The 275,655-nt window shown below is 39.4% G+C and overlaps 1 protein-coding gene and 2 long non-coding RNA genes across 9 annotated transcripts; all 3 read left to right on the forward strand.

Moving 5' to 3' along the window:
• The first annotated feature begins 18,925 nt into the window (after positions 1-18,925).
• Positions 18,926-21,032, forward strand: LOC123651338. Its single transcript, XR_006739978.1, has 2 exons — positions 18,926-19,980; positions 20,454-21,032. It is a non-coding gene; the product is annotated as an uncharacterized LOC123651338 (long non-coding RNA).
• Positions 21,033-37,904: 16,872 nt separating this feature from the next.
• On the forward strand, positions 37,905-218,044 carry RNGTT (RNA guanylyltransferase and 5'-phosphatase). 7 transcript variants are annotated; one of them, XM_036413354.2, is made up of 16 exons: positions 37,906-38,201; positions 45,630-45,739; positions 49,659-49,762; positions 49,851-49,939; positions 62,223-62,298; positions 64,106-64,346; positions 64,734-64,843; positions 68,780-68,881; positions 89,433-89,568; positions 100,596-100,667; positions 103,551-103,715; positions 118,662-118,730; positions 143,963-144,063; positions 176,662-176,728; positions 213,893-214,016; positions 215,423-218,044. In XM_036413354.2, the coding sequence occupies exons 1-16, from the start codon at positions 38,138-38,140 to the stop codon at positions 215,581-215,583; spliced, it is 1,791 nt and encodes a 596-aa protein (XP_036269247.1). In that variant the 5' UTR covers positions 37,906-38,137; the 3' UTR covers positions 215,584-218,044. The 7 variants fall into 7 exon arrangements, with proteins under 7 accessions (XP_036269248.1, XP_036269252.1, XP_036269250.1 ...); XM_036413355.2 differs by lacking the exon at positions 213,893-214,016 and having other exon boundaries at positions 37,905-38,201; XM_036413359.2 differs by lacking the exon at positions 103,551-103,715 and having other exon boundaries at positions 37,905-38,201.
• Positions 157,450-157,636, forward strand: LOC123651325. The gene is made up of 2 exons (XR_006739949.1): positions 157,450-157,482; positions 157,552-157,636. It is a non-coding gene; the product is annotated as an uncharacterized LOC123651325 (long non-coding RNA).
• Positions 218,045-275,655: the final 57,611 nt, after the last annotated feature.

Consider the following 275,655-nt stretch of genomic DNA (forward strand, 5'->3'; position numbering starts at 1 on the left):
CTGGTCACCTTACTCTATCTAACCAGACACCTCAGAGCCTGTCCCGCCCCTCTCCCTAGCCTAGACCATTGTTTCCCAAAGTGTGGTATGCGTACCCCCAGGGGTATGGGAAGAGTTTGGCGGGGGTACGCATTGCACCAGGGTTTGGTGGGGGTGTGCACTGCACCGTGCTTAGCTGCTCCTAATTCTACGTTCTCATGAGTACGAGGGGTACTCAGCGTTACGAAAATTATATAAGGGGTACACATATGTCAAAAGTTTGGGAAACACTGCCTAGACACTGCGGGCGGCTGCTGCTCCCCGGGCACCAGGAATGCTGTCTGCCTGCGGGGAGCAAGTTACACCGGTGCCCTGAGCACAAAGGAGCTAGAATAAAGAAGAGAATGGCAGGTGCTGGTGAGGGTGTGGAGAAATTAGACCTCTTATGCGCTGCTGGTGGGGTTAAAAAAATGGTGCCGCTGCTTTGGAAAAAAACAGTTTATGAGTTTCTCAAATTGTTAAACATAGAGTTATTGATGACCCAACAGTACCACACTGAAGTACACAACCAAGAGAATCAAAAGCATATCTGTCCACGCAAACTGATACATAAATGTTCAGAGTAGCATTATTTATGATAGCCAAATGTCCATCAATTCATGGATGGATACACAAGATTTGGCATATCCATACAATGAAATGGTGTTTCAGCCAGGCCTGGGCTGTCCTTGAGGCTGCCTGGGGCCCTGTAAGATCAGGAGCCCATTCCAGCCCCCTTTCATTCCCCCATCCCCCGAGACCCCGGCCTGCCTTGTGAAGGCGGAGGAAGGACCCCAGACAGGCCGGGTGCAGGGCTTCCCTTCCCTGACAATAAAGTTACCTCTGTTCTTGGGGGGCAAAAAAGTATAGATTTTATGGAGTGTGAATTCACTTCAGGAAAGCTGTTATATTTAAAAAAAAAAATATTATACTTTTCCTTTGAGCTAATAGGTAGAGTGAGTTCTTGCAGAGACATCGAATGCTTCTCTTTCTAGGTGGGAAATTTCTCTGTCTGGTTCCCCATTAATTAGCTCATCTGCTATTTTAATGTCTATCAAGGTTTTCATTGAAATACCACATCTTACTTTGTGGGCATTGCTGCCCTGACTTAGGTAAAAAATATGTGGAACCCTTTATATGGTAAACAGATAAAAGCAGAGCGTGTCTGGTTGGAAATGATGTTGGGCACCTAGTATGCTAAACATAGACTTTTTTATGTAGCCCAATTTTGTTACATAATAGATAGTCAGGAATATACCTTTTAGCTTGACCTTTTCCTGAATAACAGGGGCCATTATTAGATAAAAAACTAATAACTTTCTCTACCCTGAAACCATTAGGGGGGCTTAAAAGAAAAAATAAGCCAGTCAAACCTTGTAGCAATATGATAAATAGATATATCTTTTAAAACTATAAAAACATGTCTTTTAGATGAATTTGAGGAACATTCCCATAACATAGGTTGACATAGGGTGCTGTGTAGAATGTCTAAAAATAACCACAAGTATTCATTTTCCTGCTTTCAAAAAGCTTGTATACGTTCTTGGGAAGATAAGCATTACATGAACAGTTTCATTAAATGGTATAATATATGAAAAGCAGACGTTTTTGGCACACATTAAACAAGACCACCAGAATTCATTCACTAAAAACCACTGAAGTGCTTTCTACAATAGGTACCACATGCTATTTGAAACTTGGAGATTGCTGTGCCAAACAAGATAGTGTCCCAGGCCACCCAAATAGCAACGCAGAGCAATAATGCAGAAGGCATCGCAGTCACTAACTGCAGTAGAAATGGTAAGTTACTCCTTAGTATCTAAGAAACGGCACTGGAAAGTTCTAAGTACAAAGTTAGGACTTGTTATCCGTTTATTAAAAGGTTCCAGGGTGTGGCTCTTGCCTTTAATTACAGCAGCACACAGTCTACTCACAGATGACCATGCAACCACTCATGTCTACGTATCCATACACTTTTCCAGGTAAAGCTGGGCTGCTTGTGATGGAAGATGAGTGTCATCTGGGGCCAGGCCAGGGCTACTGACAGCCGACTGCCTGTACCTTCCCTTATAAAGCAGGTTGTACGCAAGGTACACAGTGAAAGTGTTAGTAGTGGTGCTGGCTCCTGGTGAAGGGTTTATAAACAGGTATTTGCCTGAAACCTTTCTACCATGGTAGCAAGGCCATTCCAACATGCTGAGAATGTACAAGTTTTTGGTGTTTTTTTGTTTTTTGTTTTTTGTTTTAAATATATATTTTATTGATTTTTTACAGAGAGGGAAGGAAAAAAGTAGAGAGTTAGAAACATCGATCAGCTGCCTCCCGCACTCCCTACTGGGGATGTGCCTGCAACCAAGGTACATTTCCTTGACCAGAATCAAACCTGGGACCCTTGAGTCCGCAAGCCGATGCTCTATACACCGAGGCAAACCGGTTAGGGCAGAATGTACAAGTCTTAGAGCTGCACCTGGTGGGTTCTGCTATCTTTCCATCGGTTTCTCAATGTTGACAGAGCTGTGACCCTGCCAATTAGGCCTGAGGAGGTGCAGAGGTAGAGACATAATTATGTGCACCAGCTCCTCCCCCTCTGAGAGCCTGCTCCTTGGACTTGTACCCAGTGGGTTGAGCTTCCTGGTTTGTTTCCGTTTTGCAGCCCTGGCAGTAAGACATGTTTGTTCATAAATGTGCCTGAACTTTGTAACCTCTTCTCCTTCCTGAAAACACAGGACGTGATTTCTTTCCCTCAGCCCCTTTCTAGGAGGGCTAGTCCACTCCCTTCTACCCCAGACCAGCACCTTACCCAGCCTTCCTGCTCAGGGCTCCCAGCTGTTTGATCTGTTATTGGTAAAACATTATTGATAGGACTTGCACAATCCCGAGCAAAGAGGCTGGAGGTAGAAGGAGTGAGAAACAGGAATCTGTTCTATTGATATTATCAGGGCCTGGGGTCTCTGGAGGGCGGGGGGTTCTGTAAGAACAGTTGCTGTGGGACAGGAGTTTTCAGAATGTGGTCAGAGAACTTTTTTCCTTATGATCAGAGTACATTTGAGTCCCCAAGATCCTCCCTTTTTCAAATACATGTTTTCCACCAAAACATATCTCAACAGATTGAGTGCAGAAGCTGATATGAGAATCCAGCTGCCTTCTGGTAAGCCAGACACAAGACAAGAGATTTGCAAAAGAGCAAATGCCACTCCTCTTGTTAACTTTTGTTTTTAGGAAATATGGCTACATTTTAAATAAAAATATTATTCATGCTAACATGTAATGCATTTTTGGTTGCTATTTTAAGTAAATTAATATTTTTAAGTTTGATTTGAATTTTAATGCAATAAATATTGACATACTCATAGAAAGAGAACTCGTTGGAGTCCTCAACAATTTTTAAAGTTGATTCTGACATTTAAAAAATTTGAGAACTGCTGCTCTAGGTCTGCTTTCGGCCCCCCATTTGTTTTCTTTCTGGCTCTTCCCAAGATACCACACCATGATCCATTGCTTCAATTACCACCTCCAAGCTGGTGATTGCTGAGGGCAGTACCTGAGTTTCTGTGGGCTGCTCTGCAAGGACCTGGAGGTAAGGGAATCAAGACTGCCCTGAGAGTTGGACTGGATGAATCCCTACACTGCGGATGCGGTCAGCCTTTCACTCATTCCACAAATATTTACTGAGCACCTGCCTGTGCCATGTCCTCTTGTGGACACTGGCCTTTACTGGAAAAAGCAAAACGGAAATTTCCCTAACATCCTCCTGGGGGTATTGTTGGGAGAGTATGGTAAAGTACAATATAATGAGAAATAAAGCCACATGTAGAAGTATTATAAGAAATTACCTGTAAGAGCTTGACTTCATTTGGGATACCCCCAAATTCCAGGATCCCTTTTCCACAAGGTTTCCGAGGGTGTTACTCAGACAATGGACAATGAAAAAGGAGAGCAAAGTGATGTTACAAAGATTTTGTGTGTGTGTGTGTGTGTGTGTGTGTGTGTGTGTGTGTGATTGTCTGTGTGCATGTATATCCTAGAAATGATATTGTCCATTGGCCACTCTGCGAGTAGGCCTCTGGGAAGTACTGTTTACAAATTTCATCTTGGTAAGGAGTCAAATATGATGCAAGAAAAGTTCCTGCCGACCACAGGAGTGGGGGAGGGACAGGCCCAGGGGAGCACACTGTGGGACTGGCAGCTCCAGGACAAGATCGTACTAGCAGACTTGCCGCACCGGTTTGTGACAATCCAGACAAGAGCATGGGCTCTGAGCCTCCATGAGGTCACCGAAGCACCACCTTCCAGATAACATCTCTTAGGACAAAACAGGAAGAGAAACAGCTCTAATAGGGAGCTATTACCTGGAATGAGACTGTCTTCAGTTAGGAGAGTGAGATACTTTAATTGGTCATTTTGAGTTTCATCTCCGACATTTTCCTTGCACATCTGTGACGTTGTGTGATAAAATTTCAATCTGGCTACATTAACATTTTATTGTTGGTGAGCTTGTGTGGGAAGCCTTTTGAGGCAGGGAACTCTGGAAATAATGACTCAATTAGACCCTTCCTTCTAGACATAAATGTTACTAGCAGTTGGCCAAATGGAGAGGGGGGGCTAGAGAAAAGAGATGCCAGAAGGCAAAGAAAACAGGCTGGACAAATTTATTCCATTAATTTTTATTCTTTAACAGTTTTATGAGAAAGATATCACTATGTTATAAAGCTACAATAATCAAAACAGTATGGCATTGGCATAACAGGTATGTAGCTCAATGGAAGAGAATAGAGTCCAGAAATAAATCCTTACTTATATGGTCAAGTAATGTATGTCAAAAAAGGTAAGGGCATATAATGGGGTAAAGACAGTGTCTCCAATGAGTGGTGTTGGAAAACTGGACAGATACAAGCCAAAAAATGAAATCAGACCACTTCCTTACACCATATAAAAAAATAAACTAAAGATGAATTAAAGAATTAAATGTAAGACCTGAAACCATAAAACTTCTAGGAGAAAACATAGGCAATAAGCTCTTTGCAACATTCATTAGCAATAACTTTTTGGTTATGTTGCCTTAGGCAAGGAAAATGAAAGGAAAAATAAGCAAATGGGGCTACGTCAAACTGAAAAGTTTGTGAACAATGAGAGAAACCATTAACAAAATGAAAAGACAACCCACTGAATGTGAGAAAATACTCACAAATAACACATTTGATAAAGGAATAATATAAAAAATATGTGAGGAACTCATACAACTTAACACCAAAAAAACAAACAAGCAAACAAAAAACCTCCCCAAAAACCCACACCAAAAATCAAACAATCCAATCAAAAAAATGTGCAGAAGACCTGAATAGACATTTCTCCAAAGAGAGACGTACAGATGGTCAACAGAAACATGAAAAGACGCTCAACATCACATTTTCTTTAAAAAGATGAAACCCAATGTAAAAAAACAGATAGAACTAACCAAGGATATAACGCATTTAACTTTCCATACGTGATTCTGAGCATTTCACTTTTACTGTTATTGGTATAATCAGTGCTCAAAATCTTTCTAAAAGGATTTATGTCTGACTGCAATCTAGATCTTATATATGTATTTTAAAGAAAGTCAACACTCACTTTGTAACATTTTTAGATAAGATGACCTTATGGGAGTTTTTTTTTTTTTTAAAGATCAAGATAGGGTTTCTGTCAAAGACATGTTAACCGATCTAGCTAGGTATACACACTACTCTGGTATCAATCTGTACAACTTGTATAGCTGTCTCTGTGGTTCTGTAGGTTCTACTCTGGCACCTTGTAACACTGTTTTCTAGTGAAAGTCTTTGAACATTATCTCTTTCCTCAACCTCAGGGCCTTCTCCCCTGCCTTTTCTGAGAGGAAGTGGCCCATCAGCCCAACGCAGGCTTATCTTTCAAAACCATCTGTGGTTCAGAGGCTGTGCTTTATTTTGAAGGAACAGCTTTCTTTTCTTTTTAAAAAAATATTTTTATTGATTTCAGAGATGAAGGGAGAGGGAGAGAGAGATAGAAACATCAATGATGAGAGAGAATCATTGTTCGGTTGCCTCCTGCATGCTCCCTACTGGTGATCAAGCCTGCAACCCAGGCATGTGCCCTTGACTGGAATCAAACCTGGGACCCTTCAGTCCACAGGCCAAACCAGCTAGGGCAAGAACAGCTTTCTTTTACACAGATGGGGGAAGTAAGCTACCTGAAACTGGACAGGGGATTTCCACCAAGAACTAAGATTTAAAAAAAAATACTGTATTAGAACTTTTGCGTACAAATGAATGTGCTTTTGTTCCAGAAAGTACACGTTTGAGCACAAATGCTAAACCTTCTCTTCCTCTCTTCCTTGTCCAAAACTCTACTTTGATTTGGTGACACTTTCTCTCTAGAGTCACGCTCTCAGAGAGGGTGGTTTTAGAGGTGGGAAACCAGACATGCCGGGCAGACTGATGGCAGCCTTGCACAGTTGCGCAGAGTGGTGGAAGTGCACTGGCCTGGAGACCAAGTGATCCTGTTTCTGGTTCCAGCCTCACCGGACTGGACCTTCATGGCTTCCGATGAGCATGTCATGTGTTCACCTAGGGCTCTCACGTCCCTGTGTGAAAAACGTGGACTAGCAGTGCTGTTAAGTTCTTTCTATCCCGAGGACACAGAAGCATAGATATGGGGAAAGTATAATGATGGTGGATTCCTCTGAAGCTGCGTCAGGGGAGAAAAGAGGAGATACCGAGGATAACTCACTGTGCTTTGGAGGCATTACTGTAAGAGTCACATCAGGGTTACCTGAACACAAGCACTGCGATACCACAATAGTCAGTCTGACAACCCAGACTGCTACTAAGTGACTGAGCACATGCAGCATGGAGAAACTGAACAAAGGGATGACTCACATTCTGACTGGGATGGCAAGAGATTTTACCATGCTGCTCGGAATGGCATGCCATTTATGATTTATATGTTGTTTATTTGTGGAATTTTCCATTTAATATTTTTGGACCGAGGTTGCCCCTGGGTAAATGAAACCAAAGAATGTGACACTGTGGGTAAGGGGGACTTCTGAAATCAACCTCTCAGCAATTGATCACTCCCTTTTCCTTAAACACCTCCCCCTATTCCTGCTTTGGTCTTTATCTCCCCAACTTGTCCTACTTCTCTAGCATCTCTCTTGGTCTTTTTTTTTTCTTTTTCTTTTTTCTTTTCCCCCCTAATCCTCTTCATTTTCTTAGCATCCCAGTGTTCAATCCTTGGATTTCTCTATCTATATCCCACTTCTTAGGTGATCTTAATTTAAATATCACCTTCCCCTGCATGTTCCCCATTTTACTAAATGACACTCTTCCGATGGCTCAGGCCAAAACCTTGGACAGTCTTTTAATCTTGTTCTCCACAATTTCATATTTAATTCATCAGCAAATCTGAGCTATAGGTGTTCTCCAGTCTGACCATTTATCCCATCTTCATTGCTACTACCAACGTTTAATTCTCATCTAATACTTTAGTAGACTCCTAATTGGGCTCCCTCTGCCAGGTCCACCCCTCCACATTCTATTCTACACATAGATCCTTAAAACTATTGATCAGGTCCTATTACTGCCCTGCTCACAACCCTCTCATGGCTTCCCATATTCTCAGAGAAAAATGCCTAGTGCTCACCATGGCCTCTGACACCCTCTCTCACCATTTGTATCTCTCTCACTCTCTCTTAGCCCCACACATTAGCTTTGCTTTTTCCTTGATCACTGGGTCGAATGGGAGTTCTATTTTTAGTTTTTTGAGGAAACTCCATACTGTTTTCCACCGTGGCCGCACCAGTCTGCATTACTGCCAGCAATGCACGAGGGTTCCTTTTTCTCTGCATCTCCGCCAGCACTTATCATATGTTGATTTGTTGATGATAGCCATTCTGACAGGTGTGAGATGGTACCGCATTGTTGTTTTGATCTGCATCTCCTGGATGATTAATGACTTTGAGCATGTTTTCATATGTCTCTTGGCCTTCCTTAGGTCCTCTTTCGAAAAGTATTTAAGTCCGTTGCCCATCTTTTGATTGGGTTGTTTATCTTCATTTTGTTAAGTTGTATGATTTCCCTGTAAATTTTTTTTTGTGTGTGATGGTAAATCCTATTGGTGATTAAACCCTTATTGGTGATAACATTGTCAAATATGTTCTCCCTTGCAGTGGGCTTTCTTGTTGTTTTGTTGATGGTTTATTTTGCTGTGCAGAAGCTTTTTATTTTTATGTATTCGCATTTGTTTATTTTCTCTTTAGTTTCCTTTGTCATAGGAGCTGTATCGGTGAAAATATTGCTTCACATATATCTGAGATTTTGCTGCCTGTGGATTTCTCTAGTATTTTTATGGTTTCCCATCTTATGTTTCAGTCCTTTATCCATTTTGAGTCTATTTTTATATATGGTATAAGTTGGTGGTCTAGTTTCATTTTTTTTGCATGTATCTGTCCAATTTTCCCAACACCATTTATTGAAGAGACTGTCTTGACTCCATTGTATGTTCTTACCTCCTTTGTCAAATATTAATTGAGCATAGTGATTTAGGTCTATTTCTGGGTTCTCTATTCTATTCCATTGGTCTATATGTCTGTTCTTGTGTCAGTACCAGGCTGTTTTGAGAACAGTGGCTTTATAATACAGCTTGATATTTGGTATTGAGATCCATCCTACTTTGTTCTTCTTTCTCAGGATTGCTGTGGCTATTTGGGGTCATTTTTCATTCCAGATGAATTTTTGGAAAGTTTGTTCTAGGTCTGTGAAATGTGCTGTTGATATTTTAATGGGGAGTGCATTGAACCTATAGATTGCTTTAGGTACTATGGACATTTTAATGATGTTGATTCTACCAACCCATGAACACGGTATGTTCTTCCATCTGTGTGTCTTCTTTTATCTCTTTTTTCAGTGTCCTGTAGTTCTCAAGTCTTTTACCTTCTTAGTTAAGTTTATTCCTAGGTATCTTAATTTTTTTGGTGTGATGGTAAATAGGATTTTATTTTTTTAAATCTCTCCTTCTATAAGTTCACAGTGTTGATTTTTAAATGTATCAAATTAAGCAGCCAACCAAGCCACCGTTCTGATAAAAGAAAAATCCATTAGAAAAAAATTAGGTCACTCATTATGAGTTAACATAAACCAGAAGTGAACTGCAGCAGTGCCCAGGACAACAACAGGGGTTTGTATAAGGCTTAGAAATCCCTTTCTTGCAACACTCCCTGGCCAGTACGTGCTCTTGTTTTCCCTGGTAAAGCCCAGCCCATATTTTCTGCTTACTTTTCTCTCTCAGAACAACTCAGCAAAATAAACTTTTGGTTTGTTTGTGGGACATTATTTCACACAGATGCCAAACAGGCCCCAAACAAACAAACAGTAACTTCAAAGACTAAAAACTGGGGCGGTACTGGGGGGCGGGGGGGAGGAGGCTTTTATCTTTGGCCTTTTCAACCATCTCACACAAACCAACTGCTTACACCGTTTCCCCGAAAATAAGACAGTGTCTCATATATAAATTTTTGCTCCCAAAGATGCGCTAGATCTTATTTTCAGGGGATGTCTTATTTTTCCATGCGCTAGGTCTTATTTTCGGAGGATGTCTTATTTTCAGGGAAACACGGTAGTACAACCAAGGGCACACATACAAAAAGTTACTGGAATGCTTGGAATAACATTGTTGTTGTTTTTGCTTTTTTTTTTTTTTTTTTTTTTTTTTTACAAGGTTGGCTTCCCCCCCCCCCCCTTTCAGATTATAATGAACATGGTTACACCAAGGTAAAGTAGGACAAAAGAGGCTCCAAAGGCTAGTTTAATAATCCAAGATCATTAAAAATGGCTGATCCCCTAACAATTTGTAAAAAAAATTATATATATATAAAATGTAAGTAAAAACACAAACCAAACTTTTCTTTTGAGATTGCTTTTAAGAATTAAAAAAGCAAGATGTTGGAAGTGTTGGTCTTTTCCTCCTCTTCTAAATTCATACTGTGGTTTTGGTTGGGTGGGGAGAGAGCGTGTCATCCGTGGGTGACACTGCCTTTGATGGGGTTGGGGGCGGGGGAGACTCCCTACATGAAAATGACCAGATTCTAAAAAGGGAAGAGGAGAGTGAATAGGTCACAGTGGCCTTTTGTGTGTTTTTTGAAATTTAACTTTTTTGGTTTGTGCTGTCTAGTCATCCTCCTCAGTCTGCTGCTTCTCGGTGTCAACATCACCATCCTCATCATCTCCAGCTTCCCTTTGCCCTTAGCTGCCTCAGCCTCCTCATCTTCATCTCCATCCTCTCCCTCCCACCTTCCTCCTCTTCTGCATCTACCTTATAGCCAGCTTCCTTCCCTGCTACCTGCGTCTCTTCAAACTTTCTTTGCTGGGTGCGCTTTACCGCCAGAGTCTAACGATTTTTACTACTAAAGTGGGAAGATAGCTAGATGTAAATTTTGCTGACAGGGAAAAGGGCAAGTAAGAATGTGAATGTAAATCAGCCTGCTAGTTAGGTCAGTGTTCCCACCCATTAATCTACTGTGACTGGAGCAGCAATGTGAATGCTAGGCTGGCCTGGTTTCTACAAATTATGGAAAGCTCTTAGGACACAAGTGCACTGACGTGGGGCCCCACTGCCTCATGATCTCCTCACACTTGTTATTTTGTAATAATTATTACTCATGACAGCGAGCAGTCACTGAATATTCCGGGTTTAGTAACAACTGTGTTACTAAACTTATCATGTTTATTGCCAAACAGAAATGCTTAAAAACACCCAGCAGCGATAGGCAATCTGAAAATCTCACGTCAAAACGTCTCTTTTCTGCAATCATTAACAACGTGTGCCCAGTCCATCCTCCCTGCTTTTCCTCACGTGATTCTCCCCACCTCAGGCTGCAGGGGTGGGCTGGCCAAACCAGACCACATGCACCTCCCAGTCTTGGCTCCCGCTGCGCCTGGGGGTGAATGGGCAGGGAGCTCCAGCTCTGAGGCAATCTCTCCTGAGTTCACGTCCTTAACCGACAGTGTGACTCAGGGAAGTTCCTTTACCTTCTCCAGAAAATGCAGCAATGCTTCTTGGGGTGGTGGATTGGCGTTACCGTCTCAATAAATATTAACATTGTTCTTGGCTCTTCTAGGAGAGTAAAAATCCCAAAGTGGGAAGATAGCTAGGAGATGTAAATTTGAGTGAAATGTGAGTGAAATGGATTTCATAATGTAGCACTTATAAGCTCCCTTGTATTTTTGTTCATGGTTTCCTGTGGTGTTTGTCTCAGATCCTCAGTCAGCTTACACCCTCCATGGGGAGGAGAGAGAGGAAAGGCTTTCGTCTTTTTGAACGTCCCCTGGCTCGTGGAGCAACACCACTCAGGTTTTGAATGTAATGGTTGGCAGTCAGTTGGGTTTGTTGACATCACTGTTTTCCGTTCTATTCGGCTGTGGGAACAGGTTCAGGCCAGGTGACTAGGATGGAGGGACATTGTGATTGGGCTGTTGGATTTGTGTAACTGTGACTGACCACTGCGTGGGAGTTGACTCCTGGCACCATGAGTTCAGTTTCTCAGAAGGTGGAAAGCCCTTAATTACTTTATCAATCAAAACAAATGGCTTTCCATGCTGTGTAATTACTCATCTCAATTACTGACACCCAGCTGCCAGGCCAGAAGCTTGAGAAATCCTTAACTCTTCTTTTTTGCCTCCCTCGTGCCTATATTGATATTGCCAGCAAGACCAGCAGATACCTTCCTTTTCCATGATGGGTTCTCCTTCCACTCCAGGCTTTCGTTCAGGTTGCCATCATCTCTTATCTGGATCTTCATAATAACTTCATAGTATTTGTTTGCTGCTGCCTGTTATATTTCTGGTCAAACAACCATCTGATTAGGTTATTCTCCTTTTTAAAATCTTTTAATGAGTCACCATTATTGACAGGAAAAAAAAAAAATCCCCTCCCCTATGAAGTCCACACCATCAAATCCCTATCTCCCTTCCCATCATTTCCCCCTCACACCCTCATGCCAGTTATAACTTGCAGGCTCTGTGCTCTTTCAAGCTTCCATGCTTTTAAATATATTGCTTGTTTGTTTTTTGTTCTGGACTGCCCTTCTTCATTTCCCTTTTTATCAGGACTTTGGAACGAAGGCTCTAGGTCAGATGTCTTCATTTGAATCCTGAGTATTCTGCTTATTAACCAGGATGTTGGGCAAATTATTTAACCTCTCAAGCTTCCCTTTTCTCATCTATAAAATGGAGATAATAACTACCACCTCCAAGGGTTAGTGTACAGATTGAGTAAGGAAATGTTACACTTAGTAGTACCTGGCACAGAGTGAAGGCCCAACAAATGTTAGCTGTTGCTGCCACTTGAAATTCAAGTGTCATTTGAAGTCATTGCTCTCTTGACTTCTGTGATAGGCCCAGAGATGGCTTCCCAAAGGTGTCCACTCTAAATCCTGGGACCTACAAATATGTTACTTACATAGTAAATGAACTTTGCAGATGTGGTTTAATGAAGGTTCTTAAGATGGGAGAATTTTCTGCATTTTTCAGGCAGGTCCAAAGTAATCACAAGAGTCCTGATAAGAGGAAGGCAGGGCAGTCAGAGAGAGAGGAGGCGGAAGTAATGAGATGATGGAAGTAAGATTGGAGTGCTGCAGCCATGAGCCAAAGAATGCTGGCAGCCCCTGGACGCTGGAAGGGGGAAGCATTGTGTTCTTCTCAGCGACCTCCAAAAAGAACCTTGTCAACAGCTTGATTTCCACCCTTAAGAGTCATTTCTGACTTCTGACCTTCAGAATTGTGAGAAAATACATTTGTGTTGAGTTAAAACACTAAGTATGTGGTAACCTCTCTCTCTCTCTCTCTCCCTCTCTCTCTCCCTCTCTCTCTCTCTCTCTCTCTCTCTCTCTCTCTCTCTCTCTCTCTCTCTCTCTCTCTCTCTCTCTCTCTCTCTCATGCCCACACCTTTCCCTACCCTCTGCTTTCCTCAGCGTTCGCTCTCCCTGAAGCATACCGGGGCTTTTCCCACTCTACTTCCCCCAGGCGCATGTACCCTCACTTCCTTTCTCCTAAGTTCCAAGGACCCTTCTGCCTCTGAAACTTGTTTCGTGAGCCTGCACAGCCCAGCTGGCTCTCTTCTTCCATGGCTCATTTCTTTTCTCTCTGTGTCTTTCTAAATACAGTTCTGCTTGTATTTGAGTCTTGGATCTGAATTCTTTCTTAACCAGAACTCAACTACCGAGGTTGCTGAACTGAGGTTTAATTGCCAGTAACATTCTGGTGCTATTTTGCCGCCAACAGAACCAGCCTATGATCTGCGCTATGGGCATCTGTCCTCTGAGGGCCACACCTTCTCTTTATTCCCCTCTGCATATACCCTCTCCAATGGATTTAAAATGGGTGAAGAACAATCAGCTTCTTCAAACAACTGAAGAAAACTCAGAAAAAGTATGAAAGGAGAGACTGTCAGGAAGCCAGAGAATTCCAAAGAGGTCAAAGGAAGTGACCCTTTTTGGGTAAGAGCAAAAATAACAACCAGAAGGTCAGAGGAAATAATGATGGAGGGCTTGCAATGGGAATTTTTTTTTTTTTTTATAGCAGTAATAAGACACAAATAAACTTCCTAGAAAGATGGCTGTGTCCCATAACACTTCCATGTAGGCATGTCATTTTTAATTCACAGGTCTCCTTCATTAGACTGCGTGCTCCTTAGAAGACGCTGCTGCTTATTAATATTTGAAACCACTGCATATCCCTATCTCTACCTTCCTAGCACAAAGCCCAGCATATTCTTAAACTCCAATCAATATTTGATGAAGGATGGTCTCAAATGTGATCTTTGTTTTGATTGGATTCAGCTCATGGCAAACTGGAGGGACCAGTCATAGATTCTCAAATAACATTTTGTCCCTGGCAAGCACGGGTATGGGAGATGTGTCAGGAGAAGAGGTTGAAAACAATTCTGCAGGTTGTTGTAGAAAAAGGGAAGTGACTATGATTGAAGGTGTGCCTGGCCCTGGAATATTTTGTATGATGAATATTTCATTGGGTTCTGGTCTCTGCTTCTCAAAGATAATGTGAGAGCTAGAAAAGATCCAGAGAAGGACATTAAAAATGATCAAAGGCAGAAAGAATTATGTGGGGTAATAAAAGATGATTCAGTTTGCAAAAAAAAAAAAAAAAAAGTTAGTCTTAAACTTATAAAGAATAATCATGGATTATTTACTCAGCTCCTGAAAAAGTACCATTGTTTGAAGTCTGACAGTCCTTCCAACAAAAATAAAAGGAAATGCCTCCATATAGCATGCATTACAATATAGAATCCATGACTCCAAGAGGCTGTGCCTACTGAAAATGTGAATATTGCGGGCAGAGTTGCATGAAGGGTCAAGCCAGCCAGGCAGTTGCCTGAGGTGTCTCTGAGAGAAACAAATCATTGCTGAATACATTAGCATACGGTATCTGCAAACTCAGGTTTTCCACATACAGCTTCTTTCAATTTTACATCCGTAAAATTTGCCTTGACCTGTTAAAGTTAACAGTGTGCTTGAGTGGAATTTAAAGACAAGAAAAACAAAAATCTCCTCCCACTTTTACTCACCTTTGGGATGCTTTGGGATTGCACATATAAGCCGCTTCATCAACTAAACTCCTGGATTGAATAAAAGGGATGGCCTTAGTTAACCAGAAAAAAAAATATATTTCTTACCTACATTTTAACCTCCGTAATATACACTGAATGGCCAGATTATTATGATCTCTGAATGCATAATAATTTGGCCACTCAGTATATATCTATATCTATATTTATATCTATATCTATATCTATATCTATCTATATCTATATCTATATCTATATCTATATCTATATCTATATTAGAGGCCTGGTGCATGAATTCATAAATGGGTGGGGTCCAGCCAGCCTAAAAAGGGGGAGGGAGTATGGGTGGTTGGCCGGCCTGCCTGTGGTCAAACTCCTGGGTGAGGGGACAATTTGCATATTAGCCTTTTATTATATAGAATATACTCTGAGTGGCCAGATAATTATGCATTCAGAGATCATAATAATCTGGCCACTCAGTGTATATTATATAAAGTTCTCTGGTTAGAAAAAAATCATAAAAGGAAGCTATAGAGAGAATCACAGAAAAGTGGGAATTATTGGGCTGATTTTTGTCCAAGACAGGTAATTTTACATTGACTAGTGGAAATGAAAGACCAAATTAATCTTAAGTAAATAATTTTTATTGATAAACTACCACTTAATACATTTTCCATTTAGGAATGTTGAACAAGTATTTAAAGAATATTGTTTTGAGGGGCTTCCATTCTGGGGAGCTGAAGTTCTCAATTATATCCTAACTGTAGGCTTAGGAAAGGCTTGCAAAAATTCATACCAAATTATAAATGGTAATTTAGAAGAAGTTTCTAGATAATAGCAATCCTTGGTCAAGCCAGCCTACCAGATTGTGAACAAATGAGCGGGAGTGTGTGTGAAAGTTCTTTTGAAATTTATCATTGCTGTGCTATGTATTTACTATTGGCCTCTTCTTCCTCCTACCTGCTGTGCTGATTATGATATTGCCAGACTGTCTCATTCACAGAGAAGCTATGGCCTGGTTGATTAAAGTGACCCTCCCTGCTTGGTTGTCGGGAAATGGTCCCTTGTGCCTGCATGCACCCAGTTCCCATCATGATTGTGAGGGCACCTCTTCTGTGCCTGGTATTCTACAGCCCCGGCTGCAGGGACTAGAGCCTGGGTTGAACTCTGGATGACAGGCTGTCAAAACTGGTTCTGCCAACCTTTCACCTGATTCTCATTCTCAGCAGGCCCCTTCCCCTGAAATTTGACCCCATCTGTAATCATCTTTCTTATGCCCCAGGCACTCCTGAGTTATTACCTTGAGAAACCACAAACAAAGCAGAAAAACAGAATTTCGAGAACATCCCTTGAGGGGTCCCAGATTGGAGAGGGTGCAAGCTGGGCTAAGGGACCTCCTCCCACCGCGCCCATGCATGAATTTTGTGCACCGGGCCTCTAGTATATCAATAAAGCCATTTAAAAAAGATAAAATATGACATTTAAAAAATATTTTTGAAAACTTGTGATTACACAAAAAATAATTCATTCTCATCATAAAGAAATCAAACAACACAGATAACATTAAATTCTCCTTGATAAACAGCACCAATTCTTTTACACTTTCCAAAGATGAACAACATCTCATTTTTCTAGGCCTTCTTCTTAAAGAAATACATATAGTTTTGTTTTTTATGTGTTTAGGTTTTTGTTTGTATTTTTAAAAAAATATATTTTATTGATTTTTTACAGAGAGGAAAGGAGAGAAATAGAAAGCTAGGAACATCGATGGGAGAGAGACATCGATCAGCTGCCTCCTGCACACCACACCCCCTACTGAGGATGTGCCCACAATCAAGGTACATGCCCTTGACCAGAATCGAACCCAGGACCTTTCAGTCCACAGACCGACGCTCTATCCACTGAGCCAAACCAGTTTTGGCTGTTTGTATTTTTTATTTTTATTTTGCCATACTGTATTTTATTCTATATCTTTATTCTTTTCAATCTTTAGAGCTTTCCATGACAGTTAATATAGGTAGACCTCATTCTTTTTAATTGCTGTAGAATAGGCTAATCTTCATTTATTTAGCATTTTCTTACTGGTGGATATTTAGGTTGGAGTTTTTCATTTTGCAATAAATGCAGGATGAAGGTCCTCGCAGATGTCTCTTTGTGTATGTGTCTCATCATTTCTCCTGGGTAGACACTGGGAAGTAGGATAGCTAGATCCTAAGATATGCACATTTTAATTTTAAAAGTATTGTCAGATTGCTGCTGAAATGGCTTTAACATTTCATACTCCTTCTGGCTGAGACTATTCATTTCCTTATGCCTTGACATATATATGTGTATATTTAGTGTAACGTTTCAATTAACAAGTGTTTATATTTTGCTAAACTATAATAGTTGGTGGAAAGTAGATTCCTAGTTCCATAATTACTAATGAAATTGAGCATCTATGTATAGGATTGCCTTTTCATATTCTTTCCCCCTTTTCTTCTTCTTCTTCTTCTTTTTTTTTTTTTTTTTAAATCAATCTTTATTGTTCATATTGTTACAAAGGTTCCTCATTTCTTCCCCCCTCCACCAGGTTCCCACCCCACCCTCCGCCCCCTCCCCATCTCCCATTGTCTTCATTTATAGGTGCACAGTTTATGTTCAGTCTCTTCCTCCCTCCCTTTCCCTGATAGTAAATCCCTTTTCAGATAGTAAATCTGTTACTTAGCATTTTCTCATTTCAATAATACCACCACATGCCCAATGATACATTTCACACAAAAGACATTTCCAAATAGGTCAACCAGCCTCATCCAGGCCCCACCCAAGCCACTCACAGATCAACACCCCAGCCCTATACTAACTCAACACATCCAGATCTAAGCCTTTATCACTTGATTCAGCAGACCCTCAAGTTCCCACAAAAGTTTCCAGCCATGTCTGAGAGGCAGCCGTGGGGCAGGGGCAGGCGAGAAGCGAGCTGTTCCGGGCCTGGCTGCTTTGGGCCTGGCCTCTGTTGCTCTGGTTCGTTCCACAACCAGCTGCTCTGGGTCTGGTCACCGCCACTCCCGACCTAGTTGCTCTGGACCTGGCAGCTGCTGCTCCGGGCCTGGCCGCACCTGACCTGGCTGCTCTGGGCCCAGCTGCTCCGGGCCTGGCCGCTCTTTCCCCCTTTTCTTCTATTGGAGTGTTTGCTTTTTATTTTTTATATTTAGTTGTTTTTATATGTATTTTGTGTAATAAATACCTATATAACTATCTATATTGCACATCTATTTACATATATAAATATTTCCTACCTAATCATTACTTTATGATTTTTGCTTTTTGTATTTTCTTTAAAGCCTTCCTCTCCTGCCAATTTTGTAAACATATGATCTTGGTATTCTATTTTCCAAATGACTTGACAATTGTTTCAGTGTTATTTACTGAATACTTTATCTTTTCTCTACTATTTTGAAACAGCATTTTCTTTTTGCAAATTCCCATATTAATGGTAAGACTTAATCTTAGATAAAGAAGTGAATCTGAAACTAGTTGAAGGAGGAAGTCCGTGACAACAGAATGGGGCTGGCACCCTGAACGGTTTGGCCACGGGAGTTTCCAGCAAGGACAGCACGGGGACTTTCCAGAGGTAGCACTGTACTTTTCAGCATTAAGCAAATAAACTGGCAGCAAAATGCTCCACATCTTAATAATACTAATTGCTTTGCCGGGACCGGTTTGGCTCAGTGGATAGAGCGTCGGCCTGTGGACTGAAAGGTCCTGGGTTCGATTCCGGGCAAGGGCATGTACCTGGGCTGCGGGCACATCCCCAGTGGGGGGTGTGCAAGAGGCAGCTGATCGATGATTCTCTCTCATCGATGTTTCTAGCTCTCTATCCCTCTCTCTTCCTCTCTGTGAAAAATCAATAAAATATATTTTTAAAAAATAAATAAATAATAGTAATTGCTTTAACAATTAATTATGTCATTTTAGCTTCCACCCCCTCCCCCTCCCCCCAAAAAAATTAAGGTCAGGGTATTTATCTTCCAGGTCCTTTCCTGTGACACCCCTTAGATGACTGGTGTTCCTGAACTAAAGGTCACTGTTCCTCCTGAATTCTGGTAACCTCTCTCTTCCCTTGTAACCTTGGACCTCTGCTGCCATCAGTCCTGGGTTCTTGTAGGATTCCTACATCTTTGTAAACAGTCCAGTGGTGTGCTGGTAAGTAGCTAGATGGGTGGGGGTGAGGGGGGTGAGGTGGGGTGCGGATGGGGCGGGGGGGGGGGGGGGGGGGGGGGGGGGTGGGAAGGAAGTGGGAGGAGAAAGGAAAAAGCCTTAATTTGTAGCCCCTTGCTGTGGTATAACTATTCCCATCATGGCCTATTTGAAGTTACCAGTTGAAGTCACTAAACACAGAATTGGGAGGAAATCCAGCTTTTGTAAGTTGTTGTGAGGCAGCTCCAGGACACCACTGAAACAGCCCGCTGGTAAAGATATATTTTTTAAATTATCCTAATTTCAATGTGCTAACTGATTCCCATGGATTCCAGGCTGATACTGATACCATCGTGGAACACTGTTCACTCAGAGAAAGGAGCTTTCTTTTCTATAGGACTTGAATCTGTGAGGCCATAAGCCTAGAACTTCAGAAGCTATTTGAAAATACTGCTAAGAGACGGAGGGGGACACATGCTTGGTGGTATCATTGGAAGCCCCTGATACAGCCATGCTTGAAAGGAACTGTGCCTTGGCCTTTTCAGGAATATGAACTAATACATTCTCTCTTTTTGTGTTGTTTATATCGCATAAGCCGGTTTCGTTGGGATTCTACCACCCGCACACAGAAGATTCCTTAGGGATGTAATGGCATGGCATGACCTGGCCCTTTCCGGATGGTAACCACCGTCTTCTTGATTTCGGATCCCAGCCACACTGGTCTTCTTTCCATCACTCAGAAGCTCCTGGTGCCCCTCTGCCAGAATCGCTTTGCATGTAGTATTGCCCTGCCCGAAGCATTCTTCCACCCTCTGCTTAGTTTACTCCCACTCATTTTCCAGATCCTGTCTAACGTCACCCTGGTAGTTTGTTACAACGTGGCCCCGGATGAGTTACGCCTTCCAATATTTGTGTAGTCCCGTCCCCTTGGCTCGGGGCTTGCCCTGTGATGCCGTAACCAATTGGATTCAGCACATAATGATGCTGTGCCAGTTTCAAGCCTAAGACTTAAGAGAGGTGGCAGCTTCTGATTATGTGCTCTTGAGCCCACGTGTGGGTGGTCTGATTCCCCTGCTGGAGAGACCAGATGGAGAGAGTCTAGCAGCATCTCATCCCATGTGCCAGCTGAATACAGCCACCTGAGTGGTGGTCAAGACCAGCAAAGAAACGGAGCTGAACCCAAATGACAAAATTGTGAAGAAATAAATAGATCTTGGTCTTTTTTAAAAAATTATATTTTTATTGATTTCAGAGAGGAAGGAAGAGGGAGAGAGAGATAGAAACATCCACAATGAGAGAGAATCATCGATTGGCTGCCTCCTGCAAGGCCCCCAGTGGGGATTAAGGCCACAACTTGGGCATGTGCCCTTGACCAGAACCGAACCTGGAACCTTTCAGTTTGCAGGCCAATGCTCTATCCACTGAGCCAAACCACCTAGGGTGGTTTTTCTTTTTTAAGGTGTGGTTGTTATAAGCCATTACATTTTGGAGTGGGTTGCTGTGCAGCAATATATAACTGAATGAATCACCTCAAGAAAACTCCTCTAACATTCCTAGACCAAGTCAATCCCCCATTAGACATTATCATAGTACTATACACATTCCCTTACAACACGTATCACCATCCGTAAGGATGCATCTAACTCAAGAAAGACGTTATTTTTCAGGGTCTCCTTCCTGTGATAAATTCAAGAGCCCCAGGAATATTTACCCGACTCAAACTCACCCGTCCTGGTGATGGAGGTTATGAAATTAGGTCTGCCTGCCCCAGGACCTGGTACTCTGCTTCCATCCTGTTAAACGTGTGGCCGATCCTCTGAATGCAGGTTCTGTAGGAGCTTTTGCCCAGAAATTTAGGACATTGAAGGCCCTCCATTTCCCCCACTTCCCAATCTGTGATTCTACTTTCAAGCATTAGGCAACATTAATAGGAAAACTAGATTGGAAAAGATTCATGGTTTGCAGGTTTACAGTATTGAGATTTACGCAGCAGGTTCTTTCAAAGTATGCTTAAGGGAATCAATCTGTGACTGACTTTGGCAATCTTACAAAGTACAGAGACTTCCAGTTCTAAAGGATTTTGTGGTGAGTCATTAAGTTGGAACAGAAAATCCATACCAGTAATAAATCTTTGTAGAAGTACTCTATGTTCTTTTAAAAATTGATTGTTTCTAGGTGGCTACTTCAACCACCATTATGAAAAGAATAGATTTCTGTTATAATATAAAATGATGCTTTCTGAGAAATTGTTCCTGGTTTTATGTTTTGTGAAAAGTTGACACAGAAGATTTATTATGAAGGGTATTTTCAGAGGACCAGAAAGTTTAATACATTCATTTTGAGTTATTTTCATTGCTTAATATTACAGATCATAAATATTTTAAAATAATTTTTAAATTATTTAAAAAGTATATTTATATTAATTTCAGAGAGGAAAGAAGAGAGAGAGATAGAAACATTAATGATGAGAGAGAATCATTGATTGGCTGCCTCCTGCACACCCCCTAGTGGGGATCAAGCCCACAACCTGGGCATGTGCCCTGACTGGGAATCAAACCCATGACCTCCTGGTTCATAGGTCAACACCAACCACTGAGCCATGCCAGCTGGGCTAGACCATAAACATTTGCCAGATTGGGAATTTTTGGTTGCTGTACTTGTGGGGAGATGGCCTGTGGAGACTTAAATATAAGGCACCTTAGAATTCATTGTCCTGGCATCCCAAAGCTTCACCCATGGTGCATGAAGATAAACAGGGATTCCTATAGCCTATCCTCTCACTCAAGTGCCCTTCACCCCTTCCTACATATCTAAGCAAAAAGTTATACAATTTTCCTCACCAAGTTGTCATCTTCTCTCCCTTTCCATTAACACTGCTTTAGCTCATGCCTTTGGACTTTCATGGTAGCCTCACAAACAGTTTTCCTGCCTTTAGTCTCAGTTTTACTCCATCCACCTAGAAATCCATTTTCCACCATAGTGCTGGAAGGATTGGTCCCTCAGTAACTCCTTATCTCAAAAACTTCCTGCGACTCACCATTCTCCACAGCAGAGGTAACCCCTGGTCCACACACATTTAGCAGACAAATGGACAAAGGGCCAGAAACCCTCTGAAATTGTGGAGACAAATGATGTGAACATGGTCCATTTGGTGGAAGAGGGCCTATAGCTTTCATCAGATTCTCAAAAATATCTATGGCTCAACAAGAGGGAAGAACCTGTGGCCTACAGGAGGAAAACAAATTCCTTGGAAAAATTGTCTAAAGGGTAATGAAGGTGGTGAAAAGATTCTATAAATAGAGCAAGCAAAAGGTACAAGTTCTTCTGCTAAGCAGGGCAAAACAGGACTTGGCAGCATCATCCCTACAGGAAAGACAAGTTTTCCTTCCCTCCATTAGTTCTCATAATGGCACCCTAAGCTGATGCTACCTACCATGGTCCTTTGGTCCTTTGAGGAGGACCAACCCGGCCCTTCTCAGAATGGCCTCTCCCAATTGTCCTAAGAGGTTTGTAGCTGTTCTGTCTCCCTGACAGCTTGTTGGCAGAACTGTACCTGCCCTGGAGATACTTAACTACTTGCCTTTTTTCAGGCATTTGCTATTAGAGGTGGTGTGAATCAGTCTCAGCATATGTGTAAGCGTGGGCCCAGGTGGAATCCAAGAACAATCCCAGATGATGGCTGAATCTGACTTTCCCAAACAAGGTAAGGGTTCAAGATTATTTGAAGCTCTGTTCCTCATATGACATATAAGGCACTTCATGATCTGCCTGCTACCTCACTTTCAGCTCCATGTCTGCCATGTGTCCTATACTCCAACCTACTAAAATATTCATATGTCCCTGAACTGGCCATGAATTTCCATAACTGCCTTTGATATGAAATAACATCAATGTAATAATAATAATAATAATAATAATAATAATAAAAAAATAATTTAAAACTCCAATCAAACTCTTTGAGATAGGTAATATTACCCCTAGTTTCAAATGAGGAAACGGAGGCTTTTACTGCTTTTTGTTCCCTGGTGCTCCAGTTCATCACTATTCAGTTGTAACGGCACTGCTTCTAGACCTCTGACTGAAGGTGGAGCTCAGTAGTTGCTCAGATGGTCCTGCATGTGAGAGCTGGCAGGCTGTGGACAGATGGTAGAGATTGGGGCTCAGCAGCACGGGGACTTTGTCCGTAGCCTGCTGACTGAGCTGCTGCACAAGCTGCTGCACAAGCTGCCTGACTACTATTCTGGATGTGAGAGTGTGTGTGTGTGTGTGTGTGTGTGTGTGTGTGTGTCTCCCACCCATACTGGTAGTCTGGCCTGCTTCTCGAGGGCAGAAGTTGTGGTTCCATGGTAATATCCAATCACAACTCTCCTCTCTCTCATGAAGGCACCAAAGGGGCCTATTTTTCTTCTTATGTAACATAACAAGCAAGAAAGCATGACTTCTAGACCAAAATAGGCTTTAGACCAGGGATTTTTAGAGGTTACATGCAGTCCTTATTTCTAAGAAAGGGAGTGCCTTATTTAGGGACAATTTACGGGCCTGTTAATGACATCTGCTTTCTTTGAGAAGAAAATTCCATGGTTCTGTGCTGGCATCAGAGCAATTCAGGCCCTGGGCGGTGCTCCCCACAGTTCCGTCATGATAGAAACCTGACCTACTTTGGGAGATGAGGGATTGCCTCATTGGGGAAATAATATTCTGTTGAAACCTAAATGGTGAACATGATTTTTCCAAAAAAGAAAGAGAGGCTTAGGGAAGGCAGCATTCCAGGCAAGAAAATAGTTTATGGGGAGGCCTCCGGTAAGCAGGACCCGGGGAACTGAAAGTCTCATATGCCTGGTGTGCAAACAGTAAGGAGAAGAGGTGGCTTAGTGAGATGGGAAATGGAGGCAAGGGTGAGAACTGCACAGCCTTGCAGACAGGGTTGTCAGTTTAGGATTCAGGCTGGGTCTGAAATTAAGAAAGTCATCACCAGAACAAAATGTATGTACATGATTCTTTACTGCTCTTAAGGTTTCATTCAGTAATTGATTGACATTACAAAATAGATTAAATATTCATGTTGAATTAGAAGATTGTCTTGTTATTCAATATTTTATTATGAAAGCTTTTCAAAGAAAATATGGAATCACTTATATTCTACAATTAATTTTTTTGCTATATGTGCTTTGTCACATATTTATCCATCTAGCCATTCCTCTAGCCATTTACTTGTTTTTGTTTTTGTTTTATGTGTAGCAAAATAAGTTGCAGATATCAGTAAACTTCATTCCTGGACACTGCAGTATGCATGTCATTAACTAGAGCTTACAGTTTGTTTATTGTTTTGTGGTAAAAGTCACATATAGTGAAATCTTAAGTGTTTCATTTGATGTGTTTTGATTAAAATGTATATAAAAATTTGAAGTTTTAAAAAAGTTACAACTTGTATAAAAATTTATTATCATAGCCCGGACACTGTGCTCAGTGGTTGAGTGTTGACCTATGAACCAGGAGGTCACGGTTCAATTCCTGGTTAGGGCACATGCCTGGGTTTTGAGTTCAGTCCCCAGTAAGGGGTGTGCAGGAGGCAGCTGATCAATGATTCTCTTCCATCATTGATGTTTCTAGCTCTCTCTTCCTCTCTGAAATTAATAAAAACATAAAAAAATTATCACATGCTGTTGTAAGGCCCTTACATTATACATGAAGTGATATAATATAATTTTAAAGTAGATTATGATAAATTAAGGATGCTTATTGGAATCTTAAGTAACCACTTTTAAAATGTTATCTGAAAAGCCAATAGAGGAGAAAGACTGAAATACAAAAAAATACTTAACCCAAAATAAGATCTAAAAGAATGAACAAAGAAAAGAGAGGTATATAAACAAATTATGAGGCAGTAGACTTAAATTCACCTGCAACATAGATATACCAGACATAAATGGATTGAACATTTGATTAAAGATAATGGTTGTTGTCAGTTGGATAAAAAGTAAGGCCTTTAAAAGTGATTCATTTAAATATAAAGATACAGTTTGAATATTAAAACATGTAAAAAGTCTATACCAGGCAAACATCAAACATCAGAAAACCAGTATTTGTATATATCTGACAAAGTAGATTTAAAGAAAGACTATCTCCAGAACACTAGTTTAATGATAAAAAGGTCAGTTAATAAAAAAGACATAATCCTGAGGTTGTGTGTACCTAATAACAGAGCTTCAAGGTATATGAAAACAATAATTGACAGGAAAGAAATGAAGCCTTAGCTGGTTTTGCTCAGTGGATTGAGTTTCAGTTTTTGAACTGAAGGGTTCCAGGTTCGATTCCGGTCAAGGGCACATGCCCAGGTTGCAGGCTCAATTCCCCAGTGGTGGGCATGTGGGAGGCAGCCAATCAATGATTCTCTCTCACCATTGATGTTTCTATCTCTCTCTCCCTCTCCCTTCCTCTCTGAAATCAATTAAAATATATTTTTAAAAAAGAGAAAGAAATGGATTTATAATCATACTTAGAGATTTTATTGCTCCCTTTTCAGTATGTAATAGAATAAGTAGACAAAATACCAATAAGAATACAGAGATCTGAATAACACTCTCACCCACTGGACCTGAAGTATTTGGATGATCCAGTAATTGCGGAGTACTCATTCTTTCCAAGTGCATACTGACATTCACTAAGATATACTTTATGATTCTGGGCCATGAATAAAATTTAAAAATAATACCATGTAAAGAAAATAAAAACAAAATTACTTAGAGATAAATTCAATAAAAACGTGCAAAATCTCTGTAATGAAAAATACAAAATCTAACATGAGAAATTAAATATCCAAATAAATGGAGTGGCAAATCATTCTTGGGTTGGAAACTTCCATGGCATTATGGTGCCAACCTTCCATAAATTGATCTATACTGTTAAAGTTATCTAGTCAAAATGCTAGCAGGATTATTTAAAAATAAATTTATAAGCTGATTGTAAGGTTTATATGACATTTCAAAAGATATAGGATAGCTAAAATGATCTTTAAAAAGGACAAGGTTGACTTAACTACCTGGTTTCAAGAATTACCAAAAAGCTATAGTCATCAAAATAGTGTGAAACTGGTGTAACTAGATCAATGGGATAGAATAGAATCAAGAACTAGACTCACACATATACAGTTAATTGGTTTTCAACAAAGGTGCCAGGGAAATTCAATGGGGAAAAGGAGAGTCAGGTCAACAAATGAGATAGGAATAACTAGATATCGATGTGAAAAAATATCATTGTATATTACATTTGTAGTACATATTTACAACAAATTAAAATTTGGAGTCTATGTTGTCCATATCCTGGGAAATAAATTATGCATTTTACCACTATACCAGCTGCCTCAAACCACAGGAGTATCATTACTAAGTAAATTGAAGGGCTGCAATAACAGGGAGGACACGAGGGCATCATTTAGAAAATCGTTTGAATTCATTAAATAATGCTTTACTTCCTGGATGATGTAATAAAAATGACCTTCTATTTTTAGAATGCACTTAGATCCTCTCTCTGCATTCCTAGTAGGAGAGATTTCTAATTTCATTTATGATCACTGATAGATATCTGTGAGGCTTCTAGCTGGGGATGGAGGGGCAGGTGCTCCAGCCTGAAAAAGTGAAATCTCTTAAGCCAATAGCTGAACAGCTTGAAAGAGTCTATAGATCGATTATCAACTTCTTTCCGAGGCTTCTTTTATATATGGGACAATCAAGTTCACTGTGTGTCCTTCATGTGTGTGGGAGCTGGTGTTATTACTGTGACTAGTGCATCTTAGTGAAAAACAGAAGCTTCTGCCCTAACACACTGAAAGGTAAATGTAATTATGTTTTAAAAAGTTTTTCCTACCACATATTGGGTTTTGAGGGGGGATTCTTGAGGACAAAACATCAAGCTGCTATATAATCCTACCCCCATATCCAGGAGGCTTTGTAAGTTTGATATTCTCCAAGGAGTTCCTGTCTCAGAAAGGGCCTCTTGATTCTAATGAGTCAAGTTGCAGCTGGAGTACAGTTTCATAGCATTCCGGTAATCTAGGGAATTCTCCCAAAGACGTGACAAAAATGCTCCCACCAGGGAAGAAATCTTCTCTCTTCCAAACGGTGCTAGAGATGCGCCCTTAACTCTACCTTTTATTTAATTTTTTCTATCCACCACTATAGTGGTGTTTTAATTTAAAAAAAATTATAGCCTATCTCTGCAGGCAATGGCACTTCCATTACTATAATGTTACTTGAAATGTTCAAGTTACAGGAAGGTAGATTAGATCACATTTCTGTTTAAATAACACGCATGAGGATACACTTTGAACACTGTCTTTGCAGGTCACTTCCTAAGCCCTCCCACTCATATTACAGATCATCTCTTAGGAAGAATTATTGTTGCAAGTTGGTCATTTCAACCATTTTGTCTTTCTTCTCAGTTTGCTATTGATGGAGCATGCATCAAGGCCAAGCTAAGAGCTTTACTTACATTATCTAATGTAATCCTTATGACACTCTCTCAAATAGATGCTTTTATTTCCCCATTTGACAATGACCTTACGTTAGGACAGAGAGTTAGGTGGTCATAGAGTTGGACCTCAAACGCAGATCTGGATCCACAAGAACAAGATCTGACAACTACTCCACATCCCCTTACCGAGCTCAGAGGATGCATGGTCCTGATTTTACCTCAGATCCTAAGCACCTTTCTGCAACTCCCTGTGTGTTTGCTATCAATTGCTTGCCTAGTCTAGGCAGACCTGTATTAGGTAGCACGAGCAAGATCAAGGAAAATGCAAGAAATTGCCGTGCCTCCGACAAACAAAGCTGGATAAGATGTAGTGAAGCAGTTGTCGTGAACTTAGGAAGCATCTGTGGAACTTTAACAAATGTTCTGCTTTGATTGGTTTGTGGTGAGGCCTGAGCATCAGGACTTTTACAACTTTCTGGGTTTCTAATGTGCAGCCAGGGCTGGGAACAACCTAGCTTGAATGGGGGGAAAAAACAAACACTCATGTAAAATAACATCAAGGCCTGGCTGGTGGCTCAGTGGTTGGAACATCAGCCCAGGCACAGAAGGATGGCAGGTTTGAGTCCAGGGCTACGGCATTCATGGGAGTTGCAGGTTTGAGCCCAGGTCCTGGTTGGGGCATGTTGGGGAGGCAATAATAAATGCATCTCTCTCACATTGATGTTTCTCTCTCCCTCTCTTTCCCTCTCCCTTCCACTCTCTCTAAAAATCAATGGGGGGAAAAATCTTCAGGTGATGATTAACAAAAACATGAAAATAAAATAACATTAAAAAACCACTATAATGTGCACAATAACATATTCTGAAATATATTTACTTCTTACTTCCTTCCACAAAGGATATGCCATGGCTAAATAATTATCCTGGAGAGAATGGGTTCCACTGAGGCGCACAGACTTGTCACATAGGCCATAGATGGGCTGGCACAAGTGCAGTATAGAACTAATTCAGTAAAGCTTTATTTATCTGGTTTGGGTTTGCAAGGCAACATTAAGAAGATATTGGAAGAAATAGCTCTCAGAAGACAGCGATTGGTCCAGGTACTGTTGCTAGGTGGTTGATTGGTCCGAGGACTGTTGCCAGGCAATTGATTGGTCTGGAAGCTGTTTCTAGGCTGCCTGCCCAGTACATTGCCTTGTCTCCAAGGGTTACTCAATCTACCAAGTGAGAACAGGCCTCAGAAGCTTGTGCAGAATGATAATTTTCCCCTTTACAGAGCTTACTGAGGAGAATACCAGATGACTCAGGCACAGCGCACATTTTTTTTGATCCAACTTCTTTAAGGGTTACAAACTGTTCATAAGGCAGAAGCTTACTAACTGACTTTTTCATAAGTCTAGGAGTGCTGGAGCCATTCCATGAAAAATTTCCAGCTGTTAAAAGGGCAGCAGTAAACTATTCAGTGCAGTTCAATTGTTGGACTATTTTCTATCTTTTTTTTCCTTTCTCAAGAGTAGCTGAACTTTCTCTCAGGAGGAAAAAAAGAGTAAAAAAATAATAGTGTAATAATAGTAAAAGCAAGCCAAGAAAAAAGGCAATGTCACTATAATTCTATATCTTTAATACCTAACTATTATAATTTTTGCATATTTTAATTCAAATCTAAGGTTGGTATTATTTGGATGAGGATATATATAAAATTTAAGGGTTGACTGTCTAACCATATCCTTAAAATGGTTCTATCAATTCCTTTATTTTATAGTGGCTTACCAAATTTCTTTGAAAGTATGATGATGAAACAATTTATAAGCAAATTCCATATTTTTAGCTTCAGATTCAATGAATATTTTTGGAGTGGCACACACATGCTGGACACTCGTGCTACATAATTATCTCATTTAAAAATAACAATAATAAGCATATGGAGAGGCTGCCTGGTGAAAGGCAGGCTCTGTTCTAAGAACTGGAGATATGATTAGAAAAAAAATCCAGACAAAATCCATCTCTAGTGGGAAAGATAGGCAGTAACAACCTGGGCTGACACAGATGCTCTGTGCCCTTGTGCTTGACACACATTAACTCATTTCATTCTTTTAACAATTCTATGAAGTAGGTGCTACCATCATTTCTCTTTCATAGGAGAGGAAACCAGTGCACAGAGAGACTGAGTAACTTGCTGAAGGTCACACAGTTAGTGAGTATTAGGGTTGGAACTTATGGCTCCACAGGCTGCATGCTTAACTGCTGTGCTATTATTTCTTTGTAATTGCTTATTTCTACTTATTCTGTTGATGCAAGGCATACAAATTTTCCTTTTTATTTCTCAAATATTTTCCATTTTTACTTCAAATATATATTACTCTATAAGGATATTGGATAATTACTTTTGCCAATACTTTTCAACTACAGGAAACTCACTGTGTGACCTATACTTTACCCAAGGAAAAGAAGATGAAATGTTTTGCTTGGCGTATTTGCAAAAAATGTTCCTTCAAAATAAGTGGCAGGTAGGTAATATCTATAATCTCAAAATAGGAAATGATCTAATGAAGTAGTTTCTAATTTTGTCTGCACATTGGAATCATGTGGAGTATTATATAAAAAATTAATTAGCTTATCCATTGATTTTTAGAGGGAGAAACATTGATTTGTTGTTCCACTTTTTTATGAATTTATTGGTTTCTTCTTCTTCTTCTTCTTCTTCTTCTTCTTCTTCTTCTTCTTCTTCTTCTTCTTCTTTTAAAAACTGATTTTAGAGATAGAGGAAGGGAGAGGGGGAGAGAGAGGAAGGGAGAGGGGAAAAGATAGAAACTTCCACAGAGAGAAACATTGTCAATTGGCTGCCTCCCACTGGGGATTAAGCTCACAACTCAAGCATGTGCCCTGACGGTGAATCCAGCGACCTCTTGGTACATGGATTGATGCCCAACCAATGGGCCAGGGCATTAGCTGCTTTTTTATGTGCCCTGACCATAAGTCGAACCCACAAGCTGGGCAGATCAGGACGATGTTTTAATCAACTGAGCTGTCCAGCCAGGGCTAGTGGGGGGATTTAAATATACTGACACCAGGGTCCACCAGCAGGGCTTCTGACTCAATTGGTCTGGAGTGGGTTAAAGCATGAGTACTTAGCTAATAAGATAATCTGCAAATTGACAGACTGTTTAAAAGCTAGGCACTTAGAATTATAATCATTACTAAAAGCACAGCTTTGAATCACAGTGAGCTGGATGAAATCCCATGTCTACCACAATGCAGGCCTCCCCTGAGTTTGCCAGTCTTTTCGTCTTCAGATGTCATGTCTTAGCTTAAAGTCAGCCATAGTGGGAGTATTTATATCAAAGAAACTGGCAAAATCTACAAATTAGGGCATTCTGGCACATGCCCAGGAAGTTAAACTTTTACCACACACCATGGCTTCTAGGCCTCTGCACATGTGGTCCCCATTCCACCCCCACTTGGCTCAGCTTAAATGTCACTTTCTCCTGGAAGCTCCTCCTGACTCTTAAATATTGGGACAGATACCCTTCGGTGATTCTATGGTAATTTGGGAAGCCCCCCCGTTGCTGTACTTATTATACTGATTTATTTTGTATCCTTTACTGGTCAAGTAAAGTCCTTGAGGTCAGGGATCTTGTCTTGCTCATTGTCATTGCTCTCTACCTAAGATAGGGTATGGTACATAGTAAGGTGTTAAATCATATTTTAAAATCAATACACGAGTAGTTGATATAATAAACCCTCGCTACTAAATAATAAGCTTTTTAAGGTTACAGAACATAGTTTTTAACCTCTGTATCCCCTGAATTTCCTTACACAGAGTGAACATTCAGAAGAAGTGTGAATAGAATGAATGAACTAGGCTTCTGATACTTTATCTGAGCCTAAAACTAAAGGCCAGTTTAAAATACTCATTCTAGAAGTGAGTTAATGACCTTTGAAGTTGTGGTTCTATGGAATCCAAACCTGGAGTTTTGAAATGTCACCAGAAACTTAAGGTTTTCCTAGTCACCAACTTGCCTCAGTTTACTACTCTTAGTTCCTCATTTCTCCTAACAAAATGGTCTCAAGCTTATCCCACTTCCTTCTTCCCTCTTTGTCTACATGGACACACTCTTGGCTCACAGGTTCATATGCACAATGAACCACAAGGCAGAGCGGTGTGGTGAGGTGAAAAGTGCGAGAGATTTAGAGTCAGGAGACACTGGTTGTGTTCCAGTCTGTCACAGCCTTTCTGGAGTCTGCATCTCTTCATCTGCAGGGCAGAAAATGGTCATCTCCCATATCTAACTTACTAAGCTGTGCCCTGGCCAGATAGCTCAGTAGGTTAGAGTCATTATTATTGTCCCGATACACCAAGGTTATGGGTTTAGTCCCTGGTCAGGGCACATACAAAAATCAACCAATGACTTCATAAATAAGAGGGACAACAAAAACCTTTCTCTCTCTCCTCCTTTCTCTAATACACACACACACACACACACACACACACACACACAGACACACACACACACACACACACACACACAAAAGGCTAAGTGACTGACCATCCATCCATCTGTCCGACCAACCGACTGGTACGTATGCAGCGCACTGGCAATTTAAAAATAAATGTTGACTTGTGCATGTGCGATACATATAAAGCTCTCATTAGGGCCAATCGTGTTTCCTTCTGTCATTGTCAATTGTGAATTGGGTTGTTTTTGTTGACATACTGATTATACTTAATGGAGATTTTCACACCTATTTGAGTGATGATTCCACTGATTCAACAGATGCTGAAGAAAAAAATTTTCTCATCGAATTTCATAATAGTATTACTCCTTCGGGAATGCAATGTCATATATTAAAATTGAAAGTAGGTGCAATCATTGTGCTACTGAGAAATCTTTTTTTTTTAAATATATATTTTATTGATTTTGTACAGAGAGGAAGGGAGAGAGATAGAGAGTTAGAAACATCAATGGGAGAGAGTCATCGATCAGCTGCCTCTTGCACACCCCCTACTGGGAATATGCCCGCAACCAAGGTACATGCCCTTGACCGGAATCCAACCCGGGACCTTTCAGTCCCCAAGCTGATGCTCTATCCATTGAGCCAAACCGATTTCGGCTACTGAGAAATCTTAATAGTAAATGGGGTCTTTGTAATGCTACTAGATTTATTATCAAAAGATTGCAACCTAACATAATCGAAACTGAAGTATGAACAGGATCTGTGGAAGGAGAGGTTGTTCTGATTCCAAGAATTGATTTGTCCCTGTCTGACACTGGCCTCCCATTTACATTAATTTGAAGACAGTTTCCCGTGATGCCAGCATTTGCAATGACTATTAATAAATCACAAGGACAAACTCTAGACAAAGTAGGAATATTCCTACCTGAATCTGTTTTTGGACATGGTCAGTTATATGCTGCTTTCTCTCAAGTTCTAAGAGCATGTGACATTAAGGTTAAAGTTGTAAATACTTCATCACAAGGAAAATTAGTCAAGCACTCTGAAAGTGTTTTTACTCTTAATGTGGTATACAGGGAGATAGTAGAATAAGTTTAATCCACTTATCAATCATTGTTTTTAATCAATGTTTTTATATCACATTTTTAATATTATTTTTATATAATGTCTTTGTTGTTGTTATATCATGTTGTTATTGTTTATTTATTAATCAATTTATATATTATTTTTATATACATTTTATGAATTTTCTTTTATCTCTGATACTTCTATTGTAGAGAAAGGGTAAATAGCAATATTAAAATATTTCTCCTAGGTGTTTTTTTCCAATCAGCAGCAGAGACATCACTCCAGAACTTGTTAGAAATGCAGAATCTCAGGCCCACCCAGACCTATTAAGTCATAATCTGCATTTTAATAAGTATCCAGGGATTGAGTTTAAGGTGTACGGTTTTAGGGAACATTTAGTTATTTGTCAAATGGTAAAAAACAATCAGGTCCTTTAGGGTGATTCCCCCCCTCTCCCCCCCATCAATGTTTAACACACCTGTGCGGCAGAGCTTTGATTGGAATAAAGGTTTCCTGCCTCTGCTGGCAGGTTCCAGCATCAAATACAAAAAGGCAGACAATGCTCCTCATAACTTAAACAGAAACAGTAATTTTTTGCCCTAGCAGGTTTGGCTCAGTGGTAGAGCGTTGGCCTGCAGACCAAAGGGTCCTGGGTTCGATTCCAGTCAGGGAACGTACCTTTGCTGCAGGCTCCTCCCTGGCCCAGGCCCTGATAGGGGCTCGTGCAGGAGGCAACCAGTTGAAGTTTCTCTATCTTTCCTTCTCTCTTCCGCTCTCTAAAAGATCAATGAAAAATATCCTTGGATGAGGATTAACAACAACAGAAGGAACAAGTAACTTTTTATGGCCTACAGAAGCAGATAGTTATTCATATCTCTGAAAACCTTCATGCCTTGACAGTAATGCTTTGAAAGCAAATACTGGTTTTTCCTTTTAATCATTCATATTTTCCAATTAAGAAACATAAACTGCACAGCAGAGGCACTTTGCTAGTAACTGTTATTTAATAATATGTAAGTTAGGCTGATGTCTGTTATTGTGAATGTGATGAGCCAGGGCCAAACTGAACCTTTGGAATGGGTACACTAGTACATATGTGTAATTGAAGAACGTGATTCACTGACCTACTTTCTTGGTTACCAAACCAGTCGGAGGTTGGATTACCTGGGCTTTAGCGCCATCTAGTGGTCACAAATGGTTCAGGTTTCAGTTGCAGAAATAATATGGGGAATTCTAATTTTATTTTTTAACCCAAATGCATCCAACTTCTCACTTTCCAGGAGAATCAATCCAACACATACACTTTTTATGCTGTTTTTATAGTTAAAATTATAGGCTGAGGGCTTTTGGAAATTATAGGCTGTGTGGGGCGACCAGGCTGGCAGGGGTGGGGGTTGGGTGAGGGGGAGGCAGTTGAGGATGACCAGGCCAGCAAAGGGGGTGCGGGGGAAAAGGGGGGGGGGGGCGCGGCAGTTAGGGGCAATAGAAAAGTTGGAGATGTCCCTATTTCGAAAAGACTGAAGTGATCTTTGATGCTTCCTTTATTTGATATATTCATTTTGTCATCTCTCCAACCCCCCAGTAATTTCTCAAAACATTAAGCCTGAGCAATAGGGTTTCCAGACTCACAAAAGAGCCCCTTTCCTCACAGTGTGTCTGGGGAGCAGTAGAGGGTTGCTGAGCCAGAGAGCCTTGCCAAAGATCAGTGTAAGCTAAGTAAACAGGCGGCCAGCCTTTCTCTTCACCCCTTTCTTAGGGATGTGCTGTCTGAGACCCTGGAACCAATATTTAATTATAGGCATAGAAATGGTGGCAGGAAGTCTCAACAATGCCAGAGCTGGCATCTCCTCAGGAAGGGCAGCAGAATATTCTTTCTAGCCCCTAATATGCTTCTTTGGCATGAGAATTATTTGGGTGATTATTTTTGAGAACTAGCAGACAGAAGTTGCTCTGAAAACACAGTAGAAGTTGCTATTCTTTAAGGGAAATGTTCATATATAAAGGAAATCTCTGTTTGTGAGGGTATTACCCTCTCTGTGCTATGAAGAAATTACAGCTAAGAACTCAGAAGGGTAGAAAGAAAATTGTTTTTCTTCCCCTACATTACCTATTTAGCAAAAATGGAATTCAGAATCAAGATTAAGTTGGTTTACAGAAAATAGAGATGAAATATCCTTTCTTGCAGCTTTGTGGCCAATGGGAGGGACCAGAGTTTGCTACCCCAAATATACCTTTTGGGAAATTGATTATTTTTGAGAAACAAAAGAATCACTGAGGGAATACCGGGAGCTTCTGAGATTAGGTTTGAAAAAGCGCCACTGAAGAATTTAAACTCTTCAAGCTGGTTCAGCATTGTTGAAGAAAGGGAGGGACATGGAAGGTGATTTTTAAGGCCTCTGTCTTGGTCTTTGACTTTCTGAATAACATAATGACTCTCTGAAAAAGGGAGAAAAACAGCAGCCAACTTCCTGGGGGTCAGAAAAGCTTGTGTTTCTGCAAGCCTAGGTATGCCTCCAGAGGTAATGGTGGATGTTGTGGCTTAAGCTGTCCAAAAAGATATGTTGAACTTCTAACCTTGAGTACTTGTGAATGCGATCTTACTTAAAAAACAGGGGCTTTGCAGATAGAATCAAGTTAAAATAAGTTAGACCAAATTAGGGTGGCCCTAATCTGATATGACTAATGTCTTATGAAGATGGAAATTTGCATACAGCCCTAGATAGAGAGGAGAATGCCATGTGAAGGCACAGATACAACATGTGAAGATGGAGACAAAGGTTGGAACCAAGGAGTGACTGGAGCTAGCAGAGGCTGGCAGAGGCAAAGAAGCATCGTTTCTTAGGAGCTTTGGAAGGAACATGATTCTGCCAACACTTTGCAAACTTTTTGGCTCCAGGACTGAGAGAATAAACGTATGTTGTTTTAAGCCACCTGTTTTGCGGCCCTTTGTTACAGCAGCTCTAGGAAACGAATGCCATGGGGAAGATGAAGGTCTTCGTTCTGAGGGCATTTTCTGGGGGTGGACTCCCATCTCAGGAGCAGGGGCAGTAGACCTCTGGCCACGGAGGACTATGGAGGTGCTGGCAGACACTTGAATTAATGCTTGCCATCTGAAGAGATACCTGATGGTTTTCTGCCCTTGAAGACTTCAGCGCTCTTACAGTAAACAGTGGTTTAGTGTTTGTGATTGAACATCGGAGTTCTCTAGAACAGACGTTTGGGCACTAAAACCTCGTGTGTACCAGATGAATTCAAAAGAGCTTGGGAAAAGTTGCCTGGTTTTTACGAGGGCTAGAGACTTAGGTACAGAGAACGCCGGCTCCATGAGCGTTAGGACCGGAGAGCGCGGGTTAGAGCAGGGGGCAGATCAGGTTTTGTGGGGCCTTGAATCAATTTTCTAAAGCTGTTGTAAAGTGTACCCACATTGGAGTGGCTCAAAGTGCTTTATATTTTCGGAGGCTAGACACCTGAAATCTAGGTGTAGGCAGGGCCATGCTCTTTTTGCCAGCAGAGAATTGGGCATTAGGCAGACGGCTGCCCAGTAAGGAGAGTCTTATTTTGTCCTGTCAAGGGAGGAGTGACACTTCCCACTAAAAGGTACCACGAACAGCCTGCAGGACAGACCAGGAGGGGGACCTGACTTAGGCTCTTTTAGGGCCTTTGGGCCCTCTCAATGGAGAAATACTGAGGTCTAGGCACACGGGGTGCTGAGCTGCCCTGCAAGTTCCCATCGACGCTTTAAAATACACCCTCTAGGCTCGGCCGGTGTGGCTTGGTGGGTTGGAGCATCGTTCAGCATTCTGGAAGGCCTCGGGTTCGATTCCTAGTAGGTCACCTAGGTTTTGGGTTCGATCCCAGGTCTGGGCGCCTACAGCAGACAACCAGTCTCTTTCCCTTCCTCTCTCTAAAATCAAGACATGTCCTTGGGTGAGGATAAAAAACAAAACAACCCCAAACATATATATATATTCCCTCAAACTCACACTCTTGCAGTTCTAATTGAACATTTGTGTTTAAAGCCAAGCTGCTACATTACAGGTAATTTGCCATCATCCAGCTTTATATTTAACTAGAGGCCGGTTGCAGAAAGATTCCTGCAAGAATAGGGCTTCCTCAGGCCTATTCCTGCAAGAATAGGGCTTCTTGCAGCTGTCTCTGCTGCCTCGCCTGCTTCGCCATCCTGCTTGCTTCTCCACAGGTTCACTTCTTTCGGCAGCGCTTGGCTTCCTTCTATGCTATCTTCAGTCTTCTCTTTGCACCTGGACATGCAAATTAGCCGCTGAATTGGTTGGGTTAATTTGCATGTTTGCTCCTGGGCGTGACTTGTGGGTGTGACAGAGGTAGGGTCAATATGCATGTTTATCTTTTATTATATAGGATACTTTAACATAGCCTGTTACCTAAAGAGTCTTATTACAAAAAGCTCCCAATCATCTCTGCCGAACTGTTTGGCGAGGCCAGGTGGAACACCCCCACATAGTGGCGCTCCATTGGGCCATGCCGGCCTCGGCCGAAGGCACACGTTAGCTAGCACCTTTGACTGAGACCCGGACCCGCTGAGGTTCCGATTGTGCCCTGACACTCCGCTCTGTACAAACAAAAGTCCTAACGAATGTTTCTGGGTCCATTTCAGATACCACATGGATCCGCAGAAGGACCTCCCCGAAGAGAAACTCCTCATTTCTGGTCCCTGATCCCTCGCCTTTAGAATTCCTCTAAAGCTTCTTCTCTGGACCCACATCAGCTCCCCAAATTCCGATCAAAGCCAGACCCAGGGCAAGCTGGGCCGACAAAGGGCGATCGGGCTCTAGAGCCGCCATAGCGGCGAGATGCCCTTCCATTAGCAAGAGATGCTCTTAGCAAAGCTGCGGACCAGCCTACGCACGGAGACTGGCTTCCCCTCTTTCCATTTCTTTTGGTTTCGGTCTGCTACGTGGATGGGAAACAAACCCGGAGTTCATTCGGCCAGCCCCGGACGAGGGGGAGACTGCGCGTGCGCAAAGCTGTTTACACACATGCGCGCGCGTCGGGCTCGGGGCGGGGCGGGGCGGGGCGAGGGAAAACCCGCCAAGCTTCCCCTTCTTGCCCTCTGACCTCGGAAAGGAGGGGGCGGGGCTTAGGGGCGGAAGGAGCAGTGCATTGTGGGCTCGCCTGGAGCAGGGGAGCCGGGATATAATGAAAGTGATGCGCAGCCCCTAACGTTACCCGGGCTGGGAGCGGCTGGAACCCGGACCTCGGCTGGGGTTCGGCGGCCGCGCACCTCCGTGCGGAGCGGCCCGCGAGGCGGCGGCGGCGGCGGCGGAGGCGGGAGGCGCGGCGAGCGTTGGCGGAGCGGGGCGGCTCTGCGCGGCTGCGAGTCATGGCTCACAACAAGATCCCGCCGCGGTGGCTCCACTGTCCCCGGCGCGGCCAGCCGGTGGCAGGTAACCCGCCTCGGGGCTTCGAGTCCCCGCGCCGGCGGCTGCTCGGGTGGGCCCTCCGAGGGGCGCAGCTCTGGGTGTTGGAGCGCCTGCCTGTCAGTGGCCTTTCGGGGTCGGATGAAGCTCCGTGGAGGAAGGAGTGTTGGGGAACTTGGACCGCCGGAGGGGGTGGGTCGGAGGGTGAGGCCACCGGTGACTGGGATCGGGCTAAGGATCGCGGGCGGGAGGGTAGACAGGAGGTTTGTGTGGCTGGGACCGGGGACCCCAGAGCACAGTGGACGGCACCTTGAAAGTTGGAGAGAAGTTTGCGAACCTTTCAGGGTCCTCAGGAGGGAAAAGGACAGTGCCGGTCTTGGGATGGAGAAGGGCAGGGGCAGTTTTCTGCGGTGACAGGAGACTGGAGCTTTAAAAAATTCTAAATCACTTTATTGTGTGTGTGTGTGTGTGTGTGTGTGTGTTTCATTTTTATTGAGTTGGACACACATCAAACTTTAAAGTGGACAGTTTGAAAAGTTTTTATTATATGCACACACACATCTATGAAACAACCCAAGAAGCCATCACCACGATCAAGATAGTCCACATTAGAGCTTGCGGACTGAAGGGTCCTGGGTTCAATTGCGGTGGAGGGATCCCCACAATTGGGCGTGCAGGAGGCAAGCCGATCAATATTCTCATCATTGATGTTTCTCTTTCTCCCTCTCCCTTCCTCTCTGAAATCAAGAAAAAAATATTGAAAAATAAAAGGTAGTCAACATAACTCATCATCTCTCAAAGTCTTTTTCCTGCCCTTTTTTGTTATTGTTGTTAGTCCTCACCCGAGGATATATTTTCATTGATTTTTTTAGAGAGTGTAGGGGAGGGGAGGATACAGAGAGAGACTATTGATGACTGGAATAGAACCCCCGGGACCCATCAACACTCTATCCACTGAGCCAAGCAGGCAAGGGGTCCTACCCCCCCCCCCCCCCTTAAAAAATATTTTATTGATTTTTCACAGAGAGGGATAGAGAGCTAGAAACATAGATCAGCTGCCTCCTGCACACTTCCCACTGGGGTTGTGCCCGCAAGCAAGGTACATGCCCTTGACCAGAATCGAACCTGGGACCTTTAAGTCTGCAGGCTGATGCTCTATCCACTGAGCCAAACCAGTTAGGGCCCTCCTGCCCTTTTTTAATCTCTCCCTCTTCAAGCAACCACTGATCTGCTTTCTGCTATTATAGAGTAATTTGCATTTTCTATATATTTTTAAAATACGTGGAATCATTTGGTATGTACTTTTTATTGGTGGAGTATCTGGCCTCTTTCACTCGGGATTATTATTTTGATATTTTTTCACGTACTTGTATGTAGCTATAGTTCATCCCCATTTATGCTGAGTAGTAGTCCATTGTTATGGATACACCACAATTTGTTTATTTCATTCACTTGTTTCTGGTCATTTGGATTGTTTCCAGTTTTTGGCTATTACAGATTCACTTGCTAAGGAACATTCATTTACAATGCTTTGTATGAACATATTCTTTCATTTCGTTTGTGTAAATTTAGAATAGAAATGGGTCATTTGGTGAGTGTACATTTAAAAAAATATATTTTATTGATTTTTTACAGAGAGGAAGAGAGAGGGATAGAGAGTTAGAAACATCGATGAGAGAGAATCATCGATCAGCTGTGTTTTGCACACCCCCTACTGGGGATGTGCCTGCAACCAAGGTACATGCCCTTGACCAGAATTGAACCCTTGACCTTTCAGTCCGCAGGCTGACGCTCTGTCCATTGAGCCAAACCGGTTTCGGCTGGTGGGTATACATTTAACCATTTAAAAAAACTGCCAAACTCTTCCCCAAAATCTGAACATTTTACATTTCTACCATCAATATGTATATGATTGTTCTACTTGCTCCACATCCTCTCCAACATTGGTGTGATCAGGCTTTTAAATTTTACCCACTTTATTGTCTTATTGTGGTTTGATGTTGAGCATCTTTTCATGTGCTGTTTCATGCATCTTCTTTTGTGAAGTGTCCAAATCTTTTGCTGATTTTAAAATTGTGTTATCTTATTGATGAGTTGTTAGAGTTCTTGTATTTTGTAAATACAAGTCCTTTATTGGATGTGTGTTTTTTCTAGAAGGGTGTTTTGTAACAAAATATAAAGGATTTCTTAGTGGCATCTGAGTACATATTTATACTATGTTTGTTTAGTTATATAAAATTGTTGGAAGAGGAGATTCTGTAAGTTATTTTTAAGTTAGATTTTATTTTTTAATATATTTTTCTTGATTTCAGAGAAGAAGGGAGAGGGAGAGATAGAAACATTGATGATGAGAGAGAATCATTGATCAATTGCCTCCTACACTCCCCACACTGGGGTTTGAGCCTGCAACCTGGGCATATGCCCTGCTGGGGAATCAAACCATGACCTCCTGGTTCATAGATCAGTACTCAACCACTGAGCCATACCGGCTAGGCTAATTTAATTTTCTGATTCTTCTAATTTGTTAGCTTTTTTCACATTCCATATAAAATCTTTAGTCAATAAAGCCATAAAAACTATGGATATAAAAGTTTATTCATAACTTTAACTGAAAGATACTTGAACTAAATCTTAGGGTAAGGAAATGTTTTTCTTCAATAAAAATGAAATAATTTTGTTTATGTTCTAATCACTCTTATATGCATTGTTGGTTGTAATAAAAACAAGTGTACTTGATAATCATTGTATTTTCTTCAAATGAATTAATCACAACTCTACATTTTTTTTCTAGGTCTTACTTTCTAGCCATTGTGACTTTTTCCTTTACATTGAATCCTTTTTAGAGAGAGGAAGGGAGAGGGAGAAAGAGATAGAAACATCGATGAGAAACATCAATATCCATTGGGGTGTTTCTTACACGACCCCTGCTGGGGGTCAGCTGCAATGCAGGCATGTGCCCTGACCTGGAATGAACCGGTGACCTCTTGATGGACGGGTCGATGCTCAACCACTGAGCCACACTGGCCTGGCTAATCTTTTTTTTTTTTCATTGGTTTTTCTCTGTGAAGTTATGGAGAAACTTCTGAACTTGGAGGTTTGGTGTTTTTCTAGTCTGGAGATTATTTCCTGGATCCTTTCATTAGAGTTATCTGCTACACTTAAAGAAAAACAAAATCATAAAGATGTTCTTGTCAAAGTGAATCTTTTTGGATTAAAAAAATAGCTTAAAATCAGAATTTTAATATAGTCTGCAGGATGGCAGTGACAAATATCAGAACATTGACTTACTGTTAGATTAAAAATGGGACAAATGTAGCGCTGCTGGGGGTTGATAGTAGCAGGTGAGGTGCTGAGCTCCAGGCACCTTTATACCTCTCCCAGAGATAGAATTGTGTGCTTTTTTTTTTTTTTTTTTTTTTTTTTTTTTTTTTTTTTTTTTAAATCCATCTGTTGGAAATGAAGGGTCAAGAATAAAAAGTTTTTCCTTTATAGCATTGGAATATTTTGGCTAGATTTTTAATTATTGTGGTTTAGCGAGTCTCTAAGCTCACCTATCTGATTGATTGTAGTCCCTGGACAGAACCCCAGGCCTCTAGACAACCAAACTAGATCTTTACTTACTAATAAATAGTGCTTCAGCTTGTAATGCTTATTAGAAAATAAAGTGAATGCAGCATAGAATTCTTTTAAAAAAAAATATTTTATTGAGTGTTTTTTTTAAATTTTTTTTTTTATAGAGAGAAAGAGAGAGGGATTGAAAGCTAGAAACATCAATCAGCTGCCTCTTGCACAGCCCCTAGTAGGGATGTGCCCGCAACCAAAGTACATGCTTTTGACCGGAATCGAACCTGGGACCTTCCAGTCCGCAGGCCAACGCTCTATTCACTGAGCCAAACCAGTTTCGGCAAGCATAGAATTCTTGATGTTTCTCTGAAGTTCCCTTTAAGTTTTGTCTGTGTTCTAGAAGTGTTCATGTTGCATGGTGTATTTTGGAAATGAAGGGTTAGCAGTGTTTTATAGTAGCAGAGCAAAGAACACTAGCTTTATTAGTGCAAGATTTAGTGAAAAAGAAGGAATCATTTCCATTTCCTGCTTCCTTTTTTCTTCCTAAGTGTTCCAACTATAAAAGTAACTTATGCTTGCTTTTTTCTAACTATAAAAGTAACTCATGCTTAATTTCTTTGATATTTTACATATGTAGGAAAATGTGTTGTACCTGCTTAAATTTTCTCATTGTAAACATTAGGATGCATTTTATTAGTACCAGAAGTTCATAATTTTCCTGGATTAGAAAGAAGATGGTGCTAATTATATATAATCTGTTCCACTGTGAAGTCTCCTTCTCTAATAAAACTTCCAGTGAGAGAGCTCCTGTAGATAGGACCAAACTTTATTTCTGAAGAATTCTGTTTTCTCCTTCTGAATGATAGAATTCAATTGAACACTTTAAAGAAAATGTTTCTTATTTCTTAAAGGCCATTGAACATAAAATTATAATACGTAAAGAACTTATTAGGCACTAACTGGGAATATAAATATGAGACAGTCTTGTGATAGTGATGGTAACTTTGAAGTTATTTTACATAGCAAATATTTTTAAAATTTATTTATTTATTTATTTATTTACTTATTTATTTTTTACAGAGAGGAAGGGAGAGGGATAGAGAGTTAGAAACATTGATGAGAGAGAAACACCAATCAGCTGCCTCCTACACACCTCCTACTGGGGATGTACTCGCAACCAAGGTACATGGCCTTGACTGGGATCGAACCTGGGACCTCTCAGTTCACAGGCCGCCACTCTATCCACTGAGCCAAACCAGTTAGGGCCGTAGCAAATATTTGAGTGGCTACTTTGTGCTACTTCTTGGGGTTAGGGAGATGATTATGATATAGTCCTTCACCTTAAAGAGCTCATAGTCTCATGGGAGTAGCAAAACATTATTTTAAAATACCTTTCGGTTACAATAAATGTAGTAATAACTATTATAGAATATTATGGAATACCAGAGGTAATGAACCTAATTCTTTGTTTGAGGTTGGGTAAGAGGAGATGGAGAGGAAAAAGGGGATCAGGGAAGGCTTCCCAGAGGAGCTGATATCTTGAATAAATAGAAGTTTGCTAGATAGATAGTTGGAGGAGAGAATCTAATGGCATGAATCTTCTAACTTACCATATTATTAACTTATTTATTGTTTATATTTCCCAGTAGAATGTAAACTATTAGGGAGTTTTATCTGTGTCCTGTGTCCCCCCCCCTCCCCTCCCCGAATATATTCCATGTACCTAGAACAATGCCTGGTACATAATGGGCACTCTGTTAAATAAACTCAGTGAAATATAATAATCTAGGTGAGATAATGGTAGAGATGGTGAGAAGATCAGATTCTGATATATTTTGAAGATGTGATAGGACTTGCTAAAATTAGATATGGGATGTGCTGGAAAGAGAAGGGTCAAGATCAGGGATAGCTCTAAAGGGTTTGGCCTGAGCTACTAAAAAATGGGTTACCATTTGCTTTGACAGGGAAGACCATGAGAGGACCAGCTTTTGGTGTTTGAATATTGAGATATCATATTTGGATATCAAGACTAAGATGTCTGGCCCTGCTGGTTTTCCTCAGTGATTAGAGTCAGCCTGTGGACTGAAGGGTCTCAGGTTTGATTCCATTTGAGGGCACCTTGATCCTTGGCCCTGATTGTGGTGTGTTTGGGAGGCAGCCAATCATTGCCTCTCTCACATCGATGTTTCTCTTTCTCTCTCTCCCCCTTCTCTCATCCACTCTCTCTGGAAAAACAAAAAGAAAAAGACAGATGTCTGTAAGGCACCAAGTAGAGACTAAGTCAGGTAGGCAGTCTGATAATCACTAGAGTTAATGGAGAGGCTTGGCTGGAGATACACATTTGTGAGGCATTAGCACCTGGGTGGCTTTAAAAGCTATGGCACTAGCTAAGTACCAGGGGAGTGAGTGTAGATAGAAAGAAGTCCAAGGACAGAGCCCTGGACAAAACATAGAGGGGCCAGGGAGATGAGGAGGAGCCAATGAAAGAGACTGAGGAGAGGCCAGAGAGTTAAGAAAACCAGGAGGATGTAGTGTCTTGGAAGCCAATGAATGAGTGATTCATGAGCTCCCTCTTAAATTAAAAAGTGGCCAGTCATTTGAGTTGTTGTCTTTTTAAAAAAGATGTTTAAAAAAAATTTTTTTTTAATTGATTTTAGAGAGAGGAAGGTAGAGGGAGAGAGAGAGAAACATCAACGATGAGAGAGAATCATCAATCTGCTGCCTCCTGCACACCCACTAATGGGGATTGAGCCTATAACCTGGGCAGGTGCCCTGATGGGAAATCAAACTGTGATCTCCTGATTCATGGGTCCACGCTCAACCACTGAGCCACTCCAGCTGGGCTTGTTTGAGAACTGATAATTAACCATTGGATTTAGCAGTGTGGAGGTTATTGATGATTTTTTTAAATCGTTGCCTGAGAATATGTTTTTACTTATTCATTTTTTTTTTGAGAGAGAGAGAGAAACATTGATGTGAGAGAGAAATATTGGTCCATTGCTTCCTGTACATGCGATTGGGATTGAACCCACAACCTAAGTATGTGCCCTGGCCCAGAATCAAACACACAGCCTTTTGGGGTATGGGGTGACACTTTAACCAACTGAGTCACCTGGCCAAGGCTTTGTTGACCTTGAGAAGTTTTATAGAAAATAAAATTTTTTTAAGTTGTCTTTTTATGAAATTTAAGTTAAAGCCTTTGGACAAATGTTAAGATTTCACTCTGATACTATTTTAGGTAGATATTTATTTTTAATTATTTTATTGTGTTTTAACATATAAAATGTTTAAAATGGGTCATTTAAAAATTGCTTATATAAAGTGACTTCTCCTATGCTTATATTGTGATTCAGAAATAAAGACCAAAAAGGTTAGTCAGTTTGCTGAAATTATAATCACTGATAGTTGTTTGGAGAGTGATTTTGGTTAGCATGCTTCTCAGGATGATCCTTATCCTTAGATGTAGGATAAGGTCCATAAGGTAGAGTTTCAAGTTTATATTAAGGATGTATAATTAGGAATTTTAAAGAACTGATTTAATTTAACCCTTTATTACATTTCTAGAACCATATCTTTAAAGGTTTTAAGGCAATAATTTTTTAATGTAGGGGTTTAGAACTTAAGAGTCATCATATAAGTTTCATAACCTGGTAATTTCTCTTTTTCTATTATATTCCTTTGTCAGTTTCTAGGATTTATGTTGTCCTTAAAAGTTCCAAGGCAGTATCTGTTAAAAGTATAGTTTACATTGAGAATGCCTCATGAACAGTTCATTTAAAACATTTTAAGAAAATGACTTTGAGAATTGCTAATAAGAGTGTTTTAACCTGGATCTGTTTTTTTTTTTTTTTTTTTTTAATGAAAATTGTTATTCATCTTCATGCTGTTTAGGAAGATTCTTACCTCTGAAGACAATGTTAGGACCAAGGTATGATAGTCAAGTTGCTGAAGAAAATCGGTTCTATCCCAGTATGCTCTCAAATTATCTAAAGAGTTTGAAGGTAAGAAACAAAACATTTTTTTATACTGATTTAATATACTTTGTCTTTCTCTTGTTCTTCAGGTGGCTTTTAAAAAAACCTTTATTTGAAACTGCAAAAATTGTACAGAGTTCTATGAACCCTTCTCCCATTTATTCCCATTGGTGACATCCTATGTAATAATTGTAGTACTATATCAAAAGCAGGAAGTCAGCATTGATACAGAACTATTATCTGTACAAGGATGGGAGTGGGAAGGGGGTCTGGAACAGTTCTGCTCCACCACCATGAATCAATACGTTGGATCAAACTGCAAAGAACAATACACATATACTCACAAATGAATGCATATAAAAACTGGTAAAAACTAAGTAAGATCTGCAACCTGCTCAGTGGTTCTGTACCAATGTCAATTTCCTGCTTTTGATATTATACTACAATTATATAAGATGTCAAACTCCAAAAGTCACATATTGTTTTCCCTATTTTGATCATTTTGAGTATTTTATATAAATGGAATAAGACAGTATGTGATCTTTTGGGGTTGACTTTTTCACTAAATGTAATTCTCTTGTGTTCCATCCAAGTGGTTTCATGTATCAATAAAAAGTTTATTCCTTTTTATTGCTAAATCTATTCAGTTGTATGGATGTATCAGAATTTATTAAACCATTCTCCGGTTGAATAGTTAAATAATCTTTTAACCAATTTGAGTTGTCTCCAGTTGTAGGGTATTGTGAATAAAGCTGCTATGAACATTAATGTACAGTTGTTTGTGTGAACATAGTTTCATTTTTAGGGGATAAATACCCAAGATTATTATTGTTGAGTGCATGGTGGATTTAAAAGAATGTGCTAAACTATTTTCCTAAATGAAATTGTAATTGTCTATGTTATTCTGACATAATACTGATTGTGTCAACTGCAATTGAAAAATAAAAAATTACTTTAAAAAACAGACTTTTATTCTCTCACAGTTTTGGATGCTAGAAGTTCCAAATTTAAGTGTTGGCAAGGTTGATTCTTTGTGGAGGCTTGGAGGAAGATTCTTTTCCATGCTTTTCTCCTAGCTTCTAGTGATTGCCAGCAGTCGTTGGCATTTCTTGGCTTGCAGCTCCTTCAGTTGTCTTTGCTTCATTGTTGACATTCTTCCTGTATGTGTCTATGTCCACATTTTTCTCTTAAAGGGACACCTTGGTTCAGTATGACTTCATCTTGATTATATTTGCAAAGCCCTATCTTATATAATCCTATATAATAAAAGGGTAATACCCAAATGGACCCTAAAGGTGGAATGACCAGAATGATCAGTTACTTTGATGCGCACTGACCACCAGGGGGTAGATGCTCAATGCAGGAGCTGGCCCCTGGTGGTCAGTGTGTTTTCACAGGGGGAGCTCCACTCAGCCGTAAGCCGGGCTGGCGGCTGCGAGTGTAGCAGTGGAGGGGCTCTCTTGCCTCTGCAGTGCTAAGGATGTCCGACTGTGGCTAAGCTGCCAGTTGGACATCTCCTGAGGGCTCCTGGACTACCAGAGGGATGTCTGACTGCCAGCTTAGGCTTGATTCCCCAGGGAGCAGGCCTAAATTGGCAGGTGGACATCCCCCGAGGGGTCCTGGATTGTGAGAGGGCTCAGGCTGGGTTGAGGAGACCCCCCCGACCCCAGTACACGAATTTTTGTGTACTGGGCCTCTAGGTTCCAAATGAAGTCATATACAAAGGTGGTTAAGATTTGAACATATCTTTTTAGAGGACATAATTCAACTCATTAATCTTTATAACTCTCTTGTTTTATATCCTTGATAGTCTGTTATTGTATGCTAAATATTAGTGTCGATTGTGTGCAAGGCTCTTATCATGGGATACAAGAGTCATAATTTTTTTATTTTTATCTATCTAACTATCTATCATTTATTTATCTCTATTTGTCTAGATATTTATTTTTAAATTTATTTGGTTAATCCTTCCCCAAGGATATGTAACCCAGGTACCTTCCCTGGACTGGGAATTGAAATTGTGACCCTTTGGTGCGTGGGCTGACACTCTACCACTGAGCCATACCAGCCAGGGCAAGAAGCACCATCAAGATTTTGAAAACTTTTTACTAATTTTCTTGATGTAGTTTTGAGTCTTTATTTGTTTATATGTTTTATTTTAGCTTGTAAACTTTAAATATTTATTATTAATAATTGTACTGAAAGTCATGGTTAACATGTATAAAGCATTAACTATTTCCTAGGCAGTGAACTAAGAGCTTGGGCTTAGAAGCCAGCTTGGGTTTGAATTCTGGTTTGCCAATTACAGCTTTGTGGGCAAGTTAATAACATATTCATGTTTTAGTTTCCTCATTTGTAAATAAAATTAGTAAATAAAATAAGGCATGCAGCCTAATGCTTGGTACAGGACTTTATTTAAACCTTATAACTCTGAGATAATACTATTAGCTTTACTCCTGGATTGGGATTACTTATTATGACAAATTCATATGCATATGTAATGTATGTATGTGTATATGTTATATACTCAGGTACATTCACATACAGACACATTATCCACATAGACATCCACACACATTCCTACATGTGGCTTGACAATTAAGTCACACAATACACTTCCTCAGTTTTCTTGGCTAAAGTATTCCTATATATTTAGAAAGTTTATTATTTTTTGCTCAGCCCACTTTATATTCACTTCTCATTTTGAACCTGGAGACAGACATCATGGATTTTAATTCTAACTCACTGAGAAGCTGTAATATGATGTCTAAATCTTTGCATTTGGCAGTATACTAATATACATCCTATGAAGGAAGTAAGATCACTGCAGAAGCTATGTGGGAAGAGGAGAAAAGTAGGCCTAGTGGTGGCAAATTGCAGAAAATACCATAAAAAATACATTTGATTTAAGAAAGAACTCACCTGATTGATAGATCTGTCTACACATAAGCTAAGGAATCTGGAAAAATCAGTAGAGCACATGACAACTAGTTATATTTTAGAAGCACACAATTGTGTCTATTTCATCATGTATGAAATTGAAATGTTTTTGTTATTTCCCCCCTTAACAATAGAATTGGAATCATTATGTAGCTCAGTTTCCGTAAGGCAAATCCAGCAGTAGGTATTGAATAAGTGAAATAATAACAAGAGAGAGAAAAATAACAATTTGGAAAATACAGGTTATTTTTTCTTCAGAGAATTGTAGGCTTCAGAATGAGTTGGAAGATGTATAATTCACTTTTTTTCTTGGCTCAGTTCAGGTCTGCATTTCTTAGTGGGGCTATCTTGCCAGGCTGAGTGCAACCACACCAGTTAGTGCTCAACAGAGGAAGTAATGATTTCTGTTTTAATGCAGAAAGAAAAACTGCCCGAGAGATTAAGTTGTCAAAGAGATTAAAAAATACGTCCATGTGCTCGTTTTTTTCCTGATTATAAGGATTTACAAGGGACTTTCAGCCGTACACAGCTATTACCTTATATACTCATTGTAGAATTTAACTGCCTCATGTGATGGTTTCTTGGAATGCTGGGCTGATGGTGCCTGGGGCTTGTTTGGGTTGGGGTGTATTTCAGATAGAGGCTATCCCTTGCACTAGCCTCTTGTCTAGTAAATCATAGGTGGAGCAGCAGATGCTGAAAACTATATCAGTGCTTGATTTTTTAGGTAAACTTTTTGTGATATTGAAGTGGAGTGTGTTTTGCTTATGTTCATGTTCCATCATTAGTTTGGGGTTTAATTTATTTCATTTATTGCCTACTAAATTCTAGGCCCTGAATAAGACTTGGATAAGTGATGCGTATGTTGCTAATAGTTCATTGGCAGAGTGAGCATAAAACCTTGCCAATGTGTGGATAGATGAACTGGCATATTGTCATTTAGTCAACTTGTTTTGGAAAAAATTCAGTTACTAGTAAACCTGTCCCCCTTTTCCCCCTTAATAAGGTTAAAATGGGCTTGCTGGTGGATTTGACAAATACTTCGAGGTTCTATGACAGAAATGACATAGAAAAAGAAGGAATCAAATATATAAAACTTCAGTGTAAAGGGTAAGTCATGTATTAGGTTTCTTTAATATTGAAACCTTTGGCTGAAATGTGTAATTTCTTTTAAAAACAAGAGTTTTCATTTTGCTAGACATGGTGAGTGCCCTACAACTGAGAATACCGAGACATTCATTCGTCTGTGTGAGCGGTTTAATGAAAGAAACCCACCTGAACTTATAGGTATGTTTGACTTGACTTTACCACTGTTGCATAGTTTACTTCTAGTTGGGTTTTAATTCTCGTTTTTGCAAGTGAGTTGATGTGAAGGTATGTTTTCCTTTTAAAGCAATCACCAATTATAGTAGAAGACTAAATTTTGCAGGCTATAAAATAATTGAATTTTTGTAGTTTTAATAATTTTCAAGATAAAGCTCTAATCAACCCTCTTCTGTACTATTGGGAAACTCTAAATACTATGTATTTATTTTTTTTATAATTGTGCATTTCATACCATATGTATTTTACTGAAATTTTTTTCCATTCAATATCTGAGAGTGAACCATGCTGATATATATGTGTAACTGTTCATTTTTTCTGTTGTGTAGTATCCCATCATCTGGATATACTATAGCATATTCATTCTCCTGTTGATGGGCCTTTCTTTCAGCAAGTATTTATTGACTGCTACTCTTTGCTAGGTACAGGCTCTTGGAACATATCAGTGGAGAAAACAGAAAAAAAGCCCCTGCTCTTCTGAAACATATTCTAGGAGTGGGGATGGTGGGTTGGGGGAAGGCAGGCAAAAAACAATAAATATAATAAATAAGTAAATGGCATTTGGGTTATTTTCACTTTTTTTCAATTATAAAACCCTATTATAAATAATGCTGCTAGGAGTGGTCTTATAGAATTTTTAAGGTTTGATTTTGAGCCTTGATTTATTGTTCTTTCTGGTATTTATATTGACATACAGTTTGAATTGAAGATCCAATTTAAATGTTTTTTATGTAACCAATCATTTGCTTCAACACAGCTTATTGAATATTTTTCTCCTGAAAACTAAAGGCCATAAATTAACTTCTTATTTGTACTATTGGAAAAAATTTTAAATTCGTTTGCCTTTTATTTTTTTGTAATTTTAAAAATTTTAAGTGACTAGTATTTTCTGCTTTTAGAGAATTAACAGAAAAACTATTAGTAATAATAAGGAAGTTGAGCGGACATATAAGGTGTCCCCTAAAATTTATACACAAATTGAATGATTATAAAGTCACTGTTTATTAACATGCAGTTCATTTTCAAAATTTAAAAGAATCTACAGAAATAGATTATTTTTTTATTAATGTCTGTTTCCCCACTGGTGACTATTCTAATCTAGGCACTGCTGATAATGTGAAGCAATAGAATTGCAAACATTAAGAATTATTTTGTTCAGTATTTGTGTGCCTTCAATTTGTCAACGGTTGTCGGTTTTGAACCCTTAGAACTTAGATCAGATCCTAAACAATCTAAGTTGAAAGTTCACGCTCTAAACCACTTCTCTTGTCTGTAACAGAAGTATAAAACAAGGAATAAAGTTATTGAGAAATGTAGGATGTCTTTATGAACAAAATACACTTGAACATTAAAAGATTTGACGAAATGGCTGAAACCGGTTTGGCTCAGTGGATAGAGCGTTGGCCTGCAGACAGAAAGGTCCCAGGTTCAGTTCCGGTCAAGGGCATGTACTTGGTTGTGGGCACATCCCCAGTAGGGGATGTGCAAGAGGCAGCTGATCGATGATTCTCTCTCATCGATGTTTCTAACTCTCTATCCCTCTCTCTTCCTCTCTGTAAAAAATCAATTAAAAAAAATTTGATGAAATGAAGAAATTTAAATATTTTAGTATAATTCCAAGCAAAGACCAAATGAGACTTTGGAAGAATTACTATGAAGTTTGTATTTGTAAAATCCATTGCCTCCATTAAGTCAAATATTTATTGAGCATAGAAAAAGTTTGACAAATCAAACAGGCAAGATTATGAGTAAAAAGATTTTGGAAAACAAAAATAATGAGGGGATATTCCTTACCAGATAGTAAAGCATATGGTAAAGCAATAGAAACAACAGTTATTTCCTGGTGGTAGAGGAGATCTCTTTCAAGGAGATCTCAACAAATGGTATTGAGTCAGTCAACTATGTAATAAAATTTATTTTAGATGGATTAAATATCTTTTAAAAGATGTATAAGAATATGGGAGAAAATAATATAGGAGAAAATAACAGTATTTACTTTATTCTGGCGTGAGGAAGGATATTCCCAGTATATTACTGAAGGCAGAATCCATGAAAAAGCCTCCCTCCCTCCCTCCCTCCCTCCCTCCCTCCCTCGCTTCCTGTCTTCCTTCCGAGTTTGAGTCATATGCTGGGGAGCAGGATTTCAAATGCTCCCACTATTTCTTTTTAGAGTGTTCCTGGACTACCTGCATCAGAATTGCCTGGGGGGGGGGGGGTAAGAAAATGAATTGCCTGAATGTTCTTATTAGAAATGTATGTTTTAGAGCCCCATCCTGGACTTATATAATAAAAAATTATGGGAATGAAGCCTAGGTTTATAGTAAGGGTCTTAGATGATTTTTATGCACACTTAAATTTGAGAGCTGTTGTCAAAAGTTAAAATGTGGTGTTTGTGATAATAGTAACAGCCGCTACTAATGAATGCTTATTATTTGCTTGGCAGACATGTTGGGAAACAATGAATGAATGAAGGAATGTATGAACCTTTATAGCAACTCTTGAGTATCTCCATTTTATAGATAAGGAAACTGATTCTTAGAGAAGTTAAGTAGTTTGCCCTTGCCATACATCTGAGTGTTCTGACTTCAAAGTCCAAATTTTTAAGTAGTTGTTATACTGATTTCCAGATTGATCACATAAAAATGAAAAAAAAAAATCTGTATTATAAAACACAAAGAAACAGCAAAAAGATACTTGACAATTTGGGAAAAACATTTGAAGCATAGTATGGGGATTCTATTCAGAGTATGCCAAATGCTTGAGGCTAATTGGAGTATAGAGGCCGTGTTCAGAGTACACCAGATATTCAAGGCCACTCTGAGCGTGGGAATCTTAATCAGGGTGTCCAAGGCCTATATACTAGTGCAAGAGCAAAGGCACAGTAATCTGTATATTCACTGCACAAGTGTGCCCTTCTGTAACCCAAAAGACTGACCTCACTACCTGGCAAGAAGCCTCTCGTGTAGGTAGTATAAAGTATGTTACTGACCCTCCAGCAGTGTGTGGCTGCTTGGTGAGGCTAGCTCCTATGTTAGGTGCTCCTTGTTAGCAATGGCTACATGGCCACTAGCTTCTACAATAAAGATTCTCTCATACACCCACAACATCTTATGGCTTCTCTGTCGAATACCCAGCGTTCAAGAAGGTCTAGTTCCTGCCGGGACCGGTTTGGCTCAATGGATAGACTTAGGGGTGTCGAACTCAATCAGAGAAGGGGCCAAAATCTAAAATCCAGCCTAAATCGAGGGCCGAATGGTTTACTGAACAGTCATAAACTGTCATTGTGATGGAAACGCAGCGGAGTGCAGTGATGACAGCGTGGTGCGGGCCACATTGCAAGGCCTGGCGGGACGGATTTGGCCCGCGGGCCTTGTGTTTGACACATGTGGGATAGAGCATCGGCTTGGGGACTGAAGGGTCCCGGGTTCGATTCCGGCATGTACCTTGGTTGCGGGCATATCCCCAGTAGGGGGTGTGCAAGAGGCAGCTGATCGATGACTCTCTCTCATCGATGTTTCTGACTCTCTATCTCTCTCCCTTCCTCTCTGTACAAAATCAATAAAATATATTAAAAAAAAAAAAAAAAAGAAGGACCAGTTCCTGGCAGAGGGGCTCAGACCCAACATATATAACACAGATTTAAAAAAATGAATATTTTTTACATATAAAGAAATTGTATAACCCAATAGGCAAGAGAGGTATTCCTCAATAGAAAACAAAGTATGATTTTTAATAGGTGAAATACAAGTAGTCAAGAAATGTGAAATTTTTTTGTTCTCATTTGTTAATAAAAAATAAAAATTAAAATATATGTTGTTACTGTTCCCCATCAATTTGGCAAAGTTCTAAAAGATTATAAAGAATTGGATAAAATGGGTGCACTCATATATTGTTAATTAGAGTGTTTATTAGCACACCCTCTCTGGTGGGACAATTGGATGATGTTTCTCAAGATCATTAAAAGTGTTTATGTACTCTGATTCATCAAGGCCACATCTAAGACTCTATTTTAAGGAAGTAGTCAGATATGAATACAAAGATTTATGAGAAAGGAATTTCATCACAGCTTTGTTTATAATAAAATTGGAAGCAGCTTATATATCTCTTAAAAGCAGGTAATTTATGTTGTACAGTATGCATCTGCTATTCAACAGAAGAACAATAATATGACAACATATGACATAGCATTATGATATATATGTTTACATAATTAACAAGAACACATACATGCACATATATTTAGGTATATGACTAGAAGGTACACATCCTAAAATAACACTGAGACCTTTATTTGAATGATTAGAAACAACTATTTTCTCATTTGAGAGCTACCATTATAGCAGTATATGCTCAATGTACTTGAAGAATTCAAAGGAGGGCAGTTAAGAAGTCTTAGGAATCAGATTTCATGATTTCAGAATTAACACATTTAGAAAAAGAAGTGAATCCTTACTATAAATTGCTTAGTTGTAATCTTCAGAAAACTGATAGGAAACATTTCTCTATTGAATTTTACAGGTTATAAAAATTATAGAATTCTGCTACAATATTTATATATTATATATGTGTTCATGTCATGGATGGTGGTTCTGTTCATATGGATCGAAGTGAAGCCTTTGCTTTGGGCCTGCCAAGTTTTGGAGCACAGGTTATGCTAGCAATTATTTATGATAGTAATGCTCTGAAGACAAAATAGGAGGTGGTTGCTGGTAACACCTTTTCAAATAAAAGGTAGCAAAGAATCAACTTGAGTGTTCCTACGATCTGAAAATATTGGCCTACTTTTATACTATTTTAATTGTGTTTTAGTATCAGAGATGGAATTTTCATTAGCCTTGCACACATTCTTACTGCAGCATAGTTGTGAACAACAGTGAACATCTGTGATATAACAAAAATTAAACTCATTTATTTTCAGTTTTTTATTTCAAGAAAGAACAAATTTAAATATAATAATGTTACATGCAATAAACCTTACTATTTCAAGAAAAATCATCTTAAATATAATGTTACATACAATAAACATTAATATCTCAAGAAAAAATGATTTTAAATATGATGTTACATGCTTTAAACACCGATTATTTGAGAAAAATGACCTTACTTATAATGTTACATGCAACAAACATTAATATTTCAAAAATAAAAGGATTTTAAGTACAATAATATTACCAAAACTGTACTAACATAGTATGATATCACATATTAAATATGATATCACAGTAGGAAATATTAAAAATCTGCAAATAACAGGACTACTTTTAGTATATTCTAGTATATTTTCCCCTCCTTGGGCTCTATTTTTGTTCATTAGTTTATGTTGTTCATTATATGCCACAAATGAGAGAGATCATGTGATATTTATCTTTCTCCGATTGGCTTATTTTGCTTAGCATGATGCTCTCTACATCCATCCATGCTGTTGCGAATGGCAAGAGTTCCTTTTTTACGGCAGCATAGTATTACATTGTGTAGATGTACCACAGTTTTCTAATCCACTCATCTGCTGATGGTCTCTTAGGCTGTTTCTAAATCTTAGCTATTGTAAATTGTGCTGCTATGAGCATAGGGGTGCATATACTTTCTGATTGGTGTTTCTGATTTCTTGGGATATAATCCTAGAAGTGGGATTATTGGGACAAATGGGAGTTTCATTTTTAATTTTTTTGAGAAAACTCCATACTTTTGTGAATGCGCCATGTGCACTTGAGAAGAATGCATATTCTGTGTTGGGTGAAATGTTTTAAGATGTCTATTAAATCCATCTGATCCTGTCCTTTAGCTTTTGTTTCCTTACTAAGTTTTTGTCTGGAAGATATGTCCAGGAAAATCTGAGGGGTGTTAAAGACCCCTACTATGACTGTATTATAGTCAATCTCTCTGATCAAGTCCTCTAGAAGTTTTTATATATATATACATATATTTAGGTGCACCTAATGTTTACCAGGGTTATATCCTCTTATTGGATCAGTCCCTTTAGTATTATGTAGTGACCTTTGTTGTCTCTTGTGATGACGTTCATTTTAAAGTCTATTTTGTTGGATATGAGTATTGCTCCTCCAGCTTTTTTTTTCTTTTCCATTTGCATGGAAACATTTTTTTCCATCCCTGTGTGTGTTTTGTTTTGAGGTGGGTCTCTCGTAGACAGCATATAGTTGGGTCATGTTTTTGTATCCATTCAGTTACCCTTCACCTTTTGATTGGAGCATTTAACCAATTTACATTTAGGGTTATTATTGAGAAGTACTTATTTATAGCCATTTTACTTCTGTATGGATAGGTTTCTCTCTCTGTTTCTTCTTCTCAGCAATTCCTTACAGCAATCTCTTTAGCATTTCTTGTAATGTTGGCTTGATGGTGATGAACTCCTTTAGTCTTTTTTTTTTTTTTTTTTTTTTTGTCTGGGAAGCTCTTTATTTGACTGTCTATTTTGAATGATAGCCTTGTTGGATATAGTAACCTTGATCTCAGATCCTTGGTTTTCATTACCTGGAGTACTTCATGCCATTCCCTTCTGGCCTGTAGAGTTTCTTTTTATTTATTTATTTATTTATTTATTTTTTCTTTCTTTATTTTTTTAATTTTAATTTTATTTTATTTTCCCCCCTCCCTCCCTCCCACCCATCCCCTCCCTCCCCAGAGCTTTATGTCCATTGGTTGTACTTATATGCATGTATACAAGTCCTTCAGTTGATCTATTATCTCCCCCAGATCCTCCTCCCCTCCCCGCTGAAATTTGACAATCTGCTTGTTGCTTTACTGTCTCTGTATCTATCTTTTGGTTCATCAGTTTATAATGATCTTTATTATCCACAAACGAGTGAGGTCATGTGGTGTTTCTCTGTCATTGATTGGCTTATTTCACTCAGCATGATGTTCTCCAATTCCATCCAGGTTGCTGCAAATGATGAGAATTCCTTCTTTTTTATGGCAGCATAGTATTCCATTGTGTAGATGTACCATAGTTTTTGGATCCAATCATCTGCTGACGGGCACCTAGGCTGTTTCCAAATTCTGGCTATTGTAGATTGTGCTGCTATGAACATAGGGGTGCATATATCCTTTCTGATTGGTGTTTCTAGTTTCTTGGGATATATTCCTAGGAGTGGGATTACTGGATCAAATGGGAGTTCCATTTTCAGTTTTTTGAGGAAATTCCACACTGTTCTCCACAGTGGTTGCACCAGTCTGCATTCCCACCAGCAGTGCACGAGGGTTCCTTTTTCTCCGCAACCTCGCCAACACTTGTCGTTTGTTGATTTGTTGATGTTGGCCATTCTGACAGGTGTGAGATGGTACCGCATTGTTGTTTTGATTTGCACCTCTCGGACAATTAGTGACTTTGAGCATGTTTTCATGTGCCTTTTGGCCTTCCTTCTGTCTTCTTTTTTTTTTTTTTTTAATATATTTTATTGATTTTGTACAGAGAGGAAGGGAGAGAGATAGAGAGTTAGAAACATCGATGAGAGAGAGTCATCGATCAGCTGCCTCTTGCACACCCCCTTCTGGGGATATGCCTGCAACCAAGGTACATGCCCTTGACCGGAATCGAACCCGGGACCCTTCAGTCCCCAAGCCGACGCTCTATCCATTGAGCCAAACCAGTCTCGGCTCCTTCTGTCTTCTTTTGAAAATATTCTATTTAGGTCCATTGCCCATTTTTTAATTGGATCATTCATCTTCCTTTTATTTATTTGTATAAGCTGTCTGTAAATGTTGGAGATTAAACCTTTATCAGTGGTATTATTTGCAAATATGTTCTCCCACACCGTGGGCTTTCTTGTTTTGTTGATGGTTTCTTTTGCTGTAAAAAAGCTTTTTATTTTGATGAAGTCCCATTTGTTTATTTTCTCTTTAGCTTCCATTGCCCTAGGGGCAGTATCGGTGAAGAAGTTCTTTTGGCATACGTCTGAGATTTTGCTGCCTATGGATGCTTCTAGTATTTTTATGGTTTCCCATCTGATGTTTAAGTCCTGTCTCCATTTTGAATTTATTTTTGTGAATGGTGTAAGGTTTTTTGATCCTAAAAAAATAATTTACAGTATTTTACTGTTGAGATAGAGAGGAAATGGTGTATGTTGAGATCAGGCTTTATTTAAAGATATATTGCCACTAGCCCTTTATAAGTTACCTCTTTCTAATTTATAGTTATATATCCACTACGTATATTCTTTTTCTCCTTTTGTTGGGGAGATTGTTTCTTCTCTTGATTTGATTAAAAAAAACATGCACACAGTTTTCCCTTATTATGTAGATTAGTGTTAATAATTTTGGAAATGCTCTATACATTTATTTCATTATTCTTAGCTTACCTAGAAAATGAAGACAAATTGAATAAGAAGTTAATTTGAAATAGTTAACAGTGAGCTAATCTTTATATTTTAAACTGTGCTTTTTACTTGCCACTAGATGGACCTACTCTCATAATGAACTGAGGAAAAAAGAATTCTTTTTTAAAATCCTCAATCGAGGATGTTTTCATTGACTTGTAGAGATAGATAGGAAGAGATAGAGAAACATCAGTGTGAGAGAGAAACATCTGCCAATTGCCTCTCCAACATGCCTGACTAGGAAATTGAACCTGCAACCTTTTGTTGCATGGGACAATGCTCCAAGCAACTGAGCAACCCAGCCAGGGATAAAATCTTTTTAACATTGAAGACATATCAGACTAAGCTTGTAGCATACTCAAATAATGGAATTATTTTACATTAAATGCATAATCTTCCTTTTTTAGGGGTAGAGATTTGTCAGTAACACTTAAACTTTATATGTATTTTCACAATAAAGAATATTAAAAGAGCAATTGTACTTTCTTAAATTATATAGTCACATGACTTAATCATTTAATTGGCAATTATTCTTATATTTCCTGTTCATAAAAAAAATATTTAGTCTTGCTTGAGTAAAAGTTAGGTGCAAAAACAGTCGTGGTTTAGATGAGAACATACCTCAAGTTAGAATGTTTGCTGCTTAAACTGGTCTGAAATATAAAGCAGAAGGGAAATTTACATGTTGGGTTAAGATATATATTGAATAAAAGTCTTTTTACAGCTAATGTTATTGTAACTTTTTTGAATTCCCCTCTCTTATAAAGCAGTGGAGGATGATGGAATTTATAGAATTTCATTATAGCCATTTACTTCTAAGGGGGTGCTTTTTCTATTCAGGGCTGATCTCTTTATTTTTTTCCTTCAGAAACTTCATTTTAGTTATGACCTTGTTCTCTATATTGTCAACCTCTGTAACATAACTAGGTCCTTTCAGCTTGTAAACATATTAAAGCCTCTCATATTAAACTAGAGGCCAGGTGCATGAAAATATAGGTGCATGAAAATATAGAGAGCTAGAAATGTCGATGAGAGAGAAACATCGACCAGCTGCCTCTTGCACACCCCCTACCGGTGATGTGCCCGCAACCAACGTACATGCCCTTGATCGGAATCGAACCTGGGACCTTTGAGTCCACAGACCGATGCTCTACCACTTAGCCAAAATGGCTTCGGCCTGCCTCTGCACTCTTAAGTCATGACTTTGAGTTCTAAGCATTATGTGACATTTAAACCACCAAGCTCTGCCGAGACCGGTTTGGCTCAATGGATAGAGCATTGGCTTGGGACTGAAGGGTTCCGGGTTCGATTCCGGTCAAGGGCATGTACCTTGGTTGCGGGCATATCCCCAGTAGGGGGTGTGCAAGAGGCAGCTGATCCATGACTCTCTCTCATCGATGTTTCTGACTCTCTATCTCTCTCCCTTCCTCTCTGTACAAAATCAATAAAATATATTAAAAAAAAAATAAACCACCAAGCTCTAATGTCTTGAATCTTCCTTTTTTCTTTGTTTTCTGACACCATAACAGTTAATTTTTGGTCTTTGTTTATGGTTCCTCCCCACCCCACACTTATTCTTGAAAGGTTGGTTTTCCTCATATTTAATCCTTAATTTTCTTCTCTTATACATCTTCTTAGCAATCTTCCATAGTTGACTATATATTGCTTATTTTTGAATGTACAGCTCTAACCAGACCTCTCTGTGAAGCTCTTTACCATTATTTACAAATATTCCTTAGTCCCATATGAACCTTAACCACATCATGCCCAACTGTATGTACTTACTCATTGCCTTGGCTGTAGGATGATGTAACTCCTGTACTTCCTAACCTAGTAAATGGTACCACTGCCCAATTAGTCACCGAAGTCAGGAAACAAAGACTCCTTTAAAATCTTTTCTCTCAATATTGACAGTCATTTATCTCTCAGAATGCAGATTCTACCTTAAATGTGTCTTCAGTCTGCCTTTCCTCCTTATCCATATCACTATGACCTTTGTAACTCAGACCTTGTCTCACACATTAACTACTGAGATGGCTTCCTTATTGGTTTTCTTACTTCATTGTTGCTTTCTCTATATCTTCTGTTGAGCTACCATTGGAGTGGATTATCTGAAACTTGATAATTTTATTGCCATGCTAAAAATTCTTTAATATTGCCCCATTGCCCTTATTATTTCTTTAGTATGATGCAAAAATTTCTTCAGGATTTTGATCCTCTTGCTGTCTCCAACTGCATTTGGGATTACTTTCTTATCCTATTCCATGCTCTAGCCATTCTCATTCATTTAAAGTTTGCTGTATGTGCTAATTTGATTAATAAATTTACATTTGTACAAATTTCTCCTATTGTCTTCAGTTTCTTTGTATCCTTGTTTATTGAGCATTGTGTATTGACTAACTTTTAAAAAAATTTCTCATTCAAGGATATGTTTTCATTGATTTTTAGAAAGAGGAAGAGAGAAAGGACAATAGATATGAGAGAAACAGACCGATTGCCTCCTGTATGGGTCCTGACCAGGAATTAAACCAGGAATCTTTTGGTGTACAGGATGACATTCCAACCAACTGAGCTACCCCACCAGGGCCATTGACTAAGTCACAGGATGCTTTGTATACATGGAGAGTAGTTTGTAAAAGGTAACATTAAAAAGAAAGAGATAGCCAAAACCGGTTTGGCTCAGTGGATAGAGCGTTGGCCTGTGGACTCAAGGATCCTGGGTTCGATTCCGGTCAAGGGCATGTACCTTGGTTGCGGGCACATCCCCGGTAGGGGGCACATCCCCAGTAGGGTTGTTCAAGAGGTGGCTGATCGATATTTCTCTCTCACAGATGTTTCTGACTTTCTATTCCTCTCCCTTCCTCTCTGTAAAAAAAAAATCAATAAAATATAAAAAAAAAGAAAAGAAAAAAAAGAAAGACATAGCTTGGTTGTTGTGACTCGGTGATTGAGCATCGATCTATGAACCAGAAAGTCACAATTTGACTCCTGGTCAGGGCACATGCCCTGGTTGCAGGTTTGATACCCAGTAGGGGGTGTGCAGGAGGCAACCAATCAATGATTATTTCTTACCATTGATGTTTCTATCTCTCTTTCCCTCTCCCTTCCTCTCTAAAATCAATAAAAATATATTTTAAAAAATGGAAGACATAATCTTAAATGTCTGGATAGCCTACCATTAAACAGAAATTACAGGAATGAGGTTTGCAGGAGAGTGAATTAACCCTGGCAGTAAAGTTGTAATGTTGGTAACACCCATCAATGTTATTACACTTTCAAAGTAGTTAAAATGATTTAAAAATTAATTATTTTTAGAATTTATGAAGCTCATTTTCAGAACATAGAGGTAAGATCACTGATCTCAAATATGTCCTGAAAAAAGGCTTAAGGAAAAGAAAACATGTTTTTTCTCATGTTTTCTTCTAAAAGTTTTCTTGAAAGATTATAAAGTAATATAAAGATATAGTCAGATGGTTTCTAGAGAACTTCAAAGTAGTTTTATTTTTAGTGTATATCTATAGTTATTTTCTGTATTCAGTCGTGTGTGTGTGTGTGTGTGTGTGTGTGTGTGTGTCTGTCCCCTTAGAGTTGTGTGCTTGATGAAAATACCTCCTTATTTAAAATGCTTACAATTTTTGGTGTTAAGAGAAGTTTTTAGATCTTAGAGATAATTTGCAATTAATCAATAACTTATAATAAATCTATATATAACACTTAAACTTCTAGCTAGTGTTATAAATTAGATTCTAAGCAACTTCAACAGACAAGTTAGTAATAATTATAAGAGAGGGCTGAGTTTTTAAAAATGTAGTTATTTTACAAAAATTGAAATGTTTTGATTGCAGATTGAAATATTAAAGTAAAATGTGGTCTCTGAAGTGATTTTAATTTTAAAACAATGCTACTTTATTTTCTAGGTGTTCATTGTACCCATGGCTTCAATCGTACCGGTTTTCTCATATGTGCCTTTTTGGTGGAGAAAATGGATTGGAGGTATATGTTTCTTGTAATATATATGGGAGGAGACATATTTAGTAATGGATAAAAAAATTTCATTGATTTTAAAAAAAATACGTTATTTATTGATATTTTTAGAGAGAAAGGAAAGGAGAGGGAGAGAGAATTAGAAACATTGAAAAGAAACATCAGTCGGCTGCCTCCTGCATGCTCCCTACTAGGGGTTGAGCCTGCAACCTGGGCATGTGCCCTGACCAGGAATGGAACCAGCAACCTCTTAGTGCCTGGGACATTGCTTAGCCAACTGAGCCACACTGACTGGGCTCATTTTTTTTTTTTTTTTTTTTTTTTAGCACTTTATATTGTCAAATTTTTGGTGAAGTCATGATTAATGTAATTTGAATTTGTTTTCATTTTAGTTCAGTTAATCTTTAGAATACCATTCATTGGTGTTTTTCTACTAAATAGCACTTTAGTTGAGTGCTCATGGACCCCGTATTCTATGTATTTTCTTATTTGTGTTCATATTCATTTTTGGAAGTTCCTGCTGTTTTTTTTTTTTTTAAATAAAATTTAATAGTACCTTTTTATAGCTATTAAGTACTAGGATACACTTATAAGATTATGTAGAGAAGTTATTTTTGGGACAGTGTTACTTTATTAAACCAGCCAACATGTTTTTATTGAGCACCCGTTATTAGTGAAATACCTTTTAAAATTGTGAGAAATTAGAACTTTTAGTTACTCAAAAATTCCTGAGAGATGGGATATTAACAACTGAATTTCCTCATTTACTGATTAAGGGTTATTATTTTGTTTATAAAGCCTTCCACACAGTAGGTCCTTCACTGAATATAATCAGCAGACGTACACGTCAGATTGTCTGTTTTATTTCCCTGTCATGCATCTTTAGTGTTCTCTTCTGCATGCACTTGTAGGGCAGCCTTTCTGGTCTTTCAGATGTTCTACACTAGCGATCATCTCATAACACACAAACTAATGACTAAAATTCTGCAGCACATCAAAAAATACATTTTTTCCCTTCTGAGAAAAAGACAGGAATAATTTTGAATCATTCACGTTGAATGGCTATTGTGTTGGCTGTTGTCACTTTTTAAAATTTAATAATCCAAGTGAAAAGATATCATTGTCCTGACTAAATAGGTATTTGCATGTTTTAAAAATTTTTACGGCACATGGGTTTAAAATTACTACTCTACACCAGAATCTTGTCAGATTCAGCCTAGGCTTAACCTTTCTCTGATGACCTATGCTCGGATTACCTGGGTTTGCTGAAAGTTCCTGAAAAACCAGCATACTTTTTACTTTTATTGATACTGCTATTCAAATTTCTTTGACATTTTTCCTTAAGACTTCAGTCAGAGACCTCAACCTTTAAAGCTTTGTTTAAATTCTTCACAGACTTGATGCAGGCCTTTTCTATACACTCAATGCAATTTACTTCTAGAGTTAGGAATTATCTATGTACCTTATGTTCAGACTGTTTCAGAATGAATTGTCCCTTAATAGATTGAGTGCCTTAAGAGAGGGACTGATTTGTCCATTATAAATCGGTGGTGCCTTAAATATAATAAACTAGAGGCACGAAATTTATGCAAGAATAGGCCTTCCTTCCCCCGGCTGCCATCATCAGCTTCCATCTGGCACCTGGGACCCAGGCATCCCTCGCAGCCCTGGCTTTGTCCGGAAGGTCTTCTGGAGGATATCCGGAAGGATGTCTGATCTAATTAGCATGGTATGGTTTTATTGTTATAGGTAGGTTTTGAAAAATCTGTATAAGTGGAGAATAGTGAGGAAATTGCATGGTATTTGTTTTCCATAGTATTGAAGCAGCAGTTGCCACTTTTGCTCAAGCGAGACCACCAGGAATTTATAAGGGTGATTATTTGAAAGAACTTTTTCGTCGCTATGGGGATATAGAGGAAGCACCAGCCCCACCTGTATTGCCAGATTGGTGTTTTGAGGATGAAGAAGAGGAAGATGAGGAAGATGATGTAAAGAAGGAACCAGAACCTGGGTCAAGTGCCTCCTTTGGCAAGAGGAGAAAAGAACGGTTAAAACTGGTAATGAATAAAAATATTATGGTCTTTACCTTTTTCTTTGTCAGATTTATGAGAATCTTCATGAGATTTATGAAAATGGAATGTTGACTGTGCTTCTTTTACTATATCTGAGAGTTTATTTTATTCTAGTTATTTATAAAGATTCTTGGTAGCCATGACTCTGCCTTTCGTATAAGGAAAGTTTGTTACATAAATTCATCCTGTTTTTGTTTCTTAGGTAAACCAAAGATCACATTAGACTGAGAATTTACTATTTCTTTGCAAAGTATTATGAAATTCCAACTAAATATCTAGTCAGAATTTACTAATGCTTTATAAAATTATTTTTCAGTCTAACCTTCGTAAATATATTTGAACTCTAATAAAACATTTTCCTTTTATTTTTAGGGTGCTATTTTCTTGGAAGGTATAACGGTTAAAGGTGTAACTCAAGTAACAACTCAACCGAAGTTAGGAGAAGTACAGCAGAAGTGTCGTCAATTCTGTGGCTGGGAAGGGTAATACATATTTTACTGTTTTAAATAAAATTTATTACTTTACAACACCATTGAAGCAAACATTAACTTAGTTGATTTGCTTCTTGAAATTTGTATGTTTACATAGACTGCTTACAAAAATTTAAATTTTTCTCAAGACAAGCAGTGTAATAGACAGTTCAGTCAAAAATTAGTTGACTCACATGTTTTCCTAAAGGATTAGAAAGTTACTATTGTCACTCTCTAGTATAAAATGTTTTTGTCTTTTTTTAGTATAAAATGTTTTGTATGTTTGAATCTACTATTGCAGATTAATGTTTGGGTTGCCCTTATTGTATTAAGGGAGAAGAGATAAAAATTGACTCTGCCCATATTTTAATTTTCCTGGGAGAATCAGCTTTAAATATGTTCTGCCCCCTACCATGACTTGAAATTACTTTATTTTATTTTATTTTTTAATTTAATAAATCTTTATTGTTCAGATTATTACAATTGTTTCTCTTTTTTCTCCCCATAGCTCCCCTCCACCTGGTTTCCACCCCACACTCTGCCTTTACCTCCCCCCACCCATTGTTCTCATCCATAGGTGTACGCTTTTTCCCCAGTCATTTCCTGAATGCCCCACACCCTTTTCCCCCTGAGAATTGTCAGTCCACTCCCTTTCTATGCCCTTGATTCTTATTATATTCACCAGTTTATTCTGTTCATAAGGTTTTTTATTCACTTGATTTTTAGATTCACTTATTGATAGATAATGTATTTGTTGTTCATAAATTTTATCTTTACCATTTTCTTCTTCTTCTTAAAGAATACCTTTCAGCATTTCATATAATACTGGTTTGGTGGTGATGAATTCCTTTAGCTATTTCTTATTTATGAAGCTCTTTATCTCACCTTCAATTCTGAATGATAGCTTTGCTGGGTAGAGTAATCTTAGTTGTAGGTCTATGAAGCTCTTTATCTCACCTTCAATTCTGAATGATAGCTTTGCTGGGTAGAGTAATCTTAGTTGTAGGTTCTTGCTATTCATCACTTTGAATATTTCTTGTCACTCCCTTTTGGCCTGCATAGTTTCTGTTGAGAAATCAGCTGACAATCATATGGGTGCTCTTTTGTAGGTAATTAACTGTTTTTCTCTTGCTGACTTTAATATTCTCTCTTTGTCTTTTGCTCTTGGCATTTTAATTATGATGTGTCTTAATGTGGTTCTCTTTGGATTCCTTTTGTTTGGGGTTCTGTGCGCTTCCTGGACTTGTAGGTCTATTTCTTTCACCAAGTGGGGGGAAGTTTTCAGTCATTATTTCTTCAAATAGGTTTTCAGTATCTTACTCTCCTTCTGGCACCCCCATAATTTGGATGTTGGTATGCTTGAGGTTGGCCCAGAGGCTCCTTACACTATCTTCATATTTTTGGATTCTTTTTTTTTCTTTTTGCTTTCAAGATGAATGTTTTTTGCTTCTTTGTATTTCAAATCTTTGACTTGATTCTTGTGTTCCTCTAGTCTGCTGTTATGTCTCTGTATAATATTTTTTATTTCAGTCAGTCTATGCTTAATTTCTAGTTGGTCCTTTTTCATATTTTTGAGGGTCTCGCTAAATTTAATGGCCTTTTCTAGGAAATTCTTGAAAAACCTTATAACCGTGGTTTTGAACTCTATATCCAGCCGTTTGTTTTCCTTCATTTCTTTCATTTGTGATCTGTTTCTTTGCCTCGCATTTCGGCTGCTTCCCTGAGTTGGTGGAGTAGCTTTGTGTGGTAGGTGTCCTATAGGGCACAGTGGCTCAGTCTTCCCAGTTATCTGAGGTGGACATCCTTGGTGCACCTCTTTGTGGACTGTGTGTACAGCCTTGTTGTAGTTAAGTCTTGGTTATTGTTGGTATCACTGGGAGGAATTGACCTCCAGGTCAATTGGCTGTGAGGATCAGCTGTGTCCATGCTGGGAGAACTTCTGTGCTGGAGATACCCTTATGGGACAAAACTTGTAAAATTGCAAAGCCTCTATGCTCAGCTTGGATGGGGCGGAGTTTCAGGGCTAAGCCAACAGCCTTGGCTTCCCGTCAGCCCTGTCTTATGAGGCCCTGGGTCTCAGTGTCCCTCTGTAATCGCTGTAAGCATCTCTGAGACAAAGCTGCCCTCGAGTTTTGCCTGCTGCCAGACAGTACAGTTTTTCCCCCTGAATGAGTCTGGGTTCCTAGAAATTTGCCTGGAACTGGAGTTTAGCGTAGTTGGGAGCTTTTGTCTCCCTCCCACTTTAGAAAGCCTGGTGCGGCCGGTTTGGTTTGGCTCAGTGGATAGAGCGTCAGCCTGCAGACTGAAAGGTCTCAGGTTCGATTCCGGTCAAGGGCATGTACCTTGGTTGCGGGCACATCCCCAATAGAGGGTGTGCAAGAGACAGCTGATCAATGATTCTCTCTCATTGATGTTTCTAACTCTCTATCCCTCTTTCTTCCTCTCTGTAAAAAACCAATAAAATATATTAAAAAAAAAAAAAATAGAAAGCCAGGTGCGCACTTAGCCACCCATGCACTAAGCAGTCAGTCCTCTCTGCGCGCGTGCCTCCGGACCTCTGCCTTCCACAGCTCCTGAGTCTCAGTGCACTTTCTCTTTTCCTGACAACCCAGATGCCCCAGAATTAATCTGGTTCCCCAGAGTCTTGCCCGGGACTGGAGTTTAGTGCATTTGGGAGTTTTGTCTCCCTCCCACTTTAGAAAGCCAGCCAAGCACTTAGCCGCCTGTGCACTCAGCTGTCTGTCCTCTCCGCACGCATGCAAGTGTGCACGTGCGTCTCTGCACCTCAGCCCTCTGAGTCTCAATGTGCTTTCCTCTTTTTAAAAAATATTTTTATTGATTTTTTTTTTACAGAGAGGAAGAGAGAGGACTAGAGAGTTAGAAATATCGATGAGAGAGAATCATCGATCAGCTGCCTCCTGCACACCCCACATCGGGGATGTGCCCGCAACCAAGGCACATGCCCTTTGACCAGAATCCAACCCGGGATCCTTCAGTCTGCAGGCCGATGCTCTATCCAATGAGCCAAACCAGGTTCGGCTTCTCTTTCCTTCTAGTGGTAGTATTTCCACTCAGCCAGCTTTCCTGTGGTTCTGGATGGTGTCTGTTTTGTCTTTTAGTTATAGTTTTAAAATTGTTTTTTGAGGCAACGGTTTAGGTATTTACATATGCCATCGTCTTGGTTTCTCTTGAAATTATTTATCAGGTGTTTCATGGGAAAGGATTCAGGAGAGAGGTCACTACTCTTAACTCTTGCTCTCTGATCTTGGTCTGTGAACATTTCTGTTGATCGTTGATGTCTGAGGCCAAAAATTATAATACAGCTGGAAAATGCTTAATCAGGATTATCAACCTAAAAATTCCTGATATAAGTAACTTTTTGTCTGGTACATATAGATTAATCACCTAAAAATAATTTTAAATAAAAGATGAAAATGATGATAAAGTAATATTGATTTTAGTGTTGTGTTAAACCCTTGCCAGAGTCCTTTAATCTTGATCTACATTTCTGCAGTTTTGTCACTTCTGGGCATCTCTTGGGGGAGAAACTTGCCAACCCTGCAGAGTTATGCCAAGCTGGCAATGTCATGATGGAACAATATGGGGTCTAGAATAATGTAGAATATCTAAAGCAAGATTAAAACTTCTTAGTGATTTAAAAGACTTGTAAACATACCTGTTTTACTATTTAGATCATGTATATTAATATTTAAAAATTAGCCCAATAGGTATAGTTGTAGTAATTAGAATCTTGATAACTTACGTTCTAAAATGTCAAGAAATTGATAGCCTTTTGTTAGCATTCTTGTGAAATCTAATATTTTTCCCATTGACATTAATCTCCTGATAGGGAGAACATTGTGTAAACGTGTGCTCCGTGAGGTTGGTTTCAGACACGTAGTGCCTTCTATGGATACCAGTGAGAATAATAAAATATTCTTCTTTAAGGTCTGGGTTTCCTGGGGCACAGCCTGTTTCCATGGACAAGCAAAATATTAGACTTTTGGAGCAGAATCCGTATAAAGTGAGCTGGAAAGCAGATGGTACTCGGTAAGTTCTACTTCTAAAAACAGTCATACAGATAGCCCTAAAGCTTGAAAAAAATTGCTTTGTTGTTAGAGGAGGTTTCCATGCTGGGGAATGTGAATTTCTGAATCGAACAACAAAATAAGGCATGTTTCAAATTTTGCAGTTTTTCTTTTGCTAGTATTCTTAGCTATGTAATATTCTCATTCTGCTAAATTTTTGCTTTTAGAGTTCTGTTAAACATAAATCTCTACCAAATTTAAGTTTGAAAGTGTTTTTTTCCCTTGATAATATTGTGCTATTTGGTATATCTTGTGTACACTACCTTGTTTTTAATGGTTCCTGGGATCCCCAAAATTAAAAGATGTGCTCTAGCTGATTTGGCCCAGTGGATAGAGCATCAGCCAAAGGATTGAAGGGGTCTGGGCTCATTTCTGGTCACGTACTTCAGTTGAGGGCTTGAACCCTGGTCCGGTTTGGGGCATGTGCCAGGGGACAGCCAATCAATGCTTCTCTCAAATTGATGTGCCTGCCTCTCTCTCTCTCTCTCTCTCTCTCTCTCTCTCTCTCTCTCTCTCTCTCTCTCTCTCTCTCTCCCTCTCTCCCTCTCTCCCTCTCTCCCTCTCTCCCTCTCTCCCTCTCTCCCTCTCTCCCTCTCTCCCTCTCTCCCTCTTCCTTTCTCTCCCTCTCTCCCTCTCTCCTTCTCTCCCTCTCCCTCTCCCTTCCCCTCTAAAAGTCAGTGGAATAATGTCCTCGGTTGAGGATTAACAAAAACAAAACAAAACAAAACAAAATTAGCAGAAGTGCTGTCAGTTTATAATCTAAATATTACCCGATCTTCCTGATTTATTCTATATTTTGTTTCTTTGAATAGGTTTTTCATTTTCTTTTAATCCTTGCTAATTCTTTTTGTAGTTTATACACTCCTCAGGTTGTATTCTTACAACAAAGCTTAGTTTCAAATTTCATGTTCCTATATTTTATATAGGAATTTCATATACTAATATTTTAATATTTTAAAATATTATACTAATATTATTTTAAAATATTAGTATAAGTTTTGTGCTTCCTCAATAATATTTAACTTTTTCTTACTGTTTTTATAACCCATATTTTTATAGCTTTGATATCTATATGTGTCTAATAAGTCTTTATTTAGCAGTTGGTTATTGATAGTTGAAAAATTATTTTTCAGATATCAATATAGGAGTTTTATTAACTTTTTCATAACAGGGAAAAATGTTTTATAATAATTAGGAATGCACATATATTTTAATTTTTCTCCCAGCTTTATTGAGGTATAATGGACATATCTTGGGTAATTTAAAGTATACAATATGTTGATTTGATATACTTATATATTGCAAAATGATTACTGTCACAGCATTAGCTGACCCCTCCGCCACTTAACATGATCACCATTTCTTTTTTGTGGTGAGAAAATTTAAGATTTACTGTTTTAGCAACTGTATAATACAGTATTAGAAACTATAACCACCATGCTGTATATGAGATCACCAGAACTTATTTGTCTCACGACTGGAATTTTACCAACATCTCTCCATTTCCATCCCCCTTTCAGCCTATGGTAGCCATCATATTAGTATCTGTTTCTATGATTTTGGCTTTTTTAAATTTCATATGTAAGTGATATACCATATTTATCTATCTTATTAAAATTTATTGTTAATGTCTGTCTAATTTATAAATTAACTTGTATAATAGGTATATATATATAGAGGGGGAAAACATAGTACATATAGGGTTTAGTAGTATTTGTGGTTTCAGACATCCACAGGGGTTCTTGGAACCTAATCCCCCCTGGATAAAGGGGGGGTGCTGTATATCATATCTTCTTTGTTCATTGGTTGATGGACATTTGGGTTGTTTTCATGTCTTTGTTATTGTGAATCATGCTGCAATAAAAAGGGGAATGTAGATATATCTTTAAGATTCTGCTTTTATATTTTAATTTTTAGATGTTTGAAGATGATATAGATTACATTTAATTTTTATGAGCAGTTTTTGAATGTCAAAGTGGCAGTTATACTTTTTGTATTATTCTTTCTTCATCTACATTTAATTTGTGGTGACCTTAAAGGATTCATATGGCCCTGGCCAATTTGGTCATTGACCCAGGGTTGATGTCTCTCTGTCACATCGATATTTTTCTCTTTCTCTGTCTTTCTCAATACCTCCCACTCTCTCTAAAAATAATGGAAAAATATCCTCAGGTGAGGACTAAAAAAAAAGATACATACGGAGATATGGAGAAGGGCAGATACAACTTGATTATAATAATAATTAATATAATGATATTTCAACATGATATGCTTTTTAGTAATTATATTTTATTTTTATCAGTTGGGAATATGTCATTGTACTTTCTTTGATTTCATTTGTCTTTGTTGGAAAGTCTTTCTCTTCAACTTCATAATATTTAGCTATCATTGTGGTATTGAGACTTTATTCTTTTGAATATAGTTTTTGTTTCAATATTAATGCTTGGTGTAGTGAGTTCAAATATGTCTTACATATATTTTTTACATATTTACATATTAGATGTTCATTTGTTCACAGTATTAACTTATTCATTTATATTTTTTATTGATCTTTTTTAGAGAAGAGGAAGGGAGAGGGAGAGATATAGAAACATCAATGAGAGAGAAACATTGATTGGCTGTCTCCTGTATGCCTCCTACTTGAGGATTGAGTCTGCAACCCAGACATGTGCCCTGACCAGGAAGTGAACCAGTGACCTCTTGGGTGCATGGGTTGATGCTCAACCACTGAGACACACTGGCTGGGCTGTTTACAGTATTTTGAAGTTACTTTACAAGTGAACTAGCTTCAAAAAAACTAATGATAAAAATTCTAAAACTAATGATAAAAAATTCAAACAGTATAGAGAAATAAAATTAAAAATTTAAGTTTGCCTTATGTTCTTCTAGGAGTATTCATTCTACATGGATGAATCTATAAGCATGGATAGATACAATAAAAGATTCAGATATATAGAATATGAATGACTTGCCTCTTTATGCCCTCTTTCCTGGGCATATGTATTTTTGAAGAATAAATAAAAATTAACTTCATTGCTTATTTTCAGAATGTTGAAATAATATTATATTTTAACTTTTAGGGTTATAATTTCAGAATCTATTAAATTGGTAGTAAGGATCGACCTAAGTTGAGTTTTGTTGAGATGTATATTTTAATTAGATACTTAGTAACAGTGTCTTTTTTTTTTTTAACATATATTTTTATTGATTTCAGAGAGGAAGGAAGAGGTAAAGAGATATAGAAACATCAATGATGAGAGAGAATCATTGATTGGCTGCCTCCTGCACACCCCACACTGGGGATCAAGCCTGCAATACAAGCATGTACTCTTGACCGGAATTGAACCTGGGACCCTTCAGTCTTCAGGCCAATGCTCTATCCACTGAGCCAATCCAGCTAGGGCTAATATTTCTTAACAGATGGGTTTATTACCTACTTCTTTAAGTGGAGAAAGAGTGGGGTAAAATCTACGTTATAGTCAGATTTTATAACACATCTGTTTAAGTAAGCAAGACATATTTGTATTATGCTTCTTGGAGAGAATTGTAGACAGATTTATTCCTCCTGAATTTTGGTCTGGGAATCTCTTTTGTTCATTCATCTAGAAATTATATTGAAAACTTGTTACCTCCAGCTCTATGTCAGATAATGAATGGATTAGGAATGCTGAAGACAGAATCTCCAGCTTTATGTTTTTTGTCTAATCCAGGGTTCAGCATATGTCTTCTCTAAGGGACAGATAGTAAATATTTTAGATTTTGTGGGCCAGGTGGTCTCTGTCTCAACTATTCAGTGCTGCCATTGTAATACACAAACAGCTATATCCTGCTGCTCTTATATAAACAAAAGAGCAAAACTGTGTTCTAATAAAACTTTATTTACAAAAACAGGTAGCAGGTCAGATTTGACCCTTGGGTCATAGTTTGTCAACTTACAAAATATGACAGCTTGTCAACTTATAAAGTTAATCAAAAACATTCTCCTTAAAGACTATCTTTACATCTCAAATGATTTTTCTTTATAAGAAAATGTAAAAGTGAGCTTAAGGTAGGAAAACATAAGCTTAATATAAGACATTTAAAAAAATACTTCAGTAAATTAAAATGTTGAAATGTCTTTTCCTCATTGATTGTAAGTTATTTTTATTTTTAAAATTTATTATTTTTTAAAATATTACTTTATTGTTTAAAGTACTACAAATAGTAGTATATGTGTCCTTTTTTCCCCCATTGACCTTCCCCCGGCCTCCCCTATGATTGTAAGTTATTGCTAATTCCTGGTGCTTTGACAAGTTTTTTTTTATAATTTAAGTAATTTACTAAATACATAAATTTAAGAGGTAAATTAAGCCTTTCCCCTCCTCTCATTAAATCATGCCCCATGCCTTCGTTATAACAGGGTGCTTGATTTATATAATGTTCAGGTAGTTAATAGCTTACTTGGATCCTTTGATATGTATCTCATTAATAATGTTTGCAGCAGATGCTTATTCTAATGACTGGAGCTGAATGTTCAGACAGGAATAGGGTGGATAAGGTAATGAGACGCTAGACTAGAAAAGTCTTACATATTGAGTGGAATATTAAAGAGGTTTCAGATGTCTCTGGAATAATTTTCAGTGGAGTACAAAATCCAAACTGTGTTTTTTATGCACTTAGGAACAGAATGAGTAAATCAAATTATGATCAATTAAGTACTGCATATACTACTTTAATTTAGACTTGTTCACTTAGTTGTTTTTCAGTTCCACATGAGGGAAAAGATCAAAGCAAATATAAATTTCTATTTAGCTCTATTTTTCAAAGCAAATAGCTTCTTATGATATATAACATAAAAACTTTGACTGAATATTGATATTAAATATACTTACTTCCTATCTTATTTTACTGGTAAATATTAATTATAGCTATAGCATCATATCTAATATTTAAAAACTCACTACTGCATAAAATTATACCTGAAAATATTTGGTGGTTTTTTTTTTGTTTTTTTTTTTTAAATTAGCAATATCTGTGCCTTGGATAAACCTCATTGGCTGTGTATGATACTGTCACTGCTCAAAGCTGAAAAAAAAATTTAACTTTTATACTGTTCTAGGGTGACTTAGAGTTTTTATGGAGACATTTGAGGAGCCAGAATCCAGAAAATAAAATAATTGCTTCAATTATACAAGTAGTAGCAGAGTAAGCAGCACAAAAGAAGTAGCTTACTAAATGGCTGAAGTTAGGGGCTTATATATCTACTAACTAGGGGTAAAGGTGGGGAGAAAAAGCTTCTATGAGAAGAACAAAGATTTTCTTTTTCAGATTGTAACATAATCTTTAAAAAATTATTTTTCAGGAAAAACAATCTTAACAGTGTGACATGCAATAAATGTTAATATCTCAAAAACAATTTTAAATATAACGTTACATATGTTAAAATATTATATATGTAAGATAATTTTTTTCTTGAATAATTTGGTGTTTAATACATGTAGAACAATGATTTTTATTAGGAAAGACAAATGGGTTTTGGGGTAACATAGGGGAGATAAGAATGTTTATGATACTGTTTGTTTATACTGATGCTAATGGTCTTTTTTTTTTTCTTCTTCTTCATGGCCGTAATCCAGAGAGGAGATTTAAGATAATTTCACTCTTAATCTCCTTCCTGGGAGTGAAACTGCCCCCAAAAGGAGATTTATGACAGCCTCATTTCCTAAATTTCTGCTCTTAGATAAGAGAAGCTCTGAGAGGGCTGTTTTCTGCATATGTTGAATCTCAAAGGTCTCCAGCTTAAAATCCCTAACTCTTGGGGTTTTAAGTGGGTCCCCATAGCTACCTGAGTGTCCCCAGCACATGGTAGCCAGCTTCCCCCAGAGCATATGATTAGAAAAAGTAGATATTCTGAGTGATTTTCAAACGGTGTGTTGCACGAATTTTTAAAATATGCAATATTGACTACTCAGGGGCTCTGACCGCTTTACCTTTAGATTAAGCATGTCAGACTGCCAGCCCATAGGTCGCATGCGGTCCACAATGAATATTTTTGTGGCCCAGTCAATATAACGGTATGTAAGAAACATTTTAATAAATATTTTGTAACTTAATTATTACAATATCCTCTTATACATAATTATTAATAACGAACTACAATGTTTGCTAATGACTGATTACTATGAATGCAATACAATCGTGTTGCATTCATTTTCCTTATGTACCTTATGCACAGGTGCACCATTTCTCTCTACTAATACTAGCCGCGAATATTTTAGCAGCCAATTGCCACATCATTAGTTTTGGACTGACTTGTTTGGTGTGTGCAATAGGAAATATTTTGCTTTCAGAGAACAAGAAAATATAGGTTTACTTGCGTATGCTTATTTGTGCAGTTATTCAGTGTCTGGTAAGTTAATGTTCAAGAAAAAATATTAATTTTGTTAAAATGTCATACTATTTTATGTTAACAATTACTAATTTATTTCAGTCCTTTGTATTCAGCATGTCTCTATCGAAATAAACCTGTGTTTTTATGAAAGTTGATGCTTTTGTTTTTTGTGACCCACATAAACTTGAACCTTATTTATTTGGCCCTTGTTAACCTTTGAGTTTTGACATGCTTACTTTAGATTGTTAAATAAAAAAATGTCAACATCTGCCAAGAGCGTCAGCTTGGGGACTGAAGGGTCCCGGGTTTGATTCTGGTCAAGGGCATGTACCTTGGTTGCGGGCACATCCCCAATAGGGGGTGTGCAAGAGGCAGCTGATCGATGACTCTTTCTCATCGATGTTTCTAACTCTCTATTTCTCTCCCTTCCTCTCTGTACAAAATCAATAAAAATATATTAAAAAAAAATAAAAAAATGTCAACATCTAACGCAGCAGTAGCCGTCTGGTGTGAATGAATAAAAATTATACCCTTTTGTTTTTGTTAGATTGGCAAAAAACATATTTTAGGTGTGCTGCAGAATTTTAGTAATTAGTTTATGTGTGTCATGAGATGAAAACGGTTGAAAATCACTGCACTAAGATATCCAAGCTTGAAGTACTAGTTTTTTTATAATCTAATTTAGTCTCATCTCAGAAAGTTACCTACAATCACTTCTGCCATAATATATATATATATATTTGTTGGAAGTAAGAGAAATCTAGCCCACATGCAAGGAGAGGGAAATTAATTAAGCTGCACCTCTTTGAAGGGAAGAATGTTGAAGAGTTTGGAGACTTGTGGACACATTTTTAAAACCCACAGGTGGCTTTCTATATATATAAAATACCCCAACAACATGGTTATGATTTTGATATTATTGGGAGGAAAAGGATACTGGATCATTATATTCCTTTGTATAATGCACCATACTTTGACAAAATCTTGTATGGCTGGAAATTTAGATTGTTTTGAAAATTTTGCTTTTATGATAGTATATCCTAGATAACATTTCATATGAGTATTATTTATCTGATAATTCATTATAATTTATTGCTTGTATTCTGTATGCTCTAGAATATATTTGTGGGAATACATATTTTTTAAAGTGAAAATATCCAGTGTATTAAATATTTTAAGATTTTCTGCAATGATATTTTAAGGACCATGTTCTGAACTGTATATTTTACTGACTTATTAAACAGATTAATCATTGAAATATTTTTCCAGTCACTTTTGGTTTAGTCTTGGCATTTTATAACTTCACTAGGTGGCAGCAGAGGACCAGCTTCAGTTCAAGATGCTTTCCTGAAGCAGGATTCTAGTTGTTCCTAGTGTATTGTATGTACATCTAATACATCCCAAAATATTAGTTTGGGATTATTAAGAATTTAATAAGGATTAGGGGGATCCGTATACAACAGTATTGAAAACATAGCAATTGTGATGTAAATGTGTTATTTTGGGAATTGCACATGAAGTATTTTATTTGTAGATGACCATGCAATATCATTTTGGAACTATTTTTGTAAAAATGATTTTTGCTATGTTAGAGTCCCTAAAAAGAGTCTTATTTGCTTCTGGAAACTTGTGTTCTCAGAGTATGAAAGAATAATGTGAAGGTCTCTTTTACCTATATAGGTTTTTCCTTCCTGTGGTTTATGCTGGGAGCAAAGGAGTCTAATGGAAAAACTCAGTTTTAGATAATGAAATTTGGGTTCATAGGGTAGAAAAGTCATTTAATATTATACATGGTACTGCATATGAAGAATAGTTATTATTTTTAATTCTCACCTGAGGATATGTTTCCATTAATTTAGAGAAACATTGATTAGTTGCCTCCTGTATGCACCCCAGCCAGGGATAGTACCTGTTAACTAGTAATGTTCCCTAACCGGGAATCAAACCCACAACCTTTTGGTGCACAGGATGACACTCCTAGCTGAGCCACCAGCCAGGGTGAACAGTGATTTTGATGTATATGCCCCAATTATATTTTGGAAAAGAAAATTATAAAACCATATGCTTTCTTTTTAAGAAGTTACATATCATATAGTATTTTTATTTTCTTGGAAGTATATTCAGTTTTTGCATGTTAATGGTAATTTGCTTCCCAAATTAGTACCTATAAACTAGGTAAAGAAATAAAAAATGAGTTAGTTTTGACAGTTCTTTTTTAAATTGTGAATTTGATTTCTTGAAGATCTTATAGACAGCCCATGTTAGTACAGTACATCTCTAGCTTTCAGCCCAGCTCTATGGTTGCTGCTGATATTTTTGTTGGCAAGTGAGCTTTCTTAATTTAAAAAAAATTATTTATTTATTGATCTTGGAGGAAGGGATGGATGGAGGGAGGGAGAGAGAGGGAGAGGGAGAGGAGGGGGAGGGAGGGAGGGAGGGAGGGAGGGAGGGAGGGAGGGAGAGAGAGAGAGAGAGAGAGAGAGAGAGAGAGAGAGAGAGAGAGAGGGAGAGAGAGAGGAAGAGAACACATTGATTTGTTCCACTTATTTTATACATTCATTGGTTGCTTGTTTGTGTCCTGACTGGGTATCAAACCCGCAACCTTGGCATATCAGGATGATACTCTCACCAACTGAGCTACCCGGCCAAGGCCAGGTGAGCTTTCTTGGACAAATTTTAGTAACATCTTACAATTTAGAAAATTAAATTTTAAATTACTTTTCTTTTGAAAAAAGACCTAAATTTTATTTCCTCATGAATTATTAAGAATGGTTTTAAGCTTTTAATGTGTTATACTAGAGGACTGGTGCACAGCATCAGTGGGGTCCCTCGGCCTGGCCTGCACCCTCTTGTAATCCAGTACTCCTCTGGGGATGTCAGAGAGCTGGTTTCAGCCTGATCCCTGAAGGCCAGCCTGAGGGACCACACCGGTGCATGAATCCGTGCATCGGGCCTCTAGTATGCCTATAAGATCTTTGGTTAATCTCTTCCCGTCCTTCCCCATTCCCTCTTCCCCTCTGAGATTTATCAGTCTGTTCCATGTTTCCATGCCTGTGTATTGAGCGTCTGCCCCCTGGTGGTCATTGTGTGTCATAGTTACCAGCCGGTCAGATAGTCACTTAGGCTTTTATATATATAGATTAGAGGCCTGGTGCATGAAATTTGTGCACAGGGGGTTTGTGTCCCTCAGCCCAGCCTGCACCCTCTCCAATCTGGGACTCCTCGAGGGATGTCCTACTGCCTGTTTAGACCCTAAGTGGGCATTCGGACATACCTCTCACAATCCAGGACTGCTGGGTCCCAAATGCTCGTCTGGTTCCTGCCTTCCTGATTGCCTCTAACTGCTTCTGCCTGCCAGCCTGATCACCCCCTAACCACTCCCCTGCCAGCCTGATTGATGTCTTAACTGCCCACTTGCCAACCTGTTTGTCCCCAACTTCTCTCCTCTGCTGGCTTGGTCACTCCTAATTGCCCTTCCCTGAAGGCTTGATCACTCCCAACTGCCCTCCCTTGCAGGCCTAGTCCCTCCCAACTGCCCTCCCCTGCTGGCCATCTTGTGGTGGCCATCTCGTGTCCACATGGGGCAGGATCTTTGACCACATGGGGGCAGCCATCTTGTGTGTTGGAGTGATGGTCCAATAGCTTTTGAAGTTGTGTATTTATATGTATCATTGTTGTTAGTAAATCTTAAGAAGCTGTTTCGGTACATTAAAATATTTTAGGCTCAGGTTTGTTTTTATCTTTCTAGTGTTTAGGAAACAGTTTCCTAGACAGATTGAGAGATCCACCTGATTCAAATTCTATTGTTTGAGTTCTCTGTTTTGAGTTATTGCCCACTCAAATAGTGCAGCTTCTGATTTTACAAAATTTTCTTGGCTTACACTGATTCATGGAAAAATAAATTAACTACTTACTGTAGTTGTCTGTCTTTTACTGTGTAAATATGCTTATATGGTTGAGTTTGTGGACTATGGGTAATCTTTACTGGGAATTACCTCTGGTTTATTATTCTACAATTCAGAATGTCCGTGTTCACACATGTATTTCTCTTATCTATTCAGAAGGGTTGTTCTCTTTTCTGCCTACCAGGTTTTAAACTAATCCTTTCTGTCTTATCCAGGGTTTATTTTATCAGTAAGTTCAACTCTTTTGAATTGCATGAAGTAGTAGTTGTAGTATTACTAACAATCATATTTCGCCTTAATTAAGTAATTACTATGTGCCTTGGACATAATCTCCCTATATAATAAAAGGCTAATATGCAAATCGACTGAACGGTGGAATGACCAGTCACTATGACTCACACTAACCACTAGGGGGCAGATACTCAATGCAGAAGCTGCCTGCTGTTGGTCAGTGTACTCTCACAGGGGGAGGTCTGCTCAGCTAGAAGCTAGGCTCATGGCTGGCAAGTGCAGTGGCAGCATTAAGGAGCAGTGAGCCAAGTGGTAAGGAGTAGTGAGAAGGCAGGCAGTAAGGAGCGAGGGGGTCCTGGACTATAAGAGGCATGTCCGACTGCTGGCGTAGGCCTGCTCCCGCCTTCAGTTGGATATCTCTCAAGAGGTCTAATACTGCCAGAGGGCACATGCTGGGCTGAGGGGCTCCCCCAACCCCCCAAATGCACAAATTTTGTGCACCGGGCCTCTAGTATATAATAAAAGCCCGATATGCTAAGTATCCAACTGTTTGACCAGTCACTATGACACACACTAACCATTAAGGGGCAGATGCTTTGATTGGTAGGTTAGCTTGTTGCTAGGGTCCAACCGATTGGGCTGGGCGACATGGGCTGGACACTCCCTGGAGCCCTCTTGCAGCCCCTCCCTGGCACTGATTGTGTATTGGTGTGGTCCCTCGGCCTGATTTGATCCCTTTCATAATCTGGGACCCCTCAGGGGATGTTGGAAAGCTGGTTTTGGCCTGATCCCCACAGGCCAGGCCGAGGGGCCACACTGGTACACGAATCTGTGCACTGGACCTCTAGTATCATATATAATAAAAATGTAATATGCAAATTAACTCTCATACCCTCACAAGGTGGCTGCCTATGGCCAGGCCTGCAGGGTGGTTAATGAGGGACAACCAAAAGACTGAACAGCAGGTTGCGTGGGGCAACCAGGCCAGCGGGGGGCCGTGAGAGACTACCAGGTCAGCAGAGGCGGGCAGTTGGGGGCGATTAGGCTGGCAGGGGGCAGTGAGGGAAGGCTAGGCTGGTAGAGGGGTGTTGGGGGGTGACCAGGCTGGCGGGGGGGGGGGGGGGGGGGGGGGGGGTGCAGTTAGGAGTGACCAGGATGGCAGCAAGGGGGCAGTTAGGGGTGATCAGGCCAGCACGCAGAGGCAGTGAGGGGTGATCAGGCTGGCAGGATGGGGCAGTTAGGGGCAACCAGGCAGGTAGGCAGCTGAGCAATTAAAAGCCAGCAGTTCAGGATTGTAAGAGGGATGTCCCGGATTGGAGAGGGTGCAGGCTGGGCTGAGGGGGATAAGCCCCCCCTCCCCATGCATGAATTTCATGCACCAGGCCTGTACCCTTCGATATGTTAACTCATTCTCTCCCTCCTTCCCCCGCCAGTTTCTTTCCTTGTGTTAAAACATACATAACCTAAAATTTACACTCAACTATTTTTAAGTACTATATGGTTCAGTGATATTAAATACATTCATAATGTTTGCAGGCATTCATCTCCAGAACTTTTCATCTTGCAAAACTAACACTCTATAGCCATTCAACAATAATTCTCTATTTTATTCTTCCTCCAGCCTTTGGCAACCACCATTTTACTTTCTGTTTCTCTGATTTTATACTACTCTAGCTACTTCATATAAGAGAAATCACACAGTATTTGCCTTTTTGTGAGTGACTTATTTCATATGTATACAAGGTTTATTTATGTTGTAGAATATGTCAGAACTTTCTTCCCTTTTGAAGGAAGAGTAATAAGCTATTGGTATATATATCACATTTTATTTTTTCATTTATCTCTCAATGGACACTAGGATTGCTTCCACACTTTAGTTATTGTGAGTAATGTTGCTATGAACATGGGTGTACTGATTTATTTATTCTTTTAAATATAATTTTTTTGTTGTTGATAGTATTACAGATATCTTTCATTCCCCCCCTTATCTTCTTCCTCCCAGCCCCTAGCCACCACTCTCCCCATGTCTTCACTACTCTATTGTCTGTGTCTATGGACTATGCATATCTGTACTAATAAAAGGGTAATATACTAATTAGACCGGGAGGCCTTCTGGACGTCCTTCTGGACAAAGCCATGGTGGCAGGGCCAAGGCAGAGTCAGTCAGAGGTGATCAGGTCAGGATGGGAAGCCAGTTGTGGGTGATCAGGCGGGCAGGGGGGCAGTTGGGGGTGGTCAGGCCAGTGAGGGGGGCAGTTGGGAGTGATCAGGCCAGCTAGGAGGAGCAATTGGAGATAAAGCCAGCAGGAGGGCAATTGGGGGCAAGCAGGCTGGAGGGGGGGCAGTTGGGGGCAGTAGGCTGTCAAGGGGGCAGTTGGGGGTGAGAAGGCTGGTAGGGGGGGCATTGGGGGTGATCAGGCTGGCAAGGGGGGGAAGTTGGGGGCAAGAAGGCCAGTGGGGGGGCAGTTGGGGGTGAGCAGAATGGCAGGCAGAGTGGTTAGGGGTGATCAGGCAGGCAGGCAGGTGAGCAGTTAGGAGCCAGTGGTCCTGGATTGCGAGAAGGATCCCACAGGGATTGGGTCTAAATGGGCAGTCAGACATCCCCCGAGGGGTCCCAGATTGGAGAGAGTGCAGACGGGGGTGAGGGACACCCCCACCCCCATGCACGAATTTCATGCACCAGGACACTAGTAAGTATATAAGTCCTTTGGTTTGTCTTTTCTTGTCCCCCCCAAACCCTTATTGAGGTATGTCACCCCGTTTTATTTATTTCTTCCAACTCCCTTTGGAGGTGGAGACTTCTGATGAGAAAGTGATTTTAGAGAAGTCAAGTGATTTGTGCAAAAATCAACAGCTAGAAAGAGCCTATCAGGAATGTATGTTTTTAATCACAATAGTATACTCAAAGTATCTTTCTCTGTTGGTGCCTTCTCTTTTATCTATAGACATCTTCACTCCTATTTACTATAATATATAATTAATGGTATGTAATACAAACACCTTTAATACTAATGTTGGCAAGTGAATTTATAGTATACTAGAGGCACGAATTTGAGCATGAGTGTGGGGGCTGATAGGGGGCTGGGCTGGCCTGGTGTAGGGTGGGGGTGGGGCTGATTGGGAGCAGATTAGGCTGGTTGGCTGCCACAGTATGTGTCATAGCCAACCGCTTGTTCTAACCCCATTCCAATCGCTGGGCTTTTATATATATAGATTATTTTTAATGTATGTTGCATTTTAACCATAAGTAAGTTCAATTACAAAGTAAATTTGAAATTCAAACTGGATTTTCAGGCTCCTGCTTGCTCCAACCAGAGGCATAATAGATTTAGAATTTTTGGAAAACTTGGGATGATAGATTGATTTTAATAAGACATGTTATTTGGAGTATGAGAGATTTTTATGGAAGGGAATTTTGAGTAAGAGTTTGAAGATAACACATTTTTAGGACAAGATGGTATATAGGCTTAGCACAAGCATGTACAAATTTTTGAGCAATGGAGGATGGGAAATTGAAAAGGGATAAGGAAGTTGTAATTCTGAAGTTAAAGTATATGCTCAGGAGTTGGACAGTTAGGATCATCTCATAATATTTAAGATTTTTCAGCTCTATTCTGCCTGCTTGTTTTTTAAGGGTCTAGATAAAAGCATGATTGAGTCTGGAATTATAGTCTTTGAAACTGGAATTTTCTTCCTAAAGCCCATAATGATAGCATTGTTATCATTGACAATTTTGTAGTAAACAAAGTAAGCAAATTAAATTGTTTTCTTTTTTTATTTTGGGTGATTTAGAATAAATCTGTTTTTTATTATACACTGACTAGAAGCCTGGTGCACGAAATTTGTAAACGGGGCGCGTGTATGTCCTTCAGCCCCGCCTGCACCCTCTCCTTGTACCCCTCGGATATCCCTCTCACAATTTGGGACTGCTGGCTCCTAACCACTCACCTGCCTGGCTGCCTGAATCCCCCTAACCACTCTGCCTGCCTGGCTGCCTGAATGTCCCTAACCACTCTGCCTGCCAGCCTGATAGCCCCCTAACCGCTCCCCTGCTGACCTGATTGACATCTAACCATTCCCCTGCCAGCATGATTGATACCTAACTGCTCCTCTGCTGGCCCAATCACTCCCAACTGCTCTCCCATGCAGGCCCGGTCTCCTTCAGCTGCCCTCCCCTGCTGGCCATCTTGTGATGATGTGGGAGCAGCCATCTTGTGACATGAGGGCATGAGGGTCAATTTGCATATTACCTCTTTATTATGTAGGATTATCTCTGTTATATATCAATAATTCTGTAGAATGGGAGGGGAAAAAAGTAGAAACTGACACTTGCCCTATGCCTTATCAAACTTTATAGTGTTGACTTTTAAGCTTTGTATAAATCTTACTGATTGAAGGGGGTTTCTTGAAATAGAAACACCTGTACTTTGAAATTATAAATTCTGTTAATAGAAATAAGCACATGATATTTTAATGAGAAGCCTTGGAGAATTTGTAATTTTTTAAAATGGTAGATATCCTTAGATCTTTAAGATTTACTTGTGGATGAGTTACCTAAATTGAAATAAACATTAGAGTCTTTGATAATTTTTCCATAGACATAGTTTACCAAGTACCAACCTTAAATAAAACTTAGATGAATAGAACATAGTAGAAATTTGCTGTATAAACAACATATAAAATAAAGATGACTTTGCTTAGGTAGAAGACATTTAAATGTTGTCGAATTGTCCAAATGTTCAATGGCATGCTTCTTTGCTGCCATTTAATGTACAATTAACATTCTAAGATTAAAGGTTGGTTAGACAACTTTGATAATTAAATTGTTGGGAAAGTGAATGAGCTTGGCAATTTAAAATGAAATAATACAAGATGTTTGCTTAATTACTGTTGTGTGTATGTAAGTGATCACATAAGAGCATGAAGCCTGTGGGCTTAAAGTGAATTTAAGACCATAAAATTTTCAATCACATCTGCTTCATGACTTTAAATTGATGTGATATGAGGTTAGAAAAGAGCTAATCCTTTTGAAGAAAATTGCTGTGCTTATAGAATTAGTAAATCAAAATGAAAATACCTGTTGGAATCTTTTGTAATACTGAGTAAAATTTTTGATAAAGTTTTTGATGAAGAGAGTATGTTAAAACTGTGTGGTCATTTCAGTGATTTTTAACATCAACATTACATTTATTTTAAAAAGTTAGAGGGTATGTGTGTGTGTTCTCTTTAATTTGTTAATATGAAAATAGGAATGATCTTAATATGAATTCTTTAAATTTTGGAGAAATGAAATAAGGTAAAGCATTACTTCAAATATTTTTTTTTCAAGGATTGAACTGTAATTTGTGTTATATAAACGGACAATAGCTATTTGATAGTAAAGCTCACATGTAAGATTACATTATTTGATTATCAAATACTGACCTTTTTATAGAGGTGATGCAAACAATGATATTTAAAGTTATCTGAAGTATTTTTCTGAGGTTCCTTAAGTTATGTATGTTAGACACAACTTTAGTTTGTATTTCCATAGATTTCTAGTCCAAATGGTGGCTAGGCTCCCAACCTAGATTATAAAGCTTGTTTAATTCCTAAGGGAGCTAAATTACTGTGTATGTCTCCTGTGAAAAACGATAAAATGTGCTATTCTAACACTGGTAAGTAAACAATAATTGCAACAAAGGTAAGAAGTAAATACAAATCCTTTTTGACTAGTTAAAAAACCGTATTAGGGAAAACAGATTTGATTTTATAAAATAAGAAAGAGATAGATTGAGAGTATTATGGAAATTGTGAAGAGGATTCTGACACTGATGCTTTATTTTGTCAAGATGCATGAAAAACCATGAATTTTAATATTGCTTGATACAGATGTGTCACTCACTAGCCTTGGTCAGAGTTTTCTTAGGTTCATTAAGAAACTAAGTGAGTGAGTTAAGAAGGAAGAAAAATTTTTTTTTTCCACATAAAAAATTGTAAAGATAAGCCCTGGCCAGATAGCTCAGTTGGTTAGAGTGTTGTCCTGATATGCCAAGGTTGTGGGTTTGATTCTTGGTTAGGGCACATACAAAAGTCAACCAGCCGAAACCGGTTTGGGTCAGTGGATAGAGTGTCAGCCTGAGGACTGAAAGGTCACAGGTTCAATTTCAGGCAAGGGCATGTACCTTGGTTGCGGGCACATCCCCAGTAGGGGTGTGCAGGAGGCAGCTGGTTGATGTTTCTCTCTCATGGATACTATTTCTAACTCTCTATCCCTCTCCCTTCCTCTCTGTAAAAAAATCAATAAAATATATTAAAAAAAAAAGAATCAACCAGTGAGTGAATAAATAAGTGGAACAACAAATTGATGTTTCTCTTTCTCTAAAATCAATAAAATTAAAAAAGTTTGAATTAAAAAATTGTAAAAATATACATAATGCATTTTTTAAAGCTTAAAGAAATGGGAAAAAAATGGGTTAAAGAGGACATTGATAAACTTTCCAGAAATCACCAAAGGTAAAGTTTGCTGAGCAGTGGGCTAGTGAGAGTAAAAGCCACAGAGTGCATAACCCCCATGGGGAAGGAAGTTTGGCAAGTCAGCTGTTCTTACATTGTTTTTAGGATAAGATATGGTTTGACAGGTGTTGGTGGGGAGGGGGCAGAGTCTGACCAAAACGGACCACATCAGGAAGATTTATAATTGTATCTGGGGAAGTGGCTCCAAACTGAATTTTCTTTATAAGACATTTCAGTACCTGAGTTTATTTTGTGATCTCTACAAACTTAAGAATTAGGTTTCAGGGATTTCTGTGCCATTTTTATTGGGAGTAGAAAAGAGAGGAAATGTAGCTGGTATAAAAGTATTAGAGATTTGGCAGTGACTTCTTATGAGAGAGAAGATACAAAGGGAAAATAACTCTGGACTTAACATAATACACTTATCTATCTCTGTTGGAGAATAGAAATAGATGGCATGTCTCTTATTATGAAGGTATGGTTATATACTAAGTCAACATCTGACAGTATATGGGATAGTTGCCTCTTTTTAAAGAATTTGGCTGTGATTAGAGACTTAAAGTGAACCTTATTTAAAAAAAAATAGATCCTTATTTTTCACGGGTATCATATAACAAAAGAACACATGTTTTGGAAATACTGGAATTCAAATTATATGTCATATCCCAGAAATATGTTCCATAGCCTAAAAATTTACATGTGCAGAGGAATCCTTAAATATCAGCTGCTAGATAATTTCTCTAGTATTTCTGTAGATGCAAGCAGTGTTTCCCATGAGTAATCCTTTATAGAGAATTTTATCTACTGAAGGTCTTTCTCCCGTGGCCTTTTAATCTGCTTTCATGTAAGTATATAAATACAGTACTTTCTTTTTTTGGTTAATCTTCACCCAAGGATATTTTTTACATTTTTTGTTTGTTTTGTTTTGCTAGTTTTTTTAGAGAGAGAGAGTGGAAAGGAGGAGTGGGGAGAGAGAGAAACCTCGATATGAGGGAGACACATCCATTGGTTGCTTCCTCTATACACTTTGAATGGGGATCTGGCCTGCAATCAGGATATATACCCTTGACCAGAATAGAATCTGGGACCTTCAGTCCACAGGCCAATGCTCTAACCACTTAGCAAAACCTGCTACAGTATTTTCTCTTAATAATTAAAGGAAAATATCAAGACTTAATTGATATTCCACTTGAAGTTAAAAAAAAAAAAAGTCTGATATTTTCACATATATGTCAACTAAATGTGTCAAAATCTGAATAGAAAATAAATACCTAAGTATGACAGGTAAAGTAAATATACCAGTACCCTGGGATTTAGTGTGCATTCTATTTGAATATTAAATTTAATTCTGAGCTTCTGGTCACCCAGTAAAAAGGGAAATATAATTTCTGTCATCATTATATGATCAGAAGAGACAAACCACTTCCTTTTTCTGAATTCTAAAGTTCTCAGTATAAATCAGCTTTCCTCAAATTGTGAATATAGAACAATTACTCTGCTAAATATTAATATATCAGGATTAAGTTTAGGAAAAACTGGGCCGAATAAGATAAACAGATTTATTTTATGTTTTTTTATAACCTTAAATATTCCTTATCTTCACTTTCTTAAAGAAATAAAGTATTTCCCTAATTTATTTTGCCATGATGCGCTTTTTTAAATAAATACTAAGCTTTGCAAGATGCTGGTCTAGGTCCTTAAACAATATGATGGATTGTGTCTTCAATACCATTATTGCAGAAGATATCACAATTGCTTTTTATTTGATCATTCTTTATGTTGATTTAAATTCTTTTGAAACACAATCCAAGGCAAAGATAACTTAAGAACCTAGCTTCTCCCTATCCATGGAGAATTGCTGTTTTTGAAAAGCATGTGCAGGAGGGTTTTGGGAACTAAGTATACCTATTGTCTGCTAGACCTGCAATTGGTCTAGGAGTTTGTCAGATGCAGACTTAGTGATAGTCCAGACTGAGGCTGATTCTATTTTATTTTTCCTATTTTCTCCGTTGACTAGGAAAAATAAAATATTAATAGAATCAGCCTCATTTGCCCTAGGAAAATGTTCAATTCCCAGTTAGGGCACATGCCCAGGTTGCAGGCTCGATCCCTGTGCAGGCCGTTTCCCTAGGAAAAATAAAATAGAATCCACAATCTAGATTACGAGGGCTATAGCTGTTACAATATGGAGCAATGGCCTGAGTTCTCTACCTCCTCCCCAGGGACCTGCTGGACTAATTATTTTGAAAACATTAGTAACAGCTTCTAATTCAGTCCCAAAATGTACCAGTAGCCCCTTTGGTCTCCCTTGTTGCTCTTCAACCTGTTGCTGTACACTTCTTTTACCATAATCAGCTGTCTCATTTCTCTTTACCTAGCCAAAATATGTCTATTTGCTCTGTAGAACACTTGTTTATGGGATACAAATTACCTTATATTATATTAGGGTCATGTACTATGTTAGCTTCCATCTCTTCATTTAATGTTTCTTCTATTCCTTGGCATTAACTTGATTCAGCTCTGTCTTTCAGTTGTTGCTTTTTTTTTTTTCCCCCCTGTACATACCATGTGGGTAGGAGATTGGACAGACCTATTAGCACTCTTTTCCATTCTCAGTAATTCCTCCAGATTATTCTTGTTTACTTTCATTTAATAACAAACAAAAATAACTTAAAATGATTCTGTTTCCTTGAAGCTTGTGCCTTTAAATTTACTAGTTTCTTACTGTAATTTTCTCTCATTCTCATGCACTTTTGTTTAAACTTATTTTAATTTGATAGTAATATATAAGAATTGTACCTGAAATGGTGAAATCTGGTTATATTGAAATTTTGATTCAAGGAGAGGGGCTGTTTTGCTAACTAGTGTGGTAGAAAGAGCATTGGATACTTTGAGAGGTCTGGCCATTTGCAAATCACTTCCTTTTTTTGTACTACAAAGGGGAAAGAATAATCCATAAAATGCAGTTAGTTGCATATATGTGTCTTTGTGAGTTCGATAAACTTTGATGTTTAAGATCTAATAAAAATTAGAGAACTATTCTCTTCTAAGATGGTTCATAAGGTCACATTATCTCTAGTAAAAGCTTTGATTTCTCACCCAGCCAGAGCTTTGCTCCATGAACCAGGAGGTCACAGTTCGATTCCCAGTTAGGGCACATGCCCAGGTTGCAGGCTCGATCCTTATGCAGAAGGCAGCCAATCAATGATTCTCTCTCCTCATTGATGTTTCTGTCTCTTCTTCTTTCTTCCTCTCTCTGAAATCAATAAAAACATAAAAAGTAAATTATAAAAAAAGCTTTGATTTCTCTATACCATGTATTTTTTATAGGAAACCATTTTTTGAAAAAAAGAAGGGAATATTTGTTATTTGTGGTACTTTAATCTGAATGATAGCGGAAAGGGAGGAATCTATTAAACATTATTCCATGCAGCTATTATAAACCTAAGGAAAAACAATCTATTATTTCTTGAATTATGTTGTTAATGTTACCTTTTATGTTTTATTTACAGGTATATGATGTTGATTGATGGCACAAATGAAGTTTTTATGATTGATAGAGATAATTCAGTGTTTCATGTTTCAAATCTGGAATTCCCATTTCGTAAAGATCTCCGTATACATTTATCAAATACTCTGTTGGATGGGGTAAGTCATAATTTATGATTTAAAAATATTAAATATTGTCATTTTTCTTTCTTGTAAGTAAAAGTGTGTTTTTATTAATTAAATAGTAACTTTCTAATAAAATCTAGTTTTTAAAAAGTTTTTTTTAAAATTGAGGTATAACTGGCATATACAGAATTGAATCTAGTTTTTATTAGGATAGTAAATTCCATTTATCTCTTATTTACTTTACTGTCTAGATCATTGTCTTGGGTGTGAGAGTTAAGTGAACAAAGTTAACTTTTAATTTTTTTGTTCTTCATGATTGAAAAACATTTTTGTTGAAAAAGACTACTTTTATTATTTTACTTGTCAGTTGAATGTTAATTATGAGATACCACTTAATAAATTTTCCCTTGGTTCTTTAGCTACATGGACTAATAGTCTTGTTTTAAGAAACTCTGCTTTTTAAAGCAACTGCTATACTTTTACATTTTAATTTGGAAAGGTGATAAGAATTTTTCCATTTCAGAAAAATCTAGTGATCATAAAATTACTTGGTTAAAAATGTTTTAACTTTATTTCATGAAAATAGCTTTCTTTTCCCCATTCTAAAAATATTGACTCACTGTAAATAAAAATTAAAATAATATTAAAAATTAACCAAAAAGCTGGTAGAAATGATCTGAACTCATACCATTGCAGTAACTTCTATTACCATTTCGATGAATATTATTCTAGACTTTTCTTATGCTAGAGGTTCAATCTTATGTCTGCTCCTGAGGGATGTAATACATTCATACTACTGATATCAATTCACAGCATGGATTCTTAAACAGAATGTGTGTCAATTTTTCAGGGAGCTCCTTCCCATTTCAGTAAATTCTGAGTAATTGTGATATCTCTGCCACAGAGGTTGAAATGACTGCTCTGATCAAATATATACACACATTGATAGTTATGTAATTTTTCATGAAAAGAACCAAATGTTACATGAATTTTGAAAACCCCCCCACTTAGCAATTTGTTTTGGACACCTTTTCCTAAATATCTGAACGATATACTATTTATTGTATATGTATATGTTAGGGTTTCCAGAACCCTATTTTGGTTATGAAAATTGTAGAGAATGCTTGTAAAAATAGGACCCATTCTAATAGCCCATCATAGACCTAATGAATTTGATTTTCCCAGTGGCCAAGTTTTCTGTACTTTTAAAAAGTGCCCAAGTGATTCTAATCAGGCAAGTTTGAGAGACAGTTCTGTGATTTTTAAAAACTAGCTCTCTTTTGGTGGACACTTCGATGTTTTTCTATTATAGGGCACACTTGAATACATATTCTTATACTTTTTCCTTTTCACAGTTGTATAATGTTATAATTAAGATTCTTAGAGGTGAGATTGTAATAAATAATTAGAATCTTTTGATTGCAAATAACTGAAGTCCAACTTAAACTAACTAGAGAAAAAAAAAGAAATAGATTAGCACAAATAATTAAATTTCAGATTGGTTTGCTTCAGCCTTGATCTACAGGCTCCAACAATATTGTCTAGGCGTTTTCTTTTTCTTTGTTTTACTTGTTTGTTTGGTCTCATTCTGCATGAAGACTCTTTCCACTTGGGGGGCAGATTGCTCAAAGATAGCTTTCCCCCCAACATCCATATACCAATCCAAGGGGAGACTCCCAAGGGCCTTGCCTGAGTTATATACCCATGGAAGAATGGCAGTGGAGGCCAGGAACCTCACTAGTAGCAGTATCACTTGAAGTTCAGGAGAAGTTGCGATCTTAAGGAGAATGGATGGCTACAGGTTATACTATGTTCACTATGCAAGGGCATGCCCATTTTAAATATTGATGTGTATAATGAAGAAAGTTTGAGCACATGTACAGTTCTAACAACCATATGCAAAGGATCTGTACATTATCTTAAACACTGAGTTTTGAAACTTTAATGTTTGGTGAAGGAAAGAATGATCTTTCCATTTTAAGGGATAGTATAACATAGTGGTTATGAGACCTAACTCTGACAATGCTTTATTGGCTTCATCAGTTATTATATGAGGGACTTTATATAATTTTCTCAGTTTCCTTAGCTATAGTGAAGTGAGGCTAATAACAGTTCTTAGTTCTTCATGCTATTGTGAAGATTCTAAGTTGGATAATTTATAAAATGCTGATCATAGTGTCTGGCACATTGTAAACTGAATGGTTTACCTCTCTTAATATGCATTTATGTGAATTGTTATGGGGTTAACATTTTTTCACTTTTTTATTAATTATTGCAATTCTTCTGTGAGTTGCCCATTCAAATCCTTATATATTTTCCTGTTGGGTGTTCATATTTTTTTCATATTGATTTATGAGAGCTTTTTGTCTATAGGGGATATTCATGAAACATTTTGAAAAAATGTGTTTTTACTTTTCCTGGTATTTTTTGTGGCATAAATTTAAATTTATGTAGGAAAAATGATAAACCCCTTGATTTTTAATATTTGTGTCATTTTAAGAAAGATGCTTTTTATTTACTTACTTAATTTTTGTTAATCTTCACCAGAGGATACTTTTTTCCATTGCTTTTCAGAGAGTGTGGAAGTGAGGGAGTGAATGAGGAGTGGGGGGGAGGGAGAGAAAAAGAGGGGTGAGAGGAACACATTGATTGGTTACCTCCTGCACGGACCTCCAACCAGGGATCAAACATGTAACCCAGGTATGTGCCCTTGATTAGGAATCGAACCCATGACCCTTTGGTGTGCAGGCCGACACTGATCACTGAGCAACACTGGCCAAGGTTGAAAGATACTTTTACGTCAGAATTTTATAATATCTGTATTTTCTAGTAATTTTATGGTTTTAATTTGTATAGTTTTAAAAATAATATTTGATCTATCTGAAATACATTTTGATAAAAGGAACAAAAGGACTTTAATTTTATTTATTTCCAGATGTCTAAACTGTTGCCTCAGTATCATTCAGCTAATCAATTTTTCCTTTATAATGGTATGATGGATTCCTTTATTTATCATTGTTCCTTCCTTCCTTCCTTCCTTCCTTCCTTCCTTCCTTCCTTCCTTCCTTCCTTCCTTCCTTCCTTCCTTCCTTCCTTCCTTCCTTCTTTCTTTCTTTCTTTCTTTCTTTCTTTCTTTCTTTCTTTCTTTCTTTCTTTTTTTTCCTGATCATTTTCCCATTTCATTAAATTTTGGTCTTCTAGTGGTAGTTTTATATTGATTTAGATACTGTGACTTTAATATACAATTTAGTGTCTGACAACCCAAGTACCCCCAATCTTCTGGCTATTCTGAAGTTTGCCACTTAGATTTTTAAAAAAAAATTTCTTTATTTATTAAGATATTATATAAAAGTCCTTATGCTCCCTTTGCCTCTTATCCCCTTGGTTTTTGTGTCCATTGGTTATGCTTATTTGCATGCATACAAGTCCTTTGATTGGTCTCCTCCCCTCTCCCCTTCCTTTCTTTTGAAGTTTGATAGTCTGATTGATGCTTCTTTGTTTCTGGATCTGTTTTTGTTCATCAGTTTATGTTGTTCACTATATTCCACAAATGAGTGAGATCATGTGGTATTTATCTTTCTCTGAATGACTTATTTCACTTAGCATAATGCTCTCCAGTTCTATACATGCTATTGCAAATGATAGGAGTTCCTCCTTTTTATAGCAGCATAGTATTCCATTGTGTAGATGTACCACAGTTTTTTAATCCACTCATCTGCTGATGGACACTTAGGCTGTTTCTAATTCTTAGCTATTGTAAATTGTTTACCTTCTATAATTGAAACTTTGTAGCCTTGAGTGGAGGCCAGCAAGGGTGCGGAAAGCTTGGGTTCTTCCATTGCCTGGGAAACCTAAGCCTCCCTCCTGCTCTCTGTGGCCGCAGCCATCTTGGTTGGGGTTAATTTGCATACTCACTGTGATTGGCTGGTGGGTGTGGTTGGTGGCGTGGCTTGTGGGTGTAGCAGAGCTATGGTCAATTTGCATATTACTCTTTTATTAGGATGTGCTCCTCTATTTCTGGTTTAAATGAACAGGTATTGGGACAATAGAGGGAGGCTTGGAAATGTTCACTTAAACTCTCAATGATGGAATTACCCCAATGAAAATCACGTATATAAATACATATAGTTATTAGTTAACAGAGGGCATACCACTTTCAAAGTGATCTGAATACTTGTTGCTCCAATCCCTTGTTCTATTTTTTATTTTTAAATATATCTTATTGATTTTTTACAGAGAGGAAGGAAGAGGGATAGAGAGTTAGAAACATCGATCAGCTGCCTCCTGCACACCTCCTATTGGGGATGTGCCTGCAACCAAAGTACATGCCCTTGACTGGAATTGATCCTGGGACCTTTCAGTCTGCATACTGACACTCTATCCACTGAGCCAAACCCGTTAGGGTCAATCCCTTGTTTTTTGTTTATTTGCCAACTAAATATTCAAGTGTCCAATATTCTATCTGTGATTAGAGAATAGCATGGTTGAGTTAGTCTGAGGTATAGTTTTGAGTGATGAGAAGGTTCAGGGTATGACCTAGAGCACATGTGTCAAACACAAGGCCCGCGGGCCAAATCCGTCCCGCCAGGCCTTGCAATGTGGCCCGCACCGCGCTGTCATCACTGCACTCCGCTACGTTTCCATCACAATGACAGTTTATGACTGTTCAGTAAACAATCCGCGATTTAGGCTGGATTTTAGATTTTGGCCCCTTCTCTGATTGAGTTCGACACCCCTAACCTGGAAAGTGAGAGGTGGAGATTGTGTGAACCAGAGCAATGGAAGCAAGATCAAGGAAGTAATACAATAGATGGTTCATAATGAGATAGGAGAATAGGATGACTGTGAACTAGGTACTAAAAGATTAGAAATTCAGTAAGAAGGTAGTATAATTGGATGGAGACTGAGCAAAGAGTAACTATAGAGTCACAAAACAAAGAGTTATCTATACTGTGTGTATCCAAAGGAGCTTCTAGTACAACTTCATTTCTGTGACAGGGTGTGCAGTAAAATATCATTTTTTAAATAAAAGTGACATATACAAATGTTTATAATTAACTTTTGTAACGTGTGTGTGTGTGTGTGTGTGTGTGTGTGTATGCACACACACCCTTTTGTTGTCCACAGAGCCACTGTATAAGGTTGAAAGTATTATTCATGGCACATCCTCAGGGTGTGCTGTTGTGGTTGATGTGACTGCCACTCCTGGGGCAGTGCTGCACATATACTGCATGGCTAATGTGGCAGCCCTGCTAGTAAGTTTAGAGGAACACCAAGAACATTCTAGTTTTTGTTTATTTAAAATAGTTTCTTTTAGCGTTGTAACTAATAATATAAAAGGGGGAAAGACTCTTAAGTTATAGCATTTGTAAACATTTAGTATAATTTATAATTGAACTAATATTTTTTGAGTGCCTATCATGTTCAAGTTGCTGTGCCAAAGTGAAGACATTGCTTAGAGGGCTGAGGAGAAGGTCTCACTCTTGAGACGGTTTATTTTGTTGGGTAGGGGTGGAAAATAATTGGTAATGGATAAAACGATAACCTGAAGATTGGTATTTAAAACAAGTTCTATGGTGTTTAGAAGAGAAACACAATAAATCTAGTTAGTTAGGAATTATAAGTTATTTTATAGAGGAATCAGCATTAAATATGGAAAGATTTTTATAGAGAGATTTATGTTCGAGGTGGGCTTAGGACATTTCAGGTAGGAAATAATGCTTAAAAATTAAGTGTTTAACCATCTGCAGATTTAACTTAGCAATACTATTTATTTCCATCCCAAACTTGGATAACTGAGAGCAGCATAATAGACTCTTGTGAGGTTTTAAAACAGCAGTATGATTCATGATGTCCGTTTGCTTGGACCAGATTAGTGGTTGCCATACTTGTTTTTCCAGTTAATTAAAACAGTCCTCTGTAGTTTCCTGTTTCTTCCACATTTTCATTTGCAAATTTTTTTGGTAAAATTTCAAATCCAAGAATAACTCAAAACTATCTATTTGTCTGACTGTCAGATGTGAGCAGGAAGGCTTTCGTTTTGCTCTCTGAATGATGTTCTTTGACCTACAAAATATGGAAAATAGGAGTTGAGAAATACAGCATTAATTCACTTGACATAAATCAGTGAAATTCAGTCAATTTTACATTGAGTTTAGGAGGAGGATATGATAATTAAAGATTAAAGTTAATTGCAAGAGTCCTGGAAAAATGGCATGTCTTTTCAACTGTTAATTTTTTATAAACCAATGTGCATGCTTCATTTTTAGTAAGTCAGTACATTATCAAGTAGAAAAGTTCAACTATCAAGAATAGATTACATTTTAACATTTTGATGTACTTCTTTTTGTTGTGTCTATATTAATAAAACATGTATTATCAACATGTATGTACTGACATTTTAAAAAATACATTTTTATGGATTTCAGAGAGGAAGGGAGAGGGAGAGAGAGATAGAAAAATCAATGATGAGAGAGAATCATTCATTGTCTGCCTCGTACTGGGGATCAAGCCCCCAATCCAGGCATGTGACCTTGGCCGGCATCAGACCTGGTATTCTTCAATCTGCAAGTGTTACTCTGTCCACTGATGAAACCAGTTTGGGCTGTACTGACATTTAATAAATGCTGTGTATCTGGAATCCCATCATTTTTATTTACTCTGAAGAACTGATATTAGGATAAAAAATTTAGTTTTACTTTTTAAAATTAAAGTATAATTAAATTCAGTACAGTCAAAACATTGTGCCTGGCTGGCATGGCTCAGTAATTGAGCAAAGGTCTATGTACTAGGAGGTCAGTGTTTGATTTTGGGTTATGTGGGCTCAGTCCCCAGAGTGGGTATGTGGGAGGCAACCTATCGATGACTCTCATCATTGATGTTTCCATCTTCCTCTTCTTTCCTCTCTGAAATCAATAAAAATATATTTAAAAAAAATATATTGTGGCCGAAACCAGTTTTGCTCAGTGGATAGAGCATCGGCCTGCAGACTAAAAGGTCCCAGGTTTGATTTTCCGGTCAAGGGCATGTACCTTGGTGGCAGGTACATCCCCAGTAGGGGTGTGCAGGAGGCAGCTGATTGATGTTTCTCTCTCATTGATGTTTCTAACTCTATATCCCTCTTCCTTCCTTTCTGTAAAAATCAATAAAATATATATTAAGAAAAAGATATTGTGACTATATTACTAACTAGAGGCCTGGTGCATGAAATGCGTGCACGGGAGGGGGGTGGCATTCCTCAGCTCAGCCTGCATCCTTTCCAATCTGGGACCCCTACCTGGATTGGGCCTAAATGGACAATTGGACATCCCTCTTACAATCCAGGATTGCTGGCTCCCAACTGCTCACCTGCCTGCCTTTCTGTTTGCCCCTAACTGCTTCTGCCTGCCAGTCTGATTGATGTCTAACTGCTCCCCTGCCAGCCTGTTTGCCCCCAGCTTCCCTCCTCTGCTGACCTAGTCACCCTTAAATGCCCTCCCCTGCAGGGTTGATCGTCCCCAACTGCCCTTTCTTGCAGACCTGGTCCCTCTCAACTGCCTCCCTTGCAGGCCTGGTGCTTCCCAACTACCCTCCCTTGCATGCCTGGTCTCTCCCAACTGCCCTCTCCTGCTGGCCATCTTGTGGCAGCCATCTTGTGTCCACATGGGCGCAGGATCTTTGACACATGGGAGAAGCTATCTTGTGTGTTGGAGTGATTATCAATCTGCATATTACTCTTTTATTAGATAGGATAGAGGTCTGGTGCACAAATGGAGGCCATCTGGTTCTCCCTGAAGGGTGTCCTGGAACAGGATGGGGGTTTCTTTGGGGTGTGGGGTGGCCTGGGTAAGGGGCCTGTGGTGGTTTGCAGTACGGCCATGCCCCTGGGTGACTCAAGTGGAGGCCCTGGTGTCTGGGATTTATTTATCTTCTATTATTGAAACTTTGTAGCCTTGAGGCCAAGGCAGGCCAGGGCAGCCAGAAAGCTTGGCTTCCGCCATTGCCGGGGACAACTCAAGCCTCCTGCTTGCTCTGTGTCCGCAGCCATTTTTGTTTGGATTTATTTATTTTCTATAATTGAAATTTTGTAGCCTTGAGTGGAGGCCTGGCCCTGCCAGGGTGTGCACAAAGCTTGGCTTCCTCCATTGCTGGGGAAACCCAAGCCTCCTGCCTGCTCTGTGACTGTAGCCATCTTGGTTGGGTTAATTTGCATTCTTGCTCCTGATTGGCTGCTGGGTGTGGCAGAGTGATGGTTAATTTGCATATTAGTCTTTTATTAGATAGGATTTCAGAATATTTTCATCACCTAGATGGGCTCCTCCTGGCATTCCTCTGCCTGCATCAAATTCCACAAATTCTCCTTAAGAATAAGTTAGAATAGTTGTAGGGTTCTTTTCAGGAACTTTTTTGTCATGTAAATTTAAAACTCTATACCATACCAGTGAATTACCTCATGGCAACCACCATTTTACTTTCTATTTGTATGAATTTAACTATTTAACTACTTTAGATACCTCATTAACTTAAATCATACAGTATTTGTCTTTTTGTGATTGGCTTAGTTTATTTAGCTTAATGTCCTCAAAGTTTATCCATGTTATAGCTGGTGATAATTTCCTTCCTTTTCAAGGCTCAGTAGTATCTATCCCACTGTATATATATTCCACATTTATTTATCAGGCATTTGGGGTGGTTCTGCCTCTTAGCTACTGGAATAGTGGTGCTATAAACATGGGTGTGTAAATATCTCTTTAAGACTCTGCTTTTAGTACTTTTGGATATATATCCAGAAGTGGCATCACTGGATCATATGATAGTTATAGTGTCAATTAAAAAAAAAAAAAATATATATATATATATATATATATATTTTATTGATTTTGTACAGAGATGAAGGGAGAGAGATAGTTAGAAACATCGATGAGAGAGTCATCGATCAGCTGCCTCTTGCACACCCGCTACTGGGGATGTGCCCACAACCAAGGTACATGCCCTTGACCGGAATCGAACCTGGGACCCTTCAGTCCCCAAGCCGACGCTCTATCCATTGAGCCAAACCAGTCTCGGCTAGTGTCAATTTTTTGAGGGAACTCCATAGTGGCTTCAACATTTTACAATTCCACCAACAGTGTACAAAGTTTCCGATTAAGTTTTAAGCTTATGTATTTTATGTCTACTTACTTTTTGGTAAATTAAGGCAGTGGCAGCTGTGGTGAAGGGACTCCTTGGAGAGAATCATTCTTGATATTGGGTCTTTGTTAGAATCTCTAAGTTCTATTCTCTTTTAAAAACTTTGGTAAATATTTTCTTCAGCTAGTCAGGAACCATATTTTATTCCAATAATGCTCAGATTATTTCTTCAATTCAGCATGAAGTCTGGAAGCAGAAATAGTCTGCTATTTTTATTACTCTACACATTGAAGAGGTAGAAAAAGAAAGACAAGAATAACCAGTGTGTTTGTATCTCTCTATATTTGAGTGTAATAGTGATAATTACTAAGACTCATTTTACAAGTAGAGCTTGGAGCTGAACCCTGCTGTGCCTTTTTGTTTTACCAGAATCTTGATAGCTTGGCTGTCTATTTTAAAGCTTATTCATTTGTTTATTCCTTTTTATTTGTTTTGTTTGCTGATAAAACTTTTTTTTTTTTTTTTGCCTTTTTTAATGTTTAAAGAAAAGTATGTTTTTGCTTATTTTGTCAGGTAATTTGGGAGGGAAATTCTGTGATGTCTGCTGTCTGAACTTGGAAGGCCACTTAATTTCCATCAACCCAGTTTTGTAAAGAATAATTAATTGAAACCTATTATTGATACCACTTCATTGGCTCATAAAATTCTTAGATAAATGTATTTAAATTAAAATACTTCAGTGAACAGTTTAAAAGAATGAAAGTGGTATAATTCATATCAAGCATCTCAAGTAATAAAGTACTATATAAAGATAAAAAAAAAGTTGGGTTCAAGACAATAATCATAAGTGTCTGTACTTAACAAAACACATATTTGAAAAAGAAATTAATTGTAATAGTTTAATAGTTTTTTAAAACAAAATATATTTGTCCTAAATCAGTATGTTCTTTGTAATATTAGATGGTTATATGTGATAGTATATTGTCATGAAATTATTTTAAAAAACCCATTTAGTTTCCTAGAAAGGATATGAGGAAAGTAAAGTAATTTTAGGCCCTAGCTGGTTTGGCTTAGTGGATAGAGCATTGGCTTGCGATCTGGAGGGTCCCAGGTTTGATTCTAGTCAAAGGCACATGCCTGGGTTGCAGGCTTGATCCCCAGTATGGGGCATGCAGGAGGCAGCAGATCAGTGATTCTCTCTCATCATTGATGTTTCTATCTCAATCTCCCTCTCTGAAATCAATAAAGATATTTAAAAAAATTAATTTTAGGTCAAACCTATTATTAAAAGTTGAAATTTTATAAACTACTACATTTATAATCATTATAAATTACTACCTATAATCATTCTTTAGTATCCTTTATCTCTTTTCTGTTAGAGTGCAGAATTTACATTCTTTTCATTTAATGGCTGTCTTATGTGGTACTATGTTCTTTTTCTCTGTTCCCTTTGATGATAGTGGAGACATTTGGAACCAAGAAAGACCACATGTGTAGTATGGGGATTGTATCTCTTATAAGGGTAACATTTATATCTACAGATTTTATGATTAAATTAATTGGTATATAGCAAAATATAAATCGATAATGATTTAACAAACTATTTTTAAATGTCCCTGATATTTGGCATTTAAAATTTGTACTTTTTTATTCTAATAGTTGCTTAGTAAATTCAAACATAAAACAAAACATAGCATAGTAATTCAAATATAAAAATATAATGAGCAGACATTGTAATATCACTTCATTTTATACAGAATAAATTCATGATGGGGCTTTTTGGGATGCTGACAATATTTATTTAATCTGAGTATTATAAATGTGCCCATTTGAAATTTTATCAGGTTGTATTTTGATGGTTTATGTACTTTCTGTGTGTCTGTTATGTTTCAGTCAAATTAAAGAAATTGTTGTTGAAGAATGAAGAAACTTTTCTTTTTTTCTCTTTTAAGGAAATGATTATTGATAAAGTAAATGGACAAGCTGTACCTAGATATTTGATTTACGACATAATTAAATTCAATGTAAGTACCTTTTATAATTTCTAAATGATTGTCACTGAGATAATAGATGTTTTTAACAAATAAAAAGTATTATTGCCTAAGAGTAAGAAAGAAAAATTGTGACCTTCAAGTTACTCATTTGTTTTTTTTTGTCAACACTTGTACATTTTTTCTTCCCTTACTGCCTAATACTTTGCACATTTGTCTTTAGATTAGTTATTTCAAGTGACTAAAGAAAAACAGTTTAGCTGTGTAAAACAAGATAGTATATTGTAAAATGTTAATGAGTAAATCTAAAAACAAAATATAAAATCTCCTTTTGTGAATAGATATAAAAAAAGTGAAATTATATTTAGTACTACAGTTTTAGACTTGCCAAGAATCAATTGCCTGTTAATATTTAATTCAGTGTTGAAATTATTTAGACAGAACAAGATGAATTCTATAAATGGAAGAAATTCTTTCAATAGTGTACATCTATGAAAAGGTATAATTATTGTTCTAGAAATATATTATTCAGATTGCATAATTATTTAGTATTCCAAGCAGACTGAAAGCAGTTAAAAAAATTCTGGAATTAAAAGTGTTAAGTTTTAAGATTTTGAGGATTTATAATAAAAGTTCAAAAAACCCCCCCTTTTTTTGGGGGGGGGTATATATTTTAAATGGCAGTATTAAGATTCAAGATTATATTATATATTAATCCAGATGACTTATTTTCCCCAGGAAATTTTCAATGTCTATATATCTCATTTGTTGTTGAATTATGTATATTTCAAACTATTTCAAACCTAGGAAACTCAAGGTCAGAAACCATCAAGTTTTAATCTTGTTCTGTTTGTGGCTACTGTATTCCTCAAAAGTAATGCTTTCCAAAATTGACTTACTCTTACCACAGATCTTGGAATGGTGTTCATTGGCCCCTAACGAGACAAAGGGTGGGTGTGGCTTTGTTTCTTTGTGAATGGGGGAGTGCTATCTCCTTTGCCTCTTGATATTTAGCTCTGCTTTAAAGTGTGTCCTGTACAGTCTCATCTCTTAGCCTGGGAACTTTGTCTTAGACAATAGCCTTCTAATTCTTAAAAGAAAAAGAAAGTTTTCGGCATATGTAAAAGTATACAGAGTAATATAAGGAATACTATGTACCTACCACTAGATTTGTTGAAGCTTAACTGCCTTTTCTACTCCACTCTCCTTTTAATAAGAAATAAATCATTAAATGTATAGTATCAGAAGTTTCTTGTGTACCCCTCTGTCATCTTATCCTTGACCCTCTTACCCAGCAGCAATAGCTCCTACCCTGAATTTGGTGTTTATTATTCCCATGAGTGTTTGTGATACCTTTACTATCAATGTTTGTCTATAAAATACATGTGGTGTTCTTTTGTAGGATTTCTAGTGTTTCATAAATGTCATAGTACTGTACTGTAGTACACAACATTTCCTCCACATTATTTTGTATAGATTTATCTGTGTTAATGCATGTAGGTTTGGTTCATTCTCTTTAATTACTCTTAATTATTATCATATATTGTATAACTGTATGGAATTTATCTTTTTTCCTCTTGATTAACATATGGATTTCCATATTTTGCTGTTAAATTATTGTATTGAATAGTTCTATATATTTTTTTCCTTATGCACATGTGTCAAAGTTTCTCTAGGACAGTTCTCATTCTTGCGATGTGGTCAGCCAGGAAGTGTTTAAAAAGTCCAGTCCCTCATTTCCTACAACATGGAGATTCTAATTAATTTATCAACTTAATTAAGCTTTATTAGCTGTCTTGCTAAATTCCTTTCAGAAGTAGTTGTACCAATTTATCACAGTTTATTACATACCTATTTTTTTTTTTTTTTTGCCAAATGGCTATGTGTGAAATGATATCTTGTTTTTAATTTGATTTTTTCTAATTACTATTGAAGTAAAGCATATATATTTTTTAAAACTCTTATTTTTTTATTTTTATTGATTTTGTACAGAGAGGAAGGGAGAGAGATAGAGAGTTAGAAACATCAATGAGAGAGAGTCATCGATCAGCTGCCTCTTGCACACCCCCTACTGGGGATATGCCCGCAACCAAGGTACATGCCCTTGACCGGAATCGAACCCGGGACCTTTCAGTCCCCAAGCCGACACTCTATCCATTGAGCCAAACCGGTCCCGGCTGAAGTAAAGCATATTTTATGTTTGCTTTTACTTGGTTGGATGTTTGTGATTTAATTATAAATTCAAATGGTCTGTTCTTTTAATTTTTCTAATTGGTTGCCAATCATGCTCTTCACAATGTATAGGAATTAGTTATCTTTTCTGTATTTTAATTCTTTTTTGGATATAAATGTGGCAAACAATATTTTTTTCATATTAGTATCCATTGAGCCACAGAAGTTTAAAAAAAAATTTTTTTTCAAATATATTTTTTATTGTTGATAGTATTACAAATAGCTCCAATTCTCCCTCCCCCCATTCACCTTTATCCCAATCCTTACCTCTCCCCTGGTCTTCACTACCTTATCCATGGGCTATGCATATAAGTATATAAATAATAAAAACAATTAGTGAGTATATTAATACTTTAATTCAGATGTGAAAATTTTGGATCAGTTGTGGTGATCCAAATCTATTAAACTAGTAGATTTATAATGTTTTCCCATATTATTTTATACATTTATAATTTTGAAATAACTGTGAGTGTGTGTGTGTGTATGTGTATGTTTAGATATGCTTCCATCATTAGTCAAATTAATTTTCAGGGCTGGCATGTGTGGTTGTGCAGGCTCTATATTGGAGAACTCCAAAGGATGTAATTTACATAAACTACTATGTACAAAGTGAAAGCCTTGATAATTATGCTGATAAATTAGTTTTTAGAGTTGAAATTTAAATAACTGTCTCATTTAATTCAGGCACAACCAGTTGGAGATTGTGATTTTAATGTTCGTCTTCAGTGTATAGAACGAGAAATAATAAATCCTCGACATGAAAAAATGAAGACTGGGCTCATTGACAAAGCACAGGAACCATTTAGTGTCAGAAATAAGCCATTTTTTGACATTTATACATCAAGAAAGGTAACATTTTTAAAATAACACTTATAATGTATCCTAATTTAACTCTGGAGAGGAATATGAATGATATTTTTGGCCTAATTGTCTTGATTTCCCCTGAAATTTCTTGAATATTGTACTCTTTTGGTTAAACATGTACAGTTAACAGGTCTCCTCATTAGTAAGATTCTCAGTGACAGAAACTTAAACTTGTTTTCTTGTTTCTCATAATAGTTTTTGATGCATAGCTATTATGGCTCATATTATGTTTTTTGAAAAGCTGTAAGCTATGTAGAATTATATAAGAGTGAAAATAACTTGTCAGGCCTTTTGAAGTCAGCAATTTTTAGTACATAGTCTTATTTAAAGTAATCATTTACACACACACACACACACACACACACACACTAGTGGCCCAGTGCACAAAATTTGTGCCCATTAAAAGGGGATTAATTAGAAGAAATATTTTAATATTTATATTCTCTATAATAGAAGTGTCAGAGATGAAAGAAAATTAGTAAAATGTATATGAAAATCTCCCTCCTGTCAGAGTCTTGGGTGCGCCTACCTATGCGGGACCCAGAGTCAAGTCCCTGCCCACCTGTGTGTGCCTCAAAATCATGCAAGACTGAGACCTCATTGGGCGAGACACAGACCCAGCTGGCCACACCCCATCAAGCCCCGCCGGGTGGGGGTGCGGCCTCAGGTCCCCCCTGGCCAGGTGCCACACAGCCTCAGGTCCCTGCTGATTGGTCCTTACGGCTTCATGGTGTGATGACCATTTGCATATAGCCTTTTATTATATATATATATACACACACACACACACACACACACACACACACACAAACACAAACACACACTGCATATATACATGGAAAGTTTTCTTTATTTTTGTTGTTTGGACACTTAAAATGCATCATATTAAATATTTTGGGACAGTTTTTGTTTGTTTGTTTGTTTTTCACTTAACAGAGTGGCTTAAACATATTTCCGTGTCAGTACATAGGGATTTGCAACATTATTTTTTAGCTGCTGCATAATATTTGACAGTAAAGATGCACCATGAAGTTATTTTGGGGAAGAGAAATGGTTATGATAAAATAATATAGGAAATATAGCAACTTATGCAATTATGTTTTAATTTCCTTTCTAATATAATTTTGTAAGTTAGATGATAGAATTTTTTGTTGTATTTTACCTGCTTCTACTCATGTCTGCTCAATTTGGTATTTTCTTCTTGGATATAATGTTAGCAGTTATTCCAGCACTATTGAGCTTTTTTCTTCTCAATATATAAATATATTGCAGAAGAAACAAATGTAGAGTTATTATTTTTTCACTATTAGTTGCATAATGCCTTCTTGCATGGGGCTGTTGGTAGACTGCTGTCATCTTCTCACAGTACACTACTTGCCTTTTATGCCTCTTTTGGCAGCAGTCATATGATAAGGGTGCTTACAAGAGCCTGTACACTTTTGTGCTCTGCTCAATTGGTAGAATAAGGGTAATGTTGGCACTTAACATGGGCCACACCTTTGGTGGAAGTCTGCTTATTGGAGTTATATACTCTTGTGGAAATATTTTCTAAATTATAAATAGAGTGTAAATTTGGGCAAAAGCCAAATTGTTTCAGTTTGCATTTGCTTTTTAAAAAGTTAATTTTATAGCTTATGCCGTCTTAATTCAAGTTCAGCATTTAACAAAAATGTGTCTTAGTATAGTTTCATTAGTCAAAGTCAGTACTTAGAAATATTTGGCAGTCGATAATTATAAAAATTGTTCTTTAGGGATCTGAAGCAGTTGTATTGAACATCTTTCAATGTATTTTTTCATTAGAGAGCTGTGATACTCTTTCTTTTTTTTCTTTATTCTCAGCTTATATAACCCACTTTTAAAACTATATGATTTTAAAAAAAGAAGTCCTAATATTTAGAATTTTTATTATTAGTCTCATTTTTTTTCCGTTTCAGTTCTTACTGTTATTTCTTTGTTCTCAATTTCTCTTGAAATTGTTTTTGGTTGTAGAATACAGAAGGAAAGCACCTTTTACAGCAGAGTTGGTCTAAAGGGGAAAACTAGTAACACCAGATATGGAATAGTAGCTATAGTTGTCAGATTATTGCTCTAGGGAGTCTTCTTTTTGTTATGAATTTAAAAAATAAATTTATCTTTATTGTTGAAAGTATTACAGATGTCTCCTCTACCCCCCATTGACCCTCTTCACCCTGTTACTGCCCCTTCCCCAGGCCTCCATTGCAAAATATTATTATCTTTGCTAATGGGAATGGTAAATATTGATATTATGAATGATAAAGCCTTTGTCTGGGAAGTATGTATTTATTATGAGGGAAGCCAATTTTTATGTGGTTTTAAGCAGTTTATAACTGGAAAAATGCATACTTTTTCATAGACATTTCATTTATGTATACCTTTAAAATTTTGAAGATAATTTTGATTTTAGGACTTTATTAATATAGCTCTATTAGCCTTTTTCTTTTATGTAATCAGATCCATCAAAAACAGTACAGAGATAATGAGTTGTTCAGTGTTTAACTGAACATAGATAGTTATAATAAAGCATACAAAATAGTAACAAGAAGCAATTTCTCAAATCACAATTTTATTTGAATTTCTAGTTTGAAGGCCAATGAAAAAAATAATTATTTTATTTATTTATTTATTTATTTTACAGCTGAGTAGTATTCCATTGTATAAATGTATCATAGTTTTTTTATCCACTCATGTTCTGATGGGCAATTGGGCTGTTTCCAGATCTTGGCTATTGTAAATAATGCTGCAATGAAAATAGGGGTACATATATTCTTTCAACACTTATATGTGGAATCTAATGAACAAGTTAAACTGACAGACAAAATAGAAACAGAGGCATGGATACATGGAGTAGACTGACAGCTACTATTGGGGAGAGGGTTAGTGGACTGGATGAAAGAAGATGAAGGGATTAAGCAAAAAAAATCCACATATATTTGACACACGGCACAGACAACAATGTGGGAAAGGGAGTGGGGGGTTGATCCTTGGAGGTGGGCAAAGGGGGGAAATGGGGAAATTGGGGTGGAAAGAAACTTTGCTTTGGGCAATGGGCCAGCGATACAGTGTGCATATGTTTTTTGAGGCCTGTATGGTTTTATGAACCAATGTCATCCCATTAAATTTGACAAAATGACAACAACAAAATACAAATGGAAAATATGCTATAAGTTATATTAAAAAAGAAGAGAAATATGCATATATTAGTTCTATCCATTTCTTTTTTTCACAAGGATTCATTTCTTTCCAAAATTTTATAGATTGTCTTAAAAATAAATAAATAAATAAATAAATATATATATATATATATATATATACATATATATATATATATATATATAAAATTGATTTTTTGCAGAGAGGAAGGGAGAAAGAGAGCTAGAAACGTCGATGAGAGAGAAACATCGACCAACTGCCTCCTGCACACCCCCTACTGGGGATGTGCCCGCAACCAATGTACATGCCCCCGACCGGAATTGAACCCGGGACCCTTCAGTCTGCAGATCGACGCTCTACCACTGAGCCAAACCCGTTTTGGCTAGATTGCCTTTTTTTTGTGGCATGTTCTTAGAATTAATTCCTGATCTTAGCGTAGGGACTCTGAGGGCACACACACGCCCACATATACTTTAGGCATATGCATATACCCTGTGAGAAGAGGAGTGTGACTCACTAGGCTGAAGTAGGATGGGGCCTTTCTGGGAGAGAATGTAGAGGTAGATGTATTAAAAAGAAATAGTAAGAATTTTAAGTTGCACATAAGAGGTTAATGACAGTACAGCTGATGAAAGCACATATTCTTTAAAGGTATATATAAAAGTCTAGTGAACCATATAATTATTTGCTGCATTAAATTGTTGATAAATGCTTACCTTTACTAGAAATATAGTCACTATACCAGAGATATATTTTGCTATTTTATACAGCAAAATGAAGTATGTTAGTAGTTTAGATATAAATCTTAAGTTCTATTTTTATATGATTTTGAACTCTTTAATTGATACAGAGAATAAGGGAAATGGTATATGCTTTTTATATTGTAGAAAACAAAGTTTATTTCTTAAAGTCTCATTCCTTATCTGTAAACTAAGCATGTTTAGTTTACAGATAAATGCCACTTGGTATCTCAGTATTGGGTTGTCCTCATCCAGATGTTCACTGTCTATTAAAGATCTCATCTGTGGTAGCTAACAAGGTCACTTTTTAAAAATATATATATTTTATTGATTTTTTACAGAGAGGAAGGGAGAGGGATAGAGAGCTAGAAACACTGATGAGAAGGAAACATCGACGAGTTGCCTCCTGCACACCCCCTACTGGGGATGTGCCCGCAACCAATGTACATGCCCTTGACCGGAATTGAACCTGGGACCTTTCAGTCCGCAAGCCGATGCTCTATCCACTGAGCCAAACCGGTTTTGGCTAACTGGGTCACTTTACCCATTAACCGACAGGGCGACTATGGCATCATTCTACAGTTTGCTCCGTCTTGAACAGCCTCCTGACAATAATGCCCAACAGGGAAGTCATATGCTTTCCTGGAGGATAGATTAAATTGTGTCAAAAATAGAAACACAGTGACAAAAACTTACATTGCAATGAATTCTGGCCAAATGCATAGTCAGTCCCCTACGACATGGCCCTTAAGACACTAGGTGCAGGCATGGGAGTCCCAGGGCCACCTTCACGTCATACCTGCTTGTTACAAATTCTGCCATCCTCAGGGACTCACTTAGGTTTGGCAATTTACCAAACAGACTCACAGAACTCAGGAAAGCACTATACTTAAGATTATAGTTTTATTGTAACTGGAGGCCAAAAGAGGAGTCACATAATGCAAATCTATGAGGGGCCCAAATGATGAGCTTCTCGTCCTGTCCCTGAAGAGTCATGGATGGTGTTACCTACTCCTGGTTAGTATGTATGACAATGTTGTCAACCAGGGAAGCTCACTTGAGTGTTTGAGAGCCAAAGTTTATATTGTGGTTCAGTCACATCCCACCTGCATGGCTGACCTTTAGTTTCCAGCCCCTCCCAGAGGTTTGGCTAATACATTTAGTCTCCAGTTCCTCTGGATGTCAGAACTGATATGGCATAATCGAAAGCCCCCATCATAAATCATATTGTTAAATTCTTTGGCAAGCAAAGGTACTTTCATCAGGCAGGACATTCCAGGGGCTAGAGGTCACCTCCCATTAGTGGAGGGCATAGGCCAGTACACACTCAAACAAAAAATTTTTTTTTTTTTCTAATCTTCACCTGAGGATTTTTCCCCCATTGATATTTAGAGAGAATGGAAGGGTGTGAGGAGATGAGAGAGGAACATTGATGTGAGAGAGGCACATTGATTGGTTGCCTCCCTCACACGTCCAGAGCCAGGGATCAAACCTACAGCCCACGTGTGTGTCTTTGACCAGTAATCAAACAGGTGACGGTGCTCTAACCACTGAGAAAAATCTGGCCAGGGCCAAGGATGTATTCAGTAAAGTAGATTGTTTTGCAATTTACCATATTGTTCTTTGTTTGAAAATCTTAAAATTATATTTTACAAATAAATGTGATTTTCATTTATGCTCACATTAAAATATTTAACCTCTTTCTTGTCTTCGTTATCTCTGTAATTTTTGTCTTTTTTCTTGTGAAATTCAGACCAGCCACTCTTGTAGTTTAGTTTTCTTTTTGATTGCATCACTTATGTGTTTATGGCTAAGTATTCATTCTATTGAATATTCTTGCATTCCTCCCCAAAATGCTTAGTATTCTTCCAAACTAGTAGGTCATGTTTTTCTACCCATAAAGTAAATACTCACCTATACTTCTTACCAGCTGCACTTTGGATAAACATTTTAGAAAAGATTTATGAGAGGTTTCTCAGAGAGGAAAAAAAAAAAAAAAAAAAAAGAACTTAAAAAAAACATGCTAAAGAAATTTGGACTACATGTAGGCAGTGAGGAGCATTCAAGGGTTTTTAGATGTGATTGTTACAAAACAAATTGTTTTAGAGTCAGTTCTAGTAGTAATGAGAAAGTTTGGAGAAAGGAGAATAACCTACAATCAAGAAGACCAATTAGGAACCTTTTACTATTGTCCTCACTGATGATATGAAGGCAATGTGGGGTAGTTTGGGGAAAGTTATTAACTATGAGTGATGATTTTAATATTTAAAAGATATCTTATCCCTTTAATAATCTGTATGTTAATTGAACTAACAGCTTTTAAACTTCTTATAATTTTTAATGTTTTTATTTTACACAAGTTTTTGGTATATAATATATTCCATGCGTATTCTACCTAACAGATACACATTAGCCTATTTTTATTAATCCTGTCATTGTGCTATTCCCTTTATATTTATTGAAGCACATATTTATTGAAGTGAGAGATTACTCTGTGTTAGATTACTGTAATAGATGCTGAGAATACAGTGATAATAAGATGTGATTCTTGATCTTAAATAGTCCACAGCTCAATTTGGTAGTCAGACAATTAAATAGGAAAATCCTGTGATGGAGGGAAGCATAGGGTGCTATGGGAATATGCCAAAGCAACATATTTATAACTGAATCCCTGGTTTAGAAGAACAGTTAAGAACATGGCCTCTGGAGCCAGAATGATTCTGGTTTCACTTCCTTTCTGTGTGACCTATGTTAAGTTCTAAACTTTACCTTCAAAATGGGGATGATATTGGCTCATACTTCTTAAGGTTGTTATGAGGCTAAAATTAATTAAAGTATGTAAAGTGCTTGACACATATGTGTTACTTTTTCCTCCTGTTTTGTCTCTTTTTTAAAATGGATACATAAATGGTACTCAGTAAATATTTGAATAAAACCGCGAATAATAGTGAAATTATAATTACTTTTTTATTCTCTCAGAAGCCTTTAAAAAATCTTTATTAAAAACACTTAGTGTAAAATAACTATTTTGTGTTTAGTTAGGTCCATATTAACCAAAAGTCATAAACTAGTAGGTCCTAGAAAGTTTAAGCTTATATAATATTTTAAAACAATTGAAATTGCTTATAGATGATGATGCCCTCTCTAGCTTGTCATAGTTCTCACTCATCCTTATTATCTTATATCCAGTCCTTTTCAAGCCTGGCTGGCACCTGTAAGCATTTAGTTTGTGACATCTTAAACTCTGACACTGGTTCTTCCAGGATAGAGACTGGTTGATCTCTTTTAAATCTCAAATACTTGGTAGAGTGGCTATCAGTTATTGGCACTAAATGAATGTTCTTTGAATGAACGAATGAATGATATCTCAGTTATGAGATTCAAAATAAGACTAACAACCACCAAAAGTAATAAATAAACCATGTGTTCTAAATAAATTTTGGTTTTAGATTTTTTAACTTGTCAAGAGGGTTTCACCAGAATTATTATGCTTAATTTTAATTTCAGAGATATGGGTTAATGAAAGAGCCAATGACAATATTCCAGAGGCTGTTTATATTTTGACTAGCTAATTTTAATGTTATAGTTATTTAAGTATTATTGGTAAATACAGTAATAGAAATCAAATTATTGTTTTTAAAAGAAGATAATGATACTGACTTTTTATTGAGGAGAAAGGATGAGTTTTGTAGAATGATTTTGTACTGATTAGAGGAATATTGAGGGCACAGAAGCACTGGATAATCTTAGTCTAACCCAGAAGTTAGACTTTGGGAATGAAAAAAGAATAAAGAATAATCTAGGTGAATTGAAATTTCCATTTTGGAGGGATTGGCAAAACTAAACCTTGAATTTTAGGGGAGTCATGAAAGCACACAAAAAATCAACAGATGTAAATTACTATATTGAGTGTTCTCAAGCAGTCAGTTGAAGCTATGTGTAAATATTTGCTCAGAAAACATCTGAGTTGAGTAGACTAGTTCATAACAGAAAGGTAGAGATATTCTTTCCTCATTTAAGAAAAATACTTTTCTGTACTGTAATGAATTGATGTTGCTCATACCCATCCCCAATTATATTGCAGATTCATTTTCTTCTTTATTTAAGCTATCATTTTTGGTTATTTCTAAAAGGTTCCTTTCCATGCTTTGTAACTTTATAGTTTCTGTTTTGTTTCTAATTTCAAGCCCCTTTGCATTATCTTTCTCTGTTTATGCACTTATAATAATTTGGTTTCCAATTACTTTCTGATTTATAGACATATAAAGTGTCAATTCTAGTCATACCACCTGATATAACCTAATGGAAAGTTACATGCCTTCTGTAGGCTATATGATGGTATTCAAGTGATGTTATTGTATTCATAGATAAGCAAATTTTATAAGTAAAGCTTTATAAAATACTATCATGCTTTATTTTTATTATTATTATTTTTAATATATTTTATTGATTTTTAACAGAGAGAAAGGTAGAGAGATAGAGAACTAGAAACGTCGACTAGAGAGAGAAACATCAACCAGCTGCCTCCTGCACACCCCCTACCGGGGATGTGCCCGCAACCAAGGTTCATGCCCTTGACCGGAATCGAACCTGGGACCTTTCAGTCCGCAGACCGACGCTCTACCACTGAGCCAAACTGGCTTCGGCTCATGCTTTATTAGTAACTAGAGTCCTGATGCATGACATTTGTGCAAGAGTAGGCCTTCCTTACCCCAGCTGCTGGTGCTGGCTTCCCTCTGGCCGCCGGCAGGCACTCGGGATCTGGGCTTCCCTCACAGCCCTGACTTCCTCTGAAAGGACATCTGTTCTAATTAGCATATTACACTTTTATTATTGACTAGTGGCCCAGTGCACAAAATTCATGCATTGGGAGGGGGTTCCTCAGGCTGGCCTGCATCCTCTTCAATTTGAGACCCCTGCAGGATGGGGCCTAAACCGGCAGTTGGGAATCCCTCTCACAATCTGGGACCACTGGCTCCTAACTGCTTGCCTCCTGCCTCATCGCCCCTAACTGCCTCTGCTTGCTGGCCTGTAACTGGTCCCCTGCCAGCCTGGTTGTCCCCTAACTGGTTCCCTGCTGGCCTGGTTGCCCCCTGCTTCCCTGCCAGCCTGCCTGATTGCCCCTAACCACTCCACCTGCCTGCCTGATCGCCCCTAACTACCTCTGCTTGCCTGCCTGATCACCCCCTAAATGCCCTCCCCTGCCAGCCTGTTTGTCTCCTTACTGCCCCCCTGCCAGCCTGGTTGCCCCCTAATTGCCCCCCTGACGGCCTGCCTGATCACCCCTAACCACTCTACATACCTGCCTGATTGCCCCTCACTGCCTCTGCTTGCTGGCCTGATCGCCCCCTAAATGCCCTCCCCTGCTGGCCTGGTCAGCCCCTAAATGTCCAGAAGGAATTCGGATGTCTGGAAGATGTCTGGTTGACCCAGTCTAATTAGCATATTACCCTTTTATTAGTATAGATGATTTGATATATTGTGTTTACTATCTTAAATTATATTTAACTATCTTCTAATTTTATTTAGGGAAAAATAATCAAGAAAATTATAATTCTAAATAATACCTTAGGATTTTTAGAACAATTTACCCACATTCCACTTTAAAAGCTTCTCCTAAGTTTTATAGTTAAATATTTTTAAAGTGAGGTATTTGTTGTTGTTTTTTAAAGTGTTTAAAAAACATTTTGTTTAATTTAAATAGAACTGTGTTACTGAAGAAAAGTTAAGAGGGAGAAATGGCTAATTACACCTTTGCATTTAATGTCTTTACTGTTAAGTTAAAATTAAGGTATTATATAGGCATATGTAGGCTTATATTATCATTGGGTCCTCAGTATCCAACAGCTATCTGGGTTTCTAGCATAAGTACGCAGTCAGAAAGTATCTACCCTAATAATACTGAATGTGATTTTATTTTTATTGCGATGTTACCAGAACAAATTATCTAAGAAAACCTTAGTACATCTTACATAAGAATACCAGTGCAATTCATAAATTATTTTTACTTAAAATATAGTAGAGGCAAAACACAGAGTAGCTTAAAAGTATTGGACAGTCTATTTTGGAATATAATATTAGAGACAAAAAAATATCAAAGTGAGTTTTAACATTATTTGGTATTTAAATTATTGAAATAAAACCTGACCTTTCAAGCCATGGTATTTAAACGAAATCTTTAACTAACTCTTTTTGGCTCCTTGGTAACTACTTCTTCCTTTGAGATTGCACCTGATTTAAAACTCTTTTTCTCAAGGGCTGCCCATCATCCTTGTTTAATACAACTTCCCTATGTTTGGTTTGACCTACTTATAACCCTGGCTTCTCCATTTCTGAGAAATTTTTTATTCAATGACTTTATTCTGATTTAGTCACTTTGACATTGACAACTTATCCCTGGCTCTATTCCTACTTTAAAGTTTTAAGTTAGACATACTGCTTTCTTTTTTTTTAAAGACTCAACATTTATTTGTTTTTAATGATTTCAGGGAGGGAGGGAGGGAGGGGAGGGAGAGAGGGAGGGAAATACTTAAAATTTTTTCGTTTGATTTTTTTTTCTTTTATTTGTGGGTTATTTAGAAATTTGTTATCAAGTTTCCAAACATTGGAGAGCTTTCCAGATATCTTTCTTTCTCTTACTGATATATAATTTAATTCATTGTGGTCAGAAGACATTCTTTGTATTACTTTGACCTACCTATAAATGTGTTGTATGCACTTGGGGGAAAAAGTGTTTCTCCTATTGTTGGATGGAATGTGTTATTATTTTCAATTAGGTTTGATATTTTCAGTGTTCATATTTTCACTGGTTTTCTGTCTGTGTTCTGTAAGTTTTTTTCAAGACATCTTTATGCCTGCTTTTTGATTTTCAGTGTTGTATCTTTTTCCTTTTTTTTTTTTTTTTTAATTTCAGTTGGAAAAAGTGCTACACATTTTTTTCTTCAAGTTCATTGATTTCTTTTCCTTTTGTTATATTCAATCTGCTGATAATCCATTGCTTATAATTTACTTTCTTTTTTTTTTTTTTAATCCTCTGTCAGCTGATATTTTTTTTTTTTTTGGCATTTTGATGGTTGGAGTTTATTTTCACCTCTTGAAAGAAATTTATAAGAAATCAGTGCTTTGAATCCATATTGAATTTTTAGTTAGGCAGAGTTCCTCCTCAGAAGGCTTAGGTCATTTAAACCTTTGAGTAAATTGGAGATCTTAAAATCACCTTATAATGATCAGCTATGAATTTCAGATCAATCCTGAAATTTTTGCCCATTTGGCTAAACTCTTTTTTTTTTTTTTTTAAATAAATCTTTATTGTTCAGATTATTACAAATGTGATCCTCTTCCCCCCTCAATTGCTCCCCTTCACTAGGTTCCCACCCCACCCTCTGTCCTTTCCCCATCCCCCATTGTCCTCATCCATAGGTGCACAGTTTTTGTTCAGTCTCTTCCCGCACCCCCACTCCCCTTTTCCCTGAGAATCGTCAGTCCACTCCCCTTCCATACCTCTGATTCTATTATATTCACCAGTTAATATTGTTCATCAGATTTTTAAATTCCCTTGGTTTTTAGATTCACTTGTTGATAGCTACGTATTTGTTGATCATAATTTTTATCTTTATCTTCTTCCTCTTCCTAAATAACCTCCTTCAGCAATTCATATAATTCTGGTTTGATGGTGATGAACTCTTTTAGCTTTTTTTTTTTTTTGTGAAGCTCTTTATCTGTCCTTTGATTCTGAGTGATAGCTTTGCTGGGTAGATTATTTTTGGCTGTAGGTTCTTGTTATTCATCACCTTGAATATTTCTTGCCATTCCCGTCTGGCCTGCATGGTTTCTGTTGAGAAATCAGCTGACAATCTTATGGGTGCTCCTTTATAGGTCACTACCTGCTTTTCTCTTGCTGCTTTTAATATTCTCTCTTTGTCTTTTGCTCTTGGAATTTTAATTATGATATGTCTTGGTGTGGTCCTCCTTGGATTCCTTTTGTTTGGGGTTCTGCGGGCTTCCTGGACTTGTAAGTCTATTTCTTTCCCCAGGTGGGGGAAGTTTTCTGTCACTATTTCTTCTAGTACTCTTTTGGTATCTTGGTCTCTCTCTTCTGGAATCCCCATAATTCTGATGTTGGTTCGCTTGAAATTGTCCCAGAGGTTTCTTACACTATCTTCAACTTTCTGGATTCTTTTATCTTCTCCCTTCTGCAGAGGAGTGTCCTCTGGCTCTTTGTGTTCTAAATCTTTGTCTTGATTCTTGCGATCTTCCAGTCTGTTTTTAGGACTTTGTATAATATTTTTTATTTCAGACAATGTTTTCTTCATTTCTTATTGATCCCTTATTATTTCTAGTTGCTCCCTTTTCATATCCTCATAGGTCTCATTTATTTTATCGGCCTTTTTTAGGATATTGTTGAATAACCTTATAAATGTAGTTTTGAACTCAATGTCCAGTCTTTTCTTTTCCTCCATCTCCTTCCTTTGTGTCCTTCTTCTTGTCTGCATTTTAGTTGTTTCCCTGATTTGATGGAATAGCTTTGTGTGCTAGGTGTTCTGGTAGAGCCCAGTAGCACAGCCTTCCCAGTTACCTGCAGTGGACAGTCTTGGTGTAGCCCTTTGTGGGCTGTGTGTGCAGTCTTGTTGTTAAGCCTTGCTTATTGTTGGTATCACTGGGAAGCGTTGATCTCCAAGCCAATTGACTCAGCTAGGAGGGTTTCTGTACTCTGCTTGAATAGGGCGGGGTCTCGGGGTGGCGCAGACAATCTTTGGTTCCCTGTCAGTCTCGCCTTAGAAAAGTCCTGTTCGTGGAGAGTTTTGGAAGATTAGTTGCAGGCGCGCGCACACCTCTTTGGTAAAGGCGCAGACAAGCTTTGGATTCCTGCAAGTCCCTCCTTAGAGAAAGCCAGCCTCTGGGAGAGCTTCTGTGCTCAGCCACAGGTAGGGCGGAGTCTCGGGTTGGTGCAGACAAACTTTGTTTTCCCTTCGGCTCCTCCCCAAGTCCCGCAGTAATGGCCTCTGGCTTCACACACCTCCAAGAGATCTCTGCCCACTGCCTGACAGTCTGGCCTCTCCCTGTCTGGGGCCGTTTATCAGAGCAATAGGGTGATTCTGTTTTCCTCTCGGACAAGAAAGCGAGCCGCGTTAGCTGTTCGCCCTCTCCGCGCCAGGAGTAAGCCAGTAGCGAACTCAGCCCGGCCTGCCCTCTCTGTGTGCAGGGAGTAAGCCAGCAGCAATCTCGGTCTGGCCCTTCCTCTCCGCACCGGGATTAAGCCAGCGCCTTTTCGCGCACACAGTTCTCCGTACCTTCACAGTTCCTGAGGTTCAGCGTTTTCAGTTTTTCAGTTCTAAATTCAAATTTGTTGTGGTAGGCTGCATTCGGGTGTCTACCCTATGCCGCCATCTTGGTTTCTCCCCATTTGGCTAAACTCTTGACGATATGGTTCTAAGGGATCCAGTTGGCAGGCTCTCAACTTTCATAGTGTTCTACTGAGAGGAAAGAACAAAACAAAACAGGAAATATCAAGAGTTGTATACATATTTTTTAAGTTGAGGCAAAATATACATAGCATATAATGGACCATTGTAACCAATTTTAAACATACATTTCAGTGGCAATAAATGTATTTATATTGTCCTGTAACCATTATTGTCATCCACCTCCAGGTTGCTTTTCACCTTTCTAAACTGAAACTCTGTACCCATTAAACACTAACTCCTCATTCACCCTCACCCTAGCCTCTCTAATTTCTGTCCTAATGAATTTGATCAAGGAGCATTACAGTTTTAAGGGAATGTAGATATTCAAACTCTAATTGATCTTTATGCAGTTAGGAACTAGGATCACTCTAATTTTGCTCACTGCCCCCAGTTTAGAGAAATTACAGATTTTGAAGGAATTTAAAATAGAGAACGTAGAGGCCACAGTTGGGGAGGAGAAACACTCATCTTGTTGCATGTGAAATACACTTGAAATTTCGGTTGTTGCTTTTGGAATGTGAATCTTCCTATAAGTGAATGTAATGGTTTTAAGAGGATGTGATTATGTTAAAAGATTGTGATTGGATAACCCACAACATAATCCTAAAATTTAGAGACACATATATGAATTTCAGAACTGTCCTATTCTGGCTCTGTGAAAGTATATTTTGTTCTCTTTAACAAATTTTAAGCATACATTTAAATGTAGAAATCAGTATTAGGACTTCTGGCCATGATTCACATGTTTAGTTCTTCAAAATAATAAAAATCCTTGAAAAGAAACAATTTAAAACTACTTGCTCAGAACTAATTAGAGAACATTGGATCTTATAACTCTGCTCTTTAGCAGATAAGGCTTTGAAAAACTACCATTTGTGTTTTGTACTATGTATCCCTTGTACTGCAGTTTTTTGCTTGAAAAAATATAGAAAAGACCAAAAAAGAAAAGAAACAGTAAGACAAAACTATAAGACTAAAATTTTTTCTGCTTGAGGGTTTTGGAAAAACACCTCAAGCAGAAAGTGATGTATTTTCAGATTGTGTTTCCTATGTCTGAGTTAGCTGTGGTTACAGATTTTCAGGGGATTCTCACACCCACTCCATCCCCAAGCAAGTTTCTCTGCTGTCTCCTTTGTTCTATATGTTTATTTTTTATTCCCTTTATTTATTATTTCCCACAGTTTGTCCTTTATTTTGTCAGTGAGACCAATACTTTAAATCCACATTGAATTTTCCATATTAAAATTCCTTTCATCTTGACTCAGCAGTGCATTTAAAAATGTTTTAAATTATTTTATCCATCATTTTGGTTGTTGTAGTTAGGACTGTTATCCAAAGTATCTAGCCTGCCATAGAATGGAAATCTTCACATTAAAAAACACACCTTATAATGTATTAACCTCTATTCCTCTGGACCACCCCTCTCTCCCATTTTGCAGTTTAGTTCTTAAAACTTAAGAAAAGTTTTTATAAAGTTTACAGAAATTTGAAATACCTTTAAAGTGATTATTGTATTGATTATTGTATTTCTGAAAATACTTATATTTATTTTATAGCTACTTGAAGGAAATTTTGCAAAAGAAGTTAGCCATGAAATGGATGGACTTATTTTTCAGCCTACTGGAGTAAGTTTATTTGTGTGTGTGTGTGTATGTGTGTGTGTGTGTACGTGTGTGTATGTGTGGTGTGGGTAGTGGTGGTGGTGTGGTATATATGTATGTACACGTACGTACATGGATGTATCTATAAAGTACATTTTTCTCAGACACATTTACTTAGTATTAATTATTCCTGCAATCACTGTTTTTTTTTTTTTTTTTTAAATAAACTGTTACAAAAGATCTCATTTATACTGGATATATAAAATAGTGAAATGAACAGTTTTTTGCTTTTTCACACAGTATAAGAAATAAACATAGTTTATTATTTTTCAAGAATGCCTGTAATATAATTATCTTACAAAGTGAATATTAATTTGTTTCTTTACTATAAATCTACCAATAATATTATATAAATGTTTATTTCTTACTGTAAGCCTGTATACCTTTAAGTGTTAGTATTTCTAAAACTTAATCTTGCTATAGAGGAATAAAATTCAAAGTTATCTCTACTTGAAGAAAAATATAATTCTTTGAATATTTATTCCACATCACATTTCTAAAACTCATTAAAGGACTTAATAACTTAGTAGTCAAATCAAACATTTGGAGTAAGTTTTGTTTTACACCGTGGCAGAGTTTCTCTCTCAACTATTGATGTTTTTGATAAGATAATTCTTTGCTGTGGGGAGCTGTCCTGTGCATGATAGGATATTTATCAGCATGTCCTTGGTTTGTTCTTACTAGATGCCGTTGTTACCTCTCCTTTCCATCCCTCTAGGTTGTGACAACCAAAAACAATCCATTCACTGTAGTTTCCCCTGGAGAACAACAATGCCTTCACTTGAGAACCTGTGCTCTATAGGCAGTGCTTCTCAGATGTGCCTGGTGGTCAGGAGCATTTGCACTCCGCAGAAAGTTGTTAGCAATGTCACTCACCCCACATGTACTGATTAGAAACTCTGGGAATGCAATCCAGCACTTTGTGCTTTAACAAGCTCTCCAAGTGACTAAGGCATGTTCAGGTGTGAGAACCACTACTTTACAGGAAATGTTTGTATTTCATGTGCTAGCCCTCAGCATATGTTACATTTAACATTTTTAAATTTTATTTATTGTCGACAGTATTACAGATGTTCCCTATTCTTTCCCCGTTTGGCTCCCTCTACCCAGTCCTTATCCCACCCCAAGTCTTCACTGCACTATTGTCTGTGTCCATGGGCTATAAATTTATGCACATGGTTTTTGGTTAATTGTTAGCCCTTCCCCCAACCCCGCCCCGAAATCTGTCAGTCTGTTCCATGAATCCATTCCTCTGGACCCATTTTGTTTGTCTGTTTATTTTGTTCATTAGAATCCACATATAAGTGAGGTCATGTGATATTTGCAAGCACTAACAGCTGTCCTTGCCACAACAGATAGAGGGGGGAAATCTGTGGTCTAATGAGGAAGAGATGGAGGAGAGGTAGACACTGGGGACAGAAATTGAAATAAATACTATCTTAGGAAATATGGAAGTTAGATCTTTTAAGTCTAAATATAACAGTAACTACAATAATTTTCGTTCTGTTTAACTCATGGTTCAGACCCATGCATAATTGAGATTTGGTGGTATATAGAAGTGGCCTGACAGGTGAGTCTCTGTGATGTCTCGTATAGTCAGTTGATTTATTAGTCTATTCCCATTCTATCACCCACACTTATTATTATAATGATTTTGTAAGTGATATCTGATAACGCAAGACTCTCTGCTCTTTGCCAGGATTTTCTTAAATATTCATGGATATTTGGTTTAACATATAAGGTTTAGAATCAGTTTGTCATATTATCCAAAAATTCTGTTGGGCATTTATTTGGAATTGATTTGAATTTGGTGAAAATAGATGTTTTTACAGTGTTAAATTATCTTATGAATATGGGGTAGCTCTTTTCAGGTCTTTTTCTCCTCCATAATTGAGTTTAAATTTTTAATTGTTGTTAATCCAATTTCTAAATATTTAATATTTTTCATTTTTATAGTAAACAGTGACTGTAAAAAAATTTGCTACTTCTAGTGTGCTGTCATACTGTTGATTATTTTATTGGTTCACAACCTTGATGAACACTGTTAGTTCTAATAATTGTCTAATTTTATATAATGGCCAGGACCTCTATTACTGGTTTAAACAATGACTCTCATTGGATGGAGGGAAACAAAACATTTATCATTTATTTTCAATCTCAAAGGGAATGTGGCTAAATTTTCTCTGTTAAGTATGTTTTTGGTAGATTTCTGTTAGATATCTTTTATCATGTTAAGAAATTTTTGTTTTGCCAAAACCGGTTTGGCTCAGTGGATAGAGCGTCAGTCGGGACTGAAGGGTCCCAGGTTTGATTCTGGTCAAGGGCATGTACATTGGTTGCGGGCACATCCTGTGGGGGGTGTGCAGGAGGCAGCTGGTCTATATTTCTCTCTCATCGATGTTTCTAGCTCTCCATCCCTTTCCCTTACTCTCTGTAAAAAATCAGTAAAATATATATTTTTTTTAAAAAGAAATTTTTGTTTTTACAAAGGTTTATTTTTCATTTTTCAATCAGAAGTAGATTTTGGGAGTTAGCAAATGCCTTTTCTGTTACCTGTTATCTATGCTTTTCTGTTGAGAGTATCATGCCATTTTTTTCTTTTTTATGACATTCATGTAGTAAGTTACATAATTTCCTCATGTTGATCCATTCTTGCTTTCTGGGATAAATGCTACTTGATCATGATATATATAATTTTTAACATACCTTTGGATTTAATAGTTTTTTGAGAATTTTTGCTACCTTATTTCTTACAGTTCTTTTCTCTTTCTTTTAATATATTCGAAATAAAGGAGGTAATATTATAGAAAAATTATATATTCTCCAAGTAACATTCATATAATAATACATGGCCATGATATTAAAAGTCAATTAAAATATCATGGCTTATACTCCCGAGGGCTCCTGGACTGAGGTATGTCCCCACCCGAGTCCACGAATTTTGTACTAGATAACGTAGTTACCACCTTACTGAGTACCGTACCTAATTATGTTTTTATCTTATAAAAATTATGGGCTTCTTTAAGGTTATTAGTCTTTTCCTTTCTTTTTTATCTTATTTACCCAGTGTCTAATATAGTGTTTGGCTCAATAGGGCTTAGAAAATGTTCAGTAAGGAAATGAAAATGTATTTTTTTTCAAATATATTTTATTGATTTTTTACAGAGAGGAAGGGAGAGAGCTAGAGAGCTAGAAACGTCAATGAGAGAGAAACATCGACCAGCTGCCTCTTGCACACCCCCTACTGGGGATGTGCTCGCAACCAAGGTACATGCCCTTGACCAGAATCGAACCTGGGACCTTTCAGTCCGCAGACCGACGCTCTACCACTGAGCCAAACCGGTTTTGGCTGAAAATGTATTCTTATGTGTTTTTTTTCCCCTAGCCTTTCAGATTTGACTGGTTTTATATTTTATATTTTACCAATGTAAGCAAATATCTTTTAAATTCATAGCTATTTTATTCTTCTTGTTGCATATACAGATTCATATTCTAATTTATGCTATATTTAAATAAACTTTTTAAGTGACTTTAAATTCCCACTTGTTTCCTTGCCAAGTGTCCAAAATGCAAGCACCCATTTTTCATGAAACAATAACATGAGCTTTGCTACTTATATGTTCTTCTCAGAGACATCCCAGTGGGTTAGAAGTGGTCTCTGATTGAAATAAGCCACTAAGTATTTCTTTGGTTCTTCATTTCTTCATCTATAAAATGTACAGACTGTAACAGTTTAGCTCTGAAATTCTGTGCTTATATGATAATTAATATATTTGAATATAAAGCAATACTTAAGAATTCCTTCTTCCTGCCAGTCCCTGTGAAAATGTATTAGGTAAAGAATTTTTAAATAAAAGAGAGAAAAAAATGTCTTAATCTTTATTTCCTCGAAAACAATATATCTCTTAAATGGAAATTTAGATAGTTGCAATAGATAAAATAGACTTTTTTATGATGTTTAAGTCTATTAGTATCACTATTACATAACCGTATTTCTATTAAAAATTTTCTCCTGCCATTATTTTAATAGGATTTTTACTTTTACACTACTTTACCTCCAAATTATTAAGATGATAAAATATATGGAATGGCATTTGTACATCTTGGTACATTGTCAGTTTCTTATTAATTTAGCACAATAAATTCTTATATTAGTGTGTGTGTGTGTGTGTGTGTGTGTGTGTATATATATATATATATATATATATATACACTAATTAGCATATATATATTTATATATTAAAGTTTCATATATATATATGAAACTATTAAAAATGTTTCACTACTGTCTCTTTGGTTATAAAAGTTTAAATAATGCATAACACTGTACTGTACTGGTCATTAGTCTTTGGTTAATCCTTTCTGTTTTCCATGAAATTTTAATGATTTCAGTCTTTATTTTTTGACTAGGGACCCGTTGCAGGTAGATTCCTGCAAGCGGCTGCCACTGCCCGCCTGCCCCACCCTTGCTTTCCCTCTGGCAGCCACCTTGCTTTCCACTTTTCCTCCCTCTCCCTTCTATGCTGTCTTCAGCCTTCTCTCCACCTTCCCTCAACATATGCAAATTAACCTCCATATTTGTTGGGTTAATTTGCATACTCACTTTGATTGGCTGTGGGTGTAGCAAAGGTATGACAATTAGCATTTTTATATTTTATTAGTGTAGATATGTTTTGTTATTGAAATTTCTCATGATCATGATAATTTTCTATCCAGTTTTTTATTTCTTCAAAGTGTACTTTTCAGTGCTCTTTAATTTTTACCACTGATAAGGGGAGTTGGGACAAAAGTAGGTTTGTAGTTGTTCGTATGGAAAATCCTATATAACAAAGAGATAATATGCAAATTGACCTTCACACCCTCATATCAAAAGATGGCTGCCCCCATGTGGTCACAATATGACTGCCCTCACATTGTTACAAGATGCCCAGTAGGGTAGGGCAGTTGGGGGCAACCAGGCCTGCAGAGGAGGGTAGCTGTGGGGGGACCAGGCCTACAGGGGAGGGCAGTTGGGAGTGATTGGGCTGGCAGGGGAGCAGTTAGCTGTCAGTCATGCCGGCAGGGGAGTGGTAGGCATCAATCAGGCCAGTAGGGGAGTGGTTAGGTGTCAATCAGTCAGGCAGGAGAGCAGTTATGGGGCTTTCATCCTGGCAGGCTGAAGCGGTTAGGGGCAATCAGGCAGGTGAGATGTTAGGAGCCAGCAGTCCTGGATTGTGAGAGGGATGTTTGACTGCCTGTTTAGACACAATCCATGGGATCAGGCCTAAAGGGACAGTCAGATATCCCGTGAGGGGTCCCAAATTGGAGAGGGTGCATGTTGAGCTGAGGGACACCCTTCACACTGGGCCTCTAGTAGTACAATAATCCTATCTAATAAAAGAGAAACCGCAAATTGACCAGACCTCTGCTATACTCACATGCCATGCCCACTAGCCAATCAGGAGTGGGTATGCAAATTAACTCAACCATTATGGCAGTTAATTTGCATATCCAGTTGCAGAGTGAAGACTGAAGACAGCGTAGAAGGAATCCAAGCTCTGCAGCATGAAGCGAAGCTGCGGGAGAAGCAAGCAAGCAGGGTAGTGAAGAAGGGAGGGAAGCAGGCAGGGCAGCGGAGACTGCCGCAGGAAGCCCTATTGCAGGAATCTTTCTGCAAGGGGTCTCTAGTTAATAAATAATAATATAAGAATAAACTGATTTGGTACAACTATAAACCTACTTTTTCCCACCCCTATATATATTTTAAGAGTGTTTTCAGTGTACCCTTTAGTGGGAATTTACTGTCAGTTGATAGAATGGAGTCTGGCTGTAAGAAGGTTGTGGTACTTAGTTACGTGCCTGCCCATTGTATTTCATGCAGTGGTCCTTTTGCATTCCTACTGCATTTGTGTTAAATCTTCTAAAGGGTACTCTGATATAAATATATTTATGCTGGTGTCCAAAATAGGTTCCAATTTAGCATGTAGGGAATTGTCTCACTCATATGCCAAAATTTCATTATATTCAACTGTCTAGCCTTTTGTTATTTTTCATTATTTTGCTTTTGCAATTTCAGTCTGATTTTTCTTTTTTTACTTACTGTGTCCTCAGTTTAGGTTAGCATCACAGAGTAGTCTGGTATATTTCATTTTCAAACTTTTGATTTGCCAAAGCCAGAGGTGAGACTATACTTAGCCTCTTACACAGAGATTTATGACTTTAATACCACTTTTAAAAATGAAAATAAAAGTTTGTATTAAATAGTTGATCTTGAATGAAAATAGAAAACACCGTATTTATGATATTCTGCTAACAAAAGCAGAGTTTAAGATATTTTGCTAATAATTCATGATTCTTATGATATCTCTTTGAGGCTTTCAAAGAAGGAATACTTAAGGTTTTCTTCTCAACTTAATTCTTTGGGATTGACACCATTGTTCTTATACATTGTCAAGTTTCTTTTCTTTAACAAGTGCAATGGCCTTTTTATGATTGCTATTGCATTCATTTTCTCAGTTCATAAGGAGAAAGAATGTTAATTTCTAATTTTTCCCTTTTCAACAAAATGAGTGTGGGCTTAGTTTAACACTATTCAAAGGGCAATATTTTCTACTAGAATTTAGTATCATTGATTCATTCCTATCATATCTAATTTTAGGATTACTTATTACTTAGGATAAGCAATGCTATTTTCTATTTATGGTGTAAATAATATACCACTTGGTATGAAGTGTCCCAAATATCTCTGGGGGGCATTTTTTAGCCTATCACGGTTCTCTAGCTTGATATGGCATTTCCAATTAATAGCCGTAGACCCTAATGCCCAATGCAACTTCTGATTCTGTCCTTGTAAGATTTGTAAATTATCTCCCTTCCTTAGGCTTTTATTTAAAGCAAGTTACCAATGAGAAGTTTAGGATTCTTAATCAGGCCAGAAACCTTTTAATGTAAGATTTGCCAACGTTTCTAAATTTTTTTTCTGGGGAAATCTAAAACCTTTGATAAACTCAGCTTTAATAAGTGCAGAGAGGGTAAGTAATAGACAGTTAACGACAAAATAATATAGTAGATTAGATGTAACCTGCATTTTTTATCATGCTAAAATATGTATTATTTTCCACTCTTTATTTTCAAATTTGGGGATATCCAAATGTTAGAATCTACTTCTTTTCTTTGGAATTCTTTAGCCTGTTCAGACACCAAGCCTTTATTCTCTAGCTTGGTGGCATTTGCCTGCTATTTGCATTCTCAGAATAGAGAAGATAAAGGGGCCGGGCCCACTCTTTAATATGTACTATATATACTTTATTATTTTTCTTTTTTATTCTTTATTGATTACATATTCGTCTCCCCCCCTCCCCCCATTGTCCCTCCTTCCCAGTTCATACACCCCCACCCCCCTGCAGTGTCCGTGTAGATTGGTTATGCTTATATGTAAGTCCTTTGGTTGTTCTCTCCCTTTCCCCCACCCCCCTCCCCTGCCTTTCCTCTAAGGTTTGACCGTCTGATCTATGCTTCTCTGTCTCTAGATCTGTTTTTGGTCACCAGTTTATGTTGTTCATTATATGTCACAAATGAGTGAGAACATGTAATATTTATCTTTCTCTGACTGGCTTATTTCGCTTAGCATAATGTTTAATTCTCCAGGTCTCAGTTTTCCTCTTCTGTTGCCTGAATTTTTTGGACTGGAGCTTCTGTCCTTTATTTTTCCCACAGAATAAACATATCTCCTGGGTTTTGCCTGGGATGGAGGAGGGGACCTAGAGATGTAAACGCACCTTTTACACATTTTCAAACTGTCTCCTCGTGTTCAGCAGCGTGCATCACCTTTTGCCCCTTTGCAACCATTGCAACCAAAGGAACAGATTACCTAATCCTTTCTGGGAACTGCAGCGTGCAGCATGAACTGCTTTGCACTGGTATCCTTCTCTTACTATTCAGTTTTGTTTTTCTTTTTTTTTTTGTTTTGTTCTTGCACTATTAACTTCTTCCTATCTTTCAAAAATATATTGACATGTTGTTTTTTGCTATTGTCTTCTCATTTTCCTTTTCTCTTGATACCTCTTCTGTGACTCCCATTTTAGTGAGGTGTCACATCAAAATAGATATAAATGCACGTGTTTAATCCACCACATTTATCAGAAACTCAAATTTTCAGAACTTCTCACAATGTGGTAGTTTATCTTTTGGCCTCTTGAGCCAATAATTCAGATACAAGAAGAAAGGTAGTGGTCTGAGCCATTCTGTGTAATGTGAGAAGGAAGCCCTGGTCAAGGGTAGGCACAGCTTGACTTTTAAGCTGCAATCTATTTTCTGATACCATAGAAATATTCGAAGGCAAATGAATGGCGAAAGATACATTTACTTGTGGAAAAACTCTTTGGCCTACATTTGTTTGGTGGTAGTTACCTAAAACTTGGCAAGAAGTTAATTCTACTCCATTACATTAATTATAGGGAGTGAACTGAAGTTGAATAAACTGTAAAAGATACTGCATTGCTAAAAAAAAATATATTTTGAATCCTGGAAATATACTGAAAAATAGTGATAAAAATACTGTATTAAAGTGATGATTCTATTATGGACAACCCCCAAACATCAGCTTAGCACCTGTTTTTTTTTTAACCCTTTTATCTGATGTCCTATTTTTTCAGAGACATAACCTTGTAACATATCCAGAAATGCACATAATTCATTACTTTTATAAGAAAAAGCTAAGTTGATGGATGGTATATTTAGAAAAATAAGGCTTAGGATATTTCTTTGTGTTTATAAAGAAATGCACCAGTATCTGATATTTACTAAAATACAAAACAATCATTAATTATCATGAAAGCCTCAACTTAAAGTAGATTAAATTGCATTTATAGAATTAGAGAAAATCAGAGCTGAGAAGGATACTTCCAAGATTATCTAGCTCAATGGTTTTAAAATACTAATTTCCAAAGTTCTAGGTTTCTGTGTATTGCCTCAAGGGACCATCTGGAGGGATAAATTACTAGATAAGCATTCTTTGTATACTACTGAAGCCCTGATTTATCACCTTTGGATATTGTATTTCTAGATAAGATTGTGTTTTTAAAAGGACTTCATCTAAGTATATACCATTTGAATCAACTGCTATTTTGAAAAGTCACCAGTGATCTTTCTTCATTTCCAAAGTCAAGATAATTTTTCTCCTAGTTTTGTACTCATCCATTTAGTGGTAATTTAATACTGCTGTTCACTTTTTAAAAAAAAAATATATATTTTATTAATTTTTTTACAGAAAGGAAGAGAGAGGGATAGAGAGTTAAAAACATCGATGAGAGAGAATCATCGGATCAGCTGCCTCTTGCACACCCCCTACTGGGGATGTGCCAGCAATCAAGGTACATGCCCTTGACCGGAATCGAACCCGGGACCTTTCAGTCCGCAGTCTATCTATCCATTGAACCAAACTAGTTTTGGCACTGCTGTTCACTTTCCTGACTCCTCTTTTCTATGGCTTCTGTGACACCACATGTTCCTGATTTCTTCTAGTCTTACCTCTTGTCTTTTCTGTCATTCAAGCTCTTGGTCTTCTAGCCATTGAAGTTTGGAATTTCTCAAGACCCAGTGTCTTGGACCTTCATTCTTTCTCATTCTCTGTTCTCTAGAAATCTCATCCACAGTCATGGCTTTAGTTATCTCCTAACTAAAAATCAGTGACTCATACGGATTTTTTTTAAAGCTGATTAAAAAAAAATCCTTACCTACTGATATGTTGATTGTTTTGAGAGAGAGAGAGAGAGAGAAGGAGAGAGAGAGAAGGAGAGAGAGAGAGAGAGAGAGAGAGAGAGAGAGAGAGAGAGAGAGAGAGAGAGAGAGAGAGAGAGAGAGAGAGAGAGAAATACAGATACGGATATATCAGATACATTGATAGGCTGCACAAAACCCTCTCCTCCCCTCCCCGAACAGACCCCCACTGGGTATTGAACCGGAAACCTGGGTATGCCCCTGATTGAGAAAGAACCCAAAGCCTTTTTGGTGCAAGGGATGATTCTTCAACCAACTAATCCCCCTGCTGGGGCTTAAGCTGGTCTTTAAAAGTTGATTTGTTTATCTAATTGCCTACTCTGATAATTGCCTTTTGAATTTCTCAAAACACCAGAAACTTAATACATTTTAAAGTCGTACTTCATCTCTACTTCTCAAACAAACCATACAAACCAATCCTTTCCAGCACTTTCTACCTTACTTAAGTGAGAAATCGAGATGTTATCTTTGACATTTTCCCCTCTTGCATCCCTCTGATTCTTTTCCAAGTCTTGCTTTGCTTCTTGAGCATATCTCTTAAATTATTTCCTTTTCTTTCCATTACTACTGCCACAACTCTAATCTGACTTGTCATTCATTACCTCTTGCCTGGACCAGTGCAGTGGCATCCTAACTGGTCCTCCAACATCTGGAGTGATTTTCCTTAATCTTTAGTGATTGCCCTTGCTTTCAGGGTTAAGACCAAAATTAGATTTGAAGCTGGTTTACTCTCTTCTTTATCCCAGCTTGGTTTCTCCATATGTTTTGCCATTGATGCAAAAATAAGTGATATTTTTACTTGTAAACAATGGTCTTAAAAATTTGAAGTGTAAGCTATATATGACATAATATTTAAATATTTTGAGAAAAATGGGTATTTTCTTTAAAGAAAAAATTTGCTGTTTATTTTAATATACTAGTAAACCTATATTCTTTATAAGGTTTAAGGTGCAAACTTTGATAAATTTTAAAAAGAAGCATTTTCAAATTGAATTTCCATCTGGTTATTAGTTTATATAGAAGGCAGTTAGGTTATATTAGATCCTTATATATATTGTTTTCAATTTTATGATTTCATTGACATTTTGAATTGCTAATCTTTTATGGTTTGTCACCTAAAAATGAATATTTTAAAGTGACCATTTGGCATTTTAATATGCTATCGGTAGTAGATCTTTTCACTTAATAACAGATTTTTTAATTTAATTTACAAAGTTGATAATACATATTTATTAGCTTTCTATAAGAAGGTTTTAATGATTTATGTAGCATAGTAAATTTTTATTTGTGGAAATGACTGATTAATTTTAACCTTTTAAAAAGTCATATTTGATTTTACTTATATCATCTGGAGACACGTTACTAGATAAGAGCTTTTGTGCCATTAATAATCTATCACTATGAAATAAAAGCATATTTGTAAAACAGGTAATAGAAATCTTGCAAGTGTATTCTTTATTTTTAAAAGACTTGTTTTCTCTATCAGCAATACTGTGATTAGTAAAATATATAACTTTCTATATTGAGTCTATTTACTCGTAAGCAATAGTGTTACAATTGGCTTTCTTTTATGTTTTCACTACTATCTTGATTTTCTATAAGGTGGGTTAGCTTGATTTTATGTCTCTTACATGAATCAGTTTGTATGTAAATTGAGTCAGCTTTGATTTTAACACTGCTTTCTTGTGAAATATTAATGTTTTTATTAAATCTTTACTACTTTCAGGTATATTGAATGTTATGGATAGATTGTAAAATGAAAATTGGAATTAGTCTAATGTCTTGTCTTGAAGTATATGATGAATTAGAGTGGTTTTCCTCTGTAGCGGGGATGATGTTACCATGGTGAGTGCTGCTGTTGCCATGACATTAGCTTGCATATTTTGATAGGTCTTCAGTTGAAGAAGGGCTCTGTTTCCTGGCAGAATGGAAAAGTGTCATTCTGTCTTTTACCAAAATGTGTTATTTTTTTATTGAAATATACAATAATCTCCAAAGAATTGTAATGGCTAAGTGCCAAGAAAGAAATTACACCTTGCTTATTATTATTTTTTTTTCCTGTTCAGCTTTGGAACACAGCAAAATACCCTTAGCTTGCTTTGTGTAAGGAAGAAAAAGAAAATCATTTTTCTAGTCTTGTTAATAAATAAAATGTTTGCTTTCCCACTGAATTTTGTTGACAAAATAAATAGCTAAAGATGAATAATTTGTAATCAGTCTCTGCTGGATATAAATATATACTGTTACCATATAACTAAGACATTGGTAATGATGATATATTGGTAGCAGAGAAAGGGTAAATAAATGTGATTAAGGACTCCACAAAAAAAGAAAGATCAGTGAATTCTAAGAGAGTAAATATAAAAAGTACAAAGTTCTCATATCAATGATACATATTAAATAAAATGAATAGGGATAGTTTTTTCTAGTGATGATTTACATTTAATATAGAAACATTAATGGTAGATATTTAAAAAAATTTTGTTTTATAGTAGTATATTTTTTTAAAAAGAAAAACCATATAATCACCTCAATAGATTTTTTTTTTAATCTTTTAAAAATATTTTTATTGATTTCAGAGAGGAAGGAAGAGGGAAAGAGAGATAGAAACATCAATGATGAGAGCGAATCATTGATCTTCTGCTGCCTGCATGTCCCCCACTAGGGATCAAGCCCACGACTCAGACATGTGCCCTTGACCAGAATCAGACCTGGGACCCTTCAGTCCTCAGGCCGGTGCTCTGACCCCTGAGCCAAACCAGCTAGAGCTATAGTGGTATATTTTTAATTTCTCACTAGATAACACAGAAATTTTAACAAGTAGTAGTAAAAAAAAAAGTCTTCCTCTTGCATTTCTCTTTTCCCTCATTTATCTATTGCTGTTTAAATTTTATCTCTTACGCACTTATAAACAAATACAAATATTTTAATATATTCTTATACTCGTCTCAGTTTTCAAGAAAAAGTAGCATATTTTGCACTCTGGTTTTTAGAATGTGTCCCAGTCGTATTTTTGAAATATATTTTATTGATTTTGTACAGAGAGGAAGGGAGAGGGATAGAAAGTTAGAAACATCGATGGGAGAGAGTCATCGATCAGCTGCCTCTTGCACACCCCCTACTGGGAATGTGTCTGCAACCAAGGTACATGCCCTTGACTGGAATCGAACCTGGGACCCTTCAGTCCCCAAGCCTCTATCCATTGAGCCAAACCAGTTTCGGCCCAGTCGTATTTTTAAATGTATATTTTATTAGTGATATCATTTTTGCATCCAGGAACATATTGGAATCAGCAAAAAAATAAGGTGTTGTTATTGACATTTCCCAACCCTTATGCTTACGACAATTCAGAATTTTGGAAGGAAATATTTCAAAGCATATATTTTTATCAATTTATTAAAATAAAGGGATTCTCCTTTTGTTGTCAAAGTTTCCTGACACCACTAGTGACTCTTTCTATTGATAGACCAATTCATTTGTAATAGCTTCAAACTGAAGTCCTATATAATAAAGAGCTAATAGGCTAATTAGACTAGGTGACGGAACCACCTTCTAGAACGACCAGTGGGTGGGGCCACCGGCCCAGGCATCTGGGGCTGCTAGGGCTGAGTCCCTTGCATGAATTTTGTGTATTGGGCCTCTAGTGTTGTGTAAGTGAGAACATATTTACACAAACTTTTTTCCTGCTTCAAAATATTTTCGTTTTTGTATTAGTCCCATTTATTCTTGGAATAATAAATTAAATATTGGTGTTATTTTCTTGGGGAAGCTGGTCTGATTAGGTGAGTGTGATTTTCCCATGTTACAAATAGCTAAAGATGAGTAATTTGTAATACTCTTCATACCAGTAGTAGGAGCATAGACAGTTATTTTAGTGACTAGAGGCCTGATACACGAAATTCTTGCACAGGGCGGGTGTGTGTCCCTCAGCCCAGCATGCACCCTCTCCAATCTGGGACCCACTAGGATCAGGCCTAAATGGAAAGTCGAGCATCCCTCTCACAATCCATGACTGCTGGCTCCCAACTGTTTGCTTGCCTGCCTGTCTGATTGCCCCTAACTGCTTCTGCCTGCTAGCCTAATCACCCCCTAACCACTCCCATGCCAGCCTGATTGATGCCTAACCACGTTCCTCTGCTGGCCTGATTGCCCCTAACTGCCCTCCTTGCCAGCCTGGTCGCCCCTAACTGCCCTTCCCTGCAGGCCTGGTTGCCCCTAACTGCCTTCCCCTCCTGGCCTGGTCACCCCTAACTGCCCTCCTAACTGCCCTCCCCTCCTGGCCTTGTCAACCCTAACTGCCCACCCCTGCCTGCCTGGTCACCCTCAATTGCTTCCCCTGCTGGCCATCTTGAGGTGGCCATCTTGTGTCCACATGGGGGCTGTCATATTGTGTGTTGGAGTGATGGTAAATTTGCATATTACATCTTTATTAGATAGGATACTATGCAGTACAAATTCGCAAAAAGGAAATTAATGTAGTTGATTAGTATAAAGTAATTAGCCTTCAGATGTTACTTGTATTGAGAGTTGATCACCTGCTTTTTAGACTTGTGTCTACCTGAGAAGAGGAGAAACTGTGTGTGGGCTAGCTCGGAAAGTTAGTGAATTTTATATTATTGTAGATGGCAGTAGACTTGGATACTGAGTGAGTTAATCCTGTGTTGTGAAATATATTAACTCACCTTTCGTCTGATAAATGTCATTTGTATGTCATATACATTGCTGAGTTTTAGAAATCATAACAATGAATAAAGACAGAGTTTCTGCCCTCAGATAGGCCTAGCATTCTGTGAAGCAACTTGACATAGCAGCAAATTACATTACGGTGTGTAAGGTAAAAGTGTGCAGGCTGATGGACTAGGGGAAGTATTAGAGTGGACACAGAAAGTAGGGTCAGGGTGCATTGGGAGATGAGGTGTGTGATAAAGACCAGACTGGATACCTGGTTCAGGAAGGCTCTCCCTGGTGTATCGGTAGTAGAGACAGGCTAAATGGTTTAGCTACTGGAGAAGTTTATTAGGTTTTCTGAGCTCTTTCTTATCAGGAAGCTAGCCAGGTCACTTACCAGTTGCTTTCTCCTCCTACTTACAACTCCACACACAACTAGACTAAGAGTAATTAGAAAATGATTGACTTAAAATTGGTTTCCTTTTGAACAGTTTTATATTCTCAACTCATGAGATCATCTAACCTAACCTTTTTAATCTTTAATTATTTACTTTGGAAAAATGAGACATTTTATTTTGTTAATGGTAGAAAGATTTCTGTGTTACAGTGATTTGGGAACATTTTGGACAAGTCATAACCTTTCTGGTTATAAATTTGCTTATTACCTATAAAAACAGGGAATTTACTGTATGCTTTCAGGGTCCTTTATTTTTCTAGTATTTTTACCCAGGTCTAGTAACTAGTCTTGGTACTAATGATGTATTTTCATTTAACTTACCTATATTTCCTTATTTGAGGAATTTTAAAATCACTTGTATTGTAGTTAAATTTTAAAATCACTTGTAGTTCTGTGAAACTGCCTAGATATGAAGTCTTTGTGTAACTATAGTTTTAGAAAATTGTTTCATTAGAAATGTAAGCCACAGGTTTTTTTTTTTTATTGAAACAACAGCCAGAACAAATTAATTAGACTTGTGAATGAGATAATAAAAATAGTAATCAATGTATTTTTGAGTAAGTTTTCCAACCTGAATATGCCAAGAAGTTTCATCAGTTCTCTAGTAATTTTATTCTCAAATCACAACCTGTTTCCATAATTAGCCCTAAAATGTTTTTAGGTAAATGAGAAATGTCAGCAAGCTTTTGAAAGTGGAATTCTCCATTGCGCGCCCCCTCCCGAGCCCTCTTCTTCTTTCCCTGATATCTTCTTATTATCTCTAGTAAGGAAGTGACTTTTCAGAATGGAATTGTAAGTGATTGCCTTTATGTGGTTTTTTTTTTTTTTTTTTTTTTTTTTTTTTTTAAGAACGGCTTTTTTCTCTCTATGTCATTAAAAGCATAGAGTAGTGAGCCAACTTAGTTTAAGAAAACTTGATCATACCTCCTCAGCTCAAATACATTACTGGAATTTTCTTGTAAGCTAATTGTTCTTCAGAATTCAACTCATGTATTTCTATTATTCAAGAAAACTTTCTTTACCCATGTCCCACTGATTTTGATGTTTCTCTGTTGTACTTATCAACTCTTGTGTTCATTTTTGCTCTATGATGTTTATTGAGGAATAGATTAAAAAGCCTCATGTGGTTCAGCTCACATCTTCTCCAGTTGGTATAGTACCAAGCACATAGTAGGTATTACTATTGAATGAATGACTTTCCCTTTATATAGGATATTTATATGTCTTGTTTTATATAATAGCTATTTGCTTCTCAGTGAAAAATAGACAAAAGATCCACTCAAGTCACTAAATCTAGAGTTGTTTTACTCTTCTATTTAGTACCCTTAATAGTTAGAATTTATTCTGTTTTCTTTAAAATAAAATTCTAGAACAACAATAAAATTAATATTGTGGTAAGGCCAGGAATCTTTCTTAGCTTCAGGGTGTGATCCTGTGAAGAAAGCATTATGGTTTTAGTGTAGGCCTGGAATATGTATTATGGTAACATATCTGGTCACTTACTAGTGAAAGTTGTAGAGTAGGGCTGCAAAGCATTTTAGGTATTTCTGGTCTAGACATCCTGTTTTAGGCAAGAGAAATCATATTTTTACATTTTTACAAGCAAGATAGATGAAGCCCACATTTTGAATTGCTTAAAATTATGGAGTAGGTAGTTAGAGACAAAGAGGAACTAAATATCTTGCTGTTATTGCTATTATTACTGTTATCTTCCTTTATATCAGAGTTTTTCAACTTTGGTAGAATTGACATTTTGAGCTGGATAATTCTTTGTTGTAGCCAGCTGCCTGTACATTACAGGATGTTTAGAAACACCCGGGCATCTCCCCACTAGATGGCAGTAGCATTCCCTCCCTTCCCCTGTGTGACAACTAAAAAATGCCAAATATTCCCTGAAGGGCAAAATTGCCTTTTATTTGAAAATCATTGCTTTTTCCCCACAGAATAATATCACTTATGCCTCCATTTTGTTTTCTCTTTATTTTTGTTTTAGAGACTTCTCTTTGGCACATGGCCATTCTCTACCTCTAAAGCCAGCCTCTGCTCTTGGTAAACGTTTTCCTAAACATTTTTTTGTTGCCTGACATTTGCATTCATTACATTTTTTATGATAATGGATATCTCAGGATATAGTAGTAATTTTCTTTAGACACAATCTATCCCCAATTTTTTATTTGTGAGCTCATCTGGTAGATTCAGATTTATTTCTATAGAACTAAGTATTGTATTATCTATCAGTTAAATATAGCTTTGATAATTATTTTCATTTAGATATATGCTAGTGCATTTAATGAAATTGAAATGCATTGCTCCCTAATTATACACTGGAACATGTAGCTTGAAAGAATGTTTTTGTATCCTTGTTTATATTTGAGCAAGATTCTGCATCATTTGATAACTCACAAGTACTTATTTTTAAAAGGCTTAAATCCCTGTGTTATGTAAATGTAATACATTTGTCCTTATTATTTTGGAGATTATAAAAAAGGATTCTTTTTAATAATTGATATACATAATGTTTCATGAATATTGTTAATTTAAATAATTTCATAATCTAAAATAATTCATTTAAAAATAAAGTTAATCTACTTGAGACTAATATTTTGTAGTAAGTGTTAAGCTTTTGCATTTTATTATTTTCATTATCAAGTGTTTATGGAACATTTTACTAGATATTTTATAGGCATATAATTAGATAGGATTTTTGTTGAAGTAGAATTTACATTCTAATAGGTGTTTAAATATTTTTAAATCATGGAATCTATGTCATTGTTGAATTTATATTCAGTAATTGAGAACTCTAGTATTTTAAAAAATATACTTTTCTAACATTTTTATACATTTTATTAACTTTCATAAATGTGTTTTGAAATTCCCAATCAAGTCCAGAATTTCAAATTAACATAAGCGCTGTGAGATGAGGAGTTGCTTAAGTTTCTGAATTATTGCCTATAAAAACAGAAGAGTTGGTTGCTATATGCTGTATTTTCTTTTTATTTACATGCTTTATTTTCATTAGGAATCTTGATTTCCAGAGAAAAGAATGTAAATATATTTAATATTTATTGTACAAATAATATATTAAAATTCTTTTAGGGTTTGTTAGTTACCTATTATGAAGTACTTTCAAACTATACAACCATTAATCTTTCTTTAATTTTGTAACTTAGATTAATAGTGGTTTCTAATGCATAGTCAGAAGTAAATAGGGAACAGAAGTAGATGATGGTTGTGTGTAAGTATGACATTCCCTTGGCAGAGGTATGACAGTTACACTCTTTTCTCCCCTTACTCTTCCCCCCCCCTCACTACCATCATGAACCACTCGAATTAAATCACTTATGCCTCCACAGGGATTGGGCCCAAGGGGTCCCAGATTGGAGTCAGCGCAGGCTGGCCTGAGGAACAACCCTTCTCTACCCGCCGTCCCCTCCCCCTCCTCCCCCAATGTACAAATTTTGTGCACTGGGCCTCTAGTTTAGAATAATTGTGCTGTCCTGTTTCTTGGGACCACTGAATCAACCAGAACGCATTATCTATAGACACTGAGGCAATTTAGGGTAATTGTGCTGTTCTGATTTTCAGTAAGATCACAATCAATCGGATATTCACACCACCAACAATGGAGTATTCCATCGATTGGGATAGTATACATAAGTACAGAAAATCAAAGTAACCTTTCTATTGTTTTAGAAAGCAAATAAGTACAGAAGCCAAAACATTAGGGTTAAAGTTAAACTGCAGTTTCTACCTGAGATGATTGCTAACATATTCTTCATATATGTTACCTAAATAAATCTTTTAGGATAAAAACTTTCATTAAAATATTATATATTTGATTTTATATTAATTCATGTTCAAACATAAGACTTAGGGGGAAATAGCATATATTATGTTCTTAAATTCCCTATCAACTTCAGTGATTTGTCTTTCATAAGCAAAACTAAAGTTATATTAAATTTGTCATATGAACTATTTGAAATAAGTGATCCTGTGACTAGAGTTTATGTATTTTTTTCTCAAACTTATGGAAATCTATTAGAATGCAGTTGACTTGTATATTTAAAAAAATGTATTAATAATGAGACCATTTAGCAGTTTTTTCCTTCCTTACTATCCTTTTCATAATATGGTCCCACTCCCCATAATGTCCTTGCTGAATCAACTTACTTGCTTCTCCTTCAGTAGGTCCTATATTTTCCTATTCCTATGTTTTGCACACATTTACTTCATGCTGCAAGTCTGCATGAGTGAATATTCTTTAAGGCTTATAGGCTTTACTCTTTTATAGTCAGTAATTAAGCCACACAAATAAAGTATTTTCTTTTTACTATGTTGCTAGAATATATTTTAAACATTTTTTCCTTTAGTCTCTTTAATTTTATAGACACTGTTATACAACCATATCCACTATATCCAAAATTTTACATCACACCAAACAGAAATTCTTTAACCATTAAGCAATAACTCTTCTGCTTTTCTACCCCCCAGCTTCTTATATTTCTAATCTACTTTCTATCACTATGAATTTGCCTATTCTGCATATACTATCTAATACAAGAGTAATATGCAAATTAACCACCACTCAACCACATCCGCAAGCCATGCCTACCAGCCACACCCACCAACCAGCCAATCAGAGTGTGTATGCAAATTAATCCCAGTCAAGATGGTTGCAGCCACATAGAGCAGGAGGGAGGCTTGGGTTTCCCTGGCAATGGAGGAAGCCAAGCTTTCCACACACCTGGGCGGGCCCAGGCCTCCACTGAAGGGTACAAAGTTTCAATTATAGAAAACACATAAATTCCAACAGAAATGGCAGCAGCCATTGAGCTGGAAGAGCAGGAGGCTAGGGTTTCTCCCGGGCAATGGAGGAAGCCAAGCTTCTGCAGCCCTGGCTGACTCAGGCCTCCCCAGTCTACAAAGTTTCAACTATAGAAGATACATAAATTCCAACAGAAATGGTGGCCGCCAGGGAGTGAAAGGGAGACTTGGCTCCGCTCCAGACTACAAAGTTTCCTCTCTATAAACCACCACAGGCCCCTCGCCCAGGCTGCCCCACACCCCAAGGGAACCCCCACCCTGATCTGGGACACCCTTGGGCAAACAAGCTGGCCCCCACCCATGCACCAGGCCTCTACCCTACCTAATAAAAGAGTAATATGCAGATTGACCATCACTCCAACACACAAGATGGCTTCCCCCCAAAGATCCTGCTCCCATGTGGACACAAGATGGCCAGCAGGAGAGGGCAGTTGGGAGGGACCATGCCTGCAAGGGAGGGCAGTTGTGGCCAATCAGGCAAGCAGGGGAGGGCAGTTGGAAGGCACCAGGCCTGCAAGGGAGGGCAGTTGAGAGGGACCAGGCCTTCAAGGGAGGGCAATTGGGAGCCATCAACCTGCAGGGGAGGGCAGTTAGGGGTGACCAGGCTGACAGAGGAGAGAAGTTGGGGGCAAACAGGCTGGCAGGGGAGAAGTTAGACGTCAATCAGGCTGGCAGGGGAGTGGTTAGGGGGTAATCAGGCAGAAGCAGTTAGGGGCAATCAGGAAGGCAGGCAGGCCAGCAGTTGGGAGCCAGCAGTTCTGGATTGTGAGAGGGATGTCATCTCTCAAAGGGTCCCAGATTGGAGAGGGTGCAGGCTGGGCTGAGGGACACCCCCACCATGCACGAATTTCACGCACCGGGCCTCCAGTTTCATAAGTGGACTCATACAATTTTTGTCCTTTTGTCTCTGGCTTATTTCACTTAGCACAATGTTTTTAGGATCTGTTCATTTTTGGAACTTGTATCAGAACTTTATTCCTTTTTATGGTTGAATATTATTCTATTGTATGTATGTACCACAATTTGTTTATCCATTTATATGTTGGTAGAAATGTAGGTTGTTTTCACCTTTTGACTTAAATAATGCTGCAGTGAATATAAGCATGTAAATATTGTTTTTAGGAGTGGGGTAGTGCTGAGTCTTAGGGTAATTTTATGTTTAACTTTTTGAGGAATCATCAAACTTTTACCCAGAGTGGCTGCATCATTATATATCCCTTACAGCAAAGTATGTGGCTTCTAATTTTGCCACATCCTCTCCAATACTTGTTATTTTCCCCTCCCCTCCCCTCCCCTCCCCTTCCCTCCTTTATTACTCTCATCGTTATAACCTCCCCTCCTTATAACCTCCCTATAGCTCATTGTGTAACTCTGTTTGGATGATTGTAGCCTTGTACTAAATTTTGAAATTGGAAACTGTGAGTCCTCCAACTTAATTCTGTTTTCAAGATTGTTTTGACACTTGAGGGTCTCTTGCAACTCTGTGTGAAATTGAGGATCAGCTTTTCTATTTGTGCAAAAAAGGCTGTGAGAATTTTGTTAGGAATTGTGTTGAATCTGTAGATGACTTTGGGTAATATTGACATCTTAGAAACTTCAAGTGTCTCTAAATTGCTGTTCTGAGATCAATTCCATTGTGGGCAGGGGTTTTCTCTGCATCAACAAGCAATTCTTTGGCACCATCTACCCAGAGATGGCATCGAATTCCACAGGTTGAGGTGTCAGTCCTGTAAGACTGCCCACACTTCCCACTTCAGACATCAGTCTCATGCTCAGGCTCTAGATTAGAGGTTCTAATGACCCACCTTAGACTTTAGTTGCCAGTCATAAGTCCAGGTTGTTTCCTGTACTTCTTAGCAACTGGCCATAAATCAGAGGTTCCCATGACTCTGCATAATGTTCGTTTAGTTTGTTAGAGTGGATCACAGAACTCAGAGAAACACTTAACTTACTAAATAGGGGTTTAATGTAAAAGGAACAGCCAGAGGAGGAGAAGCATGGGGCAAGGTGTGGGGCAGGGGCACGGAGCTTCTGTGTTCTCTCCAGCCGTGCTACTCTCCTCTGGTCCCCACACATCCACCAGCGCGGATTGTTTTTGACAGGATTGATTAAATCATAACCTGTAGGCCATGGATCCAGCCTCCAGCCCTGCTTCCCTCCCCTGAATTCAGGGGGGTGGGACTGAAAGTTCAAAACTTTTAATCACTAGGTTGGCTCCTTTGTCCATCAGCCCCTATTCTTAGGTGTTTAAAAAATCCTCATTAACATAAGAACTTTATTACGCTCATCATTTAGGGAATTCCAAGGGTTTTAGGAGCTCTGTGTCAGAAAGAGGGAGGAGGACCAAATAATTATTTCCTATTATTAATCCCAGTATCGCACTTCCTCTGTATGAACATGGGATATCATTCCATTTTTAGGTCTTTATTCCTTTCAGTAATGTTTTGTAGTTTTCAGTATACAAATCACTTCCTTGGTTAAATTAATTCCTAAGTATATTGTGCTTTTCAATGCTATTGTAAATGCAATTGCTTTCTTAATTTCTTTCTTGATTGTTGATTGCTATTTTATAAAAACACAACTATTTTATGTTGATGATACCACAAAAAATGAAAATTATTAGAAATAAATTTAACAAGAGTCGTGCAAGATGTGTATATTGAAAACTACCAAACATTGCTGAAAGTTAGGAAGGCCTTAATAATAGATTTGCAGCATTCATGAATTGGAAGAATCAATATTACGATGTTATTTTTCCCCTAATTGACCTATTGATTCAGTGCAATCCTAATTAAAATCCTAGTAGACTTATTTTTCATAGAAATTGACTAGCTGGTTTAACATTTATGTGGAAATATAAATGCTACATTAGATAAAACATTTTGGAAAAAGAAGAACAAAGTTTGAGGAATAAAGGACCTGGTTTCAAAACGTATAAAGCTACAGTAGTTGAGCTAGTCTGTTGTTAGCAGGAAGAAGGGCCTGTTTATCAGTGCAGCGCACTGGGGAGAATAGAAATAGCTCTGTATCTATAAATAATTGGTTTTGACAGTGGTGCCAAGGCAGCTCAGTGAGGAAAGGATAATCTTTTCAACAACTGGTGCTGGATCGATTGGCTAGCCATCTGTCTGTCATACAGTGAACTTAGTCCTTATTTTTCACCATAGAAAGAAGTTAACCTCAAATGGATTACATACTTTAACATAAGAACTAAAACTATAAAATTTCTCTAAGAAAATATTGAAGATTACAGTAAAGTTTCCTTAAAAGAGGCCCAGAAAGCACAAATAAAAATTGATGACTTTGATAAGATGCTCAACATCACTAATTATTAGGGAACTGCAAATAAGAAAAAGTGAGCTATCACCTCATACTTGTCAGAATGGTCATTATCAAAAAGTCAAAAGATAAATGTTGGTGAGGATGTGGAAGCAAAGGGAACCATGTGCATTGTTGGTGGGAATGTAAATTGATACAGCTATTATAAAAAACAGTATGAAGTTTTCTCAAACAATTAAAAAATAGAACTACCATAATACCCAGCAATACCACTCCTCAGTATATATCCAAAAGAAATAAAACCAGAATCTTGGAGAGGTATCTACATTCCCATGTTTACTGTAGCATTATTCACAGGGCCAAAATATGGAAACAATCTAAGTGTCTGTTGACAGATGAATAGTAAAGATAAATCTGGTGTGTGCACACACATAAACACTCTCTCTCTCTCTCTCTCTCTCTCTCTCTCTCTCTCTCTCTCTCTCTCTCTCTCACACACACACACACACACACACACACACACACACACACACACACAGGAATATTATTCAGCCTTAAAAAAGAAATCCTGCCACTTAAAATAATATGGATGAACCTTGAATACATTATACTAAGTGAAACATATTTGTGGAATCTTAAAAAAAGAAAGAAAAGTTGAACTAAGAGAATAGAATGGTGTTGCCAGAGGCTGGGGGATAAGGGGAAAAATTTTCAGTTATAAGATGAGTAAGTTTTGGAGATCTAATATATAGCATGGTGACTACAATTAATAGTGATTATATATATATATATATATATATATATATATATATATATATATATATATATATGGTGAGAAAGTAGATTTTCAATATCCTTACGACCAAAAGGGGAAAAAAGGCACAATGTGAGAAGATGGATATGTTAGTTAACTTGATTGTGGTGATTATTTCACAATGTATACATAAGTCAAAACATGTTGTTCACCTTAAATTCTTATTTCTCAGTCATACCTCAATAAGGCTGGAAGAAAAATGATTTTGATTTAATTAAAATAAAAAATTACTCTTCAAAAGAAATTGTTATGAAAATGAAAAGGCAAGATAAAAACTGGTAGAAAATATTTGCAGTATATATACCCAACCAAAACTACTTATCCAGAATATATAAACAACTTTTGCAAGTGAATAATGAGATTACCCAGGTAAAACAAAGATAAAAATTTGAACAGACTCTACACCAAAGAACATACACAGATAGCAGATAAGCAAATTAAAGATCTCCAACATCTTTGGTTATTAGAAAAATACAAATGAAAATTATGAGACATCCTTTAGAATGAAAAATTAAAAAGACTTATAATACCTAGGCCTAAGGTGGATGAGGAGCAACTCGACCTCTCATATATTACTCATGGGGATAGAAAATGTTACAGCCACTTTGGAAAACAATTTCTTATAAAGTTAAACATACATTTATCATGTTGCCCAGCCATTCTACTTCAAACTATTTTCTCAAGTGTTATGAAGACATGTCTATAAAAATGTTCAGAGCAGCTGAAAACTGGGAGCAACCCAGATATCCATCAACTTGTAAATGCACGAACAGTTTGTGGTATTTACATAAAATGTGATCCATCAGTAATAAAAAGGGACAAACTATCATTATGTGCACCAGCATGGATAAGTTATAAAATCTTGGTTAAAATTTCTTAGGAATTCTAGAAAAGGCATAACTATAGTGACAGAAAAGCCATTATTGCTAGAATCAGTGTGGGGAATTGACTGCAAATGTCAGGAGGAAACATTTTGGGTGATTGAAATGCTATGTAGCATATTTTGGTGATTGTTTACCTAATTGTATCCATTTTGCTGATTTCATTGGTTAATTTTATTTATTATAAATGAGTCTACAGTGAAGTTAAACATAAAAAAACCCCCAAATTTAAAAATATGAAACTTACTGTAAGCCATAGAAAAATTAGAAAGAATAACAAATTTCTTCTATTTCTGGACTTTCACAAATAAGGGCCTGCATACTTTGGCAGGAAAATTGGAAGGCCGTCAATAAGAAGGTAGATATCTAGCTTTACTAACCAGTTGAAGATAACAAAAAATATATTTGGAAAAGAATAGTAATTTTGTTTATTAAAAAGAAAGTTGTACTATATTTAATAAGTCAAATGTTAATTTCTTATCTTTTTATTAACTATTATTATTTTAATTCACTTTAGAAATATAAACCTGGTCGATGTGATGATATTTTAAAATGGAAACCTCCCAGTCTGAATTCTGTGGATTTTCGCCTAAAGATAACAAGAATGGGAGGAGAAGGGTAAATATGCACCTTTGTTCCCCCACCATTTTTACGTGAACCAATACTATTTGTTTCAGGCTTTGTTGTTTACTTAATATTTTATTCATACTTTACAAAAAATTAAAATAATATATTTTACAATATCCTTTATACATATGTATACATCTATCTCATTTTCACAGATTACTTTTTTAACCTATTACAGTTCACATTTTGTAGCTTCCTTTTAACTCTACTGAGTTTAGTCTTAAAACATAGTTATTTCTAAAATAAAAAATTAACTTTGTAAAAGTGAAAATAGATTTTGACAGTAATCCTGCCAAGTGAATTATAAATAAGATATGATCATTATTATAATTAAATATTTTGAAATAGTCTTTTTTACTTTGAAGAAACTACCTTATGTTTGCATTTGCATAGCAAATATTTATCCATGCTTTATTAGGATAAAGTTTTAATTGTTGAATTTTATTAAGATTTTTCATAATGTTAATTTTAACTCATTTATTGGTTAATCTTTTTAAAGTGAATTTATTGTTTTATTTCACCTTGTTCCTAAAATTTTATTGTGTATTATGTAAGTAAATACATAATAGCAACATAAGAAGTGTTTAATTAAGGAAATCATAAAGAGAAAGTAAGTAAGATGACACTGGCAGAGAGATTAAAAGTTTACCCATGCATGCTCTGAAATTCTTTTTACTTGTCAAAGGTAAACCATAGGTTTGCTTTCTGTAGCTAATGGAATGAAGGATATGTGATCAGTTATATGAATCCAAACTCCAGAAGATTGTCTGGAGTTTGGATTCATATTCAGAGACTGTATTTTTAAATAAAGAATACTCTCTCACTCTCTGCCCCAGGCCAGCAGAGGACGGAAATTGGGGGCGACTGGGCTTGTAGGGGAGGGCAGTTAGGGGCAAACGGGCTGGCAGGGGAATAGTTTGGTATTAATCAGGCTGGCAGAGGAGTGGTTAGGGGATGATCAGGCTGACAGGCAGAGATGGTTATGGGCAATTAGGAAGGCAGGCAGGCGAGCAGTTGGGAGCCAGCAGTCCTGTATTGTGAGAGGGATGTCTGTCTTCCCATTTAGGATCTGGCCTAAATGGTCAGTTGGACATCCCTCGAGGGGTCCCAGATTGGAGAGGGTGCAGGCTGGGCTGAGGGACATCCACCCACCCCCTGTGCACGAATTTAATGTACCAGGCCTCTAGTAATATTAATATTTTTCCTACAATTGTCCATTGCTATTAAGTATAGTAAAATGTAATTCAGTTTACTAGTTTGGCATCTAGCTTTGCTTTTATTCTTAGAATGTTTTTTAAATATATTTTGTTCTTTGGAAATGAGACTTTAAGTAAAATCTTATTTCCAAAGGCCATTGGACTCATTACTTCAGTAATGGGTCCCTTAATTTGTGTAGATTTTTATTTCTCATCTTCTGTCTTAACATATGTTTTACTAAGACATTTAACAGCTTTATACATCCTCCTAATCACTTCCAGTAAGCATGAGTCTAAAGTAATCAGCATTGTGGGTCAGTCTTTTGTTCTGTGTAATGTCAAAGTGACCACTATCTCTGAAAATATAAAAAAGATAGATAATAAGAAGTGGAAAGGATATGAAGAAATTGGAGCCTTCAACCACTCTGGCAGTTCCTCAGATTGTTACAGATAGGCTTACCATATGACCAAGCAATTCTACTCTCAGGTAAATACCCAAGAGAAATGAAAACATATATCCACAGAAAAGTGTATACATGATTCTTCTTAGCAACATTTTCCATAATAGCCACAGTTGGAAACAACCCAAATATCCACCAACTGACAAATGAATAAACATGTAAACAAAAAAACCAACAAAAAAACCATGTAAACAAAATAGCTCTTTTATTCACCAGATGAATGTATTGGATCCTATTACGCAAAGGGGTTCTGGAATTTTATAATTTGGATTTTAGTTCTAGATCTGCCACCCTTGACTTAGGTTACTTAATCTCTGTGTTGCTTCTTTCTACAACTGTTTAATATGGATAATTGAAGTGCATACCTCTTGTAGGAATTTAATGAGAATATATAAAACATTTAGAGCACTGCATGTTGCATAACAACTACATATTAATTATTAAGAAAAAATGACCACTGTCTTTGTGGATTATACTGGGGCAGAGAGTGGGAGAGTTGATGTTCAGAGTGTAAATTGGTGCAGGTATACAGCTATGAGGTATACTATGAATCATACCAGTCAAAGGCAGCTATCTTCTGACAATATTTCAGGTTTGTATAGAAACCACATCGTGTAGTTGTGTGTAAGATTTCAGGCTGTGTTGACTTGCTTCATTAAAGATGAAGCACATCTGAAACAGCAGCTATAAATTGATCTCACAACCTGATTAAATTTGTGATAATTCATAATCATTCTTCATGATCTCCCACTTTCTATATGGGCTAAACAGATAAATTGAATGGATATGTGTTCAGTATGCTCACCCTGGTATCTATTTAAGTCTGTGATGGTGGCACTAATCTTTGCACCTTTCTTGGGGTGGGGATGTATTATTACTTTTGCTTACATCCTTGGCAGGGAGAACAAGCTAGGAGCTTTCACTTGGCCTTTCCTAGCAAAATGATGCCTACTCCATAGTGCAGATATTCTCCCAGTTGCCAAGTATTTCTCCTCCAGTTATACAGTCAGGAACCAGAAAATAACCACAGATTATAGCCATGAACATACTATCCCACTTAGTTTTAACCTTGAGCCAGAAACGCATTTATCTGATAGATCATGCTGGCATTTTGAGTCCTTGGTAATTAGTGTCTGTTTAAAATTAGTATCTGGTAATCTCTGGTCAGTCTGAGTAGTCCCTTTTTCCAGGGCACCGTCACTAGCAAATGCTGATAGTCCTTTGAAGAATAGTTGGAGGGAGATTATAGCACATTTTTGGCATAAAAGGGCAAATAGTAATTATTAGGGTTTGCTGGCCATATAGTCTTTGTCTGAACTACTGTACTCCACCAATGTAGTGCAAAAATGTATATAGATAATATGTGAATGAATGAGCATGGCTGTGTACCAATAAAACTTTACGTATAGAAGTGTCAGATCAGATATGGTCTGTGGGCTAGAGTTTGCTAACAGCAAATTTATACAATAACTAGAGGCCCAGTACACGAAATTTATGCACGGAAAGGGTATGTGCCCCTCAGCCCAGCCTGCACCCTCTCTAATCTGGGATCCCTCTCACAGTACAGGACTGCTGGCTCCCAACTGCTCGCCTTCCTTCCTTCCTGATTGCTCCTAACCATTTCTGCCTGCCAGCCTGATCACCCATTAACCACTCCCCTGCCAGCCTGATTGCCCCTAACTGCCCTCCCCTGCAGGCCTGGTCACCCCTAACTGCCCTCCCCTGCTGGCCTGGTCACCCCTAACTGCCCTCCCCTGCTTGCCTGGTCCCCCCTCAACTGCCCTCCCTGCAGACCTGATCACCCCTAACTGCCCTCCCCTGCAGGCTTGATCACCCCCAACTGCCCTCCCCTGCTTGCCTGGTCCCCCCCAACTGCCCTCCCTGCAGACCTGATCACCCCTAACTGCCCTCCCCTGCAGGCTTGATCACCCCCAACTGCCCTCCCTTGCAGGCATGGTCCCTCCCAGCTGCCCTCCCCTACTGGCCATCTTGTGGTGCCTATCTTGTGTCCACATGGGGGAAGCTATCTTTGACCACATAGGGGCAGCCATCTTATGTGTTGGAGTGACAGTCAATCTGCATATCGCTCTTTTATTAGATAGGATAGAGGCCTGGTGCACAGGTGGGGGCCAGCTGGTTTGCTCTGAAGGGTGTCCTTGATCACGTGGGGGTTCCCTTGGGGCATGGGATGGCCTGGACGAGGGGCCTGTGGTGGTTTGCAGGTCGGCCTTGCCCCCCATCGACCAAAGATGAGGCCCTGATTTCTAGGATTTTTTAATCTTCTATAATGGAAACTTTGTAGCCTTGAGTGGAGGCCAGGGCAGGCCAGGAACTTGGCTTCCTCCATCACCGGAGAAACCCAAGACTCCTGCTTGCTCCGTGGCTGCAGGCATTTTTGTTGGGATTTATTTATCTTTTATAATTGAAACTTTACAGCTTTGAGCAGAGGCCTAGGCTGCCCAGGGTGTGCAGGAAGCTTGTCTTCCTCCATTGCCAGGTAAACCCAAGCCTCCTGTACGCTCCGTAGCCAAAGCCATCTTGGTTGGGTTAATTTGCACACTTGCTCCCGATTGGCTGGTGGATGTGGCTTGTGGGTATAGCAGAGGTATGGTCAATTTGCATATTACTCTTTTATTAGATAGGATCCTTGTTTATACTTGTGATAGTGTTTCAAGGTCCTTTTTCAAGGGGACTTGGCCTCTTTTCCTTCTGTTAAGAGGCTTAGGTCTTAACAAGATTAGGTCTATGCACTTGAAGTTGAGAAATGCTAGTTTAATAGTAAGCATGATGAAATAAGTAGAATCTATTACATAATTTTACTTTACCTTCTATTGAAAATATATGAAAAGTCCTCTTACTTTGCTGACTAGAGTATTTTTTTTCTTTTGCTCAGATTTATTTAAAAAATATAATGGTGAGTTCTATTTCTCATGTTTATTTGAACTGGTATTATTTTTAAGAAAGAAATTGTGGTAAAATATCTAGAGTGTTGAAAAAAAATGTTCTTGCATAAGAAAAGATTGAGTCAGCAAGAATATAGCTAATAACTTCAGGAGGGAAAAGCCTTTTTCTTTTTTTCTCCCTCTGCCTCTATTCTGGAATGAAATGTTTGACTTTTATTTACATTTTATTAAACTGTATTTTAAATAAGTGAAACTAGAGATAAAACACCAATGAAACCGGTATTAGTATGTAGTATACCTAATGACTAAGCTGTTTGGCTGTAGCTGGAGCTATAAATAGCAGTGGCTATTTTCATTTTTTAGCAACCGGCCCAGAGTAACTGCTTTGGTTATCTTATTTGAAGATATTCTCACCATTCGAACATATTTTAAGATAAATGCTTCCCCAGACCATTTACCAAAAATAAATACCATAGTCAAAGCATCTGAGCGAGTAGTAGGAGAAGAGGGGCAAGTGGTTTTAAAACATATGCTTATGACCTCACTGGAGTGAAATTACTTTCTTGCACTAATTTAATAAAGACAAATTGGTATCATCTTTGTTTCATCATTTGGTTCTTTGGAGTTTAACTAACTTTATATTTATTCATTTTAAATTATTTTTTATAGTGAAAACATCTTGCTTGTGTCCTTTGTTCTAATGTATGTTTCTTCCTTAGAAACTTGCAATTTAATGGTTTGAGAAACTTGTTACTTGGTAGATATCTCTGGGGAATATTGTGTGGATTAAATATTACCCTGTTTCCCCAAAAATAAGACAGTGTCTTATATTAATTTTTTTCTCCCAAAGCTGCGCTAGGTCTTATTTTCAGGTGATGTCTTATCTTTCCATGCGCTAGGTCTTATTTTCGGGGAAACACTGGTAGTAAAATTCCTACTTTGAATCATATTGAAGGTGGTGGGGAGAGAACTAATTCAAATAACTTAACACAGTATTTGACTATAGACTCTTGAGGGGTAGGTGAAGATAACTGCAATTAAGTTTTTTTTATTTATTTTTTAAAATACTGATTTCCGAGAGGAAGGGAGAGGCAGAGAGACAGAGATCAATGATGAGAAAGAATTATTGATCAGCTGCCTCCTGCATGTTCCCATACTGGGGATTAAACCCACAATTTGGGAATGCGCCCTGATTGGGAATCAGACCATGACCTCCTGATTCATAGGCCAATACTCAACCTCTGAGCCATACTGGCCAGGTCAGACAAGTCTTTTTTAGTGATTGTTTTTTTTTGTTTTTTTTTTTTACCGTGCTTTGGGTTTAGAATTTTTCTTATAACCATGCATGATTTATTTCAAGAATATTTTTTTTGGGCGGGGGGGGGTGTTAAACGTTTTCAGTTATTCTGGCCTTAACTAATTTATTAACAGCATTTATATATTACAAGATTTATTTTTTTTCTTTTCCTTCATTTTCACTTTCTTGTTCAGATTCATTTGTTCTTTGGATAGTAATTTCCTTAAGTATTTTTCTCAGATGGAGCCACATAGGTTATTACTTTGAATTCTTGCATATCTGCAAATATCTTTTTCTTGACAGATTAATATGTCTTACCTGAGTATAGAATTCTTGAGGTGCATTGGTTTTCTTTTTCTTTTTTTTTTATTGCCTTTTGGCTCTTGTGATAAAGATGAGAAATCTAGCATCAATTTGGTGTTTTTTGTAGTTTTTTAAAATTTCTTTTTGGGTTTCCTTGCTCTTATTTTTCTTTATTGGCTTGTTACAGGCCCAGTGCACAAAATTCCTGCACTGATGGGTCCCTAATGGCTGGTGGCTGGCTACTTCCTCCCTTCCCCAGCCGACCCTGCCCCTGGTTGAACTCCCAAATGAACTCCCTGTCAAGAGGACAATTTGCATACTACACTTTTATTATATCGGATCGGGGATCAAGTCTGGTTGTTGGAGTGCTGTTAATGCTGGCAGTCCACACAAGATGGACTTTATCCCCGTGCATGGGTTAGGTAGAAGCTTCCAGGTTCTTGCAATAAACAACTGGGGAAAGCTTCCCTGTGTTGCTTACTTTGTACATTCTCCCATCTCAGACCTCAGACATTTCAGCCTTAGCTCCTAGCAGGCCAGGAAGGTTAGGCTCCTCACCTGGTCTAATGTTCACATTATCTTTAGGATTTTCACAGATTTTTGTGGGGTGCACTCGAACCAGGGTTTAATAATTTTTAGTCTTCATCTTGGGGCTCTTTCTAGGGTATGGAGGAGAAAGCTACAAATCACTTCTCTTGCCAGGGAGCCCTTAAATTCCATACCTCACTTTTACCTAGAAGACAGTTACTGGCTTCAAAAGCTGCTAATTTGGAGTTCCATATGAGGAGTTAGACATATTTAAACCATCACCTTCCTAAGACACTTAATCTTTTTAATATTCAAGTAGTCTTTTTCTTATGTTTTTTTTTTTAACTTTCATTATTTATTTATTTTTGTTTTTTAATTTCTTGTTTTATAAATTTTGATCACAAAAATATTCCTGAACAGTTTCTTCCTTCCCCTTCCCTCAGAAGTCAGCTGGACTGCTATAACAGAATACCGCAGGCTGGGTGGCTTAACAAACATGTGTTTCCCACAGCCTGGGGCTGAAAGTCTGAGGTCAGTGTGGCAGCCTGGCTGGGTTTCAGAAAGGGCCTCTTCTGGGTTGCTCACTTCTCATTGTATTCTTCCATGGCAGAGAAAGAGAGTGCTAGCTTTCTGATCCATTAAGGGCACTAAGCTTATTCATGAGGGTAAAACCTCCCAAAGGTTTACCTCAGAATGTCATCACATTGGGAATTAAATCTCAACATAAGAACTCTGAGAATCCAAACATTCACTCCGTAATAGTAGTAGAGATTTTCCTTGTGGTCTAATACTAAGTGTGCTATTTTAACTTATCTTGTCATCATCCTTAAGTTTGTCAAAGGCCTTTTAAACCCATATTCTCCTACAGGCCTGACCCTAGAGTGTGACTGTGTCTTTTGAGCCTACCATGTATAACAAGAAATTCAGTATGCTCTTCAGTCATTCGCCTATTTCTCTTGCTCTTTGTCAGTATAATTTTTTACTTTGGATGTAAGTAATGTGCATTGTATTTTTATTTTTCTATACATATATTTCAAACATTTTGTTGGAATTTGTTTGAATTATTTAATCAGATTTTTAACAGTTATTTAAACCCGTCCCTATTTTAACTGGCTCTGGTGCTCATTGATTCCTTGACTTTATTTTCCCCCCCCCAGAAATTTTCTTTCAGTTCAAGTATATTTTCACATAATGTTTTTAACAAGTATGCTTATGTAGTAGTTTTTCATGACCAGAAATCTTTTTGTTATGGATTAATTTGCAAAAAAAAGTATTGCCTTAATGTTAGGGGAAAATAAAAGGTGACATTACAATAGCTGCCATGGATTTATGTATTTATTAACACTGTAAAATTTATTAATGCTGTTATTTCTATTTATTTTTCGAAGAAACTTATTTTCAGACAGTATAAGAAACATGTTTGCTTTTAGAATTTTCAAAATGTCTTTAGATTATCAGAAACATATATATTGTCCTTAAAAAGTAGAGATTTCCTAAGTTTGTATTATATTCATAAAGGGGAGTTATTTTGTGTGATATTACATTAGTCTATTGCAGAAACAATTGTTTAAATTAAGTTATTACTAAGCCTTAGTAAAATGAAACACTTATGTTGTAGTCCAGTGGCCTATATCTGTTATAATTATGGATGGAATTTTTAAAATTAGCAATTTGTTACAATTTGTTATATTAGGATTGGCCTGAGGTACTTATGAAGTTACCACTTATTTATTGCTAAACACTGCATTCAAATTTTTGTTTGTATCTTAAGGGTAAAAAGAAGCAAGATTTGAGTAACTGTGCATTTCTCAGTTAAAATCAATTACGGACTAAATTAACTAGCTTTGATTATTAAAATAATTGCAAAATAATTACTAATAAAATTATATTCTTTTAACTTTCACAGTCTGTTTTGAACCAAGCCATTTAATTTGGTTTAAAGAGTTAATTATGGCAGCAGGATATTTAATATCCTCTAGCATATGACAGCTTCAAAATATAAATATGGTAATTTATTGTAAAAAGAAAGCTAGGGCACATCATTGTTAAGGCAGTCCTTTTATCTCTAGAAAATGGAACTCATATTATGCTTTGAATCTCATGGGAGAAAATATGGGGGGAGGGTATGGAAGCAGCTTATCTTGTTCTTTGTGTTCATCAGAAAAGTATCTTAGCAAACTGGACTTCCAAGTGTTAAATAATGTGATAGTGTGAATAATTATGATCCAACGTTTTTTGTAAAGCTACATATAGTACTGGTGCTAGTGGTTGGTTTCAATATTTAATTTTATTACATTGGTACCTATTATTTATGACCTTTGTTTTAAAAATTATACGTAATTGTAGGAAATGCATATCACTGTGTAGCACAATTTAAGCTTTATGTTTTCTAAATGCACATATACTGTATCATCATTGTCCAATGTAAACACTGCAGATTTAACAATTGTATTTATAATAAATGGCCACCTTATATTCTTTTAATTAGAAACCTCTATAGACTGGAAATTTTATATATCTTCAGCTCAAAGCTACTTCATGTTTATATTGATATACAGGAGCCATTGCAAGTATCAGGCAGGTTTTTAGTCATAAAAGGAAGTCTAGATTATGTAGCTTTTTTAAAAAGTGCATTATATTTTCATTTTAATTACTTTAAAATTGATCGTCTAAATTATATGTAATATCAAGAATATGTTCACTGAGCATTGTACAATTTTATGAGTGTCTCAAATATCAAATTTACCCCTATGGGTACTGTTGTAATTTTTATAAGTAGAGCTGGAATATGATGTATTATTTAAATTTAAAAATTGCTCCGATGTCTGAATATGGGTTTTTTTGAGAGAGTATCAGCTATATTACATAGTCCCAAGGGATTTTAGAATAAATTAACTGTAAATTACATGAATTCATTACTAAGAAACAAAGACCTTTATTCATCTTTTCCAGGATCTAATTTATAAAAATAATCACTATCCTACTTATCTTCCATTTACTTTTTAGATTTTCAGCATAGTAAGAAGCAGTGCTAGTTATAACTGATTAATCACTATTCGGTAAGCATTTATTGAAAACCATTATGTGCAAACTAGGATGGTAGATGTTGGGGATAAAAAGAAGGTTAAGTCCTACTCTGAAGATATAAGTAGCTTGAGTGAGGAGACAGATATACTAGTAAACACCAGAGTGACAAGTGCTGTACTATCAGTGTGTATAAAACACTCCAGGAGCCCAGACAATCTTATATTACATATAAAAATATTTTAATTGTCAGTTATAGCACAAAGAAGTTTCCAAAGAAAATGATTTGTTTGTAAATACATAGGCATGGCATTCAAGACATACAATATAGTCTGAAAGAGGTTATGAAATCAGGTGCAACATTTATTGATTAACTATGGCAGTGGAAGTTGGAATAAATAGGCCAGAACCAGATTGCAATAAATCAAGAGTAAAATGTACCAAGAGTAAAGCCAGAGTAAATAATTAGGACTAACTTATAGAGTTAGTGAAAATTATAAAAAGAATTGATATATATATTTTAGGAAATAACTGGCTAGAAGATAGGTTGCCAGAATATTCCAATCAGTTTCACAAACCATAAACCTACTAAGTCAAATATGTCTCCTTTATCTGGTTATTCAGTGAAATTCTGTCAGTTTTACTTCCTAGATATTGCTTAAAATTTTGACATTTTTTTGTTCCATAGATATGATCAAACTAGCATTATATTACCTGAACTACTCCAATAGTCTCTAACTGGTCCTACTGTGCTATCCCGTTTCTCATTTAGTACATTGTTTAACAATATTTAGTAGGCATTACTAGAAATCTGCCAGCTTCCCTTCCCCCCTTTTTAAGTTCCAGTTTGTCTAGTGTAGTAGGTTGAATTGTGTCCTTTGAAAGGTAAGATGAATGCTCTGGTACCTATGCTTGTGATCCTGCTTGGAAATAGAGTCTTTGTAGATGTAATTAAAGTGTAAGTTAAGATGAGGCCAAACTGGCGTAGGGAGGGCCCGTTAGTCCAGTATGACTGGTGTAATAAAAGGAGATCATAAGAGGAAAGGAGATACAGAGATGCACGATGAGAGAATGTTGTGGATGATGGAGGCAAAGGTTGAAGTGCTGCAGCTACAAGCCAAGGATTGCTGGCAAACCACCAGAAGTTAGGAATAGGCAAGAAAAGATTTTCTGTGCAGGTTTCAGAGGGAGCTCTGTCAACATCTTGATTTCAGACTTCAGCCTGTAGAACTATGAGACAATAAATTTTTGTTGTTTTAAGGCACATGTGTCAAACACAAGGCCCGCGGGCCAAATCCGTCCCGCCAGGCCTTGCAATGTGGCCCGCACCGCGCTGTCATCACTGCACTCCGCTGCGTTTCCATCACAATGACAGTTTATGACTGTTCAGTAAACCATTCGGCCCGCGATTTAGGCTGGATTTTAGATTTTGGCCCCTTCTCTGATTGAGTTCGACACCCCTATTTTAAGGTAACCAATTTGTGGTACATATTTTGTTAGAGAAGCCTTAGGAACCTAATACAACTGGTTATATAGTTTTATCCTTTTAATCTCCTTATTTTTAGGTTTATCTCTTGTAAACAGTATTTAACTAGATTTATTTTTTTTTTTGTTGTTATGCTTTACCAGTATCTGTGATATGGAGTATTTTGTTTATTTGTACTTATTTTTATTCATATATATATATATATATATATATATATATATATATTTTTTTTTTTTTTTTTTTTTTTTTTGCCGTCTTATTTTGTTATTTATCCTACCTTTCCTATACTTTTCGCTTCTTCCTTTCTTCTATTTATATATTTTTTCTCTCTCCTTTTTTTCTCCTCAATTTGAAATTTTGTTCTTTTGGTGGTTACTCTTTCAATGGTTACAGGTCCGGCACTATTTCACCTAATGGACTTTAGCTTTTAGACTGAGGGAAGTAGTATGGTTTTTTATTTTTGTGTGTGTGTGTTTGGTTTTTTTTTTTCTTTCTTTTTTTTAATTGAAACCTGGACTGCTGGACATTATAAGACTTTGGGTCTTGTCTTATTTAGGCCTCCTGTTTTAGCAGGCCTCCCTGACACACTCTAGCAGGGAAAGGAAATGCCGTCTTGTTATTGCCAGGTGGGATGGAGGCCCTTTGTAACACATGAATGGGGGAAATGGATGCCCCTTGTTTCTGCTGGGCAGGGGTGTAAGTTTCAGAATCCTCATGTCACCTTTCCACAGACTCTGTGTTCGAAGCAAGGTAGCAGGATAACCTAGTTGGCGGTGAAAGTCCTGATCCTTCTAGACCACTCCATTGAGAGATGGAGGGGTGTCTCTTTATTGCAGGGTGGGTGTGGAAGTCTAATTTCTCTCCATGGTCTTCACTTACATTGTGGTTGGAGGTGTTTCATATTCCTTGGCTCCCCAATCAGCTTTCTCTGTTCATATCCTGGCCAGGTTTTGGAATTCTTTGTTATAGTCTGTAAGGATGGAAGTATAGGTTTCTCACTTGGCTTCTGCTGTGAGGGCTGGGAATGGTCAGGTGTTCTTTTTTTGTTTGTTTTTTAATCTTCACCCAAGGAAAGATAGAATGTATTGTATTGAAAAATAACTTCAGTATTTTCCTATAATTTCTATTTTTTATTGATTTTTAAATTTTATTTTAGAAAGAGAAAAACATTGATTGGTTGCCTCCTCTATGTTTCCCCACTGGAGATCAAACCCACAGTTGAGGTATGTGCCCTGACTGGGAATCGAACCCTCAACCTTTTGGTTAATGGGATGATGCTCCAACCAGCTGAGTCATTCAGCCAGGGCTATTGGCAGTTTTTAATGTGGTGTTGCACTAAAGTAGAGTGATAAATTCCTGAAAGTTTTTTGTTTGGCTAGGTTGCCTCTTTCCTGGATAGAGAGAAAGCTTTCTGGGGCATTTTCTTGGGCAATGTCCCATTGACATTTATGGCTTCCTGTTATCTCTAGAACTCAGTCTGAAATATATGAAACAAAAAGAACACCCAAGTTCATGGCAATCTGTTTCTTGGGCCCTGAGCTCCCTAGTTGGACTGCCTTCTTCTCTCTACCTTTTAGTGTTTTATATATTTCTTAGATATAAACTAGAAGCCCTATGCCCGAGAATTCATGCAAGAGTAGGCCTTCCTTCTCCGGGCTGCTGGCACTGGCATCCCTCCAGCACCTGGCTTCTCTCCTTTGGCCGCCAGCAGGCACCTGGGACCCTCGGGCCCTGGTTTCATCAGGAAGGATGTCCAGAATGACATCCAGTCTAATTAGCATATCACCCTTTTATTATTATAGATGTCATTGGTTTTTAGTTTTACTTAGTGGTAGAAATAGAGAAAAGTTTATCTACTCCATCTTCCTGGAAGAAGTCCCAGAAATATATAATTTAATTCACAGAAATTTAATTAAGCATAACCTTTTAAGAACTGTTGACACTATAGTTGCTCACTAATTACTTATTGAATTGAATCAAAAGTGATGCATATGTCTTTAGGAAACCTGTTTGTCTTTGAAAGACCAGTCGGGAGCCGAAAACCACAATTACAGGCTTTATTAGGGGAAAAACTTGCCGGGCTGTCTTGCAAGGGGTGAACAGCAACCTATGCAGAGGTGAGCACACCTTTTGAGGGGAGGAATGGGAAGGAATGGGGGATTAGGGTACTGATCGTGCGTTGACTAGTGGCTTGGTGTATAGTCCATATAAGGTACTTAGGGACAAGGGCTTAGGATATTTGGCAGGTGCTGATTGGTGGTTCAATGTAGAGTCCTTACAGGTACACGGTTAGGCACTCAGGTATTTCCGGGCTGCAGGTAACATCTTACTCCGCCCACCAGTTGGGGGAAGGGAGGATCCATCAGTCTTAATCTATGATATCTGTGAATTGAGAAAAAGAAGATGCAACATTTCTACTAAGCTAGTTTTCAAATATATCAGTGTATGTACTTCTTAGTAAACATTTGTGGTTTAGGTTAGGAAAGATAGAATGTATTGTATTGAACAATAACTTAAGTCTTTTTTTTTTTATGATTTCTGTTTCTAACTGGAAACTGGTTCATAGTTAAATTCATTTTGGTCAGTCATTTATACTTTAATTTTGTTGTGCTCTGGATTGTTAAAGGGGCCTGTATTTTCTTACAAAACCATAGATCACTTTTGGAGCTGGTGAGCTAGTCAAAACATCTATTCTAACATTTACTCTTATTATTAATTAGAAAGTTACTCCATACCCTTTAAAAGGTGAAGGTCAGATGTGTCAAGTGATTTTCAACAAATACTATTAGAGTATTCAGTTCAGATTTTATTTTACTTTTTAATATTTTTATTGATTTCAGAGAGTAAGGGATAGGGAGAGAGAGAGATAGAAACATCAATGAGAGAGAATCATTGGTTGGCTCCCTCCTACATGCCCCCTACTGGGGATCAAGCCCACAACCCAGGCATGTGCCCTGACCGGAAATCCAACCATGACCTTGACCTCCTGGTTCATAGGTCGACACTCAACCACTAACCCACTCTGGCTAGGCTTCAGTTCAGATTTTAAAAAAGCACTTTTTAAAAAGTTTACATTTTAATTTCACACTATTTTACCCAGTAAATAGTATTTCATGAGGAGAGACCATTATCTCCATTTTACAGATAAGAAAATGGAAAAATGTCATTTAGTTTATGACTTATCCAAGAGCATTCAGTGAATTGAGATTATAACTGGAGCAATAGACCAAGATTGGAACTTTAAATATTTTTTTTAACCACCATCAGTCCAGTAGACCATGCCAGTAACCAAATTAAATTTATATATCTTTCAAAATGAGAGCAAGGGAGGAAAAAGGGTTATCCAATTTGAACGTTAACATCAGACATGGTCCGTAAATATCTAATTTTTCAGTCTGATGCATCAATGTTTCATCATCATATTCTCTTTCAAATGTAACATAATAAAAATTCCATAATACAAGAAAGTAATTTCAAAAAATATTTTCTTAAGAAATATGAGTTATTTGAATTTTTATAATTTAAAGAAAAACTGAAAAAAAATACATTATGTATAACAAACATATATATTGGATAGAACATATATTTGCCATTATATATATATTCCATATCTACACCTTACATATTGCACATATGCAGTGTAAACTTATTGAAAATTTATGGTAGGTTTAAAAACTATCAATGCTATCATGTTAAAGAGTACTACTATGTAAAATAAGTTGGAATTTGGAAAATGGTTTATTTAAATTTCATGCCTTCTCAGTTAGTTTGGAATATTTATATGAAATATAGATATACTTTCTTTTTAGAAATGTGTTGATGGGAAGAATTTATCACTAAAACTTAAAGATCTAGGTCTAGATTTAGCTATTATTTTGATAAATATATTGGTCATGGAAGCATATTTTCAATATTGTCTTTGAGAATTAGATCCTGATGTAAGTTGATTAATATTGGAGATTTTTTCTTTGCTATTTTCCCCCCTCCTTTTCTCCTATTTCTAAGATTTTCTTTAGGTATTCTGTTGTTAAAATTCTAGTCAGTGTCAGGTGTTCAGACATTGGGTAAAAATGTATGGGTTTTCCTTTCATTGCTTTTATTTTGCACATTAGGTATTTTTTTAAAAAATGAATGGTTTTGAGGTGATACTCTAAAACTTTAAAAATAAAGTCTTTATCTCAGCTGTCCAAGATTAGGAATGCCTATGATGAAACAAATTATCATAAAATTTCCCCCCAAGTTTAAAGTAATTCTTCCACTGTTTAGTCCTGTAGTTTTTTTATTCACATTTACTAGCAACTCAGTGCACAAATTCGTGCACAGGTGAGGTCCGGCCAGCCTGGCCCCAGTTGCCCAATAGGTGGATCGGTGCCGGGCCTGTCAGGAGGAGGAGACTTACAAGAGGTTGGCCAGCCGGTTGGCCCGCCCTGGTGGGGGCCTGATCAGGTCTGGGCTGGCTGGGAGGAGGGGCTACAGGACGATTGGGGTGGGGTTGCTTATGGGGGGGGGTAAGGCCACCTGGGGGGAAGGGGCCAGAGGCGGTTGGCCACCTGGCCTTGTCATCATTGATCTGGCGGGGGGGGTGGGGGGCTATCTGGGATGGGGCCAGGCGGGGGAAGGGGCTGCAGGAAGTTCGTTGGCCAACCCTGCCCATTAAAGGGGTAGGGGGAGTGATCAGAGGTGTGGTCAGCGAGGGGAAGGGGTCTCAGGTGGTTGGCTGGCCAGCCCTGCCCTCAATCAGGGTGGGAGTGGCTGATCAAGAGTGGAGCTGGCCAGGGGGAGGGCCCACTGGTCTCACCCCCGATTGGGCCAGTTCACCAGCTGCAATTGGCGTCATAGTGACTGGTCATTCCTGTTACGGTGTTATGGTCACTGGCTTTTTATAAAAATTGAAGATTATATTTTGCCTTTTATAATAGTGAGCTGTTAACTTGACCCCCACAGTACCTAATTAACACTTTGCCTGTTCTCAAGTACATGTTTTGAATTGAATCTAGTTTCCTGAAGACAAGTGAAACATGTGATCCCTTTCTGATATTTGGTTTTTAAATATGGATATGTTGATTTTGTTTCTATTTCAACCTGCTTCTCATTGGGCTTTCAAATGATATATTTTTGTTTCATTTTCTGTTCATAGTTTTCTTTACCTGGTTAAGTTATTAAGATTTTGTTTTCCCAGTAATCTTTTAATTCCCATGATAAAAACTCAGATAATTATTGCCTATTTATTTTAAAGCATAAATTCCTTTCTAATAAAATACCATCTAGATGTCTAATCTAATCACAGTGCCTGACACTTCTAGGAGCTCAAAAAATTAATAAGTGGATGACTAAGAGAACTAATGGATGATTCATATAACCTGTGTGTTTAATAGTTTATCCATATAGATATTTATAGGTAAGATCACTATGAAGTATTTGTTACAAGTTCTTAATTTTTCTAACGTATTTTATTTTATTTTAATTGAATTTGATGAAGAGACATCTATATAAAGAGGTAATATGCACATGTGGCTAGTTAGGACTGCTCAGGAGGAGGCTGTGTGTGCAGGTGGGCGGGAGGGGACTGTGTGTGAGGTGAGGCAAGCCACGGATGGTGCAGGCCCACCGAGAACAGGGTTTCCCAGCCCCACGCACAGGCAGTCTCTCCTCTGCACGTGAGCTGCAGAGAAAACACCTTTTTTGACCACTCATTGGCTAAGCTCCCTTATGCCATTCGCAGTGTTCTTGGTAACTTGGGTAATAAGAATCCAAGAAGGTGATCTTGGGTTTTTCCACATTAGTCCTGCAGGAAAAAATGAATGTCCACTGCTGGAGGGGCTAAGGAATGTCATATCCTGCCCTAGCTGGTTTGGCTCAGTGGATAGAGTCTCGACCCGCCAACTGCAGAGTTCAGTCAAGGGCATGGACCTAGGTTGCAGGCTTTTCCCTGGCCAGGGCCCAGATCAGGGCTCATGTAGGAGGCAACCAATTGAAGTGTCCCCCTCACATTGATGTTTCTCTCTGTCTTTCCTTCTCTCTTCCACACTCTCTAAAAGTCAATGGAAAAATATCCTCAGGTGAGGGAGGGAGAGAGGGAGGGAGGGAGGGAGGGAGGGAGAAATGTTATATCCTATGAAAGAGACATCTTGAAAATGCCTAAAGAAACTTGTCATTTTTCGTGAAGGGACTGGACTCCGTGTTGATGAAAATACCTTGGCGGCTGTGGCAGCAGCAGCAGGGTGATAGGGGGTGGCTTCTTCCCCTGATCAGTCCGGTCGCCTCCTGGGAACCAGCCTAAGCTGTCAGTATAATATTCCCTGAAGGCTCCCGGATTGGAGAGGGTGCAGGTCGGGCTGAGGGACCCCCTCCCATGCACGAATTTCATGCTCCAGGCCTCTAGTTGGTTAATAAAATTATACAGGTTTCAGGTATACGGTTCTACAATGTATCATATGTATATTGTATTGTGTGTTTGCCGCCCCCAGTCAAGTCTCCTTCCATCACCATTTCTCCCTTTACCTCCTCTCCCCCCACCCCTAATTCTTAATTTTAATCTCCTAGTGTTACAGACTGATTCTGTGCATGAACATTCTACATGAAACCTGTTAACTTAATTAGGAAGTACCAGGTCAGTGGTGGGCAAACTCATTAGTCAACAGAGCCAAATATCAACATTACAGTGATTGAAATTTCTTTTGAGAGCCGAAAACTGACTTCTGTGCATGGCCACAAAGTTTCAGTCGCACTGTACGTGTGCGCCTGCATGTGGTATTTTATTGAAGAGCACTCAAGGGGCCAAAGAGCTGTATGTGACTTGTGAGCCGCAGTTTGCCGACCACTGTACCAGGTTAACATTGTAGTTACCCAAAGTAAGTTGATAGGGCCCATTGCATAAAATTATTATAATGAGATATAATATGTGTGAAAGGAGTCTGTGGATTATAAACCACTACACAAGGGTTAGTCTGTTCTTTAAGCAAGCTTTTATTATTAATATGGAACCAGTAATACATGTTAAAAATACTACTGTACCATAAATACATTTCCTATAATAGGTAATATATGTTTGAGCATATATGCTGGATTGTATAGATTGTCAAAATACACTTTTGCTAAGGTGTTTCCAAATCAGAATTATAAGTAATGATACATATGTATGTTTATACCTTGTAAATTATAAAATTTTAAGTTACCCAAATGATAACATGTTCTGTTTGTTTTCAATCAAACAGGTAAGATTAATATAGAATCTCTTTCTACAAAGAGAGTATGGTTTCTGTATTTACAATACTTATTGCATATTATTTACTTATTGCATATTATCTCCATCTTCTAACTTTCCAGAACCGTGTCCAGGCTCAAGCCTATTGTAGTTTGTTAGGCAGTTTTCACAGGGGCAGGAAGTATATAAGCAGTTACTTTCCATTTTTGGCTACTGGGTACAACAGGTTCCCCCTTGAGATGCAGTGGAATTGTTTTCCTGGTTCAGCAGAGTTCTTTGAGAATTGGTGTTCAGGTCACATCTCTAAGTGAACAGATGGTTTGCTTACTCTTTGTTTGCACTCTCCAGTATGGTAGCCACCAGCTACATGTGGCTGGTCTGAAGTGAGATGTGCTGGAAGTATACAACATACACCAGATTTTGAAGACTTAGTACAACAACAACAAAACAGTTAATTATCTCAATAATAGCCTTGATATTTAATACAGGTTATAGGTAGTTTCATCGATTAATATCTTTATTGCAAGCATTTTTGCAGCATAACTAATTGGCCAGTTTAACTGTAAAAAATGAAATAACTGGTTAACAGTTGGATTTCATTTTTTTCATTTCTCCATTGACAAATTAACCACTTGACAGCAAACTTAATATATTTAAGCTATTTGTCAGTTTGGTTTCATTTTTCCATTGACAGAGTTTTCAACAGTACTCCCATTTTTTATATTATATAAATCTTAGTCTTAGTCCTCATGCTGGTCTATACAGTGATGAGTAGATGTGGTGGTCTTAAATAGTGGATGGTAACAACCACAGATTAATGCAGACTGAAAATCTGTGTGCAAAGCCAGTCTGCATACTCTGCTAGAGTATGCTGGGAAGCTCCAAATGTGAAGAGTGGTGTTAGATTTCAGAAAGTACCAGCACTAATGGACTAACTGAAGGTTGGCACCAGTCTTAAAGTCCAGAAGCTAGAGCTAGAGTCTCCATGCCCAAAGCTGAGACCTGAGCAATAGCTCCCAGGGCAGAGAAGGAGGAAAAAGATGCAGGTGTGGGAGTGTCTAGTAGTAGCAGATCTCAGCATGCAAGCAAAATGCATGTTCTGAAATTTACGGGTGACCCTGGAAAGCAGGACTGCTACCCTTGGGACAGTGGCCAGTGAAGTAGCCAGTTAACCAGGAGAAATTGTGCTGGCTACAGAAACCCTCCTGTACCCAGTGATGCAAAAAGGGAATTTAGAAGAAATAGTTCATCACTGTGGCATAGAACAGAGTCCTTGGATTGCACAGTCTGAAATGCTGCCTCCTTTCCTCTAACCTGCCTTTCCTGGAACATCTACTTAGATAAGAAAAATCTCAACCATTACAGAATGCATTGCTATGGCATTGATTCAAATATATTACTGAAAAAAAGATGAGAAAGAAGGAAATGTACTGGTGGATGAAGTCCTACTTGGTGGATCCCTTGCATCTGAGTCCATTGGTCCTTCAATGCATTCAACTTAATACATTGAATTGTGGAGCTCAGTTTTTTGTGTGTTTTTCACTAAAATATAATATTTTTGAGGATAGAGTTTATTATTTCAACATAAAACATAGTACATATGGCCTCAAAGACCTTTTGTGCTTTGGAGAGGGTGTGAATGCTTTAGATAATATAGCATTTGTCATGATTTGGAAAAGGATTGCTATCAGAGTCTCTCTAAATTAGAAAAATGTGATGATAGTTAGGGATTGACCTAGTTTCTGGCCCCATATTTCACAAAACTAACTTTTGAGAAACAGTTTTTGCCCATTCCCTAATTGAGCAAGGGACTGTTCCATTTAATTAAAACTTTATCTAAGTTTTGTGATCTTGGGATCTTTTGTTTGACAATATAAGTTTTGAATTTTGCTGGAGGTGAGGGATGAGCAGTGAGCTTAACAAGAGAAGGTAAGTTAGTATTATTTAAATAAGGCTACTATCATCATTTTCTTCATTAATAACTATATTCCCCTAATAAAATTAGGAAGAGAATGGTAGATTCCATGGTTATTTTTTTAATGTGAGAGAAGCTATAAAGTGTATTTATTATAATAGGAAATTCACATGTTCAGGTTGCTGTGTGCCTAGTGTATAGCACTTGCCTGTCAGTTTTAGGTAGTGATAGAGGCACTGACTTTAAGGACCCAGGACAATTTGACGAGTTTGAAGCATTAGCTGGGTAGTTAGCCTTTCCATTTTACCTACTTTTTTTTTTTTTTTTTTTTCAAATCATCACTCAAGGATATGTTTCTATTGATTTTTAGAGAGAGAGAAATCTGGGTATGTGCTCTGACTAGTAATCAAACCAGTGACCTCTTGGTTCGTGAGTCAATACACAACTGCTGAGCCATACCAGCTGGGCCTCTCTATCCTTTCTACTTAGGAAACTTTTCATAGATTGAAAGCACAAAGTACTAAGTCTAATAGTTTTCGTATTTTTTTTCTGGATAGCGTATTTCTTTGAGATGAAAATTCACAAGTATGATCCTGGCTGTTACCCAAAACTTAGCTTTAATTTTCTTATAAGTAAAATGTAGTTAATATTAGAATTATTAATATTAATTCTAACCTGTATCATAGAGTTATTATGAAGATTAAATTAATTGGTGCTGATATACATCCCTTAATACATATTGGCTGTTAGTATAATTATTATCATTCTGCAAATGTTTATTGAATATCTATCTTATTGAATACCTAGGATAATGATAAGCAATGTGAGGGATATAGAAGAAAAATTATATATCATCTTCCTACAGGGAGTTAACTATGTAGCTGCAATCAGACATGCACATATGAAACAGTGGTGAACTGTGTATGACAGTATATAAATAAGGGCCAAACCATGTAGTACAGGTTGTTTTTGCTGTGCAAGAATTTGGAGCAGTGGTAAATCAGTGAGGGTAGGGCAGTCTAGGTAGACTTGGAAAAAGAAGGATATTTCAGAAGGAGGTGCCTATGGCACATTCATATTGAAAGAGGCAGAATTTATGAAAGCAGAGACTTTCAGTTGCTGAGTAATAAGGAAATCAGAGAATAAATCTGAGATCTTGTCTTAGATTTTAAGCCTTTTAATAGCAGAGTTTTAAATTGAAGCTTTTTCAGCCTTTTCCTTTTTATACATCTAACTATATAAACTTGTTACCGCCATGTTCTCATGTGAATGCTGACATATCATGTTCTCTGAGGAAAGACATTGTAAGCATCAAGTTCTTTCTATACTTGCATTGTTGCAAGAGGACTTCTTGTAAATATAATTGTGTAGCTTGTTGACTTAGTAAGCATAAATTTTCTTTATTCCTAATCCCCCCCCCCCCTCTTTTTTTTATATCATGATGGCTCTGTTTTCTCATTTATTTCTGTAAACCACCCTTTTGGGGGAATAGCAGTGAGGAGGAAATGTAATAAAAGAATAAAAAGGGGAGAAAATTAAGCTTAAATATTCCTATAAAGAAATTATAAGCAATATTATTTCTAATAGATTAAGTCTGTCTTACAAATAGTTCTTGTATAATGGATTCACTCCTTTCATAGTACTCTTATCACCCAATAACTCTCTCTCCCTCCCCTAAGAGAGATGAATGGAGAATTAAAACCTTAAAGTGAATCATCATTTGTGTTCAGTTATTTGTATCAACATATGCTTAATCATTAGAAATTTCATTTCAAACTGTGTCCATGTATGAGATTTTTTTTTTAATGAGGTTTTTATAATAGTCTTTTATGGTTATAAATCAAAATACTATGCTCTTCCTCGTTTATAGGTAACTATGCCATTTGGGTTTCACTTTTATTGTAGGAGAGCTTTTAAACTATGGTTAAAATTTCTATAAATACAAATTTGGTAGATACTTTACTAGTATAAAGCAGCATTGGTAAGTAGTTTATAAATAACATATCTACTCTAAGAAAAAATGAAGCAAAGTATTTGGGATTGCTTATGTTGTTTTATTGATGCCTTCATCTCTACTCTTATTCTCATTTCCATCCCAATAATTCATATATAAATAAGATTTCTGTCACAAAAATCCTAGTCTTAGATTGTTTTGAGTATTATGTGTTAGAAAGAGAAAGGAGGCCCTGAAGTTGGTAGTTCTATAATAAAAACAGAATTTTAGGATATGAAGTATATTATTTAAGTTTAATCTTAGTAGTAAATTAGGCCCTACTAGCCATAATCAGAACATTTATAAAACATATTTATTGACTATTATGTCACAGACTAGAGGCCCGGTGCATGAAATTCATGCGTGTGTGTGTGTGTGTGTGTGTGTGTGTGTGTGTGTGTGTCCCTCAGCCCAGACTGCACCCTCTCCAATCTAGGACCCCTTAAGGGATGTCTGGCTGCCTGAGATTAGGCCTAAATAGGCAGTTGGACATCCCTCTGACAATCGAGGACTTTTGGCTCCCAATCACTTGCCTGCCTGCCTGCCTGATTGCCCCTAATCACTTCCCTGCCAGCCTATTCGATGCTTAACTTCTCCCCTGCCAGCCCGATTGTCCCTAACTGCCCTCCCTTGCCAACCTGGTCACCCCTAACTGCCCTCCCCTGCTGGCCTGGTCCCCCCCAATTGCCCTCCCCTGCAGTCCTTCTCACCCTAACTGTCCTCCCCTGCTGGTCTGGTTGCCCCAACTACCCCTCCTCCCTGCAGGCCTGGTCGCCCCCAACTGCTTTCCCCTGAAGGCCCGGTCACCCCTAACTATTCTCCCCTGCTGGCCGGGTCACCCCCAACTGCCCTCCCCTGCTGGCCTGGTAAACCCTAACTGCTCTCCCCTGCTGGCCTGGTCACCTCCAATTGCCCTCCCCTGCATTCCTGATCCTCCCCAACTGCCCTCCCCTGCCTGGAGGCCTGGTTGCCCCCATCTGCCCTCCTTGCAGGCCCAGTCACCCCTAACTATCCTCTCCTGCAGGCCTGATCACCCCCAACTACCTTTTCTTGCAGGCCTGGTCCCTCCCAGTTGCCCTTCGCTGCAGGCCTGGTCCAACTGCCCTCCCCTGCCGGCCATTGTGTGTCCACATGGGGGCAGTCATCTTTGACCACATGGGGGTGGCCATCATGTGTGTTGGAGTGATGGTCAATTTGAATATTACCTCTTTATTATATAGGATGATTTCAGATGTTTTGTTTTCAACTAAGGATGTAAACAGCAACATATAAAAATTTTGCATGAATACCTCAGGTTTATTTTTCAACAACTGGATTGAAGAAGAATTTTAGGAAGCTATAAAGCATCTTATTACTTCTATTATGCCTAAAATGTAATTTCATTTGTAGGAATCCTATTTTAAATTTCCCTAAGACTAGGTAATACTTCCCTTGTTAAGATCATACTAGAACTTTAGCTGTTTGGATTTGCATATTAAAATATTTTATGGCAAAGTAATCTACATATAAATTTGTTTCACATCCATTCATTTAAAATTCTGCATTATCTTTCACAAGTTTTTTTTTTTTATAGACTAACTTAATATTGGTTAGTTCTTTCCTAAGGAGGTGTGTGTTGTTTGTTTTGTTCTTTTTTTTAACTTATAAAGCAAGCATTGATTATCCACCTTGGGTTAGGCATTTTACTAGAGGTTTGAGATTATAATATAAAATGCTATATGATGATGCTTCATGGCACTTGAATGTAAATACTGTTAGTGGTTTCAGTGTTGAGTCATAATGCATCTAAAGGAATTCTCTAAAAAGCAGCATGTGAGATTACACTTAACATGCAAGCCTCAACTTTCAGGGTTTAAAGTCTGTAGTAGTCACAAGATGACTATAATAGAATTTGCCAGTTTGTCTTCGTTTCTTGTAGTTAACTCAAATATGCTGCCTCCTTAAGGCTTTGAGCTCTTGAGGGCAAGGATGTTCTCTGGTTCCTGGCCCAGAGTTGGGCATAGACTATAAATCAATGGTATACAATAAATGATTCAGTTTCCATAGAGGGAGAAGGTGAGGGAAAGCCAAAATGAATGAGGTTTGACCTAATTTCCCTTCTTTGTTGTTGCTTTTCTCCCTCTTTTAAAAAAATTTATTGATTGATTGGTGGGGGGGGAGAAACTGATTTGTTGTTCCACTTATTTATACATTCATTGATTGATTATTCTACGTACCCTGACCAGGAATCAAACCCACAACTTTGGCATGTCATGATGACTCTCTATAAACACCTGAGCCACTGTGCTAGGACTGTTGACTTTTAATCATTAGTTGAGCAAGGTATATATCAAAGATAAATATAGTCAGTCACTTTTAAATTTGAAGTGGTTAAAAAATAGTTGTAGTATTATGAGTTATACATAAATGTGCTTGGAACAGATATCAAAATAAAGGATAAAATGAATTGTCATAGTTTAAATTCTTTTACATGAACTATTCAGCTAGGTAAAAAGTTTTTTTTAAGGACTTTACAAACTACAATCAGTCAGTAGTTACTCTGAACAAAAGAATATAATGATTCAATTAAGGCAGGAACAATCTATTGGGCTAACTCAAAATAGGCTGATTAATATCTATATATACAAAAGAGTAATATGCAAAGTATCCCTATTGGAGTTAGACCTGGAGTTCTGTCACTTGCTATGACATGTGCTGAACACCAGGGGGTGGCGTGGAACCAAAGAAAGCCCTGGCTGGCAGCTGGCAACTCGGGAAGAGAGGCCCTGCTGGCAACTGGCAGCCAGAAGGAAGGCCCTGGTTGGCCCTGAGTGCCAGCCAGACTAGGGACCCTATCTGTGCAGGAATTTCTGCATTGGGCTTCTAGTTTATAAATAAAGTCATGAAAATGATAAAGAATTAATTACTTTAAAAAAATAAAGATACCGTGTTTCCCCGCAAATAAGACATCCTCTGAAAATAAGACCTACTTATAAGTTTCCTTCTGAGTGAAATATAAGGCATCCCCTGAAAATAAGGCCCCCCTAGACTAAACATGAGAGATTTGGTCCACTGATTCTGAAAGAAATGGAGTCACAAGAAATTCACCAGGAAACTCAGGAATTGGATTGTTATGATGATGTTCCAGAAGATGATGACATAATTGTCATTGAATAAATGAGTAAATTCTTAATACTGTAGGATTCAGGTTGTCTGGTTTGTGTTGACAACTACTGTACTACCGTACCGTATACAGGTAATAAATTTCCTTTATTTTCATTTAACAATAAATGTGTACCGTATTCTTCTTCATGGAAAAATAAGACATCCCCTGAAAATAAGACATAGAGCATCTTTGGGAGCAAAAAATAAAATAAGACACTGTCTTATTTTCAGGGAAACAGGGTAGTATATGCCTAGCAATGAGTGAATAATAATTCACTTGCTACACAATCCATATTTTTAGAAAAGGGATGCATATATAGTATTTATTAGAGGAGTATTTAAGTTAAAACTGATAGAAAAGAGAAGACAAATTTAATGTGTATTCTATCAGTGAGACACTTAGGCAGTTCTCTGTATTTTTGCTTAGTTCATGTGTCAGGCAGCACTGTGGAGCTTTCTATGAAGCTGAAATTCAGATTTGCAGTATTTCTTTTCAACATAGAATATAATATGCTCAGTCATTCTGGGTCTGTGATTTTAAAAAACAACATTTTTTCTTTTTGATTGATCATAGCTATTACTGAAATAGCTGGTAACATGTGACATGGTGCTATAATTTAGACTAAAAAATTATATTGTGAATTACATTCGCTCAGTTTAAATTCCTGTTTCTATTCTCCAAGGCATCTTTTGTACTTCTTTTTCTGCAGAAACAGCTTCTTAATGTTCCTTCACTATCCCAGGGGAAAAGACGACTTCACAGTCAAATTCTTGTTCGAATATACACAGGGAACTTGTATATAAAAATAGAGGGAAAATAAGATTCAGAATCTCCCAATACAGGAAATGAAAATTTTATTTCATTTAACCTTTTAACAAGTGTGCTTTACACATACATTGTGGGGTCAGTATCAAGGTGATTAAAATTTATGGATATGCTGATGGTTTGGGTGATTCCAGATATTTAGATTTGATGCCAACCCCTAAATAAATCATTTTCCCCTCTCTTCTTTTGTAGGTAAAATTAAGCCATATAATAATTCTTGCGATCATTAGATAACAAACAGGGCAGAGAGCTATATGTGTAATGATTTTTCCTATTAAAATTCACTTTCCAACCTATTCAACTCCATGTTTACACAGGCAGTTCTTCAAATAATGAATCAACTATCCATTTAGAATGGTCAGGTTGGATCAAGTTAGAATTATTCGTCGACTTAGTTCACTATATGGCCTATGAACAGCTGTAGAATTTCTTTTTCTAATTAACAGAATTTGGAAAATGAAATTTGTACATTTTTTATAGCTTTATTGAGGAGTAATTTCTTGAATACTATCTAATAAAAGAGTAATATGCAAATTGACCATCACTCTAACACACAAGATGGCCTCCCACATGTGGTCAAAGATGACTGCCCCCATGTGGACACAAGATGGCCACCACAAGATGGCCCTCAGGGGATGGCAGTTGTGGGTGATCAGGCCAGCAGGGGAGAACAGTTGGGAGGGACCAGGCCTGCACAGGAGGGCAGTTGCAGGCAATCAGGCCAGCAGGGGAAGGCAGTTAGGGGTGACCAGGCCTGTAGGGGAGGGCAGTTAGGGGCAATCGTGTCTGCAGGGGAACAGTTAGGCGTAGATCAGGCTGACAGGGGAGTGGTTAGGGGCAATCAGCCAGGAAGACAGGCGAGCAATTGTGAGCCAGCAGTCCTGGATTGTGAGAGGGATGTCTGACTGCCTGTTTAGGCCCAGTGGGATTGGCCCTAAACAGGCAGTTGGACATTCCTTGAGGGGTCCCAGATTGGAGAGGGTGCAGCTGGGCTGAGGGACACACACACCTGTGCACAAATTTCATGCACCAGGCCTCTAGTTTAATATAAATGGAAGTAGTAATTTTTAGAAATTTATGTAAATGGAAACATACAATATGTCTTCCTCTTGCCCCCATCACTTATTTCCATATTAAATTTATACGTGCACCAGTAGTCCATTTCTTTGTATTGATGAGTAGTATTTTATGGTGTAAATAGATCACAATTTACCCATTCACCTATTGATGGACATTTGAGATGTTCTCAGTTTGGGGCTATGAGAAATAAAGTATCTATAAAAATGTATATAAGTCTTTTTGTGGACATATTCTTTCATTTCTTTAGGATAGGGGTTGGCAATTTTTTTCTTTAGAGGACCAGATGGTAAATATTTTAAACTCTATATGCCTAGATTATCTCTTGCATTGTGAACCAAAAATGCCAGGTTAGTAAGGCATTGCTGGGGCAGTGGTAGGAATCACTTCATTGCTTCCCTTCTCTCAGGTACCACTGACCTGTGCTGCCTCATGTCCAATTTCTGAAAACTGTTATATCACCCTGCATATGTAGTTGTTTAGCCAGTGTAGGGTCTGTCTTGCCTGGGAATGGAAAATTTGTTTATACATTTTTAATGTAATAATTATTCCCCCCCCCCCCAATTTTAACGCCTTTGTATTTAAAACTATTATGCCTGGATATGTGAGTATTGTGTTTTCATATTACATTTATGCCATAGGATTATATTTATGCCATAGAAGATATTGTTCCTATGCAAAGAAGGGGATGAGTGACTGTTGGATTCCCTAGTAGTTTATCTCCTAAAATACTCACCTATTTATACAGGAATATTAAAATGTTAATGTAGCAATGAATGTTACACACCTAAGTTAGGAGACAGTCTCACTCTCTTACTAATTGCTTACGCTTGTTTTTTTCTTTGTGTTTTTTATATTAAGACCTTTTATATTATGGAATATAATATACATATAGAAAAGTACACAAAACACAAATGTACAGCTTAATGAAATTTCATGTAAGCAACACCAAGGAAGAAATAGCATCTTAGATACCTCTAGTATGCCTCTTTCTGATTCACAAACTTCTTCCTCCCACCAAAGATAACCACTATCCAAACTTCTGTGATTTTGCTTCCTTGCTTTTCTTCATACTTTTGTTACTTAGATTTGTATATCTAAACAGTAGGATTTGGTTTTGCCTGTTTTTTTAAATAATGTTTATTTGATTACATGACAAGTTTTAGTTTTCTTTTATATAAAGAGGCTTTTTGGAAATAATTTTGCAACTTTCTTCCCAGTATAGTTACTTATTTATATTTATACTTGGGAACTTGAAGCAAAATAAACATTAGTCCTGATAGATTCTATCCCACACCTACCCCCCAACTTTTATTACTACTTGCCCAAAATAGCTTCCTTGGTAGCCACACTATAGAAACTATATATTGTAAGCAAATATTTTGGTACTTGTTAGCTTTTGTATAAAGGTTATGTTAATGTTCATGTAACTTAAGGGCAAAACAATTACCTGATACTAAACGAGTCAGTGTTTCTTTTAATATATTCACACACATACATGCAATCTATCAGTGCTGAATTAATGCCTTACTCTGGGGATTTAAAATGTGATTATGTTATACACAAGTACCCCTTCATCATAAAATGGTGCCTATTATTTGACAATAATTATGTATACAATTTGGCAAAATAACTTTTTGAATGGTAAAAACATTTTAAAAATCTCATTTAAAAAATGTGAATTTGTGTTCTCAAAGTATTTTATGCAAGCAGGCCTTTAAATTATGATACATGTTAAAACCCATTCTAATGGTGGTGGTAATATAATCTATGGTGAGGAATAATAGATACATGAATGAGAAAGGACAGTATTCAAAAAGTGAAATATATATGTGGTATGTAATTGATATATTTAAGAAATATATTGTTTAGGAAAGGTAGTTATTAGATAGGCAAGTAAGAAGTAGGCAAGCATAATAGTATTTTGGCAAGTTTCCTGAAATACATATGCATAATAGTAATTAGAAGCATACTGAGTTTTAAATGTCAGCCTACTTTTATTCATTTCTTTTTCTAGCATCTACTTGTATGAAGAGTGACTATTCTTCTAAGAGGGGTTTATCAAGGTTTTTGTGAATATTATTTAGGAAATAAATTTCCTCTGTTACATTTAACTAACATTAAATTTATAATACTAGCAATGATTTGTGAAAGATTTGAAGTTTTGTTGATTGAATTAATTGATCAGTTGATGCTAAGGAATTCTCCCATTTTTACAGTTGAGATTTGTGACAATTTCTATGCTTTCTACTCGCATCCAGTGAACAAAATTTTTTTTGTCATGTTTATAATCTTCAGCAACATGCTAAAATGAATTACTAGAAGTATCACTTATATTCTAAACTTAAATGTTTTTTTGCTAAATTGGTTTAATTCAGATTGTGTTTATCAGCTATTAACATTCTTTTAGTGGCCATTAATGCTTTGAAGGCCTTTAAAGAATGGGAACATAGGTTGTTCCCAGGAGACTGAATATCAACATCATTTCATAAAGTCCAAAGTGCTTTGCGAGTGTGTTTTCTTAGTTTTAGTCTTAGTCTTAGTAAAATGAGTCAGTTGGAGGTAATCACACAGCCACCTTACAACATCAACTGGTGATAATGATTATAAGGTACCATTGAGTATTGTGCATTATAATTTCAGAGAAGTTTAAATGTGAATAAATGCATACCTTGGAATTGTTGAAGTAGGGTTTTGAAGTCATTAACTAACTTTAAAAGGACAGCTATGATAATGTGTTCACATTTTCTATGATTAGACATGTTACACTGAGAATTTTCCATTTGATTTTTTTGAGTTTGCAGTTATTTTCTTTTTCACTTTAGATATTATTCATTGTTCCATTTTCAGATTGATGTAATAGAATTTACATTCAACTGAGATATAATTTTTATCCTATCTAATAAAAGAGTAATATGCAAATTGACTGTCACTCCAACACACAAGATGACTGTCCCCATGTGGTCAAAGATAGCTACCCCCATGTGGACACAGATGGCTGCCACAAGATGGCCAGCAAGGGAGGGCAGTTGGGAGGGACCAGGCTTGCAAGGGAGGGCAGTTAGGGGTGACCAGGCCGGCAGAGGAGGGAAGTTGGGGGTGACTGGGTCTGCAGGGAAGGGCAGTTGTGGGGGTGAGGACCCAGGCCTGCAAGGGAGAGCAGTTGGGGGGTTGGGGCAGCCCTGCAGGGGAGAGCAGTTAGGGGTGACCAGGCCTACAGGGAAGGGCAGTTAGGGGCAATCAGACTGGCAGAGGAGTGGTTAGAGATGATCAGGCTGGCAGGCAGAATCAGTTAGGGGCAATTAGGAAGGCAGGCAGATGAGCAGTTAGGAGCCAGCAGTACTGGATTGTGGGAAGGATACCTGACTGCCCGTTAGGTCCAATCTTACTGGGATCAGGCCTAAACAGGCAGTAGGACATCCCTCAAGGGGTCCCATATTGGAGAGGGTGCAGGCTTGTCTGAGGCACACACCCCTGTGCATGAATTTTGTGCACCTCTAGTGTAATATAAAAGGCTATTAACTTTCACTATCTAGATTCAGAGATGTATGTTGGCCTAATTACTTTGGGTAGGGGTATAGGAAATTTTTATTTATTTATTTATGTAGAACAATGTTAAGTCTGATGTTGTGCCCATTTACTCACAGTGTCCATTAGGAAAAGATTTGTGATAATAGGTCAAATAAACACAAGGATATTTAATTATGCTCTTTTTCTATCTTGCACCGTTACTTACACATTCCACAAGCACAGTTCTAATGGCAGTATTTCATCATTCACAATGTTTACATGCAGTTTAGAATGATGGACCTCTTTGCAGTAGGAATAGGAAGGGAGGGATGATGCAGGAAAGGTAACCATTATTTTTTTTTCTAAGCTTTATATAGTTTGATTTTTATTTTCATGTGCATTTATTATTTTTATAAGAAATAAGTACATCACTGAAACCAGTTTGGCTCAGTAGATAGAGTGTCTGTCTGCAGACTGAAAGGTCCCAGGTTCGAGTCTGGTCAAGGGCATGTATCTTGGTTGCAGGCACCTCCCCGGTAGGGGGTGTGCAGGAGGCAGCTGGTTAATGTTTCTCTCTCATTGACATTTCTAGTTCTCTATCCCTCTCCCTTCCTCTCTGTGGAAAATCAATAAAATATATTTAAAAAAATAAAATATATTAAAAAAAAGAATAAGTACATCTTTAATATATATATATATATATATATATATATATATCTTATAAAATATTATTTCATATTGCTTATATGGAGATAGTGCATTTGGCATTCTTCATGATCCATTCCAAATTTTCTTTGGATTTTCATCTCCAACTAAATTATCCCTTACTCTAGCCATACTTGTCTACTCTTTGTATTAATTAAGTCTTCTACATTCTCAGAACTTGCCTTAATTTCTCCCTCTGCTTTACCCACCCTTCAAAGCCAATCCCAAATCCCACCTATTTAAATGTTTTCAGCTCCCTTCATAGTAAGTTCCTCTTATTCACTACTTTGCAATGGCAAATACCTGTATAAATAGCACTTAGTAGGGTTAATTATTTATGTGTCTGGTTTTCCTGTTAGATTTTGGTACCTAATTATTTAGGATTGTATTTTATTCTATAGTGCTAAGATTAGACATACAATGAGTGTGTTCTGAGTTGAATCCTTATATATTTTTAAGTATATGTATTACTTTATTTAATACTTCCCCAGAGACACTACATAGTAATTTTTCTAGAATTAATAATATTAGACTGTTTTACATTTGTGTTTTCATTCTCAACATGTATCCACTATTTTCTGAAGTATAAGAATTATTTTTTGCCCTAGCCAGTTTGGCTCAGTGGATAAAGTGTTGGCCCACGGACTGAAGAGTTCTGGGTTCAATTCTGGTCAAGGACACATACCTCCATTGTAGGCTTAATCCCAGGTCCTGGTTGGGGCAAGTGTGGGAGGCAACCAATTGATGATCAATATTTCTCTCTGCCTCTCCCCTCCCTTTCACACTCTCTAAAAAAATCAATGAAAAAGTGTCCCTGGGTGGGGATTTAAAAAAAAAAAAAAAAAAAGAAAGAAAGAAATGTTTCTTTGCTGCTTATGCAATAATTGTCTAAAAGACAATAATTGCATAGATATTCATTTTTTTACTGTTTTATTTTTCATCTATTATATAATTTTGATGATTAGGCAACCTTACGTTTAAGAGTATTTTTTAAATAATGCATTTAATTTTTTGTAGGTTGCTTCCTCAGAACGTTGGACTTCTTTATGTTGGAGGTTATGAAAGACCCTTTGCACAAATCAAGGTATGATTGTTCATTTTCCAATATACTTTTCCTAGATGTACTTTACTTGTTCAGAATTCACTAAAAATCTGCAAGTAACCATCAACATATTAAAAATATTGTGTTTGTGAACAATGACTTATATTTGCTTTTGCATATCTCTGCTGAAGAAAGTAATTCAGTTTTGTAAAGAATTATTTAAATATTTTTGCCCGTAGTAGAGTTGATTTTGATGAAAGTACTTCAGCGATTAGTTAAGAAGAGTCAAATTTAGAGCCACTGATTAATCTTTTACATTACTCCTTTTGCCCTTAAAATTTTGACAGTTTTATTGAGGTAATTAACATATAAAAATATACATATATAAAGTGTACAATTTGATAAATTTTGACATGATTACATTTCTGAAATCATCACTCTCAAAGTTTCCCTGTGCCTCTTTAAAATCCTTTTTCCTCTCCTGCCTTTCCTGTTTCCCTTTTAGTCCTCAGATGACCACTGATCCAATTGTGTCATTATGGATTAATGTACATTGTTTAGAATCTATCTCTGTATATAAAAGCCTAAGCAGCTGACCAGCTTGGCTGGTAGCAATGATGTGTACTGAACACCAGGGGGAGGATGCTCAATGCAGAAGCAGAAACCACAGGCATAGAAACATGGAACAGACTAATGAAGAGATTAACCAAAGGTCTTATATGTGTACTAGAGGCCTGGTACACGGGTTTACCTCAGTCTGGCCTGCCAGGATCTGGCTGAAACTGGCTCTCTGACATCCCCTGAGGGGTCCTGGATTACAAGAGGGTGCAGGCCAGGCCAAGGACTCCATTGGTGCATGAATCCATGCACCAGGCCTCTATTCTATACTAATAAAAGGGTAATATGCTAATTAGATCAGACATCTTCCAGATGTCCTTTTGGACAAAGCCATGGTTGGAGGGGTGGGGCAAGACATAGGCAGTTAAGGACGATCAGTCCACAGGCAGAGGTGGTTAGGGGCAATCAGGTTGACAGGGGAGTAGTTAGGGGTATCAGGCCAGCAGGCAGAGGCAGTTAGGGGCGATCAGGCAGGCAGGCAGGATAGCAGTTAGGAGCTAGCAGTTCTGGATTGTGAGAGAGATGTCCTTGATTAGAGAGGGTGCAGGCTGGGCTGAGGGACCTGCCCCCTCCCATGCACAAATTTTGTGCACTGGGCCTCTAGTTTTATATAAGGGAAATTATACAGAATTCTGTGCGCCACCTTCTTGGCTTATTTCACTCAGCCTAATTATTTTGGGATTCATCCATGTTGTTCCACTTATCAATAGTTCAATCCTTTTTATTGCTGAGTAGTATTTTATTATGTGGTTAATGCACAATCTTTTTATTCTTTCATCTGTTGATGGACACTGTTGTTTCTGTTTTTTGGCTATTTAAAATAAAACTACTGTGAAGATTTGTATACAAGTCTGTGTATGGATATATAGTTTCATTTCTCATTGGTAAATACCTAAGATGGGAATGACTGGGTTATGACAGTTGTATGTTTAAGGAGCTAACAACCTGTTTTCCCGCCAGCAGAATGTGAGAGTGCTAGTTTCTCCACATCCTCATCAACATTTGGTCAGTCTTTTTAAATTTAGCCATTCTTGTAAGTATGTGGTGGTATTTGTAGTTTTAATTTGCATCTTCTCATGTGCTTCTTTGCCATCTGCATATCTCTAGTGCAGTGTGTGTGTTCAAATCTTGCCATTTTAAACTTGCTTTTTTGTTTTCATGCTGTTGAGTTTTGAGCATTCTTTGTATCTTGCAGATGTAAGTCCTTTATCAGGTATGCAGTTTACATATATTTACTCCCACCAACACCATACTATCTTAATTAATGTAGCTTTATAATATGTAACACTGTCAGGTAGTATAAATCCTCCAACTTTGTTCTTCCTCAAAGTTGTTTTGGCTAACCTATAGGTTCTTTTAATTTCCATGTGAATTTCAGAATAATCTTGTCAATTTCAATAAAAATGCTGGCTAGAATTTTTATTTGGATTATGTTGAATCTATAAATCAGTTTGAGGAGAAATGACATCTTAACAATATATTGAATGTTTTAATTAATATAGGCTATATATTTTTCCATTTACTTAGATCTTTACTGTCTCTCAGCAATATGTGTTGGTTTCAGTGTTTTGGTCTTGCAAATTTTAAAATGAATTTACCTATAAATATTTTATATAAATATTAAAAGTACTTCAGCTTTAATATTTGCATTGCTAGTATATAAAGATGATGACATTTTGTGTTTACTTTAAATCCCATAGTTTTATTACACTCTATTAGTTGTAGTAGCTTTTTGTACATTTAATATGATTTTCTTTTTTTTTTTTTTAACACACACATACACACACACACACACAACACACACACACACACAACAATGTCGTTAAACCTCCTCAGTATTAAGTCTCCTGAATATTCAGGTTAAGCCTTTTCTGAAAAATTCTCCTTTTTCAGCTTAACAATAACCCACAACCTTCGGACCAACTAAATTCTCCTTTTTCAAAACATAAGAATATATGTCATAAATGCAGTGGAAAGAAATTTAAACTCACACATCTCACATTCATAGGAGAAAAGCAGATCGATCATGGAGACAAAAATTAAATGTGAAGAAAAGTCAGAAAGTGAAACAAAATACAAATTTTATAGGCCACTCAGAAAACATTAACAGAAAGCTATAACAACAAAGAAAAGAGGATGAGCTCAAACTTTTTTCTAAATAACTATCTTGGATATTCATAATATCATTTTTTCTTGCAAGAAGGTCTAGATGAAATTTATGATCAACCCTGAACTACATTACTAAAAGAAATTTTTTTTTTCTGTTAAATGCTTTCCAAGATCAGGAACAAGACAAGAATGTCTATTCTCATCATTTCTATTCAACTCTGTATTGTAGGTTTTAGCCAGTGTAACAATGCAAGGAAAAGTAATAAAAGGCATCCAGATCAGAAAAAAAAGAAAACTATCTTTATTAGAGTACATAATCACTTATGTATATAATCCCTTGGCCCTAGCTGGTTTGGCTCAGTGGATAGAGTGTGTGCCTGTGGACTGAAGGGCCCCAGGTTCGATTCCAGTCAAGCACATATGCCCGGGTTGCAGCCTCCATCTCCAGTAAGGGGCATGCAAGAAGCAGCCAATCAATGATTCCTTCTCATCACTGATGTTTCTATCTCTCTCTCCCTCTCCCATCCTCCCTAAAGTGTGTGTGTGTGTGTGTGTGTGTGTGTGTGTGTGTATATATATATATAACATTTTACTTAATTCCTATTTCAAGCTGTCAGAAGTTTTTTGGAAGTCCCTAAGTTTGGAGGGGGTTTGTTTCTGCCTATCTTTGAATAATACCTTTATCTTAAGTGTGTGTGTGTGTGTGTGTGTGTGTGTGTGTGTGTAATATTATTCATATTATTTATGGTTTATTTTTAAAGATAACTTAAAATTTAAGCAATAGTTTACATTTTAGATCTGCTTTTCTATGCTGTTTTTGAGAACATTTCACAGTCTAGTAAAAATATTAATGTTATTCTCATAGGTTTCTAGTCCTGAAGGCTTCACTTAGCAGCCAACATCCATAAAACCAAGAGGGATTGAAGCCTGTCAGCATCACTTTAATCAACTCAAAGGTTGTTATGAACAGTCTCAAGGCCACAGGGCTGTCCTCCCCGCAGGGCTTGGTATTAGTTGCCTCTTCCAGTTCTGACAGCCAAAGAAGTGTGTGAGACTGCAAGGCTGAGTCAGACAGTTTCCACTTTGACACTGCAGAACAGCTAAGAAATGTCTTCTGTATTTTAACTATAAATTCTACACAGCTACCGTATGTGAAAAGTAAGAAATATAACCATTATTCTGAGGCAGTTATTTTTTAATCAACATAGTAGTTTTCCCATATTCACGGGGGATATGTTCTAAGACCCCTAGCAGATGTCTGAAAATATGGATAACACAAACTCTATATTTATTGCTAGAGGCCTGGTGCATGAAATTTGTGCACTGGGTAGTGGGGGTGTATCCTTAGCTCAGCCTGCACCCTCTCACAATCTGGAACTTCTTGGGAGATGCTCACCTGTTGGTTTAGGCCCAGTCCTCCTCGGGCCTAAGCTTACACTCAGACATCCCTCTCACACTCTGGGGCGCTTTCAGTCCAGGACCCTCAGGACCCCTCGCTCCTTACTACCTGCCTGCCACAGAGGTGGGAGAGGCTCCCACCACCACTGCTGCACTCACCAATTGTGAGCCCAGGAAGGAGGGAAAGCCACTCAACCAGAAGCTGGCTTGCTGATCCTTAGTGCTGGTCTTGGCCCCCCATCCACTGGTCATTTAGAAAGGTCATTCTTGCCTTGACCCTCACAGCCCCAGCTTTGTCTGGAAGGTCATCCAGAAGGACATTTGGCTGTTTGGTCTAGTTAGCATATTAGCTCTATATTATATAGAATGTTTTTTCCTATACATGCATGCAAATGATAAAATTTAACTTCTAAATCAGATACAGTAAGAGATTAACAATAACTAATAAAAATAGAACAGTTATAATAAACCTATATAATAAAAGCCTAGTATGCTAAGTGTCTGGTTGTCCAGTTGTCCAGTCATTCGGTCAACCAATCAAAATGTAATGTATGCTAATAAAAGAGAAACATGCAAATTAACCATCACTCTGCTATGCCTACCAGCCAATCAGGAGGTAATATGCAAATTAGATGGAGAAAGATGGTGGCTACCCAGCTGCTCCATGTGGGGAGTGGCCGGGTTGGGCAGGAGGCTTGCTATGAGCCCGAGGACGGGAGTGGGGGATACGGGGTGAAGGGATCTATAGGAGTGGCACTCTGGTGGTGGATACAGAGTGGATATGCTGGACAAGGGATGGATATTGTGTCCTGGGTGGAATAGAGTGGGAAGTTGTAAGATTTCATCATGCTACTCAGAATGGCTTACAATTTAAAACTTATGAGTTGTTTTTTTCTGGAATTTTCTATTTAATATTTTTGGACTGGAGGGTAACGAACCATGGGAAAACAAAACTACCCATAAGAGAGACTACTGTGCGGTTGAGTTATTCCCTGCCCCGGAGCCTGGTTCTGTCTGCTGAGAGCCTGGGTGCCGTTAGTCTCTGTGTCATACCGTAAGCTTCCTGAAGCTTGAAGTTTTAAAAGTCACTTTTACAGCCAAGGAAATATGATTGATATTTGTATTCATATGCATATGTAATAGATGTAAAGAAATCATGATCTCTTCTTTATTTTTAATTTCTTTTGGAAATCTCATCATATCATCCCTCAGAATTTTCCAAGTAAAAAGGAGTTAGAATATTTTTTCTTTAAGGTATATTGAACTTAGATGATTATTTATTACTTAAAAATATTTTTGAGATAACTAATAACTAATTCAGTTTAATTTTCTTAATCCTCTCCTGAGGTTATGTTTTTTTGATTTTTAGAGAGAGAGGAGAAGGGGGCATGGGGGAGGGAGGAAGGGAGGGAGGAGGAGGAAAAGGAGGAAGAAAGGAGAGAAGAGAGGAGAGGGGAGGGGAGGGGAGGGGAGGGGAGGGGAGGGGAGGGGAGGGGAGGGGAGGGGAAGGGAGGAGAGGGGAGGGGAGAGGAGGGGAGGGGAGGGAAGGGGAGGGGAGGGGAGGAGAGAGAGATATCAGTTGTCTCCCCTGTGCACCACAACTGGGATTGAACCTGCAACCTCTGGTATACAGGATGTCGTTCCAACCAACTGAGCCACCCTGCCAGGGCTTATTCAATTTTAATTTTTGGGTAAATTAATTTTAAAGATAAACTATTTTTTTTGAGTTTCATCTATTATGAAATACTGGGGGGAAAAAAGGAAAAACTGGTTTGTTTTGTTTACTATCTTTTAGAAAATATGTGACTTATTAGGTCAATACTTTTTTACTAATATAAATTATATAACATTCATATTTTAAATCTCTAAAGTATCTGAAGTATTTCATCAGATAAAGATGCAGTTCCCTAGAATTTAGTATTCTAGTTTAGTGGCTTGCAAACTTTTGAACATGACCTGTAGGGCTGTAAGAAATGTTTTTCCATTGCAATCCAGTATATATATATATTTTTACACACACAAAATGTAAAACCAAAGGCTTAGAATAAATGTGATGCCATAGCTGTATTTTCTGTTCTGTTTATTTGCCAGTTAGTTTGGTTTTTAAATGCTAGTCTCAACCCACTGGATTAACTTCTGTCTTGGAAAATGGGTCACGACTCAAGGGTTTGGCAGACATTGCTGCCGGGTAGGACTTGTCCTGCCATATGCTCTGGCAGGAGAATGCCATATTCACGCAGCCCAGATGATAGTGGGAGCTTTCCTGCTCCTGAGCCGATGATAGCCCTTGAAGTGGCTTTGGAGGGGAAGAAAATGATGAAATGTCATAGTTCCTGGGAAGAGGGAGGAGGAAAGTACAGGGAAATATAAATGAGAAACAAATTAAGATGTTTTATATAGAGAAAAAAAAAATCTGTTTTCTGTTTCAAAAAAATCCTAATTCTTAAGAACAGAAGGAAGCCTTCCACGCCTGCTCTGATTTTCAAATGATTCTGTGTATTTTGAGGCTAGAGAAATAAGGAAAGGTAAGATCTCCTCCCTTAAATGAAAAAAGTTAGAAAGAAATGGAGATGAGTGACAAATTGAGAGAAAGCAATAGAATCAGATCTTGATTTGTGTGACATACTCTATGGCTAAGTTTTCTGTAGTACTATAAAGAGGCAAATTTTCAGGTCTCATATTGCAGAGATAAGGGCGGATGTGGTTATCCTTTTGTTGAATACAGATTCATAAAGCAAAAAATTAAAAACAACAACAAAACAAGTCCTAGTGGAAGCTTGCTTCTTCTATGCAATAACTATTAAGTTTCTGACATCTTTTTATCCTGCACACTAGCTGACAGAGTGCTTCAAGGTTCCTGCTGGGCTCTTAAGTGAGCCCATATTCTAACTTGAATGCACTGTTTACAAGTCATATAGTAATTGCAGACGAGGGTTCCAAAAGTGTTCTGGAATAGTGGTTCTCTTGCCATTTTTACCAAAGTGCTTTTGGCAGTATTAATGTCAAAACTGAGTAACACTTGAAGCCTATAGTCATTATTCATATCTTCAAATCCTTAGGAAACTTATCTACAAGATTATAAGCTTCATAGAGGCTGAGCTGTGTCTTATGCACTGCCTGAGAGATAAAAGCACTAAACATTTAACATTATTATTGAAGAATGCCTAGAAAAGCAAGTGGTATTTTTAATTTGAGGTATAATTGACATATAACATTATATTAATTGCAAGTATACTACACCATGATTTGATATTTATTTACATTATGAAATGATCATCACAATAAGTCTAGTTAACATCTGTCACATTATGTAATTACAAAAAATATTTTTTCTTGTGATGGGAACTTTTAAGGTGTACTTTCAGCAACATTCAAATATGTAAATACAGTATTAAGTATAGTCACCATACTGTACATTACCTCCCCATGACTTTTTGTTTAATTGATTTTGTTTTGAGAGAGAGAGATCGATTTGTTGTTCTACTTATTTATGCATTCTTGTATGTGCCCTGATAGGGGATGGAACCTGTAACCTTGGCATAGCTGGACCATACTCTAACTAACTGAGCTACCTAGCCAGGGCATGACGTGTGTTTTTTTATGTAATTGGAAGTTTGTACTTTGTGATGCTCCCGCACGCACACTCATTTTACCACTCCCCACCCCATCTCTGGCAACTACCAATCTGTTCTTTTGTATCTCTCTGAGTTTGTTGGTTTTTTTAAGTCATTAAGTACTTACCATGAAGTTCATCAAAGTATTAAAAACTCTGGTTCTAGTTACATATAAATTTATAAGGTAGGAAATATACTACCTTAAAACTTTATTTTCTCATCTCTCTTACATCTTGAGTTGGGATATCTTTGAGGCAGTATAAATTAATTTTATTTTCTAATTTAAGATTGTGGTTGTAAATTATTAAGATGAGTAACTTTATTTGCAATGTAGATTTTGTGAATACATTATTCTGAGAACATTTTAATTATAGTCCTCAAATTAATTTTCAATTAACAAAGTTAGCATTTTTCTTAGCTGAAAATTCCAATAGCTTTCAATTTTTCTTGATCTAGACACTTTATTGGAAAATATTAAAAATTATTTTAGCATATTCTAGTTTTTTAAAAAACTAGGTTTATATCAAGCAGAGTTTTTATTAAACATGGTTTGAAAATAAAAAAGAATAGTTATTTTTTTTTGTAATTTTGTAATGTTCTCAAAAAAGAAGATGGTGTCATACCTACTTAGATATTTATAATGCAATGACCTTTTTTTAAATATATATATTTTTTATTGATTTTTTTACAGAGAGGAAGGGAGAAGGATAGAAAGTCAGAAACATCGATGTTAGAAAGAAACATTGACCAGCTGCTTCCTGCAACACCCCTAATGGGGATGTGCCTGCAACCAATGTACATGCCCTTGACCATAATCGAACCTTGGACCTTTCAGTCCGCAGGCCAATGCTCTATCCACTGAGCCAAACCGGTTTCGGCTACAATGACCTTTCTATGTTAGTGAAAGGAAATAATATCCTGTTGTATTTTTCTAACCAATATTTTACTTCTAAAAAGAAGTAGTTCTCTGACTTGAATTTCAAAGGTACTGATAACCATGCAAATATAAAAGATCATATCTAAAATAATTATTGCTGAGGTCATATTTCCGACAGATAATACCACAATTTCTGATTTAGATTTATATTGGACACCTAGAAGTTATATGTATTTTATTTTATTCCCACAGGAGGAGAAAAATAATTTCTCCAGTAAATAGTCAGTTATGAAGAAATACTCACTTGTCATCTTGGCTAATAATGTTTCAATAATGACATTTGAGATCATTTGACTGTCCAGGCTAGATTGCAATATTTTAGAATCAGATTTGACTTTCCAAGTCTTAGTTAATAAAAGCAGTTATCTAGTGAGAAATTCATTTAATTTTTTGGTTAAAGGAGAATGAGAATTTGAAAAGCAAATAATAAAAATTATTTAAATTTAATGTATCCCTATTGTATAATAATTTTTTTATTTTTATCATCAAATGTTACAAGCACATTATATCGCTTTGGATATTGCATATTTTTTATTCTTTATAAGTATTTAACAACTTTCTAACATAAAAAAAGAAAACAGGATAATTTGTTTAAAACCAAAAGTGTGAATGAACAGTTATAGTAATGTTATCAAATAGAAAGATATCGATATAATAGCCAGTAAGTCGGGTACTGTTCTAATTAATTTTTAAACAACCTATAAAATGTAGGTGCCCTTCACATTTTCCAGCTTAACAGATCAGGAAGGCATACAAGACTGAGTAGCAAACCCACGGTCTGCTGCCAGAAGATACGTAGTACATTGCCTCCCATGATGTAGTATCGTGGAGCATACTATTTAGTGTATACTGGTTACTACCCTGTTTCCCCGAAAGTAAGACAGTGTCTTATATTAATTTTTGCTCCCGAAGATGCTCTAGGTCTTATTTTCAGGGGATGTCTTATTTTTCCATGAAGAAGAATACGGTACACATTTATTGTTAAATGAAAATAAAGGAAATTTATTACCTGTATACGGTACAGTAGTACAGTAGTTGTCAACACAAACCAGACAAACTGTGAATCCTACAGTATCAAGAATTTACTCATTTATTCAATGACAATCATGTCATCATCTTCTGGAACATCATCATAACAATCCAATTCCTGAATTTCCTGGTGAATTTCTTGTGACTCCATTTCTTTCAGAATCAGTGGACCAAATCTCTCATGTTTATCCTGGGGTGGAGGTGGGGGGGGGGGCTTATTTTCGGGGTATGCCTTATGTTTCACTCAGAAGGAAACCTGTAAGTAGGTTTTATTTTCAGGGAAACACGGTATTTATGTTGCCTTTTTATCCTGTGCAGTATGTTTTTATAGTCCTTAAAACCCTTCTGAGTTTTGCTTGCACAGTAGGCCAAAATTATCCCTATAGTTAAAACACTAACTGGTCTAAAAATGGCTTGGCCAAAGGAAATGTGGTTCCACCACAAGTATTAAGATAGTGACTGTGGTTTATTTACATAGAAAGGGATGGGAGTATAAAGAACTCAGTTATAATCTCATCTCTGCTATTATTTAGTCATTGTTGCGTATTTATGTTAATCAGTTGTTAATAGCAAGAGCTGAGAGTTCTTGTATTGGGAACATTTGTGAATCTCTGAGATATTAAAAGGCTTCTAATTACAACCAAAAACAAAGTTTTCTTTCTGTTCCCAGAGCATCTGTTTTGAAGTTTATTATGTCATATATTTCTCCTCAGCCATTGGAAGGGACCAAACCTACTTGTAGTTTTTCTCTTCCACTAAATGCTTATTTTACATTTATTACTTCTTAATATCCAAGGGGATTTGTGTGAAAGTATTGTATAGTTATTAATTTGAAACAGTCTCTAGAAATCTATTTTATTTCTTTAAGAAAGAGCCAGCTGGTAGGAAATCAGGTATATAAACAAATCATCTGAACATCTTGAGTGCTCTGATTAGCTCAGAAAGAAAAAGTTAATATCTTTTTAAAAAATATATATTTTATTGATATTTTACAGAGAGGAGGAAGGGAGAGAGATAGAGAGCTAGAAACGTCGACCAGCTGCCTCTTGCACACCCCCTATTGGGGATGTGCCCGCAACAAATGTACATGCCCTTGACCAGAATCGAACCTGGGACCCCTCAGTCCACAGACCGACGCTCTACCACTGAGCCAAACCGGTTTTGACAGAAAAAGTTAATATCTTATTTGCAATATATATATTTTTTTCAACCAGGTATGGCAGTTTTGCTAGTTATAGTGAAAAACAGATTCTTATTTTCTGGCTCAAAGTTGAGTAAGCTTTATGAGGATATCTGGAATTAAAACACTTAATGTTTTTAAAGATCGGTATATTTGGCATTTTGCTGACACAGATCTGATTTTAGCTGAAAAAAGAATAGCAGAATTGCAAGAAGAAGAAACAGATTTGTTTTTAAGTTCAAGATGAGTAGGTTAGTTGCATGGCAAAAGGATAATTGGATGATGAAAAAGGCAGTGACAGAATAAGCAAGGTGTTCTCAGGATGGTTATGGCTTAGCAAAAGCATGAATGAAATTAGGCAACTTGCACATGATTCAAGTCATTGGATGTCACAACATGGAGTGAAATGAAGCCACACAAGGAAAAGATAGGAATTGTGTTGATGAGGATACGTTATTGTTTTTACTAGCCTGAATGAATGGCTTATTAAATCAATAAATCATGAAAAATTATAGTTTGGAAGAACAAAAGTAAAGACAAATCTATTCTTTTGAAGTCACTCATTCTTGGCAGAGTTTCAGATGGCCTTAAAAGATCCACCTTCCTGAAGCCAGGTTTCTGCTTCAGTTTGTTCTGTTCTGTTGCCCAGGACAGTTGCCATCCACCTCTTCTGTAGACTTGAGGTAGATTCACAACAGTTTCCTCCTCAAAACCTTCCACTCCTTGATTGTCTTTATTTTAGGCATTTTGACACTCTAGCCTAAATCCAGTCTCCTATTTATGGCCTTCAGAACCTTTCATAGGTTTTGTAAGGTTGCTGTATATGTGTTATGTTTCCCCCCTCGCGCCCCCCCCCCCCCATTTTAAAATGATCACAAATAGTGGCTTCCTATTGCCCACTGTAGCAAATGTAAATTCCTTCCATCAGCCTTTCTATCTCACTGTACCCTTATTTACTCCACTCTCACTCCTCTTTAATGTATAGAATTCTCTCTCTCTCTCTCTCTCTCTCTCTCTCTCTCTCTCTCTCTCTCTCTCTCCCCCCCCCCCCTCCTTTCCCTTATTTCTAAAAAAGAAGAAAAAAATCAATAAACATATTATCAGGTGAGGATTAAAAAAAAAAAGAAACATCAAAAATTTAGATCAGAATCAAATTTGACATAAAGAATGGACATTTTCTTAATAATTCACATCAATATTTCACAGGGCTCCTTCAGGCCCCAGCTAAAGAAAGGAATCATAGTAGTCACTGCCATGGATGATAACTAAAGCGTCCTGGATTCCTAAATTCGTAGCTGGCAGGTAGTAAATTATTTTTATATCTTCTTTATATTATTTCGAGTGTTTGTTTTGAAGAAAAACAAAAATGTAGAACTAATAGAAAAATAGTTCAAATTAATGTTTCTATTTTTTCTGACATTTTTTTGCTGTTGAAATTGAGTTATTATTTGTGACAGGAAGTGAATGCACTAGAGAATCCTTAATATGGCTAGTTACACACCTTCCAATCTGACAGTCCAAATCATGAAAGAGCTTGCCTTCCTATAGTTTTTTTTTCTTTTCATCATCTTCTCCTCCCCCTCCCCCTCCCCCTCCTTCTCCTCCCTCCTCCTCCTTCTCCTCTTCCTTCTCCTCCTTTTTCTTTTTCTTCTGCATATTCTTGAGAAGTTAAGATTAAGCCTTTTTTTTTTTTTTTTTCCAGAATTGTGTTCTGGATTATAAAACAACAGATTATTGATTGGTTCAAGTTTGTTCAATAGAGATTTTTATTGTGAGAAAGAAATCAGTTCATTACACCCTTTTCCCCACTGAAGGTGATAACTACCCTTTGTTGTTTCATTCACAGCTTCTTCGGGGAGTTATCTTCAAAGTTGTGACTTTAAAAACATAGTATCAGAAGTCTATTGTTGAGTTAAAAGTAAATATAATTATTAATAATTTATTTTATTTTATTTATTTTTTATTTATTTTTTAAATATATTTTATTGATTTTTTACAGAGAGGAAGGGAGAGAGATAGTTAGAAACATCAATGAGAGAGAACCATTGATCAGCTGCCTCCTGCACACCCCCTTCCAGGGATGTGCCCACAACCAATGTACATGCCCCTGACCGGAATCGAACCCAGGACCTTTCAGTCCGCAGACCGATGCTCTACCACTGAGCCAAGCCGGCTTTGGCTAATTATTAATAATTAATACATAAATAAATAGAAAAATCTAGCTGCTATAGTGTACCATTATCGTTAAACATTCCTTTCAGTATTTCTGCTTGGTGATATGGAAGCAGAAACCTGACCTTTAGTGATATAACACCCAAAAATAGAATTTGCAGATTTCTGGTTTGACATGTATTATATTATTTAGATGAGAAAACTGAGACACAGAGACTAACAGCCAATAAATGATACATTTGGAATTGGACCCCAGGTGTTTTGATTCTTTAAGTCCACTCTCTTTGTTCTTACAACAACACTTTTTTCTATAAATATTGCTGACTTAAAATTTTCATTCAAGAATGTTGATCACATATTTCAAGGGATCAGACCATACAACAATGCATTGAAAAACAAACAACTCCTATAGTTAAAAACTTTGGTTGTCCCAAATCATTATTATTCAATAAAACATTTCCCATGTATCTTTTTAAAGCAAGCATTTATGTTAATGCTTTTCCTTTGATATATTGGAAGTATTCTTACCATCTTAAAATGCTCTGTAACATATAATTTTTATTTTAAGTATCATATTGGGCTATTTGCCTATGCTTTAATAAAGTACCGCCTCAGAGACTATTAATGTCTCTTCGGTAGTTACTGCCTCAGAAAGTGGCGTAAGATTACAATGCTTTTGGGAGGATGATTTGCTATCAGCTGTCATTTTTCAAAGTCAAAGTCTGGCAGTTTCTTGTTGCTTCTTTTTTTCTGTCAGTAACTTAAGAAGTGACAACATTTATAGAGGAAGTCAGGTAACTAAACATGTTAAAGCAAGAGCCTCAATTTATACCCAGTTATATATATCCATAAGCTTTGACCAGTGAGTCCAAAGTGTAAGGTTTGAGTCGGGGACCAAGACAAGTTAAAAGAGGAAGTTTATTCTGCACTAATGAGCGAGATTCATTATGAAAGAGGGTAGAAAAACCAGGATTAGAGGAGAAGGAGGACCCAGCCAGACTGTCTCGCAGGGGAGAACAGCAACACCTGCAGAGGTGAGCACCATTGAAGGGGTGGGTCAGGGCACTTGGCACGTGCTCATTGGTGGTTCAGTGTCTCGGCAATGTCCCAGCCACAGATGCAGGTTACGTCATACTCTGCCCACCAGTTGGGGGAAGGGAGGATCTATCAAAGGGGTGTTGTTACATCCTTAAGAAAAAATACAGTTCTTTAATTCACTGACATTGCTTCCTATTTTTTCTCTTTTTTACATGTCTTATTTTTCTTTTTTTTTTTTAAATGAGAGAATACTAATTCTGTGTTTTCCTTAAGGCAGTACTATACTAGTTGACAGTGTTTTTATTTGTTGAAATTGCTTTATCATAATTTGTTTATCATATTAAACCTATATTTCTTTTAATTGCAAACATTGCTCTTGTGATTCTAAATATTTGAATGTATTTCTGCTTATGGTCTAAGTATGTGTGACTACAGCCCCAGAAGCAAAAAGCATCAGCAGTTATGCTCAGAAAGAATGTTTTTTCATTTGCAGTGGTTTTTTTCCTTCTGGGAGCCTGCTGCCTTTACTCAAGGTCTCATTTTCTTTACTGTGGCAGTGGCTGATGTATGTCTCTGTCATTCCTACTCAAAGCCATACCAAATGATGTAAAACAGGGTTGAAACTTAAATTTAACTTGCACTTGCATATCTTTTAAGTTTCTTGAGCAGAATGACTGAACCTGCTCTGCTTTCTGTCAGTCAGTGCCTTACAGCAGTTGACACCTTTGTGAACTGTGGCAGTACAGTGTGGTTTATAATCTTTTAAGTTAATCTGCAAATTTAACTAGGCTTAGCTCCGTCTCTACAGCACAGAGCCCATCTCTAATGTTTGAGTGTTTATGGTGTATAATCATGCTGGCAGTGTACTGCAGCCTCACCGGTCATCTTCAAGAAACACACTGTAGCTTTAATATGAGCTGGGAGCTCTTCTGCCTCACTGCGAGTGTACCCCCCATGTCCCGCGTGGTTCAGGGTGCGGGTTCTGGAGGAGGCCGCACACAAATGGAAGAGACTTGACAAGAAAATACTAATTTGGGAATTGGGGGCCAGGTAGAAGCCCAGGAGAGGACTCTGCTTTGCTCTGGCCTTGGGACCCCTTTTATTCAGGTTTGGGATCCACCTTAGCCCTTAAGGCAGGCAATTTCGAACAACAGGCAAACTATCTTATCAGTAAGGATTTACGTGGGACTAAAAGGTGGAAGTTGCTTTAGCTGCCTTTGCCTTGGCTAAATAGTGGATGGGTGGCTCTGACTCTGGCCAGAGCCTCAAGGTTGACCAGCCTTCCGGACTGGTCCATCTCTTTCTGCTAGTGAAGGCAGTGGGCAGCTTCCAGCACCCAGCTAGAGACTTGCTGGTGGCAGATTCCAGGCACCCTAATAAAAGCAATATATTATTATTCAGATGAAATTTTTAAGTGGTTTCATCTCTTACAATTAATGAGGACCCTTCTCTGAATTTTTATTTTGGAGGTTTACAACTTAAATATGACATTGAGTTCTCTGAACACAAATAATATGTGTTCAGAAATGGGTCAGCCATAATGTCAAAGTTGTGTTGTGGTTACTTATAACTGCGGAATAGTTGTCTATAGATGATTCTCAAATCTTTATCTTTTATCCTCATTTTTCTCTTAAATCTGTTTTACATTTTCAAATTACAGATTACTGGGCAATTACATTGACTTTTTCAATATCATTTCAGATTCATTCATTTCTGTTATTTATTTTTTAAATGAACATTTAATGAATACGTGCCATATGTTATACATCATTCAGTCATTAAAATTATATTCATTAAACCCCCATCATGTGCCAAGTGCTTTGATAGGGACTGGAATTGGAGTAGTGAATAGACTGAGATAGTCCCTGCCTTCCTGGGGCTTATCATGTAATGTACCGTCCTGCTGATTGAATACATTCAGGAGCGATGGCTGTCATGATAGGGAAAAGGAGTTATTTGGATGGAGGGCAAGGGTAGTTACCCGTAGGCTTGTTTAATGGGTCATGGAAGACCTTCCTAATGAAGTCACTTATTTCTTAGGCCAGGTCACTTACTTCTTTGGCCAAGAAGTGAAGGGCATGAAGGAGCTAGAGACAGGGCAAGCCATTTGTTCTCTGTGTCCTCAGTTTCCTCATTTGTAAAGTGGAGATACTAAGAGAAGGTAATAGGAAATTAGCTAATGCAATTGAAATTCTTAGAACAGTGCTTGCCCCTGAGTGTGGCTGCTGTCTTCATTATCTTTATCAATACCAGCAATCATTTCTTATTTTGCTATGCAAACATTACTGAGCATGTACCAGGTGCTAGGTATTTTTTAGTACTGTGGTGGAATTCAAAACTAAAAATATAAAATCTTTTCTCTCTTGGAACTTAAGATATATAACCATCAGCAAAAAAAACAAAAACAAACAAACACACACACACACACACACACACACACACACACACAAAACAACAACAAAGAATAATACAGAAGTAACCCTAAGGGAAGTATGAACTAATTTCTGGGAAGAAGCAATCCTTTCTTTCTAGGGGTGCTGTATGATCTGTGTAACCACTTGGCAAATACTTCTATATTGCCTGTGAAATCTTATATTTGCCTACATTTGTATTTAGCTTCCAAGATTTTACTTCTGTATACCTTTACTTGCCACTGAAACTTTCCATGTTTAAAGTGAGAACATGTAAACTACACAGACTGAAGTATATGAATGGTAGGTCCTTTGTATGTTAATGTAGTCTTGGAAACCTATTAAACTTTATAGGGCTGCTTATACAAAAGCCCTATAATTGCTGGAGACCTTTCTTGTAATAATATCATATACCGTATTTTTCAGACCATAAGACGCTCCGGACCATAAGACGCACCAGTTTTTAGAGAAGGGAAATGAAAAAAAAAAGATTCTGAAACAAATAGTGTCCTAAAATATTTTATGTGCATTAAAACCCAACATCACAGTCATAAACACATGTAATCAACCCTGTAAAGTAAACAGCAGCATTTAGAACCATTTTAGAGCCGGGCAAGCACACAGAGACCACACAGAGCCGGGCAAGTAAAAAAACTTTTTTTTTTTAAAGTATATGTGTAGGCTATATTTGGACCATAAGACGCAGGGACTTTTCCCCCCCACTTCTGGGGGGAAAAAAGTGCGTCTTATGGTCCGAAAAATACGGTACTTTAGGGAGACTCTGTATTGATTAAGAAATAGATGTTGCCTTCTCTACAATAAAAATGTTACCCATATTCCTCAGGGATGCACCATATGTTGATCCCATCAAATGCCGATTAATATTTTGCTATAGTAAAGTGGCATCTTTGACATCATTTTTAAACTGTATTACCATATGCAACTGGAAAAATTTAGAGTGAGAATAAAAATTAAAATCATTAAAAAAATTTTTTTTGTTTGGCGGTAGCAAAAGTAGCATAATTCACTTATGCTGATACAAAATGAAAAGCTCACAGATAGTTACACATTTCAACAAACTGAAGTTTCAAAATGTTGCTTACATTTCTCTTTCTAGAGAAAACTCTTATTGTGTAGAAAATAGCATACTGTAGCTATAAAAGTGTGTATTAAAAACATCTGTAAAGATGGGCATTTGACTCTACATAACTGGTAGAAACCAGTGTAAACATCTGAGCCAAAGTTATGATTAACTTTCATAATATACCTATATATCTGATTTACTAAGAGAAAAGGAAATTAGCATTTTTTCTGGAATATTTTATCTTTATGTTTTAACACAGTACATTGATTAATATGTAAGTTTTTTTGGGGTCTAAACTTGAAAACATAAAAAATATTCTGTTCAGTATACAAACATATTCTTCACAGTTGGGTGGAATATTGAATTTATCATAGCAAATAAACTGTCTTGTAGGTCCCCCCAAAAAAGTAGATTAATAGATTTTTTTTAGTTAAAGGTAACTTAACTAAATTCCCTGATCCTAGGTCTTTGCAGTAGCATTTAATCTCTTAAGACATAAGGCTTGTATCAGATGATGCATGAATTAATTTGCCAGCTTTTGACAAAATTGAACCCTGAAACCATCCACATAAATGACAATCACTTCTAGAGAGTAATTAGCTTGCTATGAATATGAGATTTCCTGTGAGAAAATTGCTCATGCTATGTAACTAATCTCGGAATTTGGCAGATGAAAGAAAAAGTATATCTTATCCGCAAGACTAGAACCCTTCAGTTTTTTAGTTTGTTTTGGTTCTTGTGCTTTTTTTTTTTTCTTCTTAGATTTATTTGTAGAAATGTGGCAGGCTGGTGTGTGAGACATGTTTATGCCCTTTATGGGGTGTGGGATTAACTTTCATAATTAGTTTGTACAAATCTTTATGGAAATTTTTTCATGAATCTATTAAAATACATGAGGATGATTTGCCATTCAATTGAAAAGCAAACTAATCCCTGAACCTTAGGATAGACTTTTGAACTTAGACAAACCTGGACGGATTCTCAGCCAATTATGCACCTTAGTGGAGGTCCCTTGTTTTTTATCTATAAAATGGGAATAACAATATTTACTTCTTAGAAAAAATGTATGAATTATGTAAACAGTATTGATAAAGCACCTAGCACAGTAACAGGCTTAAAAGGTCATTTTTAAAAATGGTGTTTCCTTCTACCCCGTCACCCTCCCTCAAAGCATTCAATAAGCCATTACAATTAGAGGCCTTATTCTTTTATCACCTTGGGTTCCAGATCATTAGGATCATCACATGTACTTTTATTTTATATGAGAAATTGTGATGTGAGAAATTAAGTGAACAAATAACCAAAATCACATTAAAAATATTTTTGTTATAAGGTACTTGGGCTTTCTAAAACTTGATACATCTGGATATATGGGTGTTCTGTGATTAGGATCATGTATGTGACACAGAGTTTCAACTTAAGGAGACATTTTGAGCCCAAGGTATTCTTTTTCAAAGCCAGGCTTTACTTTGCTTTTAATGAATAAATAACCTCATGGAATAGCCAGTCTTTTCCAGTTTAAGTTGACAAAGAATAGAATGAAAATAAATCAAGTAGTTTATTACTTGCCTTCATTTACTACCATTAATAGTCTTATGTTAAAGTATATATTGAGTAAGAATGAACCACATAGGGTTTAGATTCTTCACTTTATTAGTTTTATTTTCTTGTTTAAAATGGAAGTTGTAGTAAATGGAATGGAATAAAAATTCTTCTGTTTATGTAATACATTAGCAGAATAACCCCCAGGGGGGCCGGAGAGGAGGGAATGAAAGCAGACTAACAGAGTTGCCCTCCCGGATGTGTACCAAATGATTAACACATTTGGTCCCAATAGCAGCCATCTGGCAGATCCCAGCCTTGTGCTCCAGGTTCCATAGCTTACACACTGCATCATACAGGGCCTCATGACTAGAGCATGGAGCACAGCACACATGTATTAAAAGACTTGAGTCAGGATTTTAATCTGGTTCTGCCTCCTCCAGAGTTCTTTGTATTCTTTTGTAGTGCTCTTTCCTAAGTTGTCTCCATTATCTAGCAAAATGAGAAAGTCGTAGTATCTAATTGTCTTTGAACTGTATGCCATGTAATTATATGTGAAGAAGGAAAAAAGAAGCAGTGTGGTATGTGGGAAGGAGAGATGTTGGGTGTGAGATTTGGGGTTTTCATCTTTGTCTTAAAACAGATTTTTAAAAAATTAAAAATGCAATCTTTTTTATTAAATCATGTTCAAGATCATTTCTAGTTTCATTTCTTTAAACCAAAACTTAAAATATAGTTATTTATGATTATTTGACTTTTAAGAATTTCTAAAACAAAGGTGAAAGTATTCAGAGTCGAAATAGTAAATGCTTTGAGGATTTTATTTAAATTGTATGGGTAAGATCTTTGGAGCCGGAGGAGAGGAAATTTGAAACCTTCAATGACTAGCTATCTGAATTTTTAAACACTGTGACCTCATAATAACCTATATTTGCTCCTCATAATTTGTATGTAGAGGGTTGAATCACTGATGCATTTTTAGATACCAGAGTAGGTACTAGAAACCACAAGTCCTATATCGACAGATATGGAGGCTTTAAATAAAATAATCACTTACATCCAAATGCTGAATTAAAGTATATGTTGGGCAGTGTAATGTAGAGGAAAGATTGGGAAACTGATCATCAAGATGTAGGATTCTGTTCCCGAATCTGTCATTTTCTGATCACACAGGCGGTTGTTATGTGCATCGAGGGTTCATCTTCCAAGGCCTTGGAAGGTTCTAAACTGGAAGACTAAGCTTTCTGTTCCTATCCTGACTTCAGTTGGAAGAGCTGACTTATTCCTCTCTCTACTTTCTACGTGCTTCTACAAGCTCTGGATTTGATATTTAAAACCTGAACAAAATGTATGCATTATGTACATTTGCATTATATACATACAGATAGATATACTTACAAGCCCCACTCATCACCCAAACACAGAAAACAAATACAAATGAATTTATTCTGTGTTTATTTCATTCCTATTATTTTATCTAGGCATTTTATAGTTTTCTGGGTGAATGTAAAGAGAAAGGATGGGGGAAAAAGTGAACCTAGCAAACTACTACTCAAACTTAACCCCAGCTCTATTGATACATCCACCAGTAATATATTTTTCTTCTGTTAAGTGTCTTACTCAAATTCCACCCTTGCTACTATAATATGTTTCCCCTCCCTCTTAAAAAGGGTAAGAACTATTAACAATAACAATAAAATATAAATGTAATAGAATATCTCATTTTAATTCTTGTTCTAGTAATCTGTCTACTGTCATTTTCTTCTTTATGGTGAATATAGCTTTTCATTTCCCTTTCATATTAAATATTGATCAGGAATTAATCTTTTATATATTTCCAAGTTATATTTTATTTTTTTGGCAAAAATACCTCCTCTGTAATTGTTGCATAATATTACTTTCCCTAATGGGTTTTCAAAAGAGCCTCCAAATTTGAATTTACATCTCATTAGTAGGCTATTCATTAAGTCATCTGTTGGATCATTAATAAAATGATAAATTATTAGAGACTTGTAGCCTATCTTTTGTGCGCTCAGGGTAGATTCTCAATAACATGTCATATGCCTTTGCTTGGTCTGTAGCCTTTCGGCTTTGTGCAGTCCTATTGAATATTTTTATTGAGGCCACTTTGAACTGATTTAGCAAATTCTATTTCCTGAGACAGTTTGCCAATTCTCTTTGCAAATTTGGTGGGAAAATTTGATGGAGATATTTCTTAAGATTTGCTTTGTGGAAAATATATGGACAATTGTTTAAGAAGGAAATGTAGGCAGGCAGGAAGGTTGAAACCTATCGTATTTTCACTTTTATTTACAGGGTCCTAAGTCACTGTTTAAAATAGGAATTTTGTACAGATATCTCACAAGAATGTGAAGGGTTAATACTTATAAAGACCTTAGAGCTCGAATATGTGGAACTATGTAAATGACTAACATTTAAAATTTGCATATTTATAGTGCTTCTACTTGGACACTTGATGCAAGAGGGAATGACACATTTATCTCTTTTTCTTACTGTGAACAATATTGATAAATGCTGGGTGAATGAGTCATTACCTTCTGTTTTAGGAAGCATAAAATTCTTGGATTATAGTGAATATGATACAGTAGCATGCATTAACTATTTCGTCTGTCTGTTTGTATGTTGTACCTGACATAAAAGTGCTTGGTAAATGGTTTACTTGCTTTCTTTCTGCTCCCTATTTCACCTCACATTTCCACCAGTCGCTAACACCCTAGTCCTTTTTTGACTGGAAATCATAACCACATCCAAAAAGGTAGGAGGAGCCTAATTTTATGTGGCAGCATGGTTTAGAGGGACTGTGAGATCTGTGGTTGATTCAACTACTAATTACCCATATGACTATGTAATTAGATTGGGCTTATTCTATTTTGTTTGGCTTGGTTTTCAGCCTCAAAGTATATAACTTTATATCTTTATGCATGTGAAAATTTCAATTTTATTACTATGTGCTATACACTCTATTAGAGTTCATTTTGATTGAGTTTTATTATCAAGCAGGAGATATTTCAATAGGTCATCCCTCTAAGAGAGTGAAATAATAAGGTAGTATGAAAGTGCCTCAAAGAAGCACAAGAATCTGTGGCATTAGAGAACGCCTCCCAGAGAGAGTGACCTGGTAAAGAGAAGTGGCTAGCCAGAGGGAAGAGATGACATACCGGCCATTAGAGGTGTGCAGCAAGAGAGCCGGGTCAGTCCAGGGATGAAAATAATTTAACAGTGGCTGGAATGTGTTGAAATCTTGATGTCATTTCTAATAACTTATTTGTATAATGTTCACCAAAGTTTTTTCTTTCAACACTTATTTATTGAGCACCTGTTAAGTGTTCAGTGGGATGTGGCAGTCAAGGATCTTATCTAAGGTAAGAGGAAGGAATTATACTCTAAAACAGAGTATCTTAATAATTCAGGAGCTGATAAAATAGGCTCAGTTCTCTAGAGAAATATGTCACCTGAAATTATTAAGTCAAGCCTAAGCTTTTCTCTGCCACATGTTGTGCCTAAGGGGGACTGTGGAAGAGATAGGTGAGTGGGTTTGCCTGCCAGGGCAGCCTCCTCCTGAGAGATACAGAGAAACCAATACTTAAGAGCCAGGGGCACCTCTAGACCCATTATCCGTTTCCCAATATTGGATCTGCGTATGTGCTTGCTTACTCTTGCGAGGGACCGAGGTGGGGGGGGGGGGGGGGGGAGGACACAGTAGGTATTTTCCAGGTATTTACACATGCAGTAGGAACATCAAGTACAGAGCAATTCTCTAGTGTCATTCCCTCTGGTACTTGAAGGCTGCCTTAAAAAGATAAATCCAACCATAAAATAAAGTCACAAACTCGTTTATCCCATTCATGTTTAGGTATTTAGGATCCGTTTTCTTGTAGGAGCTCACTTGTATTCTGAGATAGTAGCAACTAAACTGAGTAAGTATAGTCAAATAGTACATGTTATAAACTAAGTTAAAACTCTCAGAGTTCTGCTTGTAGCAGTGTCTTAATGCTATGGAGCATAGAACTATGCGGCCTTCAGAAATACAGAGCTGAGAACAACCCCATTTGGGCATTGTTAGGCTGTCTGTTGACACATGAATACATTTCATATGATTATCATAAAATTGGGGCCTGGAAATTGAGCAGTCATGGTGCTGCATTTCAGCCTCACATTTATAATAAGCTGTAATAAAGTAAACATTTTAAATGGGTATAAGAATAGGCATTACTTGTGATCACAAATGTATGTTCAATTGAAGTGCTTTTGAAGCTCAATTTAACAAAACAAACAAATTTCCTGGCATTATCAACATAATTGTTCTCACTGTTGGATTTTGGTTTCTAAAAAGTTAGTTAAGCACAAAAAACCAAGTCAGTATAAAACAAAACCAGTAAAAAGAAATGCAACTAAGAATAACCTACTTTTCCTTTTTTCAAGGCAGATTAAAAAAAAGAAAAAGTCCCAATGTTCACTCTGCCATGTTCTCTAACTTGCCAAACCATTGTCAACCAGTGTAACTTGAGTTCATATTTCATGATTTAATTTGGGATTGAATCCAGCTCTTTGTTCTGGTATCAGCAGGCTATGGAACAGGGCTACACAGCTTTCGAGTGCTAGTGCTAGTTAAAACAGGGACTTACCCCAACCCCTTTCCTAAGGACAGAAAACATTTAGAATGCCCGTTTAACACCAGAGTTGGGGAAGCGTGATCACATGTAAATTTAGCACCAATTAGATGGCAGGATTCAAAAAACTGCTGTTCCTAGAATATTCCGGAAGCAAAAATGGAAATGATTATGGTAACATCTGAAGTGTGGTGGCAAGACAGTTAAAGCAGTGATGATTTGGAGCCTCTGGGCACAGCGCAGTACTGAGAAGTGATCACCAAGTCTTCTGTGGCAGCTGGCAAACAAAGGAGATGCTACAATATATTGTGTTCCCAGCTTGTCACTTCCCAACGCTCTCTCCGATTTTAAATAAACCTCGAAAACAAACATCCTTCCTGTGCTGTCATTTGGCTAAAGCAGACAGACCCTTGTGTAGCTAGTGCGCTGCTGGCATGGCAGCCACCACAGTGGAAGCCACAGGAGCTCAGGGTCACAGGTGTACTGGCCTAAAAGTTGGCAAAGGCACAGACAGCATGGCATTGGTGGGAGGAGCACTTTTCAGACACATGCAGTGATTTCTGATGGTCATGGAACCGAGCTGACTTTTAAACGTTAGAGGGAGGCATGCTAGTGTGAAAACGTCTCATAAAATACCGATGATTTAAAAGCATCCCTGCCAAGAATACTGCTTACGTGATATATTATTTTTATTAAGCACCAAGATTGTGTTAGATTATTTTTATAGACAAGAGGTAAAGCCACCTACCTTATTTATCCTCAGACTTAATTCCAAGTCCGTTAGCACTATAGTTTAGAAAATAATTTCCTTCCTGATAGGTAAACACATCCACCTTATTTGGAATAGACTCTCAGAGGGCTTGATAAGAACAGTTGAGTGGTGAATGTCCAAAGATAGGGGTCTGTTTGCCCATGCTATTTTGATTTTTGTTCTTTATTCCCACTAGGGGACATTCTCATTTTCCTCACCAAAGATAGGACAATAATCTAAGGGAGTGTGGGGGGTGGGCAAGGGAGGAAACCAAATGAGAAATTTAAGCTAGTTTCCAATGAAATCTCCAGGAGTTGGGAATTAGGACAATTCTGATCTTTTAGAGATTGGACAATCAGATATTTGAATGTAGAAATATTTAGATAATAGCCAGTTTTGTTTTGTTTTTTATGTTAGATACATGCAGAATTCTTTGCAAAGATGCCTTTCCCCCCCAATTTTGGAAATAAAAGCAGATAAACCAGGACAAAAAAGACATCAATTGCTAGAGCCTACTAAAAAATTACACTGCTCTAATCATCACTGGGAATCTTTCTTTGTTGACTATTACTCAACTGAAAAGCTCTATATCTCCATTTCACAGGCCTGGCTTAGGACACTTAGAACTAATAACTTCCTTTGTCTTCTACTCCAGTGGTCAGCAAACTGCAGCTCGTGAGCCACATGCGGCTCTGTGGCCCCTTGAGTGTGGCTCTTCCACAAAATACCACGTGTGGGCGTGCACGAACAGTGCAATTGAAACTTCGTGGCCCATGTGCAGAAGTCAGTTTTCAGCTCTCAAAAGAAATTTCAATCTTTGTACTGTTGATATTTGACTCTGCTGACTAATGAGTTTGCTGACCCCTGTCCTACCCAATTTTGAGATTTCTCTCACTTTGTTCCTCTTTACTTCTTTCCAGACCTCTTTCCTCAGACTAGTATTAGCAAACCTGTGGCACTTCAGACTGGTGTGTGTTTGTTGTCTGCTTATTTTTCTCACATGCAACCTGTATTTCTGCTCATTTCTGTTTTAGAAGATTATATTGCATTAAACTTAACGTGACCTCTGGAGTCCTCATATCTGTTTTACATTATGGTAACTACAAACTCCATTAGCTCCTTGGTTTAAGTATTTAGTAATTTCTTGATTAGGAGTGAACAGTAATAAAATTTTCCTTTTCCCCTAGTTTATTGTTTTCCTAGATATTACCAAGAGGCAGTATGATTTAGAGTTCTAGATCCAAACACAGACTTGGAACAGTTAAATACTTTGACCCTTAATTTCCTCATTATTATAAAAAGCATAATGTATATAAAGAGCTGAAAACCGACTTCTGCACAGTGCTGCTACATGGCAGGTAGTTTATCAATGTCAGTTCTCTCCCCTTCCCTTCCTCATGAAGGAAAAATACAAGCCCCTCATTCAATAATTCTAAAAGTGAGTATTTTCTTTTAAAATCTTGGATGAACATAAATAGCTTGGGTAAAAACATTAAGTTCGTTTTGAGTACAAGTCACCACAATAATGAATTTGCTCCTTCCCCCTGGTTTTATATCTTTTCAATGCATGAATGTTCACAAATAAAGATACACTAATTAATAAAGATAATGGAAGATGCATTTAGTACTTGAATATTTCAGAGAAATATTTGATTTGATGAGCTCAAAGTTTTCTATCAGCTCTGAAATACTGGATTTTATGAAGGCTAATTGTGATGTGCTTTGGGAAAAAATTTTTTTTGAGGAAGATATTTAGGGAGTGTGGAACTTGATGCAGATAATTTATTGTAATCATTTTCAAACTTTCAACATCTTCTGAATGGTTTTTGACATCCTCAATACCTGGAGCTGATGAGGCAGATTTAAATAAATCCCATTGTGAATGTCATTCAAAGAGTACATGGAGGCAGAAAATAGGATCTCCTAGGGTTCTGAGCAGTGTTATTATCACACTGTATTTATGTAATGACTTTGTCAATAACACCAGGATTTCTTTCTCAAAGAAGAAGAAATATAGTTGTTGAGAAAGCATATCTGAAAGTAGAATGCTTTGTGCATGGCAAAGAGTAAAAGAATGACTAAAATGCCAATTGGACATAACAGAGGCAGGTCACTGTGTTTAGCAGATCACAGTGGGAGCCTGTATTGACCTGAGAGAAAGGAATCCTGGGAGGTCCTAGTCACCACCAGGGCTTTATCACTAAACCAAGCTGTTCTGTGTATCCACACTAATGATTCAAAAGTGAATGGGTCTGTGGGCTTTGGTGCCTGTTAGTGCTGCTAGAGCAAACTGAGTCATCTTGTAGAGTTGTTGATCAGAAGGAAAGAACTTCGGCATTTTTGTTTGTTTTCTAAGTGGTAGGCAGAACAGGAAAGAAATCTTCACTTATTATTCTAGCATTTGGTTTATTGCCACATGCCATGTAGATCTATGTAGAGGACACTTCTCTTGAGGTCTTTAAAAGGGGCCTAGTTGAATAGTTGGGATTAAAATGGGTGAGAGGAAGGAGATAAAGTTATATATAATTGGACACAGTGCTAAAGAAATTTAAAGATTAACATTATTTGATTCAAATTGTTAGCAAGTCCTGAGGAAGTAAGTGAAGGACTCACTGAGGTAAATTTGAACTATGCATTGACATCTTAATGAATTGCCTAGCTGAAACATTGGCTTCAGTGTATTGTGAACTTTAAGCTGGCTATTTCATGATCACTGAAATGACTTTAAAACAGGTGTTAGTTACTCCCAGAAGTAGATAGAACATCTATCAAATTCAATCTGACAGATACACTTTATGACTTATTTATTTGCATTGGTTGTGACAAAGACATCTTAAAAACAAGCAACACCAGGAAGTTTGGCATCACGCTTAAAACCATTTGGAAAGAAAAGTAAGTGTTAGACATACATATTGCACATTAACATCCTCTCCATGTTAATGGTAGATTGTAAAGCTTTCCTCGGTTCTGTATTGTTTTTATTATCCCAGGCACGCACTGAATCCATGATCTACTTGTAATTCTCATCATGCTCGGTGCTAAACAGACTGTGAGCGGTACATTGTGCCATTGTTTGATAGTCTATTTAGTAAGCCATTAGCATTACCTCACCTTACCTGGCAGAGTTACCTGTTTTGTCCACATGGCCTTTTCCTTTTATAAGTCATGTCATGGAAAGATTGTTCAATCCAATAATGACTTCTCATTTGGTCTAGAAATCAGACAAAAGCTTTGCAGCTGTGAAGTGCAGCCCATTTTAAAATTAACCTATTGTAAATCTTTAATGATTGAGAAATTCTGCAATTTGCTATGATTTGTGGTTTGTGCTATAACTAGAATAGCAAACAGCAGCGATGATGCAGGTCAGAATGGTGTGCATTTGGAAAGGAAAGAAAAAGAAACTTGATAGACATTGTGCTTGCGCTAATATGTTATGCCCTTCTGTCCTTCACCCATCACATATCACTTCATCTTCCACCCACCGACTCTCCCAAGTGGAATTCAATCCTTGGAAATAATTCTTAATTACAGTTTATTACACAAGAAGTAAAGCATCCACAAGTGTATTCTGCTTTTGCCTCCTTTTATATTTTTTCAACTTAGATTCTTAGGGAAAAGGAGATTCTTTGAATGGACAGGATGGAAAAATGTAGAAGAGACTCATGTGGGAGCTCTTGCAGGAGTCAGAGACAGTAATGGCTTGGACTGTGGTAATGGCAGGATGAGAGGAGACATAAAGGCACATTCAGAATAAATGTTGGAGGTTGAATTAGTAGGCTTGTGGAATGGATTGAATATGAGAGAAAATAAAAGGAAAAGTGATCAGCCAAATACCAAGGTTTTTGTCACGAGAAACTGAGAGAGTGGAGCAACCGTTTATGAAGGTAGAGAAGACAAGAGAAGAAATATTATAGATTTGGGGAAGATGCAGAGTTGAGTTTTGAACATTTGAGAAGTCTATGAGACATTTAAATAAAGATGACATATAGGCAGCTAGACTGTACATCCTATATAATAAAGAGGTAATATTCAAATTTACTCTCACACCCTCACAAGATGGCTGCCTACGACCAGGCTGGCAGTGGGGTTAGTGAGGAGTGATCAAACGACTGAACAAGCAGGCTACATGGGGGACCAGGCCAGCAGGGGTTGGTGGTGTGCAGTTGGGGGTGACCAGGATGGCAGGGGGGGCAGTTATAGGTGACCAGGCAGGCAAGCAGGTGAGTGATTAGGAGCCAGTGGTCCAGGATTGTGAGAGGGATGTCTGATCGGCAGTCAGACATCCCCCAAGGGGTCCTGGAAAGTGTCCCTGTGGGAGTTTGATCAGGAGACTGGTAGTTCGATTGCTCGCTGTGATGTGCACTGATCACCAAGGGGGCAGTGCAGAATGAAGGCAGGCCCCAGCCAGCAGCCAAAAGACCCCGATTGGCCCTGATTACCTGCCAGGCCTAGGGACCTTCCCTGTGCACAAATTTTGTGCACCGGGCATCTAGTGTAATATAAAAGGGTATAAGAGAAAGAGTTTGAGAATGACTCAGGCTTATGTGGGACCCCTCACAGCCTCAGTTGGCCTTGCAGCCTTGGCTTCATCCAGATGATCGTATAGAAGGTAGACCAGACGGTCTCTCTGCTGTTCTGTCCAATTAGCATATTAGCTCTTTATTATATAGGGTTTAAAAACTATTTTGTTATTGACTTTTAGAGAGAGGAAAGAAGAAGAGGAGAGAAAAAGAAACATTGATGTGAAAGTGAAACATGAATCGGCTGCCTCCTGCACACCCTTCACCAGGGATTGAGCCCCAAACCCAGGCATGTGCCCTAACGGGAATCAAACCAGCAACCTTTCAGTGCAAAGGACAACGCCCAACCAACTGAGCCACACCGGCCAGGGCTGTCCAGTTATTTTATATGAAGATTTATTATATTTTGAATAACTATAATTAACTGCTTTTATTAGAAGGTAATAACCTGTAGGTTACTCACAGAGTTTCATATCCAGAAGTTATGACTTGTTTTTAGGATTTAAAAAAGACAGTTTTAGTTGCTTTCTTTTTATTGGCTATTTTCATTAGTTGAACACTTCCTTGAAGACCCCCTCTATAAATGAGGTAGAGACTACCTACTGCTGTGTTTCTAACCTAGCAAATGCAAGTGTGTTATTTACACAGTAGTTCTTCATTATTAGAGGCTCAAACATAGCAGATTTTAGTGGGGGAACTTGTGTTTCAAGTGGTAGATCGAGCCTGGCATATTTTTAAATGGCAACTAATCAAATGCCCTACTTCCTCCAGTAAGTGGATACGCTTTCTAAACATAATATTAGGTCTAGTAATAATTAATGTCGTTTCCAATACTTTTTTAAATCGAATTTATTTAAACAATACAACAAAATATAATCAACAATATAGTTGCCGTTGTTTTCTACTACTTGTGCCCAACGCTCAGGAAGCATTTTAATCCCTCTGTTGTAAAATTCTTGTGATTTTGATGCAAAAAATTCGGTCAATGCATTTTTGAGGCATTCTTCATTATTAAATTTTTTTCCAAGAAGAAAGTTTTGCAAAGAACGAAACAAATGGTAATCGGAAGGGGCAATATCAGGAGAATATGCAGGTTGAGGGAGAACTTCCCATTCCAACTGGCGCAGTTTTTCAGCAGTGATTCTTGCAGTATGCGGTCGTGCGTTATCGTGGTGAAGAATTACCGTATTTTTCGGACCATAAGACGCTCCGGACCATAAGACGCACCAGTTTTTAGAGAAGGGAAATGAAGAAAAAAAGATTCTGAAACAAATAGTGTCCTAAAATATTTTATGTGCATTAAAACCCAACATCACAGTCATAAATACATGTAATCAACCCTAAAGTAAACAGCAGCATTTAGAACCATTTTAGAGCCGGGCAAGCACACAGAGACCACTCAGAGCCGGGCAAGTAAAAAAACTTTTTTTTAAAAGTATATGTGTAGGCTATATTTGGACTATAAGATGCAGGGACTTTTTCCCCCCACTTCTGGGGGGGGAAAAGTGTGTCTTATGGTCCGAAAAATACGGTACGCCCTTCTGATTAATCAGTGCGGGTTCTTTTTCTCTTAAAGCTTGGGCTAACCTTTCCAATTGGGCACTATACACTGCACTTGTAATGGTTTAGGTAGATGGTAAAAGTTCATAATGAAGAATTCCTTTAAAATTCCACCAAACACACAACATCACTTTTTTCGCATGCAAGTCAGGTTTTGGCGTGGGCTGTGGAGCCTCATTTTTGTCCAACCATTGAGGCCGCCTTTTCAAATTAACATACAGCACCCATTCTTCATCTCCGGTAACAATTTGCTCTAAAAACGGCAAACGGTTTTGACAAGAGAGGAGCGAACTGCAAATTGTGACTCTTTGATTACGGTTGTTGTAGGTCAACTCATGAGGAACCCATTTTCCAAACTTTTGGACTTTGCCAAGTGCACGCAATTGATTGGAAATTGTTTTTTGTGAACAATTTAAAGTTGTCGCAAGCTCTTGTTGGGTAATTTGAGGATTTTGCACCAAAAGAGCTTGAAGAGCTTCTTGATCAAAATTGGACACACGGCCTCGACCACTCTTGTCATCTAACGAAAAATTTTCCTCGCGAAATTTCTCAAACCAACGCTGGCTTTTTCTGGCGCTAACTGCATCTTGACCAAGAGCACTACAGATGTTTTTTGCAGCCTCACTTGCTTTTCTTCTTAATTGGAACTCGTAAAGCATGCAGTGCCGAATATGCTCTTCATCCGCCATCTTCTTAGCCCTAGTTTTGCAACAAAAACCAAACCAAACACAAACTTTTTCAAGCAAAACTTGTTAATTGCACTTCACACGTTCTGTAGATACCACGTGTTTGAAGGTTATGTCAATACAAGTCAACGCCAAGCAAGATTTTAAACGAATGTTTAAAAACGACATTAATTATTACTAGACCCGATATATCATGGTCCTGATGTTGTAAAATACTAGTTGCCTAATAATTTAAATTTAAGCTGTTTGTATTAGTCTTATACCATAAGGAAAACATATAATTCCATTTTATTTATGATTCATTTTATTTCCTCTGCCTTCATTAGTACTAGAAATTGAAGTTATTTACATAAAAATAAGTTTTGTTTGAGTTCATTTAATCAAGATACATTTTAAAAAATATATTTTCAATCACATTATAGTAGAACTTGAATTATCAAAATGTAAAGTTATAATTTCAGGAAAGAAAAAAAAATGGCCAATGTAACTTAACTCCAGAGAGTAGTTCCCAGAAGATGAGGTGGAAACGTCTAAGTACAAACAGATCATGTCTAGAGTTTCATTGTCATTCGCCCGCCCCCCTCCCCCCCTTTCTCATTCTCACTTTCATTCCTTCTCTTTCTCCCTCCCTCTCTTTCTCTCAAAAATAATTTTAAATTCTGATAAAACAAGTAGTGGCAATACTTTTGTAGTGAACTGTTTCATAGTGGACTATAAAATTCTGATAGAAGGACCCCAGGCCTGACTCTAAACCTGGGAACAGAGAAAACACAAGATGAGCCAGGAGTAATATCTTGTGCTGACAGAAAGTGAATGCTAAATATATATTTATTTTGTAAGTGAGAGTGGAAGCAAGTTAAAAGGACACAGGAATCAACCCGAGAGAGTAGCCAGGGCCAAAACTGGAACAATTTGAGCAACAAAATAAATGACAATAGTATTTTATTATAAACTAAAGGATAAAAAATAAATATCTGTGAGTCTATACTGATATAGGTAAGCAAATAACTGAGGGAGAAAAGACAGGTCTTTCTGTGGGAATGGATAAAGGAGAATATTTCATTAGGACACCACAGTAATGACTGCTGCAGGCAGGAGTCACGGAGGAATGCTCAAATTAATGAGTGAAACTTTAAGGAGAAACAGGATATTTGTATAGCCTTAAAATAGCTCTAGAGAAACTTACTGATTTCTGTGGTAGTTTTAGTAAATGTCCACATAATCTTTGATACCCTTCCTTCCAGGAAGTGGAGCTTACTTCCCTTTTTGCTGAGTGGGGCTGGGTTTGGTGACTTGTAACTAACCAATGGAGTATGGAAGGGAGAAAAATAGTCACTTTACAGCAGAGAAGCCTGGCAGATACCACCTTAACAAAGCAGTCAGGGTCAACATAAACCACATTGATACCTATACCCCCAGATATTATGCAGTGAGAAGGGCACTTCACCTTTCATGCATTTTCTCCCAAAATCCATAATCTCAAGTCTAATCATCAGAAAACCCCAAATTGAGGAACATCCTACAGATATCTGACTAATTCTCCCCAAGAGTGTCAAGGACAATCTGAAAAACTGTCACAGATTAGAAGAGAGCATGGAGACCTGACACTTAAATGCAATGAGTTTTCTTGGGCTGGATCCTTGAACAAGTAAAGGCATTAATGGGCAAACTGATGAAGTCTGAATGAAGTCTGTAGTTTAGTTAATGGTGTTGTAAAATATGAACATTAGGTGTGACTGAAATTCTGGAACTCTATACTACCTTGACAATGTTTCTGTAACTCTAAAATTATTTCAAAATTGAAACTAAAAAACAACAATCACAACTCACTGGTGCCTTCCCAATTCTAAGGATTTTTTTTATTTTAAAGTGTCCCCAGAGCAAATAGTTCAGAGAAATCTCCCTCCCCTCAAGCCTCTGTGCAGTTTCTCTAAAAGAAGCATGAGCTCTTGATAAGAAAACAGTTGGCACAGAGCAAGGGCAGTAAGGTTTAGAGGCTTTTGTCCCACTAGAAATAGAAACCTGTCTTTGCCTGCTCTGTGCAGGTGCCCACCCATGGTTGTTGGCACCAATTCCACACCAACAGGAACCCCCAATTTGGGGTGCAGTGAAGGACACTTTATTTAGCATAAGCAGATCAATTGTGATACATGTGAGATAACCATGGGGCTAGGCCCCTCTCTAGCTAACCTAGCAATTTTCAACCCGTGGGACCCAGGAATTTTTAAAACATGCAATACCTGACTATTTAGTCAGGGTCACTGACCTCTTTTCCCTTAGATTGTCAAATAATAATAATAATTTTAAAAAGGCAGCCAACACAACCAAAATTATACCTATTGTTTTTGTCAAATTGGCAAAAAATACATTTTTTGGTGTGCCATAGAATTTTAGTAGTTTATATGTGTCATGAGATGAAAATGACTAAAAATCACTGAGCTAGTCATTTGTACTCTGCTCCATGCTGGTCTGCTCTGCCCTGCTTCAGTGAGACACCTTTGGTGTTTCAGCTCCCGCATTTCCCTGGCTGGAGTTGAAACACCAAAAATGTCTCACTGAAGCAGGGCAGAGCAGACCAGCATGGAGCAGAGTACAGTTGTCTAGCTCAATGATTTTCAAAATGCAGTCTTCAGTGGAAAGGGGAAGTATGGTCCCAGAGCCAAAGGAGAACTGACATATATACACAGAAGTCCCCAACCCTGGACCCTGATTGGTCTATTTTCATGCAAATGAGTTCTCCAGATTCTCACAGTTTGGTCTAAAAGGCACTGTTCTGATTGGTCAGTGAAGAAGCTGGTGGGAGTTGTGCATCTTTGATGGATGGCAAAAGTTTCAGTCCTATTGGTTGAAAAAGGATTCCAGGAACTCGGGGCTGAATCAGATGGCAGAAACACAGTGCAGGTGGGCAGTTAGTTCAGTGCAGGCTTCTCCCTAAAGTGCAGTTTGCATGAAAGCCCCCCTATCCCACCCCCACCCCCATGTAGAAATGGCTACTAGGCTGGAGATTTTGTTTGTTTGTTTGTTTGTTTGTTTGTTTCAGCCCAGTTATCTAGCTACTGGGAGCCCTTTTTGTTAGATGTTTTCTTTCTCAAGATCCACACAGGTCAGTTTAGCCAACACTGATAGTTTGCCTTTTGTGAGTTGGTAATGTGCCTAACCACCTAGACTACAAAAAGTATTCTGTAAAACAGTGCAGAGTGGAGCAACTGTGATTCTACCTGCCTTAGACCCTGCATTCCAGGTATTATCATTGAGCTGCTAACTTAAAATCTCCAGAGGCATTAGATTCACTTTCATCTGACTGTCTCTTAACCCCAGACAGTCATTGGTAGATTCCAATAGTATTAAAAGTGTGTATTAAAAGTAGTATTAAAAGTGTCCATTGCTCTTCTTTTTAAAACAACAGTAAAATATAGCTGAAACCGGTTTAGCTCAATGGATAGAGCATTGGCTTGGGGACTGAAAGGTCCCGGGTTCGATTCTGGTCAAGGGCATGTACCTTGGTTGCGGGCATATCCCCAGTAGGGGGTATGCAAGAGGCAGTTGATTGATGACTCTCTCTCATCGATGTTTCTAACTCTCTATCTCTCTCCCTTCCTCTCTGTACAAAATCAATAAAATATATTTAAAAAAATAAAAATAAAACAACAGTAAAATATAGTTAGATGTGATTATAGGTACAGATGTGAAATCCTGATTTATGAATATTTTATTCTTATTATTTTCAAGTTCTTATTAACTCAGACTAGGATAACCAGAGGTTATTGTAGAAGTCCTAATGGAGTCTGCTTTAGTAAATAATAATATGCAGTAGGCTGAGAATGAGTATTGCCATAGCAATAAATTAGAATTTGGATAGTAAAGTTAAACTCCTCCTCTGTGTGCCAGTCATTCTCTTGATATGACATTAGGGAAAACTGGTTTACTTTGTGCACCTATGGGAGGTATTGTTTTCACCAGTTAAATATATTTTACCATCTGATCATTTGAGTACCTTGCAGTGTGTATGTCTTAGCAATATAACTGGTGTGATCATGAAGGACAATGTGCTGTTCTTGAACATGGAAATAAGGTTTGGTGAGTGTAGTGGAGGTGTATGCATTTTCTGAAAAGCTCTGTTTTCCAGATTGTTAGTGCATGCCCAAGTAGATACACAGACACTTAATAATAGTGCTTAATTGCTGTAGTCAGGTTGAGCAACACATAAATTTATAGCAATTCAGAAACCAGGAACACAAGAATGTTTTTTAGCCCAATGATAAAGACTGACTACAATTGCTAGTCAGTAAAGTACAGACTGCATATTGTGGGTAGCAAACCATTCTTATAGAATGCATATGGTACAGTTTTCTTGACAGTTGCTTCCAAAGTGTACTTTTCCATGTCATCCTGGTTTCTTTAATAAATTTCATTGTAAGGTAGTTGTTTTTTTATTTTTTATTTAAATAAGCAATGTTTCACTTCCCAATTTTATATTTAATTATGAAGTTTACCAGTTGGCTACTATGTGCCAGGCACTTTCACTTATTATTTTTCCAGTATCTTAGTAAATTAGAAACTCCTTTGCCCATTTTAGAAATTAGAAAATGGAAACCATGAAAGGTTTATAAACTTATTTCTGTTTGATCCTACATATGGTTTAACATAACTGGGTTTCCTCACTGAATTAGTTGCCTAATACTTGAATATAGATAATGTATCAAATTAAAAGAGATGGATCCCTATGAAGGACTGGGGTAGAATTGAGACTAGAACAATGAATATCTGAGAATTAATTTAGCAAGTTTGATAAGTGGAACATGACTGTTTTGGGCAGGTCTGGTTCCAGAGCCAATGAATGTACTGGACCTATTGGATTTGTTGAAAATGCAAATAGTCCAATTAAATGTAATATTCATTAAGGGAAGAAGAATACAATTTGAAAGCTTTTATGAAGACATGTACTGCCTAATCTGTGAATTGAAAGCATCTTTTAAATTTGCTTCCTTCATATTCCTAGGTGGTAGTGAAAATGTGGGTAGAAAAATGAGAGCATTTCAAATAATGCTAATGAAGTTAAATGATTGCAATCTTCCATATTGTGAGGGAAAGTTGTTAGCTGGGAAAGATGAGGACAGAATTAAAATATTACCATGACTGGCATTTGATTTGAAGACTGCAAAGATAAGCTTAGGTTCCTATTTATGAAAACCATCCTCACAGTCTGATGAAATATTTTTTAAAAGGTTTTATAGTTGCCATGGAAACTTGTTAGCTTTGATGGAGTAAGTTGTAATCCATATTTAATCATCTGAGATGAAGTAGCCAAAAAAATCTACCAAGTAAAATTAAAAGTAGCTTCATCTCTAATCTTATACTAGTTTGGAGGGATGGAAAGGGTAATAAATAGCCTAAAGATTAGATTTTTGGTTAATTATTGCTGCTTGAAAAACAAGATATTTAGGATTCACATTGCCTGAATGCGATTCTGATGTTACTCTTTATATGTTACTATTTCTTTTAAATGGTATTTTTTTTAGGTTTTGACATAGAAATTTAGATGGTGAGACCTTTCTGAAAGTTGATGAAATGTAAGCAACAGATTCAATTTCTGAAAGCCATAGGGACATAGATAATATTGAAGACATTGATTCCTATGGTAACACATTTGCCTTTGGCCCCAAAGTGGCTGGTATTTGCTTAGCTTCCTTTAATTACTATATATTGACAGCTGTTTTTCACAATTATAAAATGTCAGATTAATGAACATATGTACAAGGGCGTATGTACATAGCCTTAGGTTTGATTAGACATCTCACATGACGAAGAGGTCTGCATGAAGAGTTCCTGAGATGTTTTTGGCATTTCCTAATGTGTCTGTCACATAGTGGGAGCTAAAATCCTTTCAAACGTTTCAAATATTATCCTCAATTCTCTTTTAAAACAGGTGACAAAAGATCTAAAACAGTATGACAACAAAATTATAGAATGCAAATTTGAGAACAACAGCTGGGTCTTCATGAGACAGAGAACAGACAAAAGTTTTCCTAATGCCTACAACACTGCCATGGGTGAGTGTGACAACCTACCAATGCTTGTTCCATTACCAGCAAAGCATGCTGCCTCTCTTGCTCTTGGGCAGAGTCATGGGAGCCTGTCCTTCCTTGCTCGCTGGGATCAGGTTGTGTCAGGTCTACCCCCTGGTCGGCTCTGGTTGGTCTGTAGGTTCTCCTCTTTAGATAGGGCTTGTGCCCATGTGTCCAAGAGGGAAGCTTAAAGGGCAGGATGACGGACTGTATACAAGTTGAATTTATTGAACAACAAGAGTCATGATAATTTCAGTTCTATTCAAAACTATAGCCATTGTTTGCCAGATGGTAAATGACTAAATTAGCAGGGGGGGAATGTAATTTCCAGCTCCTAAAATAGCTCTACAAACAATGGAGAACGAAGTAAATGAAAGCTGTTAAGAAACAACACCCTAAACCAGTGGTCACCAACTGGTGGTCCAAAAAGTTGGCGACTGCTGCACCTGCTCTGCTATCATGTAGGGTGATCTTTGGGGACAGTGTGAATGCTTTGGGGATTCAGAATAGTAAGTGTCTGTCCTGGGGAACAACACAAACAGTAAATCCAGCTGTTGCCCTGGATTGCATTTTTAGAGGAGTTTGGAAAAAAAGATAAAAACCAAGATTAAAGGTCAGTAGAATAGCATATTTCTAGAGTGCTCAGTCAGTGGTGATGATGATTAACGATAAGATTATGAGAAAATATAGAAATTGCCAGTTTGAGTTTTGCAGCTTAAAAGTTACTGTTGAACTTAGCAGATAAGTTCAAACAAGGTGAGTTAATTCTGAAAATTGTAATAATTAAGCCAGTATCTTTCCCCCCCCAAAAAACCAAATTGGTAAGTACAATTAAAAGGACTGGTACTAAATTTTGATTACATAAGAAAATTTGCTTTTTTAAATTAGTAATTTTACTTCAAACAAGTTATTAAAATAATATTACCTACCAGCTACAGTGAAACCTGCCTGTTCAGTGGGAATGGCTGCTGATGCTGAGCTGTATACTTTGCAGTGTGGACTGTTTTCTGAGAAAGATTGGGCTGTAGCACATATTTTTTGTAGAAATTTTAGTTGAGTATGGTCTATAATGTGATGCACTATGCTAGGTTAAAATCCTGTAACAACTATTTGGGGAGACAGAAAACCATAGTGGATATATGTTTATAACCCAAGTACTTAAAGTTTTAGTTTAAAATTAATACTATAGTAATGAATAGCTACTGGAAAAACTCTTTTGGAGGGTGGGAGAGGGAAGAAAGTAGTTTAATCTGAAGCATGTCACTCAAGTCAGTAAAGTGGGGGTGTTTAGCATAATGGAAGGGAAACCTTTCCCCTTTCTCATCTCCCTGTGGTGAGCCCACTGCCTTAATTATCCCTCACGCGAGACACGTGTCTTCCTTTGTCCACAGCTGTATGCAACAGCATCTCAAACCCTGTCACCAAGGAGATTCTGTTTGAGTTCATTGACAGATGTGCAGCTTCTCAGGGACAGAAACGAAAGCATCATCTGGATCCTGACACGGAGCTCATGCCTCCACCACCTCCCAAAAGACCTCGCCCTTTGCCCTAAGTCCGCCTCTGACTTCAGGATTGAGAGGAGAGATGAACGAGAAAAATGCTGTCGCCTCATTTGCAGCCCGAGAAATTCAACAAACAATGTGGCTTGATGTTGATACACATTTGAATTTTTTTAAAAGAAAAGTATTGTAGCCAGGTTGTAAATATTTGACTCATTTGTTTTCTTAGTGCTACAATAAATACATCATGGACATAAACATTTTATTTATATTTGATAAACCCAGCCTTACCTTGTGGAATCTGAAGATTGAAATATCCAAAGGTTTGAGCAAGATTGAAATCAATGAAAAAGAGGCCTTGTTTATATATGGATAACTTCTACCTTTAACTTATAAAATTAGCAATCTGGAACTGTGAGCGCCAAAACACTATATTTTTTAGAAGTTACATTTCAGCTATGGTAAATTTTCCTTTTAAAAAATTTAGGCAGTGGCATTAAACATTCTTCCTATCCTTTATCATGGATTTTCTCCATATCTGGCATTCTTGTGTTCAAAAACAATGACAAGGTTGTTAAGTAATGCATATATTAAACATTGTGGTCTGGCTTTATCATTTTAAGAGTTATTTGTGGACATGTAAAAGGAAAAAGGGACCCTCTGTTTTGTGAACTGCCTCTTCTCTAAGGAAGAGCACTGAGTACCTGTCTGCACCTGCTTCTGTTGTGTGAGCTACAGTGCCAGATCTCCTGTGTGCCAGTCTGGCCGTGGTTTGGGGTTTCTTCATAGAACTTAGATCTACACCACCAGACCCTTCACCCTATTGCTCCCTGGGAGACATTTTTTTAAATGCCAGGGCGACTGCTTTACCTCAGTGGTATCAGCACATTGTAAACTACATTAACACACAAAACTCACTGTGATTATAGGAGTGGTATCAAACACAAGCAGTGCTGTGTGAGTTCCCTCGAACAGAACAGCAATAGAAGTGCCAGCCGGCTCCATGGTCAGGAAGGAGTGTGAGTGGAGCAGCAGCACGCTGCCGCACCGCTCCTTTCCCACTGCCACGCAATGCAGGGGCACAGACCTGGCACCGGTAGGAACTAAACTTCAAGGAAGCCAGGACATTTCTTTTCAAAGCCAGGATTCTATGTACATTTTCTCCTGGCAAAGTTATTTCTGTTGTATGTCTGAATTTTACAAAGTTTACTGGTAGATAATGGGTTTAAAGAGCAGCTAATTGGCCATCTGCCATTGTTGAGAAACCACGTTCTGATTGGTTTGTGAAGGAACTGAGAATCAGCCCATTAGAGGCTATTGTATTTATTTTTAGAGATACAGGTTTTAAGTATGTGTATTTTAAATTTTTTTCATGGCCTGAGTTTTATACATATCTCTGTATATATATATATACACACACATACATACATATACATATACATACATGTGAGTGTATGCAGCAGTGTATATTCTTCTACTAATGCAGTCAGAAATGAAAATCCAAATGACTTACCTAGTAGACTGAATATCTGATAAGATTTGTATATGTGATAGCACAAAATGTATTTACATTCACCTAAGTTTAAATGTTTTTAAACAAAGTTTTCTCCTCCAGTGCTTTTCTATATGAAATAATAGCGTCATGCTCAGGTGTTTTCTTTTGTTGTCCCCAAGTTATGTAATGTATAGTGAATTTATCCAAAATGCCATTTTAGGTATGCTCTTGTGTGTGTGGGCGCTGAAGGAATTAAAACATCCAACAGTCACATGACTAGAGAGGTGGAGATTTGTCCAGGTGCCATAGTGTCTTGTACAAAACGGACCTAAAAAACACCAATGCGACTCCAAATAGTCTGATGCCTCCTTCACCCGGATTAGTGACTTTTCACATCATATGTTGCTTTCTCCTGAGCCTGGGTAAATGCAGAGCCCTTTTCCTGATGTAAGAGCAAGCTTTTGCCAGCGATCTTTAATGGAGTTAAATGTTTATGGTAATTGTAACCTTTTAAATGAGTTATGTGAAAAGAGCATCTCATTTTTAATACAGCCAGATATTTTCTCCTTGCCATTGTACATTTTCTAGCAGTTAACTTTCTTAATCTTTCTTTTCAACTATAGTGAAGTGTAATAGTTGGCCTTATAAGTAAACCCATGTGGCCCCTGAACACACTACCACCCGCAGTGTCATGAAGAGTCATCTGGAAAGTCAGAGGGGAGGGCGGGAGGAGGAGTGGTGGGACCTGGAGCCAGGATTGGGGACATCAGGAGGGAGACACTTCCCTTCTCAGCTCACTTCACATACCCATTTTTTGACACGGAAGTTTTGTAGGTAAGAAAATTTTGCTTTTCTGACTTATCACATATAAAAGCTTTTGCATTGTGTTTGGAAAGATGTGGCTGACTCGACTACCTGGATGATTACATTTGCTTTCTGTGAAATGCTCAGAAAATGTCAGGACATTCCTTCTCTGATGTGTCAGTGTGAATTGTAATAAAACTTCTGACTTAAAACAACAGAAAGTGTATCTACTTTGTGTTGCTTGTGACGGACGTCTTTGTGTCTTTTTAACTGATGCTGTTATGCCCCTTCTATTGCTGGCATCAGATTCTCCTGCTGTCAGCCAGACCCAACATGATCTATCTGGTTGTGTCACATCCTAAAAATTAGCATAAGATGTGGAAAATCCTCTACTTTTCTTCCTGAGAGACGAAGAAATTTGAATGGCTTTGGGGGATATAGTTTGCACCTTTTGTTTTGGGAGTGGGGGGGAATGTAACCTAAGGCCACAGCTGGTAGGTTGTGCACTGAGACACAAGCTCTGATGACTCACACAGCACTCCCCTGAAGGCTCGCTCCAGCGCCTGTGTGAGGATGCTTCCAGGCCAGGGTCCCAGCTCACTGACATCGTTTCTTGGGTAATAGGCATCTAACACCTCTCTCCCAAACAAGAAGAGGAAGTTGGGAAAAGGGAAGTAAATACAGTTTTAAGACCTTAACTACCTGCTTAACAATATTTAAATGTGAATGATGTGGAGACCATGAAAATAAATTAAAATTTTTATTAACATGCTGAATTCCAAAGGTATAATTGGGATGAAATAAGTGATAAAATTATATGCTGGGCCAACATGGTTATTGCATTAGCTGCCCACTCTGACGCTTTGGCAAGCCGGTGTCAGTCTTGGTGAGCCGAGTGTGCCCTTCCCATGGACTCCAGTGATTGGTGACCGCTGTGCACGGTGAGGGAGGCGGTGGAGGTGGGCACTCGGGGGAGGGTGTTCAGAAAGTTCACATTTCCAAATATTAGTGCGCAGATCTGGGATTGCAGCTGTTTTGCTACTCTGTTAAAGGATATTTACCAAAAATCCCATTGCCATCATTTCATAAAATAAAGGAAAGCTTAACACCCAAAAAAGGAAGGAGGGCATAATTTAGAAGACAGGGCACACCTTTACATAGAACAAATTTTGTTTTATGAAAGACTTGCTACACAGTCCTTTGCTGCTACATTTCACCCCAAACCGGTGAAAACTTTGTCATGGGCCAGCGGTGGGGATCACTGTGTGGCTGAAATTCCAGGCAGCGGCTTGCAGGTGGGGCGGGGCCAGGAAGACCCTCAGGGAAGAAGCAGCCCCTGGCCCCATAGCTGCAGGTCACTTTTATAGCCAGAGGTGACCACAGGAAGATTTCCTCACAATACTTTATCATATTGTGCTCTTGTGATGAAAGGTGTGGAGGTGAAAAATGAAATGATCTGAATGTTTAAAGCTACCCAAATAGAATGACGCCCTCAGCTGTGTGAGATACCAAAATAAGCATGGCCAAATACAACCCAGAAAAGCAGAATTTGACAACAAATCACACCAGGAGAGTCACTAGTCTTCATAACTTTGAGGTTGGCAGACAGTCTGTTTTTCCCTCAGACCATTGCCACCCAGTGATCTTTTAACTCTGCAAACCTGCTCCTGTCTTCCTCTCCAGTGAGGTCCCGGCCCATGAAACAGGTCCTCTGAGCCCTGGCCAGGTGGCTCAGTTGGTTGAGTGGTATCCTTGCACTGGAAGGTTGCCAGTTCGATTCCTGGTTGGCGCACATGGCCAGGTTGCGGGTTCAGTCCCTGGTTGGGGTGCATGCAGGAGGCAACCAATCAAGGTTTCCCTCTCTCCCCCCTTCCCTCTCTCGTTCTACCTTCCTCTCTCTGAAATCAATGGAAACATTTTTTTAAGAAAAGGACTCAGCCTGTATGTGCAGGTGTCGATCTCATGTCTGCTTTGTGATACAGCTGTGTGACTCCTTTTTCCAAAATGCCTCCTCTCTGTACCCAGAAACCCCCAACCTCCTTTAATTTCAGGATCAAGGGGGCCTTCCTGTCACAGATCCCGTCCTAGATCCCCCACTGTCTTGTGATGGTCTTCCCTAGTTTCCCCTCCAGACAAGAGACCGTGTCATCTCTGTGACCCAGAGCACGGGGCTTGGCCACAGTGTGCACTCGGTCATCATTAGGGCAGTAAGTTCCAATGCCCTTTTGTACGTGCTGTGGAGACTCCGTCCAGATGTGTTTGCTGTTGCCTCCTTCAGTTCTAGCCTCATCACACTAGAAGCACCAATTACAGTTCTTATTTCTTCAAAGGCCGTCTCTGATGCATCTTGCATTTAATCTGATTAGAAGCATCCAGTCTCTTCTTGCCTTCTGCTCTGAAAGCGAGTGCATCAGAGGGAAACTTCTCGCAGAAAGAACCGGAAGCAAGTGCCTGTGACACACCGAGGGAGGTGTGAGGCGAGGAGTGTTTCTAATCATGTCTCATTTTTTAATGCCGTTTCACTGAGCTTGCCGCACCTTAAACTAGAAGGCTGCTTCTCCCTACCCACCTGCTCCCGCCCAGCTTCTGATGCTGTCCTAGAGAAGCCCTTTGATAACTGCTGAGGCTTTTGTTACTTTTAAAAATAAATACTTGGTATGAGTTGGTGCTTCCAGCCATGCTGTTACTAGCAGAGGGAAGAAGGCAAGTGAAGATGTTCTTGCTGCTACTAAAGAATTCTGTTTCCCAGGTTCTAAAGGAATAAGAAACAGTACAGTTTCTGTAGAAGTTCTGCTTCCCTCCCGAAAGCTGCTAGGGAAACATTGCATAGTTTTGATCTGCAGTTTAAACACACAGCGTGCTCTGATACACAATGAAGGCGAGGGCGACAGGGACCCCAATTAAGGCACTCCACAATCAAATCTCTGCGGTAAAAATTATTGGGAAAAAACTGCTTGTAGGTAGAAACTGCACATCTGGAGACATCACAATACAGTTGGGCTGATGGAGGGGTGGGGAGTGACCTAGGCCTTGGTGGATGGTTGGCTGGATGGGAAAGGGGTGGTGTGGACAGAAAACCTGGGGAAGGGTGCCTTGGAGGGTTGGTCTAGAGCTTGTGTGAAGGACAGTGGCTGTAATCACTCCATCTTCAACCAAGCAGCCATCTGTCCTTGGCTATTTGGCCTTCTAGTTACTAAGCCATTCCTCTTTCCCCTTTCCTGCAAAACTCCCAGAAGGGGAGGGTTTCACTTGTTCAAGCCACACCCTTCCCTCCCATTCTCTCTCGAACCCACTGCCAGCTGGCTCTCCTCTCTGCTGAGACTGCTCTCGTCACTGCCACCAGCGCCCTCTATGGGGTCAGATCCACTCTCCTAATGGACCTGTCAGCACCATCAGCATTTGACAAGTTTCTCATTCCCTGTTTTGTTGTTGTTGTTCTTTTGCTTTTGTTTTTGCTCTTTTTTAATGAGAAATTTCAAACACACAAAAGTAAGGAAAATGATAGCATGAACTCCTGTCTACCCAGATATAGCAATGATCAATCTCTGGTAGTTCTTGTTTATTTATACACCAACTAATCCCCCACTCTCCTACACACACACACACACACACACACACACACGCACGCACGCACGCACATTGTTTTAAAACAGATCACAAGCTACGCTCTCCTTGTTGAACCCTTTTTGCACTTGGCTTCCAGACCACTACAGTCTCTTGGTTTTCCCTCCTTCTACCTATTGGTCTCTTGCTGAACTTCTTCACCTGCTCAACCTCTCCGGGTTGTAATGGCCCAGGCCAGTCCACTGGCCTCTCTGCACTCTCAGCAATCTCTCCTAATCTCAGAACACTAATATCATCCACACACAATTTCCAAATTTATTTCTAGCCTGGGTTTTTCTTGTGAACTCTATCCAGCTGACAGACTGACATCTTCACTTGGATGTCTTGTCATCTCAAACTTGATACATGCAATTGCTGTATTCTCCTCCTCCTGTAGACTTCCTTCCCTTCCCACACTCTTCTTATGGCGCTTAGTTAATGGCAATTGCATTTTTTTCTAGTTGCTCTAGAATCATCCTTAATTCTCTTCTTTCTCTGACACTTCATGTCCAATCCATCAGCAAATGCTGTTGCCACTACCTTCAGACTACAACCAGAATCTGACAGCTCCTCAATCTCCCCACCCTCTCATCCCATCTCTTGCCTAGAATATGGCAATAGCCTCCGAACTGGTATCCCAGTTTTCACTCCCACTCCCCATCCTCCCACCCACCCCAGTCCCCAGCTATTTTTCACACAGCTTGTCTGTAATATATTTTAGAACATGTCACTCAACTACTCCAAAACCTTCCAGTGCCTTCTGCATCATTCAGAATTAAATTATAAATGCATACTGTCGTTCACAAGGCCTACCTGATCTGGCTCCCAGCAGCCCCCTGGTCTCACTCATCCTCCATATTCCCTCTGCTCATCACCTGGGTCCTTTGCTGCTTTTCTAACTGCCAAGCATGTTCCCAATTGAAGGACATGGAACGTTCTCTGCTCTCTCTCTGGTAATGCTCTTCCCCTGCATATGCGTCCACAAGGCTCACTCATTTCATTAAAGTCTCCAGACAGATGCAGCCTTATCAAAAAGGATTCCCTGGGCATCTCGTCTAAAGTGCCACTCCCATCACCACCTATGTGCTCTCCCTGCTTTATTTTTCTACAAGTGCTTATGCTCTGGCATATATGTTTATTTGTTTTCCTGTTGTCTGGCTCTATTTCCTAGAATGTAAGTTCTGTGAGAACTGAGAATTTGATTTCATTCATTGCTGTATTTTCAGCATCTAGGCCAGTCTGGCACAAAGTGTAGGAATTCAACAAATATGTCTAGAATCTATAAGTGAACTTAGGTTACATAATTAGGCTGGGGACGGATCGTGAATGTCTGGCTAAGAAGTTAGACTAAATTTAATCAACAGTAAAGAGCTATTGAAAACTTTTAAACAAAGGAATTCTTTGTGGGAGTAAACTAATTTATCTGAGGAGTAGCAGAAGAAAGTTAAAATAAAAGGCTAGTTGGGAGCTTCTTGGGATACTCTAGGTGAGAGGAAAGGAGCGAGGATAGGGTGGTAGCTAAGAAATACAGGAGATGGATGTGACAGGCATTCAGGAGGCAGAATTATCGAGAGTCATCAGTTAAAAAGCAAAGTACCTTCAAGGGTTTGAGCCTCGTTGAGGGAATGAATGGCAGTGTCCTTAACAGACACAAGAAGCTGATTTGAGGCTGGGTGGAAGAAGGAGCTTCTCAGCATGATGAACTGGAGGTGCTGGCAGGAGACTCAGGTGGAGCCGTCCAAAGACTCAGGTGGAGCCATCCTTGTGCTCCCGCTTCTGGGATCGCACAAGCGGGAGCACAAGGGCCCGCATCAGGTGCTCCACCACGGAGACAGGCGAGGCCACCTAAATTCCGTTCGGGAATTTAGAACCGAAGCTCAGTCAGACCACACACCGATGATGGTAAAAACAGGGTGAGTAGAAGGTATAGAATGAACAAGAGGGTCAGGGGTTTCCATGCATGGAAAGAAAGAATAACTAGTAAACAAAGTAAGGCCAAGAAGTAAGAAGAGACCTAAGAGGGTAGAGCCCACAGAGCTAAGAGAGATGTTTCTTGATGGAAGAAGCAGAGAATAGTTTTGGCTGCTCCTGGGAAGTCACAGAGAGCCAAGGTCTGAGCAAAGGGCCTTGAATTTGGTTTGTCAGTGACTTTCAGAAGCACTGTGGGGATGGCTGGAGACAATGAAAAACATGAGGAAATGGAGGTGGTGCAGTTTGGGGTTTAATCTGTGTCCAACAGATGGAAGTGATATTCCCAAGGGTAATGATGACACAGTCGTGTTCACTCTGATGACACGTCTTTGAGCTGTCCAGGGATCTTCCCAGCCACTGTTTCAAGACTCCCTGCTGTGTGGCCAGGGGTCCTCTCAGCTGAGAGATGCCCCTCCCCTCATGAGAAGCAGCAGCTCTGGGATCCCACAAGCCGGAGCACAAGGGCCAGCATCAGGTGCTCCACCACGGAGACAGGTGAGGCCACCTGCAGAGCGCACACTGCCCAGCCCAGACACACTGCCGCTGGAGCTGCTGAGCGCACGGCCCGAGTGTGGCTGATGGGAACGGGGCTTCTGGCAGGCTGCTGAGGGCTAAGGCTCTGCCTTCGTGCATGTCAGATATTCATGTCCATGATGGCTGACGAACTGTTGTGGTGGTATTCATTTTTGGTACAAAGAGACTGCTTTAGCAATGCACAACACGCATTGTGCACATTAGGGCTTTGTCATTATTTGGAAATAATTGATGTAAAAATAATCTTATTGGACTTCGAAGTCCATTTGCTTCTTCACAAGAGATGGCAGCAAGATATCACAAGAAATTTGTACATAGAAATAAAAAAGAAAATTTTTTATTCTCTGTAATTTCTACTATTGACATTTTTGAAAGGTTGCAAAAAAAAAATGATCCTAATTTTTTTTTATTCCTAACATGTACAAGGTTTCTTATTGATAGTGATTCCCAAGCATTAAAAGAGATTATCGTTAAAGAGTTCTATCAGGATTTAAGGACACATTTGAAGCATGAAAATCTGATATAAAAAAGGAAAGTTCATGGAAGCAAGCTCAAGTTTCTCATTTCACATTTTGAAAAGATTTCATTTTGAAGTTTCTCACAAAGCTGTATCTTTTCTGGGACTTTGTATTTTACTTTTTCTTATAATTTTATAATATAAAGAACATGTAAGTGACTTTTTACCCCCAAGACTTATAGTCACTCTTATATTTAGTTTACTCCAAGTTGTCCTTCAAAGACTGACATTTTCTGTGTTTTCCGTAGTGTGACAAGGGCTGGGAGCATTGTTCCGATGGCCCAGGGTAAGTGAGAAAGGGATGAAGGCTGAGTGAGCGGGGAAGGGGGAGGGGACCGGATCCTGGGATCAGAGTGTAAAGCCAGTTCCCACCAGCTGAGAGGGGAAACTGGGAATGGTAACACCGTGTTTTCCATCCCTCCCTTACACTTGTGTTTCCTTTGCTGCCTCACCCCAGTATCAGGACTTCTTCGCTATAAAATGACAGAAATACAAACTCACCTACGTTAGACAGCTGAATAGTCCAGAAAGCAGGAGTGACTTCAGGAAATGTCTTAATTCAGGGATATCCCATCTCTCAAATCATAGTGTTCCCAACTAGTGTTCCATCATTATGGTCTTTCAGTAGTCACAGCGGTCTGGCTATACCATGAATATCGGCACTGCTTGTAATCCAGCTGTTTTTGTGTGTTTAATCCTTTCCACCACCACAGATGGCCCATCGTCCTAAGCCTGTTGGTTTCTGAATGTCCTGAAGCACCCAACAAAGTATTTGTGCATTCACTTCCTTATCGAGCATTTTTTGAGCTCAACAAATAGAAGTTCCTGAATAATTCTACATGAATGAATAAAATGGTTTTATTTTAAAAAGATTGAAAAGGAAGTATAAAGTTGGAGAAAGATGAAATTTGAGGAAACTAAGACTCCAGGGAGTTTATGATAATAGACACAATAAAATTGCCCAGGAATGCTGACAGAGGTTTAGCTAGAGTTTGTCCTGGTTATGAGTATGTTGCCTGAGGTATACTGCCCATGGGGTCCAGGGGAGGGTGTTTGCTGGTGGCCAGGGCTAGTGGCTTGGGCGGAAGGGCCAGAAGTGCCCTGGGGCCACAAGCAGAGCTGCTGCTCACGGTGCAGAACGAGAGCGACCAGCAGCAGGGGGCTCGATGGATGCGGGCGATGTGGAGAGGAGGAACCTACTTTCTGGACCCTCATACCTCCTGGGATCTTCCCAGAGAGAAGAAAAGCATGAGACTGAGTTTGAGCTGGAAAGTCACCTTTGAGAGCTTCTCATCCCATTTTAGAGGTGAGCAAAGTGAGACCCAGAAGTACCAGGTGACATTAATAAGGAAGCACAGCTGACCCTGACCCTGATTCCCAGCTCATTGGGCATCATTCCCTGTGGAGATAAAGGTGGGAATGAAAAAAAAAAAAAAAACGCCTCCACTTACGGAGACAATTTGAATTTGGCCAAAGCCCATCGTATCCCAGAGATGACTGCCCTTGACCTTCTCCCGTCCTGGAGCCTGAGCCCCCGGGAGGACTGAGGAGTTTATCCAGGTGAGGCTAGACCGGGGGCACCGCTGCTGGGTGCTCGGAATTGCATAACTTCGGCAAGTTGGATGTTGATTGCCATAGAAGGCAAAACGTCTTGAAATGAAGCGGAGCTATCTTTGGGTAGGATGCAAAACCGCCCATGGGTATATCACATCAGAAACGATGTGTGATTTCTTCCAGTCCCTCAACTCAAAAAAAGATGAGCAGATTTAACCGATGTGTTCTTAAAATAAATAAATAAAATCTGCTTGGAGCTTGAAACCAGGCATAGACATTTCAGGGTCTTCCTGCCTTGGGTGGTGGGACAGTCAGGGGAAGGGGACGTAAAGGACGGTGAAGGCAAAACGTAAAGACGAAATCCCACCGGCTGGTTTAGCTCTGCGCATTTTCTGCTGGGCATAAGGAGACTCCTGAAGGTCACAGAAACAAGGCTGGCTGGGGAAAAATTATGAATGGTGGTGACACATTTAAGTCCTCGCAGACATGCCTGAGGAGATTTCCTCTGAGTTCAAAGATCAAGGATCCTTTTAAACCTTTAGTTTAAATAACAAAACAAGTCAGACCAAGGGATGACCCAGCTCCTAGGACTCAGATTGGGAGAGGCAACATCTGCCTCCCCCACAGCCATTGGTGGGATGGGGCGGGGGTGGGCAGGGGGCGGGGTGACCTGTCTCTTCTCTCAGGCCTCCAGGTCCCAGGGCCTCAGGGAGGCAGCCGCGTGGCCTCCACTCTGGGAGCCAGAGGCACATGGCTCCTCTCTTTGGGGCACAGCTGAGCTTCCCCTTATATAACAGGGTTTTCTGGAGGGAAGCAAAATGCCCTTCGCAGGTCATCTGCGATAAAAATTGGCAACTTAATTAATTTTGTTGTATAATCAGCCCCTTTCTCCCCACCGTTTGGAGTGAAATTTTATCCTTGTAGTTCTCTTTTGTCTCTTTCCAAAAAGAGATTTAATGTATTACGGTTGTGCAGAAAATCAATGCTCTGAAATCAATGGTAATTTTTCAGGCTGTTTAAAATCACTCACATGGCTGGCTAAGCCTGCTGCTGATAGGAAACGGCGTCGCTGCCGAGGAAATGTTCACGTTTGAAACATCGCCGCTGTGTGTGTCTGGGACTTTCCTTCTTAGGACTGGGATATTTGTCCCACCACAGTGAGGGATTCAGTCCATGCGTATCCGTGTAAGCCTAATATGAGCAGGAGGTTTTGGCCCTCAGAAGTTGACAAAAACCTGAATGTGTGTTCGGGCGAAGGGTGGGGCCGGGGTAGACAGCAAACAGATGTTGCCAGAGGAGTGCTGACTGACACAGGCAGAAGAAGACTGAGCTGAGGAGGGGACACCTTGCTCTGGAGGCTCCGAAGGCCGAGGAGACCCTGGTTGCCCTCGGGAACAGCTCCCTGGAGGAAGGGCCATGATCCTGCACAGTCACCGCTGAGAATGTGATAGTGAGCCCAGCACATCTGACCCGCGACTGAGCCTCCCAGCAACTCTGGGACGAGCTCGTCAGCATTCCTGTTGTGCAGAGGACACGGGAGCTCAGAGAGCAGGTGACTCGCTCACAGTCATGTGGCCAGGAAGAGACGGAGCTGGGACTTCTTCATGTCGCTCTGTGGTAGCATTCCATGTGGGTCTTCAGGTGGGGAGTGTTCTGATCATTTCACATTTGACTGGTGGTCAGAGACGCATTTCATGAGTCCAGAGACACTGAATTCTACAAGCTTAGGGCCAGGTTTGGTGTTCTGCATGGACAATCTATACTAATAAAAGGGTAATATGCCAATTAGACCGAACGTCTTTCGGACATCCTTCCTGACAAAGCTGGTCCCCAGCGAAGCCGCCCCTGGTCCCGGGTGCCTGTGGCTGTGGCCAGCCTGGGTGAAGCCGGCCCAGGTCCTAGGTGCCTGAGGCCAGCCATAGGGAGGGAAGCCGGGCTTCCAGGTGCCTGTAGCTGGCCAGAGGAGGGAGGTCTGGGTCCCAGGTGCAGGGGCCAAGGCAAAGGCAGTTAGAGGCGATCAGGCCAGCAGGGGAGTAGTTAGGGGCGATCAGGCAGGCAGGGGAGCACTTAGGGGCAATCAGGCAGGCAGGGGAGCAGTTAGGGGTGATCAGGCAGGCAGGCAGAGGGGTTAGGGGCAATTAGACAGCCAAGCAGGTGAGTGGTTAGGAGCCAGGAGTCCCAGATTGCGATTAGGATGTCTGACTGCCAGTTTAGGCCCAGTTCTGCCTAAACCGGCAGTTGGACATCCCCTGAGGGGTCCTAGATTGGAAAGGGTACAGACCGGGCTGAGGGACCTCCCCCACCCTGTGCATGAATTTCATGCACTGAGCTTCTAGTGAAAAAATAAAAGACCCAGTTTCTCTCCTAGAACCTACCACAATGTTGAGAAGATAAGGTGCCCAGGGTGAAAACCCTGGAAAATGATTTATGGCAACTTGTGAGCAGGAAGAATATTGATTCCCATCTGCCACCAACTCGAGTGTTCCTGGCAGGGAGCAGTGCCTCCCCTGAGAGTTCTTTGATGCAACAGCGAACCCCTGTCCCAAATACTAATGCAGAACAGATGGCGGGCCCTGTCCTGTTTGTCCTTACTGGAGAGCCTCAGGCCTGGACAGCTGCGGGACAGGGACGCACCCCTAGGAGCCTCCTTTTCTCCCTCTGACCTGGTCCTTCATCACCCCTGTCAGGACGGGGTCATTCCTGGGCCCTGCACACCCAGACAGTGCGTCAGTGGGAATGAGGAAAACTGCCTCCTGGCTTAGCTTCCTGAGCCAGGAGAGAGCTGGCTCTCAGCTCCTCCTGCCCCCTCAGCAGGGCACTAACTGCGTGTCATGAGGGGTGAGCCTGGCCACCCTCACAGCTCCTCCCCGGCCAGCCAACACCCCGCCAGGCAGCTCACACGGCTTCAGCTGCCCCGGGAGAAATGTTTTCCCCACACCCCGCACTTCCATTATCGCAGCTGAGAATTCGGTTTGCACAGTGATTCCTCTGGTTCCATGACTGCTCCAGAGTGTGCACGTAGGTGCTGGGGAGGAGAAGGCAGCAGCCACATATGGATGGAAATGAGGAGCTGGGCCCGGAGCCTCGCTCCCGCTGCGGGGGAATGCATGCTGCAGCCGCACCACGTCACAGCTCAGCTGGTGGGCAATAAATCACTCTGAGGCCAACGAGCCCGCGCAGAATTCATTGCCCACACTGCCACCAAGCACACCCAGACAGCCGCGCTCAGATAAATCATCAGGAGCAGCGAGACGCCCAGGAAGACATCAGTGATGCAATCCAACTCCGACGACCTCCAGGCGACGGGGAGGGGGCTGGTGTGTGCCCTTCCCCGGGAAACCGGCCGGGAGCCCCCTCCCCGTCACAAATTCACCAAAATGCGAATTTACCAAATTTGCGATTTACCAAATTCACAAATTTACCCAAATGCGAATGCTGTGCAGCTTTTCCGGAATGTCTCTGCAGGTAAAGCAAATGCCCCTGGGACCCCCGTTCTCCCCCAGGCCACAGGGGCATTCGCTTTGCCTGCAGAGACATTCCTGAAAAGCTGCACATCATTCGAATTTTGGTAAAACCGGTCATTCATACCGGGTTGGGTAAATGACGGTCGGTCCTGTGAATGGACTCCAAAGGTGGCTGTTTTCGGGGGAAGTTACAGGCAAAATTGCTGTGTGCGGCCATCGTCTCTGGAATCCTCATCCCAGAAACTTCAGGTTCGGAGCTCCTGCCTAATTAATATCAGAGGTTTTTACCATCCAGAAGGCTTGAGAACCAAACGCAGTTTTTGGACGCGTTTGGGTTGAGGTGTGTGTGCTCACCTGCCCAGCAGCGCGGGCCTGGCCCTCCTCCCGTGGGCCACGGCCACGGCCACGAGGTACGTCTGGGCTGGCAGCTCTTTTATTCGTGGCACCTGGCAAGTCATCAGGCCTTTCCGTGTGCATTTGTAAAGAGGCAGAGAGGGAATCCCAGACACACAGCTCACCCGTCTCCTGTTTCCAAATGGGACGACCAACCTGCACTCATCGCGGAGGGTGACACCACGCAGAGCCCCTGCTGGGTGAGGAGGCCAGGCTCCCCTCGGGAGGAAGTCATTACTGCAGCGTTGAGGTCACCACTGCTGCCTTCGAACCAGCCGCGTGTCCTGGGCTTCCTGGAAGGCACGGCCCACGGCACGCTGTGCTGAAGGGTCTGCTTCAGGCCCCGGCTGCACTGCCCTCCGGGCCCAGCCCCTCCCCCTCCTCGTCCCTCTTTCATGAGGAGCAGCGCCTTCCATGGTGCGGGAGGAGGAGCCCCGTGGGCGGCGCCGTTGCTGGGAGGTGCCCCTGCGTGCTGGTGGGCTGCTGGATGTTTGCATCGGACTGGACCCTAAAGGACAACGAACTGGGAAACAACGGTTGAGGCTGATGCCACGACGGAAGGTCAGGTGGAGAGCAGGGCAAGCAGGCCATCCTTTGTAGAGAAGGCTCTAGGCTCTAGGAGGCTCTAGGTCTGCCTCCTTACTGGGATTACTATTTCTTTGCCTCCAGGGCTTCGCCCAGTAACTCACCACCACAGCGTGTGTGAGGGAGGGAGCCAGTTGCTCTCGGCCCCTCCGGGGATGCTGAGCTCTGTGCCTCGGCCTTGGGGATGAAGAGCTGAGGCTCGTTCGTGTTCCTGGATCCTCAGGGGTGAGCTGTGGGTCCAGAACTAGCCTCCAACCCCCACCCGTGGAGGCTGTTTAAGTCTGTGAGTGGTGGGTGGACTTTATTCCACCTGGAGTGATTTCACGTTGTCCCTTCCTGTCCGTTCTAAGAGGGAAGGAGGACCCTGTCCCGAGATCTGTAAGTAAGAGCTTAGTCCTCTCTGCCCACCTTCCACATTCCCTGAGAGCGGCCGGGAAACCATAACTGATGTCTCCATGGTCCAGACACTCAGGCCTGATCTTGACAGAGCTAACTGGGCTCTGCTGTCTTTATTTTATTATTTTATTTTATTTTATTTTATTTTATTTTATTTTATTTTATTTTATTTTTGTTATTGATTAAGGTATCACATATTTGTCTTCATCCTCCCATTCCCATCTCAAACCCCTCCCCACGCATGTCCCCACACCCCTCTGTTGTCGGTGACCACTGGTTAGGCTCATATGCATGCATACAAGTCCTTTGGTTGATCTCTCCCCTTTTCCCCCACTCTCCCCTACCTCCCCTCTGAGGTTTGACAGTCTGATTGATGCTTCTAGACAACCCCACGGCCTGGAGCATTTCCCTTGCCAACGCACATGGTACCACGCTTTATTTTTGATGATTTCAGAGATTTAAAAATGTCAGAGAGATTCCGGCGTAAATGTCCCCACAGTGATTTTTGTCACTTTGTAGAGAAAGAAAGCAAGCTTCACCACCGCCTCTTTCAGAATAGACCCAGCCTCCTCCTCTCACAGCCCCTTCCCACCACACCCCATCCTATTCATATCCCGCTCTTCCACACACTTGAAAAGATGTTACTTCAAATGTCCCCCCGAAGAGGAAACCTCCCCCGTGATTTTACAGCCTGCCATCAAAGGACGGCGTCTGCATTTGGGGCCAGAGAATCACACACACACACACACACACACACACACACATACACACACCCCAACACACACACCCCCAACACACACACACACACAACACACACACACACACACACACACACACACACACACACACGGGATGGTAGTGCAGGTGGGTTCTCCCCTTCCTCGCCCATCTCCTATCCTCACCACTGACCCTACCCCCACCACTGACCCTATCCTCACCACTGACCCTACCCACACTGCTGACCCTACCTCACCACTGATCCCACCCCCACCACTGATCCCACCCCCACCACTGACTCTACCCCCACCACTGACCCTACCCCCACCACTGACCCTACCCCCACCACTGACCCTACCCACACTGCTGACCCTACCCTCACCACTGATCCCACCCACACTGCTGACCCTACCCCCACCACTGACCCTACCTCACCACTGACCCTACCTCACCACTGACCCTACCTCACCACTGACCCTACCCCCACCACTGACCCTACCCACACTGCTGACCCTACCTCACCACTAACCCTACCCTCACCACTGACCCTACTCACACCACTGACCCTACCTCACCACTGACCCTACCTCACCACTGACCCTACCCCCACCACTGACCCTACCTCACCACTGACCCTACCTCACCACTGACCCTACCCTCACCACTGACACTACCCTCACCGCTGACCCTACCCTCACCACTAACACTACCCACACTGCTGACCCTACCTCACCACTAACCCTACCTCACCACTGACACTACCCTCACCACTGACCCTACCCTCACCACTAACACTACCCACACTGCTGACCCTACCTCACCACTGACCCTACCTCACCACTGACCCTACCTCACCACTGACCCTACCCACACTGCTGACCCTACCTCACCACTGACACTACCTCACCACTGACCCTATCCCCACCACTGACACTACCCCCACCACTGACCCTACCTGCACCACTGACCCTACCTCACCACTGACACTACCCTCACCACTGACCCTACCCTCACCACTAACACTACCCACACTGCTGACCCTACCTCACCACTAACCCTACCTCACCACTGACCCTACCTCACCACTGACCCTACCTCACCACTGACCCTACCTCACCACTGACACTACCTCACCACTGACCCTATCCCCACCACTGACACTACCTCACCACTGACCCTACCTCACCACTGACCCTACCCTCACCACTGACCCTACCCCCACCACTGACCCTACCTCACCACTGACCCTAACCACACCACTGATTTCACCCAGGCCAGGCAGCGGAGGCCCTGCGTCCAAGGGGTCACAGCCCAGCAATGGGATGATCCCAACCTCACCACTCCCAGGGCAGGGCCCCAGTCCCTCTGCTCCCCAGCCCTCCCAGGGTGGACTGTGCATTTACCTGGGCAGCAACGAGACTGGTCCCTGGGCTTCCCTAAGTCCGTGTTCAGGATCCACTGAGCAAGGTTAAGAAAAGGTTACCCTGTGTGCTGTGGGTAGAAGTTTGTTTGCAAACAAATTAGTCAAATAAGAATTGATGAAGAAATTTTAAAAACAACCTGAGAAGACTAATGCAGTCTTTTTTATTTTTTTTTATTTTTTTTATTTTTTTATATCCTCACCTGATGATATGTTCATTGATTTTTAGTGATAGAGGAAGGGGAGAGAGAAACATCGATCCGTATGTGTGTGAAACCTGCAACCTCGGTATGTGCCCAGATGGGAATTAAACCTGAACCTGTGGTACTTGCGGTGATGCTTTATCAGTGGCTCCACCTGGCCAGGACGTGACTCGGTCACTCTGACACGTATTTGTGGATGGTCTGCAGCTGGCAGTTGATGAAGGTTGCAGCACCTGTCTCTGTTATTAAGGCGTGAGGCATACGCCCAGGCAGATACTGTGCTGGGAGCCGGATCCTAAGGGTGGCTGTGAAGGGAGCTTACAGGGGACTGAGAGCACCGGGGACCTCTTCCCAGCGGATGCTGTGTGGAAACTGAGCCCCGAAAGCTGTGAAGTAGAGTTGGTTTGGAGAAATCACGTTGGCTGCCACGTGGGGAAGGCAGGGAAGGGGGCTGCTGAGAAAGGGAAGGCCACTGCAGCTCTCCAGGAAATGGGGGAGGGAGGTGGAGGAGGGTGAGGGTGTGTTCATGGGGAGGCTGTTTCTGGGTTAGGCCACTCAAGCTGGAGGAGAGGGGGCGGGGAAGGAAGGCAAGGGCCACGTCTGAGGAGTGGGTTTCATAGAAGGCACTCGAAGTACCGGGAGGGAGCAGACCTGATGAGTTCGGGTGTAGACTAGTTCAAGGAACTTCCGGAGCAGAGAAGAGGGGTGCAGCAGGCAGGTGGACACCTGAGGGAAACCATAGAGGGGGGAGTCTGGGCTGGGGGTGAGGTCTGGGAGGCCTCGTGCAGGTGGAGACCTGAGGGAGGATTACAGCCTTGCCTACCGATTTTAGCAATATCCTTCCCAATCGAATATTTGGTGCTAATTGCAAATAACAACGGGCCTCATTTGCATATTAACAACTAAACGGACTAATTACAAATTAGCTTTATCTATTCATTAGAACAAGCCCGGGAGGCTTTTTTTTTTTTCCTTAGAAAGGCTTTGATAGCGTTTAGTTAAATCACTGTGTGTGCACCTGGAAGCGGGAACAGCTGCACGCCTTGTGTGCCTTGTGTCCTCGGACTGCAGTGCAGGGCTTGGGGGGACTTAACACCACAGAGGAGAGGGGACTCCACCCCGAGAGGGCCAAGGCTGGCACATGGCCCAAAGGAGTGTCTGGTGCAATTAAGAGGAACATCCAAAATTATTCTAGCTTTTCAAATAAAGTTTTGTATAGCTTCTTCTACAGGAAGAGCAGGATCTCCAAAGAGGGCCTCTGAAAGGAAAGCGATTTTCCAGGTTGAGAGTGAGAAGAAGCCTCCCTGCCCCACCCCTGCCCGAAGCTGCCTGGAGAGCAGCCTCCCCCTGGGCTGGAGGCGGCCCCAGGGCGAATGAATGTCCCTTGACGGACAGAAAGGCGTTCGCGGAGGGTGTGTCCTGCTCAGCGGTGTGAAAGGATCTCGTGGGCTCCGCTGAACAGGCTACAGTGACAGCTACATGGAGAAACCAAGCAAACCAACAGTCACTAACGAGGAAACACAGAAAGCAAACCAAGAGAAGATGCTGTCCTAAATGCAGAAGAGGTCGTTCGCTCTGCTGGAGATACCGTTAGCCACTGAGTGAGGTAAAGGCAGACAGTACCGTGTTGAGAAAATGGAGGGGAGATGAGGGTGCATGTACAGTAGAAATGCCTGGCCGTCCGCAGCAGATCTGAAGCGAGAAGCATTCCCTGTGCGCTGCCTGCACGTGCCCAGTGGGACGCCAGAAGGAAGACACTGCCTGGGGAGTGAGAACTGGGGAGAGACAGCCGGGGCAGGGCAGTGTGTTCTGTTTTACACGTTGTAGTCATGTTTGACTTTTTTAACCCATATGCCACTTCAATGAAAAATAAAATGCATTTTATTTTATCTTTTTTTATTATTATATTTTATTGATTTCAGAGGGGAAGAGAGAGGGAGAGAGAGAGAGAGAATATCAATGATGATAGAGAATCATTGATCGGCTCCTGCATGTCCCCTACTGGGCATAGAGCCTGCAACCTGAGCACGTGCCCTGACCGGGAATCAAACCACCACCTCCTGGTTCATGGGTCAATGCTCAACCACTGAGCCACACTGGCTGGGCCCGTGGTTGACAAACTTGGCTCATGAGCCACATGTGGCTCTTTGGCGCCTTGAGTGTGGCTCTTCCACAAAATACCACGCCCTGGTGACTCTATTTTGAAGAAGTGGTGTTAGAAGAAGTTTAGGTTTAAAAAATTTGGCTCTCAAAAGAAATTTTAATTGTTGTACATTGATATTTGGTTCTGTTGACTAATGAGTTTGCTGACCACTGGGCCGGACTAAGAATCATTTTAAAGGGCCTCTGCTGACTAGTTTTCTTCCATTGCTAAGCAGAGACATGAGCAAATAATGGTGCCTCCAGCCTCTGCAACTCAGCAAAGCAGAAGTGTAGCAGCTGTGTGTGTGACCATCCGAGACCCAAGCATGTGTCGCTGGGAACGTCTTGGCTGATCTGAGATGCAGTCTGCGGCGGCCTGTACCTCTCCCAACATCTTCAGGGCTAGTCATCGCCACCTGAGGAAATCCCAATTCTGTAAATCGATTTTCAGGGCCTCTGCTTTATGGCCCCCAAAACCTCTCCCCTTCCTAACATTCCCACCCCACCCCCCACTTGCAGCTCCAGCCACCCTAACGGCTGGTGCACTGTATGTAGTACACTTCACGCTACACTGTCCTTCCACCGCCTTATAACCTAGCTCGCCCCACCTCCTACTCAGCTGGTCTTGACATCCTAGTTCAGACCTATCCTTCTCCCAAAAGCCTTGACTGACCTAGCCAGTGAGCTGCTAGCACGCCCCATGCCCATGGCACATTACCCATGATGAGTCCCTCTTTCCGTGTCTCATGAGCAGGAACTGTGCCCAGTGTGAGTTGCACAAATGAGAATGGCTACTCCAGAAACGATCTAAAGACTGAGAGCTTGACTTGTGAACCAGGAGGTTATGGTTGGATTCCAGGTTAGGCACATACTCAGGTTGTGGACTTCATCCCTAGTGTGGGGTATGCAGGAGGCAGCCAATGAATGATTCTCTCATCATTAATGTTTCTACCTTTCTCTTCCTCTCCCTTCTTCTCTGAAATCAATAAAAATATATTTTAAGCCAAAACCGGTTTGGCTCAGTGGTAGAGCATCGGTCTGTGGACTGAAAGGTCCCAGGTTCGATTCCGGTCAGGGGCATGTACGTTGGTTGCTGGCACATCCCCAGTAGGGGGTGTGCAAGAGGCAGCTGGTCGATGTTTCTCTCTCATTGACGTTTCTAGCTCTCTAGCTCTCTCCCTTCCTCTCTGTAAAAAATCAATAAAATATATTAAAAATAAATATTTTTTAAAAACTGAAATAAATAAATAAATAAATAAATAAATAAATAAATAAATAAAAGCTGAGAGCAAGTCCTTCCCTGTGTCCTACTCTCCCCCCTTCTGTCTGGTTCTATTTGCCAGCAAGGCCCTGTCCTCAGAGCCCACTTGGCCTCTGCCTCTTCCTCTCCCATAGGAAAGAGAAATCAGGTCCCTGAGGGAGGGAAAGGCCTACAACGTGGGGCTTTGTCATGAGTTCTGAGCCCCACTAACTTGGAGCCCAGAGGGAAGGTGTGGAAGGCCCTGTCATGGTCGGGTGCTTGTCCAGCATGGTGGTCTCTCTTTAAGCAGATCCTCATGTTCCCTGAGCCTTTCCAGGAAGTGGCAAGTCTTACTTCTCACCCCTGACCTCTCCTGACCAACAAGCTTGGGTTTCTGCCCTTGGCCCCTCCCTGACCTCAGCTGGACCCAGCCCTTTTGCACCTCAGAAAAGCTTCCTGACCAGGAGGGAGCCTTCCAAAGGGAAAAGCAGCGAGAGAGAAGTCAACTTGGCACCTGGAGAAGGGGGCCTACCTGCATGGCAGCCAGTGATGTGGGGAATAAAACGTTGGCAGGCAGTTCTGAGCTCCAACTTTGTGCCAGCACAGTGCCAAATGCCTTGCACACGTCACCTCACTTGTCTTGACAACACTCTGCGAAGTAGATGCCTCCCTGCCCAGCACTTAGCCAACTGGCCCCTGCGGCTCAGAGAGTTCATTGTCCAGGATGCATGGGGGTATAAGGTGAAAAGGGGCCCAGCCCAGGGCGGTCTGGACTCAAAGAGTCTGAACTTTGAACTTGGATATTCCGCTGCTATGGACCAGGTTGGCAAAGGAAGGAAGCAGGAGAGAAGAGACAAAAGGTGATAGAAAATTGTTTACAAAGGCAAGGGGAATTAAATTGTAAGGGAAATCTAGCTCTTGAGAGGAGTGTGTCCCACCAACATCTCCCACCCTCATTTCTCCTAAACCAAGCCAGCACTTCAGGGGTTGAGGGGTCCCTTTTCCTCCCTCGGGTCTAAAGTTGAATCAACTAGAAACAAGCTAATGCTTTGAGTAAGGCTCTCTGAGGTGCGACCTTAATCTGCATCTCGTCTAGACTTTCTAATGCCCCTGCAGGAGCAGGGATCTTATCAGTGTCTACATTTTTGACAAGCAATAAACTCACACTTATCGAGGGAGGCTGATGGCTCCGAGTGCCTCCTTCCCAGCTAGTGAGTAATTTCAGACGTTGAAGGAGGGGGTTCTTGGTGGAAGCATCACATTTTTAATCCAAAATTAAAGCTCAATTTGGTCTAATTGTCCTTGACGTTGTGAGTTGCATAAAATGGTTGGTTCCGTATGCAACAATAAATAAATAGGTGGAAGGTTCACAATTCCTTCTTTCTGGGGATTGACCCCAACAAGTTCTCTGCTCTCTCTCGTGCTATTTTCACCCACCAAACAGTGCTGATCTTTCTCTCTCCTTTTCTACTTTCTCTCCCTTCTTGTGCATTCCCTACAACAACAACAAAAACAAAACAAAACAAAACAAAACAAAAAAACAAAAGAAGAAGAAGAAGAAGAAGAAGAAGAAGAAGAAGAAGAAGAAGAAGAAGAAGAGCATAGGGCATAGTGTCTCTCTGTGTGTGTCTATCCCCTCTGCCTGTGTCATGTATAATTTTAGAATGGAAGTTCCTTAAGATCAAGAATAGTTACTTCATGAGATGATGATACTCAGAAATCTGGAAATGCCTATTTTAATGGCAAATTGGTAAACTGGAATAAAGAAAATGATGAAAGTGGCCATTTATTTCTCTACCAATCATTTTGTTGCAAAATCTAGCAATAGAGACCATATTTCGGGCCTGGAATGAAGAGGCAGAGAAATTGTCTCAGGCCTCTGGCGGGAGAATGCCTTCCAAGAACATCTAAAGATTGGCCTCAGGCGGTGAGGGTGCTGGAAGGCACCAGCCCTCCTGGCCAGCAGCCCAGAGTTGTCACCTGCCTCTGCTCTGGTCAGTCCTGTGATTTTGGGCAAGCCCTTTCCCATCTCTGGTACTCAGGTTCTTGCTCAGGAAAGTGAAGGGCTGTAGTGGGGTCTGAGGCACATTTCAATGGTGACCCAAACCCCTGGGACAGGGAAGGAGGTTGGCGGTGACCCAGAGAACAGGATGGACGTGATGGATGTCCAACCAGAGCAGTGGCAGAGACAGGGAGAGAAGCTGAAAGGTCTGAAAGAAACCTGGGAGGCAAGGCAATGGAGCCTGGCACCCAGTAGGTGTGGGGGTGAGGAGGCAAGAGTCTAGAGACATGCTTTCATTTTAGCCCTGGGGACCCAGGATGTGTGGAGGACAGAGATTAAGATAAGCAATGGGAGGAGAAGGTGTTGGATTTGGAATTTACCATTTGTGCTGATTTTGAAGCATGCCCCCAAATTCTTGAATGCTATTCCCATCTTGAATGTGGATTTGACTTAGCGACTGACTTCTCATGAGTCAATGCAATAGAAGGAGTGCTGTGTGGCTTTTAAGACCATCCAGCTTCTGCAGAGCTCCTCCTTAGTCTCTGCCCTTGGAAACCAGCTGCCATCCTGTAGGGAAGCCTTGGCCATACGGGAAGGCCATAGGTAGGTGCCCAGTTGAGGTCCCAGTGGATGGTTGGACCAGGCAAATGAGGAAGACTTTGAGATGTCTCCAGCCCACATCACGGTCTGACCACAGCCTCATGAGAGACCTAGAGTGAGAACCACTTGCTTGGGCCGAGTCAATTTCCAGAGCCATGAGAAAGAGCAGTAATACATGACCGCTGTTGCGTTATGTCACTATGTCTGGGGTGACTTGTTATGCAGCAATAAATAAGCAGAATCTGCTCCAGATAAGAGGAGTGCTAAGTCATGCGATCTTGGCAGAACACAGGTAGTTCATGCAAGAGAGCTAAAAGGAGAGCATTTGTAGAAGTGGCTGTTTACAGAGGCATGGACAGGACAGGGTTAAGGGAACAAATGAAAGATGGTAAAGTCCTTGGACAATAGCAATAGGAGGAGCCATTCCTGTCTCTAGACCTGAAGGGACAAAGGGGAGGGGGCAGTGTTCCTGGAGCCTGGTGGCCATGGCAAAAATGAAAGAGGGGCCCAGGGAAAAAAATGAGAGCCACTAGAATTTCAACAAGGGTCATACATGCCCCCCACTCTCCTCTGGTTCTCCCCTCTCCTGCCAGTGCCCCCATTGGCTGTCCCAGCTGCAGCCAGAGGGCAAAGGAGGCAGGAATGCAGCCTGTGCGGGCCAGGCTCCCAGACCATGGACAGCGAGGAGAATACATCCACCAACAGCAAAAGGAAAGCAATGAGCCAAAAACAAATAGGGAGAAAGACAGGAGTCTAGATGGGAAGGCAGGACACGCAACATCTAAAGACAAAGTGAGGCAGAGGTGCTTTCAAGTGAGAAGGAGAAGGTGAGTTCTCACTGCAGGAGGAGCACCAGGTGGGCAAGGTGTGCAGCCCATAAACCCATCGAGGGAAAAGTTGGAAAGGGAAGGAAGGGCCAGGATGACCACATTCACTTGGGAGGGTCCTACTTTCACAGGCAGCTGACCCCCTGCTGGACAGCGTAGGGACAGAGCCTGGGGTGGGAGCAGGTGGAAAGAAAGCACAGCTGGTCCACCTGCCTCTCGGTGTGACCGCTGGTTGGCGGGTCTTGCCTCACCTTCTGGATGTTCGATGCCTTGAGGTCAGGGACAAGTGGTGCTTCTTGTGTCCCTTGTGGGTGTACACAGGGACTCGGGTCCCACCCAGTCCTCCAACTCCCCTCCCCTCTGAAGCAATCAGTCCGTTCTCTGTAGCTATCAGCTGTAAATAAACAACAATAAAAAGAAAATCTTCTTGTGACAGTATAGATGGGCCTGGCAAGTATTACGCTAAATGAAACGAGTCAGTTGGACAAAGACAAATATATGATTTCACTTACATATAGAATCTAATGAACAAAATAAACAAACCAACTAGAAGTGATTTTTAAATTGCTTTGGAGGCCAGTGGCTTCTGTGGACCTGGACAGGGCAGGTAGAGACTGCAGCTCAGCCTGTTGTTCTGGTTCCAGTTCTGGGTCTTCAGGGGGGCCCAGAGGGGCCCCGGAAAGAGGAGGAAGATAAGAGAAGCCGATTGATGGGAACCCCTCAGCAGGAGGTCCATGTGGTACTCCATGGTTTAGCCCCAGGGGTACTTACACCCACTTTACCTGCCAGCTCAGAGCCAGGAGGCAGTCTCTTCCAGGCATATGCCAACGAGGGAACATTTCCTGGAGGAACTATGGGGGAGGAACTCTCTGGTGAGGTGGGGAGGGAAAGGATAGTGGGTGCTACCCCAAGCTCCCTGCCCATTGTGGTTCAGTCCTTCTTTGAACAGCTGCCATGCAGAGGCCCGCTGGTTAATGCCCTCATCAGCCCCTGGGCCTGGACCCATGGGGAGGCTAGTGCTGCGTGTTGCAGGGGCCTGGGGCTGGGCAGTGAGCTCTGTCTGGCACCCTGTTCCAGTGCCAGGGTTCCTGTTCCTGCTGCCTTTGGCAGAGACGCTGCAGGGCCAGTGCACATAGATGTATTTTTTTCTGTTCTGATGAATCACTTTTACCATAAGAATAAGACAATGGTAGCTGGTTGATTTTGACCTTGAATCTGAATAGCTCTGTGCCTTCGGCTCAGCTGAGAGTCTTTTCCTATGACTCTTTCTCTTTGTTAGGAGAGACCATGTTCTTGCACCAGCCAAGGCAGAGACACAGATGTCGTGTGGGTGAGAGTCCTGCCAGTTTCTTAGGTGTCAGTGAGGTCCAGGGCCAGGGAGGAGTTGCGGGTTCTTACAGGGCTCTGGCTGCACAGAGGCTTCAAGTGGCCATGGAGCCTGCTGCTCCCTGTTTAGCTCGTCCATCCATCTATCCACCCATCCACCCACCCACTCACCCACCCACACATCCTCCATTTTGGGTAAAAATCCCCCAATAGCTTCAGCTCATGCCTTCACCTTTAGGGGTATGGTCACCAAACACCTCACAAGACATTCATTTTGCAGCTTATACACCCAAACTACATTTCTCCCACTGATGAGTATCTATACTTTTAAGCGTCATTAAATAATCCAACTGCCTTCCCTCCAAAAATATGCTGAAGACATGAAGATTGAAGAAAGGAGGGAGAGAGGCATCAAGAAGTGTGAGACAGGAAGCATGCCCACATTTTTTTTTTTTTTTTTGCACAGATTTTGGATTCTATTTGAATTTGGCTCAAGAAAAGGCCGCTTTATGCCTTTCTCTGAGTGAGTTTTGCTGTCAGTGACCAGAGCAGTAAACCCTCTTTAGGAACAGGCATGGGAGCGGGGTGGAAGGGGGGAGGGGGGAGGCTGTGGGGGTTGGATAAAGGGTCACATGTGTGACACACAGTCAGCCCAGCCCAACCCACCCCTCCCCCTTCCTGGGTCCAGGGCCTGCACTAACATGGAGCCCGCTGCACGCCCGTGCAGCAGGTGGGTGTTCTCTGCCTGGTGCTTGCCCAAACCCAGCTCCAGCTGTCACCAGGAGCCGAGACTGGCTCTCACATTCCTGAGAAAGTTCGTCAGTTTACTCACATTCTGTTCCCCCGAGCCAGGCAATGTGTTGTCTTTAAATAACAAAACTCTGCAAATGGCAGTTCATTCGTAAAGGAAACGCCTCACCTAAGAAAGAATCTCCCCGTGCCAATCGTGGGATGCTCATTTTCCACACCAACACCCTGAGCATGCTGGCTTTTAAGAGACATAAACAGCGCATGCGAATTCTTGCTCACACATACAGAGAGAAGAGAAAGCACATCTCTCTAGAAGGCCAAGCCGGATGCTCAGCTGCTGGCTGTGTGTCTCCCCGCAGGCTGTGCCACGCTCTCGGGAAGGCTGCTGGGCTTTTTCGGTGGAGGTGGTGTCCCCGGCACTGCCTTGTGGGTGGTGTGCTTGACGCTCACAAAGGTCACGTGTCTACAAGCTCCCCCGGGAGATTTGGCTTAGGGGTGACAATCAGGCCCTGGAGTGACAGTCACCCTTCCTCACAAAGCCAGAGACGCAGACCCTGGTTCCCGCCCACATCGCCTTCTTCTCTTGCTTGTTTGGTTTTGCTCACGCCTGCAGCAGGCTGGGGGAACCAATCTGCACTCCGATTTGAAGCAAGCTGGCCTCGCTCAGCAAGGAGCTGGGGAGTGTGAAGTCTCCGTGGGTTTGTGACTGCTTTGTCTGCCTCGCTGCATCGTTCCCAGCTCTCCCCAAATGCCGGTCTGTGCCCTGGTGCCGACTGACACTGAGAATTAATGTGCCTCTTGTGTGACATATTAAACACACACACACACAAACAAAACCTAGTGATCCTCCTTGGTTTGTGGAGAAGTAAGAGCTGATGCAGTTGTATCACCGAAATGTAACCCCCAGACACCAGGAGGTCCTCTGTGACAGGGGGACTGCCTGGCCCAGAGCTATGAGGCAAGGCTTGCCTCAGGGCGCACCTGCTTGTGATCCAAGGTTCAGTTCACCTCACTGTCCATGCACAGCACTCTCAGGGGCTTCTATCGATATTTTCAGATAAAATGGAGTGAGTGAATTGCACATACTCCTTCTGATTACAGCTAAAACCCTGGAAAAATGCGTAGGGTACTACCTACGAGAAGACTCTGAAAGGTGGAGAAGAAAGATGGATGGCTAAGAGACTTCAGAATTGAGAATAAGCCAGGGGTGAGTGTGTGTGTGTGTGTGTTTGCCTCCTGTAGATCCTGGCCTGGGCACTAGAGATGCTCGAAATCTGAAAATGCCACTGACTAGAGAGAGCTAAGGAAAAGGATTTTTAAAATCTATGAATAAAGTCGTAGGCGACCCTCTAGTGAAAATGATCAGAACCAGCACAGCAAAAGGTTTGAGAACTGAACCAAACAGGTTTCATATTGACTTCTGGGCCGTACACAAATGGGGCAGATGAAAAGAGCCCACAAAAGGCCTTAAAAATTGACATTTAAGCCACAGCCCATAAAAGTGGGCCCGGATGTGTCTTCTGAACCTAAGCAGGGTGACTGCTGGCCAAATTAAAATATTTATATAGGTACCAAAATCTCATGACATAATACTCACAATGTCCAAGATACCATCCCAAATACCTTTTCATATCAAGAACCAGGAAAATCCCAGTTCAAATGAGAAAATAAACATCCTTGAGAGAGCCCAGATGTTTAAATGATCTTAAATTTTTTTTGTGTATGGTAAAATGCATATAATATGCAATTTACCATCTTGACCACTTTTCAGTGTAAAATTCACAGTGGTGCTTTAAGTACATTCACATTGTGGTGCAACCATCACCGCCATCCATCCCTATATGCTGTTCATCCTGTGAAACTGGAACTCCATGCCCTTTAAACAATAACTCCCCATTCCCTTCTCCCCCAGCTCCTGGCAACTGCCTTTATACCGTTACCCCTTCTGTCTTCATGACTGTGACAACGGTAAGTATTGATACCTCATGTAATGGGAAGCATTCAATATTTGTCTTCTGGTGATTTACTTATTGAATGTAGAATAATGTCCTCAAGTTTTATCTATGTTGTGCATGTTGCAGCATTTCCTTCTTTTTTAAGGCTGAATAATATTTTATTGTGTGTATATGCCACAATTTGCTTATACATTTAATTGTCTATGAACACTTGGGTTGCTTTTATATTAAGCAGTTGTAAATAATGCTGCTATGCACATGGATGTATGAATATCTTTTTGAGAGCCTGATTTCAGTTCTTTTGTGTGAAGAAGTGGAATGGCTGTATAATATGCTAATTCTTTTTTAAAAAAAATTTGAGAAATTACCATACTGTTTTTCACCATGGCTGTACCACTTTACATTCCACCAACAGTGCACAAGGGTTCCAATTTCTTCTTATTTTCTGTGCTTGTGTGTGTGTGTGTGTGTGTGTGTGTGTGTGTGTGTTTATAGTAGGCTCTCTACTAGTAATTGATGTGAGGTAGTATCACATGGTAACTTGGATTTGCATTTTCCAAATGTTTAGTGATATTGAGCATCTTTTCATATGCTTATTGGCCATTTATACATGTTCTTTGGAGAACTATTTATTCAAGTCCTTTGCCTGTTTTTTAATTGGGTTGTTTGGGTTTGTTGTTGTTGAGCTTTAGAAGTTTTCTATATATTCTAGGTATTAATCCCTTATTATACATATGATTTGCAAATATTTCCTCCCATTTCAAAAATTACCTTTTTACTCTGTTAATAGTATCTTTTGATGCACAAAATTTTAAAATTTTCATGAAGTCAGATTTGTTAAAAAGATTGTCTTTTCCCTATTAAGTGGTCTTGGCACCCTTGTCAAAAGTAATTAGAGCATGTATGTAAGAGTTTATTTCTGGATCCTCTATTATATTCCAAGATCTATATTTCTGTCTTTACTAGTATGTCAATATCACAGTGTTTTGATAGCTGTAGCTTTATTCTGGCTATTCTTTTTTGTTTTATTTCTGTAGAATCAGTAGTAATGTACCAATTTTCATTTATGATTTTAGTAATTTGAGTCTTCTGGTTTTTTTTTTTAACATTGACTTGTAGACTTTATTTATTATTATTTTTTATCCTCACCCAAAGATATGTTTATATAATTTTTAGGTGTACAGCATTATAAGTCAACCTCTATAAAGTCTATTGCATGCTCTACACCTGAAGTCTAGCCCCTCTTTCTTTCTTCTGCCTCCTGCCTGGACTCCAGATGTGATAGCTGGTGTTCTAGCATTAATCTTTGCTCACGAGGTGACCTTCAGGATGAAAGTCAGAAACTAAAGATATCAAGCTAAAAATTTGGAGTGTTCTAGCCAATTCGGATCAGTGGATAGAGTGTCAGCCTACAGACTGAGGGTCCCAGGTTCGATTTTGGTCAAGGGGATATGCCCTGGTTGCAGGCTCTATCCCCAGTAGGGGGACTTGCAGGAGGCAGCCAATCAATATTCTCTCTTATCATTGATGTTTCTAGCTCTCTCTCTCTTCCTTTCTTTTTGAAATCAATAAAAATCTATTTTAAAAAATTTGAAGGAGCCTTGCTTCTTGATGCCCACTGTGGTGCCAACCTGAACTCCCACTTGTAAACTCTCATGTGAGAGAAAATTATGCTTCTATCTTCTCTTTTTTCTCACTAGCAGTCAAACGCAATTCTTTAAAGATACACTCTTGGCAGGCTTTGGCCTGTCAACCTTGGAACTTGTTACAAAAGGGGATTAAGCTGCTGTGACATGCACATATGCTGATTTCAAGAGAACAAGTGCTAAGGTGATTGAAAATTAAATTTAGAACGAATACTAGAGAATAATAGAGAGAAGTGTGGAGATGGGGAAGAGGATGGACTGGACTGCCTTGAGAAGGATGAAGGGGTGAGAATTGATGGAATGTGCACGAACTTTAAGCCATACTTTTGGCATCGGCTGGGACGGGGTCACCTTTCCCACCCCAGTGCTTTCTGAGTCACTCCCTCTGCCCAGAAGTCCCAGGGAACTGAGCTCTGCTACACCCTCAGTATTGCCCGTGGGGAAGCCGTGCTGTCAAAGGTGAAATGAAACCGGGGTGAAGGGCAGCTGGGAGAGGCCTCGTTAAAGGAGGAATCTGCCTGCCTTCCTGAGGCACACGCCGTGAGAACGCATTAAGTGATGTCAGTGTTTGGCCTGTTGGGAGCCCAGGGTTCTGATTTTGAAAAGCAATGGGATGTGCAGGAAGCGGGGTCAAGTCCGCTCTGAATGCGGCTCTGATGTGCTGTGCAAGGCTGGGCGGCTCATGGGTGGAGGAGGACTCCCTGGGGGCCCTTGGCTGCAAACTCCGCGTCCAGGTCTTTGTGTGAGGAAACAACTAGCGACGCGCCTCTTGTTTTCCACGGTGTCACTGCGGCTCCACTGGTGACATTTCCATAGGACAAGTCCGACCACTTGCCAGGCTCCTGTGTGGGCTGTGCCCTCGGCTGTGCCAGGGCTACCATGGTGGACGTGTGCGCGGCCATGAGAAGCTTTATGACTTCCTCGTGCTGTGTTTCTGTGAGAGAAGCAATGCCATCTCGTCCTTTCCCTTCCCCTGCTGCCCTCCTCTCTGCAGTCTGGCCTGGTTTCACAGCTCAGTCTGGTTGGGGCACCGCCTCCCCAGGCGGCCAGGGGGGCTGAGCGCCAGCTGAAGCCGACCTGGCCCCGGCCTTGCTGGTCCTGATGCGACTGGGAGGCGCAATCATTCTCTTCTCTCGGCTCCAGAGAGGAATGTAGATGAAACCTCACTTAGCCAGGCGCTTCCTTGTGACTTGCCTGCTGTGTGGGCCTGCTCCATTGCTGGCAAACACTCCCCTGGCCAGCTGTTCCTGTTAGGCGGAGAGAGGGCTGCAGAGCAGGTCAATCCCTTGCATTTTGGACGGTTCTTCTATATCATCCCTGCGGAGCGGCCACAGGAAGGCATGGCCGCTGGGCCCGGGCGCAGGCAGGGCGGTGGCGGTGGCAGGGAGGGGTTCTCCCGCCCTCACAGTGCGTGGGCATGGAAGACCCGCTGCTCTGTTCTCTGTGCAGGGTCTGTCACGCTGGACTCTGGATGGAGGGAGAGGCCTGGGCTGACATCAAGTCGGTACCTGCTCTGCGGGTAAGAAGCCCAGCAGGTGTGTCACCTTCCTCCCCACTCGCCAGCCAAGGGTGTGGCTTTGCACCAGGCTCAGGGGCCGCCCACGTGCTGCCAGAGGAGAGTGTGTGTCCCCTTTGGGAGGAGCCCGGGGCTGTCTGCTTGTGTGAGCTGCTTCTCCATGGGAAGGAGAGAGTCCCTCACTTCCAGGTGGACACATCTCCACTGGGGAGAGGCTGTGTCTCAGGGGCACCTTTGTATAAGATGGGGGACACAGCTGGCCTGGGCCCCCTTAGTCACCAGCACTGAGGGAGCTTGAGTGGTTGCTTAGCTTCTGTTGCCCCACAACTGCTTCCCCCACTCCTCAGGGTGCCCTCGTGCCCTGCACTCCCTTCTCGCTCCCCGAACCGGAGCCCCACGGGGCCTGGAGCAGCCCTTTCCCTGGGGCCCGGGCGCAGATCAGAGTGGCTCTGGGAGCCTTGAGGGAGGCAGCTAAAGCTGAGCCACGTGGGCTCACGGCCCGTGCCTGGGCCAGGGAAGCCTTGCTGCCAGGCCCTGACGGAGGTGGGACCGCGAAGCCACCACCTCCCCGGCTGTGCCTTCCCGAGATCCCAGGTTCAGGCAGAGGAGGCAGCACTTTGGACGTAGACATTCCAGCAAAATATCTCAGAGGCAAGATCCCGAGACTGTTCCCTGAGCTCGGCCGAGGGCCATGCTCCCTGCAGCTGTGGACGGGGAGCGGGGGCCCGGGCTGGTGGGTATGACTTGGGGGTTTTCATATGTCCTGGGAGGCAGGCCGTGTCCTGGCTCAGGCGCATCTCAGGGAAAAACTCGCAGAGGTTCTTTCAGACCTACTCCCAGTATCAGAGTGTCTGCTCCGGTCGCCTCCCCTGTCTGTCCCCTCACAACACAAAGATGAGCATATAACATAGACGCCGGGCCAGAGGGATTTGCTTTTATTCAGGGGGACATGGAGAACAGTTGCAAGGCTTTGCTGTGTCTGCTCCTGGGTCTTTGTAAACTCTCAAAATCTTAAATCTCAGTATATAGACTTCTAAAGGGCAAGCCCAGCACTGGCGCGACTGCACAGAGCCACACCTGGCAGGTGCTCCCCAAATGCTTCCAAGTGCTTGTGATGGGAGTGGGGTAAAGAGGAGGATGGGCCCGGGAGCTTGTGGCAGGCGGGGGGAAAAGGAAAACCGCTCAAATAAAGGGTGTCAATTCTAACAACAGAGAGGGTTAAAACCCACAGGAAGGAGCCTTTCTGGATAATAGAGAACCAGAGGTAGTCACGGAGAGACGGTCTCTCTTGACTAGCCAGGATGCTGTCCTGCCAGAGCTTAGATGAGACCAAATGGACTCTTCCAGCAATTCCCAGTGCGGAGACTCCCTCACTCCATTTATTTCCTCTTATTAAAATAATTTCCGATGCAGGCTGTGGCGACTGTGAAATTATATTCTGGAGTCACACTGGGGCTCCCCTGTCCCCTCCCTAGTTCCTCTCCTTACTGCTGTGGATGAACAAACGCAATTAATATTACTATCGCCAAGGCTCTGTAACAGAAATCTCTGTAACAAGAGGTATTAGCAGAGTGAGAGGCATTATTTATTCCCCAGAGTCAGCAGATTTCAGAGTGGAACCCGAGAGCCCTCCCTGGAGAGGCAAGCCTTGCTCTCAGGGCTGTCCATCCTGCTGAGCTGTGAAAGTGTGGCCAATATGTCAAATGCTCTTGCTGCACCTACTGATATGATCTGATTTTTACCCTTCATTGTGTTTATGTGATGTATCATCTTTGTTGACTTCTGAGTGTTATACCAACTTGCATCCCTGGAATAAATCCCACTTGATAATGGCATATGATCTTTTTAATATATTGCTGGATCTGGTTTGCTAATATTTTGTTGAGGAATTTTGCACTTATTTAATCTCAGAAAAGTGGGAATAGAGGGAATATACCACAACATAATAAAGGCCTTCTATAGCAGCCACAGCTAAACATTATACTCAACAGGAAAAAACTAAAAGCAATTCCCTTAAGATCAGGAACAAGACAGGGATGTCCACTCTCACCACTCTTATTCAACATAGTACTGGAAGTCCTAGCCACAGCAATCAGACAAGAAGAAGAAAAAAGGCATCCAAATTGATAAGGGAGGAGCAAACCTATCATTATTTGCAGATAACATGAATTGTATATAGAAAATTCTACAGACACCACAAAAAGCTACTAGATCTGATAAATTGATTCAGTAAAATAGCAAGATGCAAAAATGATATTTAGAAATTGGTGGCATTTTTATACACCAATAATGAACTATAAGAAAGAGAAACTAAGAATACAGTTCAATTTAAAATTGCAACAGCAACAAAATAGGTACCTAAGAAAAATTTAACCATGGGGGTAAAAGGCCTGCACTTGGAAAATTATATGCTATCAAAGAAAGCCCTGGCTAGTGTGGCTCAGTTTGTTGGAGCATTATCCCATGCACAAAGGGTTATGGGTTCTATTCCTGGTCAGGGCACATGCCTAGGTTGTGATGAGGACACATATGGGAGGCAACCATTAGATGTAGCTCTCTCACGTCAATGTTTCTCTCTCTCCCTCCCTCTCCCTCTCCCCCTTCCTTCCTCTCTAAAATCAATAATTTAAAAAAAGATACTGAAGAAAGAAATTGAGGAAGATACAAATAAGTGGAACCATTTCTGTGATCATAAATAGAAAGAATTAACATCATTAAAATGTTCATACTACACAAAGTTATCTCACAGAACTAGAACAAATATAGGAGTGGGCAAAAATAGACTTACAGTTGTGATTACACAAAACACAGAGTTTATTCTTATGCTAGAGGCCCAGTGTACAAAATTCGTGCACTGGGGGTCCCTCAGCCCAGCCTATGCCCTCTCACAGTCTGGAAACCCTTGGGGGATGTCCGACTGACAGCAATTGGACATCCTTAGAGCTGCCATGGAGGCAGGAGAGGTTCCCACCTCCCACCACCGTCACTGTGCTCACCAGCCATGGCCCAGCTCAGGGCTTCTGGCTGAGCAGCACTCCCCTTGTGGGAGCGCACTGACCACCAGGGGGCAGCTCCTGCATTGAGCAGCTGCCCCCCTAGTGGTCAGTGCACATCATAGCAACCAGTCATTCTGCTGTTCAGTCGATTTGCATATTAGCCTTTTATTATATAGGATTATTATTTATTATCAGAGCCACTGAAATTAGTATGGTGATAAGTCAAAGGAAAGGGGAGTGCATACAGGTAAAATAGGGTAAAGAGGGACAAATGGTGACGGAAGGAGTCCAGACTTTGAGAGGTGAATACACAATGCAATATACAGATGATGGACTATAGAATTGTACACTTGAAATCTATATAATTTTATAAACCAAAGTAACCACAGTAGATTTAATTAAAAAAAGAAAAAAGAGTGTAGCCAACAAGAGCTTTGTGGAGCTAAGTTTATTGTCTGGAGTGAAATGGAGAGAGGCAGGTTGGGGGAAGGAAGTACAGGCCTGAAAACAAATATTCACGTTTTCAGGTGCACAGTGAGGCCACTGTGATGGGCTGTCAAAACCGGCGAAGCAGTCTTGAGTGATGCTCTTGACAATGTGGAGAGTTCCACATTTTTCTAATCATCTAAAAGACAATTTTATACCAAGAGATTATCATCAACTTTGTCCCCGTGGAAGTTATCGATGCCCTGAGTTCAGGGCTGACAATGTAATGTGCAGTTTATGGCATCTGTCAGCCAGATGGACGGAAAAACCATTTCTCACCAGTAAGCAGATTGAAGGGAATTTGGGAGATTAGAACCAGCATTACCATCATGCGGAGGTGAAGGGATGACAGTCAGAGGCCCTCTATCAGCTTGTTAAGTGAAGGGAAAAGAGCATTATAGATCTTGACTCTAAAATTGACTGAGTCTGACTTGTAAACATGTCTAGTGTTATTAAGGTTTTCCCAAGCATCTGGGAGGCTCAGGACAATGGAAAGAAAACTGATCTTCAGGCTAAAAGTAACCTTCAATTTCGGTCAAAATCTGTCACCTTTTTGGAAACACTCCCTGAAGACCTCAACGTGGGGCTCTAACCATTCTCGATGTGCCAGATAGCAAGGTTTTGAACTTTTAACTGACATCTCACATTGACACACTTATTATTGGAAACATGACATAAGTTCAGCTCAAGCCTCAAATGTCATCGGTTGACGTTTATGTTCTAATGTAATTTATAATTCTTCACGGAAAGGTTAACACTTAATTAAAGTACTGCTGGAAATTGCCTATTTGATAAGCCCAGCCTCCGTGCTTCCTTTCACTTGCAGTGGAGAAAAAACAACCTTCCGTGATCCGTGATCCGTGGGCCTCCGGTTAAGCAGTCATTTCAGGACTCAGTGGGAAGGCAAAGACAGAATGAAAACGGGGTTTGCTGCTCCGAGTCCACATCTATAGCCCCGCTCCCCTCCCAAGAGCGGCAGGCAGCACCTGCTGAAAACTCTCCTGGCAAGGAAAGTGCTTGACTGGGCCATTGGCCAAATGCTGGATCCTTCTCCTTTTGTTTTTAGTTGGAAGCCAGCGAAGGTTAAGCTGAAGGCAGATTACTGGTTTCTCCATGAATTAATTACTCTGAAGAGAAACAATAGTGGTTATGAGAAGAGAACGTGGAAGGCTACAGGCTGAGGAACCAGAAAGATGTCTTACATATTGTTTACAAGCTTCCGATGAGGAGAAAACAACAACAGCATTCTATGGCCTAGAAAGTATGATACACCAACCCACGTTTAATAAATTTAAAACCACTATTCACTGAGCCCAGACAGATGCTGCTCTTCACTCAGTCAGGGAGAAGGTCCTCCCACGCCTGTCCCTCATCTGGATCAGATTCTTGGAGGTCAGCTTTATTATATTGGGAAATAAATTTATTTCCAAAAGTCCATTCTTTTTCAAGTATTTTTTTCCTCCGGTTGCAGTTTGCATATAATGTTATTGGTCTGATTTTGAGCTGGGTGGACATGAGCCAGGGCAATGAGCTTACTGACCTCAGGAGGAGGAAAAGGACCACAGAGTGGCCCCGCACCCAGCAAGGCACGGGGGACGCAAGTCTGCACTCCTTTGCGCGTTTCCTTGAGCTTCAGTGGATGGAACTGAGTGCAGAAAAAGTTGCCTGTGACATTTCTTCCCCCCACAATGGAAGCATTGATTTTATGGAAGATTGCTTGGTGCCAAATTCTATTTCCAGCTCCTTGCCTTATACAGAGCTTGCTGAAGGCATAAGGGTTTTATCGGAATAAATAAATTTTAAAAATATTTTGGCTTATGTTTAAAACAGCAACTGCAAGCAACCAAGTCCCCATCGAATTATTACAAGGCCTAATAGCTTCTGAACACTTCTTTAAAAATGATAAAGATGTTTATGTGCAGATTAACATAAAAAAGTCATTATTATCTGGTATTTGGAGATGGGCCAAATCAGAGACGACTGAAGCGCATGACAGCCCAGCTTATCTGTAGCTCTCTCCTTGTTTGCCAGCCTGCACGGCTCACGGAAAATTACCAGCGGGCACTGAGGTTGGGTGACTCTCGCTGATAAATGCCCGATGGCCAGAAGTGTGATGTGACTGGCTCTTGTGTGTTGCTTGTTATTTCTTGAGACACATAATCTGATAATGAGCTTGTCTGTCTGATGCATGTGCTGTGCTGTGAACTTACTCAGAGACTTCTCAGTGAATCTAGAAGAACCTATGTTGGACTACGGCCAAGATTTCTTTTAGCACATCTGATTTAGAAGTCAGAGATCCAGCCAAACCACAAATGAGCTAACTGACAGGAGGCATCTGGGGAGCCCCAGTTTTAGGGAATGGGGGAGAGCCAATACTTCCCTCTGTTGGACCCCCCACTCTCTTGACACCAACTGGAAGGCAATGGGTCCGTCTACATGTCTACATGGGCTTAATATGCAAAACAGCACCGGCACAGAGGTGGCATCATAGAGTGGTCAAGAGCAGAGTCTCCGGAGAGGCGTCAGGTACCAGCTGTATGGTCCCGGGCATGTTACTTAATGCCTCTGTATCCTGGTTTCCATCATGGCAGGTGGGGATCCTATGTCACTTTTGTGAGGATTGTATGATTTAACGTGTAAAGTGCACTAAACAAGGCTCAGTACATGTTAGTTCTTGGTGTACGGGTTATGGGAGGAGGGACTGGTCTTCAGTTGAATCTCTTAAACCAGAACGGTCAGGCCTCGGCAGTGACAAAGAGGTGAACTGGCTTAGTCTTTCTGAAGGAGCTCTGATAGAAATACCAGCCTTGGCAAACAAATGAGGAACAGACAAATATACCCCACGTTTTTGGTTGCATCCTCTATTATTAGTAAGAAGCACATTTCCTTCTGGGGTGAACGATAGGGACAAAAATAAGGCTCTTCAGATTACCACCCCTTTATTAATGCTGTTCAAGCACCCAACGGGCAAATGCACCCTCACAAAAGCAAACGTGGCCCATTTAGGATCCTATTTACTTTGAGCGGAAAGAAAGGGGGGTTTTGGTGCTGGAAATGCAATGTGTGATTTCGGCAGCGGTTATTAACGTCCTTAGGCGGGGGTGTGTGTTTCAGGTGGCAGCCCTCAGGGGTCATACGACAGGGAGCAGCTGAATGTTATTCTGAGGCTGCCAGAAAGATTTGCAGGCATGTTGCTATCTATATCCTGGCAGATTCACCTTTAATGGCAAATAATTTCACGGGGGCCTATTTCTCAACGTCAGCAGGTAGATATTATAGCTTTCAGTGAGTTTTCACTTTTATTTGGAACCAGTGAAAGAACAACAACAACAAAATCAAAGCATTGCCTAATGGCATGATTCTCCCCAAATCCTTTCCATAAATGCTGCCTTGTCCAGCGTTACCAAGCTTTATGACTTCTTGAATTATGAGAGTTCACAAGGCTAAAGAGAATTTCCTCGAGTAGTCAGAGTTTCCATCTGAAGACAAGCCTGCAGCGTCGGGACCTGGAGGACGCTTCTGTCTCAGAAGGTTTTCCCAAGCCAGGCTCCCGGAGCAGGGCACGGCGGGAGGCCCTTTGGTACAAGCAGCTCTGCACATTGGGAGGAAGACAGCCTCCTCTTTAGCTTCCTCTACCAGCCAGACCCACTTGGAGCAGGACTGAAGGGTTTGGGGAAGGAGGTGAAATGAAGCTGAGTAGATTTCTACCAAATGCGTGACGAGAAAGATCAGATGCTTCCAAAAGCGTTTTATAAAAAACTTCACATGTAGACCTAGAACAGATTACTTTACCTCTCAGGATGGTTTCTGGTTACAAACCCAGGGATACCAAATTTAGTTCCACCATGTCCAATAAAAGTAACCGTTAGCGCCGAAACCGGTTTGGCTCAGTGGATAGAGCGTCAGCCTGCAGACTGAAGGGTCCGGGGTTCGATTCCATTCAAGGGCATGTACCTTGGTTGCGGGCACATCCCCAGTAGCGGGTGTGCAAGAGGCAACTGATTGATGATTCTCTCTCATCAATGTTTCTGACTCTCTATCCCTCTCTCTTCCTCTCTGTGAAAAATCAAAAAAAAAAAAAAAAAAAGTAACCGTTAGCTAACAGTCACCATGATGAACCCGGAACTCCTGAGCTGAGTTTGGGAACATTTTAAAGTTCGAGACGGAACCCTGACATGAAGTTCCAAATGGATGCCATGAATCCTGTTGGAGACCTTGAGGAAGGCAGAGGCTCTGGGGAGAGTGGATGATGGGAGTGGAAGGGAAATTTCCAGCTTCATTCTTTTCTATAATTCTGTAAACTTCAGTCTGAAACTTGCCTTTGTAAATACGCAAGTCACACTGGAGGGCTGATTCAGTATTTAAATTTGTTCTGGAAAACTTTTAAAAAACTGCTTTTGCATTTATATTTTACAGAGTGAAAAAGGGCAATCATGGAAAAGCACAACCAACTGTGACTGACATAAGTGGAAAAAAAAAAAACCCGGAGCGTAACAATGAGAAGCCTCATGGGCGGAATTGCAAGAAGACAGAAGCAAGCTCCTCATCCGCAATATGCAATTATGTACGGATGAAAAATTACAGAGGCTAATAATTACAGCAGCAATTGTCCACTTGCAGAACAATTAGCCCTTTGCTCCTCATTCTGAGAGAGTGACTAATGGTACCCACAGCAAGCCAGCGACTGGCACATTGGTTTTGCAATGAAACTTTATGCTTGCTGGGAAGTGCCACCTACAGGAGCACCAGGTCTAGGGTTGCCACAAGACCCCATGCCCAGAGACCCAAGGCTTTGAAATACGCACAGGACGGGCACTGAGGCATGTGGGCAAGTGGGTGAGAATGCCAGCGTGAGAGCTCTTGTGGACCACATATAATCTCTCTCTCTCTCTCTCTCTCTCTCTCTCTCTCTCTCTCTCTCTCTCTTTCTGGATATAAAATGAGGAAAGTAAAAATAGATGCAGGTAATGATAACAATTACACTTAATGAGTACCTTTCATCAGAGATTATAAATGTCTTCTAGTTAAATGCCACAGTCTCCTGTGATATGTAAATGAAAAATATTTGTAAGCTAAACTCTACTTTTCAGTCAAAGAAACAGAAGCATGCCAGGCAGTGGTGAACAGCATTATGACTGAAATGGATAGAGACTTCTAACTTCCTGTTCCAGAAATTACCCTCCTGCTTATTTGGTTTAGGTAAACTTTTTTTTTTTTTCAAGAGAAGGTATGTAATGTGTCAAGAGGATTAGAGGTCATCCCTCATACCACTCTCCCCACTCCCAATGCACTCACATTCGCAATGAGGTCACATTAAGTTCCTGGTTTGATCAGCTAAGTCTTATGAGAGGTGAGGGGGACACCCATGGCAGATAGTCTATCTTTGGGTGGCTTCCTGTGACCCTAGGTTTCCTGGGAGGTGGCGTGGGTGGGCACATAGCTATTGGAAATACTATCCACACACCCAGGTCCCCACCAATTCTTTTAAAAAAATATATATATATTATTGACATTTTACAGAGGAAGGTAGAGGGATAGAGAGTTAGAAACATCGATGAGAGAGAAACATCCGTCAGCTGCCTTCTGCACACTTCCTACTGGAGATGTGCCCTCAACCAAGGTACATGCCCCTGACCAGAATCGAACCTGGGACCTTGCAGTCTGCAGGCCGATGCTCTATCCACTGAGCTAAACTGGTTAAGGCCACCAATTCTTGCTGTTGCACAAACCTCAGACCTGAGCTCACGTCACCATTCCAGAATGTGTTACATTTTTGGTCACATACATTCTTGAAGACCATTGTCTTCCATACACAGTCAAGGCCTCCGGGACCCTGAACATCCTCTTTGCCTCCTTGTAGGGTCCTGGAGAGAGCCATCTTCTGACTCTGAGTCCTTTTGTGTGGCTGTTTAATAGTTTGGTCTGAGGATTTGATTACAAATGTATTGGGCTGAAGTGCAACCTTGATCCTGTCGTTGTTTTTTGTTTGTTTGTTTGCTTTTGCATTTGCTGTTATCAGACAATATACAGGGGTCTCTAACGTGAGGGATCTGGGGTGGGGGGGTGGGGCTCATCTCACAAAAGTCTAGGGCAGAACTGCTGAAGCATGTAGTTTACTTGCCCACTCTCTCTTCTTTGAAAGCTGGAAGTTCTTCTTCTAGTTACGTCTCAGTGAACATCCTCCATCTCCTTGCTTGGCTCCTTTAGCTTGGGTAGGTTTGGCATGGGCTACCACATCAATTTCTCTGACAAGGGGAGGATGGGTAATATGGGGCCCTGGTTTTTACTGGGGTCAGAGGCCAGGGACTCTCACCACCACTCCACTCTTGCTCATGTCCCCTTCCCCTGGCCAGGCTCCTCCCCCTGTGCTGGTGCTCCAAGGCACACAATCTCCCCAGTGCACCTCTGTTCCCTCTGTCTCAAATCCCTGTGGCTATCCTCTCCATAAAAGACATTTTCTAATAAAAACTCTGATTTTTTTTTTCCTCTTTCTGAGCTCAGCACTATGCTCTCTATTCAATCACAGTTGTTTCACAACCAACGTTTACCTTCCACCGCATCTCCCTATGTTTTACTGAAGACAGAAGGGAGGTGCTGCTGTCTATTCCCCCTCCTTAGCTACCAACAAAATTGCTACCTCAGGCCAAGATTCTAAGGTGACTCAAAAGAAAAAACACTTCCTTTCCTAAGATCTCTTGCTTTGTAGACCCTTGTTCCACTGCCAACTTCCCCTTTTCCTGATTGGCTTTGATCCAGAAACTTAATTTAAGCCCCAAACAGAATCATGGTTTAGATACGTAATGCTTTAGCTGATTTGTCTTGAGACCATTTTAATTAAGTATTCTTGGAAACCATGAATATCCTGAAAGTAATGCCTCATACTTTTTCTCTTTTCCTGCATTTAGTTCTGTCAGACAAACATGCTTACTGCATCAGGTTACATATGCACATGTTTCATGTAGAAGTTTCAAAAAGCAATTTCCTTTTAATGTTTTTTTTAATACTCACTGGAGGATATATTTCTTATTGACTCTAGAGGGGTGGGGGGGGTAATAATGTGAGAGTGAAACATTAATTGGCTGCCTCCCATACTCTCACCCACCAGAGATCAGACCCAAAACCTAGGTATGTGCCTTGATTGGGAATCAAACCCGCAACCTTTTGGTATATGGGACAACATTCTAACCAAATGAGCCACCCAGCCATGGTTAATTGCTTACCTTCTTACTAATAAAAATGCGATGTCACTGTTTAAGAAAAATATACAACTTCAGAACACAAAATTTAACCCAATTAGTTTTTAAAACATTTGCCCAAATCTGTCTCAAGGTCAGATTTACATGCTAGGGGAACTATTTACACACAACTTTAGAAACAATTAATTCAGTTAATATTTTAAAATCAGAACCAGTGTTCTTCTTAGCTATTTTGGTTTTTTTTAAAAATCAGTAAAGATGATGTTTAAAATCTTGTGAACCGACTTAATCTTTCCTTGTTTTCTTACTTTGCAGTTAAGTGAGCAAAGTTAAAGTACCATTTAGCTCCACCATCACCCCTTCATGCTTCCAAAACCTCAACAACTTTCCAGTTTTTGCTTGCTGGCAACTCAGGGTGCTCCTTCATGTTGTCCCAAATGACAAAGAAGAGAAACCCTTTTGACTCCTCCTCCTCACCTTTGGAGATCTCCAATTTCCCCCAATGTCATGACTAGCATATTTAGGGAAGTCAGAGAATGATGCTTTGAGACATCTTACTCTGACAAATGACTTCAAAAATTACCTCCTGGGACTGATCTGTGGGAGATAAAGAAACAGATAAATTCCACAATGTGTCTCTTGCTCATAATATCCCTCAAAAATGTCATAGTTTCATAGTAAGGACTGTGCAGTCTTTATCCAGGTATTTTTTGCTCATATTTCCTTCCTTTGACCTCTTTTAAAAAAAATATATTTCTTTATTAATTTTTTACAGATAAGAAGGGAGAAGGATAGAGAGCTAGAAACATCGATGAGAGAGAATCATTGACCAGCTGCCTCTTGTACACCCTCTACCGGGGATGTGCCCGCAACAAAGCTACATGCCCATGACCGGAATCGAACCTGGGACCTTTCAGTCCGCAGGCCGACACTCTATCCACTGAGCCAAACCGGTTTGGCTCCTTTGACCTCTTAACATCACTTCCAAAGTCCAACATGGTAACAGGAGGTCTTTGTGCCCCTCCTACTTCTAATACCAACTGTGATGTTGCTGCCTGAGTGTGGATTGATGGGTAGAGATCCTCCTCATATATATACATACATCTCCCTTTCACAGACTCACCTGCACTACTCTCAGATCTAAATTTGTATTAAATAGCCAAGGAGACGCCATCTTATTGTGATCAGTGGGGCCATGTGTGAGGAGCACAGAGAGCATGTCTTGGTGGAGCTTCTCTTGGCCTCTGAAATTTTTAATGGGGCCCTGGAGTTGCCAGCAACACTGTCTAGTTCTTTCTAGATCATGAAAGCACAATACTTATTAAGATCTTATCCTTTTAATATCAAGGATTATAACAATAGTCCAGAAAAATTCACACTAATAGTCCATTTAAGGGAATATTTATAAACACACTTGAGTTCTTCTTGTTCTTAACCAAACTCAGCATCAATAAGGTCATAACTTCATAAGTGGGGCATTAGTGAAAGTAGAGTTGAAACTCAGGTATCTCTGGTTCACATCTCTGCATCCAACTCTCTAGTGTTCCAGAAAACATATTTCCTCACAATCATACTTTATCTTATTTCTCAAAATCTACACAATGATTCTAAGTCTATGAATCTAGTATAAACCTCCAGGTCTAATTGAAGGCCTTCCATACTTTGGATATACCCTGCCTATCCAACATTGTCTTCCACTGCTCTATTGCAGGTGTAATAAACTGTTTCCTAATATGGAAACCATGTTTATTTCTCTCTGGGTGAAACTTCACTTTACCACTCAGAGAATGGCCTTCTGCATTCCCTGGCCTCAGCAACGGGTGCAGGGATCAGCATGAGACCCGCTCAGAAGCAGAGAGTTTTGCTGGGAATGCTGGAATAGAGGCAGACACTCTCCACGGGACCTGACTTGAGAGGAAGTAAGGTTGGATCTACTAGCCACCATCTTGAAATTATGAGACACAGGACAAGGCTAATTAAGAGAAAGTGAAGCAGGGGACTGTGAAAAAAAAAAAAAAATGGGTCCTGCCATTGGGCCCTGCATTAAACTACATCTAAAGCCAAACGTGGACTTTTCATTATTCGGTCTTTTGCTTTATACCATTTTGCTTAGAGTTCAATTGGGTTGCCCACCCCCATACCACTTTATGCAGATTATCATGGAGATGATATGTCAAAGTGCATGTGAAGTGCTTCACATTGTTTTACATGAAGAAATTACTCAATAAATGTTAGCTATTATTAGGGTCATGGTAGAAAGAGATTAAATCAACAAAGTATTTAAAAATTTTTTTCTTTAAAAAAAAGTTTTATCTTAATTATTGAAAGTATTACAGATGTCCCCCTTCTTTCCCCATTGACCTCTCCACCCCACACCCACCCTGCATAGCTCTATTGTCTGTGTCTTTGGTTAATCTCTTCCTGGCCCCCCCCCCCCCCTTTTCCTCAGATTTGTTAGTCTTTTCCATGCTTCTATGTCACTGGATCTATTTTGTTCATCAGTTTATTTTGTTCAGTTGATTCTTTTTCCAACAATGAAAAATAAATGTGAAATGATTGTTTTGTGCAGTAAAGACTGATGAGAACTTGGGAAAGTAGGATGGAAATACATGAAGGTCTGCATTTGATGTTGGACTTTGCTATTTCCTAGGGATCAGTAACAGTGCCTCATGGTTAAAGATCGCTTTTTCATGCTTAAAAAATTCCCTTCATCACGTCTGATTTCCTTAGGCATTTTGTCATACTCTCTTAGCAAGCTAGAATCCTTTTGAATTTTGATTTCGGAGTCTCAGATGTCGGATGGCACAGAGTTTAACATTACAACTAGATGCTTCAGACTGACACACTCCGTTGGATACTAATCTGAGTTTTTTCACATGCCTTTAGTCTCTTAGGACCTTAGAAAAAGACCATTTTCCCAGGTGGATATCTAGCAATCTGGAAAATGTTTTCCAGATGGGGAATTAATTTGCTCCTTATTTTAGATGCACAGCAATTCATTTGCTTTAGAAATATTTTGTGTTGCCTAATAGCAAGATCTTCTTTGAATGATTAACATTGGTTTCTCCATCAGAGCCCAAATCTTAGCTTGATCACTCATTGACTTAAATAACTTGATCAAATAGCTCAGGCTCTCAGCACGCCACAATCTTTATGGGATGAAGGAAGTTATATTTTGCATTGGATGTGGAATAGTGCTTTGTACTCTGAAATTAATGTGAGATGTTCCAAAGCAAGTGGTCATTATCACCCCCCATTTTTAGCTGGGGGGGATTGAATAACATTGATTCTAATTTTCTCTTGGTCTGATAATTACAGGGTATGTGATTTAGTCCAGATAAAGGCTAACATTTGTCTAGATTTGTTTCAGTCCTTTTTTTCCTCATGCCTTATAGCCACAAGAGTTTCTGTCATTATCACAGGACTTTTAGGACATGCCGGTATTTTTTTTTAAAGTGTATTTTATTTATTTATTTATTTTTAAATATATTTTATTGATTTTTTACAGAGAGGAAGGGAGAGAGAGAGCTAGAAATGTCGATGAGAAAGAAACATCGACCAGCTGCCTCTTGCACACCCCCTACCGGGGATGTGCCCGCAACCAAGGTACATGCCCCTGACCGGAATCGAACCCGGGACCTTTCAGTCCGCAGACCGACGCTCTACCACTGAGCCAAACAGGTTTCGGCTGCTGGTATTTTCTATTGCACTCTATAACCCTAGTACGAGAGACAATGTTGATGAAGAAGGATGAGAAATTTACCTGTTCATCCAAGTGTTTAGCAGTCTTTTCTGTGAGCCTTCTCAAAAGGCACTGGTTATAATGATTACAGCTGGTTATAACTGGTTATAAATTAAATGAAACCATTATTTTCTATAATTGTTATTTTCATTTAATATTTAAGTTCTGGAATTTGAATGAGAGCTCCCTTCCCTCTCCCCCTTTTAATAGTGCATACTTTAGATCAAGGCAAGGAAGAGCAAACAGTTAAATTAAATTGAATATAAGCCGAGACTGGTTTGGCTCAGTGGATAGAGCGTTGGCCTGCGGACTGAAGGATCCTGGGTTTGATCCATGTATCTTGGTTGCAAGCACATCCCCAGTAGGGGGTGTGCAGGAGGTGGCTGATCGATGTCTCTCTCTCATTGATGTTTCTAACTCTCTATCCCTCTACCTTCCTCTCTGTAAAAAAAACAATAAAATATATTTTTTTTAAAATTGAATATAAATCACAAGGAAGAAAAAGCAGAATGTTTAATAAGATAAGGGATTTGGTATGTGAGATAAACACCCAACAGAATTTCAATAGGTTGGCTCAGTAACAGTGTTGATTCTAAACCTCTCAGAAATTAAGAGAAATTTCTTGAGAAGAAAGAGGAATTTAAGCGTGTAAATTGACATCATTTATATAACATTTAAAAAACACACAGAGCATACTAATTATAATTAAAGGTATCTGCACTTATTATGGAAGTATAGAAACAAAGATGGAAATAAAAAGTATGCTCATCTGAGGATAGTATTAAACTCTTGGGAAGGGAAGTAGAAGGAAATCAAGGAAGCATTAAATGGGGCTTTAAATACACCAAGTGGCCAGATTATTATGATATCTGAATGCATAATAATCTGGCCACTCAATGTATATCCTACATAATAAAAGGCTAATATGCATATTGTCCCCTCTACCAGGAGTTCAACCAGCAGGCCAGCCTGCTGCCCATGTCCCCTCCCCCTGGCCAAGCTGGATGGACCCCACCCATGCAAGAATACATGCACCAGGCCTCATATATATATATATATCTGGCCACTCAGATATATCTGTATATATATATCTGAGTGGCCAGATTATTATGTGTTCGGAGATCATAATAATCTGGCCAATCATTGTATATTTGTCTTGTTTTATTTCATTTTTATAAGGAGAAAACTTCAAAAAAATACGTCAAAATTTTAAGATGTGTTATTTATTGGTTGATGATAAATGGTTATTTTATTGTTGTTTTTACTTTTCTAAATTTTAAAAACCTTTCACATGAACAATATAAAAATAATTTAAGAAAATGCATTATTTACTTGAATAAAAGAATAGCATCATGGAATTTACAAACAAAAACTAGAGTGTGATTCTAGTTTATTCTCTGTGTTTTATGAATGAGAACACTGTGCTCAGAGAAGTGAAGTAATTTTTTTAAGGTCACAGAGTTGGGCACCATCAAGATTCAACTCAGATTCAGGAAACCTTCATAATGGTGAAATATACCATCTCTCAGGGTAAGTGGGAAGTTTCTTCACTGGAGACATTACAAGTATGTCTGAACATTTTTAAAAAATGACACTTTGGGCTTGAAATTAATTCAGTTCATCAAATATATTGAATACACAGTAAGCACAAGGCATTGGGTGTCCTCCCAAGGCAAGATTCTTATAGGTCTTTTCCATCTGTAACTAGCTTTCAGATGTCTTTCCTGTTAATTGGTTTAATAAAGACAGAGAGACATAATACTGTCTTGTAATAATGCCATAATAAATGTCCTTGGTATACCAGAGGAGGGGTTAGAAGCCAAAGACAAAGTAGGAAACAAAATAAAAACCAGGACACAACTGCCTTGAAGATGTGAAATGCATATTTAAATAAGTGGTGAAGGGGTGTGTATGGACAAGTGAGGTGGAACAGTGCTTAGGATTCTCTATGGAAAACCTGAATGATTATGTTGTCATTATCAGTCAGGTTTCCAGGATCTAGAAATATCAGATAGGAAAATTATCCTTCTTAACTCATCTCTCTGATAGTCTATGTCAGCGATTTTCAAGCTTTTTCATCTCATGGGCACATATAAACTAGTTACTAAAATTCTGCAGCACACCAAAATATATTTTTGCCTATCTGATAAAAAAAAAAAAGGTATAATTTTGATTCATTCACACCAGATAGCTATGGTTGTGTTGGCTGTTGTCATTATTATATTTGACAATCTAAGTGAAAAGAGGTCAGTGTTCCTGATTAAATGGTCACACTGAGCCCTAACTGGCTTGAGTCAGTGGATAGAGCGTCGGGCCTGTGGACTCAAGGGTCTCAGGTTTAATTCCAGTCAAAGGCATGTACCTTGGTTTCGGGCACATCCCAAGTAGGGGGTGTGCAAGAGGCAGCTGATTGATATTTCTCTCTCATCGATGTTTCTAACTCTCTATCTCTCTCCCTTCCTCTCTGTAAAAAGTCAATAAAATATATTAAAGAAAATAAATGGTCACACTGAGTTGAAAATCGCTGGTCTTTGTAACCAAAAATGATTGTGAAACCTCTTAGAACAAGAAAGAGGATGAAAAGCTACAAAGAAAAGAGCAGGTCAGGGGTTGTCCTACAGAGAGTTCTCCACACAAGCCAAGAAGAAGAGCACGTGAACCAGAAAGGTTGCTCATGTTGGCAAATAAGACAACAGGCTTGTTGAAATAGGCATTGGAAGCTCCATCTCTAGACAAGGTCTTATGTGACCGGAGCCATGTCCTGTAAGGTTAGTGGGATGAGCAGCCATGTTTCCAGGGTTCTCCCAGATCTATGATTCTAAATCTATTTCTGTCATCAAAGCTAAGTATTTTTTAACCAAAGAGTTGCTGGTAATGTTTACCAAGAGTTATAAGTAGTGAAGCAAGTTTGGGTGCTTCCAGATTCAATGATGTAAGTGGCTGAAGGAGCTGATGGTGGTAAGGTGGGGAGTTGTGTAATGAGGAGGGTGTTGACAATTGAGGAGCAAATCGGGGACAGAGAAGACTTTTCCACATGCATTTGGAAGCCACACACATTCCTGTTGAGGCCATTATTCAGCCATCTTCATGTGGTCTCATCCTATATAATAAAGAGGTAATATGCATATGAACCCTTACACTCTCACAAGATGTCTGCCTACAACCAGGCGACAGAGGGGTTAGTGAGGGACAGCTAAATGACTGAACAAGCAGGCTGCCTGGGGTGACCAGGCTGGCAGGGAGAGGGGGAGAGGGGGAGGGAGAGTTGGGGGCAACCAGGCCAGCAGGGGGAGCAGTTAGAGGAGATCAGGCTGGGAGGCAGGTGAGCCATTAAGAGCCAGTGGTCCAGGATTGCGAGAGGAATGTCTGATTGCCGTTGGACATCCTCTGAGGGGTCCTGGATTGGAGAGGGTACTGGCTGGGCTGAGAGGATCCCCCCCTCCCCACAAACCCCCGTGCATAAATTTTGTGCACTAGGGCTCTAGTATATCAATAATGGCGGGAGGTACAGTGGAGATGGCTGTACCAATATCCACCTCCCACCCCATGGCCACTGCTACCCACAAAGTCACTGGGAAGAAGGAAGGATGAATGTCCAGACATGAGATGGGGACCTGGGGGAAAGGAAGACAAGGAGGATTGACGATACTTTCCAGTTTGCACGCCTTTTTCTCCTGTACATCATTGAAAGTATAGCTCCTTCCACTCTCAGAAGTGTCTCCAATTGGACAATAAATTATATAATTAACCCAGAGGGGTCATGGGACATAGGGAAAACATATATATATATGGCCTGTGTTAATCCATCCAAGAACATTAAAATCATCCCTTGAAAATTTGGGCACTGTGATAGTTTGTCTCTGACTCACAGCTGAGTTAAGGGGTGAAATGTCAGTATACCACAATTTCGTACATCTAACTCTTACAAAGGCTGTGAATTTAAATGGTTCCTGTCTTGAAGCTTCAAATGAGCCCTGTCAAATTCCCAGTGTCGTCAGGGACTGATTCTACCCACCTGAATTACCTCCCCAGCTCTGCAAAGGAGAGTTTGATTATGCTCTGCTAAAAATTGCTTTTTATGAGCATTACCTTCCCATTTTAATATGGAAGGCTGAGCCGCAAATATTTTGCAGCATGGTTGAGAATGTATTCCTAGAAAATACAACTGATTATCTTTAAGATCAGCCAGCCAGCATTGACTATAATCCTTGAATAGATGAAAGAACCAATGATTCAATCTGAAAGTAAATGTGGGTATTTTAAATGAATTGGATTCTTTTGCCATCATCATCATCATCCTCTTCATTATTCACCATCTCCCTCTGGTAACATGTTAATATACAGCCCATGTTTGAGATCATCAACGGAAGCAGGCACAGAGACAACAACCGGCAGCTTTAGTATTCCAGGCAGTGCTTCCGGCAGGCCGGGGAGTGCCTGATAATGAAATAAAGGTCTCCGGGCTCACCAGCAATCCACAAAGCAGCTAATTTGGTATTTCTTGCGGAAAAAGAACTGGAAGCTGCACCGGGTTTGTTTGGGAAAGAACTTGGCCAAGTTAGTTGATTAGGGTGTTTCAGGAGGAACAGATTACACTCCAATCACCGTCAGAATACAAAATAGAGATGTGAAGTGAATTCTATCGAGAAACGGCCTCTTCCTGAATCCCATTTTGGGGCTGGGTAGAATTGTTCCAGATAAAGGGAAATGGTGCCTTCTTTTTCTCAAGAATGCAGGGGGGAAAAAACAAAAACAAAAAACAAACACCCCAGAACCCAAACCCATCTAACTGCTAATAAAAGCCCCTCCACCCCCTCACCCACAGAGGTGAAAAAACAAAGGTACCATCTTCTGCTGTGCGGTTTGGAGAATGCCCTGTATGTTGTTAGAAAGCCAGCTGGCATAACAAAAGATGATCAAGAGGTGTAAACTTGAAACTGGACTTGTAGCTACAAAGGGGAGATCCATGCCACGTGGGGGGAGAAAAGTCCCGGGAAAAAGGGGGTAGCTCCTGACCCTTCTGGTGTTTCACAGTCGAAGGAGGAGACTCACCTGCCTGTCTCTCTCATTCAGAGGCCAGGACAGGTGGGGTGGACGCTAAAGAAGAAAGGGCTCTGGGAGGAAAATACTGTTTTGAGTTTCCTGCTAGCTTTAGAGAGTATGAGAGAGTGTGAGATTGGAGGCAGTGACCCAAGTGTTTGATTCTTATTTGTTTACGGAGCATTGATGGTGGGCTGCAGCTGCTGGGAAGGGGTCCCAGTGTTGCTGAGATAATGACCTCCTCAGCTCAGGGCCATGGGCCAAGCCTGGGGCAGCCAGATCCCCTCTGTGGTGGCCTCAGGCCATGGATGGCTGCATCTTTGCTCCAGGGTGATGCTGAAACATGGTCACTTTTATCTATGTGTGCTGTGAGGTGAAAAAAGTTGAGAAGCCTTGGAATAGGGTGCTCAGTTTGGGAACACCTGGGTGCTGTTGAAGATGTGGGTTGAGGTGTGCTCCCCCAAAAAATATATGTCCAAATCCTGACCCCTCGACCTTCTTTGGAAATACAGTCTTAGAAGTCTTAAAATTAGAAATCTTTGCAAATGAATTAAGTTAATCTCAAAACACAGTCTTAGAAGTCTTAAAATTAGAACTCTTTGCAAATGAATTAAGTTAATCTCAAAATGAGATCATCTGGATTTTGGGTGGGTCCTATATCTAATGATCTTATAAGGGAAAGGGAAAGGAGATTTGACACAAACAGGAAGCAGATCAGGTTAAGACAGAGGCAGAGGTTGGAGTTATGTGACCACAGGTCAAGGAATGCCAGTAGCCACTAAATACTGGAAGAGGCAAGAGGGGACTTTCCCCCAGAGCAGTGGTTCTCAACCTTTCTAATGCCGCGACCCTTTAATACAGTTCTTCGTGTTATGGTGACCCCCCAACCATAAAACTATTTTCTTTTAAAAAAATTATATTTTATTGATTTTTTTTTTTTTTTTTTTTTACAGAGAGGAAGGCAGAGGGATAGAGAGTTAGAAACATTGATCAGATGCCTCATGCACACCTCCTAACTGGGGATGGGGATGTGCCCGCAACCAAGGTACATGCTCTTGACCAGAATCGAACCTGGGACCTTTCAGTCAGTAGGCCGACGCTCTATCCACTGAGCCAAACGGGTTTTGGACATAAAACTATTTTCGTTGCTACTTCATAACTGTAATTTTGCTACTGTTATGAATCGTAATGTAAATATCTGTGTTTTCCGATGGTCTTAGGTGAAACCTGTGAAAGGGTCGTTTGACCCCTAAAGGGGTCTTGCCCCACAGGTTGAGAACGGCTGCCCTAGAGCCTTTGGGGGCAGTGTGGCCTTGCCATCACCTTGGTTTCAGAGCTGGGAGAATAAACATTTTTGTTGTTCCAATTTACCAAGTTTGTGGTCATTTGTCATGACAACTCTTGGATGGGAACGTAATTTCTATCTTGCCATTTGTTCTTTGCGGAAAACTTCAATGTTTCCTTGCCTTCCCCGTTGTGTATTCCCTTTTCCTTTCCCTTTTCCCCACCTCTTACAAAGGTCTCCACTGGCTACTCTATTCCAGGGACTGGCAGGCAGTGGGACTCCAGAGCCAAGTAAGCATGGTGTCTGCTCTCAGCTCAGTTGGGTGGAGGAAACAGACCTACACAGGTACTTCAACGTACAGTAGGTGCTGGAGTTGCTGCCAGTATGAAGTGCCATGAGAGTCCAGAGAGGGAACACATTGTTCAGTGGGTGTATGGGGGGTTTCCCCTGAGGCGAGAGCATTGGCACTGCATCTCCCGAAGATGAGTGCGATGAAGATGAGAGGACAGTGGAAACAGGCACTTACATGGAGGGGAATGTTATTTGGGATGGGATGGGGTTAATGGATAGCTCATTAGTGATATTAGGTGTGATTTTTCTACTTTTGTGACATGTGATGAGATACTGGGCTGTTTGGTATGTTCCATTACCCACATTCCATTTAAAAAAAAAATATATTTTTATTGATTTTTTACAGAGAGGAAGGGAGAGAGATAGAGAGCTAGAAACGTCAATGAGAGAGAAACATCGACCAGCTGCCTCCTGTACACCCCCTACTGGAGATGTGCCCGCAACCAACGTACATGCCCCTGACCGGAATCGAACCCGGCACCTTTCAGTCCGCAGACCGACTCTACCACTGAGCCAAACCGGTTTTGGCCCACAATCCATTTTGCTGGGTTCAAATTCTGAACTATGCTGAGCTTGGGAATAAATTATGGCCCAGACCTATCCTAGGAGGAGGCCTGGGAGGTACAGAGGGGCCATATAAAATCTAGGATTGCCCACAAACAGGACTTTTGGAAGGAAAGAGAACTGGCTGAAAGTAGAACATAGTCTCTGGGTCCACTCGCATACAGACCCAGCCAGCACTCTCCTGGGTCTTGGGTGCAAATTGGGACACTGGAAGGCGGCGGAGAAATGCTGAGGCAGCACTGTGGGTCCTCTACCCCAGGGGGAGAGAAAACTGTATGATTGTCTCCTTTTAAAATTTGAAATATTTTGAAGGTTGGACTTCAGTTGTCCAAGTTTGAAATGAATGCTTTTACCTTGTCAGCGTGGGTGTCTGAGTTTAAGAATCTACATTTGACTCTCAGCATTTCACATTTCAATAGAGGCAGGTGGACTTGGTCCTGAAATCTTAGACCTGAGGGCAGTATTCCAAATATGCTCACTTAAGCCAAAGGAGGTGAGTTATGTTTCTCTCCTTGGAGGTAGGTCACTATTAAATAAAAAGGAGCCAGCTCGGGGTTGGGTGAGATGCTCCTGGTGTAGTGTAATCCCTCTCAGTGCTGACTCACTGATGACTCACCTCCCCTGTGTCATTGGGTAACCTACTTAACCCCTTTGGGCCTCAGTTTTCTCACCTCTAAAATGGGGATAATATTAATACCTTCTTCATATGTTGGTTTTCAAATTAAAATCCATGTCAAGTGCTGAGCGCTGTGCTGGCACATCATCAAGCAACTGTTAAAGGTCATGCTTATGACCACAATCACTTCATGCAGAGAATTATATTGAGATGATCATGTGAAATGCCCGGCATAGGTCTAGCACTATGGTAGGTGCTCCACAAGTGTCAATGCCCCCTGTCCCAAAGGCACTCCCCAGGGGGCCTGGAGTCACAATGCATGTGGGTTGAGAGCAGGTGTAGCACAGGTAGCGGGGGACACCTGTGGACCACAGAGAAAGGGAGGGCTATTGTAGCATCTCAAGATGCCAGGCCTTGGAGGTGACAGAAACCATTACCAACCACGACTGCTCCAGGCCTGGCAATGAACAATCACCCCTGACGGCAAACCCATTTCCTTAATGACATATCTAGAAAGTACCATTGGTGCCTGTAAAGGAGCAGAGGGGTCCCGTATTTCCTAAGGTCTGGGTGGGAGGTGATAGTGATGTGGATGGTCTAGACTGCACCAAAGCAAAGGCTACTGTGTGGCCTGGGGACATCACTGAGCATTGGCTTGATGCCACCAATGCAAGGTCTCCTTGAACTCCCAATAACCTGGAATTAGGGGCATTAGATCCTATTTTTATCGGAGAGGAAACAGGTTTAGAGAGAACAGTGGCCTGCCCAAGGCCAAACAGCTGGCAAAGGCAAAGCCGAGAATCAAACTCAGACAGACTCAAAGCTCAGATCCTTTCCCTCTACCAGTTCAGGCTGTTAGACCCTCCTCCTGATCTGCATCCCTTTGATGATAAGCACACTCTGTTTTTTCAATAAGATATTTTTCTTCGAAATTTTGTTTTAAGGGGAAAAACAACATGTTTTGTTGTTGTTGTTCAGGCAAGTAAAGTGTGTTTGTGCCTAGAGGTATACCTAGGAAATTTCAAAGGATTGAACATACACACTTTTTAATTTAGTGAAAATACCATGTTCCTGTAAAGATTTTGCCAAGTTTTGCTTTCAAAAGAGGAATAAAACAGGAAATTACAGGAAAAGCCTCTTTTCCTTATGGGTCTGAAACAAATTGAAAGTGGGATGTTATTGCTACATTTATATATAGAACAAATGTCTTTGGGAAAAAAAAAACACACACTTTTGAATTGTTTCAGATACTCATTTTAGTGCCTTGAAATTAAACTTGTAGTCAAACAGGGGTGGTAAGAGGGCCCTGCAGAATTTCTGCTAGATCCGGTTCCTCAGCCTTGCACTATTAAAATTTGGGGCTAGGTAAAAAAAAAAATTTTTTCCCCCAGAGAGTTGTCTGCTATATTGTGGAATGTTTAGCAGCATCTCTGGCCTCTACCATGTTCCAGTAGCAATGTCCCCCACCCCTCACAAGTCATGACAATCAAAGACGGCTCCAGATATTGCCAGATGTCCCTTGGGACATAATCACACATTGTTGAGAACAACTGAGCTGGATTAAAAACAAAACAAAACGTTAATATTTGTGCTTGTCCTCATGGTTTGTGGCATTGTATCAACAGCACATCTGCTTCCTGGTAGTCCCAAGGCCCAAGGGAACAGCAGAACTGAGACCTCACCACCATAGGATTCTATTAGGACTCCTGTCTCCTATTTTTAAAATAATAGCTTTATTGAGATAGAATTCACATACCATAAAATTAACCCATTTAAAATATACAGCCCAGTGGTTTTTAATATATTCATAGAGTTGTGCAACCACTACCACTATTTAATGTTAGAATTTTTGTTTACCCCCAAAATAAATTTACTACCCACAAGCAGTCCCACCCCTTTCCCATCCCCTGGCAACCACTAACCTACTTTCTGTCTTCATGGAATTTGTGGAATTCCATTCCTAAATGTGAGATAGTTGGCGTGAAAACCTAATGGCCAATGTGAATAAGGTTCCTTCTTCTGACTGGATAGCTTCTCTTTTCCCTTAGGTGCTATATATGTTGTTTTAAAGTCCAGCTCAAGATTCTCCTTACAGGAAGCCTTCCCTGGTTTCCTCCTGGTCTGTCTCATGATCACCCTACAGCTCCTCTCTTCTTGCTATGGAACCAATCGCCGCTTACTTTGGTAGCACTTTGCTGGGGAAGATACTTTCCCACCATGCACTCAGGTCTTGGCTTCATGGAATCCACAGTGTCGCAGAGTCAATATTGTTTGGTGGCTGACCTATCCTGAGCCTCAAAGGGTGCTTTGTGAGATGAAAAAACAAACAAGCAAAACGAAAGATATTGAGTGAACTAGGTCCGCCCTCAGTCAGATTTCCTGAAAGTCCTATCAGTGGCTGAGGCTTTTTGGGCTTTGACACTGGGGCGCTGGGCAGGGGTGGAAAAGTCAAGTGAAAAAAATCCACAAATGACCCCAGCTTCAACAGTCAATCACAACAGGAAAAACCAAGCAGGGAGTGTTTGTAGGGAGCGGCAATAGGGTCAAGCCTGGTCTGACCTATGGCAGGGCCACAAACAGGTCCCAGCTTGGAGGGCAGAGCCCTCTTAGCATAATTAAGCTTGACCTTATGATCCTCCCTTTTTTCTTTCTAGAAAGCTAATGGTCTGTGGGAGGTGCAGTAAGTGCTGCCAAAACAAGGCTTGAGTAAGGAGACTAGCAAGAACATTACAAACATGTTGACCCCTCCCCTTGTTTTGCTTTGTGTGCTCTGATGATAAAATACCCCAATAAAACTCCAGCTTACAGGCTGGGTCACTGTTTCCTCATCCAGGCAGTGATCCACCTGGCCCCAACTGTATTCTCTTGTCTGTCTTCTCCTCCTTCTTCTCCTTCTCCTTCTCCTTCTCCTTCTCCTTCTCCTTCTCCTTCTCCTTCTCCTTCTCCTTCTCCTTCTCCTTCTCCTTCTCCTTCTCCTTCTCCTTCTCCTTCTCCTTCTCCTTCTCCTTCTCCTCCTCCTCCTCCTCCTCCTCCTCCTCTTCCTCCTCCTCCTCCTCCTCCTCCTCCTCCATTGTCTTCTTCTTCTTCTTCTTCTTCTTCTTCTTCTTCTTCTTCTTCTTCTTCTTCTTCAATATATTTTATTGATTTCTTACAGAGAGGAAGAGAGGGGGATAGAGAATTAGAAACATCAATGAGAGAAAATCATTGATCAGCTGCCTCTTGCACACTCCCTACTGGGAATGTGCCCACAACCAAGGTACATGCCCTTGACCAGAATCAAACCTGGGACCCTTCAGTTCGCAGGCTGATGCTCTATCCACTGAGCCAAACCGGTTTCGGCTTGTCTGTCTTCTTTAATCCTTCCCTGCCCCTCCTCAGGTTCACCTCTGGCCATGCTGGATATGGTCCTCTAACTACTTCCAACCCGCCACCCTCCAACTTTGGGAAGGTGACAGCAAGCCTCCACCACCACTGGGCCCACTGGGGCCTCTGTGAGGAAGATGTGGGAGGGAAGGAACGAACTTTCCCGAGTGTTTACCATCTGTCAGCACTGGGCCAGAATGGTAGTAGCTAAGAACACAGTATCCCCTGGGTCCCCAGCTCAGCAATAAGTGCTCACGTGTAATTCTCGGAACAACCCAATGAGACAGGTGCTATCTCCATGTCCATTTTAGAGATGAAAAAGCTGAGACCTAGAGGGATTAAGTTATTCAAGGTCACTGAAAACTAGTGGAGTAGAGTTCTGGTCCAGAGTCTGGGTGTGTAACGTTGCACAGCCCGCTTCTCTGAGGAACACTGCAGATCTGACATACCTTAGCTTCTGTTAGTTCTCATGGCAAACCTGTGAGGTGAATATTATTACCCGTTTCCCAATGAGGAACCTGAAACTCAGAGAGATGAACTGCCCTGAAGCTCACAGGTGGCAGAGCCAGGATTCAAACTCAGGTTAAACAAGGTCATCATCCCACAGCGATGCCGCCAGGGACAGCACCTCTGACTGGGTCCTTCCACGGGGCAGCCTGGAAGCCTTAGCTCTCATCCTGCTGGAAAGAAGGGCCCCTGCTTATGAAGAGCAAATGCTTAATTGCTTTCTTATCTTCAAGTGAGGGCGAGAAACACATTTGTCTAGAAGGATCTGATTTTCCTGGCAGAGATAGAAAGAATACAGAAAAAGAAGCAAGGTGCTCACACTTAGAATCCCGGAAAGTAGTTAGGAGAAACAAGATTCAACTGTTTGCAATTCTTAAAAGAATTGTTCATACTTAAGGACTGGTAAGCATGTGAGCTGGGCTGGTGGCCAGGCCCTGGGTCAGGATGCTGACATCTCTTCTCCGGGAAGGCTCACCTCCTGTCTGGGAGATCAGCACCCCTTGAACCTGATAAATATAGATGAACACACCTCGAATCTGAGCAGAAGCTCATCAAAGAAGAGAGCTAATTACGGGTCTCGTTATTTACATAATTTGGATGACAATCTTGAAAATAGTTATACATCAGTGACTCATGATTTTAATCAGGCTGCAAATAATGAAGAATAACAGAGATCAAGCCAGGCTGATGTGCACACTTTAAACATATAGTTAGCACTTCTACATAGAGCAAAATGCCAGGGATTGCAAATTGTCTTAGCTGTTATGGAGAAATGGGGTAATGGATAAAAAAAAAAAAAAAAAAAAAAAAAAAAAGTATGGATAGTAAAAATTGATCAAGACAGTTATTTGAATCTGGAATTATAGATGAATCTGTAACTGCTTTAATCAAAGTATATAGCTATAACACAGAGTACATCTTAGTGAAAGCTTAGTGAGTAGGAACATGGCATAGATGAAATAATTTTATTACCAGAAAGCCATAAAGTTCAATTTTATGCAAAAAAGTAAAAAATGACAAGCAATCTAACAATTGGACTATCTAAGAAATAATATTCCACAGACATAATCTACTTTCCGGCTGGCTATAGACAGTTTGATTGCTTTAGTAACAGATAACTGACCCCATGGAGCAACTTGCGCTTCCTCTGGAGGCTTTGTCCTGCCTGCAGACTTACACACATGCATGCCTTCTGCCTGCAGGGCCCTGCCCCCTTCTGCTGGCTACTTAACCTCTCTGATCCTCTGTCCCCCACAACTTTTCAACAGGCAAGGCTACTGTCCTCCCCTTATGAGCCACTTTTGCTTCCCTTATCACCATCACAGCATTCACAATTACAGTCCATTGACTGTTATGGGAATGTGCCATTTGTGTGGCAGTGAAGGGTGCTGGGTTCAAATTCTGAAACTGCCACTTGCTAATCCTCAGCTTCCACATTTTCAAAATGGGGATAATGCCTGTTGAGACAAAGACAGCTAATTACCACACAGTGAGACTGCATTTTCCAGCCTTTTTTATAGTGATGGAAGGCCATGGGACTGACGACAGACAATGGACTATGAGCAGGTGTTATGAGGACAACTTATCATACTGGCCCTTAATAAAACCCCAACCCCTTTGCCAGGTTAAGGCAGTTTAGAACTGTGACCTAATAAAATCAGTGTTTATAGGCAGGAGAGACTTAGCTCCAAAACCATTACTTTTTTTTTTTTAGAGGATTATTTTATTTTTTAACATATTTTATTGATTTTTTACAGAGAAGAAGAGAGAGGGATAGAGAGTTAGAAACATCGATGAGAAAGGAACATTGATCAGCTGCCTCCTGCACACCCCTCACTGGGGATGTGCCCGAAACCAAGGTACATGCCTTTGACCGGAATTGAACCTGGGATCCTTGAGTCCACAGGCCGATGCTCTATCCATTGAGCCGAACCGGTTTTGGCCCGAAATAATTACTTTTAAGGGCGCACCCTCTACCCCAATTAAGAATACCCATTTTGGACTTCAAGCGAGTGTAAAATGAACATCTCTGGAGAAGCTACTGATAGCTGGGTCTTTATCTGTTACAATAGCTAACATTGCCTTAACTAGTACACCAACCCTAGAGAAGTGTGCACTGTTATAGAGATTATGGTTGACAAGAGTGCCTGGAACATAACAGGCCCTTAACAAAGTCTGACAAATGAATGGGCTATTAAGTTCTCCAAAAGAGAAAACAGAACCTATAATAATAAAAGCATTATATGCAAATCGACCAAATGACAGAACAGCAGAATGACCTTCTGGATGACTTTACTATGACACCCACTGGCACTAGGC

This window comes from Pipistrellus kuhlii, unplaced genomic scaffold, assembly GCF_014108245.1.
Source record: "Pipistrellus kuhlii isolate mPipKuh1 unplaced genomic scaffold, mPipKuh1.p scaffold_m20_p_5, whole genome shotgun sequence".
Lineage (NCBI taxonomy): Eukaryota > Metazoa > Chordata > Mammalia > Chiroptera > Vespertilionidae > Pipistrellus > Pipistrellus kuhlii.

What these genes read in the sequence shown, in the direction of transcription:
- RNGTT (XM_036413354.2), top strand. Translation starts at nt 38,138, where the DNA reads ATGGCTCACAACAAGATCCCGCCGCGGTGGCTCCACTGTCCCCGGCGC. An exon ending in TTATTTTTCAGCCTACTGGA is followed by an intron (nt 118,731 to 143,962) that starts GTAAGTTTATTT and finishes AATTCACTTTAG; the next exon opens with AAATATAAACCTGGTCGATG. An exon ending in TGCCTACAACACTGCCATGG is followed by an intron (nt 214,017 to 215,422) that starts GTGAGTGTGACA and finishes CTTTGTCCACAG; the next exon opens with CTGTATGCAACAGCATCTCA.